The 226,458-nt window shown below is 49.2% G+C and overlaps 10 protein-coding genes across 14 annotated transcripts; 4 read left to right on the forward strand and 6 right to left on the reverse strand.

The window, feature by feature from the left end:
• Positions 1–310: 310 nt before the first annotated feature.
• Positions 311–30,228, forward strand: TAOK1 (TAO kinase 1; the record flags this gene model as incomplete). 3 transcript variants are annotated; one of them, XM_079545203.1, is made up of 19 exons in its annotated part: positions 311–442; positions 3,408–3,479; positions 6,266–6,367; positions 7,977–8,022; positions 8,574–8,670; positions 9,038–9,151; positions 9,937–10,028; positions 12,475–12,568; positions 13,668–13,749; positions 15,629–15,796; positions 16,640–16,854; positions 17,960–18,137; positions 18,687–18,923; positions 19,683–19,811; positions 20,752–20,955; positions 21,401–21,640; positions 24,566–24,778; positions 25,854–26,036; positions 29,767–30,228. In XM_079545203.1, the coding sequence occupies 19 exons, from the start codon at positions 311–313 to the stop codon at positions 30,226–30,228; spliced, it is 3,060 nt and encodes a 1,019-aa protein (XP_079401329.1). The 3 variants fall into 3 exon arrangements, with proteins under 3 accessions (XP_079401329.1, XP_079401330.1, XP_079401331.1); XM_079545204.1 differs by having other exon boundaries at positions 16,640–16,843; positions 18,003–18,137; XM_079545205.1 differs by lacking the exons at positions 20,752–20,955; positions 21,401–21,640 and having other exon boundaries at positions 16,640–16,843; positions 18,003–18,137.
• Positions 30,229–38,944: 8,716 nt separating this feature from the next.
• On the reverse strand, positions 38,945–46,321 carry GIT1 (GIT ArfGAP 1; the record flags this gene model as incomplete). Of its 2 annotated transcripts, XM_079545069.1 has the most annotated exons (22): positions 38,945–39,157; positions 39,231–39,294; positions 39,366–39,548; positions 39,614–39,687; positions 39,792–39,878; positions 40,130–40,183; positions 40,309–40,536; positions 40,633–40,785; positions 40,868–40,995; positions 41,077–41,188; positions 41,282–41,379; positions 41,976–42,048; positions 42,157–42,205; positions 42,464–42,490; positions 42,718–42,760; positions 42,844–42,938; positions 43,027–43,157; positions 43,243–43,329; positions 43,408–43,513; positions 43,601–43,713; positions 43,790–43,923; positions 46,270–46,321. In XM_079545069.1, 22 exons carry the CDS (start codon positions 46,319–46,321, stop codon positions 38,945–38,947), a joined length of 2,304 nt encoding a protein of 767 aa, XP_079401195.1. The 2 variants fall into 2 exon arrangements, with proteins under 2 accessions (XP_079401195.1, XP_079401196.1); XM_079545070.1 differs by lacking the exon at positions 42,464–42,490.
• Positions 46,322–48,035: 1,714 nt separating this feature from the next.
• On the forward strand, positions 48,036–54,380 carry ANKRD13B (ankyrin repeat domain 13B; the record flags this gene model as incomplete). The annotated part of the gene is made up of 15 exons (XM_079545299.1): positions 48,036–48,146; positions 50,614–50,749; positions 50,997–51,121; positions 51,199–51,244; positions 51,345–51,488; positions 51,559–51,748; positions 52,129–52,195; positions 52,273–52,354; positions 52,418–52,482; positions 52,562–52,692; positions 52,797–52,954; positions 53,063–53,215; positions 53,295–53,455; positions 54,005–54,081; positions 54,170–54,380. 15 exons carry the CDS (start codon positions 48,036–48,038, stop codon positions 54,378–54,380), a joined length of 1,857 nt encoding a protein of 618 aa, XP_079401425.1.
• Positions 54,381–55,574: 1,194 nt separating this feature from the next.
• On the reverse strand, positions 55,575–59,326 carry CORO6 (coronin 6; the record flags this gene model as incomplete). Of its 2 annotated transcripts, none has more annotated exons than XM_079545087.1 (10): positions 55,575–55,697; positions 55,941–56,168; positions 56,277–56,334; positions 56,418–56,563; positions 56,649–56,753; positions 57,066–57,185; positions 57,602–57,783; positions 58,086–58,215; positions 58,542–58,664; positions 59,129–59,326. In XM_079545087.1, the coding sequence occupies 10 exons, from the start codon at positions 59,324–59,326 to the stop codon at positions 55,575–55,577; spliced, it is 1,413 nt and encodes a 470-aa protein (XP_079401213.1). The 2 variants fall into 2 exon arrangements, with proteins under 2 accessions (XP_079401213.1, XP_079401214.1); XM_079545088.1 differs by lacking the exon at positions 57,066–57,185 and adding an exon at positions 57,354–57,473.
• Positions 59,327–64,265: 4,939 nt separating this feature from the next.
• SSH2 (slingshot protein phosphatase 2) lies at positions 64,266–133,979 on the reverse strand (the record flags this gene model as incomplete). The annotated part of the gene is made up of 15 exons (XM_079545113.1): positions 133,582–133,979; positions 110,465–110,508; positions 91,542–91,645; positions 88,059–88,123; positions 84,024–84,145; positions 81,651–81,719; positions 80,833–80,898; positions 79,528–79,722; positions 77,710–77,803; positions 77,468–77,596; positions 75,384–75,430; positions 73,880–74,026; positions 71,624–71,824; positions 67,285–68,125; positions 64,266–66,116 (listed from the first exon to the last, which is right to left on the reverse strand). The coding sequence occupies exons 1-15, from the start codon at positions 133,642–133,644 to the stop codon at positions 64,266–64,268; spliced, it is 4,038 nt and encodes a 1,345-aa protein (XP_079401239.1). The 5' UTR covers positions 133,645–133,979.
• A 325-nt stretch (positions 133,980–134,304) lies between these two features.
• EFCAB5 (EF-hand calcium binding domain 5) lies at positions 134,305–164,045 on the forward strand (the record flags this gene model as incomplete). Its single annotated transcript, XM_079545301.1, has 20 exons — positions 134,305–134,312; positions 139,577–140,152; positions 142,097–142,253; positions 142,854–142,917; positions 144,243–144,310; positions 147,582–147,737; positions 150,395–150,494; positions 151,138–151,397; positions 151,666–151,801; positions 152,689–152,903; positions 154,068–154,224; positions 156,569–156,858; positions 157,345–157,517; positions 158,128–158,356; positions 159,101–159,253; positions 160,437–160,540; positions 161,273–161,526; positions 162,123–162,349; positions 162,511–162,607; positions 163,888–164,045. 20 exons carry the CDS (start codon positions 134,305–134,307, stop codon positions 164,043–164,045), a joined length of 3,582 nt encoding a protein of 1,193 aa, XP_079401427.1.
• An 821-nt stretch (positions 164,046–164,866) lies between these two features.
• On the forward strand, positions 164,867–175,318 carry NSRP1 (nuclear speckle splicing regulatory protein 1; the record flags this gene model as incomplete). The annotated part of the gene is made up of 7 exons (XM_079545152.1): positions 164,867–164,886; positions 165,724–165,811; positions 170,987–171,043; positions 171,167–171,298; positions 171,750–171,957; positions 172,603–172,711; positions 174,289–175,318. The coding sequence occupies 7 exons, from the start codon at positions 164,867–164,869 to the stop codon at positions 175,316–175,318; spliced, it is 1,644 nt and encodes a 547-aa protein (XP_079401278.1).
• A 5,530-nt stretch (positions 175,319–180,848) lies between these two features.
• Positions 180,849–192,682, reverse strand: SLC6A4 (solute carrier family 6 member 4; the record flags this gene model as incomplete). Its single annotated transcript, XM_079544996.1, has 13 exons — positions 180,849–180,923; positions 181,631–181,798; positions 183,826–183,926; positions 184,234–184,333; positions 185,391–185,522; positions 186,220–186,332; positions 186,636–186,763; positions 187,443–187,546; positions 189,344–189,478; positions 189,868–190,006; positions 190,438–190,657; positions 191,399–191,533; positions 192,232–192,682. The coding sequence occupies 13 exons, from the start codon at positions 192,680–192,682 to the stop codon at positions 180,849–180,851; spliced, it is 2,001 nt and encodes a 666-aa protein (XP_079401122.1).
• Positions 192,683–203,623: 10,941 nt separating this feature from the next.
• Positions 203,624–218,614, reverse strand: BLMH (bleomycin hydrolase; the record flags this gene model as incomplete). The annotated part of the gene is made up of 12 exons (XM_079545302.1): positions 203,624–203,775; positions 207,044–207,113; positions 208,948–209,065; positions 209,456–209,523; positions 209,620–209,778; positions 210,268–210,423; positions 213,881–213,973; positions 215,058–215,146; positions 216,785–216,926; positions 217,582–217,691; positions 218,198–218,398; positions 218,602–218,614. The coding sequence occupies 12 exons, from the start codon at positions 218,612–218,614 to the stop codon at positions 203,624–203,626; spliced, it is 1,371 nt and encodes a 456-aa protein (XP_079401428.1).
• Positions 218,615–218,689: 75 nt separating this feature from the next.
• Positions 218,690–222,806, reverse strand: TMIGD1 (transmembrane and immunoglobulin domain containing 1; the record flags this gene model as incomplete). Its single annotated transcript, XM_079545307.1, has 5 exons — positions 218,690–218,887; positions 219,907–220,010; positions 220,684–220,959; positions 221,480–221,758; positions 222,728–222,806. The coding sequence occupies 5 exons, from the start codon at positions 222,804–222,806 to the stop codon at positions 218,690–218,692; spliced, it is 936 nt and encodes a 311-aa protein (XP_079401433.1).
• Positions 222,807–226,458: the final 3,652 nt, after the last annotated feature.

Consider the following 226,458-nt stretch of genomic DNA (forward strand, 5'->3'; position numbering starts at 1 on the left):
TGCGTCTCATTTTGTGCTTTGGTTTGGAATTGTGCTCTGCTGAAATGCTCCACTGCTGTCTCAGTGGGATCTTGCCATCCCAGTGGATGGGTTGCCCTGCTTCATGTAATGGGCCTGCGTGCTTGGGAAGAAGTGAAAGCTGCTCTTCTGCTGCTTTGTTTGTGGGTCTTTGAGCAGAGGATAATCAGTGAAGGATTGCAATCTTTTTCTTGCAGTAATCCATGCTGAAGAGGCTCCATTCATACAGATGAACCAAGGGTTGAGGCAGCACTTTATACCCAGATAGTCGGTCGGCTCACTGCCCAGCAGGATGCCATCAACCAGCAGAGCGGGCAGCCTGAAGGACCCCGAAATTGCAGAGCTCTTCTTCAAAGAAGATCCAGAAAAGCTCTTCACAGATCTCCGAGAGATTGGCCATGGAAGCTTTGGAGCAGTTTATTTTGTAAGTATCCTCGTGCCTCGTGGATTTTAGCCGCGACTACTGTGAGTGTCTGTGTGATGTTTGGAGCAGAGGTTTTTTCCTGCATGTCTGTGCAGTTTCAGGTTGTTTGCAGACTGACAGTGTCTGTAAGGTGTTTGCATACAAGCTGAAAGGAAGAGCTGGAGATGTGGCCCTTGCCCAGTGCTTTCAGGTGCACTGTTACATTGCGAGTAGGGATTTTTCTGCAGATTAAAACATGTATTTTGGCTCCATCGATTCTGATTGACAGTGCAGTTCTGTTGGTCTCATTGTGTCCTTATCATCTCTTCTCCCTTGAGAGGAGTTCTCTCTCCCTTCGTGTGTCCCCCACAGGCTGCCTTACAGCCATTCTTTGTGTTTGGCACCTGGATGTTGGGGCTTTTGTTATCATTTGGCCTGACACATCCTTCCCTACTGCAGGCAAGAATCCCATTCTTCAGCCATATAAAACTTATTGACAGGAGAGTGTGGACAGCAGCTTCTCCCAGGCTGCTTGTGTAGCTCAGATACTGCAGGGCAGCTTTGTCTGCAGGTTGCTCTGTGTTAACCCAAGTGCGTACTGTAAGACCTTCATTAAAAAAACATTTTCCTCAAAAAAAACCTTTTCACATTTATAATTACAGGAGGTGTGGCCAAACCTGCCAATTTTCCTTCAGAAAGCCATTTGTGTCAGGATTTTATGAGATGCCTATTCATTGTTAATAATTGCAGCAGACCATGTTGGGAACCTTCCAGCGCAAATTTAATGCAGCACAGATGAACTAATTAGGAAAAGCTTCTTAATTTTGTTCCTTGCTTAAAACTATGAGCTGCTGCTGTCTGGGAGCAGATCTGGAGGAGGAGGTGCTTTCTGATGAAGCAGCACTCACCTGTGGCCATGCTTCCTACCCTTGCTCACATGGCTTGGAGCGTGGAAATACAAAGAGAGAACAGAAAATCTGTCTTCCTATAAGTGGAAATATTTCTGCAGTTTGTCAGGAATGCTGTACATTATAAAGGAATGTGTGCAACCAGCACTCAGCTGGACATAACCTGCAGGCTGATGGCATTCCCAAACATCAGCAGCATGCTGCCATCGTGGCATCTGCAGCACTCTGTAGCTTTGTATGATTTGGGTCCTTTGTTCTCCTGTAAAGCTAGAGAGAAAACAAAGCCAAATTTCTTTAGCAAGATTTTGAATCTGCTAATGTACACTACTAAACATTCTCTGATCAATGTGATACTGGATTATAGTTAGTAACAGCTTTAAAGCATCTGACCAAAGTGGTGACATACCTCCACTTTTGCTCGTGCCTTGCTTTTGTCACTGCTGCAGTAACCCAAGGCATCCAATCCACTCTTCTTGGTTTCTGTCATGAGATGCCCTGTAATGGCCAAAAAGTTTCTCACCCCTCGTTGCAGTTGATATGAAAGTTGCTGGTTTACCTCGTAGTTTAGTTTCTTAGAAACTGCAAGTCTGGCACCTCTGAATCATTTTGTATTATCCTTAACCCTGCTGCATGTTCTGCAATGTAATAACAGCTTTGACACAGGAAACCTACTGCACTGGAATGCTGCAGATGGAGCTGAAGAATAACCCGCTCCCTTTTGTTAGCACTGCTCCTTCTGCTCTGCTGTAGTATTTTGCTCCTTGCTTTATTGCAGCTCCTCACTGACTTGCATGTTCCAGAGATTGCTTCTCATTAGAGGCAAAGATCTAGGAGATATATATATATGTACATACAGGTATGTCTCAAAAAAAAAACCAACCCCAAAAACAAAAAAACCCAGACCCCTGCTTAAGAAAAGGCACCAAAGCCAACAAAAATGAACACTGAAAGGTATTGTAATATCAGCGAGACAGCAGGGAGTGTCCTCTTAAACAGAAGGGAAGGTATAGAAGTGATGGTTCCAGCTTGTATCTGGTTGAAAGAAGGACTGGCAGGGAACTCTGGGAATCTCTTTAATGAATGGCAGAATTAAAATAGGACTGAAAACCACTTTTACAAGAGGCAGAGTGCTGGCATTTTGTTAATCCCTTTTCTGATAGGCTCTGGTAGTACAAATACATTAAAAAATCAGCTTTTCCATCAGTCATCAGTGACTGCAGGCATGCACATTATTTTGATTTGTATCATTTGGCTCCATATCCCAATTAACTGCACTGCTCTGAGAGACCCCCCCACCCCTGTGCCAGCGATGTCCTTAGCAGAGGCAGGTGGGGCCTTGTTTGGCCCTCATCCCCGCTGGGTGCAGGCTCACTGTAAGGTGCACAGGCCACTGCTGTGTGCCAATTTAGACAAAACTTGCCTTATCTTGAAATGTTACTGCCTGAAATCAGGACGTCTGCCTTTGAAGTGTGAAAAACCACACAGGCTTATTTTGCAGCGTAAGCAACATGATTGGGCTGAGCAAATGGAAGTCTGAGCTAGCACCTGGGGTTGGATGGCCACGTGCTGCCATCCCTGTGTGATCTCTCGTCCCTTAAGACATGATAGCTGATTTGGGGGAGCACTGGGAAGAAAGCAGCTGCTGCTGCAGCAGGGATCTTCTGCACGTCCTGTGACATCTCTGCTTACGTTTGGGATGGAGCAGGGGGGCTGGGCCTTGCTTCTGTTTTGTCTGGAGCGTACCAGGGATAGGAGAGATGTTGATTTAGAGAAAATCCGTTCTGCTTGAATCAGAGCTGCTGCTGTAAGCTGTGATTTGTAGTTTAGATGATGGTGTTCAACTCCTGGGACGCTGAGCACAGAGAGCTGTTGCACCTTATCTCAGATTTCAGGTAGGTACAGCACTCACACCCCTTGGAAGATGCTTCAGTTCTCACATTCTGCAGCAGCTTTCTAATGGAGAGAGGTTTCTCAGCGCTTCTCTCAGAGTTCAGCCCTTGTGTGTGAGCGTGTTTGCTTTGCACCTCATGGGAAGTGGTGACCTGAAGGAACTGATGCATCACTTTTTGACATTGCAGGCACGCGATGTGCGCACCAACGAGGTGGTGGCCATCAAGAAGATGTCATACAGTGGGAAGCAGTCCAATGAGGTATGGAGAATATCTGAGTATACATATTAAGTATATCAAGAACTGCTGCAAATGTTTATTCTGTGGGATGGCTGCAATTAGCCTGGGCTGTGATGAGAGAGAGCTCTCCTGTAACTGAAGGTGAATGAGGATACAGTGTGAACAGATTTGTTTGTTGTTCTCAGTGTTTATCTGTCTTATCTTCACCTGGAAAAGATCAGCAGGATTCTTCAGATGCAAAGTGCAATTTATGGGGCCACATAAATGTGAAGAAACAATCATTTTTTAAAAGGCCCAAAATATATATAAAAATAGAAAAGAGCATGTATGTATTCAGGCTTTTTTTTAATTATTTTTTTAACCCTTAAACATTCAATTCTAAATCCCTTTTAAAGGAACCATTTTGCTTCATGGACAGAGGCTTACTAGGAATAGTAGTGGTGGATGCAGTAGTGAGAGATTCAGGGAGAATCTTTCCTTACACCAAGCCGTGTGACTGAGTGCATCGTTCCCTGGAAGCAGCAGCTAGAACAAAAGCAGTGAATGAGCAGCAGCACAATTAGGGAAAACTGTCAGGGCCGGGGATTAAAGTTGTCTCTGCAGAGTGATCTGGAAAAGTAGGCCTCTGAGGTTTCAATGTTCAGTGTTTTCTTGGCCACCCCAGATGTGTCTTTTTTCCTAAGATGCTTAGCAGAGAGAATTGATTTCATACTTGAAACGTTAAAGTGCCAGTACAGATTCTTGAAAAGCTCGACAGGACACGAGCAGCTGATTTGGTGTTATTTGTGGTACTGACATCTATCAAATCGTGGCACGGTTTTTTCAGCAGATGTCTTTACTGTAAACATATTGTTTGAGGCACCGGTGGTTTCCTCCCTGCATTCTCTACATCCCAGTCTTAGAGGCAGCCTCACTCTGCTGAGTTTCACTCACAACAAAAACTGCCTTTTGTGTATTGATCATCTGCACTGCCAGGCACTGAGGCATTGCTTCCTTTCTGTTCCTGTGTGTAGGAGGTAAAGGTGGCAATGTCTCTCCAGTAATTCTAACTTCATAGTTAAATTTGCTGTGCATTCTTCTATTTTGTCACTGCAGTGACTTGTTTAACTGTGTACTGATGAAAGAATAATTTGTACTTACTACTTGTCCTGCTGTTTTAATTACTGTGAGCTATAAATACTCTGTTCACATGAATGAAACAAACTGTGCGTGCTTCAGAAATAACTTCTGTTTGTCTTCGGTGCATATGTTTCTTTATTTTGAAGAAAGTAACAAGACAAGGACTAAAATGCTTTGCATTTCCTTACTTTGTTTTCTTTGGAAGTTTGCTAGAGCTTCGATGTCGCCTATGTAAAGGGAACTAAGGGCATTCTGATGTCATTTTATGATTGCTTTGTTTGCACAATAAGATTTTATGATTGGTGGGGTAAATCACTCTTTAAAATAAGAACATGTGCTATTTTAAAAATAAGTTTTGAACTTCGTTTAACTCATTAACTTATTTAAACTCGTCGTGTGATCTCAGAGCTTTTTTTTAACTCAGGAGATGACGAGTAGGTCTTTACTAATACACATTGCCTCTCCTCCCAGTATAGGAGAAGCCTAGAGAGGTGCTTTCTTGATTTGGCTTCTGTTGCTCAGTACCTCAGAGGCAACAGCATCATTCCTGCACTGGGTCGATGAGAAAGGTTGTGGCAGTACAGCCAACAGACATTGTTCTCATGAAACTCCTGGTGCTGAGAGATGCTTAGTGAGTGAGTTCCTCAAGAGTGGCGGCCACGCTCCTGCTTTCATTTGTGCCTCCTTTTACTGAGGAAGATTTGGGATTTGTGCTTTTTCCAAAGCCATTACATGCTCCATCCACCAGTGACTCCCACCCACACAGCTGAGGAGCGTTGCTGGGCCTACGAGCTTCTCAGGGCTGGAACCTTCTGTGCTTGAAGCTCTGCTCTGGTTAACTTCAGAACGGATACTCTTTCTTGAAAACATTTTCAGTGTCAACACCGCCATGTTGACATCTCCATTTCTCCATACTTGAATGGTTTCAGCTACTGCATGTGTTACTGAGCTTCTTTCCCAGCAGTTCTACTTCTGCCATTGCACTTCCCAGCTGTCGCCTTTCTTGCCCGAGGTTGGATGGCTGTGCAGTGAGCTGGAGGACTTGCTGATTTTCTCCAGGGGAGCAGTGAAAGTATTGAGGCACACGTTAGAAAACGACCTTTTGGCCTCTTTTGTGTTTTACAATTGCACTGTCAGCATTCCTCTTATCATAAATCTGGATTCCCTTGCCTATAGGTGCCTCAGATTAAGTTGTTGCCTGTAACTAGTAATAGAGAAGTGTTATCAAGAACATTGATTCATAGCTGCCAAATCTTCTAGCATGCCATCTTCTAGCACAATGTAGTTATTTGATGTCTGTGAGACTTAAGGAAGAGATGGGTGACACTACTTAAGGGCACTCATTCACATCACTTTCAGATTGAGGTCTGTGTTTCGTTGGGCAGCAGAAATGGTATCCCTAAAGAGAACTGCTTCCTTTTGAGTGCTTCCTCACATCTCAGGTGTTTGCCAGTGTATCGTATGTGTACCTACGGATATAAAACATTACAGTGATGAGAGATTCTTCTCAAAAGGGTTGATCAATGAGCTTGTTTTGTAGGTGAGTTGAGGAATCACAGTGTCGATGGAAATTTTTTTAACTTTGAACTTACTGTTGATTTCTGCCTTTTAAAACAAATAAATGACATATTAACTAAAAGAAATCAGCCAACAGATTCACGAAGTCTTTCTGTTCCTTTTTCCTACAGAAATGGCAGGATATTATTAAGGAAGTCAAGTTCCTCCAAAGAATAAAACACCCTAACAGTATAGAATACAAAGGCTGCTATTTGCGGGAGCATACGGCATGGGTAAGCATTGCTGCACTCTGTGCTTCTCTGGCCTTGGTTAAGGGTGCTTTAAGCTGTGTCCAGCTGACTCCCAGGAGGGACCTGAACACTTACGTTGCACAGACTCAGATAAGTGCAGGCAAAGACATTACAGATCAGCAAAATTAAGCATAGATTTTAAAAAACATGCTTTAGGGAAGTTTTTTTCCTTGAACTTGCAGAGTAAGGTGGTTGTGCTGTTACACTAAAGTGCCCAGTTCAATGGGTTGAGTATCCAAAATAAAGAGGAACTGGAGGAAATAAAAAACCTCTACCACTTTTCTTACTCTAAAGAAAAGTGGAGATCTAATTGTTCTGTCCAGGTGAGCCTGGCACCCTTTTTAGGTACCTGCAGGTGACTGAACAAAGCACTTGGTATGCCACTGAATGTGAGCTGCTCAGTACTTTGCAGGTTGACTTAATGTGCTCCAGAAGTAAGTGTTCAGTTGTATTTTAATGGAATAGAATCCCTGCTGGTAATTGTAAACAAGGTATGTCTTGAATTGTTAGGATTTCTACTATTTAACTGCATTCTTCTGTTGTGTGTTGTTTATTTCTGATGCTTTGTTGTTGGTAGTGGCATTTGTTTAAATGACAAAACCAATGAGCTGGTTTTATCTCTGGCTGTCATCTCCTAACGATTCTCAGACATTTGATTTAAACCACAAAAATCCAAACCCCCAAACTAAATTTAGTTTGTATGAGGCTGCATAAAAACGTGTGAGTGGGAATAGCTGCATTTGGTTATGCAGAGGAAGCACCTTGTCAAACTCAGTGTGATTTAGCACCTTTCATTGACAAAGTCTTTTTAGCATTGTATGCTAAATGAATCAAATAGTTGAGGTAATAATTGAAGGTGTAAGTAGTGTCCCGTATCACCTTCAATAAATCGGTTTTTTAGGACGAGGTTTTTTAGCTTCTTTCTTTTTTTGCTTCAGATCTGACAGGAACAAAACTGTAAGTAAATCCCTGAGTAGCCCCTTAATACTCTGATGATTAAGTGCAGTGTAGCACTCACACTGGGTACGTGGATGTAAAATCAGATATGTAATGCAGTGCATAACTGGCTGTGAGAATGCTCTCGCCTTCATTGGAAGTGTTGGTGCTTGGTGTCTTACACAAGCAGGCTGTGCTAATTCCAGCTAGAGCTGCCCTTGTGCAAGGGTCAGTGCTCAGATGGGCTTATGTTATAAGTAATACTTGCATTGTTATAGCTGAGCACTGTTGATTTCCAGCTAAGTTTAGCATACAGTCTGCTAGGATTTTTGCTGGTCACTCTAAATGCCATTTCATTATTGTTTATTATAGGTTTGTTTTTCAGGAGCAGTAATTTGGTGCTTCTGGTGGATACGATATATTCTTGAATATTTGTCTTCCTCCTTTTTTTCTTATGTGAAAGCTGTTTGTCTGAACACATGGAGTTTGTTAAAGGGCATTCATGAGATGTCAGGTTGAGATTGAAGTCCTGTACCTCCTCCTCTTCCTCCTTGCTGGACACAGGGCAGACTGCAGGCAGCACTGTGTGCACCAGTAATAATTGCCATCTCCACTAGAGATTTTCTAACAACTATTTTGATTTCTTTCCATACAGCTTGTTATGGAATATTGTTTAGGATCAGCATCAGACTTACTAGAAGGTATGTCACACGTGTTTATTTGATTGAAAATCAGCTCTTTTGTTAAATGGCCACTTTTCTATCAAGCTTCTTGAAGTGAAGTTTTAGAGAAATGTGGGTGTCCAGTAGGTTGTTCATCTCCTTGCCTTGCCAGCAACAGTTCAGGACCAAAAGCTGAGCTGTCTGGGAGTCACTTGTGTTGCTCCAGTTCAGTTATTCATGTGGGAATTGCCGTAAGCTAGATCCCAAGTCCTGGAACGTTCATTGATGGGGAACTGAATGTTGAATTCCAAATTGATATTTGGGAGAGTAGCCCCAGAACAGACAGGAATGCAGCAGTTGCAAGGCAGTCTCTTGTTGGAATATAGCTGCTGTTGTAGATACATCTGATTATAGAATATATTTTATGCTGGAAACTACTTTTAAACTGAACATTTGTTTCTCTATCTGGACCCAGTAAAATGAAGTTTTAGTATTTTGTCTGCGTTTTCATTATTAACGGTACTCACTTGCATGCTGCAATCTACATTGTTCTCTTTAATATTGAATTTCAAATAAATTCTTTCCTGAAGTTCATAAAAAGCCATTGCAAGAAGTGGAAATAGCAGCAATTACCCATGGTGCTCTCCAGGGATTAGCATACTTGCATTCTCACAATATGATCCATAGGTAAGTGGTTAAACTTTAGCTGTCTCATAGACTTGTGGATGATTTACCTCACTGATTGTATTCTATTCATCCCAAACTTAATATTTGTAAGCAGAGATTTTCTTTTTGTAGTGATTCTGTATGGAGCTTATCTAGGTGTGCCGTTAGATGTAGCTGAGATTTTAAGTTGATTTTTGAGACAAGCTAGGTTCAAAGATCCACAGTGATGCTGAGCTACTAGCACAAAGATTAAAGGTTTTGTCTTTGGGAGAAATGGGGGTGTTTTTCAGATTGAACATGTGAATTCTTGTTGTGTTGTGATCTCTCCTGCAGAAGATTTTCTGTTTTGGAGGGGAATCATACTGACATTTGCATTTTCTCTAACCAGAGATATCAAGGCAGGAAACATCCTGCTGACAGAGCCAGGACAGGTGAAACTCGCTGACTTTGGATCTGCTTCCATAGCATCTCCTGCCAACTCATTTGTGGGGACGCCATATTGGTAAGCCAAGTGTTTTAAGCAGTTCTGGAGCTGTGAAGTGAAAGAATCATTTACTGGCTACTTAGTATATTTGGGCTTTATTGCAGCTAGCTTTGTGATTCCCTGACTGTGGTGTTGATAGAATGTACTCTGCAAAAGAGATCATGTGGAATTAGGTTCTGACTTTGAGAAACTGTGATTCCTTGTACTTGCAGTGCACAAAAAGTGATAAAAATATTTTGTTGTTCTCCTTACCCCGACTTTAAGTGGTGGGGTGGGATTTAATCATCTGTAATGTATTTTAACCATTCCCCCAGTGGCTTGAACAATTTGTGTGTTCTTACCGCATGTTGGAATAACTGAAGTGTTTTTTCTTTCATAGGAAAGGCCAGGTTCATTGAACAAAACCCTTTGCAGATCCCTTGTATGCTTTGATCTCTTACACCGAATCTGTGGTGTTTACACAACTGCATGCTATGATTATTTCACCAGAGCTGGCCAGCCAGCTAAACTGTTGGAAATGTGGGAGGGCAAGATGGTGGTGTAAATGGAGAGCTGGACAAAACACACCATGCAGCCTCCCTGGAGGCTTGCACTAGCCTGGATGCCCAGCTAAATGGCATTCTAAGCTCTATCCACATACCAATGGTCCTTGTTCCGAATGTGCCATGTTCATGCTGATATCCTGGGGAATGATTTGGTGTTTGGTGGTTGAAACCACTGAAACGTTTTGTTTCATTGCAGTGCTGCTGATGTTGATGTGCTCTATTGCACAGAATTTTATGAGTACTGATTTCCTATTTTAGGATGGCCCCAGAAGTGATTTTAGCCATGGATGAAGGGCAGTATGACGGCAAAGTAGATGTTTGGTCTCTTGGAATTACCTGTATTGAGTTAGGTAAGTTATTTTCCTTGAAGAAAAAAAAAGCAACAAACTATAAAATGTAGTAATTTAATATCTTGAACTTACTCCATTGAATTACAGTGCAGAGCACTTATGCTTGCTTCCTTGTCTGGAACTGGGGGGAATTTGGGGCTTGAATTTTAGAGAAGAGAACCGAATATGCTGTACAGAATTCAGGACCAAGTCTCCAATTTGATATGAATTGGGGCAGCGTTTCCATTATCCCAAGAAAAAGAGTTAGATGAAGAAAATAGCTGCACTGTATCATGAAGGTGCTCGTGTTCTGTAGGAAGGCCTGATCACTTTTGAACTGAAAAACATCCTGCTTGCTGGACAGGTTTAGAAATGGACCATTGAACGTATCGATGTGAAAACAGTGGTGTAAATTGATGTTATTTCCATGCAGTTTTAGGATGTGTTAACAAGACCTGCAATAGTAGGAAATTCGGGTTAAGTAAACAGTTTCAAAGCAATATGCAATGCATTTTGTCACTTGTGAATAAATTTGGCTAGAAAATACTTTTTACTTAAAGTGGAACACTGGTGTAAGAGCACTGTGTCAGTATGGCATTCTATTTAAATTGAAGGCAGGATATTCTCTGGGAACAAAAATACACTGAGTGAAGCACAGCCCAGCACACAGTGCTGCTTAGCCTGTGGGATCTGCTCCCTGGGAGCTGTTGGGATGTGGGGCTGCCTCCTGCTCTGCTCCCAGGGGCTGTCCTCACAGCCCTGTCACATTGCATTGCTCATACTCCAAAGACCTCAACGCAGGAGCAGCCTGGCTGGGCAGCAGGAGCTCTCAGGAGCACACTAATCCATGCGAACTGCACAGTTTAGCTAAAAATGCTGTCTGACATTCCCAACTGTCAACTTCATTTTCTTCCAAGACACGAAATCAGATTCTTTCTTCAGAGCAGAGATTTTTGTTGTTGTTGTTGCCAATATAAAGCAAGTTCAAGGGGTGTGACTGTCATGACAGAATGCTGCTCCTAGTGGACCGAGGAGATTTGGCTGGATGCAGTGCTCTAGGAATGCACTGAGCTCATGGCCACCACACCCCCGGGTGCCGTCCTGCACGCTGCATTCTTGCACTATGAAGCGTTGGGCTCTGTGCATGGCTCCTGGCTTGGTGGAGGTGAGGCTAGGTCGGGGTGATAGAGTGTTACAGGCTGGGTTGGTGCGGTGTCTCAGTTGTGCCGCTTTGAAATAAGCGTGGAAAGGAGGCAGGAAAAGGAGACATCTGATAATTTTCTCATGCTATTGCTTAGTTGTAGAAATAGCCCTCGCTGAAGGCTCAGTTTCACTGTTTCTTGAAGATTGATGCTCGTTTTAAGAGGAAAAAAGATAGGGAGAACAGTCAGTTAAAGTGGTTAAATGGATAAGGAGTTTGATCCCGAGTAAAGGCAAGTGTTATCAAACAGCTTGGGGAAGGGCAGCTGCCACATCTGAGCCCTAACTCTTCAATTTACTATTTGTCAGGAATCTGTAGGGCCCGGTCTGTTCTCTGACAGCGATGAGTTAACCAGCATCTCTGGTACACAGCTTACTGCTACTATTTGGCTCAAAAAGCAGAATAATAATAATAATAATAAATATCCTCCCCCCACCCCCCCTTTTTTTCCCTCTTTTCAGGAAGGAAAGTTTTCTGTTGCATTTTCACTGGTGTAGGAATGTCCTCGTGGCCTGAGCAGCTTCTCTGGAGTGTTTATAGTGAGGCTGAGCTTTATAGGTCTACCCTATAAACATTCTGATGAAGCTTCAATTTTGTTGTTACAGTGAGATCATCTCCTTCCTCATTAAGCTTTCATGCTGTGTCAGTCTATAAGAGTAACACAAGCTTGAAAGAGAGAAGAGCCAAAGAGAATGCAACTCTCAAAATAGTCTAAGAGTTAGACTGCTACTGACTTCCTGCCCGGTGCTTAGTCAGTTCAGTGTGATCTGATGGCTGTTGCAACCAGATTTTCTTCATCACTTCTACTGTGATGTCCCGATAGAATAAAAAATTGGTTAGCATTTTTAGCAGCTGTAGCGTTTTGGTTTTTAGACAATAGCAATAATAATAATAATAAAACAGAGTGGGTGACACCAAACCAAGAATGTTAATGGCTGGACGCTGAGTATAGATCTCCCTGTTAACTTACTCCTATTTTAGAACATTAAAATGAGTCAGAGAACTCAACTATGATAAATCACGTAATTTGGAAACTTGAGAGGACGAGGCATCTCATCTTCAAAGCGCTTTCATCTTCTGCTCAGAGACCAGTGGCACAGGACACATGCCAACATATCTGCCTGATTGCAGGGTTGGGCTGCTGTTCAGCAGCCGTGATTCTGCCGATGCGGTTTTCTTGTTGAAGGGATGTAAACTAAGAAATGCAAAGGAGCGAAAAACGCGCGCCTGTCCCCCTCCGTAAAAGTCGTTTTCTTTTTTGCGCAGCGGAAAGGAAGCCTCCTTTGTTTAACATGAACGCAATGAGTGCCTTATATCACATAGCGCAGAATGAATCCCCTACACTACAGTCTAATGAATGGTGAGTATTGCTGAGGGAGGAATGTTGGAGGGAAGTGCTGTAAATGGAGTGCTTTGTCATGCTGAGTTCCTGAAATGGCTGGATTCCTATGGGGAAGATGTGAGCCGGAAGGTTCTGATTAGCTTCACTGTATACCCCACATATGAAATTGACCAATTACTAAAGATGCATTTTAGACTGTCGAATGCAGTAGAAACAGGATGAGCTGCTGGAAGAACGTAGGATCCTGTAATAAATCCAGTTCGTGGGCCAGTAAACTTCTGCAGCTCAGAGGCTGGCCAAAAATGTGGTTTTCTGTGTTTTGTTTTTGCTTTTTCTTTTTTTTTTTTTTTTTTTTTTTAAATCACAAACCACACTGTCAGTTCCTAAATCTTGTTTTGTTGAAGTTTTGCTCTGTGAGATGAAGACACTGCTTGCATGTGGCAGATGTCTGCTGCACAAACTTCAAAAGAATGAATCACAGTAGCAACGTTTTGTGCCTCCCAGCCTCAGCGACTCAGCTTTGAATCAGCAAACACAGTCAACTTATCGGAAGGGTTAAAACCTTCCTAATTATGTTTTTCTGAGCTGTGGTCCCATGTCTCATAATATGTTGTGCCATATTTTTTAGAATTGTTTCTCTACTTCAGAGGTTTTCTGGTGAGGCTATTTCACACCCTGGTGCTTGACAAAACATTCGGCTCATTGCATGCATTTTTTTTTTTTTTCAGATTACTGAAAAATGGAGGTAGCAAAAGCCCACGGTGGGGAATTGGGTGGGAGGGGGGAAGAGAGAAAAACTATCTGTGGCTGCGGTAGGCCTTGAAGAGTTGGTGCAGGATGGAATTTGACAGGGTGCTGCTCACAGGGCAGTGGGTGTCTGTTTGCGTGCGGCGCTTCCGCAGCTCTCGAGTTGTCCCATGTTTTCACATTCTTCAGCCAAAGCGTTCTGTGGTTCTGAGGTCCCAGGAATGGCCCACTGGAAGCTGTGGGCGCCGTCGGGGGGTTGTATGGAGCAGTGGGTCTGTGTGATTCCTCCTCAGCACTCCTAACAGCACCCAGACATGCATGTCTCAGTGCTGGGCAGGTCACTCAGGTGGACGTTTTCCCCTTTCCACAGGTCTGACTATTTCCGAAACTTCGTAGATTCTTGCCTCCAGAAGATTCCTCAAGACAGGCCTACATCAGAGGAGCTTCTCAAGGTGGGCTTGCTTGTCCTTTGTTTTCCACGTCATACTGGCAAGGTGACATTCTTCTGTCCCACCTGCAGTAGTAGGTTCCATTTACCAATGCTCTGCCAGCTGTCCCCGCTCCCTTTGAGCTGAGGGTGTTGCAGCTTTCCTGTCCCTTTGCAGCATCTGGTGCAGTTCCCCAGGTGATTCTCCGTGCTGGTTCTGTTCTCAGCATAAAAGAACGCTCCGACAAGTGGCACTGGATGACCATCGGCTTGTCAGGGGTGTCAGTTTCTTAAGCTCAGTCTATCCTTCCAGTGATCATAATTAATCCTGACAGAGCTGCCATACATAAGTTAACAAATACCTTTCTTTACTCCCCTCTTTATTCTATGCTATATATACCTCTCAAGGCTTTTTATCCTCTCCCATCACCTGTGTGCTTTACACGTAGAAATCTGCTGTTCTGATGGTTACCCCTGGGGCAAGAAGACGTAAGAAAGCTTTTCTTCCCCATGCTTTCCTTTGGCATCTGCAGATTTTCTTCTGCTTTATTTCTTTGCTTTTTTTTCCCCTTCATTTTTCCTCCTGTATGTTGCAGATACTTCGTTTTCCTTGCTTTTGACTAGAAACAGTCCATGTGGTGGATAGTTGCAAAAAGCTGCCGTGTTCCCTAAGTGAATGCAGCTCACACAGAACCTTGGTGTTCCAGCTGCTTTCTTCTAAGTGTGACTATGATGGATTTCCTGAAGTTTTCCTGGCATCCTGAGTTTTGCTAACTTGTTCTCCTCGCAGTGCTCATGGCATTACTGTGGGATTTTTGACCCCAGCCACGTTTCTGTTAAACAGCCACATTTCCAAAATTTTGCATTGCCTGAACACAGATGCTATTTTTGAAGGTTTTATCATCACCTTTTTGCATGTTTTTTTACTTAAATGGTTCTGAGAACTTTTGCCTCTTTCAAAATGGTGAATTATGAAAGAAAAGTGCAATTACCCAGGAAAGGTTTGGTGTGGGAGTGTAGTCCTGCCATTTCAGAGTTCTGCAGATCGGTTTTATTTTGAGCAGCGCACTGCAATTAAAGTGAACACTGATGGAAATGAAACATTTGGGATTGTATTCCTTCCACATCTATAGCCTGAAACAGCTGCGTGCCACTTTAGAGGGACAGGTAGGGAATGTGACACGTTGGAAATGGTGGTGCAGTCCTCCAAAGGAACAGAATGAAATAGTGGTGGTGTTAATAATGACTCGTGCTTGCACAGCACATTTCACCTGGAGGCTGAAAAAGCTGCATCTGACATACATAGGGGAGAATTGTTTTACCTGTTGGCAAAATGTAGCTACCTTTGCAGTGAAATGCAGCGAAGTGCATGTAGGTTTGCAGCCTGTTTTATGACTCACAGCTGCGTGCTGAATATTTGATTATCTAGCTGTACTAAACAAGGAATGGGGTTTTATGCTGAGAGCTGGCTGATACGTTATTGACCATGTGGTTAAAGATAACAACCATCTCAGGCTTTAAGTGTTCTTACATTATTTGCTGCTCATCCTCCTCGGAGGTTAATGCAATTGGAGATAATGTCTTGAAATACACCAACACCTGAAGAAGTCTAATTTTAAACAGCTTGTTTTCACAGTGTGTGATGTACCTATTTTGTTTGCTTGCTGTTTGTTTTTTTCACGTTGCTTTTTGTTTTTTTGGTGGTTGTCTCCCATCAGAAAACATTCACACAGTTCAGAAATTCTGAACTCTGGCTGGACCATGAAGTCTAAACATAGTGCCATTTAGTTGTGAGGGAATTCTCCTCCTGTGCAGGAAAGAGAACTAACAAGCCCAACTGGAGCTCATAATGGTTGTATCCTTCAAGCACTAGGAGGTCACTCACCTATCTGTGTGTTCTGCAGCACATGTTTGTTCTTCGGGAGCGGCCTGAAACAGTGTTAATAGACTTGATTCAGAGAACAAAGGATGCAGTGAGAGAACTGGACAACCTGCAGTACCGTAAAATGAAGAAGCTCCTCTTCCAGGAGGCGCATAACGGCCCTGCAGTTGAAACGCAGGAGGAGGAAGAGGTGAGGGAAAAATGTGAATGCTGCACCAGGGGAAGGTGATGTCATGTAAATAACCATAACTCAGGTATCGCTGAAACCAATGGAGGCTGTTTACACACCTGGCTATAAACTCTGCCTTCCTGTCTGTGCTTGGAGTGCAGCCTACCTGAGGGCACACACAAGGACAAGCAGAAGATGCCCAGCGCTGGCAAGACGCTGTGCTGTTTGCCCATGTGCCAACTGCTGACTTCCAGTTGTGCAAATTTTCCCTTGTTTTGGCTGTGTACACAAGGCTTTCGGTAATCTTTTGTGTACGCCTAGGGAATGTTCTTCTGCTCCTTAAGACAGAAATTTGTACTTGCTTTAAAAAAAAACATGCACAGAAATTCATTTTTTGTCTTGCTTTGGGTGGCGTGCCGCAGTCACCACGTGGAGACTCTGAATTACAGAGTCCAGTTCTGTCACCTACAGAAGGGAGCTATGTGACATGCGGGGTCCCCAGATGAACACTTACTGAAGTGATGCAGGTGTCAGAACAGCTTCTGGTGACACGCTGGGGCTGAGTCGTGATGCAGTTCGGCTTGTTAACAGGCTTGCAGTTGAAAAGAATCTGACATCAGCCAGTTAATCTTGACAAGGGTGATGCTTTCTCTCCTCAGCATCCCGCAAGAGAAATGCTTCATGACAATGCCTGGAGGGTGGGAACTGCCATGACATGGCAGGTAGATGCCTGTGTAAAGGAATAGAATGAACATATAATCTAGTAATGGCGGCTGACAGAGCTGTAAGGGATTTGGATTTTCTTGATTTTTCTTAATTTTTTTTGTATTTTTTTGTATTTTTTTAATAATTCCTTCCTGCTAGGAACAAGATCATGGTGTTGGCAGGACAGGAACAGTGAACAGTGTCGGAAGTAATCAGTCCATTCCTAGTATGTCTATCAGTGCCAGTAGCCAAAGCAGTAGTGTTAACAGTCTTCCAGATGCCTCGGATGATAAGAGCGAGCTGGATATGATGGAAGGGGACCACACAGTGATGTCAAATAGTTCTGTCATTCACTTAAAGCCGGTAAGCATCGGGTTTTTGGCTGGATAACTTTGAGAACGTGAAAAGAGAATGGGTTTGGTTGGTTCAGTGGTCAAAAAAAGTAATTGAGTGCTTCCTACGTTAAGTCATTATTTGCAGCTCCTAATATTGTGTCACAAATGCATTAAATTGCATTGGAAAGTTGCTATAAAAATCATTTATTTCTTTTGATTCTGTAACAATTATTTTACTAATGAAATTGTTTTCGAAATTGCCTGCTTCATCATGAGGACTTGCAATGGCAGTTGTGAATAGGATTATTTAGTGAGTGCCCTCATCTTGCAGAGTACTGCTTCTGGGGACAAAAAGATGCAAGGGTTTCCCCTTCTAGTTTCTGAATTGTTAAATCCAAGACCACAGTGGTGCTTAAAATCGTTCCTGAAGCACCCAGCACATGATTTGGATATTTGGTTAATGAGCAAAGATGCTCAAAAAAGGCAGTGCAGCTCTATGGCCATGGGTGAAGTCACTTTGGCTGCCTTACCTCTGCTGGAGCAGGATGCAGTGCAGTGTGTCGCTGGGATCCATGCTGCTCTCCCTGCAGATGGCTTATCGTGCATTTTCTCAGCCCAGTAACGTTTCCCAGTTAATGATAGGTGTGGTTGGGATGTTTTGTTCTTTACCCAGATATGCAACAAAGGCACAGGTATTTCCTTGGGGAGTTAATTAGTATATCATCTCTAACTCCTAATCGCAGCGTGACGAATGACAAAGTAAGAATGTGGAATACACCACAAATCTCAGAATTTGCTTTGAGGTATTTCTGTGGTGGGTGTGAAGAAAATCATCCTCTGTCTTTCAGGGTTACAGAGATGTTGTTTTTGTCTCTCCGACTTGATATAATCTACTTGATAGCTTTTATGTTTTCTTGAAGTAAACTATTTTACTCAGTTCTCTGTTTTCCATTTATTTTTCTCATTTACAGCAGTAATTAGTAATTTTCCTCCCAGTAATAAAATTGCACAACCAAATCTCCAAATTAAAGACCCTGGATCACAGCTCCCATTGCAGTACATTCCTCTGCCTGGCCTAACGAGCGTAAAATGGATCTGCTTTCTTTTCCTTTCAATGCCTTCTGAACCTTCTGAAAATCTGTAGTAATTGGAATTCTTGTTCTGTCGCGTTAATATTTGCTGATAAGGAGGAAGAAAACTACAGAGAGGAATCGGATCCTCGAACGAGGGCATCAGAACCCCAGTCTCCTCCCCAAGTATCCCGCCACAAGTCTCATTATCGCAATCGAGAGCACTTTGCTACCATACGCACAGCATCGCTGGTACGTCACGCTCTGCGCCTGGGTGAGGTTTTGCAGGGAGGGATGCCTTCACACGTGGCTCTGTGAAGCTCTCAGCAGTTCCCAGGATTTCAGCTGCGTTCGTTGGCTGTGGTGTTATCACTGAAATGGTAGAATGCGGGTTGATGAAAGCTGAAATGCAGCACCAGGGCAGATGTGATTTGTGTACAGTGGATGCTTACAGAGCTGGTAGGCTTAGCAGAATGCAGGGAGCAGTTTATAATAGCAAACTGCTTTAGTTTCTTATGTATATTGTGTCCATTTGTGTGTGTTTCCATATACATATGCACACACTCATAGTGGGCTAAGGAGACATCATCTAATACTAGAGCCCATACGAGCTTATCTTCTGCTGCAAAATTCAGGTTTCAGTCTGCTCTGCTGCCACTGGGACCTCTGGTCTTCTTTACAAAAAGAAAAACAAAAAAACAACCCACATCACTGAATAGTTTTCTTCTGTGGTCAGAAGAGTGCTGAAAATCAGATGAAGAAGCGTTAAGTTCCTTTGCCCCAATGTGGTTATCTTTCTAGGTGACAAGGCAAATGCAGGAGCATGAACAAGACTCTGAGCTCCGAGAGCAGATGTCTGGCTATAAACGTATGAGAAGGCAACACCAGAAGCAGCTGATGGCATTAGAGAATAAACTGAAGGCAGAGATGGACGAGCATCGCCTCAGGTTGGACAAAGATCTTGAAACTCAGCGTAACAATTTTGCTGCAGAAATGGAAAAGCTAATTAAAAAGCACCAAGCAGCCATGGAAAAAGAGGTAGGAGATAACAGTTTAGCAGACCAGTCTTTATTTGTTAATTACTTTGAATTGTCCACTTCACCTCACTGATGAACAGATGACATTGTAGTCTCTTACATGTCTGTTTCCAGGAGCCAAGCAAATTGCTAATTAGAGAAAGGCTAATACATCACTTCCTTACACTAAGGGGTTTTTGTAACTAGAGGAAAGGTATGTCCTTCATCACAGTGTGTTGTACTAAATGCTAGTATACTGACCCCAGGAAAAAGGCTGTGAGGGTTCTCCTTTCTTTTGCCTTGGACAGTTACTGACTGCCATCGAGTGTTATGGAGGCAGATGAGCCTGCAGAGAAATGTGCCAGCTATGCTGAAAGGCTCACTGTCTGGTTGCTTATGGGATATGGGGATTTTTATGCTTTTAAATAATTGACCATGAAATGGAGGCGCCTATGGAGATTATTATTGATTTATTTGTTCATCTTAGATCTCTTGGTGGAGGGCTGAGGATTTGGTTGGTCATAAGGTGTTGATTGTGTTAGGTAAGAATAGCTCAACAGGATTGAGAGAGTGAAGCACTGAAAAAGGACTCCTGCTGATGCTTTAAGGGGGGTGGAATGAGAAGAGTTTGAGGGCAGGCTCCTGAGATTCATGCTTTTCTCAGAGTCGTGGTGAGTATTGTGGTCTCTGTATCGTGAGTTCCAGGTCTCGGGGTTAAAATGGAGCGTGAGCTATAATTGATCAGGCCTCGGAAACTGATCTGCTTCTGGATTTGCTGTAGGCTAAAGTGATGGCCAACGAAGAAAAGAAGTTTCAGCAGCATATTCAGGCCCAACAGAAAAAAGAACTGAACAGTTTCCTGGAGTCTCAGAAGAGAGAATACAAACTCCGTAAGGAGCAGCTGAAAGAGGTAACTCGTCTATAGTGAGAAATGTGAACCAACAGTGAGGTGTACAATGCACTGCAAGAGTGGTGAATGTTCAGAAGTGACAGAAGAAACAGCAGAGCAGTAAGGATGGCCTGTAGATTAATTAGTAATTTTAATGGAGAAAGCAGGCCGATAGTTCAGTAATCACTGTATGGTAGTGGAAACCATGGCCTTTGTGAAATGCAGAGAAATGGTGGAATCAAACTTTGTGGTTCTTTTTATGGAGTGGATGAAAGTGTAGGCACTGGAAGTAATGCTTTTGAAAGAACCATTTAGCACTCAACCATCAGTTGTGTGACGCAGCTTTGGAACTTTCCCCAAAGGGGAATATTCCCAAACATAGACATTTTCCCGGGAGAAAATGTCCAAAGAACCACAGAGCCAAGGAAGATCATAGAATCATAGAATCACAAGGTTGGAAACGACCTATAAGATCATCTAGTCCAACCGTCTCCTCATCACCATTGCCACCACTAGCACTAAACTAAGAGCTGACAGAAGATGTAGTAGCTTGAGCTTATAGCAGTGTCTTACACAGATAGATAGGCAGTAGGTCACAATTCAGCAAAACCTGCTGGTATGCAGGAATTATGTCTCTTAGCTGAAGTGTATTGCAGCAAACCTGGTCACTGCCTGAGCATCTCTAGAGTGCAGTTCGAGCAGGAAGATTGGTTTATGAAACGTGCCTTAAGCAATATACTGACTTCAAAATGTCAATGTAAAAACAAAAAGCCATGAATTGTCACCAGGTATTCCCTTAGATATGTGATATGATGCATTTTACAGAAGCTCAAATTGTGCCTAACACGAGAATACTGTGTGGAATGGCTTTGTCTGAAGCGTAGTCTGTTAGGCACCCAGTCGTTCAAGGCCAGGGAGCTCGATGCAACTGTTCCACCATTAATTAGCTGACTCTTATCAGGAGCTGAACGAAAACCAGAGCACTCCAAAGAAGGAGAAGCAGGAGTGGCTCTCCAAGCAGAAGGAGAACATCCAGCATTTCCAGGCAGAGGAAGAGGCCAACTTGCTGAGGCGTCAGCGGCAGTACCTGGAGCTGGAGTGTCGCCGCTTCAAGAGGAGGATGCTGCTGGGCCGCCACAACCTGGAGCAGGACCTGGTTCGAGAGGTGAGAGAGCAGGCAGAGGTGGGACCTGGAGCCATCTGTGTGTAGAGTATCACACAGAGTTCCTGCTATCCAACTTCAGTCTCACTAGGAGTTCGTTACCAAATAGGAATTTTTTTAGTAAAATAAGGGCTGGGGTGTTTTTGCAATAATTTGGAGTAAAATGTTCAAACGAGTGTCTTATTGCATGAGAACTGTCAGATCCGAAAGGTCAGCAGATGCAATAATCAGTTCTTTCCAAAAAACGCTTACTGTGAATCCACCTAGAAAAGTGAAATGAGGAAGGAAAATGACTGGTGGCAGGGAGTCCTCCACCTGAAAAGTGGTAGGGGCTCTGTGCTCAGGTGGCTCAGAAAGGGACAGATGCCCTCTTGAGCAAAATAATGTCGCGTTACAAATATGAATCCAAGAAAATAAGAGTCTGGTAACCTCCCGTGTCGCCCTTTAGGAGTTAAACAAAAGGCAGACCCAGAAGGACCTGGAGCACGCCATGCTGCTGCGTCAGCACGAGTCCATGCAGGAGTTGGAGTTCCGCCATCTCAGCACCATCCAGAAGATGCGCTGTGAGCTGATCCGCCTCCAGCACCAGACCGAGCTGACCAACCAGCTGGAGTACAACAAGCGCCGGGAGCGGGAGCTGAGGCGTAAGCACGTCATGGAGGTGCGGCAGCAGCCCAAGAGCCTGAAGGTACTGCGTGGTGTGGGAGCGAGCAGCACCAAGGGGCGGCTGCTGCTGCTGCTGCTGGCGGTGGCGCATGGCAGCTCCGGTCTCGTTTGCTGTGTGTGCAGGTCCAAGGGATTGTGAGGCTCGTTAGTTTGAAGAGGTTCTGTGTGAATGCCTTTACACTGCGGCTGGTATGGTAGGTGTGAAGGATACCAGCCAGCTGCAGCATCCTCAGGGAGCTCCTTGTGCTGGCCTTTGCCATGATGCGCTCTCGTAGGTTTCTTGCCCGGATCTTCAAGCTGAAGTGGTTGGCCAGAATTTCAGGGCTGCTGTAATTGAGGTTCTTGCTGTTTTTGTTGTAAGCTTCACCCAGAGAAGCACAGTGGTTTATTCTGAAGTGTCTAAGAATGGAGTAGAAAGTTTTCACATAGCTGCTGGTACATTTCCTTTGAGGAGGAGGCAGGCTTTTCTCCGCCCAGTGCTCGGCTGTGCCAGTAACAAAATGAGCGCATGGCATACTGAGCATGGGAATTCTTTGTTGTTCTAGATCTTCCTGCTTCGTATTTCACATCTGACTTAACCTGCAGTTGGTGCAAGCTATCTTCTTGCAGAGAAAAAAAAACCAGCACTTGAGAACAGAACTTCAGCGAGAAAAGAATGTGATTTGCCAGTATTAGAATAATATTAAATGGTGAAAACCTGGCTTGTGAGTACAAGGGACCATCTGATCACTGTTGAGAATCTCCAAGGATATCGTGTATAAATAGCAGATGACTTCACAGCGAAGCTGTGCTGCACTCTGAGCTGAATAAAACCGAACCAGCTGCATTAGGTTGATCCTTCTGAGATTAGCATGAATGAGTTCTGCCTCCCCAAGGTGATGTGGTGCAAACACGGGTGGGCAGCACGTCCATGTTTGCTCCCTGCTGGCAGCAAGGCCAGCAGAACCACAGCTCTCTCCAGGCTGCAGAGCTGCCCTCTGCAGAGCATCCAACCCTGTCCTTTTTCCAGCCGGGACAGGGCTGCGGCGTTTTGGCAGGAAGCATGGAAAGCTTGTGCTGTGCCATGCATGGCTGTTCTGCGATTAGCAGAGGATTTCAGGCTTGAGCTGTCAATCCAGCACCTCGTGTAGAGTTGCACAGAATTTGCCCTTCAGTAAAAACCGCTCTGTTATTATTCTGAGCGTTTTAATTGTGATGAAAACCCCCTCTTGCTGGTGTTTCACAACACCGGGTCAAAATGATCTTGTCAGAAGGCTGCCTGGAAATCTTACCCCTCCCTTCTGTTTCCTGTTGTTGAAGCCTTTGGGTTGGAAGGCTGTAAACAGCCTGGTGGTGTCCAAGTGAAACTTCATGGAATGTGAGCACAAAACAGTTTGCTGATGGTTGCTGTGGTCCTTGGTGGGGATGTGTAAGCACCTGTAGACACTTCCTTGAGAGGAAGGGAGAGAGCACCTTGAAGGCCTTTAGGAGGGGAATAACTTGCTGTGAATTTAGGAAGGGTAGAAGTGATATTTTCCTCTCCATTACGTATGTTTTGTTTGAATGAAGCCTGCCTCTGTCTTGTTTTCTGCATCCATTTGACAAGATGGGCTTGTTGGTTTATACAACAGAACTGGTGGCATTGGGCCGGTTGTGTTTGGTCCCAACGGATCTTTCTGTGTAGCCGCAGGTGCTGTGCTTATCACCTGCCCTGCTGAGCCCTGGGTGAGCTCCAGGAGCAGTCAGTGCAGGGGCTGGCAGGAGATGTACACATGTACCTGCAGTGCTGCTTCAGGTCCCAGAGCTCCTCCAGTTTATTCAGGGACAGAAATCTGCTCCTGTGCTCTGTTTCTGCTCCAAGCGCAGTGCTAGGATTTGACCACGGTGTGAGTGGGCTAGACTGTGTACTGACTGTGCTGATGTGGTTGGTTTGATTTGTTTGTTTTTGTGCTTTGTTTTGTTTGTCTTACCATGGGGAACGGGACTATCAGTCGGTTCACCACCACCATTCATCACTCCTGAATTTGTTTTGGTTTAGTTAGAAGTATCCCTGCCAGTCCTCCTGGAGGGAACTCCTTCCTTTTCAGGGCCTCAATGCGTTTGGCAGGTGCTATCCCTTTCAGGCTGCTCTGGAGGCAGGTTGGGTAGGTGGAAGAAAGGCAGAAAGAATGTATCCAAGGTCACACAGCTAAGTCAGGTTCAGATACTTTGTCCTAGATTGATGTCTCTCAGCCCCATGAGCAATAACAAAGTTATATCTCTGCACAGTACTGAGACGCAGCAAGCAGGAAAGGAAAGCTCAGCCTCTGTTGGGACTGGGGAATTGTGTTGTTCAATAAGCTAGCACAACATCAGTGCTGATGGTGGTGTATATCTTCAGGTGTTTAATCTTTCCCAGCCATTTTTGAGTATCTTTATGGAAATCAGATTCTTAATATCGAGAGTTAGAACACATCCAATCTGCATCAAACTCCCAATGGAAAAAGCATGTCTCTTTTTCCCTGTCCCTTCCCATGCACCAGATCTGCTTCTTTGCATGACATTAAGTGCCATTCATGTATATGTGCCATATAAGCACAGTCACGTGTAAGTGTGGCTTTTGGTGCTAATTAATATTAGTGCTGTCCCTCAAGAATTTTTCTTGAAAAGCAACAGCCAGGACTGGATCCAGTCCAGTGACAAATGTGAGGCTCTTTGTGCGGAGACAGCTGTATTTAGGCTGGAGCTTTGTTATAAAAGTGTCTCTATTGTAATTGTTTTGCACAGTGGCAGTGTCAAAGCAGCTGCAGCAGTAGTCATTGCCTCTTGTATATTTTGCTTCCCTCCTTGCACTGTAGATGTTATTATACATTTGTGGATTCTTGAACTCATATCCTTACTGTAATCCTAAATATCCATTTGAATGGATATTTCTCCCATTTGAAACATGCTGTTTTTTTCTTTGTTTGTGTCCCCTCCATCTTTCCAGTCAAAAGAACTACAGATAAAGAAGCAGTTTCAGGATACATGCAAGATCCAAACCAGACAGTACAAAGCACTGAGAAACCATCTGCTGGAGACCACGCCAAAGAGTGAACATAAAGCTGTCCTCAAACGGCTCAAGGAGGAGCAGACCCGGAAGCTGGCTATCCTGGCTGAGCAGTACGATCACAGCATTAATGAAATGCTCTCTACACAAGCTGTGAGTCGCCTCCGAGGGACCCAGGGTTCCTCAGCCAAATAGGGATGTTTGCATTTTAAGCAGTCTGTATCCTGACAGCAGGCTATCTGCTTCCTTGCTACACACGCCGTACCCAGCACAGTCATTCCTCTGTATTTAAAATCTGCATTCAAATACAGAGGAAAGAGGTATTATTCCCATCAGGCAGGTTGAAGCTGAAGCTTTTGTCGAAGGGATGCAAAGTGATGCATCTGCGTGGCTGAAGGACTGCTTTTGCATGAAGTCTGACAGCATGAACGTCCCTCTTAGAGCATCATTAAATAATATGCAACTTGCTATTTTAAGTCATTTAGGTTTTGATTTATCAGTGATACCAACCAAAGCATGTCCCACTGGTGGAAAATGCTCAGTGAGTCATGGAGGAGTTCAGAGGTTTGACTGTAAATCTCCAGTTATGCTAAAAGTGCTCTGAAAGTTCTGTTAGCCCTTCTTCAAGGAATGACCATGTGAGCAATGCTTTGAGTCCTTGGTACAACTGAACGTGCAGTTTTCTTTGCACTTCATGCATATCGTGTCCTGCTTATCACTCTGCACAGATTTGACACTGACACAGCAGGGTAGCTGGCCTAATTTATGTGAGGGAAGTTAAAAGTTCAGTGTTAAAACCGCTTTTAGATTTATGTCATTTTTTTGCCCGATGTCCTGCATTGGCAGGAATGCAAACTTAAGTCTCCTGCACACAGGAAATTTGTTAATCCAGCTGAACAGAGCAAGAGGCCTTTTCTTTGCCTTTAGGGAAACAGGGGAGAGCTGTGAACGTTAGCACCTACAGCAGGCTGTTCTCTGCAGTACGGATCGTGGTTCCCGAGGCACCACTGCTCATCAGCGTCACTTGCATCAGCACTGTGGGCTCACTGTCACCAGTCTTTGTCACTATAGGTTCTCTGTTTGGTGAAACCAAGTACAATAGAGACCAATTGTATTGCCAAGAAAACAAAAGTCCCATCCCATTCTCTCCCTCTCCCTGCAGTCCTCCCCCAGAGTGTCATGAGTGGTTACCCCATAGTGAAACGTCTCTATTGTCTGCCTTTCCCAGCTGCGTTTGGATGAAGCACAGGAAGCAGAGTGCCAGGTTTTGAAGATGCAGCTGCAGCAAGAATTGGAGCTGCTGAATGCATATCAGAGTAAAATCAAGATGCAGGCAGAAGCCCAGCATGACCGGGAGCTGCGTGATCTTGAACAGAGGGTGTCCCTCCGTCGGGCCCTCCTTGAGCAGAAGGTAAATGGGCATGTGAGCATCCTTAGCACACTCATCTTTCAGCACTGTACCTATCAAAATGCAGAGAAATTGCTTTTGCCTTGCTGCGTAGATAAATGCACAGATCATTTGGATATTTGCCTCTCTGGGATAATGGCTCAGTGACACAGGCTAAACTTTCTGCCAGCTCAGCCGTCCTCTGTGAGCAGATTCTGGCTTTCTGGCTGGGGCAGAGCTGCTCGAAGCATGCCAGAGACAGAGGAGCTGTGCCTCCCTGGGCAGAAGGGAAAGCAAATGATTCTGTCTCTGAGCTGCAAGTCAACATCCTCAGCTCACAGAGAACAGACATAATGACCTATAGGGAAGGTGTTGCTTTTTTTTGAAGCTTGTGTGGTATTAGCAGTAGGTATCTGGGGGAATGAAAAATTGATGGACTTGTGATTTGAGACCCTATGTTTTCTGGTTGATTTTTTTTTTACTGCAGCTCTGCTCTTTGTCAGAGCAGATGAAGGGAGATGCAGGGAGATGAAGCTGCAGTTTCCCCATGAAATGCCACATGTTATAGAAAGGCTGCTGTCAGCAGCACTGCCCTTAGCAAATGGCTGTAGCTAGGAGTCACAAGCATGGGCAACCTGCTGCTCCCTAGATTTCAACTTGAGTTGGCTATTGCATGTGTTGAGATGCTCCTTGTTGAAGCATGCTTTTCTACGTGGTTCCAGATGCAGGGCTTTGTAGAAGTGCACGCACAAACCAGAGGAAGGGTAATGCAGCAGTCAGTGAAAGGAAATATGCAGTCAGCCTTCCTGCTGTGAGTTTTTCCCCTTTTGATTTGCTCTGAGGGTGCCAGCCATCACCATTCACACAGCAGTTCTTAGCTTCGATGCTGATTGGTGATTATTAAATTATGGCAATTACTCTGTGGCCTCGAGGTTCTTTGCACTTAAATCCTCCCAGAGGCCAACAGATGGTAGGAGGCCCTGTTGGAATAAAGCTGCTCCACCTCATGGACAGCAGAGGAACATCTCCAAGAAGGCAGCGCTGTGCTTTGGTCTCCTGCAAGTAGCTCTGAATCTCTGAAGAAACTGAATTTGTGCAGACGGGGTTCCTTTGTGGCACCCACATGTGGGGTAATCGTTTTTATATCCCATCTCTAGTTCTGCTCCTGTCCCAGCCCTGCTTCAAAGTGTATACTGGGCTGGGTGTGCATTGCCCTCTGGTGGTATGAACTGAAGGGAACTCGGGAGGAAGCGTGCCACAGCAAGCCGAGCTCCTCGTGTGCAGGATCGGCACTGCATGTGGTGCTGTACTGCAAGCTGAGCCCAAGAAACTGCATCAGTCAGTGACAGTGTTCTGTAAGCCTCTCAGTGCAGATGAGGATCAAAGCCTGTGCATACTGACTGGCATCACTAATAGCGATAGGAAGCTTAGCAGTGCTACAGTGGAGTGGAGAAAAAGAAGCAATAGCAACAAGGTCTAGCATATTTTTTTTTCTTTTTTGTGCCCTGTGTACCTTAGAGTAGTGAAAAACTGCATGGTCCTTCAGCTTCCATAGGTGGGAAGCCTTGATTTAGCCGTATGTGCAGTGCTTATGTGTTGGTGCTGATACAATCGGTGGTGAGACAGTTGCTGGAATTACAGCTCAGTTGCAGCAGCTCAAGGGAGGACACCTGGGTACAAATGTGGATGCATCTTCCTTTTGAAGGGATAGCCTTTACAGGAAGGGTATTCTGACTTTGTAAGAGCTGCTAGTGCTCTGGTACAGGTTGCTCAGCGGTGTCACCTGGTATTTGTGTGCCTGTGCTAACTGAAGCTGTCTGGCAACCAGAGCAAGGGCACGTATGTGCACAGGATGAATGTCTGACTTTATGTGCACAAACACATACACAGCCTGTGGCAAAGTCAGTCCCCAGTGTTCAGCAATAAACCGGATTTCCAGAAGTGATCTTGTGGATAGGATTCTGCTTCCTTCTCAGCACAGCGCTCTTTATTTTTGATGGTGCCCATCACCATAGTAACTCAGTGGAGCATGCACGTCTGACTTGGGCTCAAGAGGGAGTAACCAGCCCCTTCCATGCACAGTTTTTAAGTGCCAGTGACTGAGGCTCTGTACAAGTTACACCCTGGTGCTGTGTTGTTTGTATTGCAACGGTACTGAGCTTGTCCCGGGAGGGTCTTTAAAGGACTTCAGATTCACTCATTTCCTTCACATGTGCCTCCAACACCTCATCTTCAGCGTCCTGTGTCCTGAGGTCGTTTCTAAGTGATGTCATTTTCACGCAGGGTGTCAGGCATGCCTGTCTGTGCAGCTTGGTTGCACAAAGTCCCATTTGTTTTGCTGGCACAAAGACTGAGAGCTGTGTGCAGCCAGACATGCTGGAGAGCTGCAGTTCTGAAAGAGAAGGGGATTCCACTTAGATAAATTGCAGCGTTTTAAAGAGCTAACAGTAGAGAAGGCAGCTTCTTCCTCTTCTGCCATTTCCAGGCCTGCTGAGTGCTGCATGGCTTTCAGCAAGAGTTCTAGGCCAGAGTTAGCCAGGCTGCTCTGCAGAGACCCAGTGCCATTCACCTAGCGGCAAGAGACAGGCGAGTGGGTAAGGCTGCTTCTGAGAGCCTGAAATGGCTCAGGAGATGACTCACACGGGAGCAGATTGTTTCCTAAACTCCAGATGAAATCACTTTGCATATTCCCTGACTAAGGCAAGAGGTGCTTACCAGTACAACGCTCTGCCCAGTGCCTTCAGCACAGGCCGAGATGTCGCCTCTCAGCTGCGTCACCGCTGACAGCAGATGCTACGGAGCTGTGCTGAAAGTCTTGGCTACTGCTTTTTACCCTTCTGGACTTCTTCACTGAGGCCAAATGTTGCATTTTCAGTGCCAGCAAGAAGATAACTAAGCCATTCTTTGCTTTTCCTCCTGACTGCAAAGATTTCAATGGGAAAGGCTTCTGGCCCTGTGTGAGGGATGTTGGGGGCCATGGCTCCATGTTACCAGCACTCAGAGAGCTGATCCCAGTGCCCCTACCAAAGTACTGCTGGAAACTGATTTGGAACAGCGTTGCAGGGACAAAGTTGGAGTTGCCAGTGTGCATATCATCTAGCTGATCATCTGCCACACGCCGCAAACATCGCTGCCCGCTTTCTTCAGCCACTCACACTGGAGAAGGTAGCAGGGTAACACGACCAATTTAGGAAATGGATAGATAACAGGTGGTAAATGAGAGCTAGGAAAATCTGACCAGTGAACATTTGAGAGGAAACTGAATGTGGGCTAATATGTTGGCTCCTGGAGAAAAGAGCAAATGTCATCAGCAGATTCAGCTACAAGCAGTGCAGGTCACATTAAGCAGTGCTGGCAGGTGTTTGTAGATACTGTGCTTGGCTGTATCTAAAGGTGTTTTCCCAGTAGGTTTCTATGGAAGCTGTACTCTTATAAGATTTGCCTATGTCAAGTTGTCAGTATCACTGCAAACTTGGGATTCACATCGCTGAAAAGCTCTGTATTCATGAGGGAACAGGAAGGGAGGCACTCCAGCTAGTGCTCACTGTGCTTTGCCATGCACAGCTCCACGGGGCTTACCCTTTTGCATTAGGAACGGTCTGTTGGTGGACGTGTGAGCTGGATCCTATCTCCTGCAGAAATACGAGGAGAAGATTTGCCATTAGCTTGGTGTTCAGGGTCCTTCAGAAACTTGAGGCCGTGTGCCCACGAAGGAGCCCTGTTGCTACAGACTCTCTTCTTTTTTTCTTCCCAGATTGAGGAGGAGATGCTGGCGTTGCAGAACGAGCGTACCGAACGGATACGAAGCCTGCTGGAGCGTCAAGCTCGCGAGATCGAAGCCTTTGACTCAGAAAGCATGAGGCTAGGTTTTAGTAATATGGTTCTTTCTAATCTCTCCCCCGAGGCGTTCAGCCACAGCTACCCGGGAGCTTCTGGCTGGTCCCACAATCCTACTGGGGGTGCAGGACCTCACTGGGGTCATCCCATGGGTGGCCCACCGCAAGCTTGGGGCCATCCAATGCAAGGTGGACCCCAGCCATGGGGTCACCCCTCGGGGCCCATGCAGGGGGTACCTCGAGGTAGCGCGATAGGGGTCCGCAACAGCCCCCAGGCTCTGAGGCGGACAGCTTCTGGGGGACGGACGGAACAGGGCATGAGCAGGAGCACAAGTGTTACTTCACAAATATCCAATGGTTCACACATGTCTTATACATAACTTAAACAATAACTGAGGGTGGCAATTCCACTGGAGCTGTCTGCCAACAGAAACTGCCTACAGACACCAGCCCAGCAGCCTCCTCAGTGCGGTGCTGACGTGTGGAAGCTGGGTGCACATGGAATATTGTATTCATTTTGTAAAGCATTACGTTTTGTGTTTACTAACTGGGATGTCATAGTATTTGGCTGCAGGGTTTGGGGGGGGGTGGTTTTTTGTTGTTGGTTGTTTTTTTGGTTGTTTTTTTTTGTTTGTTTTTTGTTTTTTTGTTTGTTGGTTTTGTTTTTGTTTTACTTTTTGGAGGGGTCTCGGGAGGGCATCTGAGAAATATATGCAATTAGTCAGAAGAGTTGGCTGGTGGTCATCACACTGACAGGACAGAAGGGCCTCAGGCTGCCCACGTCACACCATCCGTAGGAAGTCTGAGGGAGAGCAGAGACCTCCTCCCACGTCCGTAAATTTCCAACTCCCACCCTGCAAAAACCAGGCAAGCTGCCTTTTAAACCAACATCCAGGGGAGGAACAGCTGGATCTTCTGTTCCGTTTTTATTTGTCATTAAAGAGGAAACATTTCTAGGGTATTGCCTCTGCCACGAGGCATTTTCAAAGACTTGTAGGTGAGGAAGAAGGGTCAGAAGAGAGGCCAGGAGACACCGGGGCTCAGCAGGGCCCTTCTACCCAAGTGCCGGCTCCGTGTTGTGTCAGAAGTGAAGTTCTCTCAGAAGGCACCGGTCAGCTTCCTGAGAACACTGTAGGTAAACCTGTTTGGAGGGAGCAGGCTAGAAATGTTAGAAGTTGTATTCCTGCTTTAGCACTCCCTGACTGTGCTGCTGGTAGCTCAGGCGAGGTTGGGCAGAGGAGTGTAAGTAATGCACTTGTACAGCTAATACTGTGACATCTCATCTTAGCTAAGCATCAGAATAATTCTTGGAGCCCAGCGTAGTCCTTTTTGCTCCATTCAGAAATGTTAGATTTTCAGCCAATCTGTCTCAAATGCCAGAGGTGTTTTGAAGGATGCCATAGTCACAAAATGCCATTGATCGGGTTTTTCATTGTTACACTACATCCACCAATTTATTACCTTTTTGGCTTGTTGCAATTTCCTGTTTACATGTAGAGTGTAGCCAACTGTTGAAATGTTTAGTTGCCACAGTGTACCAGGAGGAGCTGAGCCAATGACTCTTCCCAGCTGATGACTAACCCACATCACCACTGTAGATCTTGCTGCATGTGAGGCTCCTTTTTATTATTTTTGTTGCTGCAATACTTTACAACTCTTACAGACCCTTGAGATGCTGTGATCGTTTGGCAGCATATCACGCCATGCAAGAAGGCACTACTTCCAGAGGCTCGTTGGAGCTGCTGTACTACTGAAAGGAAGCAAAGGAGGTCGTGGAAATCAATCCAGTGATAAAAGGTCAGGGAGTCTAATGAAGCGAGGGACTTTGTGGCATAGTGTCATCCCTTGGTGCTGGGAACTGGAGATGCTGCCGTGCTCTTGTGTCAGTGCACGAGCTGGCTGGGGCAGCCAGCACTGTGGGGTTAGGAGGAGTGCAGGTTCGGCTCGAGGCAAAGCTTTCTGTCTTGGGGACTGACTAGCCAGGGTTCTTTGTAAATGTTTTTCCTTGCACACTAATCATCTTGAAGAAAACACTAGCTGCTAACTCTAGGATTTGCCTTTAATATGTTTATAGGGCTCAAAAGCAAGGTTTTCCGAATGTGTTTGTCCACGTGACATATTTATATAGTAAATACTCCAGTGTCTCGCTGCTGTTCAGTACTCTCAACAGGGCGGCGTTCTTTCGGTAGTTAATTAACGTCCACTCCCAACCCTCAACACTCCGCCTGCGTCCAGTGAAGCCCACTGGGGCTTTGAGCGTCTTGACGTAGCATATCACTGAGATGGAATGCCCAAACCACCAAAGGATGTTTGGGCAGCCCCTTAGCGAGGAGCCCTGTAGTCCATACAGTTCACAGGAGCGGTCCCGAGGAAGGGGCCGTTGCGCCCTGCGGACGGTGGTGACTCTGAATTGTGCTGTCCCTTCCTCTGCTCTGTGTTCACGTGCAGTCGGATGTTTTGGGGTTGCTCTTTTGCGTTGCAAATATTGATTAAAAAGAAACGCAGCGGAACAGGTTTCGGTTTAGAAAGAAGGGAGAAGAGGGAAAAACAAAACAAAACAAAACAACAAACCAGAAAGAATGGAAAGGCCAACCCCCCCCCCCAGACTATATTGGCGTTTGCCGTGTGAGTGTGGAGCGTGTGTCCAGAGCACGGTGCTGACACGAGGCGTGAAGCTCCGCTCCTCCAGCAGCAGTGGGACAGGCTGTGCCCGCGGGTTCCTTCTTTTGCTTCTGTTATGGTTTGAATTTGGTCGAGTCTCTGGCTTAAATTGAGCTACTTCCACAGGATCCTCTCAATTCCCATCTCTTTGTGTAACGTCGAGCATGACTGAATGCTGAATCCAAATGATGGCTATCCCGTATTGGCTTTTTTTGTATTCAAAAAGAATTGTGTAGTAACCATTTTTACATGTATATCATGTGCAGACCTGGACTATTCCAACAAGTTAATATTTTAATTAAAATAGTTTGCAAAAACTGATTCAGATCAACTGGTCTAAATGTGTGTGTCCCTGCGTGTGCCTGGGGGAAGGAGGCTGCCCTAAAAAGCTGAGCCGAAGGGAAAGCGGTGCTGTGCAGCGTGGCCAGAGGGACTCAGGTTGTGCACTGGAGGTGTGTGAGAGGCGTGAACGGCTCAGAAATCCGCTAAAGAGACGCAAACAATTTCTGAATCAGTTTGCAAACTCTGTTTTTAAACTTAAGATCGGTGATTCCCGACGGCGCTTGTTGCAGCCGTGCCCTGACCTTGGCTTGTGGAATACCGTACGTGGTAGGAACTGCTCCAGTACCTCAGTAAAAGCGTTCTGTCACATCTTTTACTCTTGTGTTTAACACTGGGGAAACTCTGCTCTGTGGACTGCTTTGCAGATGTTCTTGCAGTATTCTCCGATCAGCAGCTTGGCACCCGAAATCTGTTACTTGGTGGTTGTTTTCTTTTCCCCTGTGCAAAGAACTGAAGTTCTGATTGTAGTTTAGCTCAGAAATGGGAAACAAAACCGAAACGCAAGCAGAGGAGCCAGCGATTTCACCTCTTCATCCAATCTGAAATGGTTTGGTTTTCTTTAATTAAAATCAGTGCGAGGCTCCCAGGGAGGCAGCAGCCACCTCTCCCATCCGTATCGTGTGCTCCGTGCTTCTTCCTGGGGTGCAGAGCTGAAGTGGCCCAGCTCCATTTTGCCTGCACCCCATCCTCCCAGCCCGTGGGCTTCAGAGGGGTTGAAGAGATCTGTGTGGTTTGATAGCAGGCCTCCCACAGACACTCCCTGCAGCCATCCCTTGTCTGGCTCGGGGACAGGCTGGCACCGCTCTGCTCCCCATGCAGCCCTCGTGCTTTAGAAGAGCGTGCACTGCCCGTGAGCTGCAGCCTGCACAGTGTGCACCACCGTAGGCCCTGGAACGATGCTGTTATGGTCCCCAGGGGAAGGGCTGGGTGCACTGCCAGCTGCCCTGCCCCGCTCACCCTCTTCGTGTGCCATTTCTTGAGAGGCAATAAATTGTATTGTACCACTGTCTACCATTACTCCTTTCAATACGCACATCTCTGGATATATATATATATATGGTATCTCCCTTGTATATATTTCTGTACTCTGTGTGTGTGGGTGTGCAGGCACCCACGTCCCGCTGTGCAGTTCTGCCAGGGCACTTCAGTTCTGTGCTGTAGCACTCTGCTCGTGGGCCGTGCAGGGCTCTCCGAGGACGAGGGCACGATGCTGGGTACAGTGCCCTGCTCATCATTGCTTTCGTTTTGCAGGGAGCAGGAGGGCAGGAGAGCTGCTAGCAGTGTGCTGGAAAGCTCCCGGAGGGTACGGGCAAGTCGGAAGGCTGCGGAGAAGAAAACGAGGTGATGTAGTGGTAGGGAAGCACAGAGCTGCTGAGGGGCAGTGAGCAGCGGGTGGCTGTGTGGCCTCAGCTGGGTCCTGTGGGCTCAGCTGGGTCCTAGCAGCATCACCGTGCCTCCAACCTTCGATGCTCCCGAGTTAAAGCTGCCACTGGCTCCTAGCACTGCGGTTTGTGGCTAGAGCAGGTCTGTGAAGGATGGCAAGAGAAGTGATGTTGGATGATTTAACACACGTGTGCGTAGACGTGCGCATGCGTATCGATACAATTTTGGTGCATTCCTTATTCTGCTTAGGCACGTGTGCTTTGTTACTCAAGTCCCGTGAGCAGAGGATGGCCTTGTCCTCCCCTGGGTGCCATGCTGGACGGATGGCCGCCCTCAAGCTGTGAAGCCCTCTTGTGCTGACCTCCTCCTTGGTCCTCTGAGACCCCAACATCTTAGTGAGGCGTCAGGCAGATGGGGTTAAAAATGGTTCATTTGTGCATCGGGTCGCTGCCGTTCAGCTGTGTCCCCCACAGCCCCGAGGCCCGGCCAGCTTAGCAGCATGCCAAACACGGGTGCTCATGGTGCTGCTGGAGGGTTCTGAGGCGATTTCCCTCTCTCCCCGTTGGAAGGTCTCTGGCAGGGCTTTAGGAGAGGTCTGGGTCGGGTTGTGCCATCCTTGCCCGTGGGCAGCGCGCACAGGGCCGCTGTGGCCGCATCGCTCTGCTGTGGTTGTGTCAGTTTGCACTTTTATGAGGCCGTTGTGCCGGGGTCTGGGAGAGATGTGTGTGCTGTGGGGAGCTGGCAGCGGCCAAAAGAAAAAGCCAGCGGAGCCAGCGCTTGTGGCAAATGTCACCTGCTGCAGCAAGGTGGCCCCGGTCCCGTCGCGCAGTGGGGAGGAAGGCCTTGTCAGCCGGAGAGGGACTTAGCAAAGCAGATTTGCGGCCAACAAGCACCTTAACCACTGAGCTGCGGGGCTCTGACCATTGCACTTCACCTGCAGGCTCCTCGGGGCGGGGGGCGGCCCTTGGCTATGGGACCGTGGGGCTGCAGCTCTGCCGTGCCCTCGGAGCGCTGTGTCCCAGCACGGCCCCGTCCCTCCCTGCTTGCTTTCCCTGAGTGCGCGCACTGAGCCCGGCCCCGCTGCCCACCCCTGAGTACGGGTACCTCAGAACATGCACAGTTTGAATTTTCACTGACAATTAGTTGAATGATTGTGAGTGGAAAAAAAAAAAAAAAAAAAAAGACAAAAAAAAAAAAAAAAGACTTTGTAATTATCTGTAAATATGTAGTTAACAAATTGACCTAGTTTCTGTATTTTTTAAGTTTTTTTGTACTAAAATTTATAGAGAACAGTCTGTGCCAGCTAGCAGAAAGCTACTGTAATTGCCAGTCGTAGTGCAGCATGCATCTAATCCCTGAGATTGTCGAGGTGACGCTGTAAGGAATTGTGCTTCTGTATTGCTGGGGGGAGCGGGGCTCAGCCGGGGGTCCCCATGCCCCCCCTGTGCCATGTGCCACTGTGGGCAGCCCGACGGACGGCAGCGGTGCTGGGGCTGAGCTCGGCGGGTTCCGTTCCTTTGCTGCGGTTTGAATACCGTCTGATGACTTTTTGTTTTCAGCCTTTGTAGAAACGATCCGGTTTTTTTTTTCCCCCTTTCTCAGTGCTTTTGTCTTAAGCCCCGGAGCTCATCTAAACCTACTGGAGGAAAAAAAAAAAAAAAAAAAAAATAGAAAAAAAAAAAAAAAAAAGAAAGAAAAGAGAAAAAAAAAAAAGGACAAAAAAAAAAAAAAAAAAAAAGAAGAATTTCATTTGAGATCATTGCCTGCTTTTAGCGCCAGGATCACGCATTTCTATGGCAACTCTGAGCTCAGCAGAGTTGGGCGAGCAGCGCGGCTGCCGATGAGCTGAAGGACGCGGCTCTGCTGCTCGGCGCGGCTCCGGGAGCCCCGCGTGTCCCACAGCCCCATCCTGGAGCACGGCGTGGGCGCCCATCCCGCCCCGCTGTACCGCAGCAGAGGTGAGCCCGGAGCCCAGAGCTGCGCCGAGCATCCCAGGAAGCTGCAGGCAGAGGGCTTTGGGGTGCGGGTGAGGCTGTGCTCGAGGGCCGGGTCCCGGCCGCCCTTGGCCTGTGGGGATGGAGCTTCTGAGGGCCGGGCATCCGTGAAGGAGCAGCGTCCTCGTGTGCGGGTTTGGCGAGCGAACCGCCTGCGTCCTCCCTCCCGTTTCCCTCCTGACCCCTCGCAGCCCTTCTCCTTGCTTGCTTGGAACGGGAGCGTTGTTCCCTGCCTAGAAACAGCCGAAACGTGGGGTGGGGGGGGGGGTGGGGGGTGGGGGGAGGGAAAGGGAGGGGGGGAGGGAGGGAGGGGGACAGCCCTGATGTAAATAATTAACGTGACAAAGTGAAGTGTGTATAACAGAAAGGCGACGGCCCTTCGGGTGCCCGAGGAGGTCGCTGGGCCGAGCCGCGGGCAGCAGCGTTGGCCGTGAGCAGCCCTTGGTTTTGTGTGCGAGCGGGTAGCGGTGTGTGCTAAGGGTAGGAGATGCTATGTGAGGTGTGTATAGTGTACATTTTTACAAATAGCTTGCTTGTATTGTGAAGATTTTAAAGACAAACTTGAGAATTCTAGCCTAACTATTAACACAAGTTTAACATCAGTTACCCCCACTGGGTTCAGAGCCTCTTGAATGTATATTCCTTTTTGTAACCTAAATGACCTATTCTTCTACCAGTCAGCCAGACATCCTATTTATATTTTTAATTTTATATATATTACTTTCCATTCGTTTCCATTATTTCCAGCATGTTCCTGGGTTTGGTTGTTTGTTTGTTTGTTTTTTTTTCAGTTCGTTTGGGGTTTTGTTTTGTTTCTCTTTGCACAAGCAATGAACTTTTCACTCCAACCTGGTGTTTTCCAACCCGTTTTTCCCCCCTTCCTCTTCTCCACCCCTGTTGTTTTTTCCTTCCACCATCCGTTTGGGTTTTTCTGGGCCGGGATGCAGCGGGGCGGGGAGGAGGGGAACGGCTCATTTTCCATTTGCAGCTTGCTGTGCAAATGCCAGGTCTTTTTTCGCCGGTCGACTTCAAACGCTTCACTTGCTGGTTGCTTTAAAAAAAAGAAAACAACAACAACAACAACAACAACAACAACAACAAGGTAAACCCTTATCAGTGCGAGGAGAGCGGGGTGGGAGGAGGGAAGCGCACACCTGTAGGGACACGGCTGGAGCTGCGGGGCCGTGGCCGCTTCCCCCATCCCCCTCCTCTCCCGGGACCCCACAGCAGCTCACAGCCCCACAGCCACCCGTGTGGGGTTCCCTCCTGGTCCAGCAGAGCCCGGCTGCTGCGCGACCGCATCGCCCGGCCTTGGTGGCTTTGTGCTGCAGGTAGACAACACGCATCTCTGCTGTTTTGCTATGAACACTGGTGTGAGGTTTCCAGGCCCTCGCCCACGGCGGTGGGCTGCCAAGGATCCAAATGGGAACCCGACTCCTGCCTGCCTCCGTGGCCGGGAGCAGCGGCTGGTATGAGTGAACCTCCAGGTGTGCGTTTTCCTTCTTGTAGAAAATGCCACGAGCACTAACTGGTAAGGCTTAATGTACAGTATATTGTCAGTATTCTGGTATTCTTCTGGTTCAACATACATTATAGCTCATATATAACCTGTATTAATTGTATAGATTGTGCATTTAAAGCTGTTACCAAGTTGTCAGAAAAATAAGAGAAGAGAAAAAGAAAAAAAATAAGGTCATATGTAATATTTTGTTTGTAAGTATCCTTTGTATCATAGCAAAGGAAATGTTAAAAAAAAAAAAAAAAATCAACTGTAATAAAGTAATTTTAGTACACGGAGTGTCTGCCTGCGTCCCTGGTGGGGCTGGAGGGTGGGGGTCCCACCGCCGTGCCTCCTTCTGGGGCTGGGGTCCCTCCCGTTGCACTGCTGCGGGGTCCCTGCAGCATCCTGCAACCAGCCCGGCTGCCATGGCGACGGGAGGCGGCCCAGCTTTGCTCCGTTGCCTTGACAGCAGCACTCGCAACGGAGATTGGGAAACGGGGGCAGGATGGAGGCGCTCCTGTCCCCGTTGTATCCGCCCTCCGAAGCCCCCGCCCCGCATTACGGAACGCTGCTTGCAGGGACCCCCCGCAATGTCACAGCAGGGGGAGCACGGGGCGATGTTTCCTAATGGAGGACACAGCCCAGCAGGGATTGCAGCAAGCCCAGCCCCCAGCCTGACATTCATTACCAGCACGTTCTGCTGCTCTCAGCACAGCCAGCCGTCCCCACGCAGCGCTCCAAGTGCAGAGCAGCGCACCCTGAGCCTTCCTCTGCCCCATCACCATCCTCCTCCCCCAGGCTGCCAGGTCCACAGCCAGCAGGTCCGGCCCTTGGGGACACGGTGGGAGGGAGCCGGGGGCCGTGCAACGCTCACATCTTTATTGATACAAATGTACAAGGACACATCTTACACGAGGCAGCGCGGCGCGGGGCAGGACGCCCGGGAGGGGAGAAAATGGGGAAGGCCTCCAGGCATCCCCTGTCCAGTGTAATGCTGCGGGCGGCCCTGGGGGAGCGCGGCCGCGGGGAGGGGGGGGAAAACGTGGCCACCCCAGCAGGACGGCACACGCTATGTACAGGATAAGTTAGGAGCGGGCTGGGGCTGCTGTACGGGGGCACCTCCCCGGGGCCGAGCACCAGCTCTGCTGCGACAGCCGCCCGCACTCAGCCCAAACCGGAGGGAGGAGACGGAGAGCAGAGGCCGTGGGTCGGAGCTCACTGCTTCTTCTCGCGGGTGGTGATGGTGACCAGCTGCTTGGCCGCCTTGGCGATGTCGTAGGCGCACTGGATGACCTGCTGTGTCAGCAGCTGGTAGTCCACGGCTGCGCCCGGCTCTGGCGGCACGGTTTTGCGGCACTCGCTCTGCAGCCGGTAGGCGCTGGCGTTGAGCAGGCGCAGGGAGCTCCGCACCGTCTCCAGCGCCGGTTTCTGCACGAGGACAGCATTAAGGGCATGGACTCGGGGTGATGGGAGCCCGGCGGGGTCACTCCCCCATCCCTACCTTGGGGAAGAGCGACGCCATCTCCGTCACTGCCGAGTGGATCTTCTCTGAGCACGGCACGAAGCTGCGGGCAAACAGGGCTGAGCGATGCGGGGCACGACGCCGCCCAGCCCCACGCTCACACCACAGTCCTACCTGTCGTGCTTGGACTCCTGCGCAGCCCTCAGCAGCTCCTGGATGTTTTTGGTGACCTGCTCGGTTTTCAGGATGACGTCCTCTGTGCTGGGCAGCCCGGGGTCCAGCTCCCCGTCCAGCGGGTCCAGCTCGTGTGGGAAGTCCTCGTCCTTGCTCAGCTCCACGAAGCGCTTCCCCTCCACACTGTGGGGATACACGGGTCAGGGCCAGCTCCAGGTCCCCCAGTGGTCCCCATCCCCATCGCTCACCCCAGCAGGATCTCGCCTGTCTGTGTATTATCATAGTCGCTGTCGGTGCCGCTGCCGTGCCGGTCCAGTTTGCTCTGTGGGGCAGAGCTGCAGCATTACACCCTGCCCGGCCCCATATCCATACAGGGATAAGGGATAAGGTCCCTCCACCCCGCTCTGACTCCCCCCGGTACATCACCATGTGCCGGGCACCGTCGGGAGGGCAGGAGAGCAGCGGGGAGGACGGGGGAAAGGGCATGGAGGAGACCGACGGACCTTTCCGCATCTGGAGGGGGAAGAAAGGGGGGAAAAGGGAGCTGAGTGGGGGGCACGGCAGGGCGCGGAGCCGAGCCCGGTGGCACGCAGGGGAGGACGAGCACAGGGGACACCACCACCCTGCATGCAGGGAAGTCCCGCGGCCGCCGGCCCCACTGTGGGTTCCTCGGCACTGCAGGGGTGGGGAACGACCCAGGAGCTCAGGAGGCCGACAGCCCCCCCTGTGCCATGCAGGAGCCGCCCCCGCTGCGGCCCCCTTACCCGGTACACGCTGGCCGGGATGTGCATGGAGTACAGAGCTTCGTCCTCCACCTCCTGCGACACACAAAAGGGTGAAGCCCCGCCGCCCCCACCTCGGCATCACCTGCAGCTGCCCCGAGACCCCTCCCCAAAATAACCCATCCCAACGTAGCCCACCCCAAAGCCCACCCCATACTCACGCCGCCTCCAAAGGGCTGCAGCCGGGTCACCAGCTCCTCCACTGGCTGCCCAAAGGGTTTCAGCACCGAGCCCGGCTCGTACATGGAGAAGGCCTGGCGGTCACGGCGGTGCAGGGGGGCTGTGCCGGGGGGGTGCCCGTGCTCAGGGCGCTCGCTGGGGGCTGGGGTGGGGTGCGGGGGCACCGCCTGCTGCCGGATCTGCGTGTTCTCTGATTGCAGCTTGTGGATCTGCGGCGGGGAGAAAGCAGTAAGCAGGGGTGGGAAGAGAATAGGGAACAAGGGAAAATGGGGTGCCTAGAAGGAAGGGGGGGGTCCGGCACACACCTCACGCTGCAGCCGGCGCAGCTCATCGCTCAGGCTGTTGTTCACCTTCATCAGCTGCTGCACTTTGGCCTCGGAGGCGGCCAGGGCTTTCTTCACCTCCAGGTACTCCTGCAGCGTGATGGGGCCGTCTGACAGGTCGGAGGAGTCCATGCTCTGTGAAGGGAGAGGGGCTCAGTACCAGGAGCTGGAAGCTGGGGGGGTGGATCTGGGTGTTGGGGAGGGGGCTGCGGCCCACCCGTGCGCGGTTGTTGCGGGACGCGTTGCGCAGCAGCTCCTGGTCTGTGTCCTCGTCGGAAGCGACGCTGTCGTAGTCGTGCTGGTCGTCCAGGTCGCTCTGGCTCCTCAGTGAATAGTCGAGGGCCTCTGCAGGGCCAGGAGGCTCAGCTGGGGGTGTGGGGTGTTCCCACCCTCCCCTACTCTCACCCCAGCTGCCCCCATCCTCACCCGTGGGGCTGAGCGGGCTCTTGCCCTGCTGCCGGCGCTTGGCTTCCCCCAGAATATCGATGAGCAGAGTGGCAAACTCCCGGGCGTTGAACCTGGCCAACTTCTGCCGGCCCTGGGATGGCAGGGGAGATAAAAGCAATGGGGGGGGGGGGGGGGGGGGGGTGTCCAAGCGTGTGGAGGGGTCTGAGCAGTGCACTGGGCTCACCTGGTTGCGGGTAGCTGAATACTCAGGGTTGACGGGAAGGAAGGGGACGGCGCTGCGCTCGGTCACCAATGTGCTGTGATTCTGCGTCGTCAGCCACACTGCGGGCAGGGGGAATGTCAGGGGGGCACCCACCCCTATGGGTTGGGGTCCTGGAGGTGCCATCCCCCGCCCGGCAGGCTGCGGGGCCGGCAGGACGCAGGCGCGGGCGTGGGGCCAGCGTGCAGGGCTGGGAGCAGAGCCCAGGAGAGCCGTAGGGAATGATCTCCCCCAACCCCTCAGCCTGCCCTGGGGGGGGCCCTCTGCACAGTGCTGACCCCCAGACCCCTTCTGAGTGCCCCCAGCTGAGTGAGGAGTAAAGCACAGCGCGCCCAATCCTACCCACCCGCCACGGAAAAGGGGTGCCCCCCCTCCACCCAAACCCAAGGACGGGGTGTACCCACAAGACTCATCCCCACCCCAAGCTGGGGTCCCAGCACCCACCTCCAGCGCCCGGCACCCCGATCCCGCACCGCAGCCCCTCGCTAAAGGAAACGGCCCTCGGCCCCGGCCCGAGGAATGAGGAAGGAGGGGCCTGCGGTGCGGATCGGATCGGGGGGAGTGCCGGGCTCTGCTCCTCCCCGCGCCGGGACGGCCGCCAGCACCCAGCCGGGGGGGGGAGGACGGACACCCAGCAGCCGCCCCCAGCCCCGCTCACCCGCGTCGTTCTCGCGCCGATCCACCTCGTCGTACACGTCCATGGCCAGCTCCTCAAACAGGCGGTTGCTGAGCTGCGGCGGGAGGGGGGAAGCATCAAGCCGGGAGCAGGGGGAGGAATGCAAAGCGCTGAGCCCCCTCACCCCCCCCCCCACCCCATCGCCTCCCGGCCCCGTGCTCACCGCTTGCAGCTTCTTCTTGGCCGCCTTGGCCAGCTCGGACAGGTCCAGGCTGCGAGGTGCATGAGGTGGGGGGACACAAAGTTGGAGTTATTCCTATTCTGCCCCCACTGATGCTCCCCAGATGTGCCCTGCGTGCCCCAGGCTCGGAGGCTTGGGCAGACACGGGTCCAGGACGCGGGGTGGCACGGGGTGAGCAAACCCCCCCCCCCCCCCCCCCCGGCTGCCCCCCAAAGGGCTGTGCTGAGCACCCAGAGCCCATCCCGGCGGCACGGGGCGATCCCTGGTGTGAGTGCCGAGCAGACAATACCTCTGTGCCATGCACTTGGGGCGCACCCTGCGCTCCGGAGGCAGCAGTGGAGGGAAGAACAGGATAAAGGAGGATGTTAAACCGTGCACGTAGCCCCCCCCCCCCCCCGGTACACAGACACACACAGACACACAGACACTCCAGGTGATGTTCCAGCGGTGGTCACAGGCACAGGGTCTCCCCCTTTGGCCCAGCGGGAACACTGGGGGGGGGGGAAAAGTGACGGCAGACGGCTGCGAGCACGGGGCACTCACCTGTCTGCCATCTGTGGGATGATGTAGTGCCCGTTCTTGTGGTCTGCACAGAGATAAAGGGTGGTGAGAGCGGCCCCCCTGAACCCTCCTAACTCCCCCATACAGTGCGACAGGCACAGCACTCACCCGGCTTCCTGCCGCACAGGTAGAAGGCCAGCCGGTCGGTCAGCTCATACTGGCACTCCACCAGCCGCTCCGCCAGCTCGTGCTGAGCCGCCTGCCTACGGGGCACAGCCGGGGTGACACCAACTGGGCTGGCCACGTCCCCCCCACCCCAACGCAACCCCTCCGCCATTCCAAAGCGCTCACCTGGCGTAGTCGATGGGCGTCCTCCCATTGACGTCGGGCGCACCGGGGTCAGCGCCGTACACCACCAGCAGCTCTGCCTGCAGGATCTGCCCGGCCTTGGCGGCCACGTGCAGCGGCGTGGTGCCCTTCTCCTGCAGGCACAGGCAGCGTCAGCCTCGTGGTGACAACGCCGCAACCCCCCCGGCTGTCTGTCCGCCCCCCCCCCCCAGAGCTCACCGGGTGGAAGAAGTTGGCCTGAGCACCCAGCGAGAGCAGGCGCAGGCACGTCTCCAGGTTGCCTGTCCGCACGCTGGAGTGCAATTGCTGCATGGGAAGAGGCAGCAGTCAGTGCCAGCTGTGCCACCGGCACCGAGGGGGGTCCCCGTCACGCCGTGCCCCCACCTTGCTGAGGTCCTTGGCGGTGACGCCGTCATCGTCCCGGCACGGCAGCTTGTGCACGAAGGCCAGCATCTGGTACTTGGCGCGGATGAACTCCGACTTGGTGGGGCTGGCAGACACAGGGTGAGGGGGGGGCATCCAGCACAGCCCCCCCCCCCCTCCTCCTCGCAGCCCCAACCCCACAGCCCACACTTACTGCACTTTGTCCTGGGGGTTCGCCTTCCTGCGCCCGCTCTGCACCTGCGCCGGGTCCAGCAGCGAGTGCTCCCAGATGGAGTTGGCCCCATTGCTGGCCAAGGTGTGCACCATCTGTGTGTGTGTGGGGGGGCACGGTGAGCGGTGGGACACCCCCTCATACCCCCACATCCTTCCCGGGTGCACCCACCTGCAGCAGCGTGGTGGGCCAGGGGCTGTGCCGCAGGTGCTTGACGATGGAGATGTGGCGGCCCAGGCTGCGGTGCACGCTGCAGCACTCGTCGCAGATGAGCACACCGCGGTTGATGGAGGCCCAGCCCGGGTCTGCAGGGGGCGTGGGGTGTTATGGGGGGAGTGGGGGGGGGGAGGGACCCTCCATCCATCACCCGAAATGGGGTTGGGAGTTGGGGGGGGGGGGGGAGAGGGAGGGTGGCAGCATCACCGTAGCAACGTAGCGGTTTCCAGGGTGACAGAGAGGGGCTCAGCCCATCGCCAGGGGAAACCCAAAGGGTTCCCTTAGCAACCAAGGGGGGAGGGGGGGGGGAGCAGGATTTGGCCCCCCCATCAGAAGGGCTGATAGCAGCAGGGCGACGCCAGCACCATGTAGTACATCCCGAGTTGTTGAGGCTGTGCCCCCCCGGGCCGGGCACTGTGGGTGTCCCCATACAGGTGGGTGCCCTCCCACCCACTCAACCATCATGGACTCAGGGGCTGTGCCCCCCCCAGCAGCCCCACGCCCCCTGCCCGGCCCCGCTCGGCCGCACTGGAGCCCTTTGTGTCCCCAGGAGAACAAAGGGACGTTTGAGCACTGCGTTGGCACCGGCCCTGCTCCAGCCACGAGTGGGGGCCCCACTGCTCTTTGGGGGCAGCTCCCCACGGCCGGCACCCCAATGGGTCTGGGCTCCCCAGCACAAACGGAAGGGACGGGGCACAGATGGGGCGTCACCCCCTCTCCACGCAGGGTGCCACGGCCAAACCGTCCTCAGTGCCCCTCTGCCGTAGCAGAGCAATGCCAGCCCCTGCCCAGCCCCAGCGCTGAGCTTCCACCCTCGTTTCTGTAGGGCCCACACAAACACCGCGCCGCCCCACGGGAGGAAGGGCTGCGGCCTGGGGGGAGGGGGTCAGCAGAGGGGCGGCAGCGCCATCCCTGCACAGCAACCCATCCCCAATCACCCCGTGCAGCGTTTCCTTCCCACTCCCTCCCCAAAACCCCACTGCTGTCTCACACCGGGCAGCCCCGGCCCCCTGTTGGGGGAGCACAGCCAGCAGCGGCCCCACGGCGGTGCCGTTCCCCCCCCCCCCACATACACACACCCCCCATCCTGGCAGCACCAGCCGGGCAGATGGCAGCGCTTGGCAGCAGCACCGCCGCATCTGCGCCTCCGCACCGCGGCCCACGGGGCGCTGCCGGGAACAGGATGCTGCGTGCCGGGGTGCACCCCATATAACACCCCATGTAACACCCCATACAACACCCCACAGCGCCACCCCCTCCTCCTTCAGCGGGGATCGGAGCGGCTGAGGGCACAGCAGCACGGGGATACCCCCAAAAACCCGGAGCACGGGGAACTCCATCATCCCTGTGCCGCGGGGGCGATGCCGGAGATGGTTACCCCGCGCATCCCAACACCGGCTGCTCCCGGCCCCGCGCCGTCGGAAGCGGCCTCTGGACTTTATAACTCATTTCCTCCCATGGCCGCCGGGCGATAAGGGATTGGAAGAAACCGCTTTCCATTTCCCCCGGTAGGAGCCTCGGCGCCGCCCCGCGGGGAGCGTCGGGTACCCCATAGCACAGGGTGAACCACGGCACCGGGTCCCCCATAGCGGCGGGTGACCCCGCAGCCCCCGGCACGTGGCCGCCATCCTCCGGGTTCTGAGCAGCTTTCCGGGCTCTCAGCGTTCATTCATCGCCCCCAGCGCCGCAGGGATGGATTTTGGGGTCACATTGTGGGGAGGGGGGGGAATGTATAGGGTATGTTATAGAGTTCCTGGGGTGGAGAAGGGATTCCCAGTGCGGGGTGCAAAGGGGAATACTGGGGGTAAAGTAGGGGGTGCAGAGGGGGCGTGATGAGGAGCACCAAGGGGTGCAACAAGGGATCTGGGGGGTGCGGGGGGGGGCATATTTAGGGCACGCTGTAGGGTTCCTGGGTGCAGAACAGGGGCAGCGGGGGGGCACAGCGCTGGGTGCCAAGGGGGACCCTTGGGGTAAAGTAGGGGCTACAGAGGGGTGGGTAATGGGGTGCACCGAATGCTGCGGGGGGGACGGGGGGGGTTATTTAAGGCACGCCGTGGGATTGCCGTGGGCAAAGAGGGAGTCTGCAGGGGATGCAGCATAGAGTGCGAAGGGGAAGCCGGGGGGCTCCTGAGGGTCTCAGCACGGGGCGCGAAGGGGGAGCGGGGGTCACCGGGACCCCTGTGGCAAATAGGGGGCGCAAAGAGGGGGGCACCGGGGTGCCGCGAGTGCCAAGCTGGGGGCGCAGAGGGGGGCACTGGGGATCCAAAGCAAAGGGGGAGGAGGGCGTCAGCCAGGTGCCGATGCGGGGGGGGAGGGGGAGGGGGCACACGCACAACCGAAGCCGCGAACGGCACCGCGTGGAGGAAGGAGGGGGGGAGGCGAGGGGGGAGGAAACGCCAACGGGAGCCGCGGGGCGGTGCGGGCGCGGCCCTTACCTGCGGCACTGCAGTCCGCGCACACCTCCGCCCGCTGCGCCTTCCGGGACATCCTCAGCGGCGAGGCGGGTCCGGGCCTCTGCGCCAGCGCGGTGCGGGGCGGTGCGGGGCCGGGGAAAGGGGGGAGTTGGGTTGGGGGAGGGGAGGGAAGGGGGGGGGGGCGGCGGGGCCCGGGGCTGCTTCGCCCTCCCTGCCGCCTGCCCTGCCGGCTGCTCGCAGCCCCGGCGGCTCCGCAGGAAGCGGCTCAGGCCCGGCCCCGGCGGAGGAGGGGCAGCGCCGTCTCCGCCCCGCGAGCACCGAGCGCCGCCGCCCCGCACCGCCCCGCGCAGCGCAGCGCACGGCACGCCCTGAGCGCCGCACCGGCTGCTGGAGGGGGAGCTGCGGCCGGGCGGCCCCTGAGGGGCGGCTCGGGGTTCGTGCTGGTCGGCTCCCCGTCCTGGTTCTCATCCCGACTCTGATCGTCCTCTGGTTCTGGTGCCGGTTCTGGTCCTGATCCTGTGTGTCTCCTTGTTCTCGTCCCCGTCCTGGTTCTGTTCCCCGCTTCTAATTCTAGTCCTGGTTTTGGGTATCCCCTGCTCCTGGTCTTGGTCCTGGGTTAGTCTTGGACCTTGTCCTGGTCCTGATCTCGTCCCAGACATCCCCTGGTTCTTGTCAGATAGTGACCCTGATCCTGGACATCCTCTGGGCCTGGTTCCGACTCACAATTTGATCCTGATTCTGCTTCTGGGCTGGTCTCGCTCTGCGCATCCACTGGTGCTGGTTTTAGCTTTGGTCCATGTCCTGCTCTCGGTTCTGACCCAGCCCATGTGTCCCAGTTGTGGTTCCAGGCACCCCCCAGCCCTGCCCCAGCCCCATTCCCAGCCCAGCACCCCGTCCTGCTCCCACTCGCACCCCTTTCCTCCCCCAGGCCTCAGTCACCTCAAATCCTGACCCCAGTGCCAATCGCCCCCCCATCCCCACGATGGCTGAACGCAGCACATTGGGGGGAGGGAGGGGGAGGGGGGTATCTCTGGGGCCTTGGGTGAATGGGGTCGGGGGGCACTCCATGCCCTGGGGACCCCCATCAGCACCGCCGTGTCACGCTGCCACCCGCACGGCGCTGACCTCACCGCTGCATGGCCGTGACGTCATGGGACAGCGGGACCCGGGGTGGGCTGGGGGGGGGAGCGGCCACAGCCCTCCCTCAAGGCAGGGAAGGAACGGGGTGACCCTGCAGGAACACCATAAGGGCGCGGGGGGGGGGCCGGGGGGGGACAGCCGTGGGTCCCAACCTCGCATTGTTCTCGGGCGGCTGCCGGAAAACACGAGCGGAGGGACGAGGACGGAAAGGGAAACGGGGCCGGGGGGGGTCGGCACCCCCCTGAGCTCATCGCGGGGGTCGCGCCGCGTGCTGAGCGCCCGTGGGTGGAGAGAGCCGCGTTGGGGGGAAGGAAGGGAGGATCAGAATTCGGGTTGTGCCTTCGGGCACTACGGAGCCGTCCCTGTGCAGCCCCACACACGGGGGGGCATAGAGCCGGCGGGGGTGCGGGGAGGAAAAGGAGGAGGAGGAGGAAGGGGCGACGCCGCGCACGGTGACTACAAGTCCCATGAGGCCGGGCGGCGAGGGGGGGGGGATGCGGGGGGAGCACCGTCCGGGCGGCTCCCACAAACCCCCCCCCCGACCCCCCCGCCCCGCACCGCCCCGCACCGCTCCGCGCCCCGTTCCGCCCCGCCCCGCGCCCCGCTCCGCCCCGCGCCCCGCTCCGCCGCTCCAGCATGCACGGAGGATGCTCGCGTCTTGCTCGGGCAGGAAGGGGCCGGAGGGCAGATACCCGCTGCATTACCTCGTCTGGCACAACCGAGCCCGGGAGCTGGACCGAGAGCTCAGCGCCAAGCAGGTGGGGCGGCGGTGCGGGGCGGTGCGGGGCGTTCGGTTCGAGCTGATGCAACGCTGGGCTGCGGCCGGGGCTGGGGCTGAGGAAAGGGATGAGGATGGGGTCCTCCTGCCGCGGTGATGCTGATGGGGGTTGGGGTCCCTTCGTGCCCCCCCAGCGCTGTGACAGCTGCCACCGGAGCAGCAGAGATCCCCCCCATCTCGGATCCCCCCGCTCCCAACCCCCCACATCCCTCCCCACGTGTCCCCCGCTCCCTCCTAGGCCTCTGTGCTCCCCCCCCCCCCCCCCACCAGCTTCTCCTTCTCCCTCCCCAGAGGTGGGGTGCAGCCAACGCAGCCCCCCCAGCTGCCCACCCTCGGAGGTAGGGGAGGGGCTCTCAAGGCCCTGCTCTGCTGGAGCGCAGCTCCCAGCCCCAGGCAGCCAGGAGGTTCTCTGCAGGGTGGGGGCACCCTCCCTGTGTGCTCCCCCCGCTCCCAGCCTCCATCTCCCCATTGGCGTTGCAATTCAGGTAATTAAAACCCAACCCTGAAGACGCAGGAAACCGCAGGCGCTGGAGGAGGCCATGCCTTCCTCCCCCCCCCCCCCCCCCCCCCCCCCCCCCCCAGCCACAGTCACTGCCACCTGCCTCCCCAGCACCTGGGGTGCTGCAGGCCCACCAGGGTGGGTGGGCAGGGGTCTCCTCATGCTACAATGCTGCCGTTGGGATGCAGGGATGCTCTCACCACACCCGTTTCCATTGTGGGGCCATCTGGGGGGGGGCTGCCTGTCTGCTGGTATTACCCCCCTGCCCCATCACCACTGTGTTTATACCTGTGGTCATCTGGGGTCATTTTTCCCCATTGCAGTGCAGCTCAAAGCTGAGTGTGGGATGCTGCTGGCCGGGGGGGGGGGGGGTGATGCTCTAAGTGAACCCCCTGCTCAATGGGGATCTTCTTCTGGCCCCCTTACCTCCCTCTGTGTCCCTATTGTCAGAGTGAGAGCAATGCTGACCCTGTGAACAGGCCGGGTACATGGGAGGGGATATGGGTGCTGCAGGCCTGACCCCAGGTTTGGAGGGGATTTGGGGGAAGAAGGGGGTGCAGCCTGGTCTGAGCCCCCCACCTCCACCCAGGGGCATCCGGGGACACAGTGCAGCCCTCTGCATATCAGAGCATCCCTGGGCTGAAAGGGCAATGCTGGGGGCTGCTGTCCTCTGCTTGGGGACCCCTGTGGGGGCAAGCAGCACCACATGTGGCCCCTCTGGAACGTGTGGGCCTATAGGGCTGGCAGCCCACAAAGGGCCACGTGTGGGTTATGCTGAATGTCACCGCCAGGCGCCAGGCCACGCTTGGCTCCGCCTTGGGGGGGCAAAAGGCAGTGGGGACAGCGCGAGGATGTGGCTGAGATGGAGCCCATTGTGCCCCATTGTGCCCCACCTGTCCTGTGCTGCAGCCTGCCCCATTCCACACTGCGGGGACCCCACTGCCCCCAGGGCTATGCAGGGACAGCAGCACATGGCACCGCCACCCTGCAAAGCCACGCGTCCCCTGCTGCCATAGGAGCTGGACTCTGTGCCTGTGCTGGAGTCTCCAACACTGGGGGATGGCCTGTGGGGCTGAGGGACAATGGGTGATCATGCTGCAGCCCCACACGGCACTGCCACCGCCCCAAATGTGTCCCAGGACAGACAGCTGTGCATCCCCCGGGCTCAGAGCTGATGGCAAAAATTGGGTCATGCCATGTCCCGTGGGGTTGGCTCTGATGTTGTGTCCCCAAATCGGTGGCCCCGGTCCCCCCCACGGCACTGGGTCAGGGATGCAGCTGGGGAACCCCACAGAGCCTGCAGCACCCGTCCCCCAGCTGGGGGGCAATCACTTTAATTAGAGTCTTTTCATTAGTGCAATTAAGAAGCAGCAGTCGCCTGGAGAGTGTTGGAGCAGCATGCAGGCTCCTGGGGAGCTGCGGGGCTGTTAAAGGGAACCTGGGGGTCCCCAGTACCCAGTGACCCCTGGGGATGCAGCCATGGGGACATCCCAGGTGGTCACTGCCCCGCGGGTGCAATGCTGCATGGGGTGCTGGCTGCGTCGCCGCCTCGGGGACAGCCGGAGCCGTGTATGTGTGTGTGTGTGTGGGGGGGGGGGGGATTCCTGGTGCCTGGCCCCCTGCCAACCCCCGGGCTTGGCACAAACAGCCCCAGCGCGGCTCCCCGGAGCCGGGGATGCTCACAGCAGCCGCTCCGCTCACGCAGCACTGCCCGCCCCCGGCTGCTGATCCGCGGGGAACACGTGCGCCCGCGTCGCCCCGCCGTGCCGCGGTGGGGGCTGCCGGCAGCTGCTGCCTGGCAACTGGGCCACGGCTCCCCCCAGAGCCACAGAGGTGGGGGCTTTCCCCCGGCTTGCGGCTGTGTCGGATGGAGATGCGGCTGTGGGAGGGTGTGGGAAGGGAGTCGTAGACAGCCCGCCCTCCCCTGAGCTCCAATGCCCCCCACCAGGCCGACATCGAGCAGCTGGACCCCCGAGGACGCACCCCGCTGCACCTGGCCACCACGCTGGGCCACCTGGAGTGCGCCCGGGTGCTGCTGAAGCATGGAGCTGATGTGGGCAAAGAGAACCGCAGCGGCTGGACAGGTGAGCGGGGCCTCCGATGTGGACAGCCTGGTCCCCAAGGGGAGCACGTGTCGCACTGTGCCATGCTGCACCGCGCCGCGCTGCGTCCCGCTGTGCCATCCCATGCTGTGCTGCACCACGTCGTGTCGCGCCGCCTTGTGCCATTCCACACCACGTATTGAACCACGCCGTGCCGTGCCGTGCTGTGCCCCACTGTGCCGCGCCGTGCCGCTCTGCACTGTGCTGCACCGTGCTGTGCCACCTGCAGTGCTACAGGAGGCCGTGAGCACCCGTGACCTCGAGTTGGTGCAGCTGGTCCTGCGCTACCGTGACTACCAGAGAGCCATCAAGCGCCTGGCCGGGATCCCCATCCTGCTGGAGAAGCTGCGCAAGGTAACCCGGGGCTGGGGGAGCCCTTGGGGTTGGGGGCATCACTGCTGGGCCCCTGCCCACCCCACCGCTCTTGGCAGGCCCAGGACTTTTATGTGGAGATGAAGTGGGAGTTCACCAGCTGGGGTAAGCTCGGGCGGAGTGGGAGCTTCCCAGTGTGCTTGCAGCCCACTGGGAGGCACAGGGTGGCCCCATCCCTGGCTGGGCTATCGCCGTCTTCCCCCAGTGCCACTGGTGTCCAAGATCTGCCCCAGTGACACGTACAAGGTGTGGAAGAGTGGCCAGAACTTGCGGGTGGACACCACGCTGCTGGGCTTTGACCATATGACCTGGCAGCGGGGCAACCGCAGCTTTGTCTTCAGGGGACAAGGTGAGGAGGGGGCTGGGGGATGCTGTGGAGGATCACAGCTGTCGCTGTGTTGAACACCGCCTCCCCACAGACACCAGCGCAGTGGTGATGGAGATTGACCATGACCGGCGAGTGGTCTACTCGGAGACACTGGCCCTGGCCGGCCACGACCAGGAGGTGCTGCTGGCTGCTGTGCAGCCCACGGAGGAGCAGGTGATGGGTCGGCTCACAGCCCCCGTCGTCACCACCCAGCTTGATACCAAGAACATCGCCTTTGAAAGGTGGGCAGGGACATTGCTGGTCAACCCTTTGCTCACATATCTGGCCACCCAAGTGGGAACATCCCAACCCATCCCAACCCATCTCATCCCATCCCAACCCATCTCATCCCATCCCAACCCATCTCATCCCATCCCATCCCAACCCATCCCATCCCATCTCAACCCAACCCAACTCATTCTAACTGAACTCAATAAATCCCATCCCATTTCACTCCAAGCATCCGAACCCAACCCAACCAATCCCATCCTCTCCTACCTCATTCCATTCCATTTCAATCATCTCATCCCAAATCATCCCAGCCATTCCCACCCAATCAGTCCCAACCATCTCATCCCAACCCATCCCATCCCTCCCTGACAGCATCCCATGTCGCCCCCAGGAACAAATCTGGGATTCTGGGTTGGAGAAGCGAGAAGACAGAGATGGTGAATGGGTATGAGGCCAAGGTGAGGGGCAGGGGGCTGAGCTGCAATGGGCACAGGTGTTTTTTGGGGAACCTTTGACATTCTCCCTGCTTGGACAGGTCTACGGCGCGTCCAACGTGGAGCTGATCACACGGACGCGGACGGAGCACCTCTCAGACCAGCACAAGGGCAAGAGCAAAGGTAGCACGTGGGGTGGTGGTGGGCACAGGGCTGCAGTGCTCGGCCTCACGCCCCGTCTTGCAGGCAGTAAGACCCCACTACAGTCCTTCCTGGGCATCGCTGAGCAGCACGTGGGGCCCAACAATGGGGTGAGTGTGCTAGGGGGGTCCCCATGGCTGTGCCACCCTCAACAGCTGTGCCACCATCACTGCACCGCTGTCCCCGCAGACGCTGATCACGCAGACGCTGAGCCACACCAACCCCACCGCCATCACCCCTGAGGAGTACTTCAACCCCAACTTCGAGCTGGGCAACAGGGACATGGGACGGCCCATGGAGCTCACTACCAAGACGCAGAAGTGAGGGGGGCGAGCAGGGAGGGAAGAGGGGACCCCAACGACACCGTGCTGCCATCGCGGGGCTCCCGGGGCCCCCATCCTGGCGCCTGTCCCCTCCACTGCAGGTTCAAGGCGAAGCTGTGGCTGTGCGAGGACCACCCGCTGTCCCTCTGTGAGCAGGTGGCCCCCATCATCGACCTGATGGCCATCAGCAACGCGCTCTTCGCCAAGCTGCGTGACTTCATCACTCTGCGCCTCCCGCCCGGCTTCCCTGTCAAGATTGGTATGGGGGACGGCACGGGGAGGGGGCCTTTACCAGTCCGGTGAGGCACACAGCCAGCTTCCCTCCTCACTCTTTGTTTCGTTATCCTTTTGTTTTTAATATGGGCAGAAATCCCCATCTTCCACATCCTCAATGCCCGCATCACCTTTGGGAACCTCAATGGGTGCGATGAGCCCGTCAGCTCCCTGCGCAACAGCCCCAGCAGTGAGGCCCCCTCGCCCAGCAGCGATTCCTCCAGTGTCAGCAGCTCCAGCTCCCTGAGTACATGGGGGGGCGAGGGCATACGGTGGGTGGGGGGCACAGGGGCGTTGGTTGCTCAGCCACACCTGTCTCCCTGCAGCGTCCTGCCGGGCGTGTGAGATGGACCCGGCGCTCTTTGAGGTGCCGCGGGGGTACAGCGTGGTGGGCACCCACCAGGATGCTCTGCGGGAGGATGAGGACGATTTGCTGCAGTTTGCCATCCAGCAGAGCCTGCTGGAAGCAGGCAGCGAGTACGACCAGGTGGGCGCTGTGGGGAGAGCCCCCTCCTCATCCTCCTCAGCCAGCATGTTTCTCATCCAACAGTCTCAGCCGTCTCATCTTCCTTGGCCTCATCCAACGTTATCTTATCCTTCTCATCCAGCGTCCTCAGTCTCATCCCCCTCATTCAACATTTTCCTCATCCAATACCCTTGTCCTCCTCATTTTCATCCTCCTCATCCAACATCCTTCTCATCATTCTGAGCATCCTCCTTCTCCTCCTAATTCCTCTTTCTCCTCATCCAGCTTTTCTCCTTATCCTCATCCAACATCTTGGTCCTCCTCAATGTCATCCAACATCTTCATCTTCCTCAACGTCGTCCAATGTTGTTCTCACCCAACACCCTCATCTTTTTCATCTTCATCCTTCTCATCCTCTTCCAACCTCTTCATCCCTCCCCCCAGTCACTAGGATCCCATGAGGAACAACATCCCATCCCACCATCCATGGTTGCTCCGTTCCCCTACGGGCCACACTGGAGCCAAATTTCACCCCCCTCTCTGACCCCTCCTCTCCTCCCTTTCCTCCAGGTCACCATTTGGGAAGCACTGACCAACAGCAAGCCAGGCACCCACCCCATGTCGCACGAGGGACGCCGGGGAGACAGGTTGGTAAGGTCCGGGGGTGTGGGAGTGGGTCCCATCCCCTCGGGTCCCTCTGGGGCACTGGGCTGAGGTCGGGCCGTGCCTCCCCAGGACTCCCCAGCACACGGCAGCCCCCAGACCCCCCTCCAGCCCGGCGCCGGGGGGCGGCGGGGGGCCCAGCACGCTGTTTCCCAGCTACGCGGAGCAGCTGCGCCTGGCCATGGCGCTGTCGGCGCGGGAGCAGGAGGAGGCCGAGCGGCGGACGCGGCAGGAGGAAGAGGAGCTGCAGCGCATCTTGCAGCTCTCCCTGATGGAGAAGTGACCCCCCGACCACACTGAGCCCCCCCTACACCGACTCGGGGCCTGGGGACGTGTGTATGGGGCACAGAGGGGTGCGTGGGGGGACGGCCCGTGCAGAGGACAAATAGGGGGGCTGCATCAGCCCCGTAGCCGGGGCAGGGGTGAGTGCTGGGGGGCACTGGGGGTGGCAGGGAACAGGGGGTGTATCCTGCATGCTGCCCCCCCTATCTGACCCCAGGGAGGCGGGGGGTCACACTCTTCCCCAGTCATGGGGACACCATGAGAGCCATGGGGCTCTGTCCCCCCCTTGGCCCCACTGCCCAGGCGCTACCAAGTGCACTTACCCGGGAGCTGCTCTGCCTGCCAACAGGGGGGGCTCAGCCCCACTGCACCCCTCAGCCCATGTGGGGCTCTATGGCCTCGCCCCAGGCCAAGGGGGCAACCAAGGGGGGGCCCGCAAAGGGATGCCCGGTGTCACCACCTCATCTTGTGCTTGCACCTTCCCTGCCTTGCTCGGATGCTCCCCCCCAACCATGGCAGCGCTGCACCCCCTCATCCCGGGCACTGCCCCCCACCCCTGGTAAAACCTTACATCAAATGGTGCTAAACCCTGGGCCCCCACCTCCTCACCCCGGGCTGTTCCTTCTTTGCACACGGGGGGGGACTGCAGGGTTGCCCCCAAAGGGACTTTTCATAGTGGCACCCCCTCCCCCCATCCATGCACCCCACAAGCGACGTCTGGGCCAGGGCCAGGGGGAGCCTGAGCAGCTCTGACCGTGGCCAACACCAATAAATGCTCTGAGAGGAGCCTCTCTGTGCCTGGTTTGGGGGGGGGTGCAGGCAGGGCTCCCCCGCAGCAGCCCCACATCCCTGGTACGGCCACAGGAGACCCAAGCCCTTTATTAATGGGGGGTGCTGGGAGTATGAAGCCCCCACTTTGAGGGGCTGTGGGGTCAGGGTGGGGTTTGGCACTGTACCCCAGCACTGGGAGGGGGACCAACACCCCCATCCTGGCACCCGTGGCTGCCAGGAGGGACCCCCATGTACGAAAGTCACCAAATGCATTCTGGCACCCTAGGAGTAAAATGGGGTGGGGGGGTCCAGAGTCCGACCCCCCCACCTCCAACAGCTCCTGGGGAAAGAACATGGCTGTGGCCTCCTGCCCGCTGCGGGATGCGGTTTAATGCTGGGCTGGGCGCAGTCCCATACCCGTGCCTCAGTCCGTGCCATTGGTGAACTGGCAGAGTTTGTGCTCCAGAGCGGAGATGCGCTTCTCCTGCGCCTGCACCGTCTCCTTCAGCACCCGGATCTCCTCCAGCACCTCGTCCAGGATGGGGCTCTGTGGGAGGACACAAAGGGTCGGTGCTGTGCATACAGAACCCCGCCGTGGCCATCAGCCCCTGAAGAAGGGGACAGCCCTGTGCCACATCCCCAAGGGCCCTCATGGGACAACATCTCCATAAGTCAATATCCGCCGTGGACCAACATCTCCATGCACCGATGTTCCCATGGGCCGATACCCCCCATGGGCCGGTGTCCCTGTAGGGTGCCACGTCCCCTGGGGAGGTGATGGGACACTCACAGAGATGTCGGTAATGGAAGTGGAGCTGCGGCGGGAGCCCGGGGGGGGTTTGGTGTCCAGGATGTTCTTCTTGACCACCTTCAGCTCCCGATTCTTGACGGGGACGTAGCCGTCCCGCAGCGAGATGAGGATGGGCTCCGCGTCCTTCCCTGACAGCCACTCATCCGCCTCCAGGGCCGGCTCAGGGCCCGGCGTGTCGGGGTACAGGTCGTCCTGGAAGAGGTCTGACTGCGGGGGCAACGTGGGGGCACAGTGAGATGGGGCGCTCAACTCTCCCCCTTGAGACCCCATTGTCCCTAAAACCCCACTGTCCTCAAGAGGTGCCCGAGGGCTCACCTTGCGTGGCACCGTCATGACGATGGGCTCACACTTGCGCTCGTGCAGCTTGAAGAACCTGAGTGGGGCAGAGGTGGTTGGGGTCTGGATGGCCTCTCCCATTGTCGCCCCCCCTCCCCCCCAGACCCCTCCAGCCCCAACCTGGCAATTTCACACTTGCTGACATCCAGTCCCCTCTTGGGCATGAAGCCCATGCCACGCTGTGGCTCCTTGCTGCTGTAAGTGTTCAGGTAGTGCACGTAGGGCGCCTCGTCTGTGATCTCAAAGTAGCGGATGCTGCTGTCCCCCTGCCGATACGGGGAGGGCTGTCAGCCCCCTGACCTCTCCCCATGGCAGGGGGGTGCAGTAGGGGGGGGAGGAACCTGGGGTCACCTTTCCACAGAGGTACACAATGCTGGAGTCGGCGTCGTAGAAGGGCAGTAGGACCCCATTGCTGGTGTCCATCTCCTGCAGTGCGATGGGCTCCTCAAAGTTTTTCTACGGGGATGCAGCTGGGGGTGAGCGCTGGGCCCCCACCTCCATCAGCCACACCATTCAGCACTGCACACCATAGGGATGGGGACACCCCCAGGACCCCCCCCCCCCCCCCCCAGCATGCCCACACCCCATTCCTGCTTACCTGCACTGCCCTATGGGTACCCCCACCCACCCACCCCAACCTCACACCCAGGCACTGCACGGCACACGGGCACAGCACACGGGGAAACTCGGCGTCGTATTTTGGGGAAGAATGGATTTGGGTTTGGGAAGCCGAGTTCCCGGGAGCATCACTCCATGCGGCCTCGTTACCGGGTCCCACAGCCCCAGCTCCCGCTGGCTCATCCTGGTAAAGCCCGTGGTAAAGATGTGTCCTTCCCGCGTGAAGATGGCCCGCACGGGCCTCAGCCCCTCGTGGGGAGCGAACCTCTCCTGGGGATGGGGGGCACAGAGTCAGCGCGTGGCGCAGGGATGGGGTGTGAGGGCGCGGATCCATCCCTGCTGCAGCTATTGGGTTCCAATGGAGGTGGGCGGAGGAGGGTCCTGGGGGGGGCACGCGGGGTCCTGGGGGGCACAGTGGGTCACGGTGCGGCCCCATACCAGGTCCCAGAGGCCCAGCTGCCGCTCACTCATCTTGCTGAAGCCGGTGGTGAAGATCTTGCCATCGGCCATGAAGATGGCGCGGATGGGCCGGGCGCCGTCGTGCGGTTTGGTTATCTCCTGCGTTGGGCGTTAGCGGGTTAAAGGCAAACACAGAGGGACGGGGTTAGTGGGGTCAGCCGTTAGCGGGGATGGGGGGGGGGAACGAGGGGGGGAGATGGCAACGGGGACACGCTGGGGACACTCACCGCCACCACCGTCTGCTTGCGCGGGTCGATGACGCGCACCTTCTTGTCCTTGCAGGTGGTGACCAGGAGGCTGCCGTTGCGGTTCCAGCCCACGTTGTAGATGAGGTCGGTGTGCATGTCCTCCAGAGCCAGCAGCATCTCCCCCGTGCCCACGTTCCAGAGGATAACCAGGTTGTCACAGCCTGCAGGGGACACCGGGGCAGTGTCACCCCACTGGTGACCACTACGGGTTCCCGGTGGGGATCTGGGGTGACTGCTGTTTGTCCCCGGTGGGACTTCGGGTGACCACTGTTGGTCCCTAGGGGGATTGAGGTGACCACTGTTGGTCCTCAGCGCGGATTTGGGTGACCACCTTTGGTTCCTGACGGAACTTGGGGTGATCACCATCGGTTCTTCGTGGGACTCGGAGTGGGACTACCATTGGTCCCCAGTGGGGATTTGGGGTTTTACCATTGATTCCCACGGGACTTGGGGTGAGCCCCACCTGCGCTCAGCAGCACGTTGCGGGCTGTGGGGTGCCAGCAGATGATGCCCACGCGCTTGGAGTGCCCCTCCAGCGTCACCACCGGCTCCGTGATGCTGCGCACGGGGACGTAGTCTGGGATCTGCCACACCTGGGGGGGGGAGACACGGGGATAATTAACCTCAGAGCTGCTCCGATACAAGTCCTGATGCTGCAGGGAGCACGTGGTGCCGGGGGGATGGAAGGGGGTAGGGGGGGCACAGCCCCATTGTGCCGCATGTGGCCCCCCCGGTGCTGAGTCGCAGGGAGGGTATATTTAGCATAAAGTGCTGCATCATGGAGCCGGCGGCCGCCGCCAGCAGCACGCACGCATGGCACTGCCTCTAAAAATAGGTCGGTGACACTTTGCAGGCGGCAAAGCAACGGGAAGGGAGGGGGGGGGGGGCCTCCATACCCCCCCCACCGCCCGCCCCTCACCATAACGGTGGTGTCCTCGGAGGCGCTGGCGATGACGTTGTCGTTGTGAGGGCACCAGTCGATGTCCAGCACGGGTGCTGTGTGCCCCGTCACCAGCGGGTGGTTCTTGTCCACACGGCCTGTCTGCAGCACGAGGGGGGGGGAAGGGATGAGCCTGGGACCCTTCCCCTGAGCCACAGCACAGATACAGCACGGAGGGAGCCATGGGGAAATGGAGGCACTGAGCCCCATGGGGATGCAGAGGGCAGCAATATGCCTGGGAATGGGTTGCTGCGTGCCCTATGGTGGTGGTGTGGGACACAAGAGGGGGCCTAGTCCCTGTGTTGGGGTGGGCAGACACACACATACACACACTCAGGGATTTGGGGCTGGGGAGAAAGTGGATGGAGGGTTCCCTATGTCACTGCAGTTGTCCCCAGGATATGTGCCAGTAACTCCCCCAGGGCCCCTGAGCCCCCCACAGGTTGGGGATATGGGGGCAAAGAGATGAAGAGCCATCATCACATCCCATGCCCAGAGCAGAGCCCCTCATCACATCCCACACCCAGTACCACCCATGGGGGACCCGTCCCAACGCCTCTGCTCACCTTGGACAGGGGCAGGACCATGAAGGCCCCCCCGCCACCCGACTCCACAATGATGGCCAGGAATTTGGGGTTGACGGCGCAGAAGGAGCTGTCCCACGTCACCTTGGAGACACGGATGTCCTCATACATCTGGTCGGCCTTCACCGGCTGCCCAAAGACGTGGCGGAACTTGCTCTGACGCACCACGCGGCGGCTCATGGCTGGGGAGGCACAGGTCAGGATGTGGAGCCCCCCCAGTGGGGCGCAGGGACCTCAACACCCACAGATCTCGTGCTGCAAGGGATCCCCATCCAGGTTTGGAGGGAGTGTGGGGATGTGGCGATGGCGTGGGATGGGGGCACGGGATGGAACCTGGTGTGGTCCTCACCCCACAGAGGGAGTTGGGGCAGCTGTGAGTGCTGGGGTGGCTGCTGGGCACCAGCATCCCACGGCACAGTGCTGCCTGTCTGCTTTGTGGTGGGGATGTGGCTGTGCTGTGCACCAGGGCTGTGCCATCCCCTATAGCTGTGCCATGCCCTATGCCCGTGCCACCCCCATGGTTATGTCATGTCCTATGTCCATGCCATCCTCATGGCTGTGCTGTGCCCTGTGGCCATCACCAGAGCTGACCCATACGTAGTGACAGCGGGAAAGCAGGGCTGCAAAAAGCTCGGGGGGGGGGGGGGATTAGGAGGTGCCATGCACTGGGTCACAGCTCATCTCATCCCCGTGTGTCCCCTCGTGTCCCATCCCAGAGCAGTGATCTGAGGTCTCCCACCTGGGTCACACTTCCCCAGCGCTTGGGGACTCAGAACATCAGAGCTTTGGGCAGCATGGCCACACGGCCCCATGTGCAGAGGGAGTGGAGAGGAGCCTGGAGCTCTGCACAGCACTGGGGGGGTCTAATTGGGGTTATCCCATACCCCCATCACCCCGGCCCCTGCCAAGCGTGCACTGACCCTCCTGGAGACCCCAGTGTGACTCCCAGTGCTGCAGGTCTGCAGTGCCGTGGGATGGTGACCCCACAACCCCACAGTGCCCTTTGGGGCCAGTCGGCATCTCAGCCCGGTGCAGCACAGCGCGTTCCTGCAGGTTTGTGCCCCTTTGGCACTGCCCAGGAGTTGGGGGGTCCCCGAAATGGTGTCACCACCAGGACAAGGCCCTCAGTGCTGGGGGGCAGCGTGGGGATGTCCTGCAGAACCCATCTGGCACAAGGGGAGCGCAGCTGGGAGCACGGATGTGGACAGGGAAGGGATGAGGGGCTGCCTGGGGTGCGAGGGGCAGCTGGGGGCACAGGACGTGTGGGGTGCAGCGAGGGGCAGATGCACAGGGTGCAGGTGGAGTGTAGGAGGGTGCATGGAGTGCAGGTGGGGTGCAGGTGGGGTGCAGAGGCTGCAGGACCGGTGCAAGGGGTGCAAGCAGATGGGGTCGGAGGGGCTGCAGGCAGCGTGCAGGGGGTGCAGGGGCAGCGGGCGCGGTGCAGGCAGGACAGCCCGCTCCCGGCCGTGCCATTACGTTGCCACAATTGAATCCGCAGCGGCCGCTCGGGAACGACCAGAGGTCACTTTCCATTTATAGCCATCTCCCGGCGGGGCCCGGCGGAACGAGGGGCCGGGGGCCCGGGGCTCGCCGTTCCGCTCCCACCGCCCTTCTCTTGTCCCCTCGCCCCCCGCTCCCCCCACCCCGGCCCCATCACCGACCCCGCTCCCACCTGCGCTCCGCTGCTGCCCCGCTCGGCTCCGCCCGCTCCCGCGTCCCCGGCCCCGCTCCGCCCGGCACGGCACGGCACGGCCCGGCTCGGCTCGGCTCCGCTCGGTCGGGCTGCGCGGGGCGCGCAGTGCCGCAGGGAACAGCTGAGCCCAGCCCGGAGCCGGGCCGGCACGGCCCCCCCGCTGCGGGCACCGGGAGGAGGAGGGGAGGGGGGGCCCGGCCCCGCCTGCCCTTACCGGGCCCTGCCCGCCCCCGGCCGAGCGCTGCCCGCCCCGAACCCACCGGGATGGGGGGATACGCGCTACAGGGGGCGGCGGCGGCGCAGCATCCCTATGCCCACCCCCTTCCACCCCCTTTCGCCCGCCCCCGCGGGATGTTCGTTGGGATTTAGCCGGGACTGCACCGGCCCAAAGGGGATTAAAGGGATCGTAAGGCCGGGGGGGAGCCGGGGCAGGGGGTTCCTGGAAAGGCAGCAGGCGATGGCCCCTACAAGGGCACCGAGCAGAGCATTGGCTGTGCTGAGCGGGTCAGCAGGGAAAGTGACATCCACCCACCACCCATCCGCCCGGGGGCTGCGGGACAACATCGTCACAGCACCGCACAGCTCTGCCCCGCTGCACATCCCCGTAGGGGAAGGGGACCTCAGGAGCCTTTTTCCAATGGGCACGGGGGCAGCAGGGGAGGCCGGGCACCCCCAGCCCTACTGCAACACCCCCAGTGCTGGGCACGCTCTGGGCACAGTCCCAGAAAGATTTTGGGGCTGGGGTCCTCCACCCTCAGTGCATCACCTGGGCCGGGGAGGGGGGGGGGGAACAGCAGCCGGCCGGGGAGGGACACAGAGCCCCCCAGCCTTGAGCAGGAGGCAGCAGGCTGACATCGTCGTCAAAATAAAACTTTTATTCATTCGGTAACAAGAACATTGAATCTGCACATCAGTGCACGAGTTCACATTTAAAAACAGCGGAGCACATCGGTCATAAAGTCTCTTAGAGGAGTATGGGGGGGGAGGTGGGGGAAAGGGACGATCCCAGGCACCGAGGGACATCGGGGGGGGCACCACGTGTGCTCCATCCCCAGCCACAGCTGAGCACACGGACATTGCACATCGGGGCAGGGGTGGAAAGGCACCAGCACGGGTCTTGGTGCTGTGGGAAATGGCCGGGAGCGCAGCCCTATGCCAGTGCTGCGGCCCAATGGTGCCTCGTAGGTTCCCTTTCACCAGGAGTCACCTCCAGGATGGGGCCGAGGGGGGGGGTCTGTACATGGGATGACTTTGGGAAGGATGGGACGCACGCACACACACACACACACCACAGAGTGCAACAGAACACAGTGTAAAAACCAGGTGGACGCGGGCGCCATCCGTCTGTGCAAGGCTCACACTTACAGTACGGGCAGAGGTGGGGCGGGGGGGGCAATGGCTGAGATATTGTACAGGAGTCAATGTAAACAACTGAGCGCCCTCTGCGAGGGCTTGGTGAGACCAAAGGAACGGCTGCTTTGTACAAAATGCCCTTCAAACACCGCGTTCCTCCCAAAAGCCCACCGGCAAGGGGAGAGCTGGCAGCACAGAGACGGGGAGCGCAGCCCCAGGGGGAGCTCTGAGCCCGGTGGCTTTGGCTGAGCACCCAGCACCGTGCACCCCTTTTGCCAGCAGGTTCAGAGCCCCTCAGCGCCTTTGTAATGCTGGAAGGGAACAAGGCTGGGCTGGGGACAAGGGGACAGCACGGCTCTGCAGCACTGCTGCTCTGCAGAGAGGAGCATTAGGAGGAAGCACGTTTCTGCTCTGCAAAAAGGGCACCTCTCCTGAGACCAAACTAGGTGGAGAAAGCTGGGGAGGTGAGGGCCGAAGCTGTCCTTCACAGCTGACCCCAGGGCACATGGCCTTTCTGTGCTGCCCACATGGCTCCAAGGCCAGCTGGAGCCACTGGGAGCCACGTGGCCCTGCAGCAAGCCATGGCTTGCTGCGATCCGACCCTTGGGCTGCGCTCCAAACTGCGGCCAGCACTGCTAGGGCAGCTTGCACAGCTACAGCAGGACATACACAGGGACCTTGGGCTGCAGCAAGGCAGCAGGAGGAGCCCAGGAGCTGCAGAAGAGGCAAATCCTCCCACATGGCTCCGGTGGCACGAGCTGCCCTGCAGCTGGAGGTGAGCTCAGCACAGCCTGCAGCACCGCTGCTGCTTTCCAGGCACGGCCTGGGCTGCTGCTCCTCCTGCCCTGTGCTCTCTGGGCACTGCACGTGCAGCAGCAGGAGCCGTTCTGCAGCTCCTGGCAGGGCCAGGCACCAGGCAGTGCAGAGCAGGCTGAAACTGGGAGTAACCGTGTGGGTCTGGGAGAGGCCAGGAGCTGCAGAAGAGAACACAGGGCTGGAGGAGACATTTGGCCAAAGCCACTGCGTTTGGGTGCAGAGATGCCATGGACAGCACTGAGGGTGAGGAAAGTGGTGTTGTTTTCCAGTTTACAGAATGCAGTCTTGCCCTTAAAAAAAAAAAAAAAAAAAAGAAACAAAATAATAACCAACATAGAAACAAAAAAAAAAAATCTATATAAATATCATATATACAATTTAGCAAAAAACAGAAACTTCCAGGAAAGATCCTCCCTCCAGGCTGAATACAACAGGAGTGACAGCAGAGGACAAAGCTTTTGCATTCAGTGTGAGAACAAAACGTGTAACAACTACAACGGCCTCTGGGATGCAGAGGGGATGTGGGGCAGCTCTGGGGTGCAGGGAGGCAGCAGAGGGCAGAGGACACGATATGGCCATGAACGTGGAAGGCCCACAGCAGAATTCAAGTAACGGGAGGGCTCACGCCCTGCTGAGGTGTTTGTTTTAGAAGAACACTCCAGGTCGTGGGCTCAACCTAGGGGAGGAGGTGGGGGCAGAGCTGAGGGTCCCCGAGCCCAGCCCTGTGCTCCTGTTGGGGCACACAGGCAGAACGGAGCTCTGTAAAGGACCTGCCAGCACCACCCAGCTCCAGCCTGCAGCACAAAGTGAACAAAGGGGACTTGGCACAGCCTTCACAGTTGCTTGGGCTCTCGCCCCAATGCCCAGCACCATTTTGAGGCACGGGGCTGATTCAAGTGAGGATCTAGGAGCTGGTTTCGAGCAAACCTCTGCCCCGCTGCAGTGAGCCAGCATCCGTTTCCAACAGGGAGAGGTGTTCTTTTAAAACAAACCAACAACAAAAAGAACATCTGAGGTTATCCGAGTTCATTAAAAAAAAAAAAACAACAACACAACCCATAAAAAACAAAAACCAACCAACAGTCCTGCAGTCAGAGTCACACACAGAAGAACCAACCCACACCTACATGCGCCAGGAACGGTAAGATGACAATATATATATATAAAATTAACCAATAAAGTGCATGTTCCTTATATTACACCTGCCCCTTGTGTGATCACGGCGCAGCTCCCCGGCTGGAAGCACGGCGCTCACAATCACATGGTGTTATAGAGGGGATTGGTTGTCCGCTTTCTGTCATTGCTCTTTTTGAGTCTCCTCAACGGGTGAGTTCTACCGTGCTGCTGTCGGGGTGCTGCCAACACAGAGGGTTCCTCCTGGGGGGCAGTCCACGTGGGAGCGGAGCTGGGAGCCGAGCCGTGCTGGTTGGAGCCGCACTCTTTGGCGTATTGAGCCAGCGGGCGCTCCACCGGCCTGCTCTGCGCAATGCACTCGGCTGTTCTGAGCTGCTCTACAAAATGCTGAGCAGGTTGGGGATCCTGGAAGGTGGGTGAGGAGAATGGGTGGCATTTCGCACACGGGCTCTCCAAGCTCTGCTCTGACCTGGCCCCGTGAAAGCCTGCACCCAGGGCCACGCAGGTGAGGACGATGGGGCTGGCGCAGCGGGAGGCCGCCTCCCTCTCGGATAAGTCGTCCTTGGAGAGCTCCAGGCAGTCCAGTTTGGCCAAGGATGCCGAGCGCTTCATCTGGGAGGGGGTGGTGAGCCCTGCGTGCCGGATGCGTGCCTCTATTTCCTTCGCTCGCTGTTTGACCAGCCCGGGGCTGCTGCTGCGCTCCCCCACGCTGTGACTGCTGGAGCTGTGGGGCAGGCTGCAGCACAGGAAGGAGATGTCCAAAAGGTCCACGTTTGCGGCGTGCAGGCTGGTTGAGGAGCCAGCATCACCCTGGCATGGAGCCTGGCTGCTGTCCCTGAACGGGAGACTCACGGCTCCTGCAGCGCCGCACAGCGTGGTCGGCTCATGGTCCGTGCTCGTGCTCTGCTCGGTGACACCTTCCAGGTGCATCACACAGGGCAACGCAGAGCGGTCGGGGCTGGCTGAGGGCGTGCAGGAGGGCTGGGCAGAGGGGGAAGCAGCACCGAGGGGAAAGGACAAGGCAGTGCCTTCCTCGCTGGGGCTGAGCAGGGTGCAAGTAGCCTGCTGCTGCTGCACCAAGTGCTCTGGCAGTGGCGGGTGTACCAGAGCTCTGAGAGAGGCCGCTGCCTTCTCGGAGCACAGGGAAGGGTTCAAGTTTTCATCCAGCAGAGGGAGAGCTGCGGGCTGCTCATTGCCTGCAGCGGGGCTCTCGGCAGCCCTGACCATAGGAGTGAACTCGATGATTTCGATTCTTTTGGGAAGGAGGGAAGGCAGGGCCGGCTCCTCCGTGCCATCAAACGAAACCACCACCCTGTGCTCCTCCTGCCCTGGGCTGGGCTCTGTGGGGTGCGCAAGGAGTGTGGGCAGCTGCCTGCCTGCAGGCTGCTCTGCACCCAGTGACAGCAGCTCCTCGGAGCCCTGCACCGCACCACCCTCCGGAGCCACCTCCAGGGGCAGCTCCTCCGTCCTCCCCTGCGGCAGCAGCTCAGCAGCAGGAGAGTCGTTCCTGGAGTTCTTGCGGGTCAGCAGGACGCAGACTGGGGACACGTGCTGGTGCTCTTGCTCCTGCCTCAAGCGCTCCTCAAACTCCAGCGTGGCTCTGCGGACGGAGCCGGGGCACCATTTGGGCTCAGGGAGGACGCTGAGCTGCTCGCCCTCCTCCAGCTCTGACTTACAGGAGGAGAGCTGCGGTGAGGGAGCAGTTTCTTGCTTAGCTTGCAGAGGCTCTTTCTCCTTTTCCTGGTGTCCTTCGCTCTGATCCACCCTTTCCGATGCCCAAATCGCCTCCACAGGCAGGTCGTGCACAGTGTTCCTCTTTGGTGTCAGGGTGAGGTTGGCTGAGCCCTCCTTCTGCTGAGCAGGCCCCGCTCCCTGCTTGATGGACTCGATCTCTGTGATGATTTCCTTCACCGAAATGGCATTTTCTGAGTGGGACCGTGTGAGATGGCCGGTGCCAGGCAGCTCAGGGACCTCCTGCAAGGCAGAAACAGGAATTACAAACAGCACACAGCAGCAGCTTAATGGCAATGAGGGGGCACTCCTCCAAAGGAGCAGAAAGCATGCGTGCTGATGTGCAGGGATGGACTGCAAGCACAGAACAATCACTAGCATAGAAACGATCTCTGGGCCTGCACTCTACATTTTCCAGGCTGGATTTCCACTCAGACTGAGATTTAAGAACTGTTATTTCCTATTTGCCACGAGTTCTGAGGGAAAAATAGTTAACCAAAAACCCCAAGTTTTGAACTAAAAATGTTTAAAGAGACTGTTCAGGTAGGGGAGTGAACAGAAAGGGCAGCATGAAGAAGGGCTGAGTGCCGAACCATTCTGGTTTCCTGGAGCAGAACAGGCAGCAATGCTCCCCCCAGCAGCACAGAAACTCTTCCTGCCAAATTGCTGGAGAGAGTCGGCCTCTTCTATTTGGATGAGCCTTAGTGCCTCACATGGAGATGGAAACGATTCAAGCAATGCAGGCTGGAATTTAAATAAGAGAGGCTCCTAAAAAAATGATGGCCCTGGACACCATCAAACCCTGTGAGACCGCTGCAGGGTAGGAAGCAACAGTAGGAGAAAGGTGCCTAAATTCAGAGGTTACTGAGTTCTGCTCCAGGAGAGAAGTCAGCCACGACGTACCAGAGACCATCCCCCTGGGCCTGGCCAGGCTCATTCTCTTTTTCAATCAGCAGCAGCTCTACATCTGCCTCAATTTACTGTCTCAGTGCTGGTGTTTTCCAAGCAGGGAGTAGTGCCAGCTCTGTCCCGTTATTCGGTGCATTCCTCGAGGCAGACAAATTACCCGTGCAGGTTCAGGATGCTGGCTGGCCTCAGCTGCCCTAATGGCTCACGTCCCACCTATCTGCTCTCCCTGATGTGAAACTCAAAAATAAGTTTCGCATGAGAACAACAGAGCAGGTCAGGTCAAGGTTGACTCAGCCCTGCACTGCCAGTAAACAGGTGTTTGAGCAAAGAGCACAGAAAGTAGCAAGCTTCTAAAGGCACAGAGAAGGACAAGCATCTAGCAATCTCTCCCCTAAAGGCTGGAACTGGCAAGACCCCTGTCCACAGCAACCCCACAGCAAGGCAGCTACCCACAGGCAGGTTGGAACAGCAGTTCCTAAAGCCCCCAGCAAGTCATTTTAACCTTTTGTTGCTCTTCATCTGTGGAAGAGTCATCTGATGCCTGAGGGGAGTTTCCAGAGCTGTTCCTTTGGGCGTCTGCACCCACATCTGCAGCAGGCAGCACCTCCAGCACAGGCAGCCTGGCCGCCCCATTCCTCCCAGCACCTTGCTCCTCTGGCCTGGAGTGGGAGCAGCTGCGTGACCTGCTCTCCTGAGAGAGCTCCACAAATTTCTCCAAAGCACTGAAGAAGTCAATCCTGTCTGCACTGAGGTCTGCCCCTTCAGGCTGGGCGTTCTGCTGAGGGCTCGGCACGTTTTGGTTTGGGGACTGGAAAGAGTCTTTTAAGCACAAAGTGAATTCCTCCATGGGAACCAAGTGCACGTTCATATCAGGCTTAAGGGCATCTTTTTCCAGATCGTCTACAGTCAAATCAGGAAATTCTGTTATTTCCAAGGGGTGCTGGAGTTGCATTAAGGCCTCAGAAGCATGGCAGTTATCAGGGGGGACAGAATCCACGCAGCACCCTGCCGTACAGCCATTGATGTTGTTCAGGTTCAGCTTGTCCTCCACCTGCTCCACATGGAAATCTCTACACGTGAACTCCAGGTGAATCCTCCTCTCTTTTACACAGCTCTCCTCAATCACATTTGCATCCTCTGCGAGCTGCTCCCGGTCCAGCTCAGCAGGGTAGATGGGAGACATGGACTGCTGGTTGTCGTTGCTCTTGGCCTCGGAGATCTGGTCGGCAGAGGTAGTGATCTCCTTCTTGTTCAGTTCCAGCCCTGATTTGCAGATGGGCTCGTGGTGGTCAGAGAGGTCGCTGTCAGAGTGTGAACGCCACAGCTTGTTGTGCCGCTGCTTGCTGCGGGGAGGAAGAGCAGAGGAAACACTGAGTGGAGCTTTCACATACCAGAGCCACCTCACTGTAAGAGGATGCAGCCTACACGAAAAACTGCAAATACTGGAGACAGTGAGCACAGCTGCAGCTTAACCTCAGTGTTTCAGGGTCAAACCTGCTGGAAGAGCTGTCCCAATAACAAGCTGCTTTTCATTAACTACATCCCACTGCACTCTCCCACTCTACACGCACACACACACACCACTCCCCAGCGGTATTTTATCAGTCTACTCATCAAATACAAAATTTGATTGGCTGTAGACTGGTTATTACTCAGCCAGAGGGTGTCTTCCCATGTGCCTGCAGGTGAGAAGGGACCAGAAGGGACAGGGTCCCCAATCCTGGATGGTGGACAAGGAATGAAGACTCATTTCCCTCATGGCTTCCTCTGAGCAACTTCAGTGGTCAGTACTGGGGCTCTGGTAACCAGAAGTGTGCTGGTACGTGTATGAGCGTGATGGGAAAACACAGAAGACATTCTCTGCAGCCAGCAATTAGCCCCAGGCACCACCTGCCTTCCCACAGGAAGGAAGGTCAGGAGTTCTGCAGCTCTTGGAAAGCCCCTTAAGAAAGGTCCAAGCATTGCACCACCATAACTTCCACCTGCCAAAAAACCAGCCCGTGTTCTGGGCTTACAAAGAGCCAAGGAGGCAACCTGTCACAACCAAACCACATCAAAACCTGGCCAGGGCTCTGCTGAGTGACCGTGGCTACAGGGCTGTGCTTCCACCACTTGCCCCTAGGAGGAGAGCACATACCACAGAAAGGCCCTGGAATCCACAGGAGACACAGCCAAACCTCTCCAGTCCCCTGCCAGCATGAGCATCGCTCCCAGACATGTCCGCTGGTTGCAGTTAAGTTAATTAACAGCCGCTACTGAACTAATTAGAACGCAGCAATTTTAGTTGTGGGTGCCTGACAGCTAAGGAAAATAATCCATCATGGATTTAGCTTCTTAACCCCATCTCAGTGACAGCCTCCATGCGTGGCATGGGCCACAACAGGGTGCTCCTAGAGGAAGGTCAGGACGAGATGGCACCAGGCACTGCCACGGGGTGCAGCTCCATCCCTGGGGGTCCTGGAGCACAGCTGGGTGCCAGCAATAGATCTGGGCCTGTCTGCAAGGGATGCCAAGGATTGCCCATGTCTCTGCTTGCATACCCTGCGGAGCAGATGCTGATGTTTTCTGAACCTCAGCGGTGCTCACTGCCTCTCCTCACATCCAGCAGAGCCCAGCCGGTGGCTGTGTCTCATGGCCATGCTGCAGCCTCCTCCAGGCTCCTGGGAAGACCACTGCTGCTGGCTTACAAGTTGCAAGAGGCGACGCCAAATGGTGTTTTGCTGCAACTTATCCATAACTAATAAAAGAAACGGGGCTTTAGCTCGGCCTCTCTGCTGCTCACACCAGAGGGAGGGGACAGCTTAACTAATCCCAGGAAGTACGACAGCTCCAAAGCAAAACACGCCTGCTGTTGTGACTAAAAGCAGGCAGGGGGCTTTCATTTTACAGCTGGAAAACATGTCCCAGTTGCTATAGGCTCAACACAAAACCGTAACTAGATAGTGCGAGCACATGGCTGCCCTCACAGACCTTCCCTCTGAAATCCGAGCAGTCACATGAGCATGAATCTGTTGGGGGTTTTTTCGTTGTTGTTTTTGTTTTTTACCTGGCCTGGAATACCACAGCAATAAACAAGGCAGCTGGAAGCCAGAGGGGAATGCTAAATAATGGAGAAGGGGAGAAAAAGCAGTTTAGAGATGAGAAAAGCAGCACATAAAGAAGGCTCATTCCAGCAGCACAGAGAGGCTGTTCCTTGCTTCAGTGAAGCTTCACTTACTGCAGGCTTTTTAGTCCTACGTGCACAGATGTAATGCACTGCTCTTGCATTTTTTAAAGCCTCACGAGTAATCCTGTTTGTGCCATTGTACAGGGACTTGCAGAGTAGGTCAGGAGCTGTGGTGTGCTCAAGTGGGGGGGCAGCTGCACCACGTGTTGGCAGCAAGAAAGACTTCCCTCTTGAGAAAATACTGAAACAGCCAGGAAAGAAAACCAAACACTCTTAACCAAATCATTTGTACAGGGTGGCTTTGTAGGTGTGCCACCACCAGCCAAAGCAGGGCTGAGGGCTTGAAGATGTGATGCAGCAGCTGCTAGCAAACCTGGGCTCTTCTCAGGTGTTTACAAACCTGTGAAGGCTGTACAGGATGTTGGTGCTTTTCTCATCTTGTAAGTTTTTTTTTTTTTTTTTTTTCCCTCCACCCAAAGACTGAATTTCACAGCCTGGCCATGCCATGTGGTCAGGTCACCTCTAGATCAGAGTTTGAGGTTTGGTGTAAAAATCAGGAACCCAGACTTGGCCCAAAAGAGACACCAGAGTGCTGGAAGCAAGTGGAGAGGGAAATCATGAGCACAGAGAGGGAAGGGAGATCTCTGCAAGTGAGTGGGAAAGGCCAAAGGACAAAAACAAGACGGGAAGGAAGTGAAAGACAGAGCCCTGGGTGCCTTGGAGAGAGCACAGGAGTACCCAAGCTGCTGTGCAGAACAGCACAGGACAGGCGCCCTTCAACTGTAATAAGCAGCCATGAAATTGCTACTTTGGCCAAAAGATGTTAACAGCCACCTCCTGTGGCAGGAGAGTCAGCTTGGGCAGCTCTGCTGAAATCTGCTGCCCTGCAAGGCACACCAGGGTCCTACGTAAATCACCTGGCAAAACACAGAACTATCACTACCTCCTTCCAGCTGATCACGTGGAGACATTGCTTAACACGGCTTACAGGCAGATTTCTTGCAATATTTATGTCTTTTTGCTAATAGCTGATAAGTTTGGGATTACAAGACACTTGCCCACCCCATCCCAGCCCTAGGACTCCACACAGGAACAAACAAACACCACTGTTGCAATGCACAGAACATCCTGTCCCCTCCCTTAACAGCAACACCTACCAAAGCGATCTAAATAAAACCACACCAGCTGCTGAGGAGGGGCACGTTCAACAGGGAGCTGGAAGGGGATGGAGACAAAGCCAGCTCCCTGCCAAGAAAGAGGGACATCATTTATCTCTGCTGGACCCTGCACAGCTCTGAATGCTGCGTTCCGATTGTAGCAGGAATCCCCTAAAGAAAACCACAGCCAACTTAGAAGCTGAACAGGCTCCTAAAAGCTCTTTGTTATACCCATTTTCATAGAATCACACAAAGGCCTGGGTTGAAAAGGACCACAGTGATCATCTGGTTCCAACCCCCTGCTATGAGCAGGGCCACCAACCAGCAGCCCAGGCTGCCCAGAGCCACATCCAGCCTGGCCTTGAATGCCTGCAGGGATGGGGCATCCACAGCCTCCTTGGGCAACCTGTTCCAGTGCACCCGAAGCCATGAAAACAAAGCACTACCTTTCTCCAGATAACCATAACACAGGGATGGAAGCTCTACCCTGAAGATTCCCAGTCATTCCTCCCACTCACCTTGCCAGCAGGATCCCCTGGTATTCCTCCAGCTGCCTCATAAAGCTGGGGTTGGGCTTGGTGACCGTGCGCCGTTCCTTCACGTAGTCGTAGGCCCTGTCCAGGTTCCAGCCGTACTCCTTCATGGCGTAGGCGATGACTGTGGAGGCTGAGCGGCTCACCCCCATCTTGCAGTGCACCAGGCACTTGGAGCCATTTTTCCTGATGTGAAACACAAAGAGAATCACTACACAGAAACACGGCCTCCGAGAAGCTTAAGAAAACAGCAAATTCTCTACCAGAGCATTATCAAATAGTTTCAGTGCCACGGACTCGTTTGGAGTTTCTTGGTTGTCATCTGGAAATCCTATTTACAAATTGGAGCAAGGGACAAAGAAAGAAGAATGTAAAGAACGACATCTTAATATTCTTAAGAGATTTAGTTACAAGGGCTCTTCCAAAGTGGACAAACATCATTTATTTGTGCAGATTTAGGAAGACTGCTGAGGACTGATATGGCATCCTCCAGCCTTGACTGCACACTGGAGACAAGCAGTTCTCCGAATAAAAAGGGCTTCTGTCACACAAACATGCTATCACTGTCCACAAACATAATCTTGGAGGATTCCAAGCAGTTCAGGAGAGCTGCTAGCACAAAGATCCTTTTCCACCATAAACTACTGACAACATATTTGTTGGGTTTGGTGACTGGACAAAATCAGCTCTGCTGATTCTGGTGTTCTCCTGGTGTTGGAAACCCTTGCTAGCTCCCACCCAGATTGAGAGATTTTTCTTACTGAAGGGGAAGCAGTGTCTGTGAGCTGAAGGAGCACCCGCTGTGCCTGGGGGAGGCTGGTACAGGCAGCACATGTGGGCAGCCAGCACTGCTCCCAGGAATTCAGAGGTGTTTGCCTGCCATGAAATGGGAGGAGGAAGGCTAGCTGGCCCTTATCTCTGACCTCTGCACACCGGTACAGTGAAGGCTGAGAAAATTTCACTTTGGCTCCTGGGGTTTTCTCCTTCATGTGCCAGGTTTCTGTACTGCCAGCCACATGAAGCTCCCACAGAACAAACTGGGAGGCGAGGGAGCACACACAGCCACCAGCCTCAGCAAGCCATCACAGCTGCCTGAGCCCACACCTGCAGCCACACTGCTCAGAGATGTCTGCACTGTCAGGGGGTTCTATGCTATAGCAGTCTTTGCACATCACTGTTCTCCCTTAAGTACTGCTTTTGAAGTGCTGTCATCCCCAAGAATTGCCGTCCTCATGCATTTACAGAGCTGAGAAACCCTTACAGCAGTCTTCAGACCACTGGCCAGCACAACCCCTGGCCAGCAGGCAGACAGGACAAAGGAAGGGGTATGGTAACAGCTCCAGCCTAAAAGACTCCTCACTTCCATCACATCGCATGTAGAACTGAGGCCCATCAAGCCCAGGGGAAATTATTCTGGGCAGAAAAGTACTTGAGGATGACAACACTTCAAAGCCAGAACTCAAGGGAAAACAGTGATGTCTTATAAAGAAACAGCCTTCAATAAAATATGTATCTACAACTTGCTCAGGAGAGCCACACTCAAACAAGTCAGCTTTTCAAGGCTATGAGAAATCACAAGCACCAGCTGCGGTTAAGAGAAGACAGACTGCTGTAATGGAAACAATACTGTAAAGGCAACATATGCCACTCTGCTTTCTGACCAGTTTTCCCATAAAAAGGCAGCTGAATTAACTGGAGACAGCTCGTATAACTGGGATACAGATCTTAGCAGTAAAAAGTGACAACTTTCAACATCCACTATCAGATTACTCGGTGTAACTGACAGCTCAGAGACTTATGCAGGCATTTCTCTTGTTAAAAGGGAAGAGTTTGCTCTATATAACACTATGTGAACTTGCTTCCAGACTGTAGGCTTCACAGTACAGCCTAGCAAAGCAGGGAACAGCTTATGCTTGTGCTCATATATCACAATTTTCCTTCTTACTTTTGACAAACCCTGCTCCATTTGTTACTGCCTTTTCCTCCCACCAGCACTCCAGAGACCCGCTGTGTCTCTTCAGCAGCAGGTAAACTGTTAGCTCCCTGATACAGGAGAGATCACCTCCTGTCAGTCCTACCTGCTCCTTTTACAAGCAGATGCAAGAACAACAGCTCATGGAGACCACAAAATGAATGTCTAGGCAGGCAAGTAAGAAAACTAGTTGACAAAATCACTGGGAAAGTAATAAGTGCTTCGTATATATCTTCTAAATGCACTTGGTCTGATTTGAAAAGACTTACTTTGCCTTGGAGATGAATTTGTAGGTATCATTCCAGTAAGCCAGAAGATCTGTTGCTTCTTCATCATACACCCGAATATTATGGTACTCAAAAAGGCCAGGGAAGAAGTTATCTATTTCTCGAGTCACATTCAAAATATAGCGCACCCTGCATGGAAACACACAGCAGGTAAAACTGCAGACTGTGCAGAACAGTGGGTTCAGAGACACATCACAGCTTCTAGGTAACAACTCTGCCTCCCTTTGTGATTGGAAAATGCACAGCATTCAGAGCTGCAGTCCTGAATGCACCTCCCTGGAAATTAGGGCTGAGAGCAAGGAAATGCTGCCTAACAGACAACAGAGCTCTCTGAATAACTCAGAGCTCTTCCTCACATCTGTCAGGTGGCTCTGCTTGCCCATCACCTCTCTGCTCTGAGTGTTGCTAGCATTCCTGCACAGCCCATTCTGCCTGTGTTTGGATGCTTTCTCAAAGCTCCTTCGTGAGTCTCTCCTTCTGCTGGAGCAACAACACAGAAGATTGAAGGCACAAGCTCAGGAACACCACTGCAGTTCAACTAACGTATCAAATAAATACAGAGAGAGTAAACAGACAATGAGCCACTGGGAAGATTTATTTCTTCTCCCTAAGTTTCCTGGGATTAAAGAGAGAGAAAGCATATGGCTTTTACCACTCCACCCAGGTCCCTTAGCCCTGAGAGTCACTTGTAAGGTGTTTATGAGCTGCACTCATGCTGGGTTGCCAGACTTAGAAGAGCACTGTGAGGGATGTCCCATCTCTCTAGCTGGTATGAGATCATTAGCAGTCAAGTGGGACCTGCCTGACCATGGAAACTGCAGCAGACCCTTGGCTTAATGAGTCAACTTTGCTACACTGGTTCTCCATGGAGCAGAAGTCTGCTATCAAATTCAGCTCAGCAATGACTATTTTTTTCCACTGGATTGGCATAAATCAGCCAAACCTGTAAGTAATGGTTTAATTACAGAATCTTGGTGCTCAGATCCACCCAACCTAGGGAGAGGACGCTCTAACCTTATGTCTGAAGGAGAGGAAAGGCAGAAAGCAGAGCAGCCCCCATTGTTAAGCCCTGGAGCAACAGCACGGTACTTCCTACTGGGCCCCACTCAAAGGAACAAATGCTCCTTCACACGTTTTCCTTCCTGCTGCAGTCTGGAGCTCCAGGCTCCAGTAATGGTGAAGGCTTAAGAGAGAGGCACAGAGCCAGCAACACAGCATCCAGTTAACTGCAGCTTTCTACTGCTTGTAGCTATGAGGTTGCTGGCTTCCTTTGTTCACCAAGGGGATGTCAGTCAAGGTCAGGGAATGAGATTCTTTTACTTTAGGGTGCCTGTCTGTGGGACATAGACTTTGGAGGAAGCAAGAGCTTGTTCAGATCTGCAAACCCTTTAATAAGTCTCAGGTTACTCAGCAGGTAAGGTTTAGTGCATAGACAAGTGTTGAGGGCAGGCTCCTGCTTTTAAGCTGATGGCCTGAAGCTACTTACCCTCTGTTCTGCAAATCTTCCAGATTGGAGGCGTTCCATTCAGAGCCCTGCAGGGAAAACATGCAATAGGACACATCAGCCAGATGAAGGACAACTGATGGATCCAGGGACCTCAAATCCAGCAAACCCATCATCCAGATCCCTCCTGAAGCAACTAACAGCTCTGCAAAGCAGGAACCCAGCACTGTATACTTCCTGCAAACCACTGAGAACCCCCAGCACAGTTGAGCCCTCTCCACCCTTTCCCTGGAGGCTGCTGACAGCTCTGCCCCACAGAGCAGAGCCTGCTTGTGTTTAAAACCACCCAGGTGCTCCTTATACATGAAATACCCATCTCATACATCAAAGGCAGCAACCCCATAAGCTTACTTGATATACACATCTCCCCATACTCAAAGCCCATGTGAGCAGAGACACAATCAGGCTTTACCCTCATCTCTGCAGCATGCTCAGGGCCTGCAGGCTGCTTGCTTCCTGCCCAAACACAAACACCTCAGCTGAGATCAAGGCCGCTCACACAACAGCTTCCTTCACAAATGATGGCGTGAGCTCTTTGCTCCCCTGCCCTAAACAGAAACAGCTCCTAACAAAAGGACAGCTCAGATGCAAGAAGGACCCAGGCAGCACTGACACCACAACAGCCCTGCTCATGGCTTGCTATTCAGCATCTGCCAACAAGTTTATTGCTATATTGCCTTAGTCAGCTTCACGTTGTCACTTCCTGGCCAAGGAAGGGCAATTTAACTCCAGCCTGAGAACCACAGGTTCCACATTTCCACAGGCACAGAGTACAGCGCTGCAAGCCTTTTCTCCCGTCCCTTGCTCCACAATCAGTGACACCATCAGGTCTCTTACTTCCTGCTTAGTTATTGTTAGCACTCCCTAAGCAGGATCCCACAGGGCTCTTACCTTCATTCAACAGAAACCATCCCTGTGCCTCTCAGAACCCCCTGCTTTGCAGATACATGCTCCTGCATGAAGAAGCTGCTGCCCGGCCCAGCAGCACTGCTCCTCAACACAGAGCCTGCTTTGCAAACACTTCTGTTCCAGACATCAGACACAGCCCTCCTCCTTGGTGCTGCCTGCAAGCCTCTTTATTACGGTCTTGTTCCCATTAAATGTACTCAGAGCCAAGGTTCCAAGCTCTGCTTTGGACTGAACTGCCTGCATTGCCTTTGACCAGCACTGCAATACTCTAACAAGTCTCTCTTGGGGACACCTAGTCCACACAAACACATTACATCGTAGGTACTTTAAGTTTCCTGGCTCTGCCCCACCGCAGTTCCTCGTGAGCGCTCACATACACCATCCCTTCTGAGCCACAGCCCAGGTCTAAGCTTCAGCAGACTGGGAGAGGCTGACTCTGCTTGGACAGACCAGCTGCTCCAAAAGGATTCAGCTTTGTTTCAAGTCGAGCCAACCCCATAGGCTCAGACAGCCCAACCAAACCTGTGTCCGTTCCTTCAGGGCTGGGAAATCCAGAGAGCTGACTCATCACAAGGAGGTGCAGTAATTAGACAGGCCCCAGCAGCAATGAAAGGCAGCTAAGCAAGCAAAACATTAACAGGCGAAACGTTTGTGTTTCCTTAAGTGACTGATCTCCAGAATCCTTGGTTAAACCCCTATGTTCCCGCTGGATCACATGAACTCAGAGCTTTCCTTGTTATCAAAGCGTAATTTCACCTGAATCTCACACAAACTCACACCAGCAGCTCCCCTCCCCTCCCTCTTTGCTGTAGTTATGCTCTTTCCAAACACAATTTAACACGTGGGTACCCTAACCAGTTAAAGCCATAAAACTACACCAGGGGAAACAGCCCCGAAAAGAAATTAAGACTAAAAGCTTTTTCCCTTCCACCATCTAGTGACAGGGACTACAGCTTGGCAAAAGGTAGCATAGCCAATAAGTGTTCAACAGCACTGCTGTCTTGTCTTGCTTCAGTGCATGCTGACCTCAGGATCAGCCAAACCCTCTTTTAAAGGCCCCTGAAGCTCCTCTCTATCCCTTGCTTCAACCAAGGCAGCGCGAGAAGGGTTAGGTGTGTTTACAGCTGTAACTCTTTGGATCCCCCTCTCACACTCACCAAAAAGACATGATCAAATATCTGAGTGGGGCTGTCCATCTGCCCCAGGATCACTATCATTTCATTGTCAATGAACTCTTTGAACTCCCGCAGGTTGCACACCATCTGCATCTCCAGCTCCGTGCGTATCTGGGTGGGGTGGAGGAACACAAAGACACCACGTGAGTTGTTTTTTTCTTTTGGCCTTTCTCCATGGCTCAAAGAACTCTCTCAATTCGCACTGCTGCTCCCTCACCGCTCACCTCTTTTGATGTGATGTTCTCCAGATCTTTCTGCATCATGATCTCTCTCAGCTTGGTCTTAATGAGTCTTTCTGTGCGCTCCCGCTCCGTTGGGCTATCAGAAGAGAGCAACACAGTCACTAGGTGGGAAAGGAACTGGATTGGTGGTGATTTTAGAGCTGGTATTGTTCAGCCTCGCTACTTTGTCTAAACACATCTTCAGCTGAACGGAATTCAAGTGACTGCCAAGCCCAGTTTATGTTCCCAGTTGTACAAGAGGGACCAACTGAACGCTCCTAATCCATTGCAGTCATCCACAGAACCTCTGGTATTTGGTAAAATTTAAATTGGGAAGGCTGCATTATACTCTCTGGAGCAATATCTCAGCCTCTCCCTACCTTTCTTGGAAAGGTAACAGCTCCAAAGCTCCTTACATGGAGAGGAGAGTGCAGCTAAGCCTCTGTGCATTCCTCCAGCCTCTGCTGCCAGGGGCCTTATCACCAGCTGCAAAAATAGCCTGGCTAACACCAGGGGAAGTTGCAACAGAGCAGCAGTACAGAGCTGTCTCAGCCATCATCATCTCAGAAGGGGCCCAGCAGTCACATCTCCCACCACCTTTCTGTTCCTCTGCAAAGCTGCCAGGATGGCAACCGCAGACACTTTGCTTTACAAGTGGCCAACCAGCGGTTTGTGAATAGAAATCAGACAAGCTGCCAGTTTCCTCAACCTCAAGCATTATTCCAGGACTCAGATAAGAGAATGCTGTCCAGGTGTCGCCAGGAGATGATTCAATTGCTGCCAATGGGGAAAGAAGGGGCTACCCAAAGTTTACAGAGGAAAAGCTGCAAGGCAGTATTAATCTGAAAGCCTGCCAGAACTTTTCAGGCGTTTTCCTTGTATATTAAAAAACAATCAAGTGTGAAGACCTATTCACAGCTGAATAACTGCCTCAGCATTATTATTCACTCACTGAACTCCAACAAAATGAGGTCTCTGCAAGCACAAATCAACCTACAGCACTATTACAGTGGGAAAGCAGCTGGAGTTCATGAAATTATTTCTTCCACAAAGGAGGCAATGAAGCCCCCAAGCTTGGCATCACATCTGGTCACAGAGTACTTTAAAGTTATGTGCTATCAGTATCATCAGCAATTACTTATTACAGGGGTTGTAACCCTTTGTGTATTGACACAGGCTGCAAACTTTGCCTTTCCAAACTGACTGCACGTCTACTTTAGCTGCTGTTTTGGACATCAGCAGATACCCAAGCATTTAGCTGGAGGCAGACTGGGTCCTGTTCCACACTTACTGAGCTCTCCAGAGACTGGTACTGTTGTTTGTCCCCATTCTCTAGAGCTTCAGCCTCACAGGTCCATACCTCAATACTTCACAGCTGAAAGAACTGAGTAAGGAAAAAGGACCACGTTGTTCCATGTGCTTAGACACACTCTGGCGTAAGAACAAAGTCCAGAGAAACCTGTTGGCTCTGGAAGGCACCAGGCCTGTAAACCAGAGTACAAACTAGCAAACAGGAAGGCCCAGGTACCAGATTACACCACACCTTCTCTTACTGCAGTAATACAAGACTTACCACGCAAAGATCTGAGAGCCTAAAGCCAAAGGTAAACAAACAGAACGGAAACAGAGGCTGGAGGAGATGTACAGCAGTCCCAGGAGGGCAAAACTTCCAGCACTGGTGTTTACCTAACCAGGGTTGCATTTATTACCCCCAGCAGGAAATCTCTCCTCATTAGGATCTAGTTAAGAGTAAACTCTGTGGAAACAGGGCTCCTCCTTGACAGCCAAACAGCTCAGCTCAGCAGAGCCAAACCAACTCACACGTCTGTGAAGAGGGCGGGCGAGTCGGGCCGGTGGGACTGCACATCTTGCATAGCATTCCACTCATTGACCGAGGACTGGTCAGAGTTGATGTGGCTCTCATAGTAACTGACCCACGTGAGGAAGAGGCTCCCTGGGTAGTAATTGTTGCTTCGTGCCACCTCACACGCCTTATGTAAACTCTGCAGAGCAGACCTAGAAAGGGAAAAATACTTGCAGGATTACCAGGATGGCACTGAGCACAAAGCAGCTGCCAAATCCAGGATGCTGCTCGTGTCCCATCAGTTGGTACAGAGCCCAGTGCTGTGTGCAGCAGCCTATGGTGTTGTCTAGACAGGGCGTGGATTATTGCACACTTCACTGAAGCATACCAAGACATATTCCTCTTGTCCAGGTAGCAGCAAAGGTGGCCACAATTCAGAGGGCAGAGGCCCCAAAACATGGTGCAACTGCCTGCAGCAGAGTACAGTGCACACAAGTGTCCCTGATACAGGGTGCTCTGACAGATCCTCCTGTGCAGGGTCAGGGCAGATGGGAACTGCAAGCAGAAAGCTGCACAGCCAAGGGTTTAGGGCTTGACTTCACAGAGGTGTTTAAGGGCCTGCCTGCCCTCCCTCCTCTCTGCACGAGGGATGTTACAAGTTTCTTCAGCTGCTGCTGGGAAACAAATCCCCCTCTCCTATTTTTAGCTCATTTTAAATCTTTGACTGTGATCAGAAGGATCCAGGTCAAAACCACTGGGGTGACACAGTCGCTTGACACTCTGGCAGGGGATGTATTTCTGCAATGCAAAGCAGCTTGAGCCAGAAATACTTTAATGGCCACTACATTCTTACATGAACCACCCTAAAAGGAAAGAAAAATGCAGGCGGCTTCTCTTTCCTTCTTGCCATCACAGTGATTACGCCTCACTGAAGAGGGAAACTTCCAAAATACGTACAGAGTGTGTTTCTTGGTTTATGATAGATAAAATACTTCAAATGTGTGCTCCTATCAGTAACAAACTCTGATTTGGAGGGATCCAAAGCAGCAGTGCTTTGCAAAGAAAACGACCCTATTCCTCCTGCCCCCAGCTCAGACCAAGGCGCAGCTCCAGCACTGTTAGCAGCTCACTGCTGTGCCCTGGTGCGAGCAGCTTTTGTCCTTTGGCATCAGCCCTCCTTCCCCATCTCTGAAGGGGAATGCTGGCTGTAGAATAGGGCTCAGGGTACCACTAATGCAAAGCAGCACCTGCTGCTTAAAAGTCCAAGAAGCCAAAACACCCTGGAAAAAGGATGGCTGGGACTGATTACAGTGAGTGCTTACCACATCGCCTGCACAGACACCGGCTTGAATATGTGCACCCTGTTATCCGTGGATACACTGAACCCGCTGTGGAGAAAAGAAGCACAGTAAAAATGTGTCCCAAAAGCAGCTTTCCAGTTACAGCACAGAGTTTGCAGCAGGCTAGAGCTGTGAAGGACTGGTCCTATGCAGACTGCTGAGCTCAGCTAGAAAACAGATCAAAATAGCAAACTAAAAGCACTAGGGTGACTTTTTTTTTTTTTTAAGCAGTTGCTCTTCAGGAACAAAGCTAAGGCAGTGGGACAGTGCTGTGCTGTTTACCTTGGCAACTCAAATTCAGTGCCACAGCTGGGAACAACAGAGCGCAGCTAAAGTGATCCTGGGGCAGCTACCAAGGAAAGAAAAGTCATTCCAAGTGCTATACTGGACAGCTTTTGTAACTGGCACAAACAGGAGCCTGCCAGTCAGGCGTCTACTTGGCAGAGACACATCATTCTTATTTCATGTTCAGCAGAACGCTGCCTGCTGCAAGCGTGGTGGAGGAACACATAATAGGATCCCTTTAAGGAGCTTTCACTACACACCCACTCACCAGTGAAAGCTCCTTTACTCCAGCTTAAACACACACATGAGCCACTGTCTCAGTGCGTGTTTATGCACAGATAAGTCAATTATTGGTGCTCCCTGTCACAGACGCTGTGATTCGGGGTCTTTAGGTCTACTAACCCGGCACAGGTCAACAGCAGAAGGCCTGCTGGATCTGCTGAAGTCATTTGAACCCTCCTCCATGGACTGTGCTGCACACAGAGACCCTCTGCCAGAAGTACAAAGGCACTCACCCATCGCCATCCAGGTGGATCAAGGTGTCACTCCACAGTGGCAGCACCAAACCCATTGTACAAGTGCTACTGTAGGGGGAAAAATAAAGAAAAAAGGTCAAGACATTCACTGCAGCACTGTTAGCCTAATTTCACAGCAATGGTTGCAGGTTTGTGCTTATTTGGGAGAAAAAGAAAAAAGATCCCACTGTTGCTTCAGAGCCAGTGTTGCTTTGCAGAGGTGCCTGGCAAGGATTATTACCCAGACACAGGGTACAGAAGTATTCTCTGAAGCAAGCTCTAAGGGTCAACATACAGCAGAACAGGACTGAGAAGCAGCAAGCTCTGCACAGAAGGTGAGAGGGGCTCAGCCTTGGGTCAGCTCAAGGCTTTCGTTACAGATTAGTCCCTCCTAGGCTCCAGCAGGTTTGGTTCTACTTCTGGTTTTGCAATGCACAGCTTTGTTTCCTTGTTTGCCCCCCAGCCACAGCTGCTGGGAACTGGGGTCAGTGCAATGGCTGGGTGACTGTCAGCAGGGCAGGTCAGCAATTGCAGTTTGCCACCTCCTGCTGACTCCTGCCCCATACCCTCTCCCAGCCCCATGGTTGAGCAGACACCTTTTGGCAAGCCCACTCCTCTCTCAGCTGCTCAGAGCTCTCTGCATCCAGTCACCTGCTTTCTACAAGGCTGAGCAGAAGGCCAATGAAAAAGCAGAAGTTAAGTGATGGGAAAAAAAAACAAGGGCAGGGGAACCCCAGCACAACCCACAGCAGGCAGTCTGACCGGAAAGCTCGGCCTCGCAGAGCTCTAAGACTGCTCCATAACAAAGGCATCATTTCAAGAAGGGCCAGATTCACTTGTCTCCTGTTCCTATGCTTTGCTCTAGCTGCCCTCAGATTTCCACCAAGCCTACCAGACCTGCTAGCCCTTGAGAAGAAGGGGAAAAAGGCAAGACCTGAGGCTTCCACGGGTCAGCAGATGCAAAGCCCCAGAAACGCACGCCTCGGAGCGGCCGGCACAAGGAGACACTGCAGCATGCAGCTATTTCTGTTGACAACATGAGATGAGCTCATGGAAAGATATGTTTTTAAAAGGCTTCCCAAGGTGGCCGGGGTATTTTTAGTGATACTGTTCAGCAACCACTTATCAGAGCCCATAGCAACAAGTCTATATGGAATTATAAATAGCAAGTGGGCTAGGGGAGGGTGTATCAGAGTGACCATCCAGAACCTGAGTAACTCTAGGAGACAGCTAAAACCACCTCTCTATGTTATTAAAGACTGAATGCCAGTGAGCTCTCAGTTATCAAAGGTGGCAGTGCTGGTACATCCCAGCCAATAGCGGGCTCCACACTCACAGCAACCTGTGCAAGGACAAGTTATTCTTGCACTGCCATAAGAGCATCCCTGAGCCATAGCTGTACGTGCACGCACAGCCTGGGACTGCTCTCTCTCTTCAGTAGGCATCACTTGAGCAAAGCATCCAAAATCCAACCACTTGAAATTAAGCACGGCTGTTACCATCAGCAAGCTGCTTGCAAAATCTCCTTTTAGCCAAACTGTTTTAAAAGGTTTTCCAGTGACCCTGCTAACCACCCGAAAGTAATTTCTAGCAGCGAGGGTCAGCAGTGAGATTCATTTCTGTGCTTAAAGTCAGAGCTAGAAAAAAAAAAATCATCTGTATTAAAACTTCCAGAATGTTTTGAATATCTTTTTTCTTGTTACATTTAAAAACTCCTCACCATTATAGACCATTATTTATTCTAACTTCTTTAAAGAGCTCCGTGCCCCCTGTGCTCTCTTCAAAGAGAGCAGTGTCCCCTTCTATGCCTGAAGCTGCTGCTTCCCACTTACATTCCCCAACCCTTGGAGAGGTCAGTAGCAATTAAAATGAAGGAAGCAAAAGCACTAAACCCTGATGACACGCTAATGCTTGGGGAGAAGACAAGTTGTGCCATCAGCAACACTGACATTCCCATCAGGCCCAGGCTCCCATGACCCTGGCACGGTGCTGTCTGATAGTCAATGCTGCTCTCCTGAACCCTGATGCCCAACTCCTCAAACTGCAGCTTTTTGGTTTGCTGCAAGTCCTCCCTGTGCCCAGTGTGCAGACACAGAGCTTTGGGACCTTACTTTCCAAAGGCCACTTAGGGCACTTCAGTTTAGGGTACTCACACAAGCCTGAGGCGTGGAGGAAATGCTGACCTGAGCTCTTTTGCCCCTATTTTCTACCTCTTTACGAAAAGCAAAAGAGGAACTCTGGTTCTAGAGAAAGGCATCAGGCTGGAAAATCTGAAACAGTCCCCAGAAAGCACAGACACCAGACAGCGATTGCTAAACTTTATTCAACACATGGGTGAACACAAAGACTTCCCCACACAGACAACGTGAGTACCTGTCATTAGAAGAGAAATCCATCCCCAGCACGATGCTCTCCTCCGTGTCCTGTCTGCCATTGGTAGATACAACCACCATGTATCTAGTGCGGTTCTGGTATGTGCTTTCCAGTCTTACAGCCTGGGGAAATGAAGAAGAAACATCAGCAGCAGAGCCAGCAAGATGCACACTGTTACCTTTACAAGCCACCCTGCCACACTGAGCGAGAGCCAGAAAAGCAGTGATGTGATGCACGAGGCCAGCCAGCCTGATTCTCAGCTGGGAGGTCAGCAGAAGAGGGAGAAGCAAATGATTCCCCTTCTCACAGTGCTCTCCTGAATAAGGGGGATGCTCCCGTGCTTTCAGCACACCTGGCCATTAGCCTGCTGTGCCCCACCAAGGCTGTGAGCAAGAAGCAGCCCCAGCGTGGGGACCCTCGTGCACATTTGGTGAACCACAGCATGTCTGTATCACGTGCTCTCAGCTTCCCAGGCAGACAGCTAGACTGACTGATGCATGGCTTCCTGCCGGCCCTCTGAGCTTTTCTCCTCTATAATGAGGGAACTGCTAGATCTCACCACTGCACACCTGGCAGGAAAGGATTTCTGAGTTATGGGGCTGTGCCCATAAGAGGCTGCTCCTCTAGAAGCCAAAAGTCAGCGAGAGGGCTGAGCATATCTCCCTGCAGACACACTGCTGAGGAGCCCAGCTTTGCTATCCACACTCACAGCATGCAATGCTTACTTGCAATACTTCTTGGACTCTGTTCTGAGCTGTCTATAATTATTTTAGTCACAGGGTCCCAACGAGAGAAATTATGACATCTCTAGAAAGGAAATGTCTTAATTATGCATCTTAACTTTGGACAGCCTAACCCAACCTCAAGACACTGTCTGGCTTCAGTGTTTATCTTTTTGCTAAGCTGCTTCTTGAACTTTGAGCGGGGTCTGCGGAGAGCTGACGTGGCTGAGCAGGACATGGTGTGTCCCAGCTATGCCCCGAGCTGTGGGCTGGCACCTGCCTGCTGCCAGGGACCCGCTGCTGAATTCCTCTTGTTGGAACAGCTCAGCCCAAAGCTGTGTTCTACACCCTCTGCAAATAGAGCCTGAACTCCTCAAGACCCCACTGCTACCATCCCAAATCTCATGTCAGCATTCTCAAGCTTGGGACGCGGCAGAACCCACCATAAAGTTTATGACAGCGTGTGGCAGCAGCCCTGGTGCCAGGTGCAGCAGCAAGTGCAGGCAGGAGGCAGTGCTAGCTGCACTTTCTAGGCTTGTTCTCTTGGACCAAAAGCTAACAAACTCCGCCAACGCCAGTGGACAGATGTGCTCTGTACAGTCAGACCGTGCTCCACCTCCATCTCTTAAGGATAAGACATGCTAAAACCAGCCTTATTGTCCTTCTTGTGCCTTGAGTCACACGGAGAGTCAAAGAGGTCAGGCCTTCAAGGTGCGAGTTCTGCTGTCTGTACAACTAACCACGTGCAGTAACACAAAGGTGCTCTTCCACCTGGAGCAGTAAGCAGCCATCGAGGCGCTGGTGGTCAGTTATCACACCTATGAAGATCCAAACCAAGACTTGCCCACAACAGGAGCAGGCAGCCAACACTGCCCTGTGCCCAGGGCACCCACACAGAGCTCTGTTCTGCTGCTCAAGGATTAACATAAGCTAACTCACTGTGCTAAACCAATTTGGCTAGCAGTAATTAGAAATGTGGTTTCAATGCAAGACCCTTTAGAACAGGGCAAGACAAACATCGGCCAAAGGTCACACAGCTCCCAGCCCTGGGGTGGAATTTTCAGAGGCCAATTAAGACAAGCTGGGCATGGCTTGTTGCGGCTCTCTACATCCAGTTCACACCCTCCCCACAAAGAGAAGAACCATTAACAAAGCAGATAATCCTTTCTGCTAAATTTCCTGGAATAATAAAACAGTCAAGCTCCAAAGTTACAATAAAGGTTCAAACGCCCAGCAGATGACAGATTGGTGAGCAGCCTTTTCATTAAGCACTGGCTCTTACTCTCACCCAACAGTAGGTGTGCACCAAGTAACTAAATGGTCTGATACCTTTCAAATGAAGATGCTGAAATCCCAATCAATCTCTGGAGGACAGCCTAGCTCCAGGGGCTGCAATGAGACGAGAAGGTTCTTTCTCCTCAGTTTTGTTTTCTTGAACCAAAAGTCCTCTGTAGTCCTTCCAGGACCAGCAATGTTTTTCTTAGCTTTAGGCTCACCTACCCACAAGCCAACCTTATCTTCTGCCACGTTCTCGTTTCATCAGCACTACAATGTGGTGTTTTATCAGCCCTCACAAACTGCACCTTCCAAGACAGCAGCTCACACTGACCTTTCCTCTTTTTTATGCTACAAGATAACAGGTGTTTCATACAGGAATGCATTTCTCACTGGGATATTTGATTTGAAGACCAAAAAACGTGCTCAAGTCTTCTGAAGTCTTCTTTAATAATAAAACACACAGAACTGCACAGCTCCCCACTCTGCTGCTCTCCAGGAAGTCTTCAAATCAGTTCGTACACTTCCAGCTCATTTTCCTGCTTCCCACTGCATTTACACTCATACCATTCCTGATTCTGCTCACTGAAAGCTACAAAGCTCTGCCAACAGCTCCAACAGAAACAAGAGCTGTTCCAAAATATAAGTGCAGGTTTTTAGAGGATTAGATTTCTCTGCTGCCCTCTGAGCTGTGAAGTCTGCCCTCGGAGTGACAGCAGCCAACATAAGAAGAGAATGCATTTCTCTCAGTACCGTTTATATTTCGAATCTCATTTGTATCTACTATTTTATGAGACAGTCCATAGCAGCTCTGCACACCCTTCGTTCGTCAAGAATCAATTAAATTCAAGTAGACTATCGAACTTAACCTCACGCAAGATTTCAGCATTCCAAATGTAGCTGTGAACAAAAGGGTTTATGTCTCAGCCCACAAAGTCCTTATTCAGCTGTTAAGGCTAATTTGTCCCAAATCACACAATGTAGGCACTGATATTGCTGAACAATGACTTGTTCAATGGCTTCCAAGGTTCTAACCCTGGCTGGGATTTTGAAAGGCTCTGAGAACCTCCCATCCATTCCCATCACTTTCATCGACATTTTCATGACAGCAAGGTGTGCTGGGGAGCAGGTCCCTCGATCTGCTTACAGCAAATTCTTTTCCACAGCTGTTTTTAACAGTTGAAGCATTCTGTCGCAATCTTGGCTATTTTCTAGCCATCCTCATAGGATCAGCCCAGCTGCCAGCTCAGGAGGATTCCACAAACCAGAGGTACCAGAATAACACTTCTGAGGATGGCAACGCTGCTTTGGGCACACATTGCTAGGATGCACCAATGCAACACAGGGAAAGGCACTTGAAGCTACTAAGTGATGAGTGATGCAGACACTGCCACTGTGGCTGACCTTGTAGAGCACTTCAACATATCCCACAAGGATTCCTCACTGCTCTGTTCCAGCTGCTGACGATCTTTAATGCACATCAATGTTATAAACAGTAACAAGATATTTTCAACAGCCTCCCCCCCCCCAAAAAAAAGAAACCAGAACGATAGGGATCAGCATGGCTACATAGCTACATGGGGATCCTGCATGTTCATTGCTCATAAGCCACAGCCTCTTCAGATGCAAGCAGTTATAGAGCATAGTGAGGAATCCAACTGAACTGACATGGAAGGACAGGAATTCATGCTGGTCAGAGACACCTACTGCTGACATTAAATAGGACACCACGTTAATTCACCCAGCTTCTCTGACAATTGCTACAGAACTTTCTGAGCATAAAACTACTCAGCACTTGGCTCAGACAAAGGCAGCCTGCTATGCATACAGTTTATCTCACTGCACAATCAATTAGGTGGGTCTTTTACAACCAGCTGCTTTTTTCTCCTTGTGGTTGCAGTGAAGACTCCCAAGATCTGATGATGAAACCACTGGAACACACACACACAGCTGCTCCATGGGTTACACACAGGTGTATTTGTCCAGAGAAACTTAACCTTTATATTCAGGAAAACAGATAAGCAAAAAGCCAGCCTACCAGTCTGATGTTGTCTTCTGGGCGGAGCAGTATGAACATGGCCTGCAGGTGTTGCTGGAGATCCCCTGCAGGAAAGAGGGCAAAGTGAATGCACAAAAATAGCCCCAGATCACATGCAGGCTCCTGGCTGCCCAGCCAGAGCAAACGGCCACTGAGAAACCTGACACAGCACAGAGAGCACTGCTGCTTCCACCCACCCGAGATGACAAACCTCCATCCACCAGCCAGCTGCTCCCTGCTCTGTGCTCACCTGTTCCTGTCTCACCAGGCTCTCTGCTCCTCAGTCTTGCTATCTTTCTAACAGAAGTAAAAAGCACTTCAGTAGCCTCCGTTCCTTTAAGAGGCTGACAAACCAGGCAGAAACGGACCCCAGCCCATGGCTCAGCATCTCCTTTACTACATGGCTCAAAGCAGGAATCTGCCAGTTCCTTCACACTGCTAATTACTTTGAAGAAAGCTCTCACCTAGACGAAGGGCTCCTCTCTGAAGTGAGATTTGGTCCAACCTTAGAGCACAACACGTCGCCTTACGTTCATACACCAACTCTAAAGTACCCAACAGCCACCACCCAAAAACCAAGCAACCATAGTTGTTCCTAAAAAATGCCCATTGCTCTTCTACTGGTGAAGCCAAGAAAAGCAGAAGAAAAATAGATCAGTTCCTGCATTGGTTTACAAAGTGTTCTTAAAAGGACCCGAGTGGCACAGGACCCTAAAGCAGGTATGTGACAGCCAAGAGATGCCCATGGGAGCATCGTGGTCACTTCCACAGCCAGTGCAGAGCAGGGCTGGAGCAGTCCCCACTATGGTGGGGGGATGACAATGCTTCTGTGAGCAGGCTGCACAGCACACAGCAGTCACTGCTCTCTTCTTCCTTCCTCCTTTAAACACGTTTCAGTAAAGGGTGAATGAGTCAGTGCCCTGGAAGAGCATTTATAAGCTGGGGGTGGGACTGCAGGAGTGACACACAGAGGTGACAGGCACCCAAAGGCACATCCTGCCTGAGGACATTGTTCTCTGCAAGGCACAGGGCTCGTTCAGGGAGACAGCACAGGAAGGGCCAGCTCATCCATAGGATGCACGGCCTTGAGGGGAGCAGTGGGAGACAGCATTTCCCCATGTCAGCACTGCTGCAACCTGGGGCAGAGGCACACAGCTTCAGCAGGTCTCAGCAGCAGTGCAGCAGGGCTGGGGGCAGCGATCCCCCATTTCAGGTGCCTGCAAACCCAGCACCACTGAGCTCACAGGGACTGAGCAGCATGACACCAAAGCTGCTTCATCTCAGCCTTCCCCTCCCCAAAATGTCACCATTCCCACCTACTGTTCCCACTAATTCAACAGTAGGAACCAGTTTAAGAGATGATATTCCCAGAGACAGAAAAAACCACCAGGACTACCAGGTGGTCTCAAAGCTTTAGGAGCTTCAAAGCTGGAAATAAAGCATTGCCTCCCTGGCCCACTTCGCTCAGCTTGCAGCATTTTCAACCCCAAACACACAATGCATTCTCTAAGCTTGCTGGATGAAGAAAAAGCAAAGGAAAGGTTTTAGCATGCCAGAATCAGCACAAAGATATCACATCCTGTCCTGTGAAGAGCTGTCAGCTCTGCTGGCATTCGTGGCACGACTGCTGCTTCCTATCACATTGTGCAGCAGCGAGCAGCTGTCTTTGTGTCCCCCAAGCTGGCAAGCTAGGTGCAAAGCATCAGCTTGGATGGGATCTTAAAACTGATTTACAATATCCAGAGATGGCAAGAGCTGCAGGGAACCTACATCCTTTCCAGGCCTTCTCTAATGCTGGTGGAGTGCAGAAGCCAGCCCCCAGCACGAGGCCAGTGTGCCAATGGCACAGTGAGGGACCACCAGCAAACCGGGTGGGACAGCCAGAGCAACCAGCGATTTCCATTTCTGAAGGTGATACAATTAAAGAAATGAGTGTGAGCATTAATTATTTCCTGTTAGGCAGCTGCTCCTCATGCTGGATTCCAGCGCTGAGTTAGGGAGGCAGCTCTGCGAGGTCCCTCAGCCTTCCTAGGAAATGCTCTCATGGCCACTTGAAACATCACTGCATGCACGGGCTGCAGCTTTGTGCTGGCATGTTACGGCTGCTCCCTGGTCCCCTTCTGATTCCAAATGCCAGAGATAAGTCCCAACACACACACAGGAATGAAAGCTGAGCACGGCCTGCTGGAGGCCAAGAAAGGAGATGCTTTCCTTTGCCATGCACTGAGCTCACTGCCAGCAGCCACCTCACCCCGAGGTGCTGCTTTCCCTACATCGCTGCTTTAATTTTGGTGGCACAGATGTGACACGTTGATCCCTTGGTCTGCTGGTATTCACTGTGGGTTGGAAAAGCACACAAAGAAACATGGCACGCACTCATTTGAAAGACACTTCCCCAAGAGATCTCCAAGTGCCATAAAACACCACGCCACGAACACCAATTGAGCAGGGAGGCCAAGGAAAGGACAAGCACTGATGCCTCCTTACACCTCACCCTGCAAATGGGTAAAGAGTCCAAGAAGAAAAATCCCACCCCTCAGGCAAGCCAGCCTCCTAAACACAAAACACCTTCCTGAAAGCAATTACAACACACTGGATTTGCTTTCTTGGCAGCCCGGCTCCTGAAAGCTCTGTGCTGATGAGGCAAGCAACACTATTTTCCACCGAGCTCTGCAGCTGCTGTGCAGGGCAGCAGCACCACACAGACCCGAGGCAGCACCAGGAATAAACCACACTGCCTTTTGGTGATCACTTCTAGGCACAGAAAGCCTTCAGCCTCCTGTGTCTGCCCCATACACAAAAGCCCAAAGGTCTCAACAGTGATGATGCGTTTTCTTGATGAGTGTTTAACAGCAGGGAAAAACCCCACACTATCTGATGGCCACAAAACACCATCAGTGAATCAGCACCGCACACAGCAGGAAAAGCAGCCTACCTCCACATGTTTGAGTTTCATTATTCAGAGCACTTTTCAAACAGAGCCAAAGCAAAAGTAAAAACACAACAAATCAAACCTGCAGCTGATAAGGGGGGAGTGGAACCGTGCCTGCCTCTCTGCATTATTCACCCTGCTCTCACATCTGAGAAGTCACACTGACGTTGCTCAGAGGTTTCATCACCACACAGAGGTGAGCGCGCTCCTTTTCTTCCATCAGCACAGCTGACTTCAGATTGGGATGGCAATTACTCACCTCATATCATAACCTCAAGTTCCCCAGTGCAATCCTGCAGCCCCTCCCTCATATCAAAGCTACAGCACAACAGTTTTGGGGTGTGAGGGCAGGTTTGTTCTTAGTTCTCCGCAATGCCCCACAGTCATTCCTTCGTTGGATTAACAAGAGAGTACCAAAACCTTTTCTCTAAGAGCCTCGAGGCTGGAAGCTCTGCCTTTAATTCACACCTGTGTAAAACAAAACGCATGTCCTCCAGCAAGAACACACAGCAGAGAGGTGAGCTGGGACAGAGCATGGCAGCAGCAGTTACCTGCGTGCTTGTTGCGCCGGTGGCTGACCCTGGGGGTGGATGAGCCATTCCCTCGTGGCAGGAAGAGTGCTGCTCCTTTCACGGTGAGGAAGCTCTCGCTGATGCTGCAAGGGAAGAGACAAGAGGTGAGCGAGAGAAATGCTACCTTGATTTTAAAAGGAGACAAGCAATGGAGAGGTTCAACCCGCGGTGCTGTTCTGCCCGCAGAGGGGGAACCTGAGCAGGAGGAGGGGATTAACTATGGCTACATTTTCCGCTTGAAAGTCAAGATGCACATTTCTAAACGGTGATGAATAGGACAAGCCCACGCATTGCTCTAATTACAACTCCGTTAAGCCCAAGCTTTGTGGCTGGGACACAGCTGATGCCCCCTGGGAACAAACATCTCGCTGCAGCAGTTAGCTTGAAGAAAATGAACACATGGAACAGATTCAGAAGTACTATTTACAAATTGTATGGTATTTAACTCAAAGACTGATAAATTAAAAGCAAGACGGCAATGCGGTTAAACTCAGGCATCACTCGCTGCCCTGATTTTGCCCTTCATGAGGTCACATGAGGACAGAGGGAAGTGGCAATATCAAGAGCCCTCAAGTTCCGCCAGCAGTCAGTATTTTGAGCACATTTTCCAGCAGCTCTCAGGGAAGATGCTGCGGCACACAGAAAAAGCAGGGCTCTCTGCAGATGTTGCAATTAACCCATCCTGTTGCACAGCGAAGGGTTCCTGCCCTTCTCAGAATTGATGAGATAGTCATACGTGCTTTGAAGAAAGCCAGGAACAATCCCACAGTCAACAGGATGGTTGATGAGTATGATAAGACAGGATGGGAGCGTCCCTGGCAGTGTGCACCCAGCAGTGCCGTGCCTTGAGGAAGGAGCTGGGTTTGTTCTCTTCAACCCAAGAAGAGACCAGGAACTTCCGAGCTCCTTTCTCTGCTTAAACAGATACAAAAATGATTACTTGTTCCCTTTCCTTAAGGCCAAGGGCTGGGAAATAACAGCCATGCAGCAGGAGAACCCAGCACGGGCAGCATTGGTGCACCAGGGCAGCACCAGCACATGTCTCCAGAGCTCAGTGTGAGCAGAGACAGCAGCGTGCAGGAATCAAACAGGCCAAAACCCTAGGGCCAGCATGGCACAGCATGTTGCATTTCTCACACCCAGGCTGACCACTCTAACTACAGCTTTGCCTATTATGTTGCTCTACCTGCAAGAGTGCTGAAAGCTTCAGCTCCAGCTGGATTTCCCCATAACCTCAAGCACGTGACTGGACACCTCTCCATTCTCCTACCAGGGATATCAAACAACGAGGTTCTGAGCTCCATCAAGGCAGGTGCACGTGGGCACAAAGGTCTTTCATAGGGCCGTGGCACATCCAAACGCCCTGGCAATCACAGTGGCGTGCACCCAGTTCATTTTATTAACAAAGCCTACAAGTTGCAGTAGCAATCCTTCAGCTTGTGCCTGCACCATCAGGGACATCCCCAGATGGAAGTGCTGGTACCAAAGCAGTGCTTCCAAGGGAAGGATGCAGGCACCCAGGTCTCTCTACACACAGGCTAACCCTCAGGGCTGTGTACAGCAAAGCAGTACCAGGCACTAAGAAAAACAAAACAAACCCCACAACAACGGGGAAATGGGAATGGCAAGAGAAACCTCAGCATGCCCTGCACTGACACTTGTGTAACAGGGTCAGCTGGCAGCCCTCACTGACAAGTCCAGGCCTCTCTGACAGCCAAACCAGCAGTGAGCACAAGGCAGAGTGGAACGAGGGCTGCTCACCAACAGGAGCTGCTCACCAGCAGGGGCCCTGCGGTGCTGTCAGCAGTGGTGACAACGCTGCAGGCAGCGGGGAAGGGAAGTGGTTTTTGGGCTCCTGCAACTCAGCACTTCTGCAACTTCAGAAACAGCACAAGGAGAAAAACAAACACAGCGTGGGAACGCGCTCCAGCTCAGATGTTTGACGCAAAACCCCTGCACAGATCACACAGATACACGGAGTCACAGAGATGCTCGGTGCCAACTGCACCCTGACTGCACCAACATACACACCAGCCCCTCACTGAGCCTTCCTGTCCCCTCCACTGGCTCCAACACGGACATCAGCTGAGCAGGAAAATGAGAACTGCTTTCTGTTTGTGCTTTGGGATCACGGCTTGACCCGCAGCAGCTCTGAGGCACCCTTCCAGAAAGAGAGCAAAACATCCCCCAAAGCAACAGGGAAACACGTTGTGCAAACCAGGCTCTGGAATTCAGGGCAGAGAGACACACAGAGTCATGTTTCCTACAGCAACACAGGGTTCACCAACTAGAAACGGGGCGGCTCGTGCAATTAAGATGCTTACGAAGAAATCCGGGCACTTGATGTTTACAGAAGAAACGCGATTCTGTGCGTTGTTTTTCAAGCAAAATTCCAGGATGGGAAGCGAGGCTGCGAAAGGAATTTGCTCTACAGGACAGTCCCCAAAGGCTCTGGGTCTCCATGTCAGGATGTTCCCACATGGAGCCCCACATGCCATTCTTGCCGCACGATGCACAGCCTGGGCACCCATAGACATTCAAGATTGAAAAGGAAAAACACAGTGTTTCGACCAGTTATCTTCAGAAAGAACACCTCCTGCTTGACACACGCTTGTCTTTTACCCCTCAGAATCAACACAGTTCTTGTTGATCACCGTTAAACCACACGACCGCCTCTGCAATCAGTGATGGGAAGCTTAGTGTTGGCACACAGCACGTGTCAGCTCAAACCACAAATCCCACTCTTTGTGCCAGGGCTGCCCCACGGCTCTCAGAGCCATCACAGCCCCAGCCATGTTTGGCCTGGCAGGCACAGCTGTCACCTGCACCACGGAGCACCCCATGACTTTAAACACTGCCGTAACCCAAGTCACGAAGGTCACCGTGCTGCCCCACACCTGCCAGGCCCTATATTTAGGCTGGGCACTTCAGAGATGGAGACCTACAGCCTGACACACTGCACCGGCTATCCCATGAGCAGAAAACAAGCTGAGCAGTGCCCTGGCACACAAACACTGCCCGACAGCCCCTGTCCCCAAGCCATCCTCATGGCCCCGCTGCTGCCCAGGTCATGGCACAAAATGGAGGAGTCACACCACCCCACTGCCTGCCCTCAGCACAGAGCCCCAGAACAAAGCACCAAAACAAGAGTCACTCTGTCTCCACGCAAAGAAATCAATGTTGAATAATATAAGCCTTCCCTTTGTGCTGTAGAGAAGCAGATGCTCGTTTACCAAAAGCATTTAAAATAAATAAATAAATAAATAAATAAATAAATCAGCCAGAGGCCATCAGATTCCACTCATGTAATAGAAGGAAGTTATCTGCTCACTATTTTAACTTCTGCAGCACTCAGCACTTTCATTCTCATTGCTTTCATTCTCACTGCATCCTCCCCGCAAGGATGCCTGATCCCAAAGACCAGGCAAAAAAAGCAGGACAGCCCTTCCCCACCAGCAAAGTGAACACAGCTCCAGACCCATGTTAAAGCAAAGTACCACAGCATCGCTTCAGGCCGACCCCACGGTGGTACCCGGCTCCAGAAGCAACGCTGTGCCAGTGCAGGGCAGCGCTCTGGTGCTCTACTGACAGTGAGACATCAGCAAAAGCTCTCCACATCAAACCAGGAGACCTAATTCTGATGCATTTCAAAGCACAAACTCAGCACCACTTCCCAACCCGGCTCTTCCCCCGGTGATGCAGCCAGTTCTTCCTGAAGGCAATACTGCCGCGACTCCGCTTTTCTGTCAGCTCTCTGAATGGGGATCAGCTTACCAGGAGCCCTTTATTCCTGAAATAATTTCCACTAATCACTCACCACGTGCCACATTAAACAGAAGCTGATGGGCTGTGGGGTGTCTGACAGCACCACTGCATCCCAGGGCTTAAGTAAAGGCTGAAAGGAAGGGCGGGCGAGAGGCAAAATGAACACATGGATGTCCATGTAGCAGAACTACACATGCTGCAGTGTTCCTGTACAGACACTTGCAGATTACTTAGCAGTGTGGAAGCATTGCTTGAACCAGGCACACTTCATCTGCCCACAGGAAAGGAAAGGAAGCACACACAGCATCCCCAAAAGCAGCCCTGCAGCGGTTTGGCATCTATGACTCCACTTTACCTTGCTGCTATTACCTCTGTCCGACTTCCAGCTAAAGGTGAGCTTAGCAGCGGTCTCGAGTGCACTTACAGTGCTCCTAACTCGAGGTGAGGAGCCTGCAAAGCTCTGCCGAGCAGGTCTCAGTCTGAAAACCCATTAAAGTAAGTTTTATTTTATAAAAGCTTCAACTCCAAAGAGCGGAGATCCCAGATGTGTTTATCCACGCTGCAGTCAGGTGCTGAATTTCATCAGAATTAGCACTTGAGGCACTTTGGCAGCCAAGTCTCTGCAGCCCTCAACACAAGCCTTCCCATTGCCTAAAAGCATTCAGCCCCGGTTAGAAACCACGCACTGAAGGAGTAGGATTGGTGGAATGCTGAGCGCAGCTGTGGGGCACAGAACCAGAGAAGTCCCAACAAGAACAGAGCGTACTTTAGGGAAAATCATCAAATGGATGGGGTTGGAAGGGACCTCGAGGAAAAGGCTCTTAGAGAACTTTAAAAACGGCTCTAAAATAGAAATTTGCTTAATTTTGAGCTAGAGAGACTTATTAGAGACTCTATTTACTCTCAGCTCACAGACAGGTGCTCATCCTGTGCTCACCCTACTCGTTCCAAGGCACACAGATATTCCTCTGTTGGCTTCTCAACAACCTTCCCATCACAGTACAACGGCAGGGCAGGAGCGGTGCTGACAAATTGTTTGTATTTAGGCAAGCTGGCTCTCCAGCTTTGCGACACACAGAGGAATGCAGCTGCTCTGCTTTGGGTTTGGGATTTCTCCACTTCTTTCTCAAAGCAAATAAAGGGAGAAACAACAAGAACAACCCGACAACAACAGAGCAGCCAACAAAACTCACAGAGCTTTAAAAAGGAGAAGTGAGAAAATCAGCTTAGGGCACTGAGTTCCAGAAAGCACGCAAGACATGAGCAGACTAAGTTCTAGAGGACAAAGGTGAAACTAACAATAGCTTTTCATATCTGCAACTTTGTGCAAATGATGTCTACCCTTAAACTGTGGTTTCACAGAGTCATTTATCATTCGCTGAGCACAAGATGCTCCTGCAGGCCCACCTGCCCATGGGAGGCTCCCACCTGGATGGATGGGCACGGAGCTCTGAGCTGCTGCCCGCTGCACAGCACCCCGCTGGGCACTGTGGTCCTGCCCAGCCAGCTGAGCCCAAACATGAACTGAACTCAGTCATCTTTGTGACCACACCAGAGCTTCACCCAAAGTTCAGACGCAACACTTTTGCACTAAAAAGCTGGAGGTGTAACAGCATGCAAAGCAAACCCACAATCAGGCAGTTACACCGAGCTCCTGAGAGCAGACAGAGCCCACCTGGAGCAGCACCATCTGAGTAGGGCCATGGTGTGAAGGGCTTCAATGCCAAGTGACAAAGGTCATTTGTTTAAAAGAAAGGACTGAATCATTCATGGTTCAGCAGTCTGGGGATTTAACCTACTTCTTACGTGGCTTATTGCAATGAAAGCAGGAGACCCCAAAGGGTTGAGCGTGATGTTGATGAGGGCTGAATAAGTATGGGATAAACAACTGAACATGCTGAGTAAGGAGCCTGTGGGCTTACTGTACCTAAAAATGCCCAGATTTGAGAAGCTCCCAGCACCAAGAAGCTCTCAGGGGCAGGAATCCTCCATTCCCCTTAGCCAACACCAGGGGAGGGCACTCACCCACATGGGCTTCTCTTCTTCCCCAGCTGCTATCACTTGATGTCCATGAACCAGAAGGCTGATCCCTGCCACAGACACCTGGTTAATCCCACACAGTGACCATTCCCAGGCTCCAGTCATTTCCCCACTGCACGCAAAAAGCAAAGCAGTGACTTCTGAACACATCAGCCCACGTATCTGTGGAAATAGAAGGCTTCAGACAGCTGCTAAGAAACACCGTGGCTGGAAACCCCAATTGCAGAATGGCTCTGTACACATCAGATCCACTACGCTGGAGAAAAACTATTTGCTGAATGAGTTTTAAGCCCATAGGGGCTGATAATTTAAATACTTTGCCAGAGTGATGCAGAGGAGACAGCAGCCCTGCACAGCTCATCTAGACGGGATCCTGAACCTTAAACTCCCTCTGGCCTCACAAACAAGTCAGAAGCAATGTTTCAGGACAGTCAGCATGAAGTTGCTGTAGACAATTAAGCAATAGTTTAGCTAGGGGCTCTCTGACAAAGGTAGGAGGGAGTGCAGTCCTGTGAAACACCCCAAGGCAGCCCACGAACCGGCCCCAAAAGGCCCTTTTCTGTGATAATCTCCCTCTGGTCCCTCTGCCTTGTAATCCTCAAAAGCATCCAAAGCATTTCCAGAGTCTTGAGCATCTGCAAAAGCTGCACGAAGAGGCAGAGCTCCGAGGCAGCCCCTCAGGGACCGCTCCATAGGAGCTGGCAGCCAGCAAGGCTTCATTGGACACTGGGCTCCCACCAGGATTGCTGGGCGGGCACAGGACTGCCCTGCAAACCCTCCTCTGCTGCCTCAGGCCTTGCTTTCTGGCTGACAACCACCCCTGTCTTTCTCCCAGCCCCCCCCCAGGAAGCATCAGTGAGACAAACTCCAGGAGCTTCCGGGGAGTACAAGGAAAAGGCAAACAGGAAAAGTCCTTCGGAACAGCACAGCCCTGGCTGAGTTAATGATCAGCTCAGCAGGCAGCACACTGCTTCCATTCAATTACTGCAACTTATTTGCATTGCTTTTAATAACCAGAGAACATCACAGATCTCTTTCCATGCTGCGTTTGATCTCACAGAAGGATGGGACCAGCCCAGCAGCCCTGATGCTGGCAGCCTGCACGCTTCTACTGCTCTGCACACACAGCTGGAAAACTCCGTGCAGGTGCTGACACTGCACTGAGCCCCGACTCGTGAGCATCAGCCAGAGCTGGGAGTGAGGACGGGGATCACTGCTGCTCCCTCTGGGCATCCTCAGCACTGATCCTCAACACAGAGGTAGAACACTTACACAGGCACAGCACTTAGAGATGCGATTAAAGATTTCCAGTAACTCGCTGCTTGGAGGAGAGAAGTCTGGTTGTGCGGAGAGGTCGAGAGATTTTGGCAGCAGGACACAGTGAGTAGATAGAAAGGTTGTAAGGTTTCCCATGCGGTAAACAAATAAATACACAGCTCTGCATGCAGCAGCCTCACACCCTGTGATGTCAGCAAAAGGCACGAGTTAAGGTGTGTCACAGTGACGGTGCTTCAGAGAGCAGAGGACGTGGCCACGGGGCTTTGAAGACACAGGAAATGGGCAGGGAGGGGAAGGACAGGGCTAACGCTGCCTGGGTATGGGGACACGGCACAGAGAGGCCTCATAAAAACTATCAGTTAACATTTTGGAACAGGAAACAGTGGTACGAAGCAAGCAGGAGAGCCATGGGAAGCAGCAAGCAAGTTCACAAAGCTCCATTTCAGGCTGCAGAAGCGCTGAGGATGAGGCAGTAAACAGCGCTGGGGTGCTTCAACATGTGGGCACAGGGAGGGCTCCCACTGCTGCTGTAGCTGAGGCAGAGAGAAAATGGTTAAGCAGCCCCAAACGCACAGCTGTGCCCAGCAGTGCCAGGTCCTACTGCTGCCTGCCTGCATCCCTCACTGCTCACAGGGATGGTGACACAGTGATGTGGCGCAGCAGCTCAGCGGGGGCTTCCACAGCACCGCATGGCCCAGTCCCACTCCCTAAATAAAGAGGAAGGTGGGCAGCACAGGGATCCGGCAGAAGAACAGCATTATCACAGGGCCACGGAAAAAACACTTCAGGACACTGATAATGTGCTAGGATACCTAAAACTTGGCGAAAGGAAAAGGAAGTGATTGCAGACAGGAAGAGCTGATCTATGGCAACTTGTCCGGGCTTCTCCTGTACAAAATCCTTTGGTATGTGCACGCTGCCTGAAGTTCTGCTTTTTTCCTCCTGTCTCGCCATCAGCTGCTTCGGAGTTTCACGAGACTGAAAGAAGCTTTGAATCCCACACCAACGAGCTGCAGCCATGAGTTCGGAGCTTCTGCCAAGCCTAAGTGTCTGGGACTGCAATGGGAGCCCTCATGAACCCAAACCAAACGAGCCCCCGAGCAGCTGACTCTGTCACTGCCTAAAAGTGTCAACAGGAGCAATTTCTGCTGAGCTCTGACAGCCCGAGCTGATCAGCCAAACACAGACTGCACTGAAACCAGAGGTCCTGATTGCATTTGGGCCACCACAGCCGTTCCCATCTCACAGAGAACACGTTTTCAGCAAAGCAAATCAACAAAATTGGGATTTTTAGGTCTTGGCCAAAAAGAAATAAGGACACCTGATACCATCTAAGCCTTTGGGAACTTGCTGTCAGGAGCAGTTCCTCATTACATCAGCCGCAAGCAGTGCCCTGATTGAGAACGCTGGTCCCATGTGAGCACTCTGTGGCTCTCACAGCCCTTAATCTCTCTAGCCAGGAGGGCAGCACAGGCTGTCTGATAACCCCTATCTCCCTCCCCAGAAAGAAGGACAGGCGCTCCTTCCAACCCGGGCTGCCAGTGTCCCCGTGCCCTGCCCGGCTGTCCCCGCTGTGGGACACACGGAGTTATTTCCCATCCCGTCCCCGTGGAGCTTCGGGTACATCGCTGTTCAACTTTTGCTACCAGCAGCCACAGGGAATGCTGTAATACAACAGGCAACGCCACGAGGGGCCAAAAGCGGCCGGATTCAAGTACTTGGGGTCGTTTCTGAAAGGTTCAGGGACACGGAACGGAGCTGACTGCCCACGCTGCTCTAGAAGGGGCCACGGAGCGGCGGGACCGATTCCCCGATTCCCCCGCGGAGCTCAGCCGGGGCGGCCCCGCACCCAGCAGCCGTGCGGGAACACGGCGCGTGGCCAGAGCCTTATCTACGGCCCACATCGGACATCTCCCCTATTAATCCTTCGCACAAACGCAATTTGAATCGCCTACAAAGGAAGAAACGATTGGGATCTGTCCCAAAAGGTCTGCGGGCTGAGCGCAGGACCGGCAGCAGCCGGAGGTGCCTCCGGCTAGGCAGCGGGGAACGAGCTCCGGAGCGCCGGCAAAGCGCGGCAGGAAGGCTGCGAACTGCCCCGCGACTGCCGGCTAGGAAAAGTTTGCTGAGAGCGGCGGGGAGCCGCGGCACGGCGGGGTACGGCCGGGAGGAGCTCCCGCTACGAGCGTCCCGGGGCCGGTCCCGTTCGGTACTCACAGCTGAGCGATGGTTCCCTGCGAGATGACGGCGTTGTCGGAGAAGTAGGGGATCATGGCGAAGCCCCAGTCCCGCAGGCAGCAGGTAGGCGGCCGCCCGGCCCCGCGGCATGAGGAGCTCCGGCCGCCCCGCTGCTCTGCTCTGCTCCGCTCTGCCCCACTCCGCTCCACCACCCGCCGCACTGCGCAGGAGCGGCCCGGCAATGCCCCGGCCACGCCCCTTATGGGCACGACCACGCCCCTTTCGCAGCAGGCAACGCCCCCTTATAGACACGACCACGCCCCTTTGTACTTGGCCACGCCCACCGGCACGCACGTGGCGATTCGGTGCGGGAGGGAGCGAGCAGCAGCGGTGGAGGGGGCTGCCCGTTGGTGGTTGGTTCTTTGTTTTCCTACCCCTAGCTCCAGGTAGGGGAGCATGGGAGGGCTAAAAAACTCGAGGCTGGGGGGAAGCAACGCAGTGAGTGGTTTTGGGAAAGGCACGCAGTGTGTAGGAAATGACCTCAATTTGTCTCCTGCAAGAGAGAGGGGAAAGCGTTCTTGGCGACAACTTTCATATTCAGAAACTTGAATACGTCAAATGAGAAGAGAAGCAGCTGCCTTTGGGCGCTATTCCATCCTCAGCTCCATCACTCCCGAGAGAGTGGGAAGAAGGGAAAAGCCTCAGGGCAGGAATCTGGCCCATGGCTGCAGGGAATGTGGAGCACCAAGGGAACCCTTCTGCAGTACTCCCCCGTTTCAGCCCAGGAAGGGGGAGGGAAGAGAAAGCCTGAAGTCAGCTCATGCTCCGCTCCCCATAGAAACATCAGCCCAGCACAGAGGGGATGCACACAGAACCCAGTCCTGGTGACTGCTTGAGGTCTGATGCTGATGGGGAAGCTCCCATCCAAACACACCTCATGGGTTCACAGGGGACAGACGAAGCAGCACAATGCGTGATGCTGCAAGTTCCACTCAAGTAAGGTTTAGCTGTGTTAATGTAAGCTCTCTCATAACAGCCAAGAGCACATCTCTGGTAATGCTTCCTCACAGCTGCTAAAAAAAAATGCAGTGCCAGCTCACTGCTGTGCCAAAAAAAAAAGTCATTTTGTTGGACAGAAACGAAGTCAGTTGCAAAAAGCAATGGAAAAATCAGAGCATGAGAGAAATGGAGGTAACTCAACCCTCACCGGGGTCAGGAGGCTGGCAAGAACCTCACACGCAGAACTGACACATACCACACGTTCACAGCCTGAAAAACAACCCCAAACTTCTGCCCTACTCTAATGAGAAACTTAAGAGCTTTATGCACAAGTTGTGTAAGACCCAATGAATTCAGATAGAATCCAGACAAAGGTCAGATTTGTTACTTGCAACCATCATTAGAAAGGCAAGCCCTAAGAACTGGTGAGAACTGTGAGCAGCTACACGTAACCCACAGATAACAGGTCTGTAAATGAGTTAATCCTGCATTAATACCACCAAGCACTGTGTCTCCACACATGGGGAATGGCAGAAACACCCCATTTTTTTCTTTGTGAAACACCAGACCACAGAAGTGGGAAATGCTCAAGGAAGTGCAGGCACTGAAGTCTGTACTCATAAAAGGTATTTGATTGGAGCGTGTTGCCATAAGGGTGGGAATGCTGAGGCTGACACTGCCCTCTGCCAGGTTAACGCTCTGATTACCAGCCCCCCTTTACTCACTATTTGCACACTCTGCAAATGTCACAGCTCAGGCACAGCCCCAGTTTGTTCGGGTGCTGCATCCCACACCGCAGGGTTGGGCTGTGGGGATGTGATGGAGCTGAGGCAGGACACAGGGCACAGGACAGCTGTTCCTCGCTGCAAGCAGGTGCACTCTGCTGGGACAAACACAGACGGAGCTCAAAGCGCACGAAATTGCAGCGATGACAGGTAACAGCCTAAATCACTGCATGCTGCAATAGGGCACGAGCACAGCCATTCATCACCACCTGACAGGATGTAAATACGTCTGTCTGGGGTCGGAGTGCTTCCCAGGCCGCTGTATGAACTGTGTTTTGCTGTGGGGGCAGGGGAGTGCTCACCTAAGCACCAGTCTCCCTCTGAAGAGCCCCAGTGAGCATCATCTATTACCATCACGTTTCTGGAAATGTATTTCAGTGGGTGAGCAGGGCATGGTTTGCTTCAAGTTTGCTTGAAATGAATGCGAGCACTCTACAAAAGCCAATGGATGTTCTTTTCCTCCAACACAGGAGGAAGAACCAAAGGAAGGTGCTACCAGAACCTGATATGGTATCTGATTTAGTGGTTGTCAGCCCTGCCCACAGTGGGGGTTGGAAGTGGATGAGCTTTGAGGTCCTTTCTAACCCAAACCATTCCATGATTCTATGACTGGTCACGTTCAGGGTAAAGAGAACAGTGGGATGTTGTCAGGTGCAGGAATTTTGGCCTACATCTATCAGCACCAGTGGAGGAAAAGAAAAAGCAGAACCTGGCTCCGCACTTTCAGATTAGGAAGAAAGCTCTGAGGCAGCTGCATTAGAAAACCTCCCCCACCACATCCTCTCTCCACTGGGAAATGAGCTGGCTTGGCATCAGGGCCAATGGGGAAAGAAGGTCTTAAGAGGTGTATTGTAGGAACCGTGCCAGATTCCAGCTGTTTGAGGGCCAGAGGGTATAATGCCCCTCCTGTGCTGCCATTCAGCGACCAGTGCAGGCTGAGAGCTGGGCAGAAAGGAACCTCACGAGGTTCAGCAAATGTGAGTGAAGAGTCCTACACCTGGGGAGGAATAACTGCACCCATCAGTACAGCTGGGAGCTGAGCTACTGGAACAGGAGCTCTGTAGGGAAGGACCTGGGTGTCCTGGTGGCGAGCAGGTTAGCCGTGAGCCAGCAGTGTGCCTTCGTGGCCAAGAATGGTACCATGAGGACTTGACCATAAACGACTGCAGCAAATCTGAGGGTAAGAAACCCATCCCTTGAGCAGCAGCTCCTGCATGAGGCTCCTGCTGCAGACCTACTTTGGGGAGAGGAGCAATGAGAAGGGTGCTGGATGCTTTCAGCACAAGAGAGAGACACAGCTGTGTTATCTGGTCTCATTTATCAGGAAAACACGAAGCCATTGCAGTAGCAGTGGTCATAAACAAGCTGATGCACGCAGGGCAGAACGAGATACTGGGGAAGAAAGCAAGCTTTCCCTGTGGTGAGAGGCATGCCACCCACCAAGCACAGGGCAGCTCTGTTACACACAGCAAGGAAATCTAACAAAGTAATTAGAAAAGAGGCTGTATCTAGTTGAAAAAAAGAAAAAGGAGCGGGGAGGCAAAATGAGGGAAAGCATGCAAAACTCTGCTCTAATCCTGAAGAACCAGTCAGAACAGGAAGCCACGCTCTGAATTTGGTTATTTAAGCTGTCAAAGAGTATTTCTGTTTTCAGCTCTTGTGCAAAGAATCAGACAGGAGCAAAGGCAGGGCGATAAGCATCGCAGGAGGAACAGACCTTGTTTTTAGAGACCGTTTGGTCAGCTGCCCATCGTGATCAATGAGCGGGCTTCTCAGGTGAGAATTCAACACCTATTTTGCAATATTATCACTTCATTAAACCCTTCCCTCACAAAATCCACACCCAATTGTTGTATAGTTTACTTATCAGTAAATCGCAGAGGGTCTGACACAGAGGTCAGTCTCAATTACACCCAGCTTACAGCTGCAGAAGCAAAGAATGCAGCGGGGATGGGAGCAGTGGTGGCTGTTGCTCCTATGGCTGATGCTGGACGTGGCAATGCATGGAGAAGCTTTGGCTGAAATGCTTCTAAATAGTTAATCCAGACCCTTGCAAACCACTACAGCACTGCTCCAAGTCCAGCAAGGACAAAGCATGCCAAAATGAAATGTCTGAGACCGTAAAATAGGTGATGTGTTATTTGAGTGACCTATAGAAAAGAAACAGGTAAATCCTCTGAAATGTCAAAAGTAATCCTATTTTTAAATTGAATTTAAAAGGGAATGTTTCTGATGCAAGGATACCAAAGAGTTGAAGGGCAGCGAGTCTGGAAACCCTTGTCCAGATTCTCAAAATATATTTAAGTTCTGAAATCCACACAGGGCTGAGAACTCTGAGAATTGCTGCTTGGCTTCCAAGCCTTGACAAGGTGCCCTTGGGAACCAGAACTGCTATTTTGGAATCTCCCTTTCTACTTACAACAGGAGTCTTCCTCAGCATTGACTCCTCTCCCCTGGAGCACCTGGCTTGTGCTTGGCAGGAGACACAAACACGTCTGGAATCCCAGCCAGCCACTCCTTCACCGACCTCTGAAGCGGCAGCACAAGTGCATGGGGCAGCTGCTCTGGGTTAGCAGACCCACTTGGTAGCTAAAGGATCTGATCCTCCTTCATTCCTTCCACCTCCTAGTCCCTCGTTCCTCATTCTCCTCCGTTCACACACTTTCAATGATAAATCAACAAACTCTGCACAGGCCTTCATGCTTTGAGCACGCTGCCTGTTACAGCACAATATCTTTACCTTGATGGAACTTGGCAGTGCAACAGCTAATACCGATTTGCTTGTCCAGCTGTGAGGATCAAGTCATGTCACTGCTTACTGTGAAGCACAGCCACGTCATTGGACTGGACCGAGCTCACTGCGATCACAAAAGGCTGCAGGTAGTTATTGCCAACCTAACCAGAGAATCATTTGAGTTGGAGTGGACCCTTAAGGATCATCTGATCCAACTCCCCTGCAATGCACAGGGACGCCTACAGCTCCATCAGTGCTCAGAGCCCCTCCAGCCTGACCCTGGCTGTCTGCAGGGATGGGGCACCACCTCCTCCCTGGGCAATACGTGCCAATGCTTCACTGCACTTATCACAAAAAACCTTCTTCCTTACATCCAATCTAAATCTTTCCTCGTTAAGTTTGAAATCAGACCCTGTTAGTCTGTCCCCTTATTTCTTACAGCCCCTCTTTATAAACTGAAAGGCTGCTAATGGGTCTCTCCCCAGGAATAAACCTGATTTTCCCACCAGTCCTATACCTTTGCTCACAGTTTGCTGGTAGAACACCCAGCACTGAAAATGCAGACTTGCATGGACTGTGATGTGTGGCCCACAGAACTTTTCCTGGAGGTCAGCTGAGCTGGCAGATGAACAGAACACTTCTTTATCTCGGTGTTCCATTCTACACAAGCAGCTGTAGTAAATGCCACTGGGACTGGGCTGTCACTGAAAGGAAAGGCAGAAAGATGGATACAGGAAATGCATTCTAAAGATAAGGTTTGTGCTACAGGAGCTTAGTAATCTCCGGCATGGATAAACACAAGCTCTTCCGTACCCCGCACACGCAGATCCCTCTTACTGGAGGTCTGGAGCTAACCAAGCGCCTCACAGACCCAGCAGAACTTCCAGCTACAGCTCCAGTACCAACAAAACAAGTTTGGCAGCTGCAGCAGCAAGCAAGGGAAGCACAAGGCAGGCAGAGGAGCCAGAACACCCAGCGTGTGGCTTTTGGAGCCCCTCGTAGCACAGGATGCGCTCAGGGTAACAGCAGTGTCAGCAGCCTGTCCACCAAATGGGGACGGTCCTCATCTCTAGAGTCACACACCTGGATGGGGTGAGTGAGCTCTGTGATGTGCCATCACCCTGCACCCAGACATGTCCCCAGGCACTGAGCAGCCTGCAGTGGGTGTCAGTGTAACCATCCAGCAAGCAGCCCTGCAGCTCACCTCGTGCAAGGAAACCCAAGCGCCAATTCCACGCGCTATCGAGGCAGTTAAAAGCAACTCTTACACTTTTAGCAACCATGACCTTCTGTATTAAATTGCTGTCTCCCACTCCTAAAACAAAAGGTATTTACTCCCAGCTTGAAAGCTTGAGGCATTTTGGCACATCCAGCTGTTATCATAGCGGTAATCTGATTTGCTTCCCTTCCCAGCTCACTCCTGGAAGGAACTCCTTTGACTAAAACAACAAACCAGAAGGTGAGCACACATGGGCTGCAAACCTAACGCAGTGCACCTCCCTCTGGACTGGGGCAGATGAGCTCTTCAGGAGAACATTTGCATGTAATAAACCCAATTCAGGACAGGACCTGATTTCTCCTCTGGAAGCCCGAGGGAACACAGGCTCCATGTCTTTCCCTATACACACAGACTGAGTGCAGGCCATAACAGCTCAAAGACTTCATCCCTGCAGCTGGCACTGGCCTATGCTCGATGTGCTGCAGGTACCGGGCAGCTTCAAATGCTGCATTTCAGCTCAGAGACAGCATTGGGAGCACAGGCACTGCTGCAACCAAAGCAGCCAGCACTGGGCCATCCTGCCAGCACGCAGCCCTGGAGATGTCACCATCAGCAAAACAAAGGTGCTGAATGCTCACAGCACAGAGCAAGCAAAGCTGAATTGATATACCAGCTGGTGTAAGCACAGCTCGAAGCTCTGTATGTGGGCATTTTAGGTGACTTTTAACAGCATCAGGATGATGCAAAGAGACTATGAATGCAGATCTTAGTTCAGTGCAGCAGCAACAAGTCTGCAGATAGCAGAGGAGCAGGCCAGTTGGTTTACGGCTTCCAGATAGCCCAATAAAAATGTCTAGAAGGCAGTTATGAGGGCAATAAATGTAACAAATTGATTGTTCCGTACACCTGCTTATGCAGTAGCTCCTTCTTAGTATCATTAGCCAAGAATTAGGTGAGAAGTACAGGCTCAGTCAGGGGCTTGTGCCAAGGACTCAGCGATCCCACCCCAATCTACAGGACTGGTGGTAGCTCTGGCAGGGCAGTGACCTGCCCAGCTTCTCCTGGAGCAGGGCTGGAAACATTCAGACAGACCCCAGGGCAGAGGTGAGGAGGCAGCTGTGGAGATGGGCAGAGCGAAGCTGGGCGCTGCTGCTCTCCTTGTGCCCACAAACCCCAACATGGAGGCGAGTGCGGACTCGTCACACCTCTGCAGAGCAGGTTTAAGTTCAAACAAGGTCTTCGTGTTTCCTTCCCCCTGCTGTGAGCCTCCAGTCGATGCAATCACAGCCCTTAGAAAGTGCAAATAGGTCAGCACCCGGACAAGCTGTTTAAGGTATGGTGGTCTTGATGCTTGTAAGTACAATTCAAGTTAGAAACTCAGTTCTCTGCCTCTTTGGAGGATGCTTGAGGTCGTTGCTCTCTGTGCTACTGCCTGGTGCTGTCACAATGCCAGCCTTTGCTGCATGTTCCCCTTCACCTCTATACATGCCTCTTATCTCGGCAGCGAGCAAAGGCAAACAGCAGAAGCCTTAACATCAGAGCCTGCCCAGCCAGCCACAGCACTGGCAGCTGTTGGGCTGGACCTCAGCAGCACATCTGCCATTTGACAGCAGTGCCAGGACCCCAGAGACAGCCCCTGGAGGATGGGAACATGGGCTGTGCTCCCATCTGCAAAAGCCCCTCCATACCAAATATGTTTCTGTGCTTATGCACAGTAACATTGGGTCTTCACTTGACTCCCTCACAAGTAATGCCAGGTTTATATGCTACCATCCCATTTAACAAATACTGATTTTTTTTATTAACTCAAACGTGCCTTCAGCCACAGCAGTGCTCTTGCATTCAGTGGCCAATTAACTGGCTGAGTTTGGACATGCTTGATGCCAGCTACACTACCTTGGGGCGGTGATGAAACAAATTCTACCAAGAGACAGAAGGAGTCCTTTGGAAGAAGAGTGCTACGAATTAAAAGAAAATTCCTACCTGAAGCACTGGCAGCTCCAGGCAGATCCCCAGGCTGCACCTCGGGCTCGCCCAGGTCAGCAGCAAGCAGTGCCAGAGCCCTTCATCAACACCTCATCTTGTCTTTAAAGCCAAACTCAGTCCATCACCTCACCGCTGTCTGGATTTTAACAGCTGCTACTTGCCGTGCTCCCTTGAAATTGGGGATTAGAAAGAAGCACTCCTTTCTGAGCTGTTTATAGACAGCTGCTGCTCCTCCTCTGCAGCTTCCTCAGGTTGATGACTTACCGTGTTTGGCTCTTACTTTTATCCCACTGTAATCATACATTCAACAGCACCCATGTGTCTGCAGGAGGGACCCCAGCTCTGTGCAGCTCTCTGGGCACAGCATTCAGATCACCAGCAGCAGGCTGTCATTTCCTCCCCCAGTATATGAAAAAAAACCACGCTTCTTTCAAACCTAAGCTACGATTGCTGCTAAGTGCCCACAACAATTACGTCCCTCCCCCCCCCAACATGTTCTGTATGCTGAGACGAGGTCATGAGCCCATCTTGTGACTGCTGGAAGGCTGGGAGTGAAGTTAAAAATTTGAATTGAGCCGAGTTCAGCTTGAGCCTTTGGGACTGGTGTTTTCCAGCTTTCCTCACAGTCGTGAAAGATGTAAAATGAAGAAACAGATTCTTAAATCATCACTGAAGGGGAGAAGCCTGAGGGTGCGGAGCAGCCACCTTCCCACAGCCAGGGGACTGCACTGTCATGGGAACGTGAGCCACAGCTGCTTCTCCTTTTGCAGAGCCATCTAAGCTGGTCCCAAAAGCAAAGCCCACATTGCCCTGAAACCTTTTAAATATTGAAAATGACAGTTTCCATTGTTACCTACCCACACAAACAGCATTAAGCAGAGAACAGCCAAAGAGCACATGAAGGGAGAACTTTCACCTTTGCTTCCTCTTTTCTCCCCCCACAGGGAACCTTACTCCCTGCGCACAATTTGGCTGCAACACTTTAAGCCAAGAAAGAGCTCTCGATGCTGGAGAAGTGACTTAGTTCTACACTGACGTTGCTTACTGTAAGCATTAAGTTGAGCTGAAATAACGCTTTTGGTGGCTGAGAGGATAGGAGACAAATCTCCTGACTCAAAAGGCCTACTGTTGAGATGATGACTGCGTTCTGAAAACACCATTTACACTCACCACCATTAATACATGTCACCATCTACACTGACACATCCACTGCAGGGGCTCTTGAGGCATAGGCTCACCCTGCACTTCTAGAAACACTCTTCACAAACCCCAAAGATGGATGCAACCACGGAGGTGCAGAAGCACAGCACAGGGGTGGCAATCACTGCTAAAACCCCTCCTTGATCTTCCTTCCAGCTCAGGGACCCCTGCACTGCTTTTGAGGCTTTTCAAAATCAGACAACAAAGTGTTTATTAATATCAGAATATTCTGATCACGGGCCAAACCCTGAGAAACAACATCCATCAGTGGAAGACAAGGAGTCCACCACCAGGACATGCTCCCCAGACAAGGTGATGTCTGCATACACAAAGTGCAGGCTCACCATGCTCACAACTTGCTACAGGCACAACACCACCTCCTGGCTGCAAACAGCACTTTGGGAGATACACTCACTGACATCTTTGTGAACTGCTCCTCCTGTACATTTTAAGGTGTAAGCTGTTTTTTTCCCCATTTCCTGATGCAGCAATGCCTTTGCTGGGGCACCATTCAGATCACTGTTAAGCACTGCGGTTTTATCTTTTGTTTCGGGTGCTTTTTTGCAGCCAGGTACCCACGAGACAGTTACATGAGATTAACAAGGGGCAGAAAGTTATGGCAGATAACATTCCCAAGTAAAACAAACCAAACCAAACCCCACAACAAGCACTGCAGAACGTTTTGCAAAGAACAGCATCCTCTAAGTGACAATCTTACCTCCTGGGCTGGGACCGGCATTCTTCTTCCCCACTGTCTGCCTCCTGCATACATAGGAGAGAAAGGAAAAGAAGAGTTAACATGCTTTAATATATACAGCACCCAAAGATTTGCATTTCACTGGCTTGACAGCATAAAGCAAAGGAAATTCTCGCTGCTCCTGCGTGGAGCTGTCACTGCCCAGGAGCTCGCTTTCTGTTCAGCTGTCACTTCACATTCCCTCCAAACCCTCTTCACTCAGCACAGAGTGAAACTGCAGATTCCTTCTCTTCCTGCCAATGCCCCCACTGCATGCAGCAGCTATGAGCCAGACACGTAGCTTAATTCTGGGCAAAAATACTATTTTTTCTCCTTTTTTTTTTTTTAATCACTTTTATGTACACCATACTCATTGGTATTGCAGCATCAGCATTCGAATTTGAGTCCACAAAACCAGCATGTACTGAACCCACCCAATGGGACCTGGTGCACACAGAGCAGGAAGCTCCACCTGACACACCAGGCTGTGTTAAGTGCAAAATGAGTACATACAACCTCTAGCGTGCTGCTGAACTTTAGCAGGCAGTCCTATCACAGCCCAAAGCAATACCTCAGTAGAGAGATCTCAGCTATTAATTGCATGTCACAGCACATCTAAGCATCTATTGCCAGACACTGGCTAGAGATCGGGTACAGCATCTGCTTTTAATCAGTGAAAACTTATTATGCTTATGCAGATCTGCATAAGTGCTGCAGTGCTGAAGGTGCACGTGCAGGAGAGCAGGGCAAGCTATGGGCATGGACATCTCTGCAGAACACACAACCTGACATGTTTAAGCATCGAGCTCTGAACAGGGGAGGAGTACAGTAAGTTAACTTCTGGTTTCTCTTATTTAAATGATCTGAATCTGTGGGTATGAAAGCAGCTAGAAAACACATGATTCCTGCTGCTCTTCTATTTCTAAGAACAGAACGAGAAATACCATGAAGGAGTTCACATGGAGCCACTTCCAACCACAGCTTCAAGCTAAAACTTGCAGAACAACCATCCACAACAAGCAAGAGCTGGCACAACTGCCTTCTACTCATCACACCTAAGAAGCAGCTCAACATGCCAGCAGCCTGATAAGGAAGCCAGCGTGCTCACCTCCTCCCAGTATGAGTACCTCAATGAATTCCACAGCCAACACGAAGCAAGCGGTGGCAGCATTCAGAAAGGGGCAGAAGCACGGGGGAAGAGCAGCCTCCCGAGGAGCAGAGCAGCCATTGCGGAGCCAGGCTCGGTTTGAGATGTCAGCACTCACCCAGCTGAGTTTGAATCCCTTTGAACAATTTGCTATCTACCTCTGAAAGCACCACTTGTTGTTGTGTGTGTGTTTGTTGTTGCTGGAAGTCCTCAGGTCCTTCCAGAGCATAAATCCCCATCAGTTTACTATGATGAAGTTGGTGGGGAGTACAGGGGCACACAGAGAGGTGGACAAGGGGAAGAGGGTACACGTGGGATAGATTAAGACATTAAAAAAAGTGAGTAAATCAAAATGGTTCAAGAGCATCTAATTGGCTAGAGAACAAGTTCTCAAAATCACAGTAAGGAACACCAGCTGAAAGAGCACTTGAAATCTCTACTGTGCTCAGGAACCCAAACTATGCAAACATTTTTAGCATTATAATGAACGTCCATTTCCACACGCCAAAAAAAAATCCAGGTCACAGCAACTGGTGAGCTCAGTAGGCCACAACAGCCCCACAACGACCAAAGGTTCTAAACAAATCACTGCCATGGCATCACAAAAAATCAGTGGAGGAGCTCAGTGGAGGAGGCCAGACGGGACCAACCACCACCACCTGCCTCTGTGAAGCCCTCTCTAATATTAACTTCTGTACAGTGAGGTGATGGAGCACTGGAACAGGCTGCCCAGGGAGGTGCTGGAGTCTCCTTCTCTGGAGATGTTCAAGACCTGCCTGGATGCCGACCCGTGCGACCTGCTGTAGGGAACCTGCTTTGGCAGGGGGTTGGACTCAATGAGCTCTGGAGGTCCCTTCCAACCCCTACGATTCTGTGATTCTGTGATTCTGTAGCAGGTCTGCACCAGAAGTGGCTGATTGCCTAAAGAGAAGCGTCTGTGGAGGCTGCGACCCACGGCTTGGCTGCAATGACGGGTCACCCCACTAGAGGGAAGGGCAGGACAGGGGACAGGCGGCGGACACACGGACACATGGACACACAGCGGCTGTGCTGGGGCTCCCATGCTACACAGCAGCGGGCACCTCCAGCTTTTACTGCTTCTGGATTCCCAAAGAGAAGGAAGCACAGCTGGCAAGCGCCAGTAAGCACTTAGAACCTGTGGACTCCTGGGGAAAGCACTGTGAGGAACCTAGGGCAGTAGGGACAGCACTCAGAGATGCAACCCGGGACACCAACACTGACTGCTCCCACTGCAGCCTTCTGCACCACACAGCCAGAGCCAGAACCAGGGCCAGGCCAGAGCCAGAACCAGGGCTCCACGCATTCAGCACAGCAAAGGAACCGACCCGGAGCCCCAGGGCAGCCCCAGGCTTCCAGCCCACAGAGCAGAAGTGCGGCCCGGGGGAAAGCGCGTCGCAGAGCGCAGAACTAGGCCACATATTAAATGCCGTTTAAAGTGGAAGATGAAAAAAATTCCATCTCTGCTCTTTTTGGGCCATGTAGGACAGAATATGCAAAACATTCATCCTGTTTGTGCTTTGATCTGCTGCCAACTGTCTGTCATCAAAAGGGCAAGGGAGAGGAGCGACATTTCTGAGCGCTGCTCTGCTCTGTGCAACGGCAGTCGCTCCGTGTCACGCAAGCGGCTCCGCTCCTACCAATCTCCTCCTTGCAGACTGATGCAGTGATAAACAAGATCCAGTCTGCGCTCTAATGCACAGGATTGGAGGTGTCTGCCTGTGCTTAACACTGGGAACATCAGAACGGCTTCTTTTGTTCCAAGAGACAGCATTATTAGGGTAACATTCACGGCATTTCTAACCAGGAACACTTCACACAGACTACACCCTGCAAATATGTCCTGCAAGCCTTGAAAGTGATTCCAAAGTAATAATTGTATGTGATTTTGTGCCAACATACCTGACTGTGCAGGCAGTGCCTGGGAAATGCTTCTATTGGGAACAAGCTGCAGCCATCGATACAGAGAGCACTGCCAATATGGACCAGGATGCCAGGTTGTTCCACTCCACGAGCCTCAGCACTGAGCTGACAGCTGCTAAGTACACACTTCAGGCATTGAGGAACTTCTCCCCACTTCTCCATTTTCTAAATTTTGCCTGGGTGACACTTTCTGCATGGGCAACTTCATTGCTTTCCAGTGTCTGAGATACTTTTACAGAACCCCCTGCGCAGCAACAAACACCAGCAGCGAGAGATCCTAATTCCTTCCAGGCAGGCAGAAGCAGGAGGTGGATGTGAAGTCATTCTCATTTCACAAAACTGTTAAATTTCAAAGTGAATACTATGCTTTTTAAAATGATCCTTACTTAACCAGCACAGAGGTCTTGTGCAAGAGCAGAAACACAAAAGCTATTACAAAATGCTGTGACAATTTGAGGCCTTTTCACCTCTTAGCAAAGAGTAACTGGCAGCTTCTTACTGAGACAACAGAAACCTAGTTTATGTGAATCCCCCCAAATCCATACCAAGATTCAGATGTGATCGTGCCATCACAGAGGCCTTTTACCTGTCAAGCCAGCATCACGTGAACAACTGCAGACCCAGACTCAAAAGAGGTAATCAAAGAAGAGGTCTAAAATTAAACAGGCAATCTCCTCGTTCCCTGCCTGCCTGTCCCTGGGCCAGGTCCCATCCAGTTGTTCAAACACACACCAAGTGCTGCTGAGCCTAAAACAACCTTTGCAGGGAAGCATGCAGCTGCACTGGGAAATCAGAGGCTGGGCAGCTGACTGAAGCATGCAAATATTTCTCTCTGTTGCACCCACTGATCTCCCCGTGCATCTCTGCACTACAGCTGCACTGTGCACTGCAAGCTGCTCCATGCAGGACTTCTCCTTGGGTGTCACCAAGTATGAAGCAAGCTTTTCTTCCAGCACAGTCACCAGAGATAAGAGCATTTGTTGCACATGTGGGTTCCTCAAAGCTCAGCTCAACCGCTGACACTGACACAGTGACATAGAGCTACTCCATGGTACCCAAGTCTGAGCAGGACTGCCACGAGATGCCCAGAGCTGCACCTGAACAGAGGCCTGGATCATCACACAGAACCCAAGTTCAGCACCTTCCAATATTCAATAGACTTCTACTTGACAGCATGCCCTGTGTAGGGCTGCTTCTGTCAATGATCTCAAAGCATTTGCTGGAAGAAAACAAGACACAAACGTTTGAGTCAGATTGCCAATTATCTATTGCATCTTTCTGCAGCAGAGACGTTCATACAGTAGCTTGAGTTGTATCAATCTCTTAAATAAACTGTGTTCACATAAAGCCCACACATGCTGCATTTGCAGTAAGTCTGAAGTGCCAGCAACAACACTGGCTGGTAAAGGGAAACAAGGACTGACTTGAAAACCTGGGCCGAGAAAAGGTTCCCTTTTTGGGGTAGGAAGCCTGAGAATGCACCCAAATTCACCAGCAGGAGTTCCAGGGCAGGATGGGGATGCTGAACTAACACAGCTTCCAGGCTGACTTTGTGTGGGAGCACTCTGCTGGTGCTGTACATGGGGATCTGCCCACAGCAACAGCCCATGGGCAGGCAGAGCCCACAGCTGCACCTGCAGAACAGACATCCTGCAGGCTGCAGGCATTTGTGTGAGCTGATACAAGCAGAGTGGTGATATAAGGAGATATAAGGAGATGTAAGGAGAGTGGAGCCAGGGCTCCCCTCCGCAGGACGGGTCTCAAGGCTGAACAGAAACCAGTGCTGCTCAGAACCCCCCCAGTCTCTGGAGGTTAACCTTAACCACTATTGAAAACGATAAAACTAATTAATGGAGTCCCCTACGCTGCAGAGGAGAAGCTCATAGCCACCTTTTGAAATACTTACATTTGCCATCAAACGCTTTAAAAATAGCAGCTGCTGCCAGGAAGCCTTCGAGTTTGACATAAAAGTGCTTTAGACAGCTGAGCTGAGCAAAGTAGGCCAGGGAAGGGGAGGGGAGAGCTGCACGGTGCTGTGTGTAGCGCTCCTACCTCTCCACAGACACAGGGATGGGGCAGAGCAGCAGCTTTCCCAGCAGTTTCTCCCTCTCCCATCACTATTTGTATGATACGTTTTGAATGAACACCCTTTTCCTCCTCACATTTCTTCCGTGCTTGAGGCCCCACATACGCAGCCGCTCTCTGCAGCCAAGCCTTCATTCAGAGGTTGGCATTCCTTCCAGATTGTTTTCTGTATCACTTTGCTGCATCAGTAATTGGTATATTTAGGTCAAAGACATTGTGCTCTTGCTCTGGAGAAAGAAAAAACAAGTTCCTTATCAGAGCTTTCATCTTTCTGCTGGAGCTCAGGGATTTACACAAACTTCGTCCAGATTGGGCCTCACTAAAAACACAAGAAATAGCGCTCAAACATTTGGACACAAGAAGCTTCCAACTGGTACAAGAGTGAGAACGAGGAACAGCACGACATGGCCGGCCACGCTACAGCACGAGCACAGATTAAAAAGGAGATTACTGTCCACTGAATTGCTGCAATGAAATAAGCTCGCCTGATGGGGAGTACAACAGCTTTTGCTTTAATCCCAGAGATGCTCCCAAGGGAAAAAAAAAATGCCACAAACACTTCATATTGACATTAAAAATCTCTGCACCACACAAAGCGGCGCGATGGATGATTTCTCTCTAAGTCGTGGCATGTTGCTTGTCACCATCTAGACAGATACAGACACAAAGAAACAAACCTGGCATCTCCCTAACAGACTCCTCTGACTTTCAGGCAGACATCTGACATCATGAGGATTCTCTGTGAAACGTAGGGCTTCCCAGAGCCCTGAAGGTATCCCTTCAGCCTACTTTCAGGCATAGATAATGATAGATAGGCAAAGATAATGAAACGGCCCACCGGACATCCCGAAATCCACAGGTATCCATTTCCACTTACATTGATGGGATGAGCGTGAGAAAACTCACTGACCCTAACAGCTCCAGTTTGCATACCAGGCATTGTTGCTGATGTCAGAGGTATGGTTTGGGTAAGACCAAGTCAAAAACTCACACGGAGGCTGATGAGTCCCAGGGCAGGGCTTCTGGAGCTGGGCACAGGGACAGCCCACTGCACAGGTTAGCACGATGAGAACCCCATCACCAGAGGCACAAGAGGTGACAATCACAGAGGTGAAGCTGTCCCCAATGGTTAGGAAGGATGGGTGCTCCACCAGCTTCTGGTTTAAGACAAAGCTCAGTTTCTCACTGGAATGGACAAATGTTAAGCGTGCTTTGAGAAAGAAGGAGATATTTGGTTTTTGCTCCTGATGCTGCAGGGCTATTTTAGGAGGAGGAGGAGGAGGGTGGAAGGAAGGGAGGTGCATAGCAAAGGGAAGGGTCTTTGTCTTGCAATCAATCAGCCACCTTCCTGTTAGCAACAAGTTCACAAATAAAAGCAAGTTGGGGGTTTTGGTTACACCTAGATGCATACTCTCAGCTCAATCCCTATAGAAGTGATGTACGTGCAGCCATTCTCATGCAGGCACAGCTCAGCTCCGCAGCTGTGACTTTTCCCATGGTCACCATAGGGTCACTGAATAGAGCTAAACGCAAACCTCCCCTTGATGCAATGAGCACCATGGAGGAGGTGGGGACACAACCAAACTTACAGCAGCAAGTACGATGGCACCTCGTGCAATGGGGGTGGAGGGAAGATGAGAAAGGAAAATGAAGCTGAGGAGTACCAGGAGGCTTTCCAGAGTAGTCAAACATGAGAAGAACGGAGATGCATAATGACCGTCCCTCGACTTTTGTTATTTCTCCCAGCCAGCTCCTCCAAAAATCTGTTATTGTTTATTTGGGTATCTGTCCAAACTGCTGTGGGAGGGAAACAAAAAAGGCAATGCTGTCCAGCTCTTAATTCCTGCAGCTATCCAGCACTCTTCATCTGTTAACGAACCAATGTCCTGTTTCTCTCTCTCCAGAGGCTGAAAGTTGAGAAAAACAGATCTTAATGAGACTCCAGCAAAGCGACCTGGTGCTATTTGTCTTTGGCCAGGACACACTCACCTTTGCTGGTTGATCCAGGCAGGCAGGGCAGCTCGGCCCCACATCTCCCTTCAAAGACCAAACGCCGGGTAAGTGGCACACAGCTGGCAGCATCACTCCTCAAATGTAAACCTCTGTGAAACACCACAGTGCCATAAAGGCCAGGCTGTGTCAGAAGCTGGAAGCAGCTGCCCATTCTCCCATCCAGACGTCAGAGCCCTACGTGCTGCCCAGAACAGCTTCAAACACACGCGCTGTGCTGAAGGCAGGAGAAGGACATCAGCCTTGGCATGAGGCTGGGCTTGCCTGACCCCTGCAGTTCAACAGATCCGTTAGATTTGTGGCCCTGCAGCACTCAGCTGCGTAATCCCAGCTCCTTTGTGCCATCTGTTGTCCCCTCAGCAGAGCAACCATGCGCTCTCCCCAGTAACAGGGTGTGCTGATCCCCCCCTTCATCTTCCACCAACCCTGCAGACTACCAGGATCTTCTTCCAGGGGATGCACAACATTATCCGTAGAAAAATATATGGGATGAGAGAAACGCTTTGGGACAAAGGCTGGGGATGCAGGAGGCTGGAAGAGCTGAAGCCTACTGAAAGATGTCCTCAGAGCTGTGAGCACCTACACATCTTCTGAGAGCCAGGTTTAAGGTCCCACCTAAGCACTCAGTGCTCTCAGTTTCTTCTTATAAGGTATCAGTTATGAACAGCTTCCAATCGATACACCAGCCTTTGGAAAAATGCCCTACATGCACACTGTGCTCCTAAGACCACTGCCTTAATACCTCCATGGCATGCTGCAGGCTGGGGGCTGTACCTCCAGCCCAGAAACTGGCTGCTCTCTGACCACAGGTTGGAAGTCAGTGACTGTTGGCTGCCTTGGGCTCCTTAATCCTTAAATCCCCACACTCTCTTCTTGAGGTTAATCCAGTTAAAACCTTCCCTTCCCTTCGGCCAGTGCCCTGAGTGAGCGGCCACCTGAGGAGCAGGGTGTGCTGGGGCTGCTTCCCAAAGGCTGTCCTGCCACATAACACAGCAAAGGACACATCTGATTGCCTGAAATTAGGAGCAGGTAGGTGGGGGCAAAGTGCTCCTTAAGGATTGGTGAAGTCAGCAGGAATCAATCCAAATCCCTGAGCTGCTTTCTGCCTTAAGATAACAGGAAACAGGTTTATGCTATGCTAGGGTAATGCAATCTTAAACCAGTGTAAGCCCCTGTGAAAATCCCGCTTTGGGAGGAGAGCACAACTTGCCTTTGAGGTCGTCTCTAAATAAGATGGCCGTAGGGCATTGCTGGGCTTGGAGTGGCAAAGGAAACAGCCCCTTCAGAAGCACACTGCCCATGGGCTGCCCAGCTCACCAGGCCATGCACTGCAGCCAGGGCTCAGAACATATCTGTGCTCTGGTTCACTCACGAGCAAAAGAAGCACCGGTCTGGTTTTGAGGACTGTTTATCAGCATCATCCTTCAGCCTGGGGCAGCAGGATGGGCAGCCCCAGGCAGGCAGTGAGCAGGGTGCTTGTGGAGATAGCAGGTATGGGCTGGGAGGGGGGGTGCGCAAGGCTGAGCCCAGCGCATTCCTAACCACAGATATGGAAAGCCTCTGCTCCCTACTTAATGCTCGTTCTGAATGGCTGATTAGTCAGAAGTGGAATGTTTCTGCATTCATGGAGGAGCTATTTTAGGATTACATTATGCACTCTGCTTCCATTAATAGATCCGTTTATTAACAAAAAAAAAAGACACAACAAAAAAAGGCGCTACACCCAGCAATGCATTCACCTCAGCAGACTGCAGGGCTGCGCATACAAACACCCAGAGCACAGCCCAACAAACCACACTTTGCTTCCCAGCTCCAGAGACTGCAACGTTCTCCAAGTCCTGGTGGGATGAGTGGAATCCCCACATGCCCAGCCACAGACCCCAGGCCCAACCCCACCAAAGGCTAAGGGGCAGCTCTGGCCAAGCAGAGCCATGCAATGCACGACCATCCAATGCACAAAGTACCAGACGCAAACAGCTTGGCCAAAACAAATCCACAACACAGTAACACCCACCCCCTCCTCTGAAACAACCACACACATTGTTTCTTCAAACAAATAAATCACACTGAAAAACGTGTGGGTGCTGATATCCTGCGGGTCGACATACGTGCAGAGCAACCGTAACTTCTCATCTCGTGCTCACAACCACATCTGTACCACACATGTCAGTCTGGATCAAATAACACCCTGCCCACGTGTGTCAGTGAGGACAGCCCTGCCTCGCTTCTCCCCCAGACACGTAGGGGCTGCAGCCGTGCCTGCAGAAGTTGCACACCGTGACCCATCTATCAGCTGTGACGTCCAGCTTTCCTCTGTCCTCCCCAGACGTGAGCTGCAGCATCAGCATTCCATCACTGCGGTTTCCTAGGAGGGAGCTGTGCAGGAGCTCGAAAGGAAGCACCAATGCCAGCACTTGGCGAAGCCGTGCAGCCAAGCTGCGTGCCAGCAGCACAAAGGATGGTATTTTAATTTTAAAGGAATCCATAATCTTGAAGGAGGGCAGGTTCAGAATGAGGAGTCAGTTTTCAGGCAGCCCTGCTTTTACTAGCAGATTTGTACAGGCTGTTTTGAAGGCCAAAGCAGCCAAATCCAAAAGGTACACGTATAATAAATCTCATTAAAACCAGAACAGGTCAGTCCTCTGATGAACTTAAGCTGCAGATCCTCCTAATGCGCTTGAGGAGAGCTTGGCTGACCAGCCAAATGAGAAGGGATCCCTCAGCTGACATATCTGCACCTCCTGAGCCAAGTGCAAATACTGCTGGGGCTACGCAGTGCGAGCTGAGGGCTTGAACCTTCGGGTTTTTTAATGCAAGCATGAACAGCAAGCTAAATCCTGAAGTGTGAAGCAACGAGTACTAGAGAGAGAGCTGAAAACAAGGTGCAGCTTGGAGGAAGTAAGGTGCTACAAAAAAAAACAATGGATTAATCCAAGGGTGCAGGCAATGCAGCGCAGCAGCACACACCAGCAGCAGGACTGGAAGCTGGACATAACTTCATTAGCAGCATTTTTTGCTGCTTGGAAATGTCAGACATTGTGGAGGCAGCCCTCAGCCCCCCAGCCTCGCTCCCCAGCTCCAAACACAGCAGGAACACAGCGCAGCCCGCTCCGGTACAGGCAAACACACGGCTGCAGTCACAGGAGCACATTCTTCAGGGCTCATGAACCATCACATGACAAGCATCACAAAAAGCCAATTTACTAAATGATTTCAACTTGGAAAAATTAAAAATCAAAGCTATTATTATGGAAATCCCTTGGAAGTGGAAGCTGCACACGCACAACAAGGTCAGCTCTGGTGTTACCCAAAACTTTTGTTTTTTAATGTAATTGTATCAGCTTGGAAGCCCCTAATACAGACCTGCAGTTACACAGCTCACAGCCAGCACTCACTGAAGACCTCCACAATCAGCCTCCCAAGAACAAATGCTTGCAGCATTTCACTGAGAGTTCAGCAATACTTTTTGTGATCTCTGGAAAGGCAGCATGTTCATCTGCTATGTAGCATGGAGTGAACTTCTTCTTAACAAGTAAATACATAAGCAAACCCAAGAGGACATGCAACGCACGGTCCTTTCCTTATCCATCAAGATGCACTGCCAGCTACTCATTGCTTCCAATGCCTACCATATAAAGGAAAATAAAAGCAGAACTGCTTCTCAAGAGGAAGGCACTGTGTTAAGCAACTTCCACACCTGCACTGTCTGTATCGATTCCTGTACCAGGACAAAGGAATTTGTTTTCTATGTCATAAGAACCATTTCCATTTGAGATCTCAAATCTGTATTTGCATTTTATCTTGACATTGTTATCAGAGATCGGCCCGGTCTGAGGGCAGCGCTCCACATTCAGGGATGCTAAAGGCTTTGGATTGTATAAGAAGGTTACAGCGAGCCACAGGGCCACTATCAAACAGATCGCTGCAGACTCATCCTTGGGATTAAGTCATCTCTATTTACGAGCCCTTATGCGATGATCTGTCTATTACAGCTCGTAAGTACTGCATGAAAGCCTCTTCAAGGCCTCCACCACCATCTGTGAATTACATTATTAACCACGGTATGAACTTCCGAGGAGCATCTGCTTCCCTCCCCACCCCCTCCTGCAGGCACTGGCAGGGCTCTCCGGGCTGCAGGCAGGCTGGGCTCCTCGCCTGCCCTCGGGCAGCACGGGGTACAGCTCAGCTCTGCAGATCCGCAGCCCTGTGTGCATTCTGAACAACCCTGGGACACGTGCAGGGCAGGTGTTCCGCTGGGAAAGGCTGGCATTCATTTCATCCCTTTGCAGAGACAGCATGGGAAGGATGCTGCTGACGTAGTGCTGCAGAACACGGGCTCAGGGGCTGAGGCACACCTCTGGGAGGTGACGGAAACAGGCAGCGGCCGTCCAGCCACTGCAGGTAGCTGCTGCTGTAGCTGACATGCTGGGCGTGAATAAGCGTTCTGTCATCCCAAACCTCCTCCCTGCTGAGGATGTTTCAGGAACTCACTCTGGAAACGGGCCAGCTTCCTGTAATCAGGCAGCAGGAAGGGATCCCACTGCCCTGGGTGTCAGAGCTCAGGGCCAGCACCACGCAGCCCCCCGGCTGCTCTGCAGCATCACTCACCTTACAGGAGCAGCACTCTTCCCGTATCACTTGCTACTGCTCGCTCTTCAAACTGAGCTTTTTTCCCTTGCTCTGCACTTCTTTAAGAGCTTCTCCTCACTTTAGCTTCCTATGCAAAACCTCAGTGTTTTTTCCAACTCAATTCCTGAGTTGGTTACAGATCACAGTCAGGCAACACTGTCTAACAGCCCTGTGAGATACAGCGTCTTCCTCTGTCCTAGCAGCAGTATTTCTTGAAAGAGAAGAGCAATGTTATGGCCAGCTCAATAAAGACCTCATTCAGCAGGGATCCCCAGAGCAAGCAGTCCTGGAACATGCAATAGCAAGGAGAAAATACTGAGGGAGGGGAGAAAAAAAATGACACTGTTTTGGGGTAAACTCACAGGAACCCTTCTGCCGACATACTGGTTATCTAATTCCCATGCTTAGAAAAATAAATGTTAAGTCAGGTATGCATTGATATGCTCAGACACCAGCAATTAAGACATACTCCCATCATGACTACAGGTAAATGCTTAATGTGTTGAAGTCTCCCAAACAATGGATAGGTGCATCCAGGATCACTGTCATTCCCATGTGCTGCCTGAACGCTCTGTGCAGGTCGTGAGAGGAAGTCTGCAATTACTGCTGACCTCAAGCTGGAGGAGGTGAGGAAGCTCAGCACATGCAACTTGCCTCCAGGATGGTCCTGCCAAGGTTTAATTTGTTTTTGGTGATGACTGGCTGCTGTAGGCTGGATGGTAGGGCAGATTTCAGCCAAACCACTGCCCAAACTCCTGCAAATGGACATAGCTGTGTTTTTATGCAGACATTTAAACAAGGCAAGAGAGTTGTAAGAAAAAAAACAACCCTAAGTCTTACAAGCTGTTTTAGAAGGCTTGCTTAACGGTCCCAAACTCTTATTCCCCTATAACTTTCTGGGAGAGGGAGAAGAAAAGCCAAGGAACTTGGCAAGTCTTACAGCATGTTAGTGTCCATAGGGAGGGCTCTGCCAGCCCAGCTCCCACTGCACAGCAGCAGCAGGGCATCCTACCGAGAGCACCTCGGGGTTACAGCACTAACACTTAAACGACAGCAGCCAGCACTGGAATGAGTTCACATCACTCAAACAGTAAGTGCAGGTGATCATGTAATCAAATTAGCTAATTCTATGCTAAATCAGTGCATTGAATATCACCCAATGAGCTCATTTTTGGAGGCAGTTCAACGCCTCACTTCTAGGACTGATGTCAGAGTCACATGCTTGGAGAGGATCAGCCTGCAGCTGGATATTTTAAAGCCTCCTATGAGGAGTACAGAAAAGTCAGTGCATTTCAGCAGCATCAACTAATGAATTTGTGTTTTATCATAACAATTTAGTCACCAGACCCAGATGTCGACATCCCTGTGGGAATATTGCAGAGGTTCCCCTTCCCTCTGGGCCACTAGATGGAAGACGAAGAGTACAGCAACATCCTTGTTTCAATGGAGAAAGTTGTATTTCAACAGCAAGGAAATCAACAGAAAGACGAGGAAACAGGAAACTCTCGCTGACTCTGAGTGGCTCGTGATAAAGTGATTACTCATTGGCAGACTAAACTCAGAACTGGTACAAATAAATCACAGCAGAGCAAGAGGTGCTGAACATCGGGAGCACAAACACTTCACTCAGTGACATTCGGCCCTGCACTCAAAACCTCACTCAACTCACAGATCAACAGTGAAGTTGTATTTTAATTGGCCGTGGCAATGTTTGACAGCAGTGGCAAGTGCTCATGCAGTACTGGTGAAGTCTCCCACACTGATATTCACTGCTTGCACTCTTCAACAGCTACAACCAGATCTGCACGACGCAAATAAGCAATGTCTTCACTGTGCAACTGCATGCGACTTTTGGGGGGAAAAACAATGCTCAAATACAAGTGTTCTGTGCACCAGGGTGCAGAGTGAGTGGTGGGAGTGTCGTCAGAAAGCTTACCTCCACGCCCATTGACTTCAGTGGAAGGCTATATAGCAAAAGCCTCTGAAGACGCAGAGCTCCCTAACCCATGGCGCTGTCCATACGCTATACTCCAGAAAGAGACAAAACAAAAGAAACCACAGAAGTGAAGAAGCGTGAAATCATACCCCCCTCTTTCCTTTCCTGAAGGCTCTCGCTGTCCCCATGCCAGCTATCAGACCATACACCCTTCAGAGCCCCTCACCGCACTGCCCGAGCCATCCCCATCCTCAGAGCATAGGATGAGCACGGTGCTAAGAATGTGCACACACTGCTCCCAGGAGACCTGGCATGAAGATGCCTGAAAGCCTCATGCTCTGCTCCACTTAGTGCAGTGACACTAGCTGGGTTAACCGGGGCTGCACGGACACAGCAGCCCTCACGAGCAGCGCCTCACCACACACACAGCAATGCCAGGCACTCTGCTCACACCATGGGAACCCACAGGTGAACAAACACGTTTGGTGAGCAGACTGCAGCTGGGGTCGGGAAAGGTTATGACAAACGACACGAAGTACCATTCCAAAATCACTTCAATTCACTCCCAGAGGCTCATTTGCAGACTGCACTTCTCATCCTGGGCGTTCAGTCAAAGAAAGAAGAGACCAAAGGAAATAACCAGGTCCTCATTTTGCTACTTGTGGTTCACTATGATATCCTCTCCCATTTCACAAGGTCTATAAATTCGGTACCTTGAGGGTTTAAGTAAGCAGAATGCAGCCTTAATTCCAATCTATCCCGTTTTCAGGCACAGAGCCCCACTTTTTCAGAGGTTTGAAGCTATTTGGCAGTTAGATGCAGCCTGGACCAGGCTGTACTTTAATTTTAGACTTAATGTAGCATGTACTCTCAGAAAGGTTTACAATGCAGCCTTTTGTAGTTAACTTGCTCCGAGCTGGGCCACTGCCAAGTTGTTATCAATGACATTTTAAAGCAGATGAATGAAGTTCTTATGTATGGTGACAAGCAGAATTGTGATATGGCACATGCACACACTGAAAGAAGAGAGCTTGCTATTAGTTTGTCAGGTTAATAAATAAATAGCGATTTCATGAATCAAACCCCTTTATTAGGAAACAAAAGAACAAAATTAATATTTATAAAGCTTTAGAGCACCCTTTAAAACACGATTATTCCATTTCAGCCAGAGCCACCATCGCACGTTAAAGACTCTTGGGAGCAGCTTCTCCTCCTGATGCTGTGATGGGGGCAGCGCCAGGGCTGAGGCAGAGAGCAGGGCTGAGCAGTGGTGCTCCAGCACTGAGCTGCAGGGCCCGAGCTGTGCTCAGAGCAGAGGGCTGCACGCTGGCAAAGCTGGCTGCCATCAGAACACAGCTGGAAGATCCCTCCGTGTCCCCTCCCCTGCAGGAAGGCCCTCTGCTCACCCACTGCTGATGCACCTCGAGAGCTTTGGGGCTTTTCAGTATTTCCCACAGCGCAGGCAAAGCAGGATTGACATCAGAGCGGAGTCCAAGAAGAGTCAAATACGTCCAGAAGTGCTGTTTCACAGCGACTACACCGAGTTCTGACAACAGACTGCCTCCCCCTCGGGCTATCTTCATACCAACCCTCCTTGGATCGAGACGCTCTCTCCTGAAACCAAACTTCTAAGTTTAAACTTAATGAAATCTCAGCTTGTTTTACTATTTTTAAATGAGCCGCATCTCAAGTTTAAAAATCAAGCCATGAACACTTCCTCAAGCTTATTTTAAGTCAAACCATCTTCAGGCCAAATTCTAACCAGACACCAAGCTTTCCCCTCTCCTCAAGAGAGCATCAAACCGTACTTCATTCCTTGTAAGAGAGCCAGACAGAAATAACCATCTGAGCATCCCCACACACGCACACCTCTCAGTTACACAGAGCTCCCTGCAGACTGGAGCAGTGGCTGGTGTACGTGTAAGAGAAAAATTCCACTTCAAAGAGCAGAAGTGTGGGCTGCAGGAGACCGGCACAGCCGATAGCACACGTTGAGAGCGGGGATCTGCAGAGCACGGGACAAACGCTCGCCCTCCTCTGCGATCCCAGCCGTACTCTGAGTGCTAGCTGATAACGCCTCCCTTGCTGACAGTTTCTATAACAAAGCCCAAATACAGGGAAGGCATCTCAAAACACGCTGTGCTCATTGTTTTGCCCCCAGACCTTCCGTTTAAGATGCAGGTGCACAGCGAGGCCAACTGATCTGCACCACCTCTCTGAGGAGCTTCCCCAGCCAGCAGGCAGCAGCAGCTGACAAGCAGCCAGAGATAACGTGAGCACAGATTTCTACGTCCAGACCCAACCCACACCACAGGGGAACCAAACGTCTGCAGATGCATTTAAAAGCTGAAGTTCAGGCTTGAATGTCTTTTCATTGTTGTGAGACCAACCAAAAATATCACCAAGAAGGGAGAAACGTCAAAAAGCAGCAGACAACAGGTTGATTGGTTTCACTTCTCTTTTTGAAGTCCTAAGCTAGCTACCCCACCTAAGCACAACTCAGCTGAAAACAAAAGCAGAGGAAACTCCCCCCAGCAAAACTCGCTGGATGTTACATAAGAAAAAATGCTTGTTTGGGAAATGAATTCAGTCTTTGTCAGCCATGCTGCAATTTTAAAAGGCAAAAGAGAACTCTGTCATTTCTGGGCTCACACTTCAACTAGCTGCCATATTCTTGTTGTCCTGGGTAACTTTAATACCACTTTTTGAAGCGCTGTGTTTAAATCCAAATCACTGAACAGCAAGCCCAGGTCTGCGTCCTTAAATTATTTCATATCATCCAGAAGGGCTGTAGAAAGGAAAACAATCAACAAAAAAGGATTAGAGAAGAAGACGACTCAATCTCTATTCCAGAAACATGAAAGGGCTGGTCCTGCATCAGGAAGAAAATTCAGGCTACCTCCGAAGCTCTCCTTCAGAGAGCACAGCATTTCACACGCACAGCACATGCCCTAAGCCCTCCCTCTCATCATCACGCTAAAAGGCATAAAGATGAAAAGCCTGGAGTGTTTTTTGTCCTTTTTTTTTCTTAAGGGATCTAATATACACGTTTCTCAGATGTTAGCCACTGAAGGTAAACCAAGCCAGCTGAACGAGTCTTAAAAGTTCTCACATTAATGCTAAATGTGATAATTCTGTACATCAAAACAGAAGGGACACGGCAGCAGCCAGCCAGAGTAATTGGACAATTGCATTCCCTTGCAAGAAGACCAGCTTTCCACATTATGAATCCATTTCTCAGATATGAAATTCAGTTAAAAATTGAAGATAAAGGTGTCCAGCTCAGCAGCTCTTGCATTTTGCTAAGGAGGCCTTGAGAGCTAAGAAGTGGAAGCAGTAACCCTCAACAAAAGCCTCCTGCTGCCACTCTCACCCAACTACTTCTTGCGCTTGAGAGAGAAGGTAAACTTGTGCTTGGAGCCCGTCCTGACCTCCTGCTGGGCTGTCCCACTCTAAACACAAAGCCACTTACAGAAAACGAACAGCAGCAGCTTGCAGATTGTCTCCTAATGAGACAGCATCAACACCAACCGCTGCTGCAAGTGTGTTAGAGCCTACTGAGGAGAGACAACGTATGACCCGATGGATCCACAGCATGCAGGAGTTAGCTTGGGGTCTTCTGCCCTTCAGATCCTACTTTCCTCTCACCTCAGAGTGGCTCCTGGCTCACCTGACTGGGCTGGAGGTGAGCTGTGCAACAAGGAGCTGCATCACAAATCCCACACTCACTTCCCAGAGATGCACTCCCCGTGTGCTGCCCTCAGGGCAATGGAAAGATCAGGCATCCAAACCGCCTCCTGAGCTCAGCACAGGGACAGGATGATCTGTGATAAAACAGTTATTTCAAAACAGGACAGATTAGACTTCTTGTGAAGTAACCAAAGACATTAGAAAGCTGCTGCTTTAAGTGCCCCTCTAATTTCACCCTGAAATGGTCTGCACTGATGCTGTAATTTCTTCACTGAAGTCTCAGCTGAGGAGTTCCGTGGGAGAAGGAGGAGCAGAATACCCAAAAGCAGCGAGCAGGCACAAACAAAACACATCCCAGCAAGTGCCACAGGCATTTCATTTACCAAGGCCATAAGAAGTTCACGTCACAGGGTATTTGCCAGGAGTTTCATGATTGCTGGCATACACAACAAGGGTGCGTCTCACCATGGAAGCAACAAGCTGCTTAACTGCATGACTCATCCTACAGCAACGTTCTGTGCCTTCTGATCAGCCTGCAGTGAGCAATGCTGATAAGATGCATACCCAGAGCAATTGCACTTGGGCAAAAAGCTATTGGCACATATGAAGCCTGCCCAAATGATAAAACACACAAGGCACAGATACTGCAGTGTTACACACGCAATAGGCGCAGCATTTTGTAGGTGGTTCTGGGACCTAATGGCTTTGTACAACCCAACTCAAATGCAAATGTGGTTTTAGCCTTCATCAGTTTTTTATCCCTTGAAGCAGAACCCTGCAGAGGAACAGCTTCCAGCCAATGTATTAGAAATTCTGTTTCTCCTGTCCAAATTCCCAACTACTTCTAATAGATATCTATTTCTTCCTTTGCTTTCAAGATCCCTTTATACCAACGTGCATTACTCTCATTACCTAATAAATTAGAAGGATATTCAAACTAATCAGAAATGAGGCTCTGGTTAAATTCCCAGGCTGAACTGAACAGCTCAGAGACTCGGAGCAGGCAGCTGACAAGAGCGCTGCCTTCATGTTGCCAGGCCAGCTTACATAAAGCAAGCACCACTCGGAGAAGAGCAGCTCAGTGCACACCTACTGCTAAAAGGACGTGCAGGGGCCAGACAGTGAAAGCTTCGAGTCAACTGAGCTCGAGAAACATGGGAGCATTTCTGAAGTCTGCTGCCCACGACGGCCTCGCAAGGACAGCGAGAGCTGGCAGCACTGCGCAGCACAGAGCTGCCTTACCTCAGCAGGGCCGAGTCACAAAGGTGCTGGGAAGACGTGGTTTGTTGTGACTGCAGATGAAGCCCTGAGCTGCAGGCTGTGAGCAGCCACACAGAGCTGAGCTGCCCATAGGCCATCTTCTGTCTCGGGAAATTTCCCAAGACACAGCAGTTGCAGTGACAGATCTCTCAGGATTTAATTTCGAGGAAGTGGAAATCCTCGGTCAGTGTCCTCTCACACCAAGACACTTCCAGCAGATCCCTGTTTGAATGGCAGCCTTCCTTCACACAGCTCTAAGTAAATGTTTCAGTGGCTCAGAATAACAGCAGATACACACAGCAGCCCGAGCTCTCAGCCTTCCTTGGCTGCTCTGACAGCACGGATCGCAGCAGGCAGACAGCGACTCCTTACAGCATCTCACCCAATTTTTAAATGAGTTTTTTTCCCCTACACACGAACTCAGTGCAGCTGCAGCTCAAGAGGAGATCAGCGCAGTGCCCGTTTCACTCACTGCTCCCATTTAACTTTGTATTTTGAAAGCTGCAACTTTCCTATCTGGGATGCCACAAGCAGCATCACAACCCAAGGAATAAGAAAAGGCAAAACTGGTACCAAGACAAAACTTCCTTCAAGCTATGAATGGCCATCCTGGGGTCAACACCAAAATAAAGTGAGCAGGCAATAGAGGGGGCTGACCTGCCCACCACTGCTTTGGGCTGCACTTCACTGGTCATGATAGCAATACTCCAAAGCTGACAACTTGTAATGCTCCAGGAAACAAAGCAACAAGAGGAGGACACAGCAGCTGCCAGCTTTGCAAAGAAACCTTACAGTAAACTAGTAGGAGGCACGAGAGAAAAAGGCATTTTATATTCAGTATGTCCTTTAAGTCAGTAAGTTCTCATTAGGAAAACTATAAAACATCAGTTGGTGAAAAATAGCGAGTAAGAGATGGGAGCATCTTTAAAGAAGGCACTGCTGGGCCTACTAGTTTCAAAGGAGAGCACTGCTCCCTTAGCCAGCCTGCAGTCCCCTCCATAACATTATACAAGCAGAGCTATCAAGATCTTAACTAATTTAAATGGGACTTCCGTGTCAGAGGAAGATTTGTCAATGACCCAACTCCAATTGCCACGTTGTTTAATAGTAATTGCAGCGCCAGAGGTGGAGAAATGTTATATTTAGCTGAAGCATAAATAAGCAGGAAAATATTTCCTGTGTGCTCCAGCAGCAAAACACGACAGAGACCCTCAGACACATGTGCAGGGCTGTGCTTCCTGCAGGCTGCTCCCCTGGGATGGAGGAGGGGAAGTCAAACGGTTTATGTTCTCATTTGCTTTAAACTTACTTATTTTTTAAACCGTGCATTTTAGAACAATATATGCAGAACATTCTCTCTTTCTGGGTCAGTCTCTCCCTTCCAACACAGCATATTGTGTCCCTGAGGGTAGGGAAGACAGCGAGCAGTGAGAGCAGCAAGGGCCAGATTGCCTGCCCAGCTTCTTCCCTTCAGAGCAGATAAGTGTTAGGCTGAGGAATGCCAGCACTTAAAAGGAATCGCAGCTTTTGTTCTGCAGAACCGTGCGTAAAAATAATTTAAAAGGACAAGTTTCAATATATTATATCCCAACACACATAACTACCAGAAGTCTACAAAGAGCCTGAGAGCTGCTGGCATCACAGGACGGCACAGATGTGATGCTGGCCTGCTGGATGGGGAACCCAACAACCTGCAGGGCCTCAGACAGCAGCACTCGCAGCACTGGGAGGCATGCAGGGCATAGCAGCTCACAGCAGCTCCTCTCTGCTGCACCACACTGCCTGCACGCAGCCTGCCCTGGGCATGGCACTGTGGCTGCTGCATCCGTGCTTCACTATGGAGTGAGCAATGGAGGCAGCCCAGGTTTGTCAGAGTAGAACTTGTGCAGTTCCACAGGAACAGAGAGCTCATTGCTTAGAGATACCAGCAGCTCAATTAACTTCAGTATTTGTTTACAGGCCAGTTTAACAGCTGTCTTGAACAACAATGCAGCCCAAGCAAAGTCGCTTATTCCCTTTCAAAATGCTAGTTTTTGTTTATACAGAGAAAACACATTTCCCTTCTTTCCCACTCAGATGGGACAGGTTCCTTCACCTCACTCCAGCAGAGCTCTGACTGCAAACCTGAGCAGCAGCTGTGGGCAAAGTGTTTCATCCCATTGCTTTGCTCACGAGGCCGCTGTGCCCGCTGCTACATCCTGCTATCAAGGGCAATTTCTTCACTTGGACACACTTCTTCTGACTTCTTCTGAAGGGACCAAACACCACTGCACACACAGGAGAAAGACAAATCTGACTTAGCAGCACAAACGAAGGCCCAAGCAGCACCACTCCAACGCCTGGCACCTGCACTTTCCTGCAGCCCTGCCCTCCGACACCAGCCTGAAGCGAAACCTCATGAGATGCTCTATGGCAATGAGAACAGGATAAAGGCCTATAAATAAAAGCCATCCGATTCAGAGCGATTCAGATCAGCTATTCCCCTGAATCCGTAAGAGCCAATTATAACTGTTTATAGGGCATGCTTAATGCAAGAAATCAGTTTAAGGACATCAGTTTCACCCTTTCTCCTTGTCTGAGAATCTTACCTCTAAAGGGGGGAAAAAAATATTCAAACAATTTAAAAGAGAATTCATTTCTGTCCTCAAAATTCTTAGCAACCCGGGTACTGAACCAGACACAGCCATACATACAAGCTTACTTTCTTTTTTCCTGCCCACAATTTGACCAGTAAATCCCAGCAGTTATCAGACAATCTTCCTTCAGATACAGCAGGGGCTCAGGCAGCAAGATAGAGCCTTACACCTCTCCCAGAAATCACTGAGCAAGAGGAAAAAAGGAAACTTTGAGATGCAGTTATCAGCCCACACTGAAGCTATCTCAGACAGTTTACAACAGATAGGCTGAAATAACTTCATGTAATACTGAAAGATTCAAGGCCCCATAATGACAACCATCCATAAGAAGGCAGGCTTGCAGGAGCACAGCCTTCAGGACGACTCAAAAGGTGCCTGCCCTGTTCACCAGGCCTTGGCAGCCTCAGAAGGAAACGATGAAACACCTGAAACGATGCTGGAAGTTTCCATTACGAAGAAACAACTCAGAGATGAAGGGAAACGACACACAAGTTGAACAAAACGCTGACAGAAGGATGAAGAACCAACCAACTCCAGGGCTAAAAGGGCAGGCCAACCCCAGAGCGTGGTGAGGAAGCTGCCACAGGAAATGCATAGCTGAAAAGTATGCTTGACAGCAGTTAAGGACAGAACGTGAGGAGCAGCGTTTCCACTTCAAACCGCGAGAAAAGAGTGAGAAAGAAGAAGAAATTATGAGAAGCAGAACCAGATTAGGAGCACAGTCCCACACTTGTGTTTGTACGGGCACAAAAAGCAGCGGTACAGATTGCAGCTGAGTGCTGAGAGATGGAGGGAAGAGCACAGAGACACGGAGAGAAGCATCCTGTGGATGTGTCAGACCTGAAGGGAGCAGTTTATGTACCTAAGAACTGTGCAGAGCTCAAGCATTGGTGTGGGTATCAAATGAAGAACAGAAATGTTTTCTTATCACACTGAGTGATCCCAATCTAAAGGCGCCAGGTAACCAGGTTAGAAAAGAGCCTGGCTGTTCCAGGTGGGAAAACCTTGCAGAATACAGCTAATCGCTCACCTGTATCAAATACTTAACAAAGGAAGGGATTGCACATCCAAGTGGAAGTCAGGAGGATGCCAAGAGGGACCTACTTCTGCCATGAGAGCTCTTAAATGCGAGAAACTCGTGGGGAAAGGAGGGCTGGGGAGGTAAGGCAGGCAGAAGGGGAAGTAATGCAATGCATTAATATTGATGGCGAAGAAACACAGGTAGAAATTAAACGCGTCGCTAAATAAAAAGATCTTATGGGAGACACGGAGCGAGATAAAGAGAAACCAAAGCAGCCGACCGAGCGGTCCTGCCGCCCCCCGCCACGGGAGCGATGGGGATTTCAAGCCCCGGCCCCACAGCGCTACAAGGAAGGAAAAAGAAAAAGCCCATAACAGCACAAGCCGCGCGTTCCCGGAGGGCCGCTCGGTGCGGACACCCGGCGTGCCGTCGGATGGATCGGCTCGGCGCGCCCTGCCCGCTCCCCCCGCGAACGCGGAATCCACCCGGCTGCGCTGCGGGGCCGCGGGCGGGGCAGGGAATCCCGCTCCCCGCAGCCCGAGGGCTCCCCGCGGCCCGCCGAGGTGCCGCCCCGGCTCTGCCCGGCTCTGCCCCGCCTGGCCCCGCGCTTCGTACGGCGCTGCCCGGCGGGGCCGCGGGTCGGGGCGCGCGATCCGCCCGGCGCATGCGCAGTTCCGGGCGCCGGACCCCCAACGGCCGCCACAGAGCGCCGCGCTCCCCTCAGCGCAGGGCGGGCGGACTCACCGAGGCGCAGGGGCTGGAGGTGGCGCTGGGGGTAGGCGAGCGCTGCACCGTGACCAGAGCCATCGAGGAGCGGCGGCGGAGCCACCCGTCCGGCCGGCGGGGGCCTTACTCCATGGCGGGCGGGGAGGAGGAGGAGGGCGGGGGGAGCGGAGGTGGCGCGGCGCCGGCCGCAGGGGGCAGCAGCTCCACGCGCGCCGACGGCCGCTCGCCGACTGAGGCGCGCTGGGGCCGGGCCGGCCGGGCACAATGAGGCGGCACGGCGCATGCGCGAGCTGTCAGCGCGGCGCCGCCTCTGGGGGCGGTTAACCCTTGCGGTGCCGGCGTGCGTGAGGGAGCGTATGCCGGCATCGCCTGGGGCGGAGTGCTCTTTGAGCACTGAAAACGGCTTGTAATTCTTCTTTATAATTTTAGTGTCCAAGCAAAAAGCTCGTCTGATAAGTACACGTGACATCTGAAGCATTAAACTATGCCCAGAGCGCAATATTACCGGGCAGTTTGGGGTCTGAGACAAAGGCGCGATGCTTTCAAGCCCAGGGGAGCCCACATCGCCCCTAAGCGCCCTGAGAGCAGGTGGCAGCGAGCTGGGGTCGGCTGTGCTCCCAGCAGCAGCACGAGAGGGGATGGCTTTAAGCTGGGATGGAGCGTCACGGGGAGCTGGGGTGGGGGATCTCCGTCCTTGGAGCGCTGAGGAGCCGCGGGGATGTGGCACTGAGGGCAGCGGGCATGGCGGGGTAGGGTGGGGATCTGAGAGCTCCTTTCCAACCGGAACGGCTCTGTGATTTGACGTGGGCTCTCAGCCTCGTGCTCCCAACCCGCCAGCTGCCTTGCATCTGATGGGAGCTCTGCGCCCGGCCAGCACGAGCCATTCTAAGCACGGGACAGCACAGGCTCTCCTTTACCCGACCGTATATTTAAATCCCATCCAACATTCTGAGCACTTGGTTCATAACGTTTGCAGGTTGGAAGGGCTGTCAGGGCTCAAATACCCCCATACATCCAACCAGCGTCAGGGGGTCCCGCTCCGCAGCGCCCCGCAGTCAGGCTCGGCCGGGCCGCCTGGCGCCCCCTGGCGGCTGGGCGGTGCTGCGGCGGAGCTGCGCTCCCGAGGGGGGAGGCACAGCCAGGTGGGCTGCTGGGAGAAATTCCAGTTCTAGTTTCAACAGCACTTCTTTCGCATCAAGAGTTGCTACTTCCCCCTGGAATTATCTCCATAAAGTATGCTTCTATGACCGTATTAATATAATACAGTCATATAATTTTTATTTCGTTCTCACCCAGTTCAGGAAGGAGCAGAAGTGAAACATGTCATGGATCAGCAATGTAGCAGAGCATATGGGATCCCTTTCATTCCCAGTAACTCTAAAGATCATTTAGATTTGCTGCTATATATGCTTACTCACATATGATGTTTGTTATCCGCGTTATTTTTTCTCCCTGATTTGTTCCCTGTGAAACCGAAGAAGTACATCATCCTATGGGAAAACACTTCTTCCTTTCAGCTAAAAATGACCCTGCAGGGCCCTTTGCAGGCAGCATTGGGAAGGTGAGAAGCACAGGCAGCAGTGCTCGGTGGTTGGTTCTGTGCAGGAAGCTGAGCAGAAGATTCCTTGCCATGCATGTGCCAGGCCGTGCTGCTGCAAAGCCTTTGCTGTCCTTTGCAGCAGGGGCAGGACTCACAGCTGAGGGTGGGGAAGGTCTGCTCTGTCATATGACAACATAGCTCTGCTTCAAGGCGTGCATCTTCTGTTCTGTGCAGGTTTGGCTGAGTGCAGGGGCTGCTGTTTCATTCCTCATTTTGAGAAATAGGTGAGGATTACTATCAAGAAATAATTATTTGAACCAGCTTCCAAAATAGACTTTTGTGTAATATTCAGATATGGGGAGTTGGATTCGATGATCTCTAGAGGTCCCTTCCAACCCATACAATTCTGTGCTATGATCATACAGCTCTTGCAGGCATTTGAACAGCGAACAGCTTTTAAATGCATCCACCACAATGGAGCTACCATCTACAGTTAGCTAAAGGTCAAACGTATCAGTTATTAGCTGCAGTAATCACAGTTTGCAATGCTTTTTTGAGCCATTAGCAAGGTGTAATTTGCATGTGCTTTTCAGCAGCAGCATTTAGATGTGAAGGAGGCTGCTCCAAGCAGATGGATTCCGACTGAACAGAGCCATGGCAGGGCACAGCGGGGCTGTGCAGGCAGGAGGATGGGAGCTGTGGCCATGCTGTGCCCTGTGCTGAAAGCATGGTGCTCAGTGCCTGGGCTCACAGCCCCGTGCATCCTCTGAGGGATGTGGGGCTGTAGGTGGGCTGGGTTTATGGAATTGCCTGCTTTCTTCAACATGCTGTGAGCATTTCCCTGCCCAACGTGACTTATTGTTACCGAGTGATGGGGCTTTCATTGCTCAATCTTGGCATCAGCTGCACGAGGCAACAGAATGCTTCCAAAACGCGTATCTTAAACAGAAAAACAAAACAAAACAAAAAGATAGAAGCAGCAATTCCAGCGAAACATCTGTGATTACATATTCAGCCCATTATTTTGTCAACAGTGCAAGTATTTGATGGCATAATAAAAGGATACACTTTGCTTAGCGAAAACATTGTCAGATAGCAGCCAAGTTAAATAGGGGGCAATTAAAAGTTTGCTTAACCCACGGGATCCCACTTCCAGAAACACACGGAGCCTTTGGGATCCCACCTTCTGTTTGCATTTGCAAGCTCTTGTTTGGGGGTTAAAAAAGCTTTAAGAAAAGAGAGCATTTTTTTAATTGATCTTTCATTGAAAAAATAAGTAGATGTGTAAGTTGATTGTAATAGCAGCAACTTGTGAACTGCAAAGGGGAGTTCATCGTGCTGCTGCTCTTTGTCTCTCTCAGATTTTCACATCTGTTTTCCTTGCAAGGGACTTTTGACAGCGCTGGACTTAACAGACCTTGAATGTGAAGGTAAACCTGTCACCGGGCACCTGTGGATTCTCCTTCTGACTGTTTGTGCTCACAGTGCTGTCTGTTGCTATTCAGAGCCCTGTTTTGTTTTCAGCTGTGTGACAACGAGGCTCTAAGTTCAGCACAGGAGTGTCAGTTGGCCTGCCAAAGCCAAAAGACAGCCTGCAGCAATTCCGAGTGGTGGGTGAGACAGCAACCCTTGGGATCATTGCTTAGCAACTGCAAACACACCGAGGAGTAAACCTCACTGCCCGGATCTGCAGCAGGCCTGAGAAGTCCCTATTTCACCTTGAGATCTCTCATGCTTGAGAACTGATGGGCATCTCTTCAATTCCTGTTCGCTTGCAAAGCCACTCTGAAAGCGGGAAGAATAAAGTCTGATTTGATACCTGCTCCAAAGGTAAGGGAAACAGTTCTGCAGAGCTTCAGAAAAGAAAAGAGAAAAAGAAAGCCTTTGTTTCATGATCAGATATGAAAAGGGTAAAAGGGTGTTGGGCTCCTTGTGGTGGGTGAGTGCATGGAGCACTTTAGCAAAAGGCAAAGCTATTGCTGAGCATCAGAGATTGGACTGATTTTGAAAGGGCTTCTGTAACCCAAACATCTCCAAAATATTTACCTGCACAAACTTTAGTCCTTCCTGGCCCGCCTGGTATCCCACCGCTCAGAATGCCCTCACAGAGGAACAGCAGAGCCATAAATGCCTGATTTATGAGCAGGTTTGGGTTTTGCACAGAAGATGGAGGTCATCGTTTTGTACCTGCAGGGTTTGCAGCAGGAACACTTCTCTCCCAGCCAAGGAGCTGGGAAGTGGCATCCTACTGAATAATGAAACGCTTGTCTTGCCTTCAGCTTGAACAAAGGCTTGCAGGAAACTTTATATCACATTTCAAATGTCCCATGTGTTCCTAAACCTGCTCTGTGCGCGCTGCTCTTACATTATTTGGACTGTCAAGCCTCCACTTAGAAACATCATAGCATTTGAGAGCTGTGTGTCTGATGGGCCAAATTCTCAATGCAAATGTAACTGATGTGAATCAGCGTTGAAGTTTATCAGCTGATAACTCCTTCCACAAGCAGGCGTTTATCTCTGTAATCACTGAGCAGCTCCAAGTTTTAGGGATTGATCCTGGCACCCTTCTGTCATTTATTTTGAAGTCCATGCTGTGCGTGCGCTCTTCCATCCCTTCACTGCTTGATTTGTCTGCTCTGCCCTACGGCCATCAGCGTGGCCCCGTGTGCCCTGTTCCCCTCTTGGGGTTATGCCAATGCTGTGGGACTGAGAAAAAACAGCTGCACTTCGGTTCTTCTGTTGTTCAGAGATGCGGAGGCACTTCATAAACATTTACTAACCCACAGAATCATCCTAACAAATAGTTGAGGGCAATGTAGGGAATACATTTGTCATCGCTGAGAACGAGGCACCCCCTACAGCAGGGCGCATTTGCTGTTATAACATTGTGCAGAATCTGAGGAGCAGTTTCGTAAATGATGTCAAAAAATAACTGCAAGAACAGTTTATTTTGGCACGACAAAACCAGTGGATTTGGAATGCGAGCAGAACATTTGGTTAACACCCTGCTTTGAAGCAGGAGGAGTCTGGTTTCACAGCTCATTGAGAGAAACCCACCTCAGCCAGGAATGATTTGACAGGGTTGACAGGTTTCCTTTGCTGCCCTTATAAATCTGCACTCCCTCTACACTCGGTGCCCTTTGGTGGCAAAAAACAGCTGCCATTCTCCCAGCACTGTGTATCAGGCAGGCAGCCCAACCATAAATCCATCCCACTCCCCAGCAGGTAATCAGCATTGCAAACAAATTACCAGGAGATGCCAACGACCTCATCTAGAACCAGACATAGAAATGTAATGCTGTAAAGCATCCTACCTACCCCAGCAATATTTGGCTTCAGATGGTGGTTATGAGCCAGGAGGTCAAACTGTTAGCAATTATGTTTGGGTGCCAGGAGGGCTGTAGATCACATTTATGCGTTTCCTGGAAGGTTGAACACTCTTCAGAAAACAGCTACAAATGCTTAAATACATAGAGCAAAACTGAGCAAAAGCAGTGGTATTTTTATGGATACTGAAAGGCCTCTGTGAAAAAGGAATATTGTGGCAGCAAGTTCAGAGCAGGGTTTCGTCTTTAGTTTGGAAGGGCGTCAGTTTGGCTGTCTGTCAGTGTCAGTTTGGCTGTCTGTCAGTGTCACCCTGCCCTTGCCATTGCTGAACACTGAGGTGGCTGGTTGTTTTTTTGTTTTGCTGGTGGTTTTTCATGCTGTAAATCATGTGGGGAGGCCCCACCGTGCTCCATTCCATTTGTGTGAGCCCCGCTGCAGATGCAGCCCGTTGTGTTTGGAGACACACAGCAGTCGTTTCCAAACTGTGCCCCGTGAGCAGCTCAGTTCCTTCCTGGTATTTCGCAGCGTTAATGGTCTGAGAAAAAAGTGATGGAGTTGGGAAACTGTGACAAAAAATGCCTAATGTAGATACATTAGATACTGTATTAGATACTGTAGATACTGTAATGTAGATACATTAGATAATGTAAATAGATCTGCCTTTTACAAAACAGCTACAAGCTGAAGTGCTTGTGAAGAGCCTCATTGCACTCTGGGTTCCCTTTCTCAAAACATCCAGAAGAAAAACAGCTGCAGAAGTTGCCATTAAGGGGGAATCCACTGGTTAGAATGGGGAGAGACTTCAGGGCAACGTCCAGCCCTTGGTTTCTGACTCCTCAAGTGAACTGGAATTAATCTCTTCCCTCTTGTGTCTCAGTTTCTTCTCCTATAAAAGAGGAACGGTTATTTAGCTGCTCTGTCTCCAAGGGCTGTTGTGATACATAATTAATCTTTATAAATCATTCACTAATCTTTGAAGTAAAGGGGTCGTATTTAAGAGTACAAAGCAGCATAAGAGAACAGAAAAGGCACGTAGGAGCAGAGTGTTGGTTAATAAAGCTGTAGGTTTTCTGACTGTGCCATCTGCTAGGACACCGCTGCATCTTTTGGCATCGTGTAACATATCTCTTTTGTTCTGTGTCTCAGTCGTTGGTGTACGGCTGCTCAGCCAGAAGAAATGGCCCAAGCTGGAGGTCTGAAGCATCCCAAAGCTGGAGATAAGTGTATGGCTGCCTCAGGAACGGAGAGAAGCCAGGGTTGTGCTGAGCTGCCATGTCTCAGTGATCACGCTCCGTGGAAAGAGCGCTTCTATGAAAAGGTGCAGCAGAGGTCCCTGAGTCTGCAGGAGGCGAAGGTGAAGGCGATTCGTGCACGAAAGGCAGAAGAAGAAAAGGAAAACAAGCGAGAGCCCTGCGATGGGCTGTGCCAGGAGTGGTTCAGGAATGAGGAGGAGTCTCTGGATGCTCGCGCCTATTTGACTGACAAACTCCTACCGACGTTAATCCCAGGAGTGGAAAAACTGTTAATGGAAATGGAAAGGAAGGACATGCTGGTCCCAGGCACAGAGCATGCCAGATTTGACCCCATCACTTTTCTTGGGGAATATCTGATGAGACATAACCCGCAGTATGGCACCTGTACCAAAGCAGGCCCCTACCTGAGGGGACTGAATGTGGTCACAGAGGAGCTAAAAAGGGAGATCCCAGATACGGCATCAGAGAGGTGAGAGACCTGCAAGTGCGAGAGGCCGCAGGATCACAGCTGGTGTGCTGGGCTGTGCTCCACAAAAGGTGTGGGGTGGCAGAATGAGCCGCGTTGAGACGGCAACTGTCTGCCTGTTGTAAACATGAGGAGCAGAACAAACACAACATGTCACAGGGAACAGAACAGCAGTCCTTCCTGTCTAGGGCCATATGCCGCCCTCTGCAAGTATATAATTCCCCTTTAGACTCTATCTTAATTACACACGTGGGGTGTAAACTACTTCCAAGCCAACCTAGGTTAGTGACAGCAGTTTTTAGGTACAGTGTCAGTATCAAAGCTCTATGGACTCTTTCACACCATTTTTTTCCAAAGTTCTCCCAAACTCAGTTAACATGACTGCTTTAGTCATGCAGTCTGATAATGCCCTCATTTTAATTGCTCTTTTTATATAGAGATACAGAAGTGAACACTGTGTTTGTAGATGAACCTTTGGTGACTGAGAATGATGTCAAAATTACTCATTCACTCCCAGATCACCTATAGCTGTGTTTGTGTGTAATGACTCCTGTGTGAATGGCTCTCTTCTATTTGCATGAACAGCACATAGAGCTTGAAAATTGGTTTCGGGGTTTTGGTGTCGGGAATTAGGGAAGTAAAATGTTGACATGCCTTATGCATCGTCTCTACATGAAGGTAATTAAAGCTGCCAGTATTGTAATGAATAAAATAGTATGTTAAATATCTCTCTCTAGCTCTCTGAGTTTCTGTCTCCCTACATTTCTAGTGCACATCATAGGAGCACGCCCCATGTGAGTGCAACTGAAGCGGTGTGATGAGTGCCATGCAGTCACTTCATTCCTTGTTGCCTACAGATAAATTGTAACTGATTTATCGTGGTGCACACAACCATTTTTTTTTCTTTCCTTTTTTCTTTTCTTTCTGGAGATTCAGCTTGCAGTGTTGGCTTCCCGTGCCATGCCTTTGACCTCATCTTGTTACGCTGTGTGCACGTTTGGAGACAGATCCTCTGTAGCTGTGGGAGGTTCAGAACTGCTGCAGAGGAAGCGTCGCTCAAAGGCTGCAATCTCTGCCAAGGGGGTTTATGCAGCCAGAGCTGTCGCAGGCTTTGCATATCAGCTGGTTGTAGTATCATGGGATTTGCATTCTCGGTAGCTCAGGATTTACATATTTGTGATGGCTGTACTGAGGAATTTGCATAGGATTCTCAAACCACAGCAGTGCAGAGGATTGTATGTAGCACTGAGACGCCTGACGTGAGTCATTGGCTTTCTAAGCAGGAAGAAAATGTTAGCAGAGAAATGCCAGTTTGGGCTCAAAATCTCTCACATAAGCACTAGTAAGATGAAGAGTGAAATTCTGGCTGCAGAGAAGCTCCCGAAGCCTTGGCACTACCTTCAACACAGGCAGATTTCACTGCAGATTCCTTTCTGAAGCTTACCAGTCCTTCCTCGGGCTTCTCTCCTTAACCATAGCCTGACTGGGAGTCAAAGAATGAGGGAGAACAGATGGGAGAAAATCCTTATCTAAATGGATGGATACCTTAAAGCAGAGGCTGTATTTTGTTCGGGGATGGGAGTCCTTCAGTCTGAGTCAGCCGTCCTTGTGTGGGAGTCAGGCGGCTGTCTCCATGAGGGAACATGTTTCATTCTGCAGTGAGAACACCCTACCACCATCATCTCCTATTTGCTGGAACTGCCTGACACTGAGCTGAGCTCTCTTTAAAATCACAGGATTTAGTAACTCACTCTTGAAACTGCATCAACTGAGAGAGTTGTGCCCCAAATCTCAAGTGATGCTTTGGACGTAAATGTGCTTTTACTAAAAGGACAAGAATTTCACTAACATATTTCCTTTGTTTTTATTCTTCAGGAGTGGTTTAACCTCTCTTCTTTCAGCTGGTGTGTGATGGTATTGTCTAAATCATATTCCTATGTCCTACAGGCTGGCCAGGATGAAATCTGAGGCAAAAACCAAACTTAAGGAAAGAGAGCAGGCAGACAGAATGAAGTGCCAGCAGAAAGAGATGAGAAAAGCAGCGCTGGCAACTCAGTTCAAAGAATGGAGAGCGGATGTCAGTGGCAGAATACCAGTTGCACTGGTAACCAGGCTTGATATTTGGTAACACACTGCTATGGTCATTGCAGGTGGGAGGAAGGGCGAGCTGGTGATGGTGCAGTCTGCCCTGGAGAAGCACTCTGCAGTGGAGGGTTGGCAGTGCTTGGTAGAGACCCTGACGTCCCTTGGGTCAGGGTGCAGGTTGGTGTCTGACACCTCACCAAACCCCAGGAGAACGCAGAAAGGCTGCAGTGCATTCCCTGCAGATGGAGCCAGATGCACCTGCAGGCACAGGGCAGCCAGCCTTGCTCTCCTCTGGGCCCAATTACATCTTCTTTCTAGCCCTATGACTCATACAGATTGACACCAGAGCTTGTAAGAGATGAGATTTGAACTCATCTTAATGATCTCTCGGAACGAGCATCCTTCTTCCAAGTCACACGAGCCCTCTAGGAAATTGCCCTGTGTTTACATGCACAGCAATGCAAACAGAGCCTACATTTAGCAGGGCCTTCCCATTTGAAGTGAGGAGTGTGGCTGCCCCATACAGCTGTCCCACATGGCTGATTACTCAGCATGGTTTACTTCAGCATTTGCCAGCCGCTGTCTGCATGAAGCAGTCCTCTGTTACTTTGATTTCTAGATTCAGAGTGCATTGAAGATTTTTCTGGATGTCTGTGCTTCTACTCCCATAGACGCAAGAAAAGGTAAATTTTTTATGTCTTTAGTTTTATATTAATGACTGACAGTTGTTTAGGGTTTAAGGATGAAACTTGCTTCACATCGCACCAAGGAGCACATCTTGTCTAGCTGTTGTCTTTCCCAATCCCATCACAGGGGCCTCTGTATCAGCACAGAAAGGTTTTCCATAATTCTCATCCCATTTATGGCTCACACTTGACCTCTCTGAATAATGATGATTGGGTAGATAGAGACAGGAATATTGAAGTGGCAACATTCAGCCTGCTGCCAGCCTTTTGCATAGATAGCCCATAATGATCATCGGTGATAACAAATCTGCCTTTGCTAGAAGCAGGGCATTTCCAGAGGGTATTTCTGCTTGCTGCTGAAGTAACCTCTGTCTCAAGCTCGCCCCGCTCAGCCCTTTCTAATTAATGAACTGCTCCTCTGAGCAATCATCCTTCATGGGCAGTGCATGGTGTGAATGCCAAACAGAGCCTAAATGCTTCTGGTGCAGAGATTTCCAGTGCAAACAGATCCTGGGACATAGAGCTGAGAAGGAGGTTTCTGTCTGGGTGCTGGCTCTGCAGACACAAGAGGTGCTTCATGTTATGTTCACTGACACCATGCTTCATTTCTCTGTATTTAATTTAATTGCACTCCCAGTATATATAGTAATGGAACACTAAACTTTGCTTTATAGTTAAGCAACAAAGGTAAATGCATCCCATGGCAAATGCTCTCGTTACCCCTGATGTATTGTGGGATAAAAAACAGGAAAGTGATCCCAACAGAAATAGCGTGTTGGCCTCAAAGGCCTCCGTGAGAAATGTGTGCAGATGTTTGATATCTTCCCAGTTCCTTCAGCAGCCCACCAGCAGATAGTTTTGAATATCATCGTTGATAAAATGTTTCCTGCAGAGCTATTTGGGAAGATCACTGTGATTTTCACACTCCACTCTTGTGAAGCAGAACTGATGTCCCCAAAACGTTCGGGCATTTTCATCTGTTCAATCAAAACTAATTTCTTTCCTCACATAATTGGTGGTAACTGCTGTTAAAATGGTTGAAATTGCACCAACATCTGTCAAGAATAAATACAAACGAACTGTTCTGAATAGGGGAGTGCAGATTCCCAGCAAGAGAAATATTCTCAGTAAGAACCAGATTTAGATAGCCTCTCTGCAGCCAGACCCTCCACATCCTTGTCACTTCCAGCTGCAGTGTAAGACAGCCTCAGATGCATGTAGTCCAACACGAGGAGTTAATGCAGCATACTGCATGCACAGATGTGTGTACAATGCAAAGCACAAACCTCCTGAACCAACATCCCTTCATTTTTTGCTTGCAGCCTATGAGAGGAAGCTGGAGATCACAGACACCTGGGGGAAAAACGTGAACGTTGATGAATTCATAGAGGTAAGAAATGGAAAGAAGGGTTTCTGATCAGAAGGTGATGTTCACCACAAGGCAGTACTGTTTCCCCATGGACAGTTGAGTGAGTGAAGGGCTTTGGTTTTCTGCAGCACCCCTGGTAACTGATGAGGGTCTAAGAAATTAGGACAATTCGTGTTCCATCCCCATCCTCTGCTGTCACAACGCTTTCATCCAGGCCAGCATCAGAGGCACCGTTTGCTTTCCTCAGCCCTGCTGGGCAGTTATCCTAACAGCAGTGGTCTTCAGAACACCCCTCTCAGCCCCTTTGCAGAGCTCCCAGTCCCACTGCCACCTGTGCACTGCAAGGACACACACTGTGATCCCCTCCTGAAGTCACATTTTGCAATGGCTGCACGAGAGTTGTGGTGTGCCCATATAACCAATTAGCCTGAGGTAATTAATACAGTCCCCAGTGTATAATTATTTCTGATGAAACTCCGCAAGCCATAGGAAACCCTCACGAGTGATGAGAAGCTCTATGTTTTCAGCCCTGAACTGGCCTGAAACCTAACCAGGCTGTAACAAATGGCTGAAGGCTTTGTGAAGGATAACCAGGATGGCAAACAGGCAGTTGTAAAATCAAAAGCTGTCACTGAGAAACATCAGAAGCGTGTTTGTAACTTTCCAAAGCCACTGAAAGTGTCACCTCATTACTCCACTCTTCATCGGTCTGAAAACAACCAAATCAGTTCCAGCTAAATTATTGCAAAGCTTTCCAGGCCAGGGCTTCAGCCACCATTTCTCCCTGTGACAGAGCTGCATTTCACAGCTGGGTTATTAAACTTGGGAGAAGAAGTTTGGGATGGAAATGATGACAGCCTGGAGTGCAGCAGTGCTGGTGGGTGCTGTTATGGTAATTAAAAACAGGGCACAAAGCTGTGCAGATGAGTCTCCAGCAGCCACGTGTGATTTTTTGTGCTTTCTTTGCTCTCCGGAGATTCACACATTCAGCATTTTGCACAGAAATACATTTTTATGATAGCTTGTTGATGGCTTTTTTAAGCACAAAGTGAAATATTTTTAAATGTAACCTCGGAATAACTGCATTTAATTCAGGGCTCTGTTGTGGATAATGGGAGCCCAGAGAATTGCTTGCTGTTAGGGAAGCGCAGCATGGATGCATAACCTCGATGGAAGGTGTGCAGCACCGAATGAACCAACAGAGAAATGCTCTCAAGTATTTTCTGTCTGCCTGTTATTGTAACTCAATGAAAGATAGGAGACCAGAGGGGAGATGTGCAATAGGCACAGGCTGCCGGGCTGTGCAGCTGCTGTCCTCAGAGCACATCCTGTGCTCCTGCTTCCATGCGGTCGTGATGGAACCAAGCGATGGGCTTGCATGGCTTCCCTCAGGAAACACAGCACAGCCACAGATCTTGTCTTCAGCACAGTGCTGTCCCCAGTCCTCAGCCACTACCTGCCTTTGCATCACCCAGGCTAAGGGCTGCTCCCTCCCCATGCCCATCTTTGGCCTTTTCATGTGTGGAAGGCATTGCTTTTTAATGGAACTTCACATGAATTGGCCTTTTTACTTTTCCTTCCTTGAATTCAGTGCAGCTTTTGGTCACAGGCTGTTAGAAACTCTGGACAGACCTCATGCACTTGATTTACTTATCTGTAAATGTGAAGTTCAGCATGCAGAACTTCCAGCACTCTGACACCAAGGGAAATGCTCACATGGCTTTATGGGGTCCAAATCAGGCTTTACAGGTGAGGTTATTCTTCATGAGTGCATATGGCTTGCTCGGTTCCCATTGAGATCAGTAGGAACAAAAAGCAAAACATCACTGTTGATGATAGTGCATTGACGGCGCAGCCTCACACTGGATAGCAGTGAGGAGGCGTGAGCTTTCTTCTGAGGAGTGCCCGAATCTCTTGGTTACTAATGAACAAATGTGCACTGATCACATGTGCAATATTTCACCCTCCAGAGTGCTCTACACACATCAGCTAAGGAAAGCTTGCAGCTCCACAACAGTTCCTCCTGCCCCCACAGCCCGACAGACACTTCTAAGCAACGTTCTGAGGGGCTGTCAGACAGCAGTGTTAATACACAGGGCTCTGTGTGTGTCACCAGGATGACACACCAAACAACACGCTGCTTCCCAGCTGCCTGCCCATAGGATCGCTGGCACAGAGCTCCGGGCTGCAGCTCTGTCAGTGCACACAGCCCCAGCTCCATCACCTCCTCTCCAGCCCCCCGTGCCCTTCCTTTTGTGCTGAGATGCAGGAAGAGCTCACACTGCATCAGGAGCCATTCTTTGCCCCCAGCCGCCCTTCAAGCTGTGGGCTGCTGCTCTTCTGCTCTTTCTCTGCTCCCATGTATTTGGATATTATGCAGTACAACACGAATAATACTACAAATGTTAATATTTCAGGTTGGAGATGCCTGTGTGGCGTTTCAGCAAGCTCAGGGTGCTCTGGCACTTACATCAAGTATCCGTGATCTAAAAACAGGATAAGGAGAAACATTGTGTGTTCTGCACATTCTTCTCTTTCCCTTCCCCACCACTGCAGCCCAGCAACCTGCTGTAGTAACTCAGCTCAGGGTTTGGGGCTGTGGTTTGCTCTGATGGCTGTCGTTATTTATGTCACACACACCGCATTTTTAGAACCATACTGTTTTTGCTCATAAAAACCACATGACTATAAATCCAAAGTGTTAAAATGTCTCCAAGGCTGGAGCTCAAAATAAATCTCAAGTCGGCAGTACTCCCTGTGTCAGAGGGCTGGGATGGCAGCAGGCTCATATGCAAGAAGTTCTTTCCTTTTCTTACTGTGTCCAGAGCGCTCCTCTAAACACTGCAAGGATGGGCTGTGGTCAGCTGTGGCATTAGAGACCTCAGTGAATGTCAGATCTGCAAAAATGAGTGGCTCAGCTTGCCTTGTTGGGAGCGGAGTCAGGAGCACTAAATGTTACAGAAAGCTCAGAGAATGTGTCTGCTGCCTCCTGAGGTGTCCTATCTGAGGCACTGATGCTCCACAGGAGGGATTCTGATGTGGTTGCTAATCCCTGGACCAGGACCTCACCCAGCAGCACGTTGGGCTTGTTGGGAGAACAGTGCTGCTTCTGCAAGGAAGAGCAAAGCGAGCGGTGCAGTGCCCATGCACTGAGTCTGCATCGCATTGGCAGGCTGATGTGCTTACAAAGCCCTGCACTTTTCATTCCAAGTGATCGATTCTGAAGAGTTGAACTAATGGTGAAAATGCTTGGGGGATGCCAATGGCTTACACTACTGCTTTCTCTCCATAGTTTGTCCATTCCTACACGGAGAACTTTCCAAATGATGCATTCCAAGGGGTCCTGAAGCATCTCAGTCAGTGTGCTGCTGACTTCCAAGAATCCATCAGGCGTGATACATGCAGGCAGATGTTTACTGATCTCTTCCTACATTGTGATCGTGGACAGGTAAGCAAAGCAGCTCCCAACCTGATTTCACTGCTTCCACTTTGGTATTTCTCTGGGTCGCTGCCTTGTTGTGGTTCGTTCCTCCAAAAACTTTGGCCACTGCACAGCAAACAGTTGCCATTGTTCTGCAGTTCTCTACATATATGGCATATTCCATTCAGCACTCCTCTAATAATCCTCACAGCTGTCCTACCCAGAATGGACGAATGTGCTCTATGATGTCATGCTGAAAATGTCATTAGCTCCAAGAGAACAGAATCACAGAGCACATTTTGACACCAATGCTGTGTTTTAGAGAATGGCAGCAAGCTGCTATTTCAGGATGAGGAAAGAAATGTGTCCATTACTCAGTCAGAAGACATTTCATTTTCCTATTGCTCTATCAGTAGCTGAGCTGTGATGGTTTCTCCTGGGCAGAGCAATGTATAAGACTGAGTCCCATCACCAGCATGCATTCTGAAAGGTTCCCTTTTTCCCCTTTCATGTTTTAGTGTGGCTTTCTTCCTGTTAATTCTGTGGCAGTAATCACCACATCCACCCACAGAGGAGATAAACGATGCACACTGACCCACGGACATGCACCATTCTCAGTGTGCCCCATCACCTGTAGCACCCACTCTGCAAAGCACAGCAGAGCAGTTGTTTCAGCTCCTGATTGCCATTCATCCGGCAGCAGGCAGTTATTCCAGTCTGCATGGCGAGCATGGCTGGCCATCAGAGAGCTGCAATTAGGGCTGAGAAAGCAGTGTTTGAATTACACTCAGATTAGAAGGCACCCACATGCTTGTGATGATGATTTCGGATGCACGCATGCGGAAGGATGGCAGCTCAGTGTGAACTGCCTGAGCTGTGCAGCAAGGCAGGACCTCCCCAAGGCAGCATCACAACATGGATGAGTCACCATCTGAACGCCCCCAAAGTACAACAAAGTCTGCCCTCTCATTACCTTTCCAAGCACCCATCCCCACCTTGCTCACCACCAAGCTCATGGTGGGGCTGAGGATCCACACCTCGTGTTTCCAGAAGAGCAATCAGGCAGTCAGACACCGACCTGTCGCTCATTAAATGGCAAGTCTGCTTTTGTCTGCATCAGTAAAGGAATTACACGTGGATCAGAGAGCTGAGCTGAAAACAACCACAGATCATCACCTGCCAGCATCGAGGTGACGAGGAAAGGAGGTCAGCACACTCTCCGTTCCTCACAGTTGGCACTGAAAGCAAAGCCGAGCTTTGGGCAGTTGTACAAACACAGATGGCCCGCTGTTATTTATATGGGCTCTGTACCTGTCCTGCTGATAAGCAAGTCAGTGCAAGGGGTTGGGATGCAGCAATCGTTCTTTGGGCTCTTTTTAATAAGGCTTTATTCATTGATTTACATCTTCTATAAAATGAAGCTTTGCATTAGCGCTGCCAGCTTCAAGGCAGCCTCCAGACGATTGTGATAAGTGACAGCTGAAGAAATGCGAAGAGCAAATTAAGTGTGTACAATGGAAACACTGAATGTAGAATCCAAATATTACAGAGTCATCTGATAACATCCACGTATTTTTGTGTTTGTGTATGGAATCACAGGATCACAGAGTCGTTCCGGTTGGAAAAGATCTCTCAGATCCCTGTGTCCATCCTCACCATGCCCACTGATCACAGCCCTCAGTGCCACATCCCACAGCTCTGGGACACCTCCAGGGATGGGGATCCCCCCTTCCTGTGCAGCTGTGCCACTGCAGCACCACTCTTTGGAGAAGAAATTTCCCCTAATATCCAACCTGAACCTCCCCTGGTACAACGTGAGGCCATTCCCTATTAAATAGATGTGTCCCTACTAAATGGATGCAGAATTCAATATGATCCATTCAATTGCAAGACAGAATCACAAGTCAGTGAGTCCTGCCCTTTCTCCTCTAAGTGCAAAATGTGAAAAGGAAATCAATAATTTGAAAGCAAAGCTACCTGCCACAAATAAACGGGAGCAAATCTGTTAGCTAATTAACTACTGTAGCTCACTAATGGGAGGAAGATTACAAAGGTGGCAGGACGGAAATAATGACAACAGGAATTCACTGTAACGTGGAGGCCTTGCAATCATTTGCTTTACTTTTTAAACTCAGTTTCCCTGCTAGCAGTGGCCCATTCCTTTGCCTTTTCTTGGTCTGATTGCACACACTCCCTTTTAGCTGCAAGAACTTAATGAACTCTGTGTTTTCCTCTGCACTCACCTCTCCCACCCCTGTGCTCATGAATATCTGAAGGAAGTTTGGGTGGTTGTCAGATCTGGGGGCTCGTGATCTTCCCAGGCAGTTGGGCAGATGATGCTGCAAAGGAAGCAGTGGGGCACAAAACCAAACCTCAGTGCCATGCAGCACAGTGGCAGTCCTTCCATGGTGCTCTCAGGCAATCCATTCCCACCCTGAAAGCATCAGCTGTCATAGGATGTGCTTGCACAGCACTCTGTTACAAGTTCCAGATAAGCCCAAAGAAGGAATTTTTGTCCTTGTAAAATAAACTGACTTCTGTGAAACACGTTCCCATGTTCTGCTCATGGATAATGTTCTGTCATACACAGTTCTTACGTGATGCCTTTTAATGCTCCAATGTCCACATGTGTCCCAAGAACCAGAGAAAGAAAGCAGCACAGTAACTGTCATCTCTCTGTCTAGGTTGGTGTCTTGGATAGACCCCAAATACTTGGCCTTCTGGAGCAGTTCTATGAGAGAAGCTCTGTGTGTGCCAGGAGGAGATTCCGCAACCCCAAAGAGTGTATGTGGGTGTTTCAGTTACACAGCATGAATTTGTCTTGTTAATATCCATTTATAAGCATGGTTGGAAATGGACCTAAATGGGCAGTGTGAGCTGGACACCATCCTTGGCAGACATTTTGCAAACCGTGATGCAACGGTCAGAAATACTGCAGCATCACAAACCTCTCCTTCCTCCGCCATTCTGCAGTGCTTCTCCTGAACAAATTCTTTCTTACTGGGGATTATTGGAGGTTAATGGTCTGTTTACACAAAAACTTCTCTGGGAATTTAGAAGAATAAAGAAAAACCACAGAAAGTCGCCTATGTGAAAGTAAGGGATTTTAAGATATTGGACATCAGTTAACTGCTGGGATCAAAGACAAGGCAAATTGCAGCCTTCCTTTTTGCATGGAGAGTTACAAAAACATATTGCAAAAGAAACATGGAGCAAGAGGCAGTAAGGAGCAGTTCTCTGCAGGGGAAGATTATGCTTAAGTTTGGCTTTTCTGAGATGATGTCTGCAGAAAATATTTTCACTCTTTGACATTACAGTGTGAGGGGATGCCATTTATTTTGGTTTAGTTGAGTTTTTGTTTTCTTGTGCAATCCTAGAGAACAAAACCAGTGCAAGCCATCAAATATCCATGTTGTTTCTGCATTAGGGCCGATAGTTGAACTGCAAGAGGTCAGACTGGAGGATCTGTGGGGAGACCTTGAGGACCAGGAAGATTATGAGGAACCCAGAGAAGGTTTGGTTTTGTCTCAACCAGAGATTTCTGAGAGAGAAGTTTTAGCACATGAACCTGCAGGTGAAAACAAGCAGGGAAGTGATGGAACGATGGAACAAATGGATGTGAGTGAAACAGAGACCGGAGGAATTCCTAAGGAAGAAAACCAAGCAGCAGAATCAGGTGATGCTGAGGTGAGGAAGGGAGGTGAGAAACACTGATTTTGAACCTGGTGATTTGGATGGAGGTAGAATACACAGTGAGAGGCACGGTGAGTCTGCAGGGGCAGCAGGGAGGAAGCTTCCCCAGGGCAGCTTCTGCTCAGAACTGTCTCAGCAGAGATGAAACTGAATCTGACAAACAGGCGGGGGACCAAAACAGTCTGAAGATGCGCCTGAAGCTGTGAACAAGATGTCAAAAGACAAAGCTGTGGCAGACACTGATGTCATTGCTTCCAAACAGGACGCTGCAGAGGCCATGGAGGAACCTCCTGCAAGAAAAGAGGGTTTCACAAGGCAGCACAGCAACCGGTCTGAACAGCAGACAAGCTCAGGGACAGCACTGCAGGACGAGGACCGTCTGCAGGAGCCAGGTGAAGGTAAAGGCTTCTTCTTTGTTCTGGCAGACCTTAACCTTCAACGTACACATTTTTATTGGATCAACTACAAGAGCACATGCATGTGAGTGATTTCTGACCAGCCAAGCCTTTGCTATCTGCTCTGTGTGATGTTTTCCATCAGGGTTTCATCGCCGGGAGCTCACGCTGTACACTCTGGTTCACAGATGATTTGTTTTTGACACTGCAGGCCCTGTCCTCTCAGACGGACCGGGTTCTACTGCTGCAGACAGCCAGGAGCGTGAGGAGCCACGGCCAGGTACTGCTCATGTCAGATCTCCTCACCTACATAATATGCGTGCATGTAACAGCTCTCACAAAAGCTGTATCTCAGGACTCTTTATTAATCTTATGTCCTTACAGGCTGTATTTTGTCTTTTATCAGGTGACCTCACCTTCAATCTAAGCTTCAGGCACGGAAGCCATGGAGAGAAAATTCCAGAGGACTGGGGCTGTGAGCACAGATTTCCAGGTATTTGGCCACAAAGCTGTGCTTTTACTGGGCACACGGTGACTGGCAGGGTCTGTGGGTGTGCTGTGAGCAAGAATACAAACACCAACTGCTGAAAGCTGACTGCAGGGAGGGAGAGCAGCACAGTCTTAGCCTCACAAGGTGGGTCTCTCATTCAGTTAACCCATATTCAGTGCTTTGCTTTAATTGCACAATAGCATCCATGCTAGACTGGAGCAAAAATCAAAGAATCTGAATGCATAAAGTGCAAACGGATCAAGGCCTTCCATCAACGCAGACTCAGCCTGCACTCAGCCCACACGGCTGGGAAGCACAGGGCTCAGGGGTGCTGCTGCTTTGCAGTCGGTGCAGCACAGCAGGCAGCTTGCTGGGACACACGGCGCTCACTGCCTTTCAGACCTCCACCCCACCGTGGCAGACATTCGGAGTCGCAGTGCTCCTCGTGCTGGGAGCCCCTTTGATGGAAGCTGCCTCAACCTGCCGCGCTTTGTTCAGCTGATGGAGACATTCCTCGGGGAAGGCATCGCTCTGCCTGCCGTCAAGGGGCTCGTTGGGTTCATCAGAGAAGAATACAAACAAACCGAAGAGGAAAAAGTGAAACAACTAGAAAAGGTAAATATTTATAAGTTTTGCTGATCACGTGTCCACAAAGAAAACTAAGCGATGCCTGGAGACAACGGCACATCTTTTAATCTTGTGCTGGCAGAGCTATTCTCTTCCAGACCTGTGTTCTGTATTTCTTCTGCCCTGTTGTTTCCCCATCCTCAGCCCTGAGCTCTAGCAGAGAGGACACACTCATCCTGTAGGAGGTTATTTGTTCTGGACCCAGTGAGACAGCAGGTTGATGGTGACGAGCTCAAAACATTCTGTTCTGCTTAGTCATGTTCATGGCAGTCAAGAACCTGATGTCTGACCTACTGCTCTGGCATGTACACATGAAGTTATGGGTGTTCTGGTGAGGGCTTTGAGGCACCCCTCCACCACGCTGCTTTTGCTGTATGTGCACAGGTATTTGAGAATGTGGGCATTTCTCTGTGGTTAAGTTACAAGGGGCTTTTGCAAAGTGTTGGAAAAATATACCTCTTGGCAGCAGCATTCTCATGCTCAGCATCATGTACATACATATATAAGTCCCTGTATTTCCTGTGGGCCTGTTCACAGCATTTTCTCTAGCTGTGCCTTCCTCAGAAATCTCTCTGGTTTCCCTCTGTGCTGCTGACCTAATTTGGATGAGATATTGGATCTGACGGCTCCGCTGTCCTCACATGGAGCACAGCACACTGCTGGTATTTCAGCCTTAGACACAGTGCCACTCAGTGCCATTTATCACCACACACTGCACCAAGGCTGGCACCAAAGGAGAAACTGCATCTGCATCTTGGAGCCCACACACTTCAGGGCAAAACCAGGCAAACAGCATGGAAACACACGCCGTCAAACCTTTGGGTCCTGCTGGCAAGGCTCTGCTTAGTTCTTGCCATGGAGATGTTTGTGCTCTGGGAAATTCCCACTTGCCTGAGTTGGTCTCATCTCTCACCCATGGGAAATGCCCCTCTGCAGTTCTGATTCTGCCAGGTAGCACTGAGCTGTCTGCTCCATTTAGTGCTTCCAAATATCTCCCGGGTTTAATGATTCATCTCTGAGCTGTCTGCTCACAGTTCTGCCCTGGCCCATAGGGGCTGTGTGATCAACCCACTGCTGCAGCTCCCATATCTGTGCAGATGTTAAGCATCTCTGTTGAGGAAGCACCAAACAGGAGCTCTTTCTCTGTTGTAGGCACATCTCATCTCTCGTTTGACCCGACGGGAACGGCTTCTGGAGGCACTTTTTGAGAAGTGGGACATCAATGCATCTGGGTTTCTGGAGATGAAAGAGGTGGAGGCTGCTATGAATACATTCAAGGAAGGAATGGAAAAAGAAGCTGTGAGGAAAGGTAAGGAAACAGCTGTGCTCTGAGAGGAGTCATACAATGTCAACACAATAGGCCTTAAAGCATTCAAGGACGGTGCTAATGAATTCGTTGGCAAGCACCTGGAATGTTTTGGTTTTGCAAGCAGTCATAAGCACATAAGGCCTGATGTGTAAAATGAAAAGGAACTGTTATCCTGACCTGCTTGTTAATGCACAGCTCCATCCCCTCCTCTGCAGGACTCTCCAGGGAGAGTGGTTCTTAATCAGAGAGGTAGCCCAGAGCTGTCACAGCACTGTGATGTGTTGAAAAATGGTATTGGCAGTAATATGGAGTGTATGGTTGGCTGTAATATGGAGTGTATGTTCCGGAGACAGCAGTGAAAACAAGCCAACCAAGCAACAAAAACCCTAAAGCCTGAGGACAGGCTTCATACTTTTAGTCTAGCCTGTGTTATCCTGCTGTTTTTGATAGATATATTTTACTCCAGAGTCCATACAGGGCTCACGTGGTGTTCAGTAATCCATACTCTTGCTCAGTTCTCATGAATGAGACAGTAACTCCAAGTCTCACTTCACTATTAGTCCAGTAATGTCAGTCCTTGACAGAGGCCTGGGGCAGCCAGAAGTGCAGCAGGTTCACCCAGGTCTGTCCAGCAGCTTCATACGTGGGCATCACTGAAATACCAGATTAGCAATCAAGAACATGTCTGTGTGTGTGCCTGGGTGGAGTGGACAGGTTTATTCATCTCCACGCACGTCTGTGTGTTGCTCGCTCCACCACACGCTGTTGAACAGGGCTCATTTTGGCAGGCAGCAAAATCTCTCTATTCTTTTGCTGATTCCAGCAGCTGGTGGGATGGGCAGCACACCGTCCTGCTGTTAATTACCCCCAGGCTGCACAGCCACAGAAGGAAATGGTGCTGCACAGCTCTTCTGCATTTGCAGCATGCCAGAACATGCTTACAGGAGCACAGAGGGACACAGTCCCCTCCACAAAAGCCTTATAAACTAAAGGGACAAATAGAAAGATATTATAGCAAAATCAAGACCACCTAGAAGCAACAGAAAGCCGTTTGCAGCAGCTCTGACATCACCTCCTGAAGGCATCATGGAGCAAACTGGTTTGGAGGAGGGGCTCACAGACGTTGCAGTTTCGTGGATGAAAGTGGGTGGAACGATCTGATTTTCCTTGTCAGTGAAAAATGTAACCTTACAGATGGAATGGGGAAACAATTCAGTGTGCTGTGCTTCAGTAGAGGAAGAGCTGATCAGCTTCACGTGTGTTTCTTCATCTCTTGTCATGGAGGAGAAAGTGGAGGTCAAAATCCAAACATTTTTACACCATCGGTGAATTCTCCATCCTATTTCTGTCAGTAAATCAGAAATCACATGGAAAAAAAAGAAAAAAAAAAAAAAGCCTGTATCTTCTTTAGATAATGGGCAGGCTAAGAAAGCATTGGCAGGCAGCTGTGGCATGACTGAGGGCAGTTAGTGTGTGCCACTGCAGCTCACAGCACTGAGAAATGCACCAACGGCCCCAGTTCTCCCTGTGCAGCCTGTGACACTGCATCACTGCTCTTTTGGAGGAGTTGTTCCTAATATCTGACCCGAAATAGGCAGCAGCTCTTCACTGTTGAGGCGTTTTCCACCATAATGTATTCCTCCCAACCCACACAATTTGTTCCTTTTGCACCACATCTGCTGCTGCAGTGCAGGTGATTCCAGAGCAGCCGTTGTCCCACCCTCTGTACGACTTCAATGGAGCTTTCATTTGCTTTGATCTTCATTTATAAGAGCTAGCACAATACAACTGTTATTTCAATAATTCATCAAAGGCACCTAAATGAGGATAATTAAAAGTGACTTTGGGAGGCCTCAAAGGAAAGTCATAATGGCTGGACGGAACATCCAGGTGTGGGAGTGATCTGTGAAATCATCCATAAACTCTGGCCTTCATATTTACAATAGGAGAGGTGAGCAGTTTTTTTGTACCTACATGCAGCCCAGTCCCACCAGCCCCTCAAGTGCCCATAGAACTCGGTTCTGATGAGCAACACCTCTGATTTTTCCTATTTCCCATTGATCTTTATTTCTTAGGCATCCTGTAGAGGTGCACAAGGAGTAGTGCTGTGCAGGTTTCTTTCTCAGGAGGTGAGAATGAAGGCATCTAGTGGAAAAGGTACAACCCATCTTGAACCTCTCATGATGACAACTTTCTTTAGGAGGTAGCTGGAAGAAGCCCTGAGTGACGGGCTGGGCTGCCCCAAAGCCAATCTAGGGCATAATTTGTGCTTTGCACAGAAAAAAAGCAAAAAAATACTATTCAAATAGGTTGTCCCTGTCTTGTTTTCTGTTTCTCCTAACAGCAAAAAACCACTTTTGCTCACGTTACCCTCAGCTTGGCAGAGTGGGGAAGCTATCCCCAAAGGCATTCCAGGCTTTCCTTGAGTTGGTGGCTTCTGAGCTCACTGGGGATGAAGATGAAGTTATTGATAACATTGTGGAATTTTTGACCACGAGAGTGGAACGAAGTCACATGGAGTGCTTGCAAAGCTTGGCGAGGAGGAGGTGGCTGCACAACATCCAGCAGGCAGCTGAGAGCAGCGGAGCACACATGGACCCGGTGTACAACGCCGTGCTCAAGGCCCTCCTCAAGGTATTGGTCCCTGGGAATGGCAGTTTGTTATGTCAGTGTTGTGAAACCAACTTCCAACCCCGATGCTTCGAGGGCAGCTCACAGCTTACAGGGGCTGAGGATGCCACCCCTGTGCTTCCTGCTCAGCCATGGTGTCCAGGAGAGTCAATGGTTTTGCACAGTCACAGGTGAGATCCCCAATGGAAGAATCTCCTATTGGAGATGAAATTCACAGTTCTGCTTAGGCCCTGGGTGTAGTTAGCTGGTTGTTTCGACAACAGGAAAAAAGAAAGCCGTTCTCTCTGGCAGTCAGCACCCAAAGTGGTTTTGCTTGTAACAGAGCACACCAGTCAGCCTCCATCACAGCACACACATCGTGCGTGACATACAAAATCAGTGACCCAGAACAGCGTGTCAGCACAAATGAGACAAGTGATAAGTACATGAAATAGGCGTAATGGCCAATGGCTAATGTACATAATGTAACAGGAAACATTTGGTTGCTAGGATGCAGAAGCCCACGGGGATAACAAGAAGATCAGTGCATATATTGCCCTTTTGGAAGAAAACCAGCTCTCAGCAGAGCGGGGACAGACGCTCCTGCGCTATGTGACATGCACCACAGATGATGCTCCGTATGTTCTAAACCAGACACTCTACAGAGACATGAAAGGAGTGAGGTAAGAAAAGCCACCAATAGTTTCTTTTATTTGAAAAGTGCTTGCAATGCAGGGGTACCCAGCAGTGCCTGGAGGTGCTCTGAAAACAGAGGTTGATCGGCTGCTCCGGAGAGGAACGTCCCTCAGGGACCACTGTGGGATTCTTCATTATCACACACATGCCCTAATGCTTTGCATGGTCTGCTCAGAACTGCTCTGTTTGGGATTCCACTCCTTCCCTTGGGTGATTAGCTCACGGCCTCACAAGTCTCATCCTTTAGCAAAGTCCGTTACACCGGGCCTACACTGGAAATTAATGACCTTACAACAGTTTGCATCCACTTGGATAGTTTTTGAGAGCAATGTTTTCCTTCCTTAATGTTTAAAGTACAAACAGCTTTCCTGCCTCTGTATGTCTTATTTCCATACGCTAAATGCATTTCAATACTGCTTCTTCTGATCTATAAAACGTAACAGCTGCTCCCTTCTGAATTCCTCTTCATTACATTCATTAGTTGGTGCCTTTACATTGTCTTAGGGACAAAATATGCCTTATTTATTCCCAGTGATTCTGGGATGTGAGTGGTAAATGGAAGCTCGTCACAAACCTGCCCACATGTTTATTTTTCAGCTTTGCAGCTGTTGAAGAGGAAAAGCCAATCCATGTCCCAAGAGTTCAGCTCCATGGAAATATCCACTTCTGGAACCAGGACCGCCCAGCCGAGCAGAGGAGAGGCTCGTTCCTGGTGCTGCCATTGCAGGATGCTCACTGGAGAGTCTTTGGCATTCTGGGACTTGATACTCTTCGAGACCAGAACGAGAAAACCATCTTCCTGACCCATGAGATCAGCTTCTACCAGGTGGGCGCCACCACAAGGCCGTTTGTGAGTCTGTACTACAAAAAAAAATGGGCAAGAACGCTGAATTTTTCAGGTTTGCCCTGAGATGTAAGATGGTACAACTCAGAAAAAAGAAACCAAGCAGTGGGCTCCTCTTCATTGTATGTGATAAAACTGTGTGTGAGCAGAACACCTTACCAGTATCGTGCTGATTGACATCTTCTTTGTAACTGATGATCAGATACCATCTAATCAGTCATTTATTTAAGCTTCTCCTGCAGACCTGACTATTAAGTTACTTGTGCAAAGCCCAGAGAGCAGCTTTATTTACCGAAGCACTGAATCTCAGATCTGTGTTCGTTTCTACAAGGTGGCCCAAAAACCCAACACGAAAACTTTTTGCACGGTAGATCAATCACAAGCACCAGCAGGCTGGGTTTCCTTGTGATGCAGTGTTGCTCTTTAGAGTGGAGCTGTGGATGCATCATGCGGGCAGCAGGGAGCGCAGCAAGCCAACGTTATCAGCGGGTTTGGCTGTGCATCACCACAGAGAGCAATCACAGTGCTTGGCTGTGACCTGGGTGCCATGGAATCTCAGGGCCTGCTTTAATAACACACATTTTGCAGTTACTTTTCACCTTTGCAAGCTGCCGTTAAAGTGATTATTACAACCGCTTGGCTTCGTGTTGCTGGATGATCCTAATTGTTTCCTTTCCTAACTCACATAGAACTGCCTGACTCATTTGGAGTGTTCTGCTTTCACAGGGAGTTTCTCATGCATTCAGCAAAGCCTACCAGCATGTGTGTGCACTAGGAAGTGTTCTGCAAATGGCCCTCACTGCTCTGGACTGGTTGTATCACAGAGTGCCCAGCATCCACGCTGTCAGCACGTACCTGGTGGAGCCTGGCAATGATCAGGTGTGCAGATTACTGATGAGGAAGGTTATGCTGATTAAAGGTACACAGGGCTGACAGGCCTACTTTAGGCTGGGGAGATATTTCATTTCTAGCTGTCTGTGATTTCCCAGTGCTTTTGTTGTCAAACTGAAGCCTGTCTGAGATACTTGTGCCTGCCTGAGTATCAAAAGGTATAGAGGTAGAGAGGGAAGGTTCCCTCTGTAAAGGAGGGTGCTCTTCCTTATTTTCATCCTCTCGTGTAAAACAGTGCTGCTAGCATAGCTCCTTTCTCCATGGCACAAGAGAATATTCTTCTATTTCAGAGTAAAACCCCACACCTACTCAATCCATCCTTCTATCCATCCATCCATCCCTGAATCATCCATCCATACGTTAACCCCTGCTAAAGCTTTGCTATTTGAGACCTCCACAAAGGGAGATGCCCTTCAGTGGAGACCCTGTGCATGTGAAAATTAAGGCATGGAAAAAAAAGAAATGCCCAAAGGCTTCTATCTGAACCAAGACCTAAGTGCAGTGCAGGAAGGGCTGCTCCCACTTAGGCAGCTTGTAGAGGCAGCCCACCTATGAGCAGATCATGTCCCAGTGGTTCAGCAGGCACTCGAGCCCTGGGAAGCTTGTCACTTCACATACAAGTAAGTTAAGGAGATGAAAAGTGTGTGTAATAGTAAGGAATGATCCCATGTCACCACAATGCCTGTATGACATCTGCTGAAGCCATAATTCATCTGCTTCCTCTGATAAGCGTTGTTTTTGTTGGAAGCTTTCTGTTTTCATTCCAGGCTCTGCCCTGTCCTCGTTAACTGCCCGATAGGCAGGTCATGTGTCAAAGCATGCTGACAGAAACGTGCCATGAGAAATGAGGACTGTAACACGATGTGAAAAAGAAGGGAAACCTCTTCCTCAGGCTGTGGGTGTTCCTCGGTGTGGAGCCTGGGGACGCATTAGATGGTTTGGCTGAGGGAGGGTCCAGGCACATTCTTCATGCACCCTGAGCAAGAAGGGGAATAAAAACAATGCCTGGTAATAAAACTAGGCATTGCTGGGAGATGTCTAAAACCATCTCACAGCATTCAAATGTATGTGGGAATTTTAACACACACACAAACACTTTCTGCCCTCTCCAAGCTTCACAATGGCTGTTCCTCTCCTGCATGCAGCTAACCATCCCTCTCCTGTCTGACAGACGTGCGACTATGCTCTGCGCAGAATGATTGCTACAGACAGTACAGGACAAAAGGAAATCCAGACCTCTCCTGTCCTCCTCCTCAGAAAAGAGAACCTTTTCAGGTGGGCTCCAGCACTTGCAGTCAGTTACCAGACACCCCAGGTCCCAGATCCCAGCCTGCACAATGCACACAGCGTGAGGCCGGCTGTAACGCAGCCCTGCTGCAGTGCCTGCCCAGAGCTGTCTCACTGCTGAGGCTCCAGCTGTGGATCTATGTGATGCTGAATGATGAAAGCACAAGGTGCATTTTCTATTTGATTTTAGGCCTGCAGAAAATTAGCTTCCATCTTAATGCTTACTGGATGAGCTGCCGAGTAAGCTCTGCATCTGTTGTGGAAGGTTTGCAGGATCAGAGCCTGTAGTGAAGGATTTCACTATTTACAGTAATCTGCCTTTTTTTTTCCTGGCCATATTTGTCTCATTTCTTGTCATTATCTGTTTCCTTCAGCTGCCAGGATCCTCACAGACTTGTCTTAAGCATATCAAACAAGAAGTTGTTTTTAAAGTGAGAATACATCCTACTTTTAGCTTTGTTGAATTGTTGTGGTTTTCAACAGCTGCAACTTTCAGCAATATTGTATTCCAAAATGTAATTTTCTCCATTCTCTATATGGCTTTAATGAGACTTAAACACATTCATGTTTCAGTTAAAGGAATTAAATAATAATTGTAAGACAATACCTTTGTTTTAACAGCGAGAGACGAATGACCTGTAACTCCAACATGCTAAAGTGCCCAGAGGGACTGGAGTGGTAAAGCTGTGGACTTAACTCCTCTCTTTACTCTCATTTCAGAGATTACCTGTTTAAGTGCACAGACTGCTCAGAGGTTGTTTGCAGTTCTGTCTGTGGAGAACAGCACATTGCAGTGCCTCTCCGGGACCTGTCGGGACGAGCTCTGGGGTTATTTGATATCAGCATTGGACCCCAGCAGACATTACCTCCCCACGAACATAAGGACCTGCAGAGAATGCTGAAGATGGCCCAAGCTGCCTGTTCAGAACTGCTGAAGATGCCTTCAGAGGAAGCCAAAGCAAGCTGTGTCCTGGGTATTGTGCTCACAGAGCCAGGAGAGATCGTTAGGGGTAAAAGCAGGAATCGCAGTAAAACCACTTCTGAAGTATTTGTGCAAGTACAAATGACACCAAAGACCTTTGGTCCAAGTACTGCTCCTGAGCAAGCCCAGGGGCTGAGCACAGTACCCTTAAGCAGCATGTTTAGATTTTGGCTTTGGTTCACGGGATTTCCACTGAAATCAAAGGTGTGAAGCAATGTGCTGCATTCAGGAATCTAACATCTTCTGCTCAGTGCCCCGGCTGAGATGGAAAGGATCAGTGTCACAACTACCTGTGTGCCTGGGCCCTCTGTGCTCTCAGGACTGCTCTGTAACATTTATGGCACCTGTCTAATCCCCTTAAGGCACTCAGCAGTCTCAGTACATCACACATTACAGAAAGCTTTGCCTCCTAGAACACATAACCTTCTGAAATGTTTCATAGCACACTTGGGTTGTAAATGGATCAAGCTCTTTGCTAAGGAGAAAATGAGTTAATGGCAAAGAGGCACAGCTGTTCAGCCAGTAATGTGAGTCTTGAGCAGTGAATGTTTCCGAGCAACTTCTTGAAAGGTTTGCTTGTGATTCCAGAGGCAGAACACAGGAATGTGAGGCATGCAGGGATTGTCTTCCACCGCTTCATGCTGCAGGACCTGCGTGAGTGTATCCAGAAACTGAATGCCGAGAGCTTTGCTGAAATCAGGAGCTATGAAGACCCACCAGCTCTGGTACATAACACAATGAAGGCTGTGCTGTTGCTTTTACATCCAGAGTGGGAGGGCACAGAGAAGACTGAGAACTGGAATCAGTGCATACTGGTGAGACGTTTATTTCTTCCTTTCCGTCTCCCACTTTCTGACTTATCATTTCTAGAAGTGCTGCCTGCAAGTTTCCTACAGGCCAACCTTAGCCAGCTTTAATTCTGCAACTCTCTCTTAAGGTTTTCACCATCCGACCTTCTTTGTTCTCTTCATTGCAGCAACTTGACGACAATTTAATTCAGGAGATGTATTGCTTTGATCCCACTGCTGCATCTGTGCACGTTCCAGCAGAGCTGGTGCAGAACTGTATCAATGGTAAATACCATACAGTAACTGTGAGATGATCAGGCACAGCTCAGCCATGAAACACTCTCAGTAGTGACATTCAGCTGAGCGCTTTCAAGTCCTCACTTCCAAAACTAATTTTGATTTCCTGATAGATTAAACAATAGATAAGGGGTCCTAAATATCTGCAGACTTCGTCAATAAAAGTCAATTTGTTGTATTTATTATCAAAACTCACTGCCTTGAGGGAAGGGGAGCAGATCAGCTTTGAGATCTAGCAGAACGGGTGATCTCATTGTAAACCTGTAGGTAACATGCTAACAATTATGAGTTTTTTGGGGCAAATAATCTGTTCTGTGTACATCAGACCTGCTGTGCACTAGGCAATGACCTAGCTCCAAACAAATCATGGGTGTGGGAGCACAGTGGGAGCCCTCCTGCTCATAAACACCATCTGCCAGGTACTCCATACACTCATTGGCCATAAACAGGAGGTTAGGTTTCCATCTGTCTTTCCCTCATTTAATGAATATGAGCTTTTTTTGGTGCCAGAGTACTCAAGAGGCTACTAGTATTTTCAGTCTCTCTGCAGGAGAAGCAAGTGGTGTTCTTGTTGACATCTCTCCCTTATCGATTTAATGACAGACTGAGAGGCTCGTTAAAATTAAGTGTGGACAGACTTACTAATTCAGCTGGGGATACTCATTTACAGTGACCTTCCTACTGCTGAGCAGTGAGCAGTCATAGCTCCTTTGTATGTGTTCCCATGTACATTAGACTAATTCTGGAGAGAATGAAGCAGGCCTCGAGCATCCAGTCCTCCTAGGCTTAACTGGAAAGGCACACAAAACACTTTGGCAAATTATTGGAACTTATGTGTGGGACAGCAGTGTGAGATCAGTGGTTTGAAATCAGTACGACTCACAAGGGAAGGTTCTGGAGCACAAGTCTGATGGGGAACAGCTGAGGGACGGGTCAGTGTGAAGAAGGGTCCGTGAGCCTGGAGGCGTCCCAGAGCCATGGAGATGTGGCACTGAGGGCTGTAGTCAGTGAGCACTGTGGGCTGGGGTTGAATGTGGGGATTTGAGAGGTCTTTTCCAACCCAAATGGTTCTGTGATGCTATGAATTCCTGTTAAATGAACATCAGCGTTCACACACGGTGTGTGTTGGACAATACCCCTATGTTCCATAGACATGTCCTGGAATATGGAAGCACATAACCTACACCCCGCTCCCAGGGAGATGTTCAGAGGTATGACTCCATGATTTCAAGCTAGCCTTTTGCAGTGACAGCTCTTCTCTGTTGCAGGGGCGCCTCAGGCAGCAGTTTGGCCACAGGGTTCCATCGCAGCCCGGCTCCTGGAGCGCTGGGTGCACTCCTGCCTGTGCCTGGTCCAGCTGACAGAGAGCACACGGAGCAGCACGGCCCCATCCTGCAGCACTGCCCACAGCAACACCTCCTGTTAAGACCACCAGCTGCTCACCTAACCCAGCTCCTGATAAGGAGCACTGTAATGAAACACTGCTTCATTAATTGTTTGCTTTTATTAGTTATGCATTGCAACTCAGCCCTCATCAAGACAGTTAGTTAGGTGCCATTAAGGGCAGTAAAAACACTGCAAGGAAATAATTTTGCGAGTATGAATCTATCTGCTAAGCCTTAAAAAGGCTGCTTGAGGCTTTATTATTGAAGTTCCAGTAAGAGAGGCTGGGAACACTTGATAGCAGCACTCAGAAGCACAGAAGCTCAGGATCCCCCCTCCTTCAGTTACATTTTAGAAGCAGCTCTAATTGACGGCTGTTAATCAGCACTGTGAGCAGTTATAGGCGCGCTGCAGCACAGCCCCGCTGTTTTCATACAGCCCCCAACTTCAGCCTGCAGCAAGGCTGCATCTGTGCAACACTCCTTTTGGCAGAACGGCTTCTTTTAATAAATCTGTGGGAAATTAAATCCTTCTTTCTCCTTTCAGACCGGCGCCTCCACGTCTGCGGACGGGAACGCCGGTCCCGCAGCACCCGCCGGCGGGTGGGGGAGGGGCGCGGGGACGCGCGCGCTGCAGATCGCTGCCTATCCGCAGCGGCATTTTCGCCACTCGCCATTCCGCTGTTACAAAATTCATCTCCTACCTCTGTCCCTTCCCGCTCGCTCTCCGCGGCCCTTCTAGAGCAAAAAACGAGATCGGTGCGGCGGGAGCGCCCAGAGAAAGGGAAGTGGAAAGCAGCAGAGACAGGAGGAATCTGCGGCCGCGGAGCAGCAGGCGGCTGTGCCCAGCGGCTGCCGGGACAAGATGGCGGCGCTAAGCAAGCAGTGAGTGCGGGCCGCGGCGGGGTGGCGGTAACTGAGGGGCGTCACGGGGCCGCCGCCGAGGACGGGCACGAGCCGTGTCCCGCCCCACCTCCGGCCGGGGCTGGCGCTACCGGAGCGCTCGGTCGTCCCGATCGGTGTTTGTTGGCGGACAGCGGCCTCGCCGCGTTGGCCTGAACGTAAAACTCGTAAAACAGCGTTCGTTATAAAGTAAAAAAAAACACAAAAATTATACGTGGGAAGGGGCGGGGGGCGGCTGCGACAGCGCTGAGGGGACTTTTTAACTCCAACGAAGCAGAATCCCTTCAGGATTCGCACAGAAACCGCCGTGCTCCCGGCGCGGCCCAACCGCCACCTCAGAACTGGGCTGCCCCAGGGCCGCGAGCTGGATGCAGGGCCTGGCTGATTGTTTGCCTTGTGATGTGATGTGAGCTGGATGCACGGCCTGGCTGATTGCCCCAGCTCCACCTGTACGTTGGTAGTGCACGTTGCTGTCCAAAAGTGTGTCTACAGAGCATTGGGTGTGGGTCGGTCCTTTGCAAGTTAAAATCGTTTCTTCTTTCCCTGAGGAAGGAAGAAAGAAAAATCATTTAAGAAGGTATTTGTGGCCTAATTTAGGAAGATGGGTAGTTTTATCCCTAAACTTTGTATGGAAAAAGGCTGATGGTGGCAGTGGGAGAAGCTGGCAGGCTGTGCTGCCATCAGCACTGCCCTGAGCTGTGCTCTATACATTATAGTGCTGCTCATCTTCTGTTTCTAGGGTTGTAAATAGCAGAGCTCTGTTTTGAAACCTGCTATGTGTACATAGCATGAAAATTAATTTTTAGCGTTCTTCCCTAGGTATGGGCTTATTATGCCCAAGAAATTGCAGCAGAAGAATCTGGCTTCCAACAAGCTCTCAGTGTTTGCAGATGACTCTGATGATGAGGTCAGTTCAACAGTTTTCTTCTGATACTTGCACTGTATTCTGTAAGTGATTTGCTTACTGCCCTAATGTGCACATCTGCTCATGGCTGTGGTACTGAGAGACAATCATTTGGGTGTGGATGATACGTAGCTCTCAAAGCACTCAGTTCTGCTAATAAGAGATAACACTGTGTGCAGGATTTCAGTGACCACACGCTTTGTTGGTGCTCGGAGGTGTATGACTCCACTGCATGACATTCATAGTGTTCTTTTATGTAGTCTTTATCTGCTTTTAAGGTGTTAGAATGAAAATACTAACTTTCTGCTTGTTCCAGTAGAGGGGGCTGCACTCTAAAAATTACACTTCAGGATGGAGTGCTGTGTGGGGTGCACCCAAGAACTGGCTCGGCATTTAGGCTGTTTGGGTGCTTACAGACAGCCCTGTTCTTAAACAGAAGTTGTGAAGAATTTAAAGGCAGTAGCTTTGTAGTCTATGGGTAAAGGGTAGGAACTCAGAGCTGTGGAGGTGACTTGTCTCTATATGGATAAGTGCTAAGGTTGCAACTTCTTTTTCTGTTTCTGGAGATGAGGTTGCAGTTTACTGGCTAGTATCAATCAGAAATTGTCTGTGATAGTTTGATCATAATGTCATTACGTGCGTGTTATACTTTATTTTTTACCCGAAGCCCAGAAAACATTGTTTTGATTGCGTAGTTGCAAAGAACAGTGCTAATTAAGCATCAAATAATATTTGTCAGTTGCTAATTCCTATAACCAAACATCGTAAATGTTTTTTAATGAACTGGTAGCTCTTATGTTTTGTGACAATAAGCCCAAATCTAACAATTGCCAACCTCTGGGAGAGGCTGAATCCCATCTGCTGCTGCTGAGGGCGTTGGAGCTGCCTTTGTACACTGCATGAGAGGGCTGAGGGCTTCCCAGTGATATCCAGTCAGCCTTGAATGTGAAACTGCAGCTTATAGGAAGTGCAGAGGATGTGAACATGTCTGACATGCCATCTCTCACCTCACCTAGCTGCATCCTCAGCACCGTGTGGATGTGTTCCTCTGCTTCAGCTCATAGCTGCCAGCTTGGCTCTAAGGAGAGGCTTTCCTTTGAGCACAGCTGATAGGGACAATTGGATGCACTGCCATCCGGGGCAGCAGTACTTTCCTTTTCTGTGGCAGTTTGGGATTTGCTGTCTTTCTCTACATCCAGGAATGGACTCTGTGTTTTCCAGAGCCCAAGAATGAGCTTCAGATGATGGGTTGCCATTATACCTCAGATGGTAGGGCTGGAAACTCTCCTAGCTGGGGGGTGACTTGTTTTTCACTTCTGTGTTTTCTCTTTTTAATTTTCGGAGTAAAGTAATGAATGATAGCAATTACAATAACAGTAATAGTAACAGTGTATGGTGCTGCCAGCTAACTTGTATGTAACAGATCAAGGATTTTTTCTGTCAGAAAAGCTGACATTCGCTACCAGTCTGTTATAAAGACTGTTAAAAGTTGTCCTGTGCATTGGTGTGGTACATCCCCAGCAAAATGTAATAATCTCATAACTGCTTTTATCAAAAAAGGATCACTTTTAAAAAAAAGCAAAATTACTTTATTAGTTCAATAATAATTTCAGAGCTTTCAAGATAAGGAGCTGCATTTGGGAGGGGTTTCATTTCCTGTCTGCTGGCTTATCACTCAGAACTACATCTCAAACGTCTGGAGATTATGTATTTTTAACTGAACTCTAATAAAGTTTGTGCTGGGAAATCTGCACACCTGACTTGGGCTGTGATTATATATGAGATACCAAACTTTTGCCTCCTTTTTTTTTTTAATGCTATGTGTGTATTTTATTAAGGCTTTGCCTGTACCTTTGCTGCAGGAGTTTAAAATGTGACTGTGGCAAAGTACATCAGTGGGCATTAGCCAGCAATGAAGATGTTCTTGGGTTAGTTCATAGCAAGCAGAACATCTTGGATGGAAATCTTGAGATATTTTTCATCAGTGTTGAATGGGACAACCGAAGCAGGTGGTTGCAGTTCTTCCTGGCTGCCCTGGTTCTGAGTTATTTGCCTTCATAAGCAGGGGTTGTTACTGTCTTTAGATATGGAGGGAAGGTGGTCATCCTGCGGAGAGCCTTTAGTGGAGAGCAGGTGATGCATCAGCAAAGGGAGATGTGAGAAATGAGCTTTCATTGTGGTTTGCTGCTGCTTGTGGTCTGTTCATTTTCTCCACAAACATCACCCCCTTGTTCACATGCTGTATCTCATATTACCCCCTTATTCACGTTGTGTCTCAAGAAGCAGTGTGTCACTTCCCCTGTGCGCTGCTCTGCATTCTGTTCTTCATTTACCATTTAGTTGGGAGTATCTCTGGAAGTTGAGACTCATTTTGCAGCATTAAAATGTCTGTTTATTGAACTAGAATTACCTGCACCGTACCAAGCAACCTTCAGAACTGATCTGTTGCTTCAGGATGGCAGTGTAGATAAAAACCAAAATGCACACAGATTGCAGTGGGTGCTCAGTGCAGGGGGACACGGTGGTGGCAGTGGGAATGTTCTGTGAGTGTTGGCTGGTGGGGGGCTGGCTTGTTTTAGTGACCCCCCCCCAAAAGAAAGGAGGAGCAAACATAAAGAAACTGGAACTGAAAAGAAAACTGCATTGGGTTGTAAACCCATTTTTGTTCTTGCTTACAGTTCCTTTCCAAAAAAGCCCAAAAATGCAATGTCTGGAAAAAAAAAAAGAGTGCTGAGTAGTGATAAGGACTGGGGTTCATGCAGCACAAGAGCAAACAGACTGAGGGGCTGTGGCAGAGATCCCTGAGCAAAGTGGAGAAGTGAGTGTGGAGGAAGCACAGAAAAGCAAAAATGATTCAGAGAAAGTAAAGCAGGTTTGCTGTTTCTCATAATATGAGCAGCAGAACGTAGGATGGAATGAACTGGTTTCATGGAAACAAAAGGAAGTTGTTTTTGTCCAGACAGTGTGTGATGCAGTTGTGGAACCCATCGCCACGGGACGCTGCGGTGCGGCCAGAGCTATAAATGGGCTCAGAAATGGATGAGTCAAACAAAGGGATGCTCGTGGTGTCCAACAGTGGCCCAGGTGCATCCTCCTGTGCGGGAAATCTTCTGCTGCGGGTTGCTGGAAGCTGGGAGTGTGTGCCAAGGAGATTGACTGCCATATGGACTTATTTTTCATGTTCTTTTTTCTCTAAGAAATGGGAGAGAACAGTGAGAGTGCTCATAGACCGAGGCCCTTTGTTCTATTTGTTGTCTTTTTGTTCCCATCAGAGCTTTCTGCCCTGGCCTTGTAGGGCAGGTAGACTTCAGAGTCTCGTTTTGAAGTTTGTTTGTTTGCATGTGTGCTTTTACAGGAGAGGGTTAAAGTATCTTTTCCTTCCAGCAGATATTAAAACTACAAGCTTTGTGCTTTGGAAGAATAGCTTGAGTGCAGTACGAGTGTGAGACAGATCGCTGAGCTTATAGGCCTTTAATAAATGGGCAGTTGATAAGTAAAAACAATACAAAAGAACAGGAAGTTCTCATCTATCAGAGCTCAGGGCACAACAGGAAATTGTCAGCCATAAACCTTTAGGGAAGGTGTTTGTTGTAAACTTGCTGCCATTCGAGGCAAACATATCGCAGGTGGGCTTCCTTACAGGCGTGTGTGCAATAATGAGATTGTCTGTTACTGCTGCCTTTGTGTCTGCAGATCAACTCGTTCATCTCACGTGGGCAGACAGGGAAAACAGTCTCTGCTGTGTTTCTGGTCACCAGATATTTTGGTGTTCTGTAAATACAGCTGCAGGGTCTGTTCTGTCTTCAGTGGAGTCTGTGCTTTCTGTTGTCTGCGTGCAGAGACTCCTTAGGGCTCAGTACTGTCCTGTGCTGCCAACGTGAGCATCCCAGAACCATTGGAGAGCAGGGGCTGGAGCTGGGTGAGCATCACACTCCCATCTGCCCCAAACCTTCATGGCAGACACAAGGAAACAAGCCCTTTCATTTATAGTGAATGTACTTAATAAACAGCACTGCCTACTGGTTGAGGAAAGAGATGTGCGGGCCAGTTCAGCACTAATTAAAAGGCAAAACTGACTAAAACTCAGGGTTGGTTTGTTCATGTGTTTATAGAAAGTATGGTGAAGAGAAAACGTTTATAGTAGCAGATATGTTTTTTTTCCTTAGGGAGGATTAATACTGCTGTTTTCCAGCATATTAATGTTGAGCAGCTAAATGTGAGTGCTTGAAGTACGTGCTGCTCCCATCAGCAGCATTCTTGCTGTTAAAAATACAGAACTAATGATACTGATCAACTCAGGATCTTGCCAAATCCTTTCGGGTGTTTGGTTCTTGCTCTGAATGCTGTTCTCATTCTGCTGTCAGTAAGAATGCCTGCTCAGCACTGCTGCTTCTCTGAGCCAATATGTGCAAGTGTGTTCTGAGCAGCACTGAACTGTCACAGACTATTGGAAATACAATTATAACATCACTGAGAAGATTCATCCTTCTGTATTCTGCAGTATAAATACGTGAGAACATTAAAATGATTTTGATGCATAAATTGGCAGGAGGGTATAACTCCAAGTTTGGTTCATTTGGCTGGGGGGGAGGGGGGGGGGTGGTTTCTGTGTTTTACTTTTATTCTAGCAACGACTAAAAGAAGTTTAGGGTTGATGAGAATGTGTAGGGCAATCATCCTGCCTTAGGAATTTGTTTCAGCATTGGCTGTAGCTGGCCTTGGCTAGAAGTCTGGCTGCTGATGTGCCAGCTCCTCACACCACCAGGCTGACCCGTGCTGCTGTGGGGGACAGGTCATCTTCCTGAGTTTTTTGGTGGTGGTTGGAGAATGGTGTTGGGACAGAACAGTTTCCACAGATCTCTGGGTGTTTCTTAACTGAGACCGCTTGTTTTGTGAAATGACATCAAATTGTTTGTGGCTTTTGAGGCAAACTGGTCATTAAATTGTGTTCTTAAATCCATCACCACTTTTATGCAAGACCTGTGTGTTGAAGTGCTGCAGTACTTTGCCCAGGAAAGAGGCAGATCCATTGTGTGCCTGTGAATGAATTTCTAGTTGTTCTTGCTTGCAGACAAATAGTATTGAAGTAAGAGACTCCCTAATAGAAAGAAACTGCTTATATATAGTTGTGAGCTGTGTCAATGTGATTAATTTTATTTCTGCAATCTTTTCTTGCAGCCATCCGTTGGTGAAAGTCTTCAGAAAGAGGCATTGAAGAAGCAGGCAATGAAGCAGGTGAGGTGCAACGAAGGATCTTCGTGCCTGTGGCAGATTAGGAAATTACTGCCTTTAATTTCATGCTTCATTCTTGTGTCAGTTCCCACCCCACGTGTTTTGTTTTATTTTGTCTTGATTTAGACAAAATTGGAAATTCAGAAGGCTTTGTCAGAAGATGCTACAGTATATGAATATGACAGTATCTATGATGAGATGCAGCAGCAGAAGAAAGAAAGTAGTGCCAGACTGTTATCAGGGAGAGACGAAAAAAAGGTCAGTGCTGAAAAATGTGTTCTTTGTGTCTGAGCTCTGTCTTATCTGTGCTTGGAGTAACTTTAACTGCTTAACTTTTAAGCTTTGCTGAATGGATTCTGTAATGGGGCATACGAGTTTTGTGCTCAAATGCTGTTACCTAAGGTAGTAATGTGCAGCAACTGTGGTAGAATTCAGTCAGTCAGATACTTCAGAGTCCTTGATCCAGTGGTTCTCTGGAAGCAGACTGTAAGTTTCCCACCTCGCTTACAATATATGGCATATTTTTCTGTATTTGTTAATCTCCCTAAAAGGGAATTACAGTTTATATAAGATTGTTGTCAGCATAAGAATGTGTTAGACTAGTTTCTGTTAGAAACTCCCTTCAACATCTCCAGCAGTCCCAAATTGTGTTTTCTTAGTCACCTTAATTATCTCTCAGCATCATACCTTTTTTTCCTTTCTCTTTTAGCCCAGATACATCCACAATATCCTCAAAGCAGCTGAGATTAGGAAGAAGGAACAAGAAAAAAGAATGGAAAGAAAAATTCAGAAAGAGCGTGAAATGGAGGGAGGAGAATTTGCTGACAAAGAGGCTTTTGTGACTTCAGCCTATAAGAAGAAGCTGCAAGAGAGGGCTGAGGAGGAGGAAAGAGAAAGAAGAGAGGCAGCTCTGGAGGGTGAGACTAACACTGAAGCAGCAGAATTCCACCTAGAAGAAGTATGACATTGTAATAACAGACAGTACTGTCATCCAGTCTTTCTGTGAGCCTTGGTACGGTTTAAATATCAAAGAGGAGCAGATGGCAGATACTGAATTGGATCCCACTTCCCATCTGTTATTTTGCCTTGTACAGGTTACTGAAGGAACACGGGAAGCTCCTCCATTTGTGTGTTGGGGTTTTAATTTTTGAGAAAGTGTCAGTTTTTGAAGGAAGACTTGTAAGCCTGGGGTACAGTGATGCTCACACTCTCTAACTTCACATATTATGCAGGATCTATTGAACAGTCATTGAAATAGGACTTAGAATGCGTAGTGGAATAACAAACAAGGTAGAATTGGTTGAGGTGTAACCTTGCATTTTCAGCATCTAGAATAAGATAATTCAGGTTGGAGTGGACCTCTGAAGGCCATCTGTTTCAGTCTGCTGTTTCAAGCATGGCCTACAATGAAGTCAGATCACTTTGTTCAGAGCTCGTTCCAGTTCAGGCTAAAAACCTCTTGGGATGAAGATAGCATTCTTGTTGCTGTCTTTACCAGTTGTGAGTTGTGTCTCGTGAGTATTTACAGCACAGTAAATCTAGCCTTGCTTTTTTCCCCTTAGCATACCTGGATGTGACCAAACAGAAGGACCTCAGTGGGTTCTACAGACATCTCTTAAACCAGAGGGTAGGGGAAGAAGAGGTGCCAAAGTGCAGCTTCCGTGAAGCCAGGTATGATGCGGTTCGGAAGGGCTTCAGATATAAAACAGCTTCTGCTTGGATGTGGTTCCAGTCTTATGGAAATACTGCAAGAATTAGACAGGGAATGCTATAACACACTGGTTGGGTGATTAGTTGGTACAGATGCTTAATTGAGTTATTTGGAAAATGTCCAGTGATCATCAGTGGTATAGATGATAAGACAAAAAAACTTGGAGGACAAGTTAAAAAGTGTCAGCAGACTGTCATGCTTGTAATAGTTCATATTATTCTTACCTGTATTTACTTTGGTTTGCATAATATTTTGCAATCTGCATTAAATTGCATGTGTTGGATCACGAGGAAGGCAAAAGGTAACATAATGGGCAGAGAAGCAAGTCAAAGAGAAATGACTTTGATATTAACATCTGGAAAAAACATGGAACAATGACTTTATACTCATTCCACATTTGCAGGTTCATGAAAAATAAACAAATTCAGTGCTAATGCTGTGGTAAAAGGAAATGAATCAAATAAACTCTGAATGTTCAGATGGAGAATTTTAAGATCTTAATATATACACAGTCCAAGGCAAAGTAATGAGATGAGGCTGAGTTATTTATGTAGTTGAGATGGTGAAATCCTGTCCTGTAGATGAATATGTTGAAGGGGATATGTGTTCATTATATGCAACAAATGACCATTTGTAACAGTTAATTCAGGTTAAAATTCATTTGGGATGGTCTGCAGACCTCAGTCTCACTGAGTGTTTGCTATCACAAAGAAAATGCAGCTTTCATAAAAGCTGTACTGAATCTGAGAGTGGGTTAGAAAGAAAGTCCTTACCTGAAGAATGTGCTCACAGTTAAGTTACTTGGCTATGTGAAATAAAGGAATTGTAGGTGGTTTGCTATAAGGATATGCCACACATTGGAAATAACAGGTGGTGTGCTGATCCATCAGAATTTACCACAGATTGTTATTGTAGCTGGTTAGGAGAGCTTGTGTGTGATGGAACATGTATTTCCTTACCAGTCAGGAAAGTGTGACTGAGCATAACCTGTTCTGCCTAGTGCCAAAATTTGTCCTTCATGGATCATCTTTTTTATGTACAAATCTATGAGCTGCTAAAAGGAACTGATTTTTGTTAAGCTGCAAGAATGACATCTTCAGAACTACTGGATTAAAAATCTACTTACGGAAGCTATGTTCCTGCCTCTATCATTGAAACATCCAACCTGCTTCTTCTCTGACTATCTGATAAGAATAGGGGAAAAAATACAGAGGAAAAAATGTGTCGCTTGCCAGAAAGCTCAAACAAGAATGCAAATCTCTGTTCTGTTCCTTAGATAGAGACTGCAGATATTAACCTTACTCACTCTTTTAGATAAATCCATCAACTTGCGTTCACCAATGAACTAGATGCAGATCTCTAATAGATTCCTGGAACCTGAGCACCAAATAGATTTGCTGCCGTAGACTTTTTCAGCTGCATCTTTTGTTTACAGTCCTGTTGAAAGTCCTGATTGGAAGTCAACCTATAGAGAAGTCTGAGATTTCTGGCTGTGTAATGTTTTTTTTTCTCTTCTTTTTTAACATAAAAAATGTAGGATAAAGGAAGATAAATCTGACAGTTGTTATGATGAATCCAGCCAAAGGAGCAAAGGCCCATACGAACGACAAAGGCTCAAACCTTCTGTTAAAGAAGAAGATAATCCAGATGCTGATACTGACTTAGAAAGTGATAGTAATGATGAGAAGAGACATAAATCTGTTAAAGTGAGTTTGAAAAAGAAGAAAAGGAGAGCCTCCTCTGAGAGCAGCGAGGAGGAGACTAAACATCACAAGAGCCAGAGGCGTTCCAGGTCACCGAGTTCGTCCAGTGCGGAAGAAGAGCTGCGCACGAAAGAACAGACAAACCATGTTACAAAGAAGGGAGAGGGCAGACCAAGCAGAAAGGGCTGTGATGAACAATACAGGGGAAAAGACTATCAGAGAAGTAGGACTCATGAAAAGGATCACCAGAGGGAAAAGGAAGAGCGACACAGATATGGGGATCACACTGGTAAAGACTATTATAGGAGAAGGGAAGAGCAAGATGATAAACAAAAGGAGAAGGAAAGAAAAGAGAGGGAGGGGCATGGTAGAGAATGGAGGAAGGCAAAGGAGAGAGAGGAGAAGTGTTCAGAAAAGGAACGAGAAAAAGAAAGAATAAGAAGTGGTAAAGATAGATCCAGTGACAGAGAGAAGGAGAGAGGGGAGAAATGCAGAGAGAAGGAAGATCGTTCAAAGGAGAGGAGAGAGAAAGCTAGTAGTGATGAAAAATACAGGGACAGGAGGGAAAGCAGTCCTGCAGCTTTAGAAAAAGATGACGCTGATCTGGAAAAGGAGAGAAAGGGACAAGAGAGAGAGGTGGATGAGAAGAAGAGCTCCAGCTCTGGGAATTTGTCTGGGCAGAAACGTAAGGATGGAGAAGGGGAGAAAGAGGAGAAAGAACAGACACAAAAACCAGCTGAGAACATGAGCAAATTTGCCAAACGGAGCAATGAAGAGACTGTCATGTCAGCAAGGGACCGGTACTTGGCAAGGCAGATGGCACGTGTTGGTGCTAAATCTTACATTGAGAAAGAAGAAGATTAATGTCACGGTAGTGGACAAAAACTCTTGGTTTCTCAACCAAGAGGAAAATCCGCTGCTTCATGGACATTTGTACAGAAGAGTTTCCTATTTATTTTTAGGTTTCATAAAATACATTTTATGTGCTATAGTAGAACATCTTTTGAAATGGATTAATGGATCACTTGATGCACACCCTCCATCAGTTTGTGCAGTCAAAGTATTAAATTTGTCTAAATCAGTCCAGCTTTATCTTCAGTATTTTTCATCTGAAGATTCTGGGGAGTTATAGGAATATTGAACAGCTCAGGTGAGAATGCTCCCACAGGCAGCTCCTATTCTCTGCAGGTGGATCAGAATGAACTCCTAAGCTCTTAATGCTTTGAGAGTCTCAGGCCTTACCAAGAGTTATTAGCGCCCAGCAATGCTCTCAAAAATCATAAACACCTGTAAAAGAGGGGGAAATGGCAATGGAACAGCCTGGAAAACGATCCCTGTATGTAACGTGGTGTTTTGTAAGCTAATGCATATTGACATATGGATTTTGTAAATACGTTTGGGTTTAGTTTTAGGGACCTGATGTACAGAAATAAAGTGCAAGGTACATACTGTGTCCAATGTGTGGGTCATTTTTAATGCTGTTATATAGGTAATAATGTCATCTTTTTTGTGTGTGTGAAATAAGGTATTTCAGTCTTTTCTCATGTATTGCATTCATGTCTGCTTGTTCTGGAGGTAGTATTTTAGGTATGTCCGTCTGTCCATCCATAAGCAAGAAGTTATCTGTGCACTATAACTTGGTAAGTAGGATATCTGACAACAGTCACAGTTCATAGGTTGTGTTCTTAATGCTTTTCACAATGTTCTTTTTTCCTGCTTTTTTTTCCTGTTGTTATTTGTGTGGTGGCAATGCTAAGTCATGTCTTGAACCAGTAATTGAGCACCTGGTGGGAGGGCAGGGCCAACCCAGGGGAGCTCAGGTACAAGCAATTCATCTGAGTGACCAGAAGGGGTAAAGCCAGGATCCACCCCTTCCCAGACCTCATGTAAGGGCTGGCAGTGGAGGTGAGGCATCCTGCTGGAGATCCCTGCCTACCTGAGGCCTTCCAGAGGTAAGCAGCTCTTCATTTTTGCATCTGTGGCTGCTCTTGTTCCTGTACAGTATTTGAAGATGTTGGACTGGTGTCTTTTTTTTCTCCTCCAGATCACTTCAACTTATTTTATTTTCCAATAAACCTCTGATTTAGTAATTCTTCTAAAAACTTCTGTGGTGCTTTCACAAATACAATTTTCATAGCACAGATCTTATAAGTTGGTCACTTCCTGCTTTTTGGGAGACTTGAAATGTGTTAGGAAAGCACGTGGTGTGATTCACTTCACTACAGCAGTTTGTAGTAGGAAGAACAGCTGAGTCATTTGTACTTTTGTAGCACGGTTTTGGTAAATGCTGCCAAAACTCCTGGGCTCCTTTTTGACACGTCATAAAGTATATTTCTCAGAATAGAACCAATTGGATTTTTTTCTGATCTTCTACCCTTTCTTTGTGATATAGGAAAAGAAATACAGTGTTTGGTTTCCTTTTTCTGTTTCTCTTCAAAACCATCTTTCCTGTCAGCAGGTGTTCAGTAGTGAGAACAGAGACAGTCTTTATTTTCTTGATCTCAAAGTCAAAGTGTAGACAGAGTTTGAGTTCCTGAGATGTTCTGTGTGCGCTGTCATCATCAGTCAACTCTAGTATTTTCTCTAATATTTTGTTCGGCAAACTTGGTGATCTGAGTTAAAATGCCAGTGCAAACTTTAAATGCAGTTAAAGACCTGAAGTGGAACAAGCTTTATACTTGCTTTAGTCGGGTAGCTAGGCTCTTAGTCCGAGTGTAGACGATTTTTGATACTCTGTCTAAACAAACGTCATGTTGGTTCTGCTGTTGGAATAGAATGAAAGCGGAGCATTTAACAGTAGATGGGGTTCAGAGAGCAAAGAAAATACTCTGCTTTTTGTCAAAGAGGCTGTGCTGATGTAGTAAATTGGACTGCTTGTCCTGGAATTGTTATCTTTGCTCTAATGAAAAGAGATCTGTTGCAGGCCAGCTTGAAACTCCCCATAAGAGAGAGGCACAAGAGACATCTACAGATGGATTATGATTATTAAATTTATTACAATGACAGTTTACAGTACAAGGCACATACTGATAACTTACAATCAGCTTGCAACACTTGTAACTAAACAGCTGCATAAATTAATACAGATGCATCCATGTAAAAGTTGGAGGGAATGCCTAATTCTGTACAGCTAAAACTCCAGTTCAATTTCTGCTTGAAAGGAACGCGTTCCTCCATTAGCAATTTCATTAACTCCTTTTTCAGTGTTCCTTATAGAGTGGGGTGTACTGGTGTGGCAGATAAGTGGAATGTGAGCTGAGGAAAAGGGATTTCCTTGCCTCTAACACTTGGAATTGCAGTGCAGCCCATTTGGTATCTAATTAGTAGTGTTTCAGACAAAAAAAGTTATCAGAGATAGCATGAAATGAACTTTTATAAGAAAAAGGCCTAGAAAAGCTGAAACCAATATGCCATCCAAAAACAAACTGCAACTGAATCATTGCTAATTCGCCTTAATTGGAATGAAAACACAGATGGTTTTATCTTTGTGCTACTTGGGAAGGGAGAAGTTGTTAGTTTACTTGAGGGCTTCCTTACCCTCATTCCCATACAGACCCTGCGCTGGACTGTCCTGGTGAAAAGAGGATGGAGATGTGATGTCACTGCTGATCTTCAGGGCTGCCTATCTCTGACAGTGCTTTCTGTCCTGTGCCTTTGCTATCTGCATTGCTTTTTCTGTCTGTCTGCAGGTGATTTCAGAAACTTTCATCTCTTACAGTACACCTGTAGTCAGGGTGTGTTTATCTGGATTTTTTCAGCTGAGAAATTCAGACTGAGAGAACCTGGGGCTTTTTTGGCTTCCACTAGAAAAACATGGCATTTCTTGGGCAGCTCATCAGAATTCTGTGCTACCACCTCCCAGAAAGGCAGCGTGTGTGGCACTGTATGTAGTGTCTCAATACAAACTACAGATGCCTCTTTTGCCATTTAAAATGCTGTTCCAAAGGAAGACCATGTCGGAAGTATTGCACGCTAAGAAGCAGTTGTTTTAGCAGTTATTAATTACTCTGCAAATTATTCCATTAGGAGTAACAGTCCCAACTTCAATTTGTTTGCAAGAGCTCAAGGAGAAACTTTGGCTTTGATGCAGACAGTGCTGATGTTTAATGCAACTAATTCTGCTGTACTGTCACTGCTCTTAATTAAAGGCAGCAGAATGTCTGTTTGAAGAGACTTTTGCAAGTGAATGTGCAAAAACTGCTAAAAATTGGAACTGTAAGATTATTTATTTGATGAGCCTAGGAGGAAACAGCATCAACTGGCCAAAAATTGGTCTGTGAGAAAGATCTGCTTAAAACAAGCATGGAGGGAGAAAGATGCCTCACAATAGATGGGCACCAGTCTGAAGAATGGAGGTGTGCGGTATTTTCTCCTTTATTTCCCACACTTGATACTGAATACAGACATTGTTCATTTTAATTGATGTTTTATGTGTTTTGTTTTGTTTTGTTTTTCAAGGAATGTACTCATAACAGAAAAGTTCATTAAAAACAATCAGTAATTTTCTCCGATTGGCAATTTGAAATCATAGTGCATATCTAAATGAACTTTTCCTCACCACGAAGACATTTTGGAAGTCGTTTTCAGAGGGCCTGCAGGGCTAACCTTCAAAACTATTCCGTATGAGTAAGCATCCAGTAAGACAAATTTATTTTGTTTTTCTGGTGGCAGTGCAAGAACAGACTCCCTCTTAGAAAATAGTGCAGGAGGCCTTTGTTTGTAATTTGCACAGAACAGCCCTTGTTCCTTAGGGTTATTTCCTTGTTGGGATTGAGTGCGAAAGATAAGGGAACTCGGGTCAGTAGCAGTGGTGGAAGTGAGGTGACTGCTTTCAGAAGGCAGTCATAGAATCACCTCCCCTGCTTTCTTACGTGCTTCGTACTGATGTAAACTTTCAGTAGGTTTCTCAGTGCCTGCTGCTACATGTGCATGTATTGTGTCATTAATTTGTAAGTAAAGCATGAAATGCAGAAGAGGCTCTTATGCTCTATTATTTCTACTTTTCTTAGACTTTTATAACCTACATGGTAGAGTGAAAATGCAGTGTCTTCACATAGACTATGACTGTTCAGGTTTATCTAAATTCCCATGTAACTGCAGCAAAACTGCTGTCCTCCAGCTGATTTGGCAGTGATGGTCAGTTTATAGAGCAGCTGTAAACTGCTGGAGGCATATGTACAGATATTATATGGCAAGGTTAGTACATACATGAAAGTTAGTTAGTTTGTATGTCATCAGTGCTTCAAAATCTAATGCAATCGGTTCTGATCAGAATCTCCTGATGAACTCAACTGCTTGTTAAAGAAAAAACCCTACTGTTATTCTTCAGGGTGAAAACCAAATGTATTCACATAAGAGTAGGAGCTAGTAAGTCTTGGCAGTAGGTTTGTGTAAACATACTTCTGTCAGCCAGCCAAAGGGGTTGCTCTAAACTTGAGGTCTGTACCAGGAAACAATAGAGAAAGCCACAGGCTCCAGCCAATCTTAGCTGGGGAACTGAAATTTAAAAAATAAACAAAGAAAAGCAGATCAGTGAGAGTCCACTTTTTGACATCTGAGCTCAAAGTAATTCATTATTGGTATATAGTTTCCTTGGGTGTAAAAGCACGGTCTGCGAGTACAAGGATTTTGTGAACACATAGCTTAGCTGTGCTAGCAGCTTCAGTGCTTGTCAGATGACCTGTGAACCTTTTTGTTGCTTGACTACGAAGCCCACGTTACAAAAACTGGTTTTGTAGCCTTAAACAAGAAACAACAGAAACATACGATCTACAAATGAAATGAGGAGGATAACGTTACCAAATGTGCATGCTGATTTGTGCAGAGCTGCGTATAGTGCTGCTGGAGATTGCTGCCTCTTCCTCTGACGACTCCACTACAAACCCAGGAGTTGGAGAACTTACTGATTAGTTTATAAAACCCTGTGTTACTTGAGTAATATATGGCTATTGGAAATATTTTTGTATTTTTCAATGTAGTTGAAGCAATTAGAACCTTAGAAGCAAATACAACATTGCCCGGTACGAACGATTACACTGAGGAAGATACAGGAGAACTGCCACAGACTTGAGATTCTAAACCTAATCCTACCGCTGCTGCTCATCCTAGAGAGGCTTCTGCAGCAGCCCCACTGTTGTGCCATCTTCACACACACAGACATCCTCGTGTTTCCAGAATGAGTTGGTTCCCAGGTCAGTCTGGTTAGAAGTGCATGGCAGGTTTCATTGAATTGCTTGGATAGATGTGTTGGAGGCATCATGTTTCCAAATGTCCGTTGTCAGTGTCAGAACCTCCACAGAAAACTCACCCCGTTGTTATCTCAGCTGGAAGCATAATTCCTTGGGTGGAAAGTTCTTTTCTGTGCTTCCCCTCTCTCCCCAGAAAGCAGGTTAGCTTACACTGCGTTCATGCGGATGTCTCCAAAAGGAATTTCTGTGGCTGTTTCTGGAGTAATGCTTTTCAGAATACGCTGTTGGAAAGAGATCAGTATGAGAAGTTCATTCACTTTAGAGCTAATAAATAACATTTCAAAACCCTTTCCAAATGGTTGCAATAAAAACACAACTGGTTTGAGTTACACTTCTTACTACTTCTGACAGCTACAAGGCAGAAATGTTGCAGGGTGACGTTACCTTTGCACAGTGGTGCTGTGGAAGTGCACGCTTATTTATTAATGCTTTGTAGTAGATCCAGTCTGATTCCAAGGTTGACAGCTGTCATACTCATGCTTCAGGACCTTACTTGAGCGCTCTGAGTTTGTTGAACACATTCTCTCAGAACTGGTATTTACAAGAACTTACAAGAAATACCAAAAATGGCATCACAGGCTGCCATGGATTTATGGCAGAGAACCCTTATTAAGTGTGGGACAGAAAAAGAAACTTGTTCTTGTAAGCACACCCGAGGGACCCAATCTGTCACTGGCTCGCATGTGTGATTTCTAGGGAAAGCTTCCAGTTCAGCAGAGCATAAAAAGAAACACTCGATTCAGTAAGTGGATGTGAATGTATCTCAGCCCCTCAGCGAGACCTGGGAGATTTGTAAATCACTCCAAATGGGTGAAAGACAATTAGCTGTTAGCAAACAGCCTGGGGCATCAAATCTTAGAAAAAATGACACACAGTACTTATAGAAATCACTTCCTTCCTAACGGACACAGCAGAGCCTACTGGATACCTCCTTAAATGTTCCGGGAGTGATGATCAACCGATAAACCATGTAGATTGGGATACAGATGATGGAAGAGGTTCCTATGCAGTAGCCCAGTACTGTGGTCCAGTAGGGATAGTTGTAATCGAAAAGCCGTAGCTCAGGAGGGTTGGACAGGAAGCTGCAAGTGACGAACTGGAAAGGAAACAAGAAAAGTTTCAGCATGTTTCGATAGCACACGCTGTTCCTTCAGGGAACTCCCTGTGCCAGCATAGAATTAAACTTAAAAAAAATAACCAAACAACAAAAAACCAGAGCAGGGCTTGAGAAGGAATGAAATGTGTATTGCTCCTGAAAAAATCTCAGATGACATTAATGTAGATTAAACGAGAAGCTTTTAGATATCAAGACTTAAGGAAATTTAGAATTGCTCAGGAACTTGGGGGTATAACCCAAGCAGTAACTGAAAGCTGAGAAGCATGGTCTGACATTCCAGCTTTGAACACAGCATTGTGTTTTCTCATTCATTTGGGTTCTACAACTATTGCACTTGTGCACTCTGAAACAAGTAGGGGGAAAAGTAATCTGTGCTATAGCAATTAAGAAATGATGTGGATTAAGAAATGATGTGGGAAGAGAAGGAATTTTTTTCTCTAGGACACATCTTAATGATTCCCAGTTTGTTCCTGTTGTATGATTTCTTTCCTACCTCTGACTCTTTCCGAATGATGCATTAAGAAATGCTTCACTACCGTTTATCACTTATTCATATCTGCTGTGAGCATTTCCTTGCCCTATAATCTGAGCGTGGCTTTTATTTTTATGTACAATCAAAACAAATGAGTGGGTTTTTAAGGTTAGACAAACATTACATCTTCCACGCATTTTACGGTGTGCCAGCTACACTGGTTGTATTTGTGTCCTTTTTATCAGTGAGCAACTTCCCTAAGGGTCTGGGTCCCTAAGGAATATTCTTGGAATGAAGCACTTCTGAGTAACTCCGGGGTTGCTAATCTTCAATGAGGGCACAGCACTGCAGGGTTTGTGCAAAGCATGCCTGCTTTTCAGTTCTGCCATAAAGTCTTCCCCATCCCACGTACTCCCAGGAGGAAAACATCATATAATTAACTCTTACTCAGAATTTGATTCATTTTCTTTATTTTGCTTTCCCTTCATGACTGTGAGATTTCTCGTGAAACAAGAAATGCTTTGCAGCTGAATGCTACATGAGTAATGGAAGGATCTCTGAATTGTGTTTTTTTCCAGATTAGCATCAGAAGAGCGGGAGTACCACTGAAATTTCCATAGCAAAATAGCATAGTACCTTCTGGGCTTTCCTTACTTTAGTTTAGCTTCTGCAGAGAACACAAATAGCTCTGCCTAGTAACCACAGCACCAGAGCTGTCTGCTTTATTTTACTGGTTCAGGCTCACAAAGAGGACAGTAGTTTAAAAATCATTTCTGGCATTCTGGTGCTTTCATTTATAACCTTTTTTTCCTTCTTTTTCTGTGGGTAATAAAATAAAAATCTGTTAGAGATGCATTGATCGTTACAGCAGAGTTTAGAATTCACTCTGCAGGTCTTCAGTCTGCATTCGGTGCTCATAAACTCCATCTCGACCTGCTCTGCTCCTGGCAACTATCAAAGATAGCACAAACCCATTTGGGATCAGGAAATGAACACTTGATGTTAAAACATTATTAATAGTACTGCTAAGTCAAACATAGAGTCAGGATTTCCAATCTCAAATTATAGATTTATGGTGGTTGCAATTAACTGCTGCAAATGCTACATGGGATACTCTGAAGCTGTCAGTCAGCAGATACTGGGGCCCTGTGTTTACTTATCTTGGGTTTCCTCCCAGGCACTGTTTCATCACCATCTTTTATTTTCTATGGCAAACGTAAAACAACAAAACAAAGTAATCTTCGCCCATGAGGGGGGAAGGAGTTATTCCAAACCCAGGCTTGTTTATCTAGCTCGTCTACCAACACCCTTAAAATTGTGATTTAGTAACCAGACCTTGCAGCACTGCGTTGGATTTTTCACTAATTAAGCATTTTTGTTTTAACAAGAATTGTTACTAAAGAGCTTCCTAAGAGAATTCTGTAATTAAGCTTTTAGATGTCTAAGGAACCACATTGTTCAATGGTAATTTTGTTGTACAGGGAAAAAAAAAGAAAAAAAGAAAAAAACCCAAACAGATATGAAGAAAACTCACCAACAGGAAGATGGGACTGATTGCCACCCAGCACACTCGCCAGTACCAGCCTGGGGTGAAGCCCAGCATTTCTTTCACATCATTGCAAAACTGGGTAATGCCTGTGGGAACAAATGAGGAGAGTGGGGACAGCAGGAAGGAGTCCTTCGCACAGAGATGCGTGCACAGCAAGGCAGCACAGGGCCCAGCCTGAGTGCTGTTTGTGCCTTAACTACATGGAACCCTTAATAGTTCTGAATGCCTCGTTACTTTCAGATTTAGCCTGCTTCTCCCAGAGCCATCAGTAGTCATTCTTATGGATTTGGTTAACAGCAAGTTTGTGGGGAGGGGAAAAGAAGGAAAAGCCAACGTTTTCCTGAGACATCAGAGGAACTGTGGCTCAGTGGGACCCAGCAGCAACGCACGTACCGTAGAACCAGGCCACTGCCACCGCTTCCAGGAACACCACTGTTAGCACAGCTGGGCCTGTGGCGTATTCCTCAAACAGCTTCACCACATAGGCGCCTCCCTGCAAAGGACATGGTGCTGTCAGTGACCCAGAGATCCAGGGGTGGAAGCCCTGGGATGCTGCTTTTTATTACTGCCTTCATCTGAAGCAGAGCGTTCACAGATGGGTGAGTTCTGCTGCACTGTGAGCTGTGCAGTCCTTGGCTGCGCTGCTGGTGCTGTACGCGGATGTAGTCCAGCAGTGGGGCTGCCATGCAGAAGAGCTAAAACTGAATCTTATGGCTGTTCTCATTGGATTTTACTGAACAATTGGGACCTGGTGCAGTGTGGCAGGGTGACTTTTTGCATGCCTCCCATGTCATCTTCCTCCAAATTGACTCATAGCTCCCAGATAGGAAACAAACAGGGCGTTGCTTCACTTTCTTACCACTTGGGATACCTAGAACCAGCTTAAGAAGGAAGAGTTTGTGTCTCAGACAGGAACTACGTCTACTTTTACAGTAAATGCTTCAATTAGAAGGTGGTTGTGTGTGAACAAGTGGAGTGAAACACAACAGGAAACCTGTGTGCGGTTTCCTTGTCCCTTTGTTCTCATAATTCAAAATTTTGCTTGCTTTGAAAACGAAATCCCACGAGCCTTGAAGGGACGATGTATGGGGGAGTGCTGGAGCTTTGCAGCCTGATTGGAGGAGGAAGATTCAGGTCATTTGGCAGAAATTCGCAGAGTGCTCCAGCAACAGTCAGTTACAGCCATTTCTCATGGATAACTTTTGACCACTCTTTTTTTAACACCATATGTGTTTCTAACACTGGGAAAATGAAAGTAACAATCCTTTATTTTTAAACATGGAGGTTGGGAGAGGGAGAAGCAAAGCAAAAACACTGAATCAAAACTCCCCTGCTTGCTGACTTAGCAGCTGGAGCAGTGGCTGTGCCAGTTAGGATTTGCAGCAGAGTTATGCTGAATTGCAATACAATCGTTTTGCAATTAGTGAGAGATAATGTTCACATTTGGAGATTCAATCCAACTTCTTGAATCTCTTTTAAAACAAAAATACGACCCTCTCCAAGATGTCAGATACAGGAAACTGCCATTGAGGATGGGGTGAAATACTTACAAAGGTCAGGGTTGCCAATGACCCCAAAAAGCAAATGATGATCAGTCCGAGGACAAAGAATTCCCTGCGCTTGCTCCAGACATGTGGGAATTCATCCAGTACTCCTGTAATCACTCCCTCTAATCCTGCAAACTGAAAAGCACGCAAAAATTAATAGAGAACAGAGGGCAGTTTTACCTCAAAGAGGAGTTGTAGCCATTGAAACACTGTATTTTACTCTTCCTGTAGAGCTGGCACAATTCAGACTTTCTTCAGAATGTTTTTAGCTCTTTAAGCAGCAATTGAGTCTTCCCATTTCAGTAGGAAGTGGCTCAGTAGGACTAATTGTGCAATCCCTGTGTTGAGCCTTCCTAGAAGGAGCTGATTCTCAGTAAAATAGCTTCGTGGCAATTTTTAGAAGAGCACTCTATTGCAGTGCTGTGAAGAAAGCTTTCTCCACTTTCCACCATTTAAATAAAATTAGTGTGAAAGAGCATCAAATGGGAATTCATTCACTGATTTGTAAGCTTACCAGTACAGGACAGATGGAGCCCATAAGACTGCATACAGTTCATGAATCACGTGCTTCAGCTGTGCTCCTAGGTCTGCTACTATTTATCACAGTGCAACCATGACAGATCATTTAATCTTATTTAAGACTCTGTTTCTCCATTATTGAAAATGGAGCAAGAGTTTCTATCTTACAGAAGGCACGAGGAGATGCCAGTCCTGCATTAAACTCTTTGGTGACAGCCCTGTGTTTGTAATTCTGCTCCTCCTGGTGTTGGCTGGGGTAAGGAATACACCACACAAATCATTCATCCATCTCTCTCAAGTATTGTCTACTCACCGTGCTGTCTAATCCCAGCGTGAGTAACATCAAGAAAAATATGATGGCAAAGAAAGTTGAGGCAGGCATGTTTGCAATGGCTTCAGCGTAGGTAATGAAGAGCAGACTGGGTCCTGGTGTTAGAGTGGAGAAGCAGAGAGACCTGTTAGTGCTGCCGTGGGGAGGACAGGTTCCATTTTCCTGCAGAAGGCTTCTCCTCCTGACTACGTCCCAGCGTGCAGTTAGAACAGTGCCATGGAGCTGCATGCATGACTTCCATACGCTGGCATTATGGAATAGTATTTTAGCTGCACTGTGCCTTTATCATACCCTGAATTACATACCAAACATTTGACAATCTTATCCACTCATTCAAGTTGTTAGGTCTCTCAATGCAGAATACACAACTACGTTCTCTTAGAAGTCAAAAAGCCTACCCATGTCTTTGGCAACCTCCGACACATCTTCATTCCTCATCTCAGCCATGTACCCCAGCACAGTGAAAATGACAAACCCGGACACGAAGCTGGTCAGGCAGTTCACAGTGCTGGTAACCAGGGCATCTCTGCAACAGAACACCCAACTCACATCAGGGAATCAGCATCTGCTGGGGAGGGCAGCGTGCTGCCAGGTGGGGGCAGCGGTTGAGCTGCACTCCTGCAGCAGTCTGGGGAATGCAGTGGAAGGAGCAAGGAGTGGATTTTGGGAAGGAAACAACGACAAAGCAACCTCTCATTGTTTTTCCTAAGGAAGAACTTCAGACAGGTTGTAACGTTAGTCTGGCATGAGATTAAATGCTGGGTTTGTGCTTGCAGAAATACCAGGCTTCTAAAATGAATGGCTCTAGGAATATTAAAGAAAGAAGACGTTCTTTAATTTTATAAACAGTTTTTTTTAGAGGAAACAATTACAAACTGCCTTTCAGCTTAGGGCTCTAAAGTCACACCCTGGCTGACTGAGATTCAGCAACTCTCATCTGATTGTCAGGGAGCTGTGCCATTTTGTTGTGGCAGGTTTTACATGCTGGCCTCCTTGCTGTCATTGGTAGAGATTACTTCTCTTTAAGGTAGGCACAACAGAGAAAATGCTTGGGCTTGCAGTTTCTTTGTTCTGTTGTGCTGCTGTCTGGTTTGTATATATAAAAGTCTCTCAGTTCAGTGTCTTTCACTGGCACTATTTCCTTTTCATAAAAAACAGCACCTATGTAAAGCTGAATTTAGTACATAAAATGAGGTAGAACTCACTGGTAGCAGTTGTTATGGAATTTGTTGTAGCTGGCATAAGCCAACAGGACCCCAAACCCTGGGCCGAGGGAGAAAAAAATCTGAGCTGCTGCATCCACCCAAACCTGGAAAATGATAAAAATCAAGAAAAAAAGGTAATGAGACAGATGGGATGAGATTGGCAGATTCACAGTATTATTTAGCCATACAAAGTTGAGCATCATTTGTGTGCTTATGTTCTAGTCCTGGTCTAACAAAGGCTTCGTTAAGAAAGTATGTTGGAATGTGAGTTTTTTCTTGAGATTTCTTGAGGAAGGTGTTAATATCTACTACAGTTTGGCTGTCTTTGCCGTTCTGGTTTTCATTGGTGATGCAATTAGGATTTATATCAAAAGAATTCACCACGGATAAAGAGCTGTTGCATTTCTTTACACGCTGTAAGTATCCCTTCTGCCAGCACTGCAGATGATTTGCCTGTAATTGGGTTACCCCAGCTTCTGCAGTGTAAGGAGAGCTCTGCTCGTGGTTTGGTGGTGGACTTGGCCCATCTTTCTCTGTGTGCTGTGCAGTAGCTCTGTGTTTGGCTGTGCGTCCTCTAGGCTGAGATTATTCCTAGGCACACGAGTCACATTTTGTAGTGTGGATGCAGCTGCAGTTCGAGGGACTCCATCCAGCTTTGTTGCAGCCATGATAGATGCAAGCGTGACGATTTGTAACAAAAAGCTTGCTGTGCTTGAAGAGTGTTTGCAGCCTTAATGAGTGGTGTTCCTGAAGTGCTAATGTCAGCTCTCTTTCTGAAGGTGAAAGTCCTCGTTTGTTTATCCTCTTTTGATTGAAACCTGGAGTTCATTACCACTCATTTCTAATACTCTGCCATCGTGTGAGGCCATCCTGTATCAGCCACAGACAGAACTCTGTCATCGTCCAGCACACACAGATTGTGATCTGCTGTCCTCACTTCAGATACATCCAATACAATATCAATGCCCTTTATTGCTTTTTCAGAAGATGTGGTCCCTTATTGAAGATGCTGCTTTATCAGAGACTGGTGTCTTTTCATTTCCTTTTCATTCAAAACTCTCCATATCAGCTGGGGAACAGCAGACTTGCAAACATTAGAATTTTTAATCTTTATATTTGTAGTATTTATTGCTTTGGGGTTTTTCCATCGCTCTCTCCGCTAGAGGCTTTCTTACACAGGGACCTCAGTGCAGCCTCCAGCTTGATGGACTACTTGTCATCCACAGAGTTCAGAGCTGAATCAGACAGTGAATGGATTGGCTTTTCTTTTCATTAGCTCAGTCTTGTCCTCATCCTTCCTTTCTTTTCAAACCCTGGTGGAGTGTGCAGACCCAACTGATCCATTGCTTCTCCGGTGCACTTGCCCATGTCCACTCATCACCAAGGCATGCTTTAGTTGGCAGCTAAAGAGACCCTCCCTGGGCTTATCTGCCAGAGTGTGTCACAGGATGGAGACTTTACAGTTCAGCTCTGGTAACTATAGACACCATTGGGTGTGGGAAAGTCTGCCTGAGCATGCAATGATCCCCTCACCATCAAAACAACTGCAGCTAATCCGGATGGTAGATTTAGTAAATGGCGCTGTGGCAGCTATAGGCCAAGGACTGTGTTGTTGTGCAGCAGCAATCATTGTAACTTCTTGCACAGTGCTGGACTGTTTGCTATTTCACTGTTTAAGCTAAATTCACGATGAACTTAAATAGCAGAACAGAACCAGGAACCCCATCTAACCTTTTAGAAATATCTATATAGTTATGGAAAGAATAGGACGACTGCTTAAACGAGAGCGTGATGTCCATGCTAAGACATCTATATAATCATACTCCATGTTGAAAGTACACACTGTGGTACACATGCTGAAAGGCTACACGTGAGCCCCAACTATTTCGTAGTGTTCTTACCTCAGTGGCCAGGAGCTTCTGCCATTCAGGTTTCAGGTAGTAGAGCACACCTCTCCAGGCACCAGGCAGAGTCGCCCCTCTCACTAGCAGGATAAAAAGTATGACGTAGGGGAACGTGGCTGTGACCCACACCACCTGCCAGGGAGAACATTGAGATAGTGTTTGCCATGGGCAGGAAATTAAGAGATGACAAGAATTCATGATAACTTTCAAATGATAACTCTTAGCCTTTATAACATCTTCATATGAACTTTCTCAAAAGCTCTGTAAACGGGCAGATTGCAGACAAATATCCATGCTTTCTCTGTGTGGGTTGTTCTTGTGCACAGGACTGTGGCATAACTTATTGTTACGTGTTACTTGGATAACAGTAGCAGTCACTCTGCAGCAAGGGCTTCGCAAATAAGTGAAGCTGCAATCTCTGCCCTGAAGACAGTCTGGGATAACTGTCGTGTTAATTGGCTGCTTTAGAACTTGTGCTAGGCTATACTGTACCAAGTGATTTGTCTTGCTTTTGCATTCACCTTGCCAGATGTTTTGACCCCTTTCCAGATGCTGAAGTATACAATGATGAAGATTAACAATAAACAGAGGGTCAATTGCCAGCTAATGCCCCCCAGGTCATCCAGCCCATTGGACCTGTGCACCTGTAGAACTTGGCGGCTGAAAGAGGAAAGAAAAACACAGTGTAGATATTTTTGTTACAAATATGTTCAGAATGCTTTGAGCAGTCCCTTACTGTGGTCTGGGCATTACAAGTAGTCCTGAGGCCTTGATAACTAGACTTCAGAGTCATTCTATTCTGGATTTGTTTGTAACTTACAGGCCTGATATTAACAGTACACCAGTGTTGATAAATAGTGTTGGTAAATATTGACAGTTGATAATGGCCAGACAATTGGGAACCTGCAGTCTAAAATACAGAGTACCCTTCCCCACACCCTAAGCTTACGTTCCCCTACAGGTATTTAGTTACTTGAACAGTTTAGAAAAGAGTACCATTACTAACCACCTCTGCTCCCCCTCCAAAGAAAAGCTTGCTATGCGTTTCACCATTCTGTCTGACGTTACTGTCCTCACTTACATGCACTTACGTATAAAATTCTTCTGCAGGAGAGATGGAGTGCAGGGCCCAGCTGATGTTGTCCTTGCTGAAGTAGGTAGTGCAGTTGCCTGTGTTCCATGCATTATTGCAGCTGGTCCACGGCAGCTCCGTCGTGAAGGAGGACACGAGGTAGTAGAAGACCCACGCCATGATGGTGTTGTAGTAGGAGGCTACATAGAGGTCTATTACACAGATGGCAAAGCCAATGCCTAGTAGGTTAGGAAATAATGACATGAAGTGAGTGTAAGTCAGGCCACAAAAAGGAAGGAATTGGTTATTCACATCACCCACAGTTAGTAACCATGAAGGCAGCTCTGCAGGAGGTACACGTCATGTATCTACAGCACTGGAATTTCTTATGGCTTCAGAAACACTCGTGTTCTGCTTCCAGAGGAACATTCTTCATCAAGACAATATAGAGAGTATAGGCTTAAATTGGTTTTTTAAAATTTGGAATTTGGAAACTGCCATCTGCTACTCTTAGACCAGAACTCTGACACTGGGAGCAAGAGTAACAAATGCATAGAATAGCTCCTACTACATTATTTCTATTTCTGTAGGGAATCTTCTTTCCTGTTCTCAATTTTGCCCAGGATTCAGTAATTCTGTGCTTATTTGTTCAATTACATGGGTTGTGGTTTTTGTTTTTTGGGGGTTTTTTGTTTGTTTTTTTTTATTTTTTTCAAGCTTGATTCAGAGCAGCCTCTATCTAATCTAAGAGTTGTGTGACACTTATGCATGAGAGCACACACACATGTACAGATGTACATAAAGCTTTATGAAAACTTTCTTTGTAAAGCCAGAATTGTGTGTAGAAGTAGACTGACTTTGTCCTAGCCTTACTTTGCTCTGTTGTTTTCAGATATTATTATTTTGTTTTTAGAAAATACATCTTTATCAGAAGACCTTACTCAGAAAGTTCCTTCTAATTTTCCATTTCCCTTCATTACCTTTGAATATAGGACATATTTTTCTCCAAATTGAAATACAGCCATTCCTGTGGTACTGTCCTAGTGCTAATTCCATATAGAAGAGCGGAATACCGCCGAAGATGGCCATAATTGTGTAAGGAATGAGGAATGCTCCTGCAAGAGACAAAGCAGATCATTATAACTCTTCATAGGACTTCTCTTCCACTACTTTCAGCACTCCGTGGACAATTCCTTTCGTTCCCCAGGGAAAATGCACGTCCCCTCCCTAGCAGTGTGCCGTACTGCGTTACCATGGGATTTCTCACAGCTAACTGCACAGCAGTGTGAACAAGAAGTGACACTCAGGCCAAACTTCTCATGTTTCTGCAACAAGTTTACGTGGGGTTCACAAAGATTGCACTGCCTCTGTAGTACAAGGTGAGACGAGATACAGACAGTCATGAATTTCTTTGCTAGAATGCCTGAGCACAGCAGGGATGCAGAAGTCCTTTCTATTCAGTCTCTCCTTGAGGAGATTTAGATTTTGGCTGGGACATCTGTGAGTCTCAGTCCCAGCTTTCCTGAGGAGTGTTCTGACAAGTTGGTTTATCTGGTTTTAAATACTCCTTGGGACAGGGCTCAAATCTTTTCTTTCAGGTTTCTCTGCACCTAACCAGAGCTCAGCTCCTAGTTGTTCTCATTTTTTATATCTTATCCTATCCCATGGTTTAAGTTTTCCAGTCTGCTTTAAAAGTAATTAATTTCCTGTTATTGCTATGCCATGTATGATATTAAAATAAACTGCTAAACTAATCCATTAGCAAGCAAGGAAGCTGAACGTTAAGGAACAGAACACAGAACTGGCCACTGACCTCCTCCATTCTGATAGCATATGTAAGGAAATCTCCACACGTTTCCCAGATCCACCGCGTATCCAATGACAGAGAGCAGAAAGTCAATTTTTTTACTCCAGGTCTCTCTGTCTTCCAGCTCCATCAGCTGCTGCTGGCCCTCTGCTCCACACGTGGTGGCTGCGGTGGTTGTGGCTGCTGGGTTGGTGCACTGCGCATCCTCCACCTCTCCCACCCCATTGCAAGGCACGGAGCTCTGAACTCCCGAATAGCCATTTGAGATCTGAGCTGCCTCCTCCTTATTGCCCTGCCCGGGATGGATTTTATTCCCATCCTCCATGAGCCGTAGAGCAGATTTAGGGTTCTTGATCAGCAGTCCGTTCTCTTTACAATCTTCTCCTTCGTTACAGTCTGAGGTACCTTTCTTGGAAGTCAGCAGCTGAGTCTCGTTGCTTGTTGCCTTTTTTTCCATTCTTCCAAGGTTTCCCCTGCCCGGTTGCACACAGGCAGCAGCACTCAGTCCCCTTCAGCTTATTTTCCCACGCTTTTATTTCCAGTGTATTCCCAGTGCTCTCAGAATTTCCCTTCCATATTTAAATCCATCAGACTGAAGGCACGAACACCATCTAAGAAATGAAACACATTACAGAATACTCTGTTACAGAGCTTATCGATGCTGGTAACGCTCATGTTACAGTTTGGGCAGTTCCCATGATTAAAATATCTTTGGAGATAGTTAACCATTACCGCATGAAATATGAATTATTGAGCAGATAATCCATTCAGAAGGGAACCAGCGAAACTCTAGGCTGCGTGCAGAGAAAGGAAGGAAGCAGTATTAAGAAAGAAGAAATAATTAAATACTGCAATAACAACAGGTGTGCAAATTACATTCCACGATCATCTTTCTTCAGAAATCCCACTTCCCTGCCACGTTTAGCAGCAGATCTGGAAAGCTTAAATGAAAGTTTGGGAAGTTCATCAACACTAATCACGAGAAAAAGAAAAAAGACTTCAGTTAGGTTGGTTAGAATCAGGAGGAAATAGCATCTAGGTCTGCTCAGGACAAAGCTTGACCCCCATGCTGCATAACTCCCTAGAGAAATAAGGGCATCTCTCATTCTGTTTGGATTCCAGCCCTGGCAGGGCAGTGGGCACAGCTCCTACAGCAAATCCCAGCCCTGGTTTTACCTGCTCTCTTCTTACAGGCTGGAAGAATAATCCAGGAGAAACAAAGCAATCCAAAATTAAAAAAAAATAATAAGGAAAGCAAGCAAGCAATTAATTGTTCCTTGAGAATAAAAAAGAGCAGCAAAAAATCTGTGGTTCTGTGGGTCATGTTCTTTTTTCTTCTCGTTTGTTCAGGTGCTGTAAGTCCTCAGTCAATGAAACATGCAAACAGACCCTTTGTGCTGCGAGTGCCCTGGGGCATCAGCCAGGCTTTCTGGCTTGCAAAGCATTACTCCATCTACATGATGCCCCCACATAGTAAATGATGATCATTACATCTCATTCTTCCTTTTCAAAGCATTTTTCCCCGCAGTAAATATGATTGCAACACCCCGTGCAGAAGAATAAGCATTATTTCACTTTCGACTCTTGGAAAACCAAAGCAGGGTGGGAATATTATTTGCTCATTGCTGGAATTTGCTCACTGCCAGAGCTATTAAAACACAGGTTTTTCCCAGCCTTCAGTCTTGTGCAGAGATTGTTTGCTAAGCCTCTTTGCAAGCAAGCAAGCAGAAAGGAAAGTTATTGAGCTGCAGAGCAAGCAGGATGACCTTCTCCAGGGATGTTTTTATTACTTCCAGCAACCTCTGGGTTGCTCACACTTACTTTCTGTGCTTACCCAGATAATGCTGTTTTCACCTTACAGCAAACAGCGTATCATTAATGTTGGATTATTACCGTGGCAGTACTTTGCTATTAGTTAATCATCACAAAGACTGAAACATCTTCAGAGCACCCCAGAAAAATACACGTCAGAGTAATGTCTGCTTTACCTGCAGGACTACGAAAACTGAATGCCTTTGGAGTCCACAACCTTCCCAGTGTCCCAAAACAGCCTGTGTAGGTGGAACTGTGCTACCACCACTGGTAGCAACAGAAAAATCCTAAGGAAGGACAGACCCAACCCTTCTCTCCCTTGTGCACGGCACGTTAATAGTAAGGAATATGGAAAAGTAACCTGAGCCCTTGTGAACTTTATACCTCTTACTCAAAGTGCAAGAACAGTAAAGGATGTTGATTTAACTGTGTTATCTGTGAGGCTGAATTTTCTATACCATTTGCTGTATCCACAAAACGTTTTCTTTCTACGCATAAATACTTTTTGGCACGTCCTGAGGGGAGTTTGTTGAATGTCGTGTTGGTTTCCTGGATCTGTGACAATCAAGATTGTTGTCTTACCCAACCCTAAGCTCCTTCTGCAGACCACAGGAAAGAAACATCACATCACTTGACATGTTTTCGTGGAATTTTCAGTAGTTTGAACCTCAGCTACTCATTGTGAGTTGTGAACTTCGAGGGGCTTCTGCTGGAATTCAAACTATTCCTTTCCAACAGTAAATTCCAGCTCACCATCTACCATGGGAAATCTCCGTGGTGTTCTCAGAGCTGGCACATGGAAAGAGAACCATAAGGTTTCATTACCCTTTAAAAAAGAACCGCCAACAAACAGCAGGACGCTGTACGCTGCTGCAGAGAGTGGTGGCAGTGGCAAAAGCAGAGTTCTTGGAGTTGAGAAGTATGCTAGGATTAGTAGGGAAACAGACAGGAAAGTTGTGCTAACAAGGAAGGCCTTTGCCCACTTTTGCCCCTCGTGCACCCACCTCTCTGCTGCTGCATAGGATACACTATTGTAGTGAATAATGAAAAGAATACCAGCTTACTGCCTATTTTTTATCGGAGCTGTTGCAAAGGTTGCTCTTTCATAAGTACCTACTGGCTTCTTATCACCAACATCATTAGTGCAGAAGGAAAAAACAGAAAAACGGCACAGAGCCAGAATCAGGGAACCACAGAACTATGAAGGCTGTAAGAACCTCTCAGACCCTCAATTCTAACCCATCCCCACTGTGCCCACTGACCACGGCCCTCTGTGCCACAGCCCCATGGGCCTTGAACACCTTCAGGGACTCCCCCAGTTTCCTGGGCAGCCTGTGCCACTGCATCAGCTCTCTCTGGAGAAGAAATTGGACCTAATGTCCCACATGCACTGCCTGGAGCAGCCCTGAGAAACCCTTACATGTGGGCTAAACTGGGCAGTGAGGCTGTGTGGTGCTTCGTGGAGCTTGACTCAAGCCACCAACGCAGTTCACATAAACCGATTATTCCATGATAATTTTCAGTTACTCCCACTCAGAGCTAGATTTAAGCCAACGGTAGAGACCCAAAGCCAACTCCTCTGCCTCTCCCAAAGCAATCCCAGAGGAGCACCTCTGTGCTGGGGTCCGGATCCTTGCTGAGCGGGGAGGCGCAGAGCTGGGCATTGCTTTGGGTGTTCCTGAGGCACGCAGTGACCTCTCGTGGCAATGTGGGAATCCCTGTCATGCTCTGCCGTGCAGTAAAGCAAATCTTCCCAGCACATTAATACCAAATTATTTCCCAATACTCTGTATTTTTAAAGGAGAAAACTAACTCTTGCTGGGCCTTTTTGAAACCAGCACTTGGTGGTGTACAGCCTGCACCTGGGTTACAGCTGCATTCCTGCAAGAAAACCCCATTATTGCCACACCTCTGCCTTCCTCCCGTCCACTTACACCTGCAAAGAGTTAAACTACATGGAACCCCAAGACAAAACATTAATTTGTACTGCTGGCAAACAGCACCAAGTCTGAGATGATTTCTGTTAACTTGACCTAAGCTTTACTTCCATCACAGAGTATATCAGGCTGTTAGAATTACGTGGCTGCATGACTGCAAACCGTGCAAAGAAGATGCAGCTCATACAGGCAGAGGGATGTAAATGGAAAGATCCAAGGCACTGTGCTATCCACTGACCTCCACTATTCCCAAGAGGGTTTAATACGGATAAGATGTGAAAGAAAGGCTTGAAAATGGAAGTACTGGGGAAATATCAACTTGGACTGTGAGTCTTATGTCACACTCTTGTTCATGTCTCAGCCTGAAGTTAAGGAGTCAGCAGGAAAGAGAGGATTAACCTGTAGGAATTTGTTGAGAAGAGAGACACTGTGCGGTAGTGTGAATACTGCCAAACTGCCAGCTGTCATTTAAGGAACAGAGAGGGGAGGAAAATGCATTTTATGGCTCAAGAGTGTCTGTAAGTAGTGCAAGGAAACAGATAAGCACAGAAGGAGTGATAACCCATTTGCATTCTTCCTCCAATTATTTATATCAACTCATAGGAAGAGTTGAGCAAATACCAGCAAAGAAATAGAGCAGCACTCTGTAATGCTGCTCTGCACAGTGACCTGCTCTGCATTGCAGCTGGAAGGCCGTCTGCGTGCTCAGAGCCTGCACCTAATGCCAGCAGGCACATTGTCATGGTTATCATGCTTTTTTGCCTAAAGGAAGCGAGCAACCAGGCACCAGCTTCCAGATGGATGCTTTGTGATGAATCTCTCAGAGCTGCAGCCCCTCTGCTGGAGCTCTGCTGCCTGCTCCATGGGATGCTTGTCCTGCAGACGGCTGCACTGCACTGCACTGGTGCTCAGGACATAAACTGACAGCCAGCAGAGCTGCAGGAACACAGCTGTGGAGCAGAGTTAACACATCAGCATCAGATGGGGCAGAGTGAGCACTTCGTTAGGCTTCTAGTGCTGTTCCTAAAACTCAGCAGATTCATCTTTCCTTGCAGGGAAGCAGGAAAGGGACTGAATACGCAGTGCATTTCCACGTGTGGGAATAATTTGGGGCTGTTATTAAATTTCCAGTTTGGAGGCAGCATTTGCCAGTTTGTGTAACGGTCTGAAATTCACCACCCCCTTGTTCCATTACAACACAGACCACAACACTTGCCAAACTCAAACGTACTCTCCAAGAAAACCGCGCTCCATCCACCACGCATCAGAATCACCAGAAGATGAGAGAGCTCCCCATTAAAACGCCCGACAGCTCACAGCCCACACTTACAAAATTCCACAAGCAATGCTCCAAAGAACCCAAATCCCATTGCACCGTCCTCCCATGGCACCGTCCTCCCCTCCCCAGGCTTCCTAACACACCAAGACATGCCTTCCTCGAGGCGTTATGCATTCAGTTAGGCTGCATTCCTCACCCAACTCCTGTGTCACAGTGCAGACGAACCCAGCAGCCAACAGCTCCCAGCAGTAAACTTGATTGACTGTGCACACGTTCACAGCACACGGACCTCAGATCCATCACACGCAATAAATCTGTCCCATCGACTCAGATAATTTGCTACACTGGAACAGTTTGTCTTTTAAAACATAATTTCATGGAGTTGCTAAAGTTTCCTTTATTCTTCTGAAATAACAGCTTGCAAAGAATTTTTTTTGATTTTATTTTTGCTTCAGATCTGCTGCTTTTCTGTATTTTTTGTACAGAATATGTATAAAGCTATACTTTATAGCTTTTTTTTCTCTTTTTTCCCAATTGTTCTATAAATCCTGCTTTAGTAATGCACTGGTGTGATGGCTGAACCTCAGATTTCAGACTGGCGTCCCATTTCCCACAGCCCTGAGTGCAGGCAAGTGGCTGCACAGGATTTGGGGCACATTGCAGAAAAGCAAGAAAAGACATCAGCAGTGTAAAAGCCAAAGCAAACTTTCACCCCACATCCACACTCCGTGGCTTTGCTTTGTGCAAAGTTTTGTCACTTGTTCTTTTTGACTCTGCTTTAGGAGCTACTCCAAGACCTTCAAAGTTAAAGATGAAACAAACACACACACACACACACACACACATGTATATATGCTAACTAACAGGCTGCTGTTAGTATTTCAGACTTTAGAGACAAAGTTGAAAGAGGCAGCAAGAAGTCCAAGTTAACGACGCTCCTGTGCCTGCCTGCTGCAGGACGGCTGCTCAGACACCTCCTAACACCCTGCCCGGATTCCAGAAGGTATCTCACACCAGAAGCACCAATCCTTCCCTTACCTGTCCTTCACCCAGGTGTGCGGTGCTTTCCTCTCAGCTCTCCTTCACCCACATCTGCTGCAGATCCCAGCACGCAGCCTGTGTGCAGCGCAGCACCTCGGGGAGCTTTTTGTACACCAGTCCCCCTCACATGGTCTGATTTGCAGATAATCTGCTGCCAAAGAGCTCTTTAAGAATTTTTGCGTCACTTTAGTGAAATAAACTTTATGTTTCACCAGGGCTGCAGCTCGGTTTTCCTCCTAGAGGTGGGTGGCTCCACTTGAGCTGCTGGAAGGAGCGTGATCCAATGGAGGCAGAGGGCGAGGGGAGCGGCTCAGCGGTGCTGTGACAGCTGGAACAGGAGGTGCAGGGAGCACACATGGGGCCGAGGTGCTGCTTGCAGGTGGAGGAAGAAAGGACAGAGATGTCTGCCACCACATTAAGAGAGCTCGGAAGGAATGTTATTGCCATACATGTGTGTCATTTTAATGAGGAGATAAGAAGTTTCGTTTGAACACGGCAAGCACAAACCCTTTAAGAAGTGTTCTGGTGCATCCACGACGGGCTGCTGCTCATCCCACCACCAAACCCACCCCACTAAACCGGCATTTCTTCCCTTCTCAACTTTACATTTTGTTTCTAAAGGGCCACGGATGGCAGGTCAACGAAACAGTGCTGTAGTTTGGTGTGAAAAAGGAAGGGGAAGAAGCAGAGCGGGGACGAGGAAGAAGAGTTAACAGTTACAGCAGCAAGCGGCTGCCAGCTTGAGAGACTTGTTCCAAACAATTATATGGGGGGAAAACAGCACACAAAACTGTTAAAAATGAAAAGCACAGGGTTGTGATAAGCGCGCTCCACGTTCGGGTCCCCTTCCATAGCCGCGGTGTGTCGCTGGCACCATCTCAAGGACGGCTCCAGTACTGCAATTACAAACGTGTACAGAAACAGTTTCTTCTTTTCCATTAATTCTTGTGGCAGTGCATTAACAACGTTTCGCCAGTTAATATCGTTGCCTTAGCTATTTACTGCCCTCACACAGTGCTAGTGAGCTCATCTTGCTGCACCATACTCCTCCCTGCTGTGCTCCTTGCAATGCAAACACTTCGGGAGGTGGTAAGCTCTGCTGAGCTGCAGGGCAAATCAGCGTCCTCACCTGCAATCATCCACGATCCTCCCTGTCCTGCTGAACACAAAGACCACCACATCTCACCCCCCGAACCCCTCTTAAGATCACAGCACAGCACTGTAGGACAGGACTGTTGCTGTGCGCCAGGAGGGATGGGATGAGGCTCTGTGCCTTTTCGTACAGATTTCCATCTCACACAGCTGGGAGACTGCGACGCATGTTCACCTGTTGCCTCTTCTTGCCTCCTGCAGGGAACACCACCTCTGTGCACGCCTCAGCTCTGCTCTTTGCAAAACTGCATCTTCCTAAGGTCTTAGCACCAGAACTTTGAGGTTTCTGCGTCCCATTCTCCCACTCAGAGCACATTCTTTGAGCACCGCTGCGTGACGTCCATCAGGCAGCTGAACTGCTTTCCTCTGCTCTTAGCAGTGGCACCCAGTGAGAGCTCAACCATTTTTTGTGGGATGTACGAAGCTGTAATGTGAAAAACAGCACGTTAAGAGCACAGAACCACCCTTCATGACTTACGCTGGCCATTTGGTTCCTTCTTTTTTTGTTAATGTCTTCTGCAGCAGTGTCTGTTTGTTGTTCTTTAATTTCTTGCCAGAAGCCTGGAGCTTTTGGGGCATAACGCAAGTAACAGACCTCAGATTTCAGCTGACCCATCAGCATTATGAAACATACTCATCCCACGTGACATTTTTTTAGGTGCTGCTCTGAATTTCAGGGAATCTTTGCAAAATCCTGGTGGTTTAGGATGGGTCAGAGCATTAAATCAGACCTCACACAAGATATAACTTCAAATTCTTCTACGGCTCTCCCCAGGTAAAGCAACAGGAATTCCAGCCACCAGTAGCAGCAGAGGACTGGGAATCATCAGCAAAGTGACCTAACAACAGCAGTACCAGCTGCACCAAGAGATTAACACCAGCTCTGTGAGCACATCTCTGCTTCACCGCCAATAAGAGGATGGGAGCAATTCGCAAATAACACAAAACAAATCCTCAATTATTTATGCGTTGCTACCTTTTGCTCAGTTAGGAGCCTGATCACATTTAGAAGCTATTACTTCTGGCTTTGGGATAAAAGAAATTCTGATCGTCCTCCCTTGCTGATTTCTAAGTGAACATGCTGGGATGTCCTGGCAGCTGGGGAGCCTGGGGGGTGTTCTGTTGGCATCAGAACTGTGCTGAGAGAATTCAGAAGGGGAAATCTGATGCCAACGACCCACACACCAACACCGTACGCAGCCTCTCCCCTGGCCACTGCCTTTTTTGAGTTAGCAGTGCGCTATTTTCCTACTCCTGACTGAAACTGCTCTTGCTGGCTTTCATAACATCTGTCAATATTTTCCAAGTGTCATAGGAACTGCCTTTGAATTGCCACTGCACGGTTTTATTGGCAGAAATGGGAGGAGGAAATTATCTGCTAGCTGCCCAGTTCCACCAAACTCCAAAGGTCTTCTTAAGAGCATGCAAAGGATATAAACCAAACTGAACAGAAACAGAGGTGAAGAATTGCTCCTTGTTTCTCACTCTAACATAACATTTTGTCAGGCAGCATAACAGAACATCTTAGCTTGCATTGTGCCTTAAGCTACAGTCACAATCAGCAGCCTTGGAGCCAGTTGTTCAGCTGCCCTTGGAGCTCTCAAGACAGAAACGCTGCTCTCACTTCGACATGCCTATTTCCCTTCTTACTCCCCCTGACAGAGATCTTATAAAACAGCCAGACATGAATGCAAAACTGCTTCTGCCAGATTGGCTTTGTTTCCTATTATGTGTTTTAGACATGTGGATTTTCTGTGCTTATTTGAAGGAAAGGAAAAAAAAAAAGTACTATTGTATAAGCTGTACTGGGAAATATCTGGGTGAGGACTCCAGAGATAAGCACACACTGGACAATATCTTTAAATACTAAAATTAACAGCAAAATTGGCTTGGAAACAAGTCTTAATTTGTTAAGCTCTATCACCACCATCAGAGCTGCCACAGGCAGTTCACCAGTTAAACTCTGCAGAACAAATTAGCTCTCCTTGGTGGCTGCAGTAGTAGGTAGGTGGTGTAAGGAAGAAGTAGTGTCATGTCACAATCAGATCTTGAAAGACCAAAATACTGACCTTTCCACAGGAAGAAAAAGCCCCCAGAGCACCAGGCGTTACTCATAAGGAAAACATTGCACATAACACAGCTTCCCAAGAGGTTTGGCTTTGTTTCAGAGCCACCAGGGTTCAGCATGGAGCACAGGACTGTTTACTCACCATGATGCCATTAATGCAGCACAAGGCAGAGGCTGCACATCACAGAGCCACGAGGCACCTTGGGTCAGCCTGCCCAGCCTTTGCCAGAAGGATCCATTCCATCCACTTCTGAAACCCCTCACAAGGTCTCTAACCAACAGAGGGAGGCACTGCATCCTCAGGCAATCTGCTCCAACTCTTCTTCATTAATTTGGAGACCCTCTAATTAGGGAAACTGATTGCAAAGGTGTAGCTTTGTTATTGGATGACTTGCTAGTAGAAAAAGCAAGCTGAGAGCACATTAGTTTGTACCCTTACAGGTCCCAAGATAAAGCCTAGGATAACATGAACTGAAATTTGCTAGAAAGGACATCGAATGATGACACCACAGCACTGCAGGTACATTCCATGATCTCCAGAACAGCTCTGTTACCTTCAAAGGAACACTACAGGATCCAGCCTTTTAAACAGCATCATTCAAGGGGAGCAACAACCAACCCCACTCTGTTCCATACTGTTGCTTCCCATCCAGCCAGCACTCTTGCACACTACCAGAAATGCAAACTGCAAGTTTTATCAGCTTGGGTGACCCCCAGACAAGCCCTAACATGGATTTAGTTTAGCAGCACCATGCAGGCATGCTTTAGCTTGGTATTTTTAATATATATATGTACATACACACACATTTGTATAACTTGTGTAAGATGTATATACTTCTATAATAGCTTTCTACCTGTGTAGTTCAAACAAAAGCAAAGTCAAACCAAGATGCAGAGTACCATAGCCATAACAAACATTTATCTAGCAGCTCAGGAGCTGGCAGCCCATCACCTTGCTTACCCTCCTATTTGCTCGTGGCTAAACCCAACTCACAGCAGCACAATTGTCAGGTTACATAGACAGTCCACCATTCCAGGCATTTCAATCAATGGATTAGAACAGTGCTCATCACCAAACTATTTGAGAGCCCATAGCACATGACGCAGTGTTTATTTGTTCAGTGAGAAAAACAACTGTGTCTGCTTCAGACAACATACAGCAGCGTGTTTCCTGTCCTCATACCGGCCCACTCACATTTGTTTGTGATTTCTCCAGTTCACCAGGGCTCAAAAAAGAAACCAGAGCTGTACCAGTCACTTAAGAAACTGTTTATTCAAAAGCTTCATAGCACCATCTTGTTTTTGAAAACATCCAAATAAAATGCAGCAATTAATTGGTTTTTTTTTTCCTGTTCAGCATGACACTAACTCCAGCCATGAACATTTATGGTTGTTCTTGCTAATGTAACTGAAAAATAGCGCTCCTGTGCACACAGACATGATGGGCCTTGATATGTGTTATCCAATCCTAGCTCAGTAACTGAAGAATAAAAACAAGTGAAACTGGACACCTCAGGTTATTTTCCCCCCAGTGCTGCTGGAAGATAAGTTTTCTAAGGGTAAATAAGGTAAACCTTCTCTAAGGTTCTGCAGTTTCAGCAATATGTACCCTTGAAAACTTCCTCCTTTAAGAGAATTAAAAAGGAAAGCGTATGAAAGACCTTGGGCATTCTTTTGTGGCATAAGATAGACCACAAATGGTTAATCTGTAAGAATCTTGACATGTTTGTTCCAACACCCAGCTGTTAACACTAAAGAAAGGCCTTTGACTGTCATCTTTTCTAGGGAAAACCCTGGTCAAAACGGTTCTACTTTATTACTATGCCGATTTAAAATGGATAAAACCAAACCACCATTGACAGCACTTGTAATATACTTCACTGCAATTTTTTTTTTTCCTTCTCCCTTTTTAATTTTGCAGAGTAGCCTGTCTGAGAGCTTGAATGCAGCCAAGTAAAGCGCTATTTCCCAAAGATCCTTAACTTACTTTTCAAGAATGCGGACCACGCTGAGGGCTTGGTCACATTATCATTTGGCTATGGCTTCCAACCACTGGGTTCTCTATTGCATCTAATCTGGTTGACCGTTAAGAGGCAAATATTCTGGAGTTCACTTGGCTAAGGCCCCCATGGGGTCCCATGCAGGCAGAACAATGGGTTCTTGCTCCATCACTGCCAAGACGTCCTCTGGCACGTACTTCTTGTCCACCACCACTTCATACACGTACTCAGAGAACCAGTCGTCCGTCATGATCAGGTAACCTGGTGATGAAAACGGCTCGTTACAACAGAGAACCACCACCAACACAGTGAAACAGTCACACAAGTTTCACATCTGAACGAGCCCTTAGGGACAGGTCACACTTCCTATCTCTCAGGAGAAAGTGAACAAAATTAATTGACACTGAGGCTGAGCAGATGTATTTCGTGTGCACTAAAAGACTCTCCAAGAAAGCAGCTAGGAAAAACAAGGCCCAGAAAAACTCATTTTAATTCATCTGTTAAAATAAGCATTGGGAATGCCTCAAAAAACTTACACAGAGTAAGGTTACCTGGTTCTCTGTCTTTAGAAGTCTTCAAGATGTTGGTAAAAGAGATATTTGCCCAGGTGAATAACCAAATCATCTCTTGCTTAGGCCAAAATTTGCTGGCTTATTTGCAGTAAGAGGAGGAGGCTGCCTTCCCCAAATACAAAGGCATCCAAACCAGTTTTGCTGAACCAAATCTCAATTTTCTTCCTTAACATAATTCTTATGGACAATTTCAGTAAACAATCTTTGAAGTGAGGGGGAAAAAGTCAAATTTAGAATACCACAGGCTTTAGCAGAAAGCTATCATTGGAAAAACTATTCAAAGTGAACTGAAAATAGAGTGGCAGTGATAAAGAAAGCATTTAGAAGACAGATGAGAAGGCTTTATGTAATAAAGTTTCTCACATCCTTATATACAGTATCATCACACAATCAAATGAAACAAGAAAATGTCCAAAGAATATGGACAATAAATGCATCTATCTACACCATCTTGTTTCTAAAGCAAGAGATCAGATAATTCTCATAAATTAAAAACCCTATCAATTGTAATCCGAGGTAGCAGCCATTTTGGAAGCACTGCCAAAAGGAGCTGCTTTGATTATTCTCTCTTCAGGATATGAGTTCTTGGGACACACAAAAACCTCTCACTCCCAAGAGCCAACAAGTAATTGCACCCTGAGAGGATAATGAACTCTGTTCCGACATCCTGCATCTCAGAGCTTGACAGCGCTGATTAGGATCGCAGCGTCTGAACAAGAAGGAAACGTCAAACAGAACTTCAGAACATGCAAATAAGTGAGGGCTCTGTGAGCAGGGCTGTGCTCAGAGGCACAATGGAAGCCATTATCTGTTTCTTCATTAAAAGGAGATGTGTACTTTGCAGGCAGATCGTCTTGCTGCAACAGCACAGGACGCTGACTACAGGAGGAAGCTCCGCTCTGTATGGAGTTGGTCCCCATTTCTTTCACTTAATTCTCCAATGGAAAACATTAAAATGCAGCACTGTAGAAGCAACAGGCTGCCAGATAAGGGAGAGGTCAGCCGAGGATGAATGGTCTGAGACTTCTTGCATAACCCAGCATCTGGGCATCTGAAAAGAAAGCCCTTGCAAAGTTCCTGAAGAACTTTGTCTTCCCCGCGGGGGAGTTAAGGTACAAGATCAACAGAGCCTGCCATAATGAACTTGTGAGATTATAGATGCACACAAACAGATAAATCTGCAAAACGTCTCCCTGCGGAAGCAAGCAGTCAGTACAAGGGATGAAGGCAAAAGGAAGATGACTTTTGGCTGGAGGTACCACAGGAAAGCACTTTTTGTGCCAAAACAAACAAATGGACCCCTATCAAGTGGATGTGATAATGTGATTTAGTGTTTCCCTTTGAAGACCTCCTCCTTGCTTTGAGAGGAAGATATCCGATGGGACAAGCAGGGTTCAAAGTTTGGTAACACTGTATTATATCTTCAGAACAAAAGAATAATTAAGTTTGCCCGTCTCACTGACACAGTGCCAGCAAAACACAGAAAGGAAATATTTTACTGGGAAGTGACTTTTTTTACCTCAAAAAAAAATAAAAACAACCCACAAAACAACCAATGTTTGTCAGCAGCTCTGTTCATTCCTTGAGGAAAAGTGGATTGGATTCCAAGAAACCCTTTTACAGCAGATAGGCATGTAATTACTAAGTATTTAGGAGAGGCACTGCTAGGCTGTTCCCAGGGCTTCCCTTTCTCCAGGACTAGCAGCACCACAAGAATCCAGCTCTGCACACTCTGCAGATGCTAAGCATACAACTGAGTGCTTCCCAGATACCCAGAACACAAGTCACAGTTGTTCCAGCCCTGTGCCACGCAAGGAAAGCAGGGATCCTCTGGCATTTAGATTGCATTTACAGCAAAGCACAGGGAACCCTGTATGAAAAACACTCATTTCCTACCAAGTGTTTGTTTTCTGTTGTGAATTTAATGACAAAGTCTCTGGTGTTTTGTCACAGACTGTAATCTATCATCTTGTCCAATAGCAGAGCTAGGTCTTACTTGTATCCCCCACACCCAACTGGGCCTCAACTGGGATGTGCCAAGCTTAACATCATTCTTGACCTTTTTGTTTCTGATGTAGATTCTGGTTCTCTGTGCAGGACTTATCCAAGCACAGTTTCCCAGTAACTTGGAAGGCAGATAAGATAAAGTTCTCTGGCAGACTGACTCAGTGACATAGCAGGAGAAGCAGGACATGAACCTCCTACATCAGCTAGCATTGGATGTACAAGATGGAAAAAGCAGGGCAGGAAGAGGGGGAAGAAACCCTCTCGAGTTTCCTGTTTTGCTGTTTCAGAACAAGCTCTGCTCCAGCCGTTTAGGCTGAGCTGGCTGACTGCAGAGCTCAGCAGAGCAGTGCAGGAAAGCTGTCACACTGTCAGACCTGCTCACCCAAGGGCAGCTGAGATCAGAGCTATGCCCAGACACAGCAGAAAAGCACCCCTCCAGCCATGCCCGTGCTGAGCAGGGGAGCAACTAGAAGCAATTTCCAAGCCACTGCTCAGCTGTGACTCATGTTCTGCCCACAGTGTCTGTCCATGTGCCATGCCAAGATGGCTACAGCCCTGCAGAGCTTACCAATTCTTTCCAAATGAACAGCAAGGCAGGCTGAAACAGCCATCAAAAGGAAGGCAAGTTGATGCAGAAATCTGGTGTCAGTTGAACCGCAGGTGGATTTTTTTGGTTGCTGGTGCTTGTCATAGCAGGGAGGAACAGTGCAAGGATGCCATAGGTCATGTTTTCAGCATGGCTTTAGAAATGCAGTTAGTCAAGCTGCTACAAGCCACTTTCCTTTTTTTGCTATTAACTGGAATAATACCTGGCAATTTTCTTGTGATCAAGGGTTGCCCATACACTGCTTAGAAACTGTAACAAACCAGTCAGCCTTTCCCCTGTTCACTTCCCTATTTCCAAACATCAGGTTGAGGCTTTGTGTTCCTGTGACTATGCATTGCTTTACCTTTATTACCACGATCTTCACCCCAGGAATTTTCCACTCGCCACTTTTCAAAGCAGTCTTCTTGCCCATCCTGCAACAAAACAAGGAGATGGTGACTCAGCAGCCAAGGGCTATGAGAACTCACAGCAGCCAGCCCTTCCACATCGAAATCCAGCAGCAGCAAATCAGAGCTCTGCTACCGAAAGCCTACAGCCACCAGTGAGTTTCAGACCATGGTTTATTGCTAACGATCGGAAAAAAATCTGAAGTATTCGTATGAGGAAATGTAGCCCAGGACACAAAGTGAAGTAAATATTGTAAAGAGATGTTAAGTTACACTGAGCCAAATTCCAATTGGGAGAATCTAAGCAGCCTTCTCTATCACCACTTAGGCACTGGGGGCCTTCTGAAATACAAAATGCATCCCTTGCACGAAGGAGGAATCAGGGAAGGCATGAGGGCAATAAAGCACCTGCAGCTTTCTTCAGAACAGCATTATTAGGAGCAAACTCAAGCACACAGATCTAGCTGTTGGACAAAGTGGTACAGAAATGTTTGTGTACATTAAGGTTGTTGTTTTTAACCAAAAGGGACATTTAATCTGCATCAATGTTTAACCTTGTAGAATTGTAATGCTGTTTTTTAAATCTTCAATCCAAGCCTTCTACTGAGCAGTAAATCCACAGCAGCATTATATTTTATTTATCAAAGCTCCTTTAGATTAAGCTCAGGTTTAATATTAGAAAGCATGTTCAAAGTGGAAATGAAGCAAAAGTAGATTATTCTTCAAACAAAGGACAGTAATTTCACGTAAATGATCATTTCATAATAGGCAGCATCCACAGTGATCTCAAACATCTTTTTAAGGAAATGAGGTCATGTTTTACACAGCTATACACTTAGGCACGTGAAAGTACAAACTTGGAAATATAGACCATAAACTGTAACCTCCAGTGGAAGTGCAGCAAGTGACTGGAGACGTACAAGATTGAGTCACGAGTAGACAAATAGGTTTTGAACATGAGTAATGTATCTTGAAGATGCATTCATGCACAAGAAGTGTTAGGAACTCAGAATGCAGAACACAGAAATTTGTACTGGATTGGAAAAAGCTGCTGAAAGATTCCTATGACTCAGCAGTCTGTCGAGTCCTCAGACTGCAGAGCTCAAGCTAACAGTTCCATGCAAGCTGCTGCTTCTCAAGCCAAGGTCATGTTGGACAGGAAAAGATCTCTTCAAAGCAACTTTAATAATAATGACAACTTCTGGAAATAATGGAAAGCATCAAAGCTGCAGATAACTCTACGCTGGAGTATGAAATTCCCATTTCATACATTCTATATCTGCTCCTGGCAGCACTTAGCTAGGGATTCATCTCAACGTGCTTCTGCCAGAGATATTTGTGACACTGTATTCCCCCTCTAACTACAAGTAGGCCAGAGAGGTCACATGCCAATGAATGGCAGAAGGTTAAGACTGCTGCAAAGTGCCTCCTACTGGCTGCTCCAGCATCTCTCCCTTGTAAAAGGTGCGTTAGACTAACCCATGCAGTGGGATAGGGTGGAAAATGCTTGCCACTTGATTTCCTGCTCAAAGTACCTCAGAATCTGTATTTAAAACCAGCTAAAGATGGTTGGTATCTCAGAAACTGAAGCAAACTTTTCCCTCTTCTCCAATTGGAGTTTGTGGACAGAAGGAAAGAAATCCTTAACTCATCTAAAATTCTTCCATTCTTAAGTATCTGTAATTGTGAACACAAGGCAAATAAGGAAACAGACAACCTAGGCCTTGCGTGCAGGGTGTTGCCAACATGCAGAGCCCTAGCAGAACAGCTTATACACTGAGTGAGCCCAGAACACAAACAATCTGCTCAAATACTCAAATACATCTGTGCAGACGTCAGAGTTTCAGGAGGCAGACTCTACCTTCTCCGAGACAGCTGTCAGCACCATGGCATGGGTCATCATGGAGTCTCCAAAGATCAACCGTTCTGCCTTGTTCATGTTCTTGACAGAGACACCAAACACCAGCTCGTGGTTAAATCTATTTGAAAGCCACATACACTGCATTACAAAGGATGCATGGAGGATTCTCCCCAACATAACACAGAACCAGCAGACAGGCCAACAAGTTCTTCTAATCTCACTGTCAGGATAAATGCAAAAGACCGATGCCTTTAGGAGTTTTTCTCACCAGATTCTAAGCAATTCAAACGGGTAAAAAATATCCAAATCCTTTAAAGATGTGCTACAAGGAATAGAGATTTTAGCTAAATGTAGGAAAAAGCACATTCCTGTTGCTTGAGTTACTTAAATACACTTCTTTTAGGTATACTTAACCAAAAATATGTACAACTTGGGTTTTTTAGGCAGACAAGGCATTATGTCCTAGCCAAGTATCCACAATGACATTCTGTTTTGCTTTTCTACTTACATATTCAAGTCATTGATTCCCAGCTTGCCATAGAAGTGCTTTGCAACATCACAGCCAAACCACACAGCCTACAAATAGAAGGAAGAGTCACATCTAGGCCACATTCCAGTGAGTTTTACATTGCAAGAGTTGCACCATGTCGTTCACCAAAAGAAAACCCAAACCTCTCCATCCTTAATAGACGTTGCAGCCAATTTTTTCAAGACATCAATAGGCTGGTTGTTATAGAGAGTCTTCCTCCCTCCTGCCATGTTGCCCAGGTACTCCACGGTGTACAGCTGGCAGTATGGGTTCTGAGGTCGAGGATCATTCACTAGACACACCTGCCAAGAAACAAGATGTAATAAACTAAGATGCAACTCAAGTGTGATCTTTGGGAAGTGAATCCAGGCAGATCTCAGACAATTGCTTTTGTCCAGTCTAGCAGTCTGCCCCATCAGCTGAGCAGCAGCTGGCTGAAATACCAGCTTGCTTCTTTTTATTTTAGTTTTACAAAGTTCGCCTCCAGCTGTGGCACAGGAAAATGTTACTGTAAATGTTATTCCTATTTTCTAATAGCTGCCTTAGAACTTGTTATGATTGATTCAGTCACTTCCTATATTGCACTGAAGTGCAATATCACAGCTAACCGAAGAGCACATCAGAAGAGAATGGGAAATAAACACTGAGCAGTCTGAACTGGGGGAGCTGAAACTGTCCTGCATGGTGTCATTACAAGCGCAGACAGCACACTCACAACAGGGGAAAATAAGTTGCAGGCAGTTTAGCCATGAAAAGGTCTTTGCAAACCACAGCCATGCCACATCACCGACCTTGTCCTCCATGTTGAAATAAGGCTTCACGTGCTCGTTGTAGAACTGCACTGGTGTCAGAGGACCAAATTTGTGATAGTTCTTCTCCTTATCCCGGAACTCCCAGCAGAAGGTCTCTGGGGGGTTGCCCAGGCAGGTACTCACTATTCTGAACACCTGCAGGGAGAGACAAACATCTGTGAATGTGCAGAAACATGTAGGTTCTGCCCCTCCTACCACAGCAACGCCGCTGAAGGATTTCTCCACGAGAAAACCTATTGGAAAAATGAAATCTTAGCTTTCACCTCAAAAGCACGCCAATAAGTGCACACACATCAATGATTTGCATCCAGTTTTGCAGACTAGATGTTGCAATACTTCAAGAACCTGAATCAATCTACAGGGAACCAACAAATTGAACGTACACTCCAGGTTATCCTAGGAATGAAGCAGACAAATCGAAAGCCAGCTCACTGCCCAGTCTCATTCTGATATCAGTAAGTCATTCTGAAGCTTCTCTGTAAGGAAATCTTCCCAGTGCAGGAGAGATCTGTTTCTAGAAAAGCTTAAACACTCTGCATTACTCTTTGTAAAGTGATTTGCCACATGCAGAGAGAAACCAGACCTTCCAACGCACACAAAGCAATTGATCCCAGTGTTTCCAATACTAATCCTTTTTTTCCCCCATGGATCTCTTTTTTCATTTGGATTTCAGCAATGGGCTTTTGTCTCTTTCCAAAATCCTAGAACAATTTTCTCATCTGCTTTAATACATTTAACAACGCCTCCATTTAGGGTGAAGCTGACAGGTTATGCAACTTCACTGGAGATCCCCATCCCCTGGCTGCAGCTGACAGATTTCTACTGCCTTTCTTTTACCACAAGGAGGTGGAGATTTCAAGTTGTCAGCCTCCCTTTAAATCAGGCTATGAAACAGTGCTTTCTCACAGAGCTTGTAAGGCATGCTGACTCGTAGGCAGCAACCAGATGGCTGTCTCTGGGTATATTTAGTAGGACTTACCACAGACAACATGGGGACAATGCAATCATATTTAAACAGGCTTAAATGTTTTATTGCAGCTGAAACTAGTTCCCTTCACCTCTGTTCATCCATGTCATCAGCACAAGTCTTTTCCTCGCAAAGAACCAACAGTGTTTAAAATAAGAGAAGGGTCATCAGATCCAAGCTGTACTTTCCGCACTAGGATCCAACGGCTGTGGTTCGTGCCACCTTCCCCAGGCTGCCTGTCTTCACATTCCACCCTCACCAGCTTCCACAGGACTGGAGACAAAGCCTTTCCCAGAGCTACTTCTTTCTGGAGCTTTTTTCCTTTTTTCCTTTTCATTTTAACCTGCATTAAATCTACACTGACTCCATGCCTTTATACTGCAAGTCGTTTTTCATGTGAAACTACATGCAATCTCAGTTTTTAACAGGTTTTGTGCTCCTTTTTAGTTCTGTGTTCTGATGATGCATACAATAATAAAAAAAAAAGCCCAGAGAGAAGCAGAGGGCTTTCTATATTTTAAGCACTTCGTGTTGAGGGCAAAGCGGGTGCAAATTTCAGGCTCAGCAGCATCCACTACTTGGCTGTGTACAAGATGCAAATAGGGTTGCTCTTGCTCCAAGCACTTTAAGGAAAACAAGTGAATAGAGTAATTATGGATTGAAATAAGGGTGTGGGCTTATGTTTTGCTGGAGGAACTCATTTATTTCTCAATAAATATGTTAAGGAGGGAATGTTAATCCCTAAACAACTGTAAATATGTATTTTTGCACACGCTGCACAGAAGGTAGAGTTTGCTGTGGATACACCACATGGCCTCAGCTAACCCCAAGTGGTGAAGATGAGGTCAGGAAAACAAATCAAGAGGGATTTCTAAAAGGAGAGCAAAAAGCAAGAGAGCTCGAGGCAGAGGAAGGAAAGTGATGGAGGCACAAGTCTCAAATTAACATTGGCAGCTGTGCCTGGGAACGACCTCCCTCCCTTGTTTTTTCCACCACACCCTCTAGGGGACAACCCTCGATATCTCATGGACTTCCTCTACCAGCAGGAGACTGATTTAAATTGAAAGGTGACTGGTATGACTGTGGCAACAAGGAGAACCAAGATAAGGCAGAGATGTATTGAACCGTGCTAAAAAAACACAACACCAACCACACAAATAACAGCGAGCAAGGAAAGGATGCTGCAGATAACGAAGAGTCTACAGAGGCAAACTGCAAAGGAAGAAGAAGTCAATCACAGGCACGGAGCTGATCTCAACTTCTGGCCTGCTGTGCTCTACTTTGATAAGGAGAATGTTTATACAGCTCTGGAGTGAGTATTTAATCCTATGTTCCAGTACCACTGCCCAGTTTCAGCTCGTGCTGCCTTCCAGCAGAAGCGAGCTAAGATTTGATATGCAAATAAAGCTTCACAAAGGCAAGTTCTGCTTTGCCACATACAAAAACACACAGCCAGCTTCACGCATGTAAACATTTGTTGTCTCACACTTCTCATGCCAGCATTCTTAAAATGCACACCAGAGCACCTGCACACTCCAGCTACAATTTACTAAAGTAAATCCACTTGAGTTGTGCAATACTGCTGCTACTGCCACAGGAAGTATTGTGTTAACTACAGATAAACAAACATCACCTTATTACAAAACAAATTATAATCTGTTAATGAGCCTCTGCCAGTTCCAAGATCCCTTATCAGAGGGCAAGAGGCCCTCAGCAAATGAAGGGACTTCCTACAGAGAACTGTACATCACTGCCCTGGAAGATGAACAGGGCAGCCCTGGGAAGCTCCATCACCTGCTGTACATTTCTTGAGACACCTAAGGACAGACATTGAAACCACTGCAGTATGTTTGAGAAACAAATGGAGACTTCATTTTTTGTTTTTTAACGCGTTTGGTCAAATACATCAACGCTCGGAACACTTACCATTAATTTGGGCTATTTAAAAATCAAGTAGAAGGACTGAAGGACAAATGACACGTGTCACATTCATGTGAGCAGATGTAGAGGCAGGGAGCTCGTGGGTGACACACAGACATCAGCACTACAGACTCCCGTCAATTTAAAGTTAATTAACACAGACAAAAGCAGAAGCTGTGGTTCCTCCCTCTGCTGCCCCCCAGCAACAGATCACAGCTGGGTTCAGCCCTGTTTAGCTCACATCTTTACCACAACGCAGTGCCTGTTGCTGTTCTTTCCTGCTCTCTTGTGGAGGATCTCTGCAACAACACGTGTGCTGTCGGATTCTCAACTCAGAACTGTCAGAATGCGATTTTCAACCTGCCTCTTTGCTACTATTTAGAAAAGCCTGGTAGGGCATTGTTTTGATCACCATTCATATTTTTTTTTAATTGTGTGACATTTGATTTTTCACAGAAATGGATACATCTTCCTGAACTAAGTTCCAGTCTACCATACATAAATAGCATTTGTCTGGAAATACAAAAACTGAGTAAGTAGCAAGCAAATAGAAAAGAGATGAAAACCTCTAAGTGTTCTGCCATACAAAACACCCCTAGCTGGGCAAATACAGGTACTTGTTTTGCTTTATCCTGATATCTACAGATCAGTTTGACCAAGAAACCTCCTTCTGCTCTGGTCTCCCCTTTATCACACTGCTTTTACCTCTTCTATCATGGTGTCCATTGCAGCACAAAGTTCTTCCTTATTTGTTCCAGTTGCCACCATGTTCCTCAGCCGCAAACAGTACTCTCTCATCTGTTTAAGGAGAAGGTCATTATATTTTAAGGTTGTGAAAGGTGCTGCCAAATCAGTCTTCAGGACTTCCAACCATCCAGGTTGTAACAAGCACCCATTTTACCCTTCATAACATTTTCAAAAGTAAAAAAATCCACTTTAGAATGTCTTGTTAGATATTGAGTCTTTAAAATCAAGATTCTCATTTACATATAAGAAAACAGCACAGAAAAAAAAAAATCTACAAGCACCTGCAATTCAATGAGTATTTTCTAACTATTCTGAAGCTTAAGCCATCAGCTTCTCTTAAGGCTTGGCTCCCCTTGGTTCTGTAACATAACTAGTGCTGCAACATTCAAACTCATGGCCACCTCTGACTCACAGAGCAGACTGCCTCCGTACTGTAAAATTAATTCTGCAATTCTAATGCATAATTAATATCTTGGCTGATAAAATAATGGAGCACTTCCCCACTGCATACAGAATTGCAGTAAGAGCAGCACATGCCTCCATTACTGTCATCATCCATAAGGCAGAGAAGCAGTGACAGGAGCTCCCTCAAGACCAGCTGGTCTGCAGCACTGAAGAGAACAACATCAGCACCACCATTACGCCTAGGCTCACAGCAGCAGATTTTGCATTATGTATTTCCAAAGGCACTTTCCTCTTAGCATATTCCTTATGAACTGGAATAATCAAAGCCCATTATAAAAATGCAGTTGAAGCTTTTCCATCTAGTCATAGTTACCTGGCCACCTACACTACCAACCTCCTGATTAATTCACTTCTGTAGTTTAGGATTCAAGCTACAACCACAAATCAAGCGGGAGCTTTTCAGAGATTTGATCATTAGGAACAATTGCTACTAAAGTTACGTGATGTTCTCAAGGTACTGAAGCCTGACAATGGCCATCTTCTTCCATAAACACATTTTCCTGCTTCATATTTCAAGGTTAACTGCTATGAGTTCAGGCTGCCTTTTGAATAAAACGAGTTCAGTTTCTGAGATGCACTTAAAACTTCAGCCAATGAAAAGAAATGAAAGAATACCTGAAGCAGGGTCATTCCCACCCTTCTTTAATCGTAACATATAAGCCACTTTTACCTTATGATTCAAGATCTCATTCATCCTTCTAGTAGCCTCTGTGGTATGAGATTCAGGAAAGTATTTCTTGGGAACAACACCATACTTTTCTGAAAGAAATTAAGTTGAGGGTTAGCAATCAGTGCTGGAATGGGATCACTGAGAGGCTTGATTCATTCCATCTGACACTAAGCTCTCCCAGACTGATCAGTGCTTCTGAAGAAGCTCTTTCTCATTAGAAAAAGTTCACATGAAAATGAAGATCCTGAAAAATCTTTCAGAAAAACTGAACTCACGAATCATTCCATGTATTTGGTCTAAGTTTAAGTAAGTTTAAGATTTCCCACTCTCCTTCACTCAACATTGATAAAGCATCAGCAGTAACCATTTCCTACATCTCAGTACCAAACATCACTCCACTCAAGGTTCTGGATGTAACAGCAGCAGCCAGAAGTTCTCTCTACCTTGTTTAAGTGTTTGTAACAGTGAAAAAAGTTACCCCAGGCTTCAAAGAAACAATTTTCTTTTGTGATTCTAAACTTACATTATTGGCTTGTTACCTTACAGAGGCCTTCAATTGCATTATCATACAAATTAAAGCAGATGCTAGTCTAATTCAAACACCAGCACTAAGGGTGACGATGCTCCCTAAATTGCACCTTTGTAAGACCAGCACTGCCACATTCCATATAATTTCCCTCTCACCAATCTTTACATCTCCTTTCTTCAGGCTGCAACTCAGGGCAGCTTTGCTTCTGCCTTGAAGACACACCCTGGTCTAACAAAGTCTCTTCTTTGCCTTGTGCACTACGACTGCATGCATGGACACAAAGGCAACAACATCGAGTTGAGACTGAAGTAAAAGGGGACTGAAACCTACTACTGAATTGACAAGTGGGGTATCTAATTATCTGCTGATTTTGAGCTTCTATCAGAAGCAGCAACATGCAAAAATAAAGATCCTAGAGAAGATTTAAGCCTAATGCTTAGAAGATACAATAAGATCCTTGATTGAAGAAGGCAGCCACTAAGTGTCATGCCTTTTAATGAACTTCCAGGTCTCATACTCAATTTCTAACTACTACAGATTGTCAGAGTAAGGAATCTTGAACACATCAATCATTGAGGCATGCTACAAGCTCTTCCTGCATGCCTCACATCTGGGGATTGAGTACACAGAACAAGAAAACCCATCTTCATGGAAGTTCATATCCCTTTTCTCCCTGTGCTAACAACAGAAAGGTGATGGTTACTGGAAAGGAAGCGTGATTAGAAAATAGGTTAGCTGCTTTTTCACATGGTGTATCAGAAGATTAAAGAAAGCAAAGCTGGAAATCAGTGACTAAGTCCAACAGAACTTACACAATTCTCCAGACTTCATTTCACCTGCAGTGTTTTCCATTAAATTCCATTTTCCATAAATTTCCATTAGCAGAATGCTCTGAGACAGACAACAACTTACTTTCAGGCATAAAAGCATAGAAGATGTAGTAAGCCTTACGCTCAGAGCCAACTTGTTACTCCTCATATTTACCTCAGTCATTTCAGGCTGGTTTTGGACAGGTTACAGTGAAAAGTATAAGCAAACCTCTACTTGAAGTCTTCTGCAGTGCCAGCTACTCTATGACCTAGGAGATCCTACACTGTAGTATCAAGTATAGCATCAAACATTGAGTGAAAGGAAACGATTTTGGATCATCTCCCAAATCAGTGCACAATTTAGGACTCCCAGCACCCAATTCCCTTACCTATAATGTTAACCAACATATCCCACTGGCCTCCATCATTTGTGGGGTTACTGAGCAGGAATTGCACCAGCCTTCCATCTATGGGTTCCTTTTTCTGAGCTGTTTCCACAAAGGCATTTAGAAAGTAGTAACAACGTTCAACCTACAATGAACAGACAGGACAAATCTCTGTGTGATACACGCATGGACTCGTTCCCATTCAGTATTCAGTTCTTTGGAGCTAGATGAAACCATCTGCTCATCCACTAACATGCTTGTTTTCCCTCTCCCATCCCAGGTCTTAACCAAAAGCTTATTTCTAGTGCAGACCATGTATTTACAAGTGAGTTAGTACAGAGCTCGAGGGCAGAGGAAACAGGAAATGTGAAACAAGTTATATAATGAAGCCTGGCACAAACAAGTGCTAGGTTTTCTCAATTTCCCTTCAGGAAAAAAGCAAACAGCTCCTAGATCAGTAGGTGGCAAGCACGACTGAAAGAGAGCTCCACAGAAAATTACAGTCAGGCTTAGGCTTCCCGCTGGGCCTACCATAAATAACTTTTAAAATACTCAGAACACTTGAAAGACTTTTACTACTTCAGAACATTAACATCTTGATGACTTCCTCCTCAAGCCACAAGTCTCACTTCGCCCAATCTTAATTTCAAATATATATTTAAAAATTGTTGGTGGTTCTTTGCACTCACATTTTCTATCTGGATTGTTCAGAGAGCCCAGCTTAAGAAAAACTCTGCCCCACTACTAAGACTCAACTGTATAAGCATTCCTAGCACAGTCTGTGGCCTGCAGTACTGTACCTTGTCCCAAAAAAAGAGATATGACTGGCTGAATTCAAACTCTTCAATGTTGTACTTCTTCATGAAGGGAAGACGCATTGCATTGAGGCAGGAAAAGATCCAACATCTCCCTGAGGTCAAAGAAACAAGAATTAAACTGCAACACTTGTATTCAGAGCTATGTAAGGGCTTAGAGCAACACCATGAATTTTGCATTCCATCTTAAGCATTTGGACCAGTGCCCTGGCCAGCACTGTAGGTTACTGAATAACCAGTGAGTTCAGAAGTCCTGGATGGACTTGATGATCTTAGTGGTCTTTTCCAACCTTAATGATTCTATGCTCCTATGAACCATGCATGCAGGTCTCTCAACTGCTTCCATCTTGCTCTTTACAGAAGGAAAAGAGGACCAGAAGGCAGATATCACCCTGCTGCAGGGATTTCATGTCAGATCACCCACAGAACTTTCAGCAGCTGCTCTCAGAACTCACTGCCACCAGAATCCCTCCTAGAGCCCGGCAGTGAGCCCACCCTGCCATGCCCAACCCTGAACAAAGCTCCTCTTGATCTGAGACCCCCAGCAGAGATTCCTACACCCAGAGGGAGGTAACCAACCACCCCAGGTGCCCCCACTTACCAGAATTCTTCTGGTTGGTGACAGGCTTGCCCTCGGCGGGCACGGCGTGTTGGAAGACCTGTATGGTGTCCTGCACCACCTGCCGCTGCAGACAAACCTCCAGCGGGTCGCTGCAGGTCGCCACGTTCTGGGCCAGCAGGAACTGCGGCTCGGCCCGCAGCCGCCGGGTGAAGGCCGCGGCCTTCTCGGTGCTGAGCCCTGCTGCAGGGGATAGGAGGGGGGAAGGGGAAGGCAGCATAAGCGCCCCGCAGCGGGATACAAGACGACCCCAGGCCCAGAGCCCCTCGCGGGCTTTCATCACAGAGACCCCACCCCAGAGATAAGCCTCCCCCTTCCCAGGCCCACCGCCATGGTGAGCCCACCCCCCGTGGACGAGGCCCCCCACACGTGCGCCCGCCCCTCACCATGGGCATTCATGGTGCCGGAAAGCGGAGCGCCGCACAACAGCCGAACCCTCCCAACGGGTCGCGCGCGCCCCGCCGGAAGCGGCTCTTATAGCCCCGGCACCGGAAGCCGGAAGTGGGGCCCGAGCCGCTCGTCGTTGAGGGTGGCGGTGGGAGGGGGACGGCGGGCGGAGAGGGACAAAAGGCGTCGGATTGCGCGAGCCGACCCCGCGGAAGCACGCGAAGCTCCGCCCCCTTTCCGCGCCGCGCCCTTTTCTCCAGAACGTTCGGCGCTCATCGCGATGCGCTGCACGGAGCGCCCTGCTGTCCCGACAGCAGCGTGTGCACTACAGACTCGAGTTAACGTATGGCACGGTGCGTTTATTGGCGGTGAGGTGCAATCCCGAAATGAAGCCGAGGGGCGGTTGGGGGGGAGGCAGACAGGCTGCGTGGCCCGCCATCAGCGCGGCATCTCAGGCTCGGGGCTGCGGGACGAGGTGCGGCGGTCCCTCAGCCTCCTGCCCCGTGTCTGCGTTCTGAGCAGTGATTGCGATCAGCAGCTGTGAAATGATGCTTGTATTGTCACAAAGCTCGTGTCCGGAGTTGTGTTTAGGTGCCTAATGTCGTGCAGGTGTGCCACCACTTCGAATGGGGTTTTCTGGGTATGCAAAGCTTCCCTGCCATCTTTACCTGCAGCAAAAGGGAACAACGTGGAAATTCACTACCAGTGGAGGAGAAAAAAAAAAAAAAAAAAAAGAAAAAGGCTGAATTGAACTCAGCTCCCAATGACTGTGGCTGCACACACAGGTGAGGTTTTTCCCCCTGCACGGAGTGTTTTCCTTTCACTTTCATGTGTGTCACTGCCCTGTGTCCCCACGTCCCAGCCCTGCAGCTGTGAGGGGTGACAGCAGCCATCCAGAGCTGCAGCGCAGCAGGGCAGCATGTGGGTGCTATCATGTTTTGCTAGAGCTTGAAGAAGGGGTTCCATTCAGGCCCTTATTCTGGGAAGTGGTGTGGTTGTGCGGTCAGATACTTACAGGGCTGTATCATTTGTTTTTTTGAAGCACTGAAAAGAAAGAGAGAATGCTGTTACTGTCTGCGTTTTCTGCTCAGAGAGGTATTATTACTGAGCTCTTGCACATGTGTAATTCACCCCCCTTAAAATGCCTGAGATTTGATTTATTTGCTAGTAATTCTCACGGAGCTGATATTACACAATGGCTCCCTAGCACTGGAAAACAGCACTACAAAGCAGCCCAGGAAAGGTGGAAAATAAAAGGACATTGAAGCATTACGTTTTTCTTAAGAAACTGAGTCTTTGCATACCTTAAATATTTTGTCTTTCTGAGCCACGATTCCAAAAAGCACGGTGAGTGCAACCACCACAGCAGCAGCGATAACAGCCTCCGTGGGGAAAACAGTTTTTTTATCTGTGAAGAGGGAGAGGAGGTTGACTGTTAGATTGGTGCAGTCACATAGTAAAGTCATTTCACAGAGCTGGAGAGAGGCACGTTTCTGTGTCGGTGAGTGGAAGGAGGAATTGAAATGCTGGTTCCTGAAGTAGATTCCCCAGGGTGTGAGTGTCTAGCTGTGCCACCCATAGCCCAGCTTTCAGGACATCCATAGGAGTGATGGGCAGTGGGTGCCTGAGTCTGCTGGCTCACTGAGATGTGGGCACCCAGCCCAGCTCCCTGTAGCCCATGGAGGCACCATTATTTCTGGAGGACAGCACAGCACCATTGCCTTAAGCAGCTTGTTTCTTCAGCTTGACAGAACGGCGTGGTTAGAATAAGAAGCTTCAAGTGAGACTTAAGGTGCTTTAAAGCACGCTTGGATGTGCCCTGTCATCGTGGGAAGTGAGAAAGTGGGATGAGTCCACTTCAGGCCACACTTGCCAAATGCTTTTGAATAACAGGTAAAGCAGGATGGGCCTTCTCTGGTGCTGTGCAGGCAGGCACAGGTGCACAGAGAGCTCCTTGCTGCTCTCAGAAGTTCATGTGGGCAATTTCCATGATGTAAACCCACTTACAGTGGGTTGCTACCATTGCAAAAGCCAATGCAGAGCTGGCATTACAACTTAATGTTTAGTAGTAACTTTGTTACCTTCAACTATCAGGTGGATATCCTTACTGCTGTCTCCACAAGAAGATTTCACCTCACAAGTGTAGGTCCCATTGTCAGACTTTTCTGCTTTCGTGATAGAGAGCTGGAAGGTCTCACTGTTCTGGTACACCTGGTAGTGGTCTTGTATTGTCAGGATGGCGTTGTTCTTGTACCATGTTGTTTGGCCTTGAGGGTTGGACTTGGCACTGCAGGACAGAGTGACGTCTTTGCCTTCTTCAACATAGATGGACTGATCTTCACCCACAGAGGGAGGAACTGTTCAGAGTAAGAGCAGTTAAAGAGGTCATTCCTGTAAGTAAGTAGGTTCCATTTCACATCAACTGCGGCACCATTTGTAGGGAACCTGCTTTAGTAGGGGAGTTACTTTGACGATCCCCTGAGGTTCCTTCCAGCCCCTACAGTTCTGTGATCTGAGCACACGTGCTGTCCTGTGCCCCATCGTGATCCCCAGGGATCAGCCGGGCAGTCATGACATTTACTCCTGTGCCTTTCCTGCCCCGACTTGCATCCTTGAGAAAGAGTCTAGGTGGAGGCAGGGATGTAGCCAGAAAATCTTACTTAAAGGGCCCACCCATTGCCTGTAAAAGAGGCATTAGAACAGGCTATAAGCACCACTGTACAAAGGGAGTGACTTATCACGTGAGCTATCTCCTCCTCAGCACATTTTTTCCCGGTGAATACAATGCACCAGGGTACAAAAACATCCTGCCCTCAGCTGAGCATTTGGGGTGGGACAGAGCCCACCCAGCCGTCCCGCACTGATAGCAGCACTCACAGCGGACGTCCAGGACCACCGAGACCTGCACGGACTGGTCCCGTACCAGCCTGCACGTGAAGGCAATGCCATTGTCAGACTCAGAGACCGGAGAGATGCAGATGTTGCTGATGTTCACTTTATTCTCAGCTTTCAGATCCACTTGGCTGTCTCCTCGGTACCAGCGCAGCTCCTCGGCTTGGCTCCTGTTCTGTGCTAGGCAGGACAGGGAGGCGACAGACCCGGGCGATGTGATCAGGGTGAAGTCATCGTTGTAGTTATTGACAGACAGTTCTACACCTGCAAAAGAAGGAGAATGAGGGCATTTAGGCGTCCTACCCTGCACCCTTTCCACAAATGCCTGTGGTTTCTCTAAGCCTTGAGCTTGGAGGAAACAGTCAGAGCGTTAGGCTTCAACATAACGCTCCTCCTTCAGGTGGGACTTCAGTTCCTAAGATAGGAAGCAACTTCATCACACATTTCCTCCCTTCATGGTTACTTGAAATCAGAGTGAAAGTTTTGCAACTGACTACATGAACTCCAAAGCCTGACTTATGGCAGATAACAAAGCATCTGAAAAGCATGTCGTGGCACTGATAATGTAACACACAGTGAGAGAACACCCTGCCAGCAGTGCCCACCCTCCTGCCACAAATCACTGTTGTAGCATATCTGTGCCAAGAGTTTTTGTGCCCACAGTTTGCTGTTCTGCTTTTTGGCTGGAGCTGAACGTTGTATTAAACTATTCGTCAGCTCCTCTGCTGCAGCTGGAAGGTTGGTGAGTCACAGTTAATCTAACGTAGAGCCTCAGGATGGATTAAGTGGGAAAACAATATGGGGAATACATTTTTCTGTCAAGCTGGAGCTCTCTAATTTAGCCGATGTCATGAATGAATGAGCTGAAAAATGCATCTCAGAATAAAAGGCAGCGCGGTCCTGTGAGTACAACAGCCCAGAGCACCTTGTCTCCCCCTTGGTGTTCCCAGGCCAAGTGCATTGCAGTTCTCACTTCATGGAGCAGCTGTGAACGCGGTGGCCTCGTCGTTCCTGCGCAGCTGACTGAAATGCTGAAGCTTCCCCATTCCCTGCTTGGCTGCTCTCAGAATCGGAGGCCAGTTTTTAGACAGTCCTGCAGGAGTGATCTCCAGAGCATATGAAGACAGGGTGCTGCCATTACCTGTCATCTCAGGCAGAACCCAACCCCAGCCAGTTTCACTTGCCAGCACGATGGAGTTTGGACAAACAATGCTGCATTTTTCCATCACTTACCTGTGGCTACGTGTGCCAAAAAGCAAAGCACGAGGATGTGCACTCGGCAGGAGGCTGTGAGTCTGCTTCTCTGTGCCATCATGGGGAGCCCAGCTGGTGCCTGCCAAAGAGAGGCAGGGTCACTGCATTGACTGCAGCTGTTGGGAGCCTTTGGTGGCGCTGGGTTGGGGTCACCACGGCATAAACTGAGCCAATGTCTTGCTTTTCTCCAGGGGGTGTTTTTATCTTTGATTGCTGCTGCTTGATGTCATCGTCTCTCTGCCCATCCCTGACTTACCTTGGGAAGAGTCTCAGAGATGTGGCTTCTGAAAAGAAATGTGCAGCCCTTCCTCTCCTTATTTATAAGCTCTGATTTTTAATGTTTTATGGTAGCTCCATAAGAAGTGAATCCATAAAATGGGTTCAAGGCCACATTTAATTCCTGCATTTCTGAACTCCCAGAACACTGAAGAGAAGTTCTTGCTGGGCTCTGCTGGCTTTTTATGAGTCTTGACAAGACAATGAATAACTAAGGAGAAAGTTCCTGCATCAGCCATAAAGACCTCCTGCCAAAAATAACACTTCTTCCCTTTCAGCTTTCTGGCTGTTCACGACGCTGTTTCAAGCCATAAGAATTGTGATTCTGTGAAGCTTACCCTAATTATCCTCTGAGGAGACTCCAGCTGCCCCTTCCTGCCCCATGTCCTGCTGCTGGGTCCTTCTTTGGCTGCGGAAAGAGAAAGTGCTCCGGTTCAGACTTTGGACTGGCAGAGCAGGGAGCAGAGACATGCCCTGTAATGCTGAGTACCCTCAGGGTACACTGTGCTTAGCTCAGGTCACTGCTCTGCAATTATATTTCATGTGAAGAAGGAAGTTTACAGTAAGTGAGGATGTAAAGGATGAAAGAGCGAAATTTGGGGGCGTATTTTCAGTCTATAAGCAAGAGCGAGGGAAAGAGATCATCGGGTAGCAGGGAGCTTGGTGGTGACACAGGGCACAGCATTGAATGGGAGCTGGGGGAAAAGTGTGTGCCAGGTTTGCCCCAGGTGTGTGTGATGGGCAGAAGGATGAGCTCAGGTTCGTTGGGTTTGTGGCCGTTGAACGATGGCAGCGCTGTTTTGCAATGGGATTTGAGATGTGCTGAAAGAAGGGAGATTAGAAAAGCAAGGTGTTAACTTGGCCAGAGATACGGGAAGGCAACAGTTTAAAACTGATAAGGAATTACTTTCGCAATGACTTTCTACATATGTATTTTTATATAGGGCTTAATTATCTTGTGGGTGTCTTAATTACCACCATGATCTAGAGTGGGTTGCATTATCCACCTTCTCATTATACTTAGGAGGGACATAAGCTTCGTTCCAGAATGCAAAGCAGCCACCAGTGAGTCAGAGCGGGAGGGTCCCCTTCAGAGAGGCAGGAGCCCCGTGGCTGTCCTGCAAGGAGCCAGCTCTGCTGTGTGCTGTTTGTGTCAGGGGAGGGCTCCATGGGCACGGGCTGGAATTATCCACTGGCTCCTCCTCGCATCCTTATGGCAACAGTACACCAACAAACCCCAAATAAGGCTGTTCTTACGTATGATTCTGAACAGCCCCAAAGGGAATAAATTTAATAAACACTATTCGGGTGTAACACAAGCCTTAGAAACCTGAGAAGAAATGGTTTAGAACGTGAAAGAGACTGTTGGCTGCATTACCCTCCAGCTCAGAGTCAGGGCAGTGTGTGTCCCAGTCTGCCCTCAGTGCCTGCAGAGGCAGAGCACTGCTCAGATCCCCCTGGGCTGTTGCTGGCAGAGGGTTGCTCTTGCAGTCCGGGGCATCCCAGGGTGCACACAGGTGTGTGTGAGTTGGGATTGCCTCTCTGCATTGGCTGGCAGTGCCTGTAACTGGCTGCAGTCCTGTGGTGCTGGTCCCCCAGGCTCTGCCCCAGGCTGCTCCTTGTGGTTCTCCTCTCCTAATCCCTTTTTAATACGTGGTGCCACATGTTTTGCAACTTCCATTGTTTAGGAACACCCAAACCCAGCTCAGAGCAGGAGAGCAGGGCTGCCAGGGAGTGCTGCTTGGGCACCCTCTGCTCTGTGCTGCCTCCCACAAACCCCATTTTCCCCAAGTATGACAACTGGAGACGTGCCCTGCTTTTGCAATCAGACTCAGCCCATACCCCACATACTTTCCACTGTTGGCACAGAAGAATCTCAAGTTTCGTTGGTTTTTTTTTTTGTTTTTAATATATAATTTTGCTCATCATCATGTTTCTCGATCGTCCTTAAATAGAAGGTCACACTCTCTGGCACTGAATGCAGAGGAAAGATGGGCAAGTTTTAGCCCTGGGGGAAAAAGAACAAGGAAAAGAACCAACCCCTGCATGAAGGTTGGAGGGTGGCGGGGGCCACCTACTGGCTGCAGGCCGGGGCCATCGTGCTGTGCCTCTCTCATAGCTTTAATCAGATCCTTGCAATCATTTTTTTCAGGATCGTTTCAACTCTGTCTCCTTGAAGTGAGTGCAAGAAACCGAGCCGTGTCCCAGGAGTGCAAGTCTAAGTTATACTGCAGAACAGAGAGGTACTGGCCTGTGGATCGTGTGCTGTGAAATTCTCAGGGCTGTGCACAAAGGTTCTGCCAAATCACTGCTGTCTGTCACCAGCCTCATCCCTGATGCTCTGGGTTGTGGTCAGTGCTGCAGGTGTGCCCACAGCCACCAAGCTGACTGAGAAAAACTAAAGGCAGAACGCTGGTGTGGTTGTTCCCATCCTGCTCTGTGAAATATGGTCCCAAATAAAAGCACATGGGAAGAAAACTTGGTGTTAAATGAATAGTACAGGTATCTGCGGGAGATAGATGTGAGGTTTCTGTCTTAATTTCCAATTTAATTAGGAAAAATGTGTTCTCAGAGTGTGCTGCAGTGGCACAGCTGCCCAGGGAGGTGAGGGAGTCCCCATCCCTGGAGGTGTCCAAGAACCATGGGCACTGAAGGCTGTCCACTGACATTTTGGGGTGGGTTTGGGTTGGACTTGGGGATCTGAGAGCTCGTTTTCAACCTGAATGATTCTGTGATTCAAGTTTGGTCCTTGTATCTTCCCAGCAAGGTCCTGTTCAGTAACTTTCCACTTTCACATACAGTAGCACTCGGGCAGATGAATAACACCAATCCTTTGTTTGCATCCTCTACTCATGGAACTCCATTTTCAACCCAATGGGAGCAACTCCAAGGCAGCCTCCTGCCCAGCAGGCTGTGGTAGCAGAGATTATCTGCAAGGTCCCCATGACTTTGTTGTTTTTCTGAACAGAAACAAGCTGCCACTGATGGGCTGAAATTCAAGGGATTTTTGCTTCCTAGGGGAAACCAGATTGACTGGGGTTGATGCCAAGTTGGGTGCCTGTTTCTTGCTGGATTTAGAAGCTCCCTTATGGCCAGTGCGGGAAGTTCCCTACTGTAATTCCCCAATCTGCTGCTTTTTCAAGACCCTGCTGTGCTGTGGTGCCCTTCAGCCTGGACCTAAGGTATTTTTGTCTGCCTAGGAACTGTCATTGCCAATGGGACTTCTTGGAAGTGCACTGCTGGAAAACCAAGTGCTGATTCGATCCTGTGAAGACCTCCCAAACAACATCAGCAGTTTGAACTTCCCCACTGCGGAGCCGTCCCTCGTTCCCTCTGTGAGCAATCTGCAAAGACCAGGCTGCCCCATCCTGCCTGGTGGGGAACCACTCCAAGGAAACCAGGGTGGTGCTGCAGGGCAAAAGGCACAGCCCCCA

The sequence above is a fragment of the Tetrao urogallus genome (assembly GCF_951394365.1).
Source record: "Tetrao urogallus genome assembly, chromosome: 20".
In the NCBI taxonomy this organism is placed as follows: Eukaryota; Metazoa; Chordata; class Aves; order Galliformes; family Phasianidae; genus Tetrao; species Tetrao urogallus.